At 35.9% G+C, this 288,358-nt stretch overlaps 15 protein-coding genes, 2 long non-coding RNA genes and 2 pseudogenes across 59 annotated transcripts in view; 10 read left to right on the top strand and 9 right to left on the bottom strand.

Moving 5' to 3' along the window:
- Window positions 1-7,329: 7,329 nt before the first annotated feature.
- On the top strand, window positions 7,330-35,229 carry rufy2 (RUN and FYVE domain containing 2). Of its 6 annotated transcripts, none has more exons than XR_012388646.1 (19): window positions 7,330-7,457; window positions 7,946-8,064; window positions 13,687-13,860; window positions 16,297-16,414; window positions 18,956-19,057; window positions 21,259-21,382; window positions 21,468-21,532; window positions 21,660-21,725; window positions 22,070-22,139; window positions 22,218-22,319; window positions 25,091-25,207; window positions 25,297-25,464; window positions 25,546-25,643; window positions 27,328-29,567; window positions 29,693-29,822; window positions 32,487-32,581; window positions 32,656-32,704; window positions 32,845-32,925; window positions 34,417-35,229. XR_012388646.1 is itself a non-coding variant. In NM_001105681.2 (19 exon segments), coding segments are annotated over 18 exon segments (1,899 nt in total). In that variant the 5' UTR covers window positions 7,420-7,457; window positions 7,946-7,988; the 3' UTR covers window positions 34,561-35,228.
- A 3,324-nt stretch (window positions 35,230-38,553) lies between these two features.
- Window positions 38,554-47,415, bottom strand: hnrnph3 (heterogeneous nuclear ribonucleoprotein H3 (2H9)). 18 transcript variants are annotated; one of them, XM_073919952.1, is made up of 11 exons: window positions 47,174-47,378; window positions 46,720-46,846; window positions 45,515-45,618; window positions 45,276-45,431; window positions 44,492-44,635; window positions 43,924-44,062; window positions 43,291-43,481; window positions 42,776-42,981; window positions 42,566-42,701; window positions 39,990-40,046; window positions 38,554-39,889 (listed from the first exon to the last, which is right to left on the bottom strand). In XM_073919952.1, exons 3-11 carry the CDS (start codon window positions 45,600-45,602, stop codon window positions 39,816-39,818), a joined length of 1,191 nt encoding a protein of 396 aa, XP_073776053.1. In that variant the 5' UTR covers window positions 45,603-45,618; window positions 46,720-46,846; window positions 47,174-47,378; the 3' UTR covers window positions 38,554-39,815.
- A 2,946-nt stretch (window positions 47,416-50,361) lies between these two features.
- On the bottom strand, window positions 50,362-51,682 carry LOC141377177 (uncharacterized). The gene is made up of 2 exons (XR_012389295.1): window positions 51,432-51,682; window positions 50,362-50,893 (listed from the first exon to the last, which is right to left on the bottom strand). It is a non-coding gene; the product is annotated as an uncharacterized lncRNA (long non-coding RNA).
- An 831-nt stretch (window positions 51,683-52,513) lies between these two features.
- pbld2 (phenazine biosynthesis-like protein domain containing 2) lies at window positions 52,514-64,334 on the top strand. Of its 2 annotated transcripts, XM_073920879.1 has the most exons (10): window positions 52,514-52,666; window positions 52,759-52,855; window positions 52,939-53,037; window positions 55,643-55,752; window positions 55,847-55,876; window positions 55,954-56,042; window positions 56,277-56,452; window positions 56,637-56,699; window positions 57,637-57,743; window positions 62,786-64,334. In XM_073920879.1, exons 1-10 carry the CDS (start codon window positions 52,583-52,585, stop codon window positions 62,930-62,932), a joined length of 1,002 nt encoding a protein of 333 aa, XP_073776980.1. In that variant the 5' UTR covers window positions 52,514-52,582; the 3' UTR covers window positions 62,933-64,334. The 2 variants fall into 2 exon arrangements, with proteins under 2 accessions (XP_073776980.1, XP_073776981.1); XM_073920880.1 differs by lacking the exon at window positions 62,786-64,334 and having other exon boundaries at window positions 57,637-57,889.
- Window positions 64,335-64,750: 416 nt separating this feature from the next.
- Window positions 64,751-77,801, top strand: LOC137490478 (phenazine biosynthesis-like domain-containing protein). The gene is made up of 9 exons (XM_073920881.1): window positions 64,751-64,879; window positions 64,992-65,088; window positions 65,173-65,271; window positions 65,357-65,466; window positions 65,551-65,580; window positions 65,724-65,812; window positions 70,238-70,413; window positions 76,643-76,705; window positions 76,868-77,801. Exons 1-9 carry the CDS (start codon window positions 64,796-64,798, stop codon window positions 76,978-76,980), a joined length of 861 nt encoding a protein of 286 aa, XP_073776982.1. The 5' UTR covers window positions 64,751-64,795; the 3' UTR covers window positions 76,981-77,801.
- A 1,630-nt stretch (window positions 77,802-79,431) lies between these two features.
- Window positions 79,432-82,721, top strand: pbldp (phenazine biosynthesis-like protein domain containing pseudogene; annotated as a pseudogene). The gene is given in 9 exon segments (NR_197953.1): window positions 79,432-79,565; window positions 79,659-79,755; window positions 79,843-79,941; window positions 80,369-80,478; window positions 80,577-80,606; window positions 80,693-80,781; window positions 81,933-82,108; window positions 82,289-82,351; window positions 82,482-82,721. The product of NR_197953.1 is annotated as a phenazine biosynthesis-like protein domain containing pseudogene (transcript).
- A 350-nt stretch (window positions 82,722-83,071) lies between these two features.
- pbld (phenazine biosynthesis like protein domain containing) lies at window positions 83,072-86,287 on the top strand. Its single transcript, NM_001024411.1, is given in 9 exon segments — window positions 83,072-83,199; window positions 83,324-83,420; window positions 83,515-83,613; window positions 83,694-83,803; window positions 83,906-83,935; window positions 84,008-84,096; window positions 85,509-85,684; window positions 85,774-85,836; window positions 86,055-86,287. Coding segments are annotated over 9 exon segments (861 nt in total). The 5' UTR covers window positions 83,072-83,115; the 3' UTR covers window positions 86,168-86,287.
- A 72-nt stretch (window positions 86,288-86,359) lies between these two features.
- dna2 (DNA replication helicase/nuclease 2) lies at window positions 86,360-104,418 on the bottom strand. The gene is made up of 23 exons (XM_682882.10): window positions 104,139-104,418; window positions 103,993-104,040; window positions 101,971-102,917; window positions 100,544-100,717; window positions 100,283-100,466; window positions 97,045-97,193; window positions 96,720-96,851; window positions 96,355-96,583; window positions 96,079-96,196; window positions 95,309-95,465; window positions 95,019-95,210; window positions 94,282-94,512; window positions 94,048-94,164; window positions 93,841-93,950; window positions 93,565-93,674; window positions 92,305-92,526; window positions 91,560-91,753; window positions 91,238-91,327; window positions 90,700-90,907; window positions 89,841-89,930; window positions 89,568-89,750; window positions 86,870-87,016; window positions 86,360-86,748 (listed from the first exon to the last, which is right to left on the bottom strand). The coding sequence occupies exons 1-23, from the start codon at window positions 104,166-104,168 to the stop codon at window positions 86,695-86,697; spliced, it is 4,116 nt and encodes a 1,371-aa protein (XP_687974.6). The 5' UTR covers window positions 104,169-104,418; the 3' UTR covers window positions 86,360-86,694.
- A 1,998-nt stretch (window positions 104,419-106,416) lies between these two features.
- On the top strand, window positions 106,417-114,852 carry LOC137490477 (tripartite motif-containing protein 72-like). 2 transcript variants are annotated; one of them, XM_073920874.1, is made up of 6 exons: window positions 106,417-107,065; window positions 110,090-110,185; window positions 110,358-110,591; window positions 110,707-110,729; window positions 112,052-112,185; window positions 112,265-114,852. In XM_073920874.1, exons 1-6 carry the CDS (start codon window positions 106,457-106,459, stop codon window positions 112,816-112,818), a joined length of 1,650 nt encoding a protein of 549 aa, XP_073776975.1. In that variant the 5' UTR covers window positions 106,417-106,456; the 3' UTR covers window positions 112,819-114,852. The 2 variants fall into 2 exon arrangements, with proteins under 2 accessions (XP_073776975.1, XP_073776976.1); XM_073920875.1 differs by lacking the exon at window positions 106,417-107,065 and adding an exon at window positions 108,113-108,215 and having other exon boundaries at window positions 112,265-114,726.
- On the top strand, window positions 114,695-195,064 carry psda (pleckstrin and Sec7 domain containing a). Of its 12 annotated transcripts, none has more exons than XM_073920795.1 (18): window positions 114,717-114,852; window positions 150,420-150,825; window positions 150,935-152,787; window positions 152,904-152,988; window positions 153,759-154,290; window positions 154,485-154,934; window positions 165,415-165,600; window positions 166,763-166,843; window positions 167,308-167,420; window positions 167,538-167,596; window positions 169,500-169,589; window positions 181,853-181,896; window positions 187,653-187,840; window positions 188,997-189,067; window positions 189,202-189,359; window positions 190,496-190,640; window positions 191,607-191,750; window positions 191,850-195,064. In XM_073920795.1, exons 3-18 carry the CDS (start codon window positions 151,072-151,074, stop codon window positions 192,102-192,104), a joined length of 4,317 nt encoding a protein of 1,438 aa, XP_073776896.1. In that variant the 5' UTR covers window positions 114,717-114,852; window positions 150,420-150,825; window positions 150,935-151,071; the 3' UTR covers window positions 192,105-195,064. The 12 variants fall into 12 exon arrangements, with proteins under 12 accessions (XP_073776891.1, XP_009305654.1, XP_073776896.1 ...); XM_073920794.1 differs by lacking the exon at window positions 114,717-114,852 and adding an exon at window positions 147,558-147,734; XM_073920793.1 differs by lacking the exon at window positions 114,717-114,852 and adding an exon at window positions 147,558-147,734 and having other exon boundaries at window positions 152,880-152,988.
- LOC137487396 (uncharacterized) lies at window positions 121,396-147,360 on the bottom strand. 3 transcript variants are annotated; one of them, XR_012389289.1, is made up of 3 exons: window positions 147,305-147,358; window positions 126,673-127,559; window positions 122,934-123,516 (listed from the first exon to the last, which is right to left on the bottom strand). XR_012389289.1 is itself a non-coding variant. In XM_073920882.1 (2 exons), exon 2 carries the CDS (start codon window positions 127,546-127,548, stop codon window positions 126,877-126,879), a length of 672 nt encoding a protein of 223 aa, XP_073776983.1. In that variant the 5' UTR covers window positions 127,549-127,559; window positions 147,305-147,360; the 3' UTR covers window positions 122,939-126,876. The 3 variants fall into 3 exon arrangements, 1 of the variants encoding a protein (XP_073776983.1); XR_012389290.1 differs by lacking the exon at window positions 147,305-147,358 and having other exon boundaries at window positions 121,396-123,516; window positions 126,673-129,127; XM_073920882.1 differs by having other exon boundaries at window positions 122,939-127,559; window positions 147,305-147,360.
- Window positions 141,774-145,122, top strand: LOC100001713 (uncharacterized; annotated as a pseudogene).
- LOC141377178 (uncharacterized) lies at window positions 185,964-189,374 on the bottom strand. The gene is made up of 3 exons (XR_012389296.1): window positions 189,319-189,374; window positions 187,592-187,825; window positions 185,964-186,186 (listed from the first exon to the last, which is right to left on the bottom strand). It is a non-coding gene; the product is annotated as an uncharacterized lncRNA (long non-coding RNA).
- Window positions 195,065-196,574: 1,510 nt separating the features above from the next.
- Window positions 196,575-214,818, bottom strand: nfkb2 (nuclear factor of kappa light polypeptide gene enhancer in B-cells 2 (p49/p100)). 3 transcript variants are annotated; one of them, NM_001001840.3, is given in 24 exon segments: window positions 196,575-197,195; window positions 199,050-199,161; window positions 200,632-200,795; window positions 200,881-200,962; window positions 201,055-201,260; window positions 202,356-202,458; window positions 202,971-203,140; window positions 203,239-203,446; window positions 203,618-203,732; window positions 203,949-204,084; window positions 204,470-204,628; window positions 204,732-204,869; window positions 206,141-206,279; window positions 206,517-206,599; window positions 206,693-206,797; window positions 207,940-208,098; window positions 208,209-208,321; window positions 208,440-208,591; window positions 210,153-210,251; window positions 210,445-210,485; window positions 210,595-210,682; window positions 211,981-212,023; window positions 214,096-214,151; window positions 214,608-214,787. In NM_001001840.3, coding segments are annotated over 23 exon segments (2,709 nt in total). In that variant the 5' UTR covers window positions 214,113-214,151; window positions 214,608-214,787; the 3' UTR covers window positions 196,575-197,118.
- A 2,232-nt stretch (window positions 214,819-217,050) lies between these two features.
- On the bottom strand, window positions 217,051-234,024 carry shld2 (shieldin complex subunit 2). Of its 2 annotated transcripts, none has more exon segments than NM_001145633.1 (9): window positions 217,051-217,435; window positions 217,520-217,635; window positions 219,389-219,626; window positions 219,705-219,911; window positions 223,047-223,193; window positions 223,399-223,593; window positions 223,679-223,786; window positions 226,471-227,697; window positions 233,828-234,024. In NM_001145633.1, coding segments are annotated over 8 exon segments (2,355 nt in total). In that variant the 5' UTR covers window positions 227,618-227,697; window positions 233,828-234,024; the 3' UTR covers window positions 217,051-217,238.
- glud1a (glutamate dehydrogenase 1a) lies at window positions 233,215-253,156 on the top strand. Its single transcript, NM_212576.1, is given in 13 exon segments — window positions 233,215-233,729; window positions 236,748-236,828; window positions 236,926-236,981; window positions 237,832-237,895; window positions 239,640-239,734; window positions 243,691-243,870; window positions 245,274-245,411; window positions 245,573-245,710; window positions 245,795-245,875; window positions 247,269-247,392; window positions 248,753-248,844; window positions 248,929-248,991; window positions 252,301-253,156. Coding segments are annotated over 13 exon segments (1,635 nt in total). The 5' UTR covers window positions 233,215-233,326; the 3' UTR covers window positions 252,421-253,156.
- Window positions 253,157-253,748: 592 nt separating this feature from the next.
- Window positions 253,749-256,454, bottom strand: zgc:193505. The gene is made up of 3 exons (NM_001128697.3): window positions 256,253-256,454; window positions 254,550-254,777; window positions 253,749-254,430 (listed from the first exon to the last, which is right to left on the bottom strand). Exons 1-3 carry the CDS (start codon window positions 256,407-256,409, stop codon window positions 254,390-254,392), a joined length of 426 nt encoding a protein of 141 aa, NP_001122169.2. The 5' UTR covers window positions 256,410-256,454; the 3' UTR covers window positions 253,749-254,389.
- A 2,618-nt stretch (window positions 256,455-259,072) lies between these two features.
- On the bottom strand, window positions 259,073-273,104 carry sncga (synuclein, gamma a). The gene is made up of 5 exons (NM_001017567.2): window positions 272,871-273,104; window positions 265,120-265,161; window positions 262,828-262,955; window positions 262,052-262,096; window positions 259,073-259,901 (listed from the first exon to the last, which is right to left on the bottom strand). The coding sequence occupies exons 1-4, from the start codon at window positions 272,989-272,991 to the stop codon at window positions 262,052-262,054; spliced, it is 336 nt and encodes a 111-aa protein (NP_001017567.1). The 5' UTR covers window positions 272,992-273,104; the 3' UTR covers window positions 259,073-259,901.
- Window positions 273,105-286,236: 13,132 nt separating this feature from the next.
- mmrn2a (multimerin 2a) overlaps window positions 286,237-288,358 on the top strand; it is a 27,172-nt gene continuing 25,050 nt past the window's right edge. For both annotated transcript variants that reach the window (XM_073919166.1, NM_001145706.1), the window contains exon 1: window positions 286,237-286,653. In XM_073919166.1, coding sequence (XP_073775267.1) covers window positions 286,325-286,653 — 329 coding nt within the window. In that variant the 5' untranslated portion in view covers window positions 286,237-286,324. The remainder of the gene's footprint in view (window positions 286,654-288,358) is intronic.

The raw sequence follows: 288,358 nt of genomic DNA, 5'->3' as shown, positions 1-288,358 counted from the left end.
ATCTTTTCTAAAACATACAGTATAGTGTAAAAGCATGTTTATTACAAAGGAAACCAAAAAACAACAAAATTATATTTTAATTGAACACATCACATAAGGTACACATACAGTACCATCCTATAGTATTGTGAAAAGGCAAAGCTGAAAATGTATGGTTAAAGCACCACCCAGTGGTTAAAAGCTGCAGGCGCACCGACTACCGCTGCAGCGACGGCAAGCATGGTGGCAGAGGGAACATATTGAAGTGGTGACATCTGTATTTCATCTACAGTTGCAATCAAAATTATTCAACCCCCTGAATTATTAGCCCCCGTTTATTTTTTCCCCCAATTTCTGTTTAACGGAGAGAATTTTTCAGCACATTTCTAAACATAATAGTTTTAATAACTAATTTCTAATAACTGATTTATTTTATCTTTGACATAATAACAATAAATAATATTACTGGTAATAATAATAATGTATTATTACAATAATGCTGGATATTTTTCAAGATGCTTCTATACAGCCTAAAGTGACATTGAAAGGGTTAACTATGTCAATTAGGTTAACTAGACAGGTTAGGTTAATTAGGCAAGTAATTGTGTAACGATGGTTTGTTCTGAAGACAATCAGGAAAAAAATATAGCTTGAAGAGGCTAATAATTTTGTCCCTAAAATGGTGTTTAAACAATTAAAAACTGCTTTTATTCTAACCGAAATAAAACAAATAAGACTTTCTCTTGGAGAAAAAAATATTATCAGACATACTGAGAAAATTTCTTTGCTCTGTTAAACATTATTTTGTAAATATTTAAAAAAGAAAAAAGAAAAAAAATCAAAGGTGGGCGAATAGTTCTGAATGCAACTGTATGTCTATTTTTTATGAGTTTTCTCTCTTGATGACATGGTTAAAAATGATGTGCAAACACCGAGTAGAATGTTACAAAATTAGTCTTTTTCAATAATCTGTTATACTCAGATGTACATCCTAATTTAGAAAACATCTGTTGCTGTTTGATAGTTCTATGCATAAAGCTGAATAAGACTTCATGCTTTTGATCTGTGCTGCTTAAAAAAGCATATTTGATTGTGTGCAGAGTCTACAACTCAAAATCCAATTAACAACTTAATCAACAAGCTTTTTATTCATTATCTTCAATAATCTGCTAGACTCAGATGTACGTCATAATATAGAACAAAACAACATTTCTTATGGATCAACTTGTGCATGAAACTGAACATTATTATTATTTCTAGTATTTTTTCAGGATTATTAGAACATGATTAATTTGAAATAGAAATGCTTTGCAATTTCTTCACTATCCCTTTTGAATAATGTGTTTATAGACTACTCTAACACTGCAAAAAAAATCCTGGTTGACTTAAATGTTTAAGCTGAATCAAATTAACCTTATGAGTACATTGAAATTATATGTTAAACTGACTTAAAACATCTTGCATAAATTGCAAAACAACTTATAAAATTAAGTTGCCCTTAGAACATATGTTGTCATGACTGATTGATCATATAGTTTTTTACAGTGTAGAAATAAAGTTACAAAAGCTGTCTCTGTGGTGGTTAAACTGAACATTATTGCTTTTAATTGCTCCAGGTTTTTAAAAAAATGCTGTATATGATCAATAATAATAATGTTCTTGCCACAGAAAACACTAGTAATTACAAATTAGAATCTTGTCACTAGAATTATAACGTTCTATCTGACATTTTTGTCAAAATTGAGTTATTGATATATTAAATGACAATATATTTACATTATGGGATGTTTTTTTTATAAGTTATTTATTTTAAGACTTTTTATTTAAAAAAACAAATGTTACACACATACTGTTTGCTATAGAGAATGCAAAAACTTTGAAGCTTAATATCTCAAAATCATTAAGCATACAGTCAGAACCTTATAATTCTAAGGTGACGACATTTGTTCTTCCATGTACGGAATACATTTCTTATGGTATTCCTGAACTGAATCATGTGAATAACAGTATGTGAAGACCAAAAGACAATAGGCATTAGTAAGCCAGCCCACGTTCTCCAGCAGGAAGCCTTTGTTTATTTAATAAGCCGAGGTCCTTCCTCATTCAAGCGCGTTCTTTAAATAGACACGATCGTAATTACCTCCTTGGGCTCAGTTAATAATGAAGTAGAAGAGGACTGTAGGTCTTGCCATCTACACCCTTCACTGATCTAAAGAGGCTTTCTTCGACTCATTTGTATCCTATGACAGGCAAATTAAACTATTAGTCGGTATCTGCACACAAGTCATTTAGTGTGGTGTCTAAAATCAAAAGTTAAAGGAACGCCTCGCTTTTATTTGGAAATATGCGATTATGCGATTCAGTGATCTATGCTAAGTAGCTAAAAGTGCTCCCTCTAGACCTGAGGTCGGCTGAAAGGATATCATAAATTGTAAAACTCAACTGTTTAACTCTACAGTAACTTATAAAATGAGAATACTTCCAAATAATGATGTGTTCCTTTAACACTTGCAGGCCCCTAGCCAGAGGGGTTTCAGGTGGTTCGAAAGAATTTGTCCCATACATAAGCGTATTTGTCCTATTTTGACTGCTACATCATCATAAATCGTGAAAATAACCCACTGATAACGGCTTTAAGAACAAGTCAAATCATCTGTTGACGGTAACATGATCAGTGTGACTTCAGCTAATTGGTTTTATAATGCAAACTATTATTTTTCCAATAGGCCAGCTGTCTAATATCTAATATCCAGCTGTGAAGACAAGACAAGAAGACAAGACAAGACAAGACGAGAAAAAATACAATCGGATAAAAGTGAAGTCATCTATTTTTAATGTAATGTATTTAAATAGAGAAAACATTTTTACTTTTTATTTTAACCTTTTTTTGTAAATCTTGGACCTTATTCTTGAAACAAAAAACGACTGATAAAAGGGTGTGAAGCACCAAAAGCAGCTAAGAACACTAATTAGGGGGACGCGGTGGTGCAGTAGGTAGTGCAGTCGCCTCACAGCTAGAAGGTCGCTTGGCTGGGTGAGCTGGTGTTTCTGTGTGGAGTTTGCATGTTCTCCCCGCGTGAGTTTCCTCCGGGTGCTCCAGTTTCCTCCGCAGTGCAAAAACATGCGAATTGTGGTAACAGGTGAATTGGGTAATCTGTCCATAGTGTATGAGTGTGAATGAGTGTGTTTGGATGTTTCCCAGTGATGGGTTGTGGCTGGAAGGGGATCCGCTGCGTAGAACATGTGATCATGGGTTCATTACATTGTGGCGACCCCAGATTGATAAAGGGACTAAGCCGAAAAGAAAATGAATGAATGAATACTAGTTTGGCTTTTGTGTTATCCATGAGTTTTCAATCAAATGCACTTTTAGAGGCTAGAAAAATCATTAAGCTTTTTAATTATTATTATGTTTTCATAAGTTTTTTATTATTTAAATAGCCAGATTTTGGCTGAGGAAAGTTGAATGTGCTGGCCAGTTTGTTATTTGCCTAATAAATGACAATAGGCTGCCGTTTTTAGTTTAAAACTTTAACAGATTACTATTTTTCCTAATGATATATGATGTAAAACATTTGTATTTTCAAAATAAGTATTTAGTCATGTATCTTTATTCTAAATCTTTAGGAAATGTTTCGGTAAATTGAAAAGTGTGGTTATGATGACCATCTGACAAGTTAATCCAGTGCTTAAAATGTCACTACACTATTTAAATCTCATAAAATAAATAGTAAATGAGGTGAATAACTACAAAAAGGTTGACATTTTGGGATAAAAGAACCACCTCTTACACCAGGCTGGCTACGAGCCTGACTTGAGATTGATGTTAGACCAACCTGTCACTATAAAGTTTGTAGAAAACAAACTATGAATATTAAACAAAACAACCTTTAAACTTCCACCATGCCAGATCGTCGAGAGTGCCTCTCTCCATGGCAAATATCGCCTTCCCATGGGTGAGGAAATGAAGAGACAAAATATGCACTCATTATACTGATGGTTCCTTTTTGTGAAAGATCATTGCTATTTATATCCACCCAAAATCCTTTAGCGGGAGTCATCTGAAGAGAGCACAGAAGAGCCAGCAGTTAATCAAATGTTGTTGCCTGGATTAATATCTGAAGAACCCTTCAAACTCAATCAGACATGATTTCCTATTCATGGGGCTGCCGATGACTCTTGGTATCTTCCCTGTGGCATCTTTTGAGTCACTGCACGGCTCTGCACTAACATTGTGACGGATGCTCCCAATATCCAATGGGTAGTTTCTGTTCAACGCCAGAATTGCACAGTTTGATGATTCTTGTGATTTTCACAGGAAGGCACCAACGCTGCAGGCTTGTTTGATAACAAAAATTCTCCTAATCCCTAATTATGTCTGTGTCGACCACTTTTAGACAATATAGATTTATTTCTGCTATGTTGTGTAGAATAACTAAAATTCAAATGTGTAATTACATGTACATTTTGTACTTTAATGGTTAAAACGCAAGGTGCTGAATCTCCCGAAAGAATCAAGGTTTTAAAAGGTTCGCAACAATGCTTTAGAAGATGCATTTTTGTTCCCTGCAGAACTCTTCAAGTGAACAGTGAAGCGTTATTATTAATACTATGAAGCACCTTTTATACAAAAATCCTTTTATGGAATAGAACAATCCATGGATTTAATGGGGATTCACACCGATAGAATATTTTCACAGTTCCTGGAATTACTAGGGGAAGTATCCCAGTACCCTGCACTTTTTGACACATTTCCACCATAGTAACTGTTAATGGTTAAGTTTTTGGAACTCATTTGGAATCAAACCCTAACACTAACCTAACTTAGCCTGACCTAAACCTAACCATAACTCTAATCCAGCGCATGATTTGCAGTGATTTAGGTGTATGTGAATACATGCCATTAAAACACCAGCACATGGATTTTCAAGTGTTTACCGTTTAGAAAATTCATGTTAGTGTTATTTACCTGTTGCCTTTGTCTGCATTCTATCTCCATCATTACAAAACAGACAATAACAGTTTTGCGCTCATAATCCTTTAACCAGTTGTTGATTTTGTTGAAAACAGCACTTCATTGTTGGCTGGCTTACATCACTTCAGACTTCATAGTGGTGATGGTGTCCATGCAAACAGGAAAATGGCCAGGTAGTAAATAACTACACTCTTTAAAAAGGACACAAAGAACCAAACAGGGGTTTCACAGTGATGCCATACAAGAATCTTTTTTTATTCTTCATAGAACCAAATGGTTCCTTGAAGAACCTTTCTTTGTTTGGTGCTATAAAGAACCTTTTTTTTGGGTCAGCGGCAGTGGTGTAGTGGTTAGTGAGATAACACATGCACTCCGATGCACACAGTGACCTGAGTTCAATTCCCGCCTTGTCGTCCTGTGCCGATCCTTCCCCTCTCTCTGCTCCCCATGCTTTCCTGTTAATACTATCTACTGTCCTATACAATAAAGGTGAAAAACCCTAAAAAACATAATTATAAAAAATAACCCTTTTTGGTACTGTCAATAACTTTTTTAAAATTATTATAATGGACCAAGATAACAGTCTTTTGAACCAAGTGTGCCTTACTCCTCTTAAACATTGTGGCCAAAACATTTCGAGTATCTCTTTGTGGCAAGATCCAGTTAAAGTAATTTTTTCTTATTAATAAATAAAAAATAAACAAAATTGATCTGTTTTTTTTAAAGCTGTTTTGAACTTGTCTTTGTGATAGTGGTCAACGATGACCTTCACTTGTCTAGATGTAGTCGTACAACATTTCTTCCTATGTAACACACCCTATGATTACTTGATATGCAATATAATATTTTTGTTTGTTCTTATGAGCCATGAGTATAAGCCTGGATTATTTTTATACAATGAACAAGCGGTATCTGCCACATCTCAGCATAAGCTTTGAGGCTAATAATTATTTTGTTTGCATGAAAGGTGCAGACAGGTTCATTCAATTCACCTTGATGAAATCTTCGAAATCAGATGAAAGCTTGCCCTCTCATAACAACCTACTACTTTTGCTTCATTCTTCAAAGAAGACCACAATTAAAAACCACTCGTAAAGACTTCAATCAAGCCTCAAGCACACATTATTTTAATTTGTAGACTGAAGTAGTAAAGAAAAAATTATGTTAATTATAAATAATGATTTTTATGAACACTGAAGCATAAGATTGACCCAGTGGGTCATACCATCTGACCTTTCCTACTTCAAGTTCAGAGTAGTTAAAATAAAAACAGTACGCTCACCATTTATTTACCTTTACATAGTTCTTTATGTGTTTTCTTTTTTCTGTTGAACACAAAATTTGATATTTTGACAAATGTTAGACTTGTTACTATTGACTTGCATATAAGAAAAACAAATAGGCCTACCATGCATTTCAAAGTTTCCAACACTTTCCAAAAATAATTTATTGCGTTCAACAAAGCTCAAACACGTTTGGGACAAGTGATGGATGAGTAAATGATGACAGAAATTTCAGTTTTTTAATATAATATTGCAAAATCCACTTTTTGGAGAACACCGCCATCTCCTGGTTAAAGATACAGCATAGTGGGTGTTTTAGTACTTTATTAAGTCACTGAATTTTATTTTTTTTTCTAAACAGAGCCTATACCCTTATTCTTTAAAGTAAAATTAAGCTCATCAACACTGAATTTCTTTAATTGAAAGTAAAAACAGTAATGTAGAGTAATACAATAGGTTAATAAAATATAATCATATAATAATATATTAAATAATGATAACTATTTCGAATATACCAATAAATAAAACACGTTTATAATAAATCATTTTGTAATTATTGCAAAGATAACATTTCAACATGATTAAGCCATCCTCAGTGGCACACCATCCTTCAGAAATAATTATAATATGCTGAATGTGTTGCTTAATAAACATTTTTTGTCATAATAATTACTATCAATAATACAGACGTTCTGCTTAATAATTTTGAGGACACCATAATACATTATTTAGGACTCTTTTTTCCATATAGCCCATTCAAAACATCAGAACTACTTGAAATACACTTGAATGCCATTTCAGTGCAACATATTTTACATTCACTTTTCTATTATTATTTTATTTTGAAGTGAGTCTGCACTTCCACAATAGCATCACGCAAAATGTGCTAAAAAGCATTGTGTCTATTAATATTAGTCATGTCCCTGCATCCCTTTCCTCATTCCTAGCAGTGAATGCAGTATCATTCAGAATCCCACTTCCTCATCAGCCTGCAGCTCGTCTCTCATTGGCTGACCACTGTACCCAAACACCCCGCCCCCTCTGTGGCTCCGCCTCCCCTGCCCTGCACCCAGCGCACTCAGCTGTTCCATCGAGAGACATCTCCTCCCCACTGGCTGCTAATGCAGCAAATGGAGCTGCTCCACTAACAGACATTGGTCAGATCTCTACACCTAGAAGTACCAGAACAACACCAGCACAGGGTGTGGGTTTAACTGGGGGTAAGTGTATATTATATTGCTTAACATCATTCAGAGATTTACATTTTAAAGCAGAAGTGATTGGTTGCTCAACTAATAGGATAAAGCATTGATGTTTGTGCTGTGGTTAGAAGATCTAGATGTTTACTTTACTGCACTGAAGTCTTAGGGAGTGTTGAGTCTATACAGACTGAATGTGTATGTGCAAATCCTCCCATGTGAGGCAGGGACAGTGGTGCAGGAAATCAGAGTCATATGATAGCCAGACATTGAGAGCAGATCAGCAGAAAAACAACAGAAACGTGTTGAGGTTGTGACTGAGTTCAGCTAAGAGCTGGATTTAGGTCAGCGATTTTTAAGCAGCTGTGTGAACGTTAGCTTTTATTTTATATCTGAATATGAATGTTTATACTGATTATTGGTTCTTCTGTTAAACAGAAAGGATTGCATTTGATGTGACTTATTCATTGGGTATAAAGTGTTGTATGTCTGTGTTCACTGAAAAACAGGTTCATTCATTTAGACCCTGAAGGGGGTTTTGGAGTGGCAGTCATGTATTCCCCTCAGAGTCTTCACCGATGGGGCATCACACATAGTGAAAGTATGGAGCGTTTGGCCTACAGTCAAGGTAAGCTTTCACAAATCTAAAATATTAAGTTCAAATACACAATGTGGAACTGCAGACCTATGCTTTTGTAGCTAGAACAGAGTGGTGGTGACACCCATAGTCTATGAGGAGAATAATGCAGACTCGGCACCATCGAGCTGGTTGTGAGCTGAGGCTGTTGATGTTTGAATTCCTACTGTTTGTTTTGAGTCTTTATTACTCACTCTGATGTTGTCTTCTTTATTTTTCTGTGATATAAATGAAGAAGGTTGCATGCATTCATTATCAGCATTATGCTTTAAGAAATGCTTTATCCAATAAAATGCACATACCGTATTAGGCCCAAGTGATGCACACACCGTAGGGGTTAGGAAAATCTTTCCAATATTGTTGTAAAATCTGTTTGAAATTGTGTTAACAAAAAGGTGGCTGGTTTCCGATGGTTTGCTGGTTCTAGTCCCAGCTGGGACAGGAGGCTACTTAATTGAGTAAACAAAATTGGCTGTATACGTATATACTAAAGTCTATAGGTGTGTGTACATGTGAGAGTGTATGGGTGTTTCCCAGTACTGGGAAGGGCATCCACCGCATAAAAAATATGTCAGTAGTTGTTTTGTTTTGCTGTGGTGACTTGATAAATCAGGAATTAAACTGGAGTATATCGAGTGAGTGAGTGTTCACAAAACCTTGATCTCCACCATTGGTCTTTGTGCACAATTGTGCGTTAAGGCGTAAATGCAACAATTATTTAGTGCAAAGCCAAAGACCTTGTGAGAAAACAACATTAGTAGAAATGTGAGGCAAATATACCTGTTGTGTACATCAGAAAAGCAAGTTATCAGATTCATATTATTGTCACTGTCAACTGGAGATAAACGTATAAACTAATTTAAACATTAATGTTATACAAATTTGTGTGCATTGGGCAAAGCAAAATGAACTGCAATACTAAGGAGACATGCACAAGCACAAAAAGTGTTTTCCACCAAACTCTTGTATATCCTAGAACATGACACCCTTTTGTGATACTGTTGCTTCTTCTTTTTCCAAAGCTTAACGCTATTCTATCATAGACTCGTGAGAATGATAAGATTTACTAAAATTATTTTGTGGTCAGAAACTAAGGCATACAGTACAGCAATAAAATGCACATGTGAGTAATTAATGACTAAAATGAAAATTTGCTCTTCAATGTTCAGACATATTTACTTTTGTTTTGTTGTTCAATCATCATTGACAAAATCCATTCGTTTCTATTGGAATCCCTCGACTGGGAGTTTAGTATTAGGGTGAAAAGTTGGCTATGTTTGTCATATATAACAGAAGTAGTTTGTTTTAAAGGTTGTTTTTCTGTCCTATTCAACATCTCTTCATTGTTGACACATTTATTTATACCTGAGACTGCACCGTTAGGCTAGGTTAGGGGTCGGGAACCTTTTTTCAGCAAAGAGCCATTTCTGATTTATTTTTGGCAAATGCGTTTTTTAAAGAGCCATTGGGGTGTGTGTGTGTGTGTGTGTGTGTGTATATATATATATATATATATATATATATATATATATATATATATATATATATATATATATATATATATATATAAATATATATATAAATGAGTACATAATAGAGTACACCCCATTTTGAAAATGAATATTTTGATCCGTTTTCCAGTAAATATAAAAACTATATTTTGCTGCATTGGAACAAAACAGATGTATATATTAATTAAAACAATCTTTTAGTAAAGATAACACAATTACATTTATGCAAAATATTTGGGGAAAAAATTACAAACTACAAAATTTCAGCTAAATTGTGAATTTTAGTTTCTCGTGAATTTTGCTCTTAAAAAATAATATATACCTGTTACTACTACTAAAATAATAAAGATTTAAACCAAACCTTTCCAGGTTATGCACAACTCAAAAATAAACAAACATGAAGCATCACATGAATGATGAAAGGACAATGTATTTAAATTCTGGTAAATTAACTCCTTTTTTTCTGAAAAGCAGCCCAATTTTAAATAATCAAACATTTTACTATTTTAAAAATGAACACTGTTACTTAAATTAATTCAAATGAAAGTAGCCTATGCAGCAACATTTTATTTGTGGCTTGTTTTAAAGAACAGAAATCCCATTATACTAATATTTAGAAAATAAAGAGCAAACAACTTATGTTTGTATGATAATTACATGCACGCGTAGTTAACAAAGAAATGCTAGTTATTTGCCTGTGCAATGGTCAACACTTCTGCTTGTGGTAGTTTTTATTCATTTTGCTGTAAAAAAACGAAAACAATAAAAAGACAATTGTAATAAAATGATACTGATTTCTAGCGACAGTTATAATTGTTTTAAACTATAAAATATTTGTGAAGGGAGACAGCTGGAGAGCCACATATTTTTGATCAAAGAGCCACATTATGCTCTCGAGCCATAGGTTCCCTACCACTGGGCTAGTTGATGGTGACAAGCAGGTTTTGATAGGCTTATGATTGTTCACTAAACTGATAATCTGTCACTTCTTTCGCTTTGTTAAAAAGAGATGATCTGTTCACAAGTGAAAAATAATCAGTTTATGTACATTTTTATGCGAACAGAATTAATGTTGTGATGTTGAAAACTTAGCGTTAAATTTGTTAGCATGCTCTTACTTAAAACTGAATTGTTCATATCTCAATGGTTTTTAAAGGCTGTTTTTTTCACAATTCACACTATAGAAACGGGTTTCTATAGATGCACTTTGGAAAGTTTAAATCAGATTCAACAAAAACGCAGTCTCTGTGTGGATTAAAGCTCCAAAACTTAAGCGTGGAAGGGCTTTGAGAATTAATTTGATGAAAGCAGTCACTTGCTTCATGTTAGTGAATATGAATTAGTGCATGAGTGAACTAGAAAGATTTGTTCAGAAACAGATTCTCTTAATGTCTCCATATTGTCCCGCATAATTCCAGTAATAGTTTGTAAAAGTTGTCTGGCTTGTTATGTCATAATTTTGTAAATGAAATACTACATCATCGTTCAGGACAATGTTCCATACAGGCGGTAGAGGGTAGTATATCCATACTCTCCCCCTGAATTACGTCTTTTTTTAAATCGTTATGACACCACCCCTTTGCTGCAGACGGATCGTGCAGGAGTGCTCGGGTGTAAACAAATCGACAATCTAGCCATTTGTTCTCTAAAGACACCATGATCATATGAATGGAAAACACACGTCGCCTCTGGGGCGTTGACAAGAAGCATCACAAGGGAAAGCGCTCGAGCTGCAGCCGTCCAGCGTTTATCAATGCCGCTCAACACATCACCGCCCTGGCTGTTAGGTGAAGCGTTACCCTAAACAGTGTGAGATTCACTTTCACGATGGCGACACCTGCAGAACAGGACCTTGTATTGGCGGAAGCAGAGGGCAACAAAGAGAGAACGCAAGTGTTCGGGATCCTCAGATTGCAGGAGGATAAATCGGCCGGCGAGAAAGCGAGCAGCCCTGCCATGAAATCTGGAGACGGGAGATGGCAGGCGCCCATATTCGCGCTAGCCAGAAAGGCTTCAGAAACCTTTTCTGGTGGCATTCATGTGCTTCCCAAAGTGACAGAGCCTAAAACGTCGCCTTTTACCGAAGAATGGGGTGCCAGGGGTAGGTTATGGGCGACATTAATTTCTGAGGCTGCTGTTGGGATTCAGTTATTCAGATGTGGTCTGTGTGTATGGCAAGCCGTATTATCATTTAGCTTAACGCTACATTAAACCTGACTAGATTGTTTTTGCCAGCTCAGTGAGTTAGTTGCCATTATTGCTATCATTTATTAGCATTCCAACAGGGTGACAACTATCTACAAACAACTCTTTTCCATTTAGTTATTTGTCAGCTGTTCATTAGTGAATTGGCTATTGAAATTGTTGCTAATACGCTTTCCAATTGTGCTAGTAGCATTTTTGAGATATCATTGCTACACACATTGTTTAATTATTTTTGACAAAAAAGTGATTACAATTACTAAATAATAAATACTGGAATAATGACTATTGTGATATAAAAACAAGCAGAAGTAATGATTTGTGGTTAAATTGAGGATACTTTTTGTGTTATGGTCATTATCTGTTTAAATCAAGATGTTGGAATAACAGTTACTGTTTTTGCTCCAAGCCGCTATTCGTTTGCATTTAGAAAAGTATGGGTTTTTGACCACTTTTTAGTCATATCATGCATTAAAGTGAATTTTATATAAAATCATGGATTTCTGGACATTTTGCATCACAGACGCCAATATTTCAACCATAAAAAATCACTTTCTGGCCATTTGATATTAGGCATGGATATCTATCCATCATCCATCCATCCATCCATCCATCCATCCATCCATCCAGGGATAGTGATTTTCAAAAGTATTACAGCACTTGGTAAACACTTATTATTACCAATTGTTCAGCCTCCACGTACAGTTTGATGGAGCGATTTTTACCCGGTAGCTGCTTTGCACGATGTCACACTTAACAAGCGAATTACTCAGTAGGCCCATGCAGAATCTGCGCCCACAGAAATCTTCAGAAACTCCACAGATTTTATATTAATTTCATTAGTAATATTCATCATTATTATTTTGATGATTTCTATACAATATAGTTTGTAAAGTAATATTTTCTGCCTTTTAGTGGATATATTACATGAGAGACTCGCACACCTCCTTTATTCTCAAATATCTGCAGATTCTTTACATAGTTTTGTGCGGAAATAGCAAAAATTGCCGACAGATTCTGTCTACAAAATCTTAATGCACACAAATAGTCAAAGCTGCAGCCTTTCAAAGTATAATTTACAAAGTATACATGAGATATAGTGTAATGTCACTAGGTAGTTTTTAGCAACATGCTAAAATGGCTTGCCATGCAACATTTTCTGAATGATGTCATAATAGCATGATGTCATGGAGAGTGCCTTGTTGGTTTGTTTTCATATGTGCATTTAGTATATCCTAGATCTGTTTAAATTCTGAGGGAATGAAGCTTCATTTGCTTAATAGGAACTGAACAACATAAACAGGAAGTATACAGTATATTAGCACAGCGCCAGTGTGCTTGTTAGTCAGAGCCAGTTTGACTGTGTTTGCATAAGAAGTATTGATTAGCCTGATGGGTAAAACTGGGTCCAATGTATCACAGATAAGACAAAACTGATACCAACTTCAAGTTGTATCTGTCGTTGCAGCAGGAAATGTAAAAAGTGAAATGTCCTGTGAAGCACTGATGAATGACACAATACAATCAAAGGGTTTTAAAGGGTTGTTCACCTAAAAAATGTCAATTTACTTACTCTTCACTTGGGTTTATTTTGTCTGTAAACAAATACTATGGAAATTAATGCTTAGATGTTTTTTGCTTTTAATTTAAAAATAATGTTGTTTTAAATGGAACAAAGATACCCAATTCGGTTTGGAACAAGTAAAGCGAGAGTAAATTATAGTAACTATCCCTTTAAAGATTTGTTAAAATTTAATCTCATCCATGCAAAGGGTGGTCACATGCTAGTCTTAAGGAAACCGCCAGAGGTTGAAGTGCTGGGATGAGTTTTCAGTGTGTTCTTCTTTAGGTTATGTAATGTTTTGCTATGATACATTTGTCTGTGTGCTGTGTCTTCCAGCCTTTCGGGATCCCATGGCAATGGAGCGAGCTAACTTGCTCAATATGGCTAAGCTTAGCATCAAAGGCCTGATCGAGTCAGCTCTGAGCTTCGGACGAACTCTGGACTCTGACTATCCGCCTCTGCAACAGTTCTTTGTTGTCATGGAGCACTGCCTGAAACATGGCCTCAAGGGTAAGTTCAACCATCATCACACAGCCAACAACCAGGAACCATCTGTTAGACACAACATTATAATCATTTCATTCTTTAAATATTTCTAATTGGTATTTTAGCTACTGTTTTTTTTTTTGGAGTCTTATATTCCAAAATTTCTTGTATAATGCAATTAACATCCTGTATGCCAGGGGTGTCCAACCTTGGTCCTGGAGGGCTGATGTCCTGCATATTTTAGTTCCAACCTCAATTTAACGCACCTGAACCAGCTAATCAAGCTCTTTCTAGATGTACTAAAAACTTCCATGCAGGTGTGTTAAAGGAAGTTGGAGCTAAACTTTGCCAGACACTGGCCCTCCAGGACCGAGTTTGGACACCCCTGCTGTAAGCAAAACAAGTGCTAAGCATGCATATATTAAAGTTGCTTTCAAATGAGAGACGTTTGAGTATTTTTTATTTACTTTTTTTTGTATGTATGGGTATTTCCCACATACAAGTTTCAGTTTCATTTTTAACACTTATTCATATGTAACCTTTATAATCAATGCTGTTGTTAGCGAATGCCACTTCCCTTTCATTTAGTTTAGCATTAACATTTATGTAAACTTAACCGAAGCAGCTAACAAATGTGCATAATCGAAGTAATCAAAACAATTCCCAATTAAGTCTTATGCAGTAAAAAAACATTTAGTGGAAAGTTAGTATAGAAGGTCGACATTAAAACTTTAGCTGATTTTTGAAAATGGCTAGAGATTCAAACAACCCAGACTATTTTAAAACAGCAGTACTATGTAAGTGCTATGAGAAGTGCCAGTTGGTCTACTGCATTACACAGAGCAAGTTTTAAGACAAGCTATTAGCCATTATTATGATGGGACAGTTAGCTAGACAGGAAGCAAATTTAAGAGAGGAAGTGGTGTGATTTGGAAAGGTTCATGAGCTGGAACTCTTATTCAGGATCTCTATATGATGCTATATGTTGGCGCACCATTAGGGTATTGGCACTGATTAGCAATTTTTTTAAGTACATAAAAAAATCTCATTTATTAATTTATTTTCTTTTCAGCCTAGCCCTTTATTAATCTGGGTCGCCCCAGCGGAATGAACCGTCAATTTATCTATCATATGCTTTATGCAGTGGATGCCCTTCCAGCTGCAACCCATGACTGGGAAACATCTATACACACTCATTCACACACCTACATTACAGACAATTCAGCTTACCCGACAAAATAAATAAATAAATAAATAAATCTTCTAAAAAAAAATAATAGAGAGTGATAGTGTTAGATGATTAAATGCAGGCAGAACCAGGCTGTGAATTACAGGGATTGACCTCCCTAATTAATGCTTGGTCAGTCCTCTAAATAGTGAGCAAAAGTTTGCTGGATAATGAATAATTCATATATTCATTCATTTTCTTGTCTGCTTATTCCCTTTCGTATTTCGGGGTCGCCACAGTGGAATGAACCGCCAACTTATCCAGCACGTTTTTACGCAGCGGATGCCCTTCCAGCCGCAACCCATCTCTGGGCAAATTTTAAATAATAATATGAATATTTAAAATAATAGATAATCTAAACACTTTTGACTACCCCTATAACAGTGCATACTGTTGTGAATGCATAATCGAACCAATCAATCTTTGGGTGAATAAAATCATTCAACAGTCTGATACTGGCTGATCTGCAGCACCGATGGACAACATAAGTGTTCACGAGACACTTTTCTTGTAAAGTAGGAGTTTGTTTCTATGTATAGCCTAAAAGTAAAACAAAATGAGCTTCATAGTTAGTATAGTTTAAGTTACAGTTACTTCTGAAATAGCTAATTAGAATATACTTCATATCCCACAAAACACTGAAAACATAGTAGTAATTAATAGTAAATTAGATGTGGTTTAAATAAATATACATTTGATTCACTAAAGTATTACGCAAACTAATAACGAAAAATTTCGTCAATCGTCAATGTGTATTTCACACCCTGGGCCGACCTTTGGCTTTATCATTTTGTTGTTAAACCTTTTTAACTTGTGGATTACATTTTATTTAGGACTACTGGTAGCCTTTTAAATGTATTATTTCTAATAAATTTTTTGGATTTCATCTATTTTATTAGCTTTTTGAAACAATAATGCACAGTTATGTGACAAATGGTTCATAAAAAACTTGGTGTTAAGTATATTTTCCATAATTCTATGCCAGTGCTATTCTTAGGAACAAGACAGATGGCAATAAGTGTTATGCCATGTTTATTTATAATAGGAAAAGAAAATGAGGAAATGCATGTTTTATTCATTCTCAGATGACAGATCATCTGAAGTTCTTGTCCGCTGAGCCAGCGCTGCACTAAATTAGAATATTTCCTGTGAAGTGATGTTTCTTCAAAGAACTGTGTGTCAAGATTTTGACATGGAGCTGTTTAACAAACACATTTGTCTCTATTTCTCAGTGAAGAAATCGTTTCTTGGTTACAACAAGTCATTGTGGGGGCCTCTGGAGATGGTGGAGAAGCTTTGCCCAGAAGCAGGAGAAATCGCAGCCAGTGTACGAGACCTTCCTGGCCTGAAGTATGTGCAGCACTAAACAACATTATTGGCCTTAAAGTTACACTTATTATTTTGCTTGCAAATCTGGAGGACTTCATTTGGTCTACATGAATCATCCAAAGACTCCAATATAAAGTGGAAACCACTATTAAAAACATTTATTTAAAAACACTTGTTTTCTCACACCCAATCCTCAGCACACCAAGAAATGCGCTGTAAAAATAGGGAAGTGCAAATTTCAGTTCTAGTTCCCTGACAAAACTGAAACTTGCAACTGTAAGTAAAGCCTATTTCCAAACTCATGCATATGACTGTTTATCTATGCCTGTCCACCCGTCTGTCTCTCTGCCTGCCTGCCTGCCTGCCTGTTTGTCTGTCTGACTGTCTGTCTGTCCGTCCGTTTGTTTTTCTTTGTGTGTATGTCTGTCTGTCTGTTTGTCTTTGTGTGTATGTGTAACTGTCTGTCTGTCTCTCTGATTGTCTGTATGTCTCTTTCAGTCTGTCAGTCAAATTCAAAATGGCTTTATTGGCATGACTAAAAATACAGTATTGTCATAGCTTGCAAATCATATAAAGAAACATAATAACAACAAAAGATGAAAGCAATATAATAGCAAATAAAAGAGAGGGAAAAACATCATAACAATATAAGCTTAAATAAACAGTTCAACAATTAATAGCGCGTGAACTATTTATACCACAGTGTTTCACATACAAACACCCACAGCCTAAAGGTCACTGTGGTAGACAGGTGGGAAACATATTGAGGTCAGACATTATACGCACATTCACCTGCTGTCTCTCTCTGGCACGTCCACCATTTGTTTGTTCCTCTTTTGTCTGTAAAATTCTTTATAATGTTTTTTAATTTGTTGATGTATAAGTCTGATTGATTTAAAGGGGTGAGCTATTGCTATTTCATACATTCAGAGTTATTTGCACTGCTCAAGCTTGGCTTAAGTTTCAAAAAATTATTTGGAGGTAACAGAATATTTTTTTTTTGACCCAAAATCTTACTTCCGAGTCGTAACTAATTTTTCAAAGAAAATAAAATATCTATTTTTTCTTTCGAGCATGGCTATTGGTTACATAACCAAGAGTGGAAATCTTTTATGTGTGCTTCTCCTGGTAATAAAAATGTGTGTGTGATCTGAGTGTATGTGCTCCTATCACCCGCAACATCGCTACACAGGATTTGCCTTAGAATGAGTCAAGAAAGTGTGCTTTTGGATTAGGCATGGGATGATAACGTGTTCAAGATATACAGCAGTTTGGAAAAGTCAAGGATTTAAAACAGTCAACATTTTCTGTAATACCGTTCCTAAGGTATGAGTAAGATTTTTTATTTACATTTTTTTTTGTTTTTTAGGACAACAGTATCTCCAGTAGAAAAGATCTCTAAAAATATTGTTTTACATTTTTTAAAAAGTCTGTGTTTTTGAAACTAATGATAACAGCTGAAGTCAATAATTCATTTAAATCCCTCCGAGGCCTGGCCCCTGAGTATATTTCTGAGCTAATTAACATGCACCAGAGATCTTTTCGCTCTAAGGTTCGTCTCTTTTTGTCAGTTCCACGATCACGCTTAAAATGTCGAGTTGATAGAGCTTTTTCAGTAGCAGCTCCAAGACTCTTGAAAGATCTTACACTCTCCTTAAGAACAGCTCCATCTTTTGAGTCTTTTCAGAGGTCACTAAAAACACACTTATTTTCTTTAGCTTTTAATCATGTGATACGAGTTTATGTATTTTGGTTTTGTGTATATTTGCATGTGTTTTTATGTGTTTATGTACAACACTTTGGTACCCATTGTGGTTTGTTGACAGTGCTCTAGAAATAAATTGAGTTGAGTTGAAGTATTGAGCCTGACATGTTTACTGCTCTAAAATATTTTAAATGTTTCCCAAATTAAAATAAATTGTGTACAAAGGGGAAAAAGGTTTAGTTTTTTAATCAGACATTTAAAAAGAAAATATTATAAAGCAGTAATCTCAATACCATGAAACCGTAATATCTATTTCCAAGGTTATCATACCGTCACAATCTTATACCGGCCCATGGCTATTTTGTATGCAAGGCAAAGCTGATCTTGTTCAGCCATACTTAATTGAATCTTTTAACATGTATGTTTTAAACACTTCTAAATAGCTGATCCCCTTTATGAATTATTTTGAATAAATCACTGATATATTACCATGCCAAAGTGTGTAGTTTATGACACACCACAGCCCTATGCACTACATCAACCTCCTCTAAACTAGAGGAAAGTAAGTGGATGTTTAACTGGGAGAAGAAGAGAGTCAACATTCTAATTACCTAAACCTTTTTTACAAAGAGAATCAGACAGCTGTACCTGTCTCAAAAGAATTCAAAAACTTTTCAGAGAAAGTATGGACGCAGGGCTCATCTATAGCTAGGTGCTCAATAGTAATATTAGAATGAGTAAAGTGAGCAGGATAATTCCCCTTTAAATTAGTAACAGTGAAGGAGAAACTGCACTTCTTTCTGTCTATGTCTCTGTTTGTCTGTACAATGCTGAACATGTTTGCATCTGTTTTTCAGGACTCCTCTGGGCAGAGCCAGAGCGTGGTTGAGACTGGCACTGATGCAGAAGAAATTAGCTGATTACCTTCGCCTCCTCATCACCAGGAAAGAAATTCTTAGGTTAGTACTTTCCCTTCCTGTACCTGTCTTAAGAAACCTTCCATTGTCACAATAGTTGTGGTGGAGCGTTAGTGATTAGAGAAGTGATAAGATCTGCCTCAGACAAACTAGTCTTGTGTTTCCTGCTCAGTGACCAGTGTTTGTTAGAGGGTCTGCATCACATGTAACCCTCTAAAAAGCACTTCTGCTGCTGCTGACTGGGATTTAAAAGTTGAGAGTTGGTATGTACATTATTATTTGAAAGGGGTCAGGAAGATTTTTTTTAAAAGCCTCATATACTCATTAAATCTGAATTCAAATCAGTACAACAGGGAAATGAATAATTTATATACTGATTTTAATGTTACTGATATTAATGTTTAAAATGTAATTTTTTTTGTTTGATGTCAAAGATACATTTTCAGCTTTATTTCTTCAGTGGAACATCATCCTAATATGCTGATTTGGCATTTAAGAAACATTAATTATTGTTAAAAGCAGTTTCTCTGCTTTTTTTTTTGTGGAAACAGCAATATTTAATGCCACATTTTATTAATTGAATGCATCCTTGTGGAATTACATTAAATAAATGCAAAATTATTAAAATGAAAATAGATTTTTTGCAATTTATTAAAAATACCTTGCATCATGTATTTTTTATATAACTATATATATATATATATATATATATATATATATATATATATATATATATATATATATATATATATATATATATATATATATATATATAWTTGTGCAGATTTACCCCTAAGAATTGGGACAGCACTATAGCACCTGCACACGTCATCCTGTCATCGTGGTCTCATGCTTCATATGAGACCAGATGATCACATTTGGTGTAGTTATTCCAGTAGTATTATTTTTTGGTATTTATCTATGATGTAATGTGGCAATAAGCCCTGAACTATACTGTGTATTTACACAGTGGCCATATTCATCTATAAAAACATACAAAAACAACTTTAACATCAAAACAGGCACTGTAAAAAGCTCATTCTCAGCCACTAGACTTTTCTGACAGGGTATTCTAGTGTCCTCGAGTGTCAGATTGTTGTGGGGTTGCTGTACAGGAGTTATGATTATGGATTATAGATTGCAAAATTTAGCGGTTTTTATTTTAGAGTTTTTTTTTTTTAAAAAAGCATGACGGTAAAACACGAACGCGGTTATGAATATATTAAAACACATGTTTGTTTGTCGTAAAACTTCATAATAATGAAAAAAGTACTAATTTGTGGATCTCCTTACTTAGCCCTACACCTTCAAGCTAAAGAGAATTGGGACACCCCTACCCCTCTATGTGAACGCACAAAATGAGGGGTAAGGGCAAAGGCTAAGGCGTAAAATTAGGATTGGGCCGTAATAGTTGGGCTTGGCGATTAATCAAAGTCGTCATTCAGACCCTGTATGTTTCCAGGTCAATTTTTTTTTTCAATTACTTTCCCTACCGTTTGTGGAGTCATGTGACCTTGTTGTTAAGCCTTGATTTTTACTTCTGTGGCCACTTTGCAGCCACATCTGATCTCTGGTCAAGTAGGACAATTGACCCATTCTCGAGCTTTACTTTGCACTACATTCGCGATGATTGGAAGCTGCTTTAAAGAAGCCTTCAGACAGCATATTATCCATTACATTTAAAAATTGCCTTACAGAAGATTCAATAAATGCACTGTTTAAAATATTTTTTAATGGATATGCAAGAGGTATTTTATTTAGAAGAGATGCTGCATATTTTTTATATTTTAATATGAAAAACATGAAAAGTGCAAGTTATATCCATGAAAACAGATTCAGACTGTTGTCTTTAAGCAATGTGTGTTTTAATTTCAGTTGTTCAACGTTGATGTTCAATAAATAATCATAGATAGTAGATAGTGTGTGTTTCCCTCAATTATTATAAAATCAAGTGATGCACCTTTTATTCAAAAGTCTCTCACAAAACATGTTCGTGAGCTATGAGGGCAAAAGAAAAAATAATCTTTTCATTTAATCAATCAAGTTAAAATGTTCAATTAATGGAGTTTTTGATTTTAGGTCAAATCGCACAGCCCTATAATAGAGCATTCTATGGTGTGTTTTTAGAGATTTTTTTTTAGTTTACAAATTGAAGTGGTCATGTCATCATAACAAAGGTATCCTGAAGTATCTATAGTTTTGCTTTATTACTTAAATAAATAAGTATTTGTGTGTATTTGCAGTGAGTTTTATGAGAGCTCAGCGGTGATGCTGGAGGAGGAAGGCGCTGTCATTGTTGGGCTCCTGGTGGGACTGAACGTCATTGATGCAAACTTGTGTGTGAAGGGTGAAGACCTCGATACGCAAGTATGGACTGTGTATTGACCATTTTTAACACCCTGACATTTGCTTCTGTTTGAGAAATGCTAATGTCAAGCACTGGAATCCACAGGTTGGTGTAATAGACTTCTCCATGTACTTGAAGAATGACATTGATGACTACAGAAGTGAAGAAAGGTAGAAAGTATGCTTAGTAGACAGAATATTTTAAATTAAGTGGTTAGTTAGTGAATAATTTGTCACATTAAATTGTTGTAATTATAGTATTCTTTATAATTAACTATTGGAAATATGTTTTTAATAGGAATGGACAGATTGCAGCTATTTTGGATCAGAAGAACTATGTTGAAGAATTAAATAGGCAGCTGAAGTAAGTTCATCTTTAAAAAAAAAGCATTTGTGATAAATAGTATTTGATGAAAGCTTGTTTCCCCCACTATATAATAAATAAAAAATATAATTGTGACTCAATTAATTTTTCTTGGAATTGTGAAATAAAACACACAAATGCATGTTGCAGTTGTAATTGTGAGACAAAAACTTTTTTCTTACAATTACGATTGTCAAGTTTCAGTTTCATAATAAAAGTCACAATTACCTTTTCTTATTTTGTTATTTAGTAGCAAAATCAGGCTACATTTTGTAGTGCTACTGACTGTGGCATATTAAAACTGGTGAAACTTTACCCAAATTATTTTTACATTTTGTTTAAAGTTCTACAGTGCAAGGCCTGCAGGGGCGCGTGGAGTCATTAGAAAAAACCAACTCCAAACTCATAGAAGAGGTACTGTTTAAATTCAAAGTCTTTACTTTTAAATAGAAATATTCAGTACTAACTTTGTTAACATCTTTTTATATACAGTTGGCAATAGCGAAAAACAACATAATCAAGCTGCAGGAAGAAAACCACCAACTCAGAACCGAAAATTCTGTCATTCTAATGAAAGCACAACAACGTCTTGCGGTATTCTACATTTTTTTATATATATATATATATATTTTTGTTTTGTTTGTGTGTGTGTGTGTGTGTGTGTGCGTGTGCGTGTGTGCGCGTGCGTGTGTGTCTGTGTGTGTGTGGCACACAGCGCCATGCATTTTAGAATTCTAAACATAGGTTTCTATCAGGATACACACACCGGCGCCGTAAGTCGGCGGCTGTTGACGGCGCCCGGCCACGGCTCAGGACGCAGTTCATTTTTCAGGCGCGCCACAGAGCCCCATCTGATTAGTTTAATGTTAAATATCATTCAAATGTGCGCGTCTGGTGTGTGATACTTTAAACTGTCATGTGCGTGCCATGTCGCGGCGCTTCTGGTGTGCGACCTGCTATACACACAAATATATATATATATATATATATATATATATATATATATATATATATATGTGTGTGTGTGTGTGTGTGTTAGGGTTGGGCATCTAAGCTATAATGCCGATCCGATACGCATCTCGATACAAAGAATACGATCCGATATATTAGCGATACATTTATAACATATTGCGATGCGACACGATACGATTCACACCCATATCACGATACAATGCAATAATTCAATCAAGTTTATGAGATTATGTAAAAGAGGATGCTGTGCCATTGAATGAGTTTGATTATTTATTAACCAAGCAAAACCAAGACTTTTTTTACAAACTGGCTTTTCTCTTAGAGCCAGAGTGTCAGTTTACAGTAGAGGGCCATTTTAGAACATATAGCACATATTATTTAAATATTTTCAAGATAAACAAAATGTATAAGTGCAATATATATTAAAATATATATATGTGCTCTCTTTCAACATAAAGGTTTACCATTGCACAACAAGAATTGTGATTTAACTTTTCAACTATGAAAACAAGTTTTACAAAGATATATTTTGCCACTGATTATTCGAAACTTAAGGTTGTGAACTAGCAGTGTTATGCTGCGTTGAAACATCACTGTCACTGTAAACAACAGGCTAATAAAAATATAACAAACCAGCAATCTTCTTGCTGTGAGGTGGTCAAACTACCCACTGTGCCACCGTGACACCCATTATTTTTATCATTATTATTATTAATATTATTATTATAATTAAATAAAAATTAACAGGAGGAGGTGTTTAAAACCGCCTAGTGCGGCAGTATAGAGAGGGCGGCGTCCGCAACACCCAGTTATATCCGCGCATAGGGTGGCAGAATAAAGGTCCGCGACACCCGCGCGTCCTCAGTTATATCCGCGCATAGGGCGGAAGAATAGAGGTCCGCGACACCCGCGCGTCCTCAGTTATATCCGCGCATAGGGCGGCAGAATAGAGGTCCGCGACACGTCACTTCATTTTCATAACAGGTCACTTTCGTTTTCACGTTGGGGTTAAGGGCGGCGTGATCGTCCTCTGCCTAGAGCAGCAGTTCAGCTTGCTCCGGCCCTGCAGATGAACAATGCGATAACATCCGTTATTGGCATAGAGCGCACAAAACTTTTGCGCATGGAAAAAAAAACTTGCAATGCTTTTCTCACCACTTTTGGAGCTGGTAGCTACAGTTCAAGCAGTGCGAAAGCCGGGGATGTAGGAACACTGGAAGATGCTTTCACAACAACACCGTGGCGCCGCTTCAAGTGAGATTTCAGATTACTCGTACTGCCCGCGTATTTTATAGATGCGCGGCACATTTTGCAAATTGCATCTGTCCTGTCAAGTCGTCCATCCTTAAATCCATAATGTTGCCATACTTTAGATTTAAAACTCAGTGGGGAATAAAATGTTTGTTTTGCTTCTCGCGCTTTCTGAGGGCGCACCACTAGCTTCATCCGCACACCTGATACACTGAGTTGTAGTGTAAGTGTACACATCCGCAAATCCGTTGCTAAGGCTTACTTTATGTAGGTCGATTAAATTATCCGCCAAAAACAGGTTGACAACACTTGTTAATAAATAAAAAATACATTCTATATTAAAAAAATAAGCTGTATCTCGGAAAAACCGATGCATCTCGCAAAAACCGATGCATCTCGATTTGCTTCCAAAATTTCATTCATCCTCTGCTGCTCAACCGATGCACTCGCATCGTGCACGAGCATGACCGCGTATCGATACATATCGATTAATCTTCCCATCCCTAGTGTGTGTGTATATATATATATATATATATATATATATATATATATATATATATATATATATATATATATATAAATATATATATATATATATATAAATTTATATATATATAAATTTATTTATTTTTTACCCGTTATAATGAGGTGTTATAAGCTATTTAATGCATTAACTAAAATTAAATAACAATGCAAAGTCAGCTTGTTACAGTAAAAATTTAATGTTTGTTAAAAAAATGTTAGGTTATAGTTTAGGTCCTTTAAATAATACTAACGTAGAGCTAAATAATACTAACATTTCAATCGTTTATAAGTAAATGCTGAACTTAAGCTATTAAATAAAAGATTTAGAAGTACTTTTCATTGATAGTTCCTGTTTACTAATGTAAACAATTGGAATTTTATTGTAATGTATAAACCATTTTATTAAAAGATTATTTCTTACATACAAACATAAAAAATAAAACATAAAAGACCTGAACTTTTTTCCTTTCGTGTACTCTTTTGCAACCATGTTTTCTGCGTTCTAAACTTTACATTTAAAACATGCTAATACTACAAATGGTAGATTTCACAATCAAAATGCAAGCCATATATTATAGTATATTCACAACTTTATACCATGCATGTCTTACACTCAGGTTACAGAAGGAGATTTGAACTGTGAGTTGGACACGTACAAGCAGTCAAGGCAGGGCCTGGATGAAATGTACAACGAGGCGAGACGCCAACTAAAAGAGGAATGTCAGCTCCGGCAGGTGTGTGTTTATATAAAGAGTCTGTGCCTGCTGTTCAGATAGTGTACTGGCATCAAGAAGAGGTCAAACCTGTTTCTTATGTGCACCAGGATGTAGAGAATGAGCTGGTTGTGCAGGTGAGCATGAAGCAGGAGATGGAGATGGCCATGAAACTGCTAGAAAAGGACATCCATGAAAAACAGGACACTCTGATTGGACTCCGGCACCAGTTAGATGAAGTAAAAGCCATCAATGTGGAGATGTACCAAAAAATGCAGGTAAAGACTTTTGGCTAAAGCAATGTTTGCATGTTTGTGGTTGAAATGGCTTATGGTCAAATTATTTATGTTTATTAACAGTCTTCAGACGACAGCATGAGACAGAAGAATGACATGATCGCACGGTTGGAGGAGAAGACCAATCAAATTACGGCAACTATGAAACAACTAGAGCAAAGGTGAGAAAAGCAGTTCCTAGTTGATTTTGGATCACGTCGAGCATAACGTTTGGTTATCATACTCCTGAAATGTATTCAGAACAGATTCAAGTGTTTAAATGTCATAATGAAATCAAAATTGACAGAATTTATTTTATCTTAGTAAGCTTGTGTTGCTATTTTTGAGGTGGACAGTTAGTCTAAATTTAAAAAGTCCACAGGCTCTCATTGGCAGATTAGGAAATCAGCAATGATTTTGTTTAGTTACAAGCAGTTCACTCATTGGTGATCATAAGTTATTAATACTAGAAAATTGTTACAAATAACCATTTAAATATTCATATTGTTTGGCCAGATTTGTATAGGCCTTTTCTTTTGTATAAACATTAAACCTTTTTCTAAAATATATATTTTTAAAGCTCTGTTTTATTTACTTTTTATACAAAATATAATATTACAATACCATTCACACATTTAGTTGTTTAGATCTTTAGAATTTAAGAAATTGCTAATAATAAAAATGTCAGTCAAGATATAAATCCGCCAAAAAATATTATACAGAACCACTGTTTCAACATTGATGATAACAAGAAATATTTCTCAGATCAGGATACTAGAATGATTTCTATATGCTCATGTGACACTGAAGACTGAGTAATGATGCTGAAATTTCATCTTTAAATCACAGGAATAAATTACATTATTCAATTGAAGTCTTAGTTCACACAAAGATACAAATTATTTTATTAAATCGCCATCTTTCCTTTCCAAACCCCTGAGTTTTTTACTCATATTCAGAACACAAATTAAGATATTTTAGATGAGCTTCCTCATCTTCCATAGAAAGCAATAGTTCCAACTCTTTCAAGGTCCATAAAACACCAAAAAAATCTCCTCACATGCCCTATACTAACATTGAGGAGAAGAAACTGTTGATTTAAGTTGTTATTTTTGTTTAATGTGTGCACAAAAGTATGCTCTCAGCTTGATAGCATTCTGATTGAACCCCTGAAGCCATTTTGTCTGTTTGAGGATGTTTTTTGGTACGTTTAGTGTTTTTTCTTTTGTACCTCACTGTCTATGATGGATGAGGGAGCTCCCAGATATAATCCACAATACAAAATTGGTTTAGGATGAGGAATTAGGAATTATTGACAGAATTTTCATTCTTGGGTGAACTGTCCCTTTAAATGTGTCCTTAATGAGCATAAGATATAGCATACCAGTGCGAATGCATTTCAGGATGTGATATCTGCCTTACAGACTAAATCAAATGATTGGACATTGATGGTGTCAGAAACATCAGTGCTTTTGTTTCATCAATCAAACTGAATTTCCAAGGATCTAGTAATTTCTAGATACCCAATAGCATGCAAAGCACTTCTATCTCATCTAAACGCTCATCCTTTAGCATTTGTGTTCTTTACTTGTGGTGATGTGGTGCTGTCATGTCCACTTCTCTGTCCACATGAATCATCCTTCCCTTTCTTCTCTGTTGATTTATTGCCATCGTATTTCTGATGTTTTATGATTGCACTGCTTAACAAGTTCTTAAAGCTCTGGGATGAATTTGAAATTCACTGATATTTACATCCTCTTTCCCCTTTTGTTCCCCTTTTCATTTCTTTGTTTTTTGTTTTATTTTTACTTCATCTTCTCCCTTCCTCTAATTCCATGTTTTTTTTTTCCCTTAATCAACAAACAGCGACAAAGATCTACTCAGCCAGACAAGAACTCTTGCTATGTCATTTGTAAAATGCGCTAGCACAGATACTGAGCACCAATACAAGCTTGTCAAAGATATTTCCTTCTGATATTAGGATAAATTTGCTCTTTGATACTTAACATACTTGGTTGTGTGGCGATCCGCGGTGTTAATGATCGTTCTTCACTAGCCCCATTTTAAAGTGCCCCTGTCGTGCTATTTTAAATGTCTTATTTTCCTTTATGAGGTCTTCTACAGTAGTATCTTTTTAAGATCAAAAACATGTTGATTTGATCATAATATACATTCCAGCATAACCTCTTTCCTCACAGTGCCTAAAATTGGTTCATTTACGCATCTGGTCTCTCTTAACCCCGCCTTTTAGAGAGTTTACTGTTCTCTGATGACCCAATCTGATTCGACTGGTTTAACATTTACAGATCAAATCAGAATCTAAGCGTGCATCACCATAACTGAATTTCAAATTCGTAGGTTTTCCTCTCCGTGTGTAAACACAAGGTGCGTCCCAAATCGCATACTTAGGCTTATTCTACGCCATTTTGTAGTGTAAATAGTGTAAGTAGTGCATTTACACTGAAAACTCTAAGTACACTTTAATTACCTGGATGATGCACTTATTCAACCATTAAAATAAAGTGTGGATTGTTCTACACTTCACACACTCAACGTGCGCTGCTTTGCTCACATAGCGGAAGAGGTGGAGCTATGGGGTGCTCATGTCAGATTACTTTATTTTGGATTGTAAAGGCAAAATTCTGCTACAAGAGGGATTATAGCACCCCCGATGGTAAATGCGGTCAGCTTCAACGCTTCCCATTTTCTTTGAATGGGTGAGATCAGAACTGCCGAACTGCGTTGTGGCTCCGTTGGCGCTGCTTAAGTGGCGTTGGACGCTGCAAAAGTTGGGACTTGCTCAACTTTTCAAGCACCAACGGAAGCGTCAGCCAATCAGATCGCTGTATGCAAATACCCCAGCTCAGACAGTGGCCTATTGCTGACTAATTTCATTGGCTTAAGCTGCTATGACGATCGCGTCAGCCCCATCTTCAGACACGCCCTCTGTCAAGTGTTGATGCTGAAGCCCCGTGTGAATGGGGCGTTATACTGATGGCAGGTACTATTTGGTAGTTTGGTCATTTATTTCACTAATTTGGCAACCGTCAAACGTCATCAGGAAAGCGTTTTGGATATCCGCTTTGTAAAAAAATATTAGTGTTCCACTTGGAACAACACTACATTCATATACTATGCTGTTCAGTGTGTAAGTGCATAGTGCAAAGTTTGCCATTTGGGACACAGCTACAGTGATATTAACAGTAACAGTGGCTTTGCTTTTAGTGTATAAATTCAAGCATATGCTGGCAAATTTTAATTGCTTTCACAAAAAATAGCTTTCTTTGTATCTATTTTACATGTTGAAAACACAAACTTTTCCAGGCCTCAACTATATCCACAGTGTTTGGGGGTCAAAATGGAAGTTGTTCACAATAAGCTCTTGATTTGTTACAAACCTGTATAGATCTGTGTTTAAACGTACAACTTGTTTCAGGCATTTCCAATTTATTTATTATTATTTTTTGGGGAGACAATAACCTTTTTCATTTATTTTTATATTCACATATTGCTATGGTATATACTATATCAAACTGTAGGTAATAGAAAAAAAGCATAATTGGGGCACTTTATTTGATGATGGTGACTGTTTTTCCACATTCTATTTAGTGAGCAAATACTTCATGTGGTTTCTCTAGCATAAATATGTACCTGTGACATTTAATAGTCAAAGAAACCACAAATATGACGAGTCTTTTATCTCAGTCTTCAATAAATTTGATGTTTTCACTACTCGTAACTATTCACTCCTTTGTCGACAATATGTTATAAATAAAAATAACCCGAACCTTTCTGAAATTTCCAACTCATTTCAACTTTCACAGCGCAGCATTTCTGTCATCTGGCTCTGTATTTGTTCCCGCTCTGTTGTGGCTGTTGAATTATGGCCATCTTTTGATTTTGTTACCTCTTTGTTTCAATACATTTCCGCCCATTCCATTACATTCAGAGCCGTAGTTTTACCCAGTTGGTTTGAATTACACCAGATTGCAGGATGCCGAGAGGGAACGGGCCAGTGCCGAAGACGGGGTGCGCAAATTCAAGCAGGACTTCACAAACAAAGCCGAAAGTCTCCAAAAGCAGATAGTCCAGAGAGAGAAGCAGATGTAAGTTTTGAGATGGCGAATTTCGAATAGAAGTAGACCAAAAGGATTAGTGTCAGTATTGTATCAGTGTCTCCTTTATTTGAAGGTAAAATGAAACTGGATATTAATTGACACGTTTTGTTTAGGACGCAGCTGGAAACAGACTTGAAAATCGAGAGGGATTGGCGGCAGACGTTACAGAATGAACTGGAGAGAGAACGAGAGACAATCACCCAACTAGCTGCTGAAGCTCAGCAAATCAACGGACTCAAAAAAGTAAGAGGAACTGGTCAATTCTCAGTATCAAGGAGAAAAAATACATATATTATGGAAAGAAACCCCTGATGAATACAAAAATAACTGTTTGAGGACTAGGCATGCACCAAAATTCAAATTTCTTGCCTAAGAGCCAAAACGGACAAATACTTATTTATTATCATTTAATTAAATAATATAATTTTGTAAAACTTAATTAAGATAAAACTTAATAACTTAAATTATTCCGATTTAGAAAAAAAAAAAACAGAAGCCAGTAAAATATCCATTTCATATCCATGAGTATTCATATTATTGACAGCAAACTAGTTGTCAGGCATAATTTTACCAGCATTGCCATGACACTTAGTAGTGCTATTGCAAGCAGCATGAACAAGCATACTACATAGTGATGTTTTTTAGTCACGAATCGGCCCATTTTTCAGATCGCCAAAAATGGGAGGAGACAAATGTAATTTGATTTCCATTTATTACAAAAACAGTACTGCAAGATTCTTTTGGTTTTAACAAACAGAACTTAAAACCTGCAACTTTATCAAAAATAAAATAAAGAAATAATTAACTGAATAAAAATAAATAATAAAATATTCAGTACTGTGAAAAATTCACTGTTACTATTACCATTACTGTTGCTGATGACACTACATATAGAAATCTAACAATTTGTACAACCCATATTTATTTTTATTCTCATTTTCATTAAATGATTCAGTTTTTCACCCATAAAACTTAATGTTTCAAATATAAATAACGGGACACAAGATACTTGTGATACTTGGGTACACACACACACACACACACACACACACACACATATATATATATATTATATATATATATATATATATATATATATATATATATATATATATAAATATTATATATATATATATATATATATATATATATATATATATATATATATATATTATTATTATTATATATATTAGGGATGTAACGGTTAACAAAAATCACAGTTCGTTTCGATACGACACAGTGGTGTCACGGTTCGGTACGTTTTCGAGACAGCAAAAAAAGAAAAAAGCCAAAGGATTTCTCTGATTTAAATTTTTTATGCATTAAAACTAACATTATAAAAGTATGATCTTGTTTTTTTTTTTCTTTTACTTTAAACAGTGATAGAGCTATACACCCGAGGTTTCTGCTTAGCAGCAAATAAAACAAATCCTTCTTCATACTCATAATCAAAAAGCTTCCAATCTATTTTTAAGAATATTTTTTTATTTTCAGAAAGATGAGTGTCCACCTTTTTTTCAGACAGCACAGATCTGCTTGATTTGACTGTCACCTGCCATTTTAGTGGATCTGAAAGCAAGAATTATCAGACTGAAATGGCCTTATGAAGGATTAATGTAACGAGGCTCTATTACTTTCAACATTTTCTTCAAACCCGAAAGAGATCTAACGGGGCTCGAAATGAACTTTTTTTTCTTGGTAGCACCTGTGCTCTTAACTTAGGCACAAAAAAATGTAGGCGCAACAGACAAAATTTAGTCGCACCCACCAAAAATGATGAGCACTGTTACTACACGTTTTATATTAACAGATTCTATTATATATTAACACTCTAATCACAGTTAACAAATAAACAAAAATCTGCATGAGCTCCTAGCCCTGCACGCACTGCTTGACGTGAATGAGATGAACTGAATTAACAATAATCACTGTGCTGTTCTCACGGGTGCTGTCTGATATTGCACAGATGATATTATAACTTATTTTTGCTTACGTCATCTTAATAGCAGTAATGGTCTTTCGTGAGCTGCAGTATTACTTTCATCTCAGTGAATGCATGCGATGGTGAATGCGGCATCAGTCGCATGATAATATAAGTGATAATAATTAAATGAATGATTAAATAACGTTATAACATCTCGTGCTTAAAATGTGTAGATGAGACAAACACTGTTACCTGAAAACTCTGTCCCGCTGGCTTTACGGTGAAGGCTTAGTCATAGCGGACTTTAACCACTGGAAGTCTTTTATCCACTCTTTGAAAAGTGTAAATGCTCGATTGACATTCAGCACATGATCACTAATCAGATGTGTCATTACTTGTAACTCTAGCTGGTTTCTAAAACTAAATCTGCCAGTGTTGTTTTCATTCTCAATTTCATTTTTGAAGGGTACGGTGTCTCGTCTTCCTTTTTTGTCCTCGGCTGATCACATGCCTGATATATATATATATATATCAGGGTACAGTCAGACCAGTAAAGTTTAGTTTACTTACTTTGTTCTGGGCCAAACAAAATGCTGTTTTTACTTACTTTGTGAAAGCGTGATGCTTTCACACTGCCCTTTTTGGAAGTGAACCAGAAATTAAAGCTAATGCACACGTATGCATAAAGTCAGCCTGTTATAGGAGAGCATGGCTAATGGTTGATTAGCAATGGAAGACACCACGGGCACACAACTCCTGATAACTAATAACTCAAAAGGCACAGGGCTTTCAACAAATGTGTCATGTTTCATATTCACACCTTAAACAAACCATGCCAGAGCTCATTTGATAGTGGACCGAGGCCACCTCTTCAGCTGGATGGATTAACAGAACAAATGTGAACACACCCTTAAAGATTGCTGTGGACCTTTTTTGTTTATTGTGACTGAATGGCAACCCTCTGCCATGTTTTGTTCTCTCAGGAGTTTCACAGGCTGCAGGATGAGAACACACAGCTGAAGGGGATTTGTGAAGAGCAGGAACATGCGCTGGAGGAACTGGGCTGCAAATTAAGCGAGTATGTGTGATTTAAGCCTCAATACTGTCAAATCTTTGTGTTCTTTTACTAATACATGCATTTTTCTTGTTCAGGTCAAAGTTGAAAATCGAAGATATAAAAGAAGCCAACAAGGCACTTCAGGTTTGAACTGAAATACTGTTTGAAATACAGCTAAAATGACCAAGAATGTATCATTACAGACAGCACATATCACAATAATTCTACATTGGGGATTAATTAGTTTATTCAGTTCCATTTGTCATATTGACAATTAATTTCAGGGTGGACAGGTCTGGCTGAAGGACAAAGACGCTACACATTGCAAGCTTTGCGAGAAGGAATTTTCAATCTCCAGAAGAAAGGTCAGAACCAAAGTCCAGTTCATTAATATAAGACACCTTGCTGTGCATTCTTACACTTCCACACTTATTCAGCCGCTTTAAATAGAGAAATTGACTGACACAGAGATGGTACTGGATTTATGCATTTCCAATTGACGATTAGATAATGCTTCAATGAGTTGGCAAACGAGGCCCAGTACTATTTCAAATGCATTATAGATCTAATTTTAAAGTCATAACTTAAGTGGTATTTGCCACTTAAACCATTAGTTCACCCAAAAATGAAAATTTTAATTACTCTTGTTTAATCCCCTAGGACCTTCGTCCATCTTTAGAAAGCAAATGAAACTGTTTTAAATAAAATCCAAGAGCTCCTTAATAGACAGCTATGGTCTCGAGGCATTCAAAGTCAGAAAAGAAACCAAATACATTGTCAAAACATTCCATGTGACTTCAGTGGTTTAACTGTATTCATACAAAGCCATTGGTGAACAAAGTCATATTTAGCTATTTTTTTATTGTATAGACCAGGGGTCATCAGTCTTGTTCCTGGAGGCCCGGTGTCCCTGCTGGGTTTAGCTCCAACTTGCCTTAACACACTTGCCTAGGTGTTTCTAGTATACCTAGTAAGACCTATATTAGCTTGTTCAGGTGTGTTTGATTAGGGTTGCAGCTAAAAACTGCGGGACACCGTACCTAAAGGAACAAGTTTGGTGATCTCTGGTATAGACCATTTTGATGTATGTAAACAAAAACAATGGTCCCGACGTGCTTCCTGTTGAATGTTTTTAATTTCTATACCTTCCGAGAACTCAAAAAGAGCCACATATTGATAAATAATGTTATGAAAGCTGTTTTATCTTTAAGTTATGATTAAATTGCCTCTTGTTACAGTTATTAAATAGTTTGATAACAAGCAGGAAATATTCATGTGCCAATGACATCACCACATTAAAATGGTCTATTTGGAGCTTCATTTGATTACAGTTGAACCACTGAAGTCACATGTCATGTTTTGACCATTTTTTGATGTACGGACAATGTAATTGATTAAAGAATGTTCATTTTTGGGTGAACTAATCCATTACAACTCTAATCACCATTTATTTTTTTTTTTAGAAAATATATTTATTTTGGATTAAAGGTATTCAGAAACTTAATTTCTTCGCCAATCTCAATTTTGTTGACAGATTTTGGATAAATTAATGTGAAAGCAAAAAGCATGAGCTGTGTACACCTTCATGTACAGCTATCGGATGTAGAGTACATGCACACTGTTTTGATCCCATAATTTGTGTCACTGTGTGCAAACCCTCACATCCATGTAAGAGTACAAATATAATTTGGCCTTTTATTGTTATAATCGGTGATGTTAACAGGCTGGAAAACATTTTATGAAGAACAACTATACGTAAATCTCTCCAACATCACTTAAAGAGATTAATTTCTGAGGCTGCTTCAAAGCAGTAACTATTAGCTGTTTAACTGAAAGCTGTGTGTTTGTCTGATCAGCACCACTGCAGGAACTGTGGCGAGATCTTCTGTAACGCCTGTTCAGATAATGAGCTGCCGCTTCCCGCTTCTCCCAAACCCGTGAGAGTCTGCGACACATGCCACGCTATGCTCCTCCAGCGCTGCTCCTCCAACACCACATAAAACAAGACGCTAACAAGTCCCAAAGTGGCCAAAATGGAGTTTACATTTCAGATGGGGGGAAAAAAAGCTTGTTGCTTCCGGTGCAGATGGCCAATGCGATGTTCGTCAGCGAGCGCGCAACGAGTTTACAAATGGATTAATGACTCTTAACGCCTCCGTCTGGGGTGCAAGTTGACCGATTTCAGGTTTTATATTAGCACAACACTCCCATGCATTTTTGATATATGAAGGGTGAACCGGTTTCATTCCTTGTCAGTCAGAAGTCAATTCAGTTACTCGTTTCTTAAGCAACTGTATTTCTGATTCAGTTCATTCATGTGTGCCTGCACAACAAGCCAAACTGACAAGAGATTTGACATCATTCCAGATGTTTGTATATGTACGGCAGAAGAGAAAATGTTGTCAGTGCTGCTCATGAATGATTGAGGTTGATTCTCGTCAAATAGCACAGAAACGATGTTGTGAATACGATGTTCAGGTTTCTTGTCTGCAGTATGGTATTATTTCACAATTGCAGATTTACTTTGGTACAGAACTGGAACACTACTCACTTTGAGCGTTTGTGTTGACTTTTGTCTGAATAATTGTTCATAATGCAGCTGTTAACTTAAATGTGAAGTTTATGAAACTGTACATATGCCTTACACAACTAAAGTTGACTATAATTCCGCTGCTTGTGTGATGGATCTTTGTGAACGAGGGTACACTGTTGTAGTGTGCAGTAAGGCCCAATCTCGGATCTACCCCTTAGCCCTTTCCCTTACTAGTTAGCTAAAGAGAATTGGAACACCCCTACCCCTTCCCCATGTTCCAGTTCTATTTAGCTTGAAATCGTAGGGCTACGGCCCAATCCCAATTCTATTTTTGTACACCTACTCCTTTTGAAGGGCACCAAAATGTACCCCTAAAAAATGGGACAGCACTACAGCACCTACACACGTCATCGTGTCATTGTGATCTCTTGCTTTATATGAGATCAGACGATTGCGACTGCTGTAGTTATTCCAGTTGCTTTATTGTTTGGTATTTATCTTCAGAAAATCACTGAAGGCAAATAACGTTATCATGTTATCATAACCATATAATGTGGCAACTATTGTAACTGAAGTGTGCATTTACACGGTGGCCATATTCATCTATGAAAACACAAAAACAATAACATAACAGCAGACACTGTGAAAAGCTCATTCTCAGCCACTAGACTTTTCTGACAGGATATTCAAGTGTCATTGAGTGTCAGAATGTTGTGGGACTGCTGTACAGGAGTTATGATTATGGATTATAGATAGCGAAATTTAGCGTTTGTATGATGGTAAAACATGTGCTTGTAATAACCTGTAATAATGACTAAAAATACTAATTTGTGGATCTCCTTACTTCCAGTTGTGGCTATCCTGCTGTTGTGGCTGGTGTATTCTGGGAAATTTTCTTATCCTTTCGTTTTAAGTGTGGTCCTGAAAAATCTCCATTTGAAGGGGTATATAGCCCTTCGCCTTAGCTCTACGCCTTTAAGCTAAGGAGAATTGGGACACCCTTAACCCTAAAGCCACCTTTCCACTGCACATGACAAATGACAAGCGACAGACTGGAAGTTATTCATTTCCAATTGAGAGCAGTCCAGGAGCTGCGTTGAGTTCCGATCATCTCCGTATGTGGAAAATTCGGATCCGAATTGAGCTGCGGATCCGTTTAAATATTTGAACTCCTGCGACTTGCCGACCGGATGTGATGTATTCCAGTGTTGTCCAAGCAGAGCCATGCACGCGAGATGAGAAATAGGAGTTTATTTGGTTATTTTTTGAATAACAAAAAGTCTATATTAAAAAAAAAAAAACTTTTTTGTTCATAAATGTAAGAAAGTTATAAAAATGTATATTTTTAATGTTGTCTCCACATTCCATCCAATATTTTAGTGGTCTATGAGTTTCTAGTATTTATTCATCCATTAAACTATGTAAACGCACAGAGAATAAAGGCTCTTGCTTTTGCCCTCCTTTATTTCGGACACCGAATCAGCTTCTCTCCCCTGTGGTGCACGACAACACTGAAAATACTGTGCGACTGCCACAAGGGGGTGTATTCCGACAGTTGTGTCCAAATGTCGTGTGCAGTGGAAAGGCGGCTTAAGGGGTAAAGGGGAAGGGCTAAGGATAAAATAGGGATTGGGCCTAAATAGTCCTTGAAACAGATTTTTCAGGACCACACTCAAAACCAAGGGGTAAGAAAATTTCCCAGAATACACCAGCTACAACGGCAGCATGGCTGCACATGCGAGTCAGGAGATGCACAAATTAGTATTTTTTGTTATTATTACAACAAACAAGCACATGTTTTTATACATTGACAACGGTGTTCGTGTTTTACCGTCATGCTTTAAAAATGCTAAAATACAGCTACATTTTGCTATTTATACCCCTCATAACTTCTGTATAACACAACATACTTTCACATCTGTCGCTTGATGAACATTGAATACCCTGTCAGAAAAGTCTAGTGGCTGGGAATGAGCTTTTTACAGTGTCTACTACTGTATAATGTTAATGTTGTTTCTGTGTGTTTTCATAAATGAATCTGGCCACTGTTTAAATGCACAGTACAGTTACAATCTTATTGGCAAGTTATATCATAATGATATCGTTGTATGCCTTCAGTGATTTCCTGAAAATAATAATAATAATGCAATACCTTCAGTAGTCACCATCATCAATCTCATATGAAGCATGAGAACGCGACAACATATAAGGACGTGTGCAGGTGCTGTAGTGCGGTCCCATTTCTTAGGGGTAAATTTTGCAGCACTTCCCCTTCACACTCAAGAAAAACTACAAGAGCCAAGGGGTAGGGGTACAAAGAGTTGGGCCAAAGTGTGGTTTACTAAATCTTTAATTCAAAACGACTGATTCATTTATTAACAAAGCAAGTTGAGTGTCTTTATGAATATAAAACTTAACTTGGTTTGATCAAAAACATTCATTCAAAAGTGGGAAAAATGCAGATGTTCAGCTAAATTAAAAAATATTTTTCTTATATATCTGTCTAAACAAGGGCTGCACGATATTGGAAAAAATCTGACATTGCAATATTTAGCTTTTCTGTGATTATATATTGTGATATGACTACGATTTCACCAGATTAAATAGCTCTACTTAAAAATGTTTCATTCATTTAGTTATATTGGGATGACCAAGTATTTTTCTATGCAGTGCATTTGAATAAATTTGAATAAATTACAAGCATATTTAAATAGAGCAAAGACAAAAGAGAAATAAACAGCACTTATGGCTTTCTATAGAGTCTAACAGTATTCAGCTACAGAAATTGAGCAACCAAACATAAAATTGGTCATCATTGTATAAATTTTTTATGCTTCAGTTTTATGCTTCTAAAAGGTCATTTTCAATGTTATATTTTAATAAATGTAGTATTTTAAAATGACATTAAATGTATTGTTTTTATTTTAGGGTAAGGTAAATTTGTTATTTTTAAAAATAATTTATTTATTTTTATTTTATTATTTATTTATTCATTGTTGTTATTTTAATTAAATTGTTCAAAATAAATTCATTTTAATCCTGCAATGTTGCGGATACACACATTGTGATATCGATGCTCAAATTATATATTGTGCAGCCCTAGTCCAAACCTTTAAAACCTTTGTTCATCTTTGGAATGCAAATGAAAATATTTTAGATAAAATCCGAAGGCTTCCTCCTCTTCCATAGACATTTTTATGCACAAAAGCGAGGGTGAGTTAATTATACCAGAATTATCATTTGAATGAACTAATCCTTTAAATGCTGTTAGAGTCTAAAGATTTTTGAGTGATAATATTAATAATAGTGATATTATTGACAATATTATAACAACAATTACATTAATATAAATGATAGCACACCCCTGATTTACAGTGCTTATTTTAACAGTTTAGTAAACATTAAGACCTTTGCACATTTTTGAGTATCAAATAGAATATGTCAGTCATTTATATCTCTATTTAGTATGATGTAGCAGAAACAGAGCTCTCATTTGTAGAGGGGGAAAACTCATTTTTATTCAGAGGCCTAAACTAGCAAAAAAAAAAGCACATGTATACAGTACATTCCTCAAATATAATATTTAAACGTTTTATCGTCAAAGCTCCAGTTTTCATTGTGGGGAAATTATGATGCAGTTTAATACAATGAAGAATTTAAGAAACCTGATGTATCATTTCATACATTTTAAGCATGATTTTTTCCAAAAAAATAAAATTATAATTTTGGCCTTTTTGCTTGCTAAAAAGGTTGAACTATCAAATTGGATAAGTCTGATTCAGCAAATTGATTTATTGATGCCTTAGAATATTACACTAGGCTGAAGTTTCAAACAGACATTTATAAAAGATTTCTATTAAAAATAAATGCTGTACTTTTCATTTTTCTGTTCCTCAAAAAGCCCTGAAAAAATGTTTATAGTTTCCAGGAAAATGGCTGTTTTCAACATTAAGGACAAAAAAGCATGTTGGATTATTTTGCTTATACAAGATCATGTAGCTTTACCATTACAGAAATAAATGACATTACAATAAATAGTTTTTCATCAAATAAATGCACCACTGGTGAGACTTTCAGAAACATTAGATTTCTTACTGACCACAGTCTTTTTAAAGGTACTAAACCGTAGTTTAAAGCTGCACAACTCCTTTATAATATACTATAGAAATGCACTGATGCCATTTGATTTTATTCAGTTCAGTAGCCAGATACCTCATTTTATTCTGGCATTACAACTTCATTTAATAAACATTCTTCAGGGAAAATGAAATATATATTTATTAATAAAATGTTTTATTCCAGGGATGTGTAAATTTCACAGGTTTTAATTAGAAATTTGTACCTAGCAGCAAGGACATGTAAAACATCCAAAATGATGTTATTGCTTTGGGAAATTAAATAAAAGTGCAATTTTAAACACACACAACTTGGGCATCAAGCTATTCATACTAGTTTCTGAGCTAAAATACATACAAAGCATGTATCTTTAGATAGAACTCGATACGGAACATGTCATATAAAATTCAATAAGCAAAATGTACAGTAGCCGGTCAATATATATGCAACAGCTCATATTATGAATATTAAATTTAATTATCTTTGAGTTTGGAAAATATTTTGGGCATATTTTCATAGGAACATGTAAAACATATTCATATTAAAAGACCTTCCAAGCTGGAAGTTCCAACTTTGGGTTGAAAAGTGCGCATTTTGCGATGGTTTTCAGAACATCCCTCTTAATGCACTTCCTCTAGAGCTCATCCCACCAGAGCTGCTATAGAAACCTCCTCCACGGCCTGTGGTGTTTTCATGCCCCCAAAACAAAAGACTTGTGTTTGAATGTTGTCTTCACACCTTCTCATCTGTACACTACTATTACATAATCTCCATGCTTACCCATTTCAGACGGCCCACTCGAAGTTGAGTTCAGGAAAAGCTCAATGTAACGATGCTCTGCAGGGAAGAGGACAGAGCAGCTGTTAAAAGGGTCCAGAAGTGACTAATCCAAATTAGCTCCATCTTTTGACACATACAGTGCACAGCATACACTGTATAAGTACACCCCCCACAAATCTATCTCTTAAATTAATAAACTATTACAACTAAATTTATGGTATAGAGAATTATTAAATGCAAATTTAAAAAAGAGGGGAAAAAATGGAAATATGTAGTTGAAACTTTGTAGGTTGTCATTTTTTAATTATATTTTGTATTTATATTATTAACCAAAATACATTGCCAATATTCACTGAGAAATGGCTAAAAATATTCATTTTCAAAGTGGGGTGTACTCACTTATACTGAGCACTGTACGAGTCATTGAACTATAAAATCAAGTTAAAGTTTTATTAATTTAAAAACAAACAGCATACTGTGTGTTTGTGTGTGTGTGTGTGTGTGTGTGTATATATATATATATATGTGTGTGTATATATATATGTGTGTGTGTGTGTATATATATATATATATATATATATGTGTGTATATATATATATATATATATATATATATATATATATGTGTGTATATATATATATATATATGTGTGTGTGTGTGTGTGTGTATATATTAGGACACTGATATAATATCACTTAAGGCCCGTGCACACTGAGATGCTTTTTGCTTGCGTTTTCCAATGACATTTAACACCTCCTGACTAAATAAAGGGCGGCAATGTGATTGTGCACACCAATCGATCGTTTGAGAAGCGTGAGTGCTCTGAATCGGTTCACTTGGGCTTTAGCGCAGTATGCTTGTGTGTGAGTGCAAAACGCGCCTAAGCCTGAAACTGAAAGCGAAATGTGACTTTTAAGGGACTGTTTCATATGGATTAATTAATCATTCGTACTGTTCAGTGAAGTCGTAGTTTATTAAAGACGCAAACTCCTCTGCATGACAACTGCACACCTTCAGCAAACCTCCTAATTCCTGCAGCACGAGGACTTTATGATTGTTTATGAGCGTCAAAAGTGGCTGATCTGTTCGGCGAAATATTTGACAGCGTGTCACCGCATATCAAATGACTTAAACGATTTAACTAGTGCGAGTACGCCCTTATTCATGTGCACGAAGCTGCTGAAGTTACAGTAAACAGCACTTAGGGGCGCTCAAGAGCAAAACTGTCAATGCGAGTGCACATTGAAGAAGATGCCCAGAGGCAATATGAATGTGGAGTTCCTTATTGCACTGTTGAACGATAATCATTTCTTCATCGCTAGAGCTGCTACTTGAACCATCCATGTGTGTTGAAATCGCCAGGAACTTTAACAACAAGCGTGTCAACTTTCTGTCTTCTTTTTCTGTGTTACAAATGGGTGTCAGAAGCTTAAAGTTGTGTAGCACCATCTAACGCCAAGGAGTGATTTTGCATACTCTTCTGCTTGACGCCAGTGAAAATCGATTAGGTTTGAATCCGGAAAAACATCTCAAAAACACAGACATAAACGCAAACGAAAAGCATCTTGATGTGTACGAGTCTTTAGACTAGCCTTAAAAAGTTGTTTTTCCTAAAGACGTCCATCCAACTCAAGCGGTGCACTGTATTTAGTATGTCTCTCCATACTTTGTGCACCTACAGTACTTCTGTTGGCTGACAGGTATTTGTAAACTGCTGTGTTTACAACAGTAACGAAATTATAAAATTATAGAGAATAGTATCAGGGCACAGGCTATAGATTGTGACACTTTCTGATTTACATTTAAACAGAAAAACAAGAGTCTTTGAAATTGCTTCCTGCTGATTTTATTCGATAAGAGAAACTGTATTTTTAATACAGTTCCAGATCGTGTCAGTAAGAAATGTATCCTTTGATCACTTCATTTTACCATGGAGTTTACAAACAAAGCATTTGTTTACAAGTAATTAAATGCTGGACTTTCAGTTCAAGTTTACATTGGTGGGCTATCAGCTCTACTTTTGAAAATGATTAAATATGCAAAACTGTCAGCCAATCATACCAGTGGCCGTTTAGTTTAGAGTCTACCATGTCTAAACAGTGTGTTCTGATCTTGGGGGTCAAAACAAGACCAGAAAATAGACTTAAGGTGCGTCCCAAATCACATACTTAGCCACTATTCTACACCATTTTGTAGTATAAATAATGTAAGTAGTGCGTTCACACTCAAAACTCAAAAAATAATAAGTGCACTTTAATTACTTGGATGACACAGCTCCAACTCACACCTGCTTAATAGTCTCTAGTAGTTTTGAACAGTTTTATTAATTGGATCAGCTGTGTTTGATTAGGGTTGGAGCAAAACTGCAGAGCTGCAGCCCTCCAGAATTGAGTTTGAGACCTATGCTTATTAGACTATTTAGATCTAAGACTTAGACTTAAAAGACTATTACTAATTCTTGTTAGCATTATAAGGGAACTCAGAAAACAGTAAAGAATTTTAAACAGCAGTTCATGAGCCTTACAGTGTGATAACTTTTTTAAAAATCATCATAAGATGGACTGGAGACAACTTACGCATGTGATTCTTGTCTTTTGACATGGCAGACACTGCATCTTCATGAGATCTAAACTCAACATCTGCCTCTCCTGTGGACTTTCCATTGGGGCCCATATCAATGTGCACCCTTACAGGGGTTAAAGGACCAAAGAACTGAAAAAGACAAACCAAAAACACTTACACAACAGCAATTATAGCTTCATTATTAATTCAACAATATTTCTTACATGAGCAACATCTGACTCTGTGGCTCTGAACGGTAGGCCTCTCATGTGCACAAAGTGGCCACTGTGAAAGCCTGAGTTTGAATCGTTGCTGTAACCGTGAGTTCCCGTTCCTCCTCTTCCTCTGTCACCACGCACACGCTCTTCGAACATACTATTATCAAAGCAGTAGTTGTTAAAGCCATTGTAGTTGTCGAACCCACCATATCCTTGAAAAAAAAGCCACATTTCTATATGGTTAGTGTCTGAGCCAATAATAACCTTTTGTTCAGTCACATATTATTTTTGAGTTATCAGTTAAATTAATGTATAGTATTGTAGTTCAATAAACAAAATTGTTTTGAACATAGTATAAATATTAAATTAGATTTTTGCTTCTAAACTATTTACGACCAAGTGTCTAAGCTAAGTTTTGTACCAATCTGACAAGGTTAAAAATCTATATATAACAAAAATGTATATAGTTTAAGTCAAAAATAACTCAACAGCGCCACAGGGTTGAACACTTAAAAGCATACCTCCACTGTAACCGCTTCCGCCACGCATCTGGTCAAGTCCAGCACCTCCTCTTCCAGGCCCGGGCCCGAAGAAGCTCCCGCGTCCCATCATGGGTCTGTCATAGGGACTAGGCCTCTGTCCCATAATCCTCCTCGGTACTTCATAGTATGCGCGCATTTCATTTCGGCTGCTTTTAAATATTTCTATGTACCTGAGATGATTTTGAAATGCAACATGTTAATGAACATACAGACTGTTGAAAGTTTCACAGCAATGAGGAGGATTTTAGGAAAGACAGTATTTGTGGCCCACTGGCTAAATTCACCACAGTAACTGACAGGTTATTGTCAGTTGTGTCTGAAAAGCTGCCTGCAGAATAAGACTTTAACTGTATCCAATGGTCAATTGCAGCCCAGAAACAGAAATTTTAAGAAAAAAAAGTACTTTAAAGTAAAAAATCTCCTTTGCATCTGCAACATCTGTTGCCCATTGACATTATGATTGCCTCTCATGACACAGAGTAATGTGAAATTAAACAAGTGCAATAATTACAACATGATCATACCATCTTTTTCCAGAACAGAAAGATGCATGACCCCCCTCCCCACAGTTAGAGATAGCATTAGCACCCAGCCCAGTCTTGCCGGCCCCACCTGTGCCCTATTCTTTCCTTGTGTTTCCCCAGAGCCTTTTCTGCTATCTCCTTTGAGGCAAACTGCACGAAGGCTTCCCCTGTGCTCCTCCCCTGGTAGTCCATCGGCAATGTTATCCCATTTGGCACGATTTTCAACCCTTTAACCCAAGGACAAATAACCCCACATGGGGAGACATGTTAAAGAGCCGCAACATTCTCATCTGCAGAAAAGACATCCCCCCCAAATTGAGCCCCTAAATTATTCCCCAAGTCAGATAGAATAGCCCTAGAGCACACCACAAATGACAAACCCATCAAATTAAAAGACAATCAAACAAGACAATCAAAGCACAGCTGTCTTGGGGATGCTTGCGACATCTTAATATCATTAAAAACAACCAAAAACATGCTCAATATTCAGGTGATGAAAGAATAAAGAATTAGAAGAACTTAAAGAACTTTAAAATATGATCTCTATATGAACTGTAAATATATATGCATGATACATTTTAGCAGGAGGCACTGACTACAAAACACAGCCTCTACAAAATTTCCCTAGAGGGGTTTTAGTGAATTGGCAGATGTACCTGAAAAGAACTGGACGATTTCTTCTTTACTGCAACCGAACGGCAATCCTCTCAGACGTAACATGCAGCCACTGCTGCCGTCATAATCTGTGGGACCTGAACGTTTCAGCACCCAGTCCATCTCACTACGGTTTGACCTGAACACTAGAGAAAAAAAGCCAAGCAATCGATAAATAAAGTCTAGTCTATTGTGTGACATACACTACATTAGGTACACCTGTTCAACTGCTTGATAACCCAAAGATCTGATCAGTCAACTCAATGCATTTAGGTATGTAGATGTGGTCAAGACAATCTGCTCCTTTACACTCAACATCTGTAGAGTCTACAGGGAATGGTTTAAACATGGCAGAATGACAGTTCTGTGGGTGAAAAGGAGGTCAAAGAATGAACGGTGACTTAAATATCCACTTGTTTTGCAGGAAGCATTTATTAGTAAGGTGTAATAATAAATTGGCCAGTGAGTGTATATCCATTTGAAGCAAAGTCTCAAACAAAATGATTAGAAGATTGTACTTGATTGTGATGATCAGAAACTGATTGAATCAATGTCATTTACTAATTTCAGCCTTAATGTGAATGTTGCTGGAGGGAAGGGATTATTGCCCAGTGCTAGGACCATATTGTAATGGCTTATGTAAAGAAAAAATAATGATGTGCAGGGATTAATAGTTATAATAAAAACTTCAATACTGCATTAGAAAGAAGAATGGTTAATTTTGAATTCTAGGTGACTTTAAATACAATTAAAGCAGCATTTTCTGGTCTGTAGACAGGATCATACCTTCGATATAACGATGACCCATATATTTGCGATCTTTTGCTAAAGCCTTTTTAAAGTCTTCTGATGACTTCAGCTCCACAAATGCTTCACCACTCGGCCTTCCCTCTTTAGAGAAGGTAAAACACACCCCATTGACTTTCCCTACAATGTCACAATCTGTAAAGAAAAATGCCAATCACAATGCATCTCTTTTTTTTTAAATAAACAGTAAACATTTGCATACATGCTCATTTGCATACCAGAGAAAAAGGAGGCCACTTCCTCTTGTGTACATGACCAAGGTAAACCACGGATCCGCACCACATATCCTTCATCATTGTGAGACATGTTTACCTTGTCAGGTCTGAAAAATAAACATGTAAAACAAGGGCTACACCACCAAACCTAGGTTGCAGCCTAGATGGACAGCACTTTGCACCAGTAATCAACTCCCTTAACTGCTTTTTAAAAATTGCATTAGGACCTGCTCACACTAAGGACAATAACTATTATAAAAATGACATAATTCTAGAAATTACTCTTAAGTATAAAGAATAGGGGAGTCAACAAAACAACACAGAGATATCATATGCCTTTCAGATTTTTAGCTAATGAACAGTAAGATCCTGACAGTCAATCAGAATCGTCCCAGCTTTACAGAGCTCAAATATTTAAAGCTGCACTGTGTTTATAATAAGCAAGATAATATGGTCATTTGTGCGGTTGCTAATGAAGTTATAGTTACCTTTATAGTTATCATTCTAGGTGTAGATGTTCCTTTTTTCTGTCTTGACAAAACTGTTTTACAAGTCAATATTCTTAATTCGATCAAAATAGCATTAGCCTTTTCAGTTTTAAAACTTGATCAATGTGGAAAAAAAAGGCTCTCTTGAAATTACTTTAAATCCCATGCAAATGACAGTCTCACTCTGTTAAGGTTATACTTTGCTATGACTTCACAAACCTCATATACCTAACCGTTGTGATGATTAACTATCACCCCAACTCAACATTGAATATACTGTGATATGACTATTGCGGACACACGCATTGGGATATTGATTAAAACGAATTATAGTGCAGTCCTAATTTTAACCACTTATGTCTTAACACCTTAGCACCAGCATTGTGTTACACTAGTGAATCGTTTTTACAATAATCAACAATCAAAATGAACTAAAACGTTTTTTTTTTTTTTTAGTTTGTTTAAATTGTATCACCTCGAGCAAGTTGTCCTCCTATATGACATTATATTAACTAACGTTAGTCACTACAGTATAATAACCAGTTAACGTTATACATTTTGGCAGTGTACCAAACCCGGCAAGTTGCCTACTTTCTTCAGCATTGTGTTAACGTTAACTAGTAATGTTAGCTATTTACACTTTACTCAACCAGAAACCGTGTGTAATAGACTATTTCTGTTGACAACTTGGCACTTCATTATACCCAGCATTCTGCCTACGTAACTCACGTTAGACATCACTTTTGAGGCATCTGTTGAGTGTTCCAACACGTATCGCATTGAAAATGATGTCTAGGTAGGCAGCTTATATGTATTGAGACACATCCGTGTTGTCAAGAGTCAGAGGCTTCGGGCAAGAGCAAAAAAAAAAAACACAAAACTGACATTTCACACTAGCACAACATTTTTGATGCAAGTCGGTTTGAAGTAACGTTAACGATATTGACTAAGTTAACATAAACCAGCTGTCACAGAGCTATCAGTTAGTTTAGTTAGCTAGCTAGACAACCACTTCCAGGTATGTCAAAAACAAGAGGCTTTTAAACTTAACACCATACACATATGGTCCACTATATGCCCCATTTAAAAGCAATTATTTGTTGTGTCAAATTGAAAACCGAAACATGAATGTGAACTTTATGCAAAACGACTTTTACATTAGCGAGATTTTCACCTCACAGGAATCAACGAACGACAAGTTGACAGTTTCTGGGACGAAACTCGGCACTTCCGCGAGCCAAGCTACACACAATATATTTATTTATGATCGAAAACGATCAACATATACATAAAAAAGTTTAATATGAAGTAACATATGTACGAATATCACATTGCTCCTCACCGTCAAGCGCCTGTCCTCTCAGGTAACCCCGAACGATAGTCCAGCAGTCCAGATAGTCGCAATCTCGCGAGAACACGGTCTGTCAGATGAGCTCGACATCGCTGCAGACGCGCAGTCCGGCCTGTAGTGTGAGCTTAGGACCCAAGCGCATGTTGCACGTTTCACTGGTAGTTAATCATCAAACGTAGTCAAATGTGAACACCTAATCCTGTGTAATACCGCAATGTGGCGCATAGATATAAACGCTTCAGACTGTGGGCCTCGTGTAAAACCCCAAGAGATATAAGAAGATATCTGCAAACAAACGCAGCTGTGGGAAGACTATGAAAGCCAGTGAAGCTAACTAGAACTATAAATATTTTTCTATTTCCTTAATATGAATCTCCGAATGTCCATCAGCAGTGATGCTTCAAAAAATGATTAAACACATATCTGTTACTGTTTGAAACTTTGCATTTTTGTAGTCTTTTAGCTACTATGCTAACATTTAAAACACAGTTACCTAATCATACCTCGAATCATTTTCCCTACCTGTACCCTTATTTATACACAGGTTAGGCTCATAGGCCTTAATTACATTGCACCAAATAAATATTATTTTTCTTGTACATGCAGCTACACTGAACAATCCACTTCAAATTTTTAATTTTGTTCTCAATTAACCTGCCCACTTCCTCCAAACCTGTTTCTTGTCTTAACCAAAAAGGATAGGCCTACATTGAAGAAAACTGGAAACCAGTGGTGCCCTTATATTTTCTTTAAAGGGCCAAAAAGCAAACTTGATTGAGGGCTGTGGGCCGAATACATACCAAATATAATAAATTTGCCATGATGGGTAATTTTTTACATTTTTTCTCTAATATTTATTAATAACTAGAAAACATTACATTAAATCATATTACCCAATACAGTATAATTTGATAAGATTTTACAATGAACTTATTACAGTAAAAACAAACAATCCCATTTAAATCAACACAATGGAGTTCAATGCTGATTACACTAGTCAGCTGCTCCTGCCTTTACCTTGATTTGCTCAAAGGTGTCTTGTGCATTGTCCTCTTTCTGTCCAGTGACAGTATTTACATTTTAGAAGTCTGATTCATTTGTAATCGTAATTTCTGGTGGATTGTAATGTAGCTCAGCAATAAAACAAAGAAACAAAAGGTTACGTTAAATTTGAAATGACAATCTTTGTCAAAGGAATTCACCCCAACTACCCTCCCATCTTTCTCCCTCTCTTTTCAAATGGGATAGTGGGCCAAATAAAAGGTTACCCTGGACCAACTTTGGCCCACAGGCCCTACTTTGGGCATCTCTGCTTTAAGCCAAAATTGACTTTTATTTTTATGAAAGTAAATCAGTTGCGAAACTCGAGAGCTTGCAAATGTAAATGTGAGCACTTGTGATAATAATATTTGTATGTGTAGGTTGAAATGTACACTTACAGCTCTGATGTGAACAGCTGAAATCTCCGATTTGCACACACACACAACAATCCACACACTTGTGTTTTAAATTCGAAGTTGCAGATTAATAGTTGTGTATTTGTAAAATGTCATTCACAAATACAAAGTGACAGACACATGTGTGCACGGCAAATTTGACTGCATCTTCGCTCTACAACCACAGGTCGGCACTCACAACCTCTCAGATTCGTCAGTACAACTACAAATCTCCCGCGCTCTGACTTTTGCTACACATCTCCCGCGATCTCTGTAGCAGAACTCATCTGTGCACTTGCAGATGCAGAGGCGTGAGCAGCGCGGGGCGGGGGAGGGGCGGGGCTGGTGTAAAGCTGTTTGATTGGCTGATGCCTGACCAATGAACAATGCCAGCAGCCAACAGGACTGAGGTGCAAAATAATCATTTCCCACGATTATTTTATTATTTAGGGTTTATTTAAACTCTTTTCTGAAGAGATTCTTGTTAAAAATAATAAATTCTGTGGAAATGTACATACCAGTAAAAGAGCAGCAAAGCCAGTTTATTGGCTAGAGCCAGCCAATGAGATGGGGCGTTTCTGTTTGTCAGGACACAGGGCAGCTCACGTTGTTGGAGGCCTCGAGCAATCAGAGGGTAAGTTATGATTTTTAATAATTATCTATATGTTCAATACTGTTAGCTAAGCTAAGGACTGTGCTGGGTGCTTCTCTTGTTTGTTTCTTATATAAGAAAACAGTTATGAGTTATCTAGGAGCTGCTTTCAATCATGTTATATGGTTCTAAAGATACGATTCAACCCACATGAAATAAGAAGTTGTAATAGTATTTATAGTAAATATTAGTACGTTTTTGAACCATACTAACTATAGTAAACTGTATTATACAGTATATATTGCAGTATCTACAACTTTGTTAATGAATGCAACAGCACACTGTAGTATTAACTAGCATGAACTTTAATAAATTGAAGTATACTTGTATGTATGTATATATATATATATATATATATATATATATATATATATATATATATATATAGCTTAAATTTGAAAAAAATTGAAATATAGCTATCTGTTAAAAACTAAACATTCTAATGTCATTTATTATGCAAATATCAAGTTGAAACAAATCTGTTAAGAATACGTATTTATATGTAAAACCTAATACATTTTAAAGCAGTTTCATTTCTTTCTAATTTTTACGTCTACATGCATTACATCTGATTTAGGTCCACAACTTGCATCCTTCAACATGATATGTGTGTTCAAAGGAAGAGCAACTAGGTGAGGGAGACAGTGTCCATCGCTCGGCTGAGGGTCCACTTTGAGCATCTCATCTGCAGGGTTAAGCAACATAAGCTGAACAGTCATCATCTCTCTCTATTACAGCGAGCATCAACCAGCTTTACACAATGGCTTGCTTTCTGACCATTAGTTAAGGCTTGAGCAAAGTATTAAAGAGGAGATAACATTTGATGGGTAATGATGAAGTTGGATTTACCACCTCCATCTCATTATGAACAAGGAAAAACCCTGAAATATTTCAATACAAGTAACTAGACATTTGCACTGCACTTATTTGGACTGTAAATTTTATTTGACAAATTACATTCCCTTACAGAACAGGTGTCAAACTCAGTTCCTGGAGGGCTGCAGCTTTGCAAAGTTTAGTTCTAACCCTAATTAAACACACCTGATCAAACTAATTGAGTCCTTCAGGTTTGTTTGAAACTTTCACTTAAGTGTGTTGAAGCAGGGTTGCAACTAAAAACGTGAAGGGTTACGGCCCTTCAGGAACTGAGTTTGACACCCCTGCCTTACAGTAAAGTGTAAAAATACTACATTAAACAATTATCAAAATAAAAGTTGTGTTTGTGGGTGAGTGTGTGTTTTGTTCAAATCTGTAGTCATCTTGGCAAGAAAAAAGAGAAAATAAAGTCGGCTTCCTCTTGAATGATCTGAATCATTTTGAAGTGTTTGTAGATGAGCTGGATCATCATGTCATCTTTAGCATAAATAACATCCTATTCAAGCTATGCAGCTTCTCTGAGTTCCTCATCGACTTGAAACATGCTGATCTCTCCTGTCACTCCATCCTTACAGGAAACTGAGAAATAACCTATAGTTAGTAACGTTCATAATTAAAAAAGTGATATAAAGGACACACTGTACACAAACATGTAAATAGATAGATGGATAGATAGATATGATGCAGGTTATAATAACAAAAACCGGTATGATCTGTAAGAAACTGAAACGCCTAGTGTTATTTTTAATTGCTATTAATGTGTGTGTGTGTGTAAATATACTTCAATTCATTAAAGTTCATGCTAGTTAATACTACAGTGTGCTGTTGCATTCATTAACAAAGTTGTAGATACTGCAATATATACTGTATAATACAGTTTACTATAGTTAGTATGGTTCAAAAACGTACTAATATTTACTATAAATACTATTACAACTTCTTATTTCATGTGGGTTGAATCGTATCTTTAGAACCATATAACATGATTGAAAGCAGCTCCTAGATAACTCATAACTGTTTTCTTATATAAGAAACAAACAAGAGAAGCACCCAGCACAGTCCTTCGCTTAGCTAACAGTATTGAACATATAGATAATTATTAAAAATCATAACTTACCCTCTGATTGCTCGAGGCCTCCAACAACGTGAGCTGCCCTGTGTCCTGACAAACAGAAACGCCACATCTCATTGGCTGGCTCTAGCCAATAAACTGGCTTTGCTGCTCTTTTACTGGTATGTACATTTCCACAGAATTTATTATTTTTAACAAGAATCTCTTCAGAAAAGAGTTTAAATAAACCCTAAATAATAAAATAATCGTGGGAAATGATTATTTTGCACCTCAGTCCTGTTGGCTGCTGGCATTGTTCATTGGTCATGCATCAGCCAATCAAACAGCTTTACACCAGCCCCGCCCCTCCCCTGCCCAGCGCTGCTCACGCCTCTGCATCTGCGAGTGCACAGATGAGTTCTGCTACAGAGATCGCGGGAGATGTGTAGCAAAAGTCAGAGCGCGGGAGATTTGTAGTTGTACTGACGAATCTGAGAGGTTGTGAGTGCCGACCTGTGGTTGTAGAGCGAAGATGCAGTCAAATTTGCCGTGCACACATGTGTCTGTCACTTTGTATTTGTGAATGACATTTTACAAATACACAACTATTAATCTGCAACTTCGAATTTAAAACACAAGTGTGTGGATTGTTGTGTGTGTGTGCAAATCGAGGATTTCAGCTGTTCACATCAGAGCTGTAAGTGTACATTTCAACCTACACATACAAATATTATTATCACAAGTGCTCACATTTACATTTGCAAGCTCTCCAGTTTCGCAACTGATTTACCTTCATATATTTTTGGCTTTATGGTATTGAAAATATCTCCAAAAAATCTTCTTTTGTCTTCATCAGGTGAAAAGAAATTCTAAAGGGTTTGGAACTAGAATGTGAGAAAATAGTGAGTAAATGTTAATTATTAGGTGAACTACATTATTTCTTTAAGAAGCTACAAAGTAGGACGCTAAATACAATAATTACAACATATGTAAAACTTTAAGTATTAATTACTATCAAAGTTTTAATCTCAATGTTTGTAAATGAGATTTAATAAGTACCTCCACACTAGAAAGAGAAAAACACATTGCCTGTAACTTTAAACTGGGGGTGTTACATTAATGAGGTCAAAGACTCAGTCCTCAAAGACACTCCAGCTATGACGTCCTAAATATCCTGCCGAAGTCAACTTCCACTCCAGCGTGAACAATTGCAACCAATGGAGATTCCAATCTTTACGGTTGATGCATTTACAAAAGTACCTTTCAAGGGTAATCCTGCAGCAGTTTGTCTTTTAGAAAATGTAAGTACCACAGTTTCTTTTCGCTTAAACGTGTTAGCCTGTTACAATGTCATATTAAACTGTTGACATGTGTTTTTCAATGATACGTTTAGGAGCTGCAAGATGATATTAAACAGAGCATTGCTGCAGAGATGAATTTATCAGAGACGGCTTTTATCACAAAACACATTTCAGTTGACTTTTCCTCAGGTATTGTGTTGTTGCTAACTGAAAAGCTCAAATAGCTCTGATTAACTTGTGTCTACTGTTGTTGGTATTATGTATTTTAAAAGGTTCAAGGTTTGGATTACGCTGGTTTACCCCAAAAAGTGAGATTGCGCTATGTGGACATGCAACACTGGCCTCATCAGCAGTGCTCTTTTACCTTAAAAGTAAGAAATGCTTGGGGTGTAACGGATCGCAAGAGTCACAGTTCAGATCATATTACAGTTTGTGAGTCACAGATCGGGGCATTAGATCAGTGCAAAAGGGGGGTGGGGTGGAATATAGTATGGAAAAAACTAATCTAAAGTCATAAAATAAATTAAAAAAAAAAACTAATTTGCAATAGCCAAATTCCCTTTCAAGTTTGTTCAATGGAGGCCATATTTGCAATGCCTCAGGGCAACTATTCAGGTATGAAAGACCAAGTGCTGTGTATATGAATGGGGTAATAGTGAAAACGTCTTGACAAATTAACAGTTAAATGGCACATTTCAAATCAGCTACAAAAGCTGGCAAAAATTGTGTTCCTTCTACAGGAATGTGTACGTATAAGGTTGATCTGGCAAAGACACTTGGCAGTCTCAGGTTTCTATGATGCCAGAGCTCCTCAAACAGCTGACATGACACAATGACTTTACCTATTGACAACTGGCTCCTTTATATAGACTGCTGGGTGTGTTTTGCAATATCGCTTTTCATAATTCAGTGAACTGATTTAGTATATCCAAAATCTTTGGTGCAGGACAAATAACTGGCTAAAAATAAAACTTGAACAAACCGTCTTATATGTTTGTCTAATATTCATGAACAAAATATAAATTGACACTGAATAATCTTAAAGAGATAATTCACCCCAAAATTAACATTCGCTGTTATTGTACTCTCTCTCAAGTCATCTAAAATGTAACTGACATTTCATCATCAGTGGAGGATTACAAAACCTCTCTCTGAATCTGTGGTCACTGGTGATTAATAAAATGCAACAGCTACTAGCAAACAGCCTGAAATGCAAGCTTCCTGTTGCATAATTATGAATATTCAAGAGCAACCTGTCAAAAATCAGCATTTCCAATTGAGATCTTGCATGCAATCATAACTTTGCTGACTGCAGAAAGCAGATTAGCACAATTAACAGTTTTGAGCAGTGTGTACTTATTAAGACATGAACACTGGTGGTGCAACGACACTATTGATGATTTTAACAGTTGGGTTTTTGAAGATTCTCCCAAGATTGGGATTTTGACATAATTGTGTATGTATTTGTTCTTTTCAAGCCCTGCATGAATAGTCACTTCCTCCTAAGTAACTAGTTAAAAGCTTTTATCCAAGTTAACCAATATTACATTCACAACACATACCCCAGGAGACACTTGTTTCTAACACAAACCTCTCCTCGCTTTCAGATGAAACAATTACCTTTCTTTACAACATGAGTTTGCACATGTGTATTTTAAAGTACATCAGATCCAGCTCCTCCTCCTATAAGCTGTTTTAATGCATAAACCTACCCAGCCCATAACCAAAACTTCAATTCCCAGTGACATCACTTGTAGAACAAGAGCAGCAAGGCAGAGCTTGAGCTCAAGCTCCCCCTTGCTGGAGCTCAGCTCTGCCCATGTTGAACAAGCAGGTGGCAATAAAAACTTTTCACGCCAAATGCAGAATTAGGTATTCATGCAAATGAGTTGCAGATGATGCAGTAGGTAGTGCTGTTGCATCACAGCAAGATGGTCACTGGGTAGCTGGTTCGAGTCTCGGCTCAGTTGGCGTTTCTGTGTGGAGTTGGTTGCGGCTGGGAGGGCATCCGCTGCGTAAAAAAGGTGCTGGATTAGTTGGCGGTTCATTCCGCTGTGGCGACCCCAGATTAATAAAAGGGACTAAGCTGACAAAAAAATGAATGAATGAATGCAAATGAGTTGCATACAAAAACAATGCCTGCCATGAACAAGTGGATATCGTGTTTGGTGTGAATCCAACTGTGTTGGCCAATCAAAAAGCAAAAAATAGCACGCACTATGACATCATGAGGCCACATGACCACACTGTAAAAGTAAAAAAAAATTCTGAAAGTTTTGCTTTCAGTGACTCGATACTGTGTTTTTGTGTGGATGAATGGCCAAAATGAGTACAAAATTACTGCTGTTTTGAAAATGCGTATGTGGACAGAGCCTGAGAGAAAGAGTTGAAAGAGAGAAAGAGCCTGGGAGAAACAAAGTTGCAGAGTGTCAGTGCAGAGCTCATTCATATTCATGATCATTCCAAATATGGTATAAATAATATATAATATTAATTTTAAGCTGATATGTAGATATTAGAGAACAATTGAATTAATATTGAAATATTTAATAATGGGAACACTTTATTTTGATGGTCCATTTGAGTATAAGTAGACTGCTTAATATTTGCTGGTTCTGCTCCTTTAACAGACATTTAACTGACTATAAGAAATTTTGCAAGTACTAGTCAGCTCACACTAACCCTAACCCCAACCTATCAGTCTACTTAAAATATAACGAGAATTAGTTGGTATTAACCATCAAAATAAAGTGTGACCTGAATAATTGCTAAATAACACCTTTAATATCATTTGCAGCATTCATGATGAAGCAGGGCAGAATTCAACTTTGCAATTAATATGCACAATGCATCCTGAATTTTGTGGTGTGGTTTGTTCAATCGTGATCCGTTACACCCCTAGGAAGCACTGGTTTTCCATTCATTTTAACGGTGGTATCAGACTGTGACCTTACTAAACTCACAATATCATCACAGAAAACATCAACCCTGTTTTGGTGTTTGAGACTATGAGTGGGGAGCTTTATGTGCGTCAGCATGAAGACTCAATAATAATGGACTTCCCTTTAAACAAACCACAGCCGCAGGTATGACAAATATACATCTTGTAGACATAAAACTAATACGGTTTCTCAAAACTAAGTAGTCAGCTTTGGTCTGAACATGTTGATTTACTTCCAGGACCCACATGAAAACATGGATATTTTGAAGGTACCTGCCAAGTTTAAGCATGACAACAGTTGAGTTATTTTTTTGTTGATGCTGTTCGCAGTATTTTGCATTGTCAGGCTGCTGTTGGAGATTTACCCATTGAGGACGTGTGTTACAGTCCAGCCATGAGGATACTGATGGTTCGTCTGGCTGACACATGTGACAGGTATTTGTGGATATTGATGCGATAATTAATGTCAATAGATGAACAAAAGACAAGCAGCTCAAAGAAAAAAATAACTATTACAAATTGTAGGTCAAGACAAATATTTAAAATATTTCTAGAACAACAATCAACTATTGATGCAGGTAATAGACCTGTTGTATATTGGTAATAAATGTAAAAAAAAAATCTTATCTAAGCAAATTCTGCAAGGTTGTTGTCTGTTGTTGTTGGCAGGTCTGAACTTATAACTTTGAGTCCCATAGCAGAAGCTTTACTTAAAAGCGATTCCACTGGAAAAACAAAAGGTGTCCTTGTAACAATAAAAGGAACTTCAAATGCACAGCCTGGATATGACTTCTACTCCCGTTTATTTGCTCCATGGTTTGGAATCTTTGAGGATCCAGTTTGTGGTGAGTTAAAATAATGACAATTTAGAAACCTACTAACATGAGAAAAAAATGATGCACAATTTTCCCCATGTGAAATAAAGTAAAGTGATGATTTTAAATTGGTTACAGCTGAAATGCAAAAGGGTAGCTAAATAAATATTATATGAATTCATTCATGCTTTAAATGACTAACATTTTTTGACAGGGTCTGCACATACACTTCTTGCTGCCTACTGGTCTGAAAAGCTGAATAAAAAGAAATTGTTGGGTAAAAACCTCTTCCCATTTATCAGAATCCACATGCAAAGAAACCACAGATCCATGCAATTAATTTTATTAAAGATTTCTGTATTTTGTGATTCATGTTTTTATTTTTCTCTAATTATTTATGCTTCTGATTTGTATCTTGATCTTTCCTCCAGCAACGATTAACCTCAATTTATTTATGAATAGTAACTTTTAGTAACATTTCTAATAGTTTAAAGGGATATATTTTCTGGGTTTGTGTTGTATATTAGGTACAAAAGCTTGTAATAAACTGCCTGTACATTTTTTGTTATTTTACAGATGTATTTCTCTATATGTTATTTCTTTTACATTGTATTATTTCAAACTACTAAAAAGACAAACTGCAGAGTTAAATTTTTAACAACAAAAGTCATCATCAGAGCGGGCGCAGTAGGTAGTGCTGTTGCCTCACAGCAAGAAGGTCGCTGGGTCGCTGGTTCGATCCTCAGCTCAGTTGGCGTTTCTGTGTGGAGTTTGCATGTTCTCCCTGCGTTCGCGTGGGTTTCCTCCGGGAGCTCCGGTTTCCCCCACAGTCCAAAGACATGCGTTACAGGTGAATTGGGTAGGCTAAATTGTCTGTAGTGTATGAGTGTGTGTGAATGAGTGTTTGTGGATGTTTCCCAGAGATGGGTTGCGGCTGGAAGGGCATCCGCTGCGTAAAAAACGTGCTGGTTAAGTTGGCAGTTCATTCCGCTGTGGCGACCCCAGATAAATAAAGGGACTAAGCCGACAAGAAAATGAAAGAATGAATGAAGTAATAAGAGCAGAGATTAAGGTCCCATAATGCAATTCACAACCATAAATAAATGAAATCACAAAATACAGAAACTATAAATTAACAAATATAATTTACAATATGTCTACTTAAAAACTTTGCAAATAATGTTTAAAAGGTACCATTTGTTTTGTTATTCCAGCTTACCAGTGCTCCAGTCGTGGAGGGGAACTGGAGCTGGAAGTGAGAGATGATGGTCGAGTAAACATCATTGGTCGGGCACAAATCATTCTTCAAGGAACTCTTAAAGTATAGCAAATGTAGTTTTTCAATCTGCAATAGATTAATAAGAACAAAAGACAAGTCCAAAGTCAAGTCCAAAACCTGCCGTCCGATATTTTATTAACTTATTGCCACTTGAGTGCAAAACACAATAAATCTACATTACAAAATTACATTTTAGACCATATTAATGTTTTATTTAGTGCTGGGCACAGACTAATCTCGATTAACCACTCCCAAAATCAAAGTTTGTTTGACATAATATATGTTTATGTATTATATATATATTTTATGTATTATATATATATATATATATATATATATATATATATATATATATATATATATATATATATATATATATATACACACACACACACACACACACACACACACACACACACACACACACACACATTAAAAACCTTCACAAAAATGTTGTTGCATAGATAATTAAGTTTATATATAATCTGATCAATAAATAATCTAAATATGAATAAACATTTTCTCAAATATATGAATGCATGTGTGCACAGTGCATCCAGTAAGTATACATTTTTAATGTAACAGCCGTATTCCAAAATGGATTAAATTCATTTTTTTTTTTTTTTAATGAAAAATCACATGTACATTAATATTCACAGTCTTTGCTCAATATTTTGTTGATGCACCTTTGGCAGCAATTACAGCCTCAAGTGTTTTTGAATTTGATGCCACAAGCTTGGCACACCTGTCTTTGGGAATTTTTGCCTATTCCTCTTTGCAGCACCTCTCAAGCTCTATCAGGTTGCAAGCTCTGTCCTGACTAGTCTTCCAGTTCCTGCTGCTGAAAAACATCACCACAGCATGATGCTGCCACCACCATGCTTTACTGTAGGAACGGCTTTAGCCTGGTGATGAGCAGTGCCTGGTTTTCTCCAAACATACTGTTAGGCATTCACTCAAAAGAGTTCATCAGACCAGAGAATTTTGTTTCATATGGTCTGAGATTCCTTCATATGCCTTTTGGCAAATTCCATGTAGGCAGTGGCTTCTTTCTGACCACTCTACCATACAGGCCTGGGGTGCGTTTCCCAAACAAAGACGTAACTAAACTATCATGGTACGATGCATCGTTTGGGAAAAGAACAATGTTGTGAAGAGTGTTTCCCAAAACCCGTAGTTTCTCTGTCGCAGATCCATCGCTTGAACCATGTTAATTATTATTATTATTATTATTATTATTATTATTATTATTTTTATTATTAGGTAGGGTATTGTTTATTTATACATTTTTTTTAAAAGTCTACTTTTACTATTTGACTCTTGTAAACCACAGCAGAAAGTTCTAGCCAGCAGGCCCATGTCATATACAGTACAGATACTTAATAAATAACCTGGTATAAATTAAAAGAATTAACGTACGCTTTTTGTTTTCACAAGCTTTGGAGACTTAACATAAATTCCGCTTTTAAATAATAGGTATAGATTTCGCCATGAGGCTGTGTTTTAAATGACATCAATGTTTTTAAAGTGCACTGTGAAGTGAGCACAACTGTTACAATGAAGATCGCTAAAACTGAACTTTAAAAATAGTTTGGAAGCAAATTAGACCTAAGAGAGATGACTTTAATTCTTTTTTTACTTTTCATAATTTCAACACCTAGCTGTAGTTGTGAGAGCTCAAGTTTGCGATGAAGTTTGCAAATGTTCGTTGGAGCGACGGATTTGGGAAATGGCAAATCAACACACTATGCTTGTAACAACGGAACTTGCGACCTTAGTTGGCTAACGATGGTTTTGGGAAACGCACCCCTGATTGTTGGATTGCTGCACAGATGGTTGTCCTTCTTTAAGGTTCTCCTCTCTCCGAAGAAGAATGCTGGAGCTCAGACAGAGTGACCATCAGGTTATTGATCACCTCCCTGAGTAAGGCCCTTTTCCTCTGATCACTCAGCTTAGATGCCGGCCAGCTCTAGGAAGAGTCCTGATGGTTCCAAACATCTTCCATTTATGGATGATGGAGGCCACTGTGCTCATTGGAACTTTCAGAGCAGCAGAAAATTTTCTGTAACCTTCCCCAGCGTTGCCTTGAGATAATCCTGTCTCAAAGGTCTAAAGACAGATCCTTTGTCTTCATGCTTGGTTTATGCTTTGACATACACTGTTAATCCTGTGACCTTATATAGACAGGTATATGCCTTTTCAAATCATGTCCAATCAACTGAATCTACCACAGTTGAATTCCAATTAAGCTGCTGAAACATTTCAAGAATGATCAGTAGAAACAGAATGTACCAGATCTCAATTTAGAGCTTCACAACAAATAGTAATGTACTGTGAATACTTATGTATACATGTGATTTTTCATTTTTTTATTTTTAATAAATTTGCAACAATTATATTTTGTTCACATTGTTATTATGGGGTATTGTGGGTGGAATTTAGAGTAAATGAATTAATATCATCCATTTTGGAATAAAGCTGTAAGATAAAAAAATGTGAAAAAAGTGAAGAGCTATGAATACTTTCCGGATGCACTGTAGTTAAATATAGATGATAAATATACACAGTACACAGACACACAGTAGAAACCAGAAGTTTACATACACTCTAAAAGAAGGAACATAACCATTTTTAAAAAAATGTCTGATTGTAAATCATACTAATCATTTTCTATTTTAGGTCTGTTAAATGCCAGAATAATGAGAGAATTTTGTTTTAGAGATTTTTTTATTATTTGATAATACAGATAATACAATTGACAGTCAAAAGTTTACCTACATTTCTTTGGTGTTTTTTTTTAACTTTGCTTTTAACTGTATAACTTTGGTTAGATGTTTTGGCTATCCTTCCACAAGCTTCTCACATTAGTTTGAAAGAATTTTGGCCCATTCCTCATGACAGAATTGGTGTAACTGAGTCAGATTTGTAGACTGTCTTGCTCGCACAAGCTTTTCCAACTCTGCCCACAAATTTTCTATAGGATTGAGATCAGGGCTTTGTGATGGGCACTCCAAAAGATTCACTCTGTTGTACTTAAAGCACATTTTAACTAATTTATGCTAAGGGTCATGGTCTGTTTGGAAGTTTTAATTTCCTGGCTGATGTCTTGAGATGTTGCTTCAGTATTTCCACATGATGTTCTTTCTTCATGATGTCATCTATGCTGTGAAGTGGACCAGTCCCTCCTGCAGCAAAACAGCCCCACAACATGATGCTGCCGCCCCCATATTTCACAGTTGGTATGGTGTTCCTAGGCTTGTAAGATTTTCTCTATGTCCTCCAAGTGTAATACTGGTCATTATGTCCAAACAGTTCTCTTAGTAAATCTTAGTTCCATCAGACCACAGGACATGTCTCCAAAAATGATTATTTTTCCCAGTGTAATTTAGCAAATTGTAATCTGGCTTTTTTGTTGACTCTGGCTTGCCATGTTGTCACACAAGGAAGCAGTGTGTTTGAGGTTTTACTTAAATACAATTCTACAGTTGTGCCTCCAATTAACTCAAATGTTGTCAATTAGCCAATCAGAAACTTTCAAAAGCTTGACACCATCAGCTTTTTCAGAGGCATAATAATCTTCTTTTATGTAAACTTGACTTTCAAGAAAAGTTATAACAATTTCTCAAAAATATCTCTCTCATTATTCTGCTATTAAGCAGAACAGAAACAAATATAATAATGATAATATAATAAAAAATATATAATAATGATAATCCTAACTTACCTAAAAGAGAAAAAGTTTAGTCACATTAACATCTGACTTTGTTTAAATGGTTATGTGCTTTTTTTATACAGTGTATGTAAATTTCTGGTTTCAAATAAAATAATAAAAACTTTCATTTTGGATGTGATTAATCGTGATTGATTTTTGCCCAGTATTATTCTTTTTATGCCTACATTCTTTCAGCTTGTGAATACTTCGGTGCTGGATAACATGCACGCTGGTCATTAGCTTTTACTGGAGGAGAAGGGGGTATATGTGCATTATTTGTTAAATATAACAAATAATTGTGTGCCTGATGTTACAAATATTATCAATATTAAATTTTTGAGCCACACAACATATTGATACTTAGTTTGTACAATGCCAAAATAATTGGATTGAATTGCAAAAAGTACAATTTACATCAAACCCAATTTATGTAAATAATGTTTTGCTGGGGAAAAATCTGTGGATAAGGTTATAGGATATTTATCTGATAACAGACACACTTTTCTCCAGCAAATCAATTTTTCCTTTAATAAAGAGATCCAGTAGGACTGGATATAAGGTACAGGATTTCATTTTGGAAAAGAGTATGAATAGCTTTAATATGTATTTTGGTATTCCTTGTAAAACAAACTTTAACAACATAAGATTTAGTAATATCAAAAGACATGGTATCTGGTCTTTATTAATACCTCTAAACATTGGGACCTGAAGGACTTGAACCAATAACAGTTGAAACCTCTTGTTTGAGTAATTGACATTTTGTAATAATAGCAGAATTCATTTTAGGAAAAGAGAATTTCTTTGTTGTAAAACTGACTCACCAATATAATATTGTCAAACCAATTCTTTTAATAAAGGGCTTTGTGTTTGTACCAAATGTTTCTATTTTTTCAAATAAAATAGACATGTGGGGAGAAATGATGCATACTGTATATGTAAATGACCAAGATAGTGACACTTGTTTGTGAAAGGCATATAACTTAACTAGAATTTAGTCTATATTGTAATTGCTTAAAAGATTAAGTTTTGTAAGAAATGCTGTATATGTTTTATGTACAGTAATTGTTAGTTATACGACAATTATATATTATATATTATATATACGACAATATATACTGAAATGGAGGATTTAATCATATTATTTAAAAAAAAACTATATTTTAAAGGGCACCTATTTTACCTCTTTTTCAAGATTTAAGATAAGTCTTTTGTGTCTTCCAAATGTGTCTATAAAGTTTCAGCTCAAAACATCCATCAGATTATTTATTATACCTATAAGAATGTAGGATTTTTCTGCTCTTAACACTATGCAGTTGTTTTTGTTGCTTGTGCCTTTAATGCTTGTTCTCCCCGACCACCATTTGCCTGTCAGGAGTGTGCCTCAATCTCTGTCTTGGCTGCATCAGATAAACAACACAGTGACAGACATGAAAGAAGCAGATGTTACAGTAAGAACTTTACCAATAGTTTTTTGATTACAAAGTCCACACACAGACACATGCACAGCGTGCGCGATTAACTTTGCACTGTTTTTGCACGGCAAATGTGAATGTTAACATCCACTGCTGTATGGATATGTACAAAATAAACCTGATTTAATGTCCTTAAACCAGGATGAAAGCATTTTCTATTATAATTGTTTTTAACATGCGACTGTGGTGATAAAGACGGTAAAATCAATGTAATTCATTACAAACATGCACTGCTTTGTTTGCACATGTGCTACGTCCGACAGATCGCACTATTATGTTTTTCATTTTCTTTTTCATTCTTTATAGCCTGTTTTAACTAATTTTAATTTGTTTTTATCTGCTTTTAATTATTTTTATTGTCTGCATTTTATGTTCCTAAACTTGTCTTTTTTATTCCTGTTTATGTAAAGCTCTTTGTATTGCCACTGTGTATGAAATGTGCTATATAAATAAACTTGCCTTGCCTTGCCTTGCTTTAAAAAGGTTTTAAATTGTAAAACTCATTCTTGATTACATTTGATAATGACTGATTATTACAGAGAGCTCAACAATTTTTTTTAATCCCAGTTGTTTTGTGCATGTCCTGTCTTGTTGATACGATTATACGCATTACTATAGAGACATGTTATGTTATGTTATGTTATGTTATGTTATGTTATGTTATGTTATGTGTTATGTTATGTTATGTTATGTTATGTTATGTTATGTAATACGTAGCTGTCAATCAATTCGGTGGGTAGGGAAACCACACTCCTACATCATGTTGCAGTGGACCTCAAAACGGGAGGGATTTGGATCCTTATTTTAATGTTAGGTAATAAAAAGAGACTTATTTCCTTTATATCACCCCAATATAACTGGACACACTACCTACACACAGTTCTGTCCAAACAGCTATATAAGTTATAGGAGCCTATAAGTTATTTGTCTATTAATTCAAAGATTGCCATGGAGTTGTTGCTGGTCCTTCTCCATTCTGATCAGCTGATCAGCATTCTATAATAGAGATTTGACTAAATTGCTGAAAGTCTCTGAAGAGTTAGAAAGGCTAAGCCTATTCTCAGCTTGAATGAGACCTAAAGTCTGGGTCACAAAGACAGGCACTATAGGTGAATTGAATAAGCTAAAATTGGCCATAGTGTATGAGTGTGAAAGAGTGTGTATGGGTGTCTCCCAGTGTTGGGTTGCATCTGCTGCGTAAAACATATGATGGATAAGTTGGCAATTCACTAAGCTGGAAAGAAAATGAATGTAATAAATAATCCCAAAAGCTATAGACTGTAAACCACATAACAAAAGCACATTCATATAACCTATAACACCATATAACAGGTTCAGTAGCTGGAACAAGCAGCAGATAGGCTTTAGATTACCTGTCTCTCAAAGTGGCCACGCCCTTAATTATGCAGTATTTTAAGGCTTAATAAAAATAAATTAAACCAATGAGTTAAAAAAAAAAAAAATCCCTGTCACATTTGTCATGAAGGGTATATTAGATATATACACCAACTTTATTTTATACCAGGCTGTAACAGCTTTTTTAGCTGTGAAGTTAGACATTTTAACATGGGGAGGATTTTTTTTTCTTTTTGGAACCAGTCTCAAGCAGTACTGTAGATAAAGTGGAATTTCAGTTTCACTATAGCTTCACAAGGTCGTCGAGTCCGAGAGGTTGCTGCTTGGGGACTGAAGCCTGTCAAACTGACGTCAACAGAGAATGATCGCCAGTCAGAACGCAAGCAAATGGTCAGACTTTGATTGAATTTAGTTTTTTTTCCAGTGGATTAACTTGCACAGCTTATTTGTTAATTTGTTATATGCCTATTAAGTCTAACAAATTTTAAAATACTGCACTAAAACATACCTAAAGGTTACTAGAAAAAAAAAGCCCAGAAAGCTGAAAAGCTGTAATGGAGATTCCAATCTTTACTGTTGATGCTTTTACTAGTTTACCTTTTAAAGGTAATCCTGCTGCAGTTTGTCTTTTAGAGAATGTAAGTACTACAGTTTTATGTTGAATAGTTTTGTGTTGCTTAAAAATTTTAACCTACATTATCTTAGAATATCCTATATTCATTTTTAAAAGTTTCACTGTTATACATTTAGGAGCTGCACGATGATATTAAACAGAGCATTGCTGCAGAGATGAACTTATCAGAGACGGCTTTCATTACAAAAAACAATTCGGTGGACTTTTCCTCAGGTAATTTGCTGTTGTTAGCTGAGCTAATCAAACAATTTAACATGTTAACATGTGTCTGCTTTTTGTTTTGATGTATTTTAAAAGGTTCAAGATTCGGATTACGCTGGTTTAGCCCAAAAAACGAGGTTGCCCTATGTGGACATGCAACACTGGCCTCTGCAGCAGTGCTCTTTTACCTTAAAAGTAAGAAACCGCAAGATTGCAGTAAATTAGAGTTTTAACAGTGATAATGGACTGTCATTTTTTTAAACTCACAATGTCATCACAGAAAATGACAACCCTATTGTGGTATTTGAGACTAGGAGTGGGGAGCTTTATGTGTGTCAACATGAAGACTCAATAATAATGGACCTCCCTTTAAATAAACCACAGCTGCAGGTATGACAACAAAACAGATACTGTAAAGGATTACAGTAGTTGGTTTTGGCTTAACTTGTTTTGCTTGTTTTTTTTTTTTTGAAGGATCGACAAAAAATCAAGGATCTTCTGAAGGTAAAAATTGCAATTCTCTCTCTCTCTTTCTCTTATATATATATATATATATATATATATATATATATATATATATATATATATATATATATATATATATATATATATATATAATGCTCTTCTCTGTTTTGTTTTGCATGCAGGTGGTTGTAGGAGATTTACCCATTGATGACGTGTGCTGCAGTCCGCCCATGAAATGCCTGATGATTTGTCTGGCTGACACATGTGACAGGTACTGCTAGATTCTGAAGAATCTGAAAATCTGCAAAAAGCTTAGTTCCCATTCAGTCATCTATTACAACATTATGTCATATACCTCTGAGTACTACGAAAATAGTCCAGTGGAATGGGTGGGTGGAATGTGCGTACTTTACAGTGAGTAGGGTCTAATTATAAAGTTACACCAGTGAGTCCAGTAGCACACTCAAGGTCAGGGAGAAAGCCTTGTTGGTTTTACTGTACTTGTCCTCCTGTACTCCTAGGCAGAATCCATATATGTTAGGGATGGGAAAATTCCCAAATTCTCTCTGTGCATAGGTATAAATGAGTTACAAATGGGGTGCATGTTTAAATAGAGTGCATTGGATACAAGTTTGAATTTAAATCCCAATGCATCATGCCTGACATCATTGAAAACTGATTAATGGGGAATCCTTTTATTGTTTTGAACTGACCCTAATCTGTGACCAATAATTTAGATGTAAATTGGTGCTTCGGAGAGTGCATTGCTTAGCAGTATCAGATGCCATGGCCATGCAGCGTTAACTGCACATTTATTAGAGAAATTAGAGAAAGTAGCAGTTTGTCTCGCATTTTCCGTCTGTTATGTGAAACAGTTCCTAAACAAAGTCTGTCATCACCACTGCTGCATGAACATGACATTTCACAACACTACAAAGACCTGAAGAGAAGCTAGGAGTTATGTCATCATCATTAATCAATCGATTCACCATGCGAAATAGCTAAATTATTTGTGCTGTTTAATTTATTAGGTTAGTCGATGAGCACGGCTCTGCTCATACAGACTAAACAGACAGAGTAAATAAGCATTTCCTAAATGATTTGTTGTTGATAATAAATGTGCCTTCTGTAGCATTTTACTCCGACATACATATATTTTAATCAACACAAGCTTATCTGAAAACGCACCCCTATTTACATTTCTGGAGATTGCGAATTGTGTAGCCAGAGCTATGTATGGCTGCATTTAATCTTTAAAGTCCCGTGAATTGCTATTGAAATATGCAGTTTTATTCAGTGTTTGATGTGATCTCAACCGAAACATTAAAAGAAGGTGGGTCATAAAGTATCTCTTCACCTTAAAAAAAAACAGCCAATAGCGCTTTGTTGGATCATCACTCTTCCAGTGTGAGTGGTTGAGCTCAAGTGCATCAAATAAAAACCAATTGAGAAGCATTTTGAAGGAGGCGGGGCATTCGTGAAAACAAGTGCTCTCAAGAATAGTAAAGGTGTCAAAATTAATTGTTTCTTCTGTGCACCGCGATGGAGACGCGGACAATTTGGTATCGCTTCAGTAATAACTCTAACCGATTATGTACTGATGTAATTTATCTCTTATGCGCTATGTCATATACGATATGAGTGAGGCAAGCGTGAGTATTTACAACACTCCAATTACTCCAAAAACTCAGAAACTGTGCACAATTTAACTGCGTGTGTGTTTGCTGGACAGTCTTTCACTGAAGATAGGAGATTGCAAATGGGGGGGGCCCTTGATAATGTCTCTGGGGACCCCCTAATTGTATGGGCTCTTAGAATCATCCTAACTCCCCCCACCTCACTACTATAAGGGATCATCAAGAGTGTAATTATAAATGTAATTTTAGAAATTAATTACAGATGTAATTACTTAAGTATTTAATCAATCATAAGTACAATGTAACACAAGATGTACGGTGAGCATAGAAAAAAATCCCCCCCTTTCAAAATAATTACATTTTGTTGCATTGTAGCCTGAAATGAAGACAGACACAGTTTTTTTTTATTAAGGTGTAATTATTCAGTACAATGTATAACATCCATGTAAAATATATAACACCAACATGTCAGAAAACAAATAACATGCATAAAAACAGAATCACTCAGCTGTGAAAAGAATCACCCCTTTCCTAAAAAATACTTGTAAACTCAATCAGGTGTAGCTAATCACCTTATTAACTATACACAACCGCATTTCACTTTCATTGGTGGTCAATTTAATCAGCTCAGCATGAAAATAGCTTTATTGTAGCATTTCAGCCCTAGGTAGTGCAACTGAAGCAAACCATCAACTATGGGTGGCAAGGCATTGTCAAAAGATCTCTGGGATAAAGTTGTGGCCAGGCACAAGTCAGGGGATGGATACAAAAAAAAATCAAATGCTATATCAATGACTAAAAGCACAGTGAAGTCCATTATTAAAATGTGGAAGGTATTTGGTACAGCACAGACCCTCCCTAAACAAGGACGTCACTCCAAACTGGATAAAAGAGCCAGGAGGAAACTGGTCAGAGAGGCAACCAAGAACCCTACAACAACTCTGAAGCAGTTGCAGTAATTTATGTCAAAGAGTGGTCATTGTGTGCATGTGACAACAATATGAACAATTCTCCACAAATGTGGCTTGTATGGGAGGGTTGCACGCAAAAAGCCTCTTCTCAAGAAAAGTAACATGAAGTCACGACTGAGCTTTGCCAAAACGCACCTAGAAGATTCCGAGGCCACGAGGAAAAAAGTGTTGTGGCCAGATGAGACTAACATTGAATTAATTATTATCCAATGCAGCTCACCACCCAAATCACACCATTCCTAAAGAAAACATGGAGGTGGAAATATCTTGTTATGGGGCTGTTTCTCTGCAGCAGGAACTGGAGCACTTGTCAGGATAGAAGGAAAAATGGATGGGGAAAAAATACAGACAAATTCTTGAGGAAAATCTGCTGCCCTCTGCCAGTAAGTTATTAATGGGAAAAAGGTTTACCTTCCAACATGACAATGACCTGAAGCACACCGCAAAACTGACCACACAGTGGCTGATGGAGAAAAAGGTGAATGTCCTGGCATGGCCAAGTTAAAGTCTAGACTAAAACCCCATTGAAAATCTGTGGAATGACTTGAAGACTGCAGTCCACAAACGGACACCATCAAATTTAACTGAATTTGAACAGTTTTGCAAAGAGGAGAGGGCTAATATTGCAAAGTCTGGATGTGCAAATGTAACGAAGGCCAGTTGGTGAAGTGCTGTGCAGGTAAACCTCACTTCTCTGATCTCTAAAGATGCTCTAGCGACGGATGTCAGGGGCCATGGACTTTAGCCTCCTTGGTAGAGCGACTGACTCCCATGCGGAAGGTCACCAGTTCAATACCAGCTCGGAGTGGGTGGGGTGGCATAGGACCAGCGGGGTTACAAAAAGTTAGTAGAAAAGTATAACAACAGATCAAAGGCTGTAATTAAAGCAAAAGGTTATTCAAACAAATACTGAAACAAGGGGGTGATCCTTTTTCCAACCAATTGATTATGTTTTTTTATGTAGTTTTTTTCTGACATGTTCGTGTTATATCTTTTGGTGGCTGTTATAAGTTGCACTAAGTAAAAACAGTTAGATAAAACAAAAAGCGCATCTGTCTTCATTTCAGGCTACAATGCAACAAAATGTTATTATTTTAAAGGGGGGTGATTCTTTTCAATACCCACTGTACATTCTAACAAATTATTAATTTCCATGTAAGTACATATTAGGCTAGTTAAGGACACTTAAAGTAAAATAAAGTGGGACCCACCCAAATGAATAATTTGACAAAGCAGTAAGAGACAAAAAATATAATACAAATTAACAAACAAAGACATATACCTACACATAATAAAACACATAATAAATCTAGGTTTAAAAATACATGTATTTGAGATGTGTACACCATTTCAGAATATTGAGCAGACATGAACGTTAATGATATACAAACAAAAACTATTCATGCCTGCTTAACCCTTAAACAACAGTATAACAGAGTAGAGAGTAGGGAGTGTGCTAAATCAAACACCTGACACCAATCACAATTCAACTACTAAAGTGTTTTTAAGTCATCTACACTCCATTCTGACAGTTGCCCATCTGTGACAATATGAACTCAGAAAAATGTGTCAGTCAGCCAGAAGGGTTTTGTAGAGTTGACACAACTCTGCCCCATTACCTTCACATCAAGACTGAGCTGATAGCACCACATTTAGCCAGAATCCACCCAAAAGTGCTTGCTATCTGGTGGAAGCTTTAATGTATTGTATAGTTGACTATGCATCGAAATGTGTATCGTATCAGCCTCAGTTCTGAAATGCACATCACTAATAAGGATGTACAGTATGACATCACATCTCTGTCCTTCCTTTAGGTTACATACATAACGTTTTACATGGCATTGTATTTAAAGACAATCAAGTGAGAAATGATGTAAATTGATTAACATAAAAAGACCAGTTTAATGAAAAAATATCTCTATATACTCTATATCGCTAATTATATGCTAGTAACAATTCAAATATGTTTTTAGAGCAACAATCTGCTTGAAAAAAAAAAGAGTTTTTGATTTTTCTTGATTCCTGATTTTTTTTTCTTTTGTATTTTATCCAAATTATGCAAGGTTGTTTGACTAGTGTTGTTGACAGGTCTGAACTTACATCACTGAGTCCTGTAGCAGAAGCTCTAATTAAAAGTGAAACTACAGGGAAAATTAAAGCAGTCATTGTCACAATAAAAGGAGCTCCAAATGCACAGCCTGGATATGACTTCTACTCCCGTGTCTTTGCTCCTTGGTATGGAGTCCCTGAAGATCCAGTGTGTGGTGAGCTGAAAAGATTCATCAATTCAACAACTTGTAAAACATGAGAAATATGAGTAGGATAAACCTTTTATCTGATAATAAAAAATATCATAAACGACCCAATACAGTAATTGTTTTATGTTCAATCAACTTAAACTTGTAAAAACTAATGAGTTAAATCACGTTGTCCAACCACAAATCGGTTGTGTAGAACCCAGCATTTTTTACAATGTACGATGGAAACATTTACCAAATACATTCCAGTGTGCATCTAAAAAAGTTAGGCTTTGTGAATTTGTTTTACAGATCATAAACATTGGTGCAATAGACAGCAATATTGTACAAAACCTGCCAGTCAAAGTGGTTCAGTATTACTCTCCCAGAACTTAAGAGGCTGTGCTCTCAAAGAGTGGTCTCGTACCACAAAGTAATTTATTATATATAAAAACAGAGATGTTTAGTGCTAGTTTATCAAGAAGTGATAAACTAGTTCTCTTTTACTCGGTGCTTTATTTGTAAAGGTTTTTATTTGATAATCCAGCTTTGCACAAAAGTTTAAATTGCATCTTTGGGTGGAAATATAACTAGGGATAGCTAGTCCTCATAATTTGAAATATATTTAACTAGATATTAAAGTTTGAGGACAAACTTTATGGTGGCTTGAAAAGCCGAATCTGAAAGTTTGAAGTGGTTTTAAAGTGTAAATAGAATGTTAGTATGATTTTAGCTTGAGTTAACATATTACTAGCATGAATTAGCATGTTAGTAGCATGATTCTTACATGAATTAGCATGTTGTTAGCATGATTCTAGCATGAATTAGCATGTTACTAGCATGATTCTAGCATGAATTAGCATGTTGTAAGCGTGATTCTAGCATGAATTAGCATGTTACTAGCATGATTCTAGCATGAATTAGCATGCTACTAGGATAATTCTAGCATGAATTAGCATGTTAGTAGCATGATTCTTACATGAATTAGCATGTTGTTAGCATGATTCTAGCATGAATTAGCATGTTACTAGCATGATTCTAGCATGAATTAGCATGTTGTTTGCATACATCTAGCATAAATTAGCATGTTACTAGCATGATTCTAGCATGAATTAGCATGTTGTTAGCATGATTCTAGCATGAATTAGCATTTTACTAGGCGGTTGCTAGGGTGTTTTAAGTGGTTGCTAGGTGGTTGCTAAGGTGGTGCAAGGCAGTTGCTAAGGTGGTCTGACTATTTGCTTGGTGGTTGCTAGGGTGTTGCTAGACGGTTGCTAGGGTGTTTTGAGGGGTTGCTAGGTGGTTGCTAAGGTGGTGCTAGGCAGTTGCTAAGGTGTTCTGACTAGTTGCTAAGTGGTTACTAAGGTGTTGCAAGGTGGTCGCTAGGGTATTCTGAGTGGTTGCTAGGTGGTTGCTAAGGTGTTGCTAGGCGGTTGCTAGGGTGTTCTGAGTGGTTGCTAAGGTGTTGCTAGGTGGTTGCTAAGGTGTCCTAAGTGGTTGCTAGGTGGTTGCTAGGGTATTCTGAGTGGTTGCTAAGGCGTTGCTAGGTGGTTGCTAGGGTGTTGCTAGGCGGTTGCTAGGGTGTTCTGAGTGGTTGCTAGGTGGTTGCTAAGGTGTTGCTAGGTGGTTGCTAAGGTGTCCTGAGTGGTTGCTAGGTGGTTGCTAAGGTGTTGCTAGGCGGTTGCTAGGGTGTTCTGAGTGGTTGCTAGGTGGTTGCTAAGGTGTTGCTAGGTGGTTGCTAAGGTGTCCTGAGTGGTTGCTAGGTGGTTGCTAAGGTGTTGCTAGGTGGTTGCTAAGGTGTTGCTAGGCGGTTGCTAGGGTGTCCTAAGTGGTTGCTAGGTGGTTGCTAAGGTGTTGCTAGGCGGTTGCTAGGGTGTTCTGAGTGGTTGCTAAGGCGTTGCTAGGCGGTTGCTAGGGTGTCCTGAGTGGTTGCTAGGTGGTTGGTAAGGTGTTGCTAGGTGGTTGCTAGGGTGTCCTGAGTGGTTGCTAGGTGGTTGCTAAGGCGTTGCTAGGCAGTTGCTAGGGTGTTCTGAGTGGTTGCTAGGTGGTTGCTAAGGTGTTGCTAGGTGGTTGCTAAGGTGTCCCAAGTGGTTGCTAGGTGGTTGCTAAGGTGTTGCTAGGTGGTTGCTAAGGTATTCTGAGTGGTTGCTAAGCGGTTGCTAGGGTGTCCTGAGTGGTCGCTAGGCCCTTACTAAGGCATTACTAGGCCGTTGCTAGGTGGTTGCTAGGCGGTTGCTAGGGTAATTTGGGTGGTTGCTAGGCAGTTGCTAGGGTACCCTGGTTGGTTACTAGGCAAGCCTCACATACATGCTTGATAAAACATTTATACTTAGTAAGCATTTCTAGCAAGTTACAGTACTTGGCTAGTCAATATTAGCATGTAGCTAGTCACTGCTAGCATGTGTAGCATATAGGAAGTTTCGTTTGCTAGCATGAGTCAAACGAGCCAATCTCCAAGTCTCTACGATGTTCTGATGCTGAGATATAGCTGTTGATGAATGGTTGCTAGGGTACTCTGTTTTGTTGCTATGGGCGAGGTTACAGAGTTAACTTGAATGTGGTTGGTTGTCTTAGTCTAATGAACCAACCCCCGTGTCTCTATGACACTGCTATGCAAAGATATGCATCTTGGCCTATTTTAATGGAAGTCTATGGAATCAATTTGGGGGCGTGGCTTGTGAGCTTTATTATCATATTGAGATGCTCATTGGTTGTCTGAGTCAGATGAGCCATCCCCCAAGTCAATAGGACACTGCTATGCAAAGATATGCATGTAAGCATTTGATAGCACAGCTAATTACATTCTATAGGACAGTTGCTAGGGTGCAGTATGTGGTAGTTAGGGGTGTGGCTAGAAAGTTAAAAGGCCATCAGTGATTGGCTGCTGGCTAGACTGAGTTAAATGAGCTCAGCCATTAGTCTCTATGACAGTCTGATGCAGAGTTATGAGGTCACAAAGTTTGATCCCATGTTAAGTCAATGAGAGTCTTTTGTAATGGAAGTCTACGGGACAGTTGCTAGGGTGCAGTATGTGGTAGTTAGGGGTGTGGCTAGAAAGTTAAAAGGCCATCAGTGATTGGCTGCTGGCTAGACTGAGTTAATTGAGCTCAGCCATTAGTCTCTATGACAGTCTGATGCAGAGTTATGAGCTCACAAAGTTTGATCCCATGTTAAGTCAATGAGAGTCTTTTGAATGGAAGTCTACGGGACAGTTGCTAGGGTGCCATAAGTGGTTGCTAGGGAGTGGCTAGTAAGTCTAAAGGTCATCAGTGATTGGCTGCTGACTAGACTGAGTTGAATGAGGCCTGACTCTAGTCTGTAGGACAGTCTGATGCAGAGTTATGAGCTCACAAAGGTTGACTCAATGTTAAGTCAATGGCAGTCTTTTACAATGGAAGTCTATGGGACAGTTGCTAGGGTGCCAAAAGTGGTTGCTAGGGAGTGGCTAGTAAGTTTAAAGGTCATCAGTTATTGGCTGCTGGCTAGACTGAGTTAAATGAGCCCAGTTAGAAGTCTGTAGGAACGTCTGATGCAGAGTTATGAGGTCACAAAGTTTGACCCAATGTTAAGTCAATGGGAATTTTGGGAATTTTCCGGGTCGTTTTTCGGAAAACCGAAAGTCGGATCAGTCGGAAAAGATATAGCAACCCGAGTCAGACCAGTTTGAAGGTTTGACGAAAGTTTGAGGTATGAAGCTTGAAAGGGTTAGGAGGAGATAGACTTTAAAATTAGTCTCAGAAGAAAGAAGAAGAAGAATAATAACTAGAATTGTACATTTCCTAAAGGAAATGTGAATGGGGTTTGCGTGGCAAATCGATGGGGTACAAAATGGTACTAAACTGGGCAAAATAGCAAGAAATGCAGAAATGCGGTGAAATGTATTTGTTTTGGTAGCTAGGGTGTTCTGAATGGTTGCTAGGGTGTTCTGAGTGGTTGCTAGGTGGTTGCTAAGGTGTTGCTAGGCGGTTGCTAGGGTGTCCTGAGTGGTTGCTAGGTGGTTGCTAAGGTGTTGCTAGGCAGTTGCTAGGGTGTCCTGAGTGGTTGCTAGGTGGTTGCTAGGCGGTTGCTAAGGTGTCCTAAGTGGTTGCTAGGTGGTTGCTAAGGTGTTGCTAGGTGGTTGCTAGGGTATTCTAAGTGGTTGCTAAGGCGTTGCTAGGCGGTTGCTAGGGTGTCCTGAGTGGTTGCTAGGCGGTTGCTAGGGTGTTCTGAGTGGTTGCTAGGTGGTTGCTAAGGTGTTGCTAGGTGGTTGCTAAGGTGTCCTAAGTGGTTGCTAGGTGGTTGCTAAGGTGTTGCTAGGTGGTTGCTAGGGTATTCTAAGTGGTTGCTAAGGCGTTGCTAGGCGGTTGCTAGGTGTCCTGAGTGGTTGCTAGGCGGTTGCTAGGGTGTTCTGAGTGGTTGCTAGGTGGTTGCTAAGGTGTTGCTAGGCGGTTGCTAGGGTGTCCTGAGTGGTTGCTATGTGGTTGCTAAGGTGTTGCTAGGTGGTTGCTAGGGTATTCTAAGTGGTTGCTAAGGCGTTGCTAGGCGGTTGCTAGGGTGTCCTGATTGGTCGCTAGGCCCTTACTAAGGCGCTACTAGGCGGTTGCTAGGTGGTTGCTAGGTGGTTGCTAGGGTAATTTGAGTGGTTGCTAGGCAGTTGCTAGGGTACCCGGGGTGGTTACTAGGCAAGCCTCATATACTTGCCTGATGAAATAATTATACTTAGTAAGCATTTCTAGCAAGTTACAGTACTTGGCTAGTCAATATTAGCATGTAGCTAGTCACTGCTAGCATGTGTAGCATACAGGAAGTTCCGTTTGCTAGCATGAGTCAAACGAGCCAATCCCCAAGTCTCTACGATGTTCCGATGCTGAGATATAGCTGTTGATGAATGGTTGCTAGGGTACTCTGTTTTGTTGCTATGGGCGAGGTTACAGAGTGAACTTGAATGTGGTTGGCTGTCCAAGTCAAATGAGCCAACCCCCAAGTCAATAGGACACTGCTAAGCAAAGATATACATGTAGGCCAGTTATAATGGCAGTCTATGGGACCAGTTTGGGGGCGTGGCTTGTGAGCTTCATTACCATATTGAGATGCTCATTGGTTGTCTGGGTCCAATGGGCCAACCCCTAAGCCTATATGACACTGCAATGCAAAGATATGCATCTAGCCCAATTATAATAGAAGTCTATGGGATCAATTTGGGGGCGTGGCTTGTGAGCTTCATTATCATATAGTGATGCTGATTGGTTGCCTGAGTCAAATGAGCCCACCCCCATGTCTCTATGACACTCCTATGTAATGTTATAGATGTGTGACCTTTATAATGGAAGTCAATGGGATGTGCAATGGGACATCCCACCCCATGTTAAGTCAATGGGGCAGTTATTAAGGGTCTTTAAATGGTTTGGGGGGGCGTGGCTTGTGAGCTTCAAAATCATATTGAGATGCTGATTGGTTGCCTCAGTCAAGTAAGGCAACCCCCAAGTCTGTATGACACTGCTATGTAATGTGATTGACATGTGAGTCAAGAAATGAATGGGAGTCAATGGGCCATGTAAAGTCAATGGGGACCCCTTTGGGACGTCCTAGCACCCCAGGGGTACAACTTATACCCCTTTTTGGGGTATGTTCTCATACAGGCTGCAACCCCCTACAGATGTTGCGAATCCCATATTTCTACGAATTTCACACTTGGCGCTATAACGCCTAAAAGGTCGTCCCATTTCGCGGCGCGTTTAGTGCTCTCCTAGAAAAATGAATGGGAGTCAATGGGGCCAATGTAAGTCAATGGGAGCACTTTGGGACGTCCTAGAGCCCCAGGGGTGCAACTTTTACCCCCTTGCAAGGTATGTTCTCACTTAGGCTGAAACCCCCTACAGATGCTGTGAATCCCATATTTCTATGAAATTCACACGCGGCGCTGTGAGTCGTCAAAGTTCGGCTCAATGTTAAGTCTATGGGATTTTTGGGGGGGTTTTTTGGCCCCTGCGGGGCCAAAAAACCCCCCACCCCTTATAAAAGTCATAGCACACCATTCCCGATAAGACCGGACGATTTGAGCCCACTTTCAAGGGTCTGGGACGAAAGCTGCGGGACAAGTTACGCGCCGAAAAATGGTACGGAAGAAGGAAGAAGAAGAATAATAAGCCAGCACAATTGTAAGAATGGACTTTGCCTATGGCAAACCCCATTAATAAGTTTAAGTGAGATAACAGTATGTTGGCTTTTCAAGCCACCATAATTAATGCTTTAAAAGACTAACAATTATTTCTTAAAGGATCAGCACACACAATTCTTGCTGGATACTGGTCTGAAAAGCTGAATAAAAAGAAAATGTTGGGTAAAGAATGTTTGTCTTCTTTATAAGAAATATATATATATATATATATATATATATATATATATATATATATATATATATATATATATATATATATATATATATATATTTATTTTTTATCTTAACACTAAGCTACGACTATTAATCTCTTCTGTTTTTTAGCCTACCAGTGCTCCAGTCGTGGAGGGGAACTGGAGCTGGAAGTGAGAGATGATGGTCGAGTAAACATCAGTGGTCGGGCACAAATCATTCTTCAGGGAACTCTTAAAGTCTAGTCAAGTCATGCAAATCTACTCATTGAATCTGTTTATTGTTGTAAGGATGGCTAAATCTCTTCATAATATCAGTGCTGTTATGTAATTCCATACAGTAAGACCACAAATATTGTAATACAAAAAAAAAAAAAAAACATTTTAACCCTCCTGTTGTGTTCACATTTCACATCCTTACCCTTACTTTAGTGTTCCCGGTCAAAATTGACCGGCCTGTTGTAACCTCTTATATTAGCTCAAAAAATTAAAAATAAACATTTTTCACCACCAAATTTGTATTCAATATTCTTTAGCTGTGAACAATGTCTTAAAGTAGTGTTTAACATGAATTTACAGAATTAGACATAAAATAACTGCAGTGAAAATAAAAATAGGCACTGAACACATTTAGAAAAAATTAACCATAGATGACAGAAATTAAAATACTTTGTTTCGTTATAATAGACAGCTTGCTAAAATAGCTTTCACAGGGTCTGACCAAAGAAATTGAAATTTTTATTCATCTGAATGATTTATCAACCATTAAAGCACAAACAAAATGGCATCCTTTCTTGTGTACTGAGTGCTCAAATTTTCATGCAGTTCTTCAGTTGGAGTATTTTAGTATACTCATATAGGGAATAGTGACTGAGGGTATAGACGGTGAGCATGGACACAGAACTAGCACTAGTTATACTTTGGTCATTTTTGAGCGGGAGGCTAATGGTCTAATAAAATAATCGATGCTAAGCTAAGCTAAAATTGCTCCACCTAGGACCAGAGGCAAGCTGAACGAAGATTGGCAGAAAGAAAGAAAAAAGCAACATTCACACAGAAAGGTTCACGTAACAGACACTGTGTGAAAATATGATACATTGTTTTATCAGGAAGTTGATTAACGTTGGAGGATCAAATGCTATCTAATGGCAATTCATAGCTTATTGATTTTGTGACTAATCCGTATGAATTTGCACGATCTTATTCACACAATTTAGTATGATTTGCTTATTTGGATGCCATGCCTCCTTTTCATACGACTAAACTTCTACAGATTAGCAATTAAACTGACAAAGCGTAAAATAGTTAAGTTTCCTTGTGAGATAAGGCTGGAGGATGGGCACATAAGCGCAAAAAAGAGATGTGTACCTGCAAAAGACATTGTTCAGTCTGAAATGTGTGAATAAGTGAGTGAGTTGGGGTGATGTGTATGGTGATGTTTTCTGTCTGATGGATAAATATAGCCTGGATACCTATACATTTCCCATGGTGGTCATTTTTGACCAGGAACACCACAGATGTAACAAGGTTGAGTAAAACACTCAAAATTCAGTGAAAGATACGATCACTTTTATATGATGATCATCTCCCCCTCTTCACCTTCTCTACCAGAGCAGATCATGTCCAGGTTTTCAGTATCTTGTGAATCTATCATTTTCCCCTTTCATGTTTGCTATCATTTTAAATCTCAGTGTGATTTTGTTAATGTGGTCTTAATTTCACAATAGTGACTTGTCTCTGTTGATCTGAGTTTTGGCCTTGATAAGATCTCTGCCACATGCTCCATTCCAGATTGACCAGACAAGGGTCTTTGCAAAGTTTAATTGTCTTGAATTTCTGATCTTTTGTTCTGAGTATTTAAAAGAAAGGTGCAAAAGTGTTTTTGGGATCTTGTAGGCAGGATAGCCTATTTTAATGTGTGAGTCTCTAAGCTCTCCATCAAGACTTATGTGCTACAGCATGTTTCTGCATGGTCAGGTTGCCATCTCTAACTCTTAGATTGATCTTTTTTGAGTAATTGATGTTGTAGATTACTGAATCTGCTTTTTATTGTTTGTTTCTGCTTGATACACTTTTACTTTGAAAATAAAGCGTTAAGTTTTGATCAATTCTGGATTCTTCTGAAATCATTACATCCAGTAGAATATGTGGAGGTTGGTGATACCTTAATACTGCATACATATCCAAACAAATCACATGAGACTGTACGGAGCAGTCGGCTCTTCAGCTTGGAGGCTATTCGATTTCTGGTTATTGCTGATTAATCAAGTTGTAAGGAAATGATCTACACTTTTGGCACGAATGAGCAGGAGGCATCCGGACTATTTGGGTATTAGTTAACCGTACATCCTCTGAATAACTTTAGAATATAAAGATCATGTCTGTAAGAAACACGCAAACCAGAGCCATATGGCATTGGGTCCCCAATGAACGGATAATTGAAGAGTGTGGGATCAGATAAAAATCAAAACTCTCATTGATTCATGTCACTGAAAATTGGAGTCAGATTAAATTCAGAGCTGAAAACAAATATAAATAAATTGTAATAAATAAGATAATTATTTTTTTAAAGTGTTAAAAAAGCCTTACTTTTAACCTTCGATTTAAAAGTTATGCAAAAAATTTTTGAGTCTGCAGCTTTAACATGAGCCGTAATAATTTAGGGTCAAAGTCTAACTTGACTTTAAATACTGCTCTGAACTAAAAGGCAGTAGAAAAAAGCACAGAGAGCTGAAGAGCTGTAACCAATGGAGATTCCAATCTTTACTGTTGATGCTTTTACTAGTTTACCTTTTAAAGGTAATCCTGCTGCAATTTGTCTTTTAGAGAATGTAAGTACTACAGTTTTATGTTGACTGGTTTTGCATTGCTCAACATTTTTAAGCTGTATCTTAGAATATCCTATAATATTTTTTTACATTTAGGAGCTGCAGGATGATATTAAACAGAGCATTGCTGCAGAGATGAATTTATCAGACACGGCTTTCATTACAAAAAACAACTCTGTAGACTTTTCCTCAGGTATTGTGTTGTTGCTAACTGAAATACTCACTGAACATCTTAACGCTTTAACATGTGTCTGCTTTTTTGTTTTGATGTATTTTAAAGGTTCAAGGTTTGGATTACGCTGGTTTACCCCAAAAACTGAGATTGCACTGTGTGGACATGCAACACTGGCCTCTGCAGCAGTGCTCTTTTACCTTAAAAGTAAGAAACACTAACCAATCACAATAGTCATAGTTCATGTAATCATATTTACTACCACATTTTCAAATATGGTCATATGAGGATTATGAAGGAGTAGATATTACTGTATGTGTGAAGTGTTTTGGTAAATCTAATTGTTTTTGCTGTAGCCTACAACAAATGGATAAGAAATGCTAAATAAAATCAAAAGTGTCTTATGTAAGTCTAGTGTTCAATAACAGAAAAGTAATGCTATAACAACATAATACTGTAAATAATGTTTAATTTCTTGCACAGATTGATCTGCAAATCATGATTCCTAAATCAGGCTGTGCGGTTAAATGATCAACTGTGATCCATTACACCACTAAGAAATGCTTGTGTTTGCATTAATGATTTAATAATGATACTGGACTGTGACCATATTAAACTCACTATATCATCACAGAAAATGCCAACCCTGTTGTGGTGTTTGAGACTATGAGTGGGGAGCTTTATGTGCGTCAGCATGAAGACTCAATAATAATGGACTTCCCTTTAAACACACCACAGCCGCAGGTATAACAAAAACACATCTTGTAGACACAAAACTAATACTGTACAGTATGTTGGTTTTGGTCTGAATTCACTGAGCTTTGTGCTTTTTTTACTTGCAGGACCAGCGTAAAATCAAGGGTTTTCTGAAGGTAGCACTGTTTTATAACATTATTATACTTTTTTTTCCTTTTTAGATTTTTTTTAGACGTAAGAGATTTGTTATTTGCATTCTTAGGCTGTTGTAGGAGATTTACCCATTGAGGATGTGTGCTACAGTCCAGCCCTGAGGTGGCTGATGATTCGTCTGGCTGACTCATGTGACAGGTACGACAGGACATTCAGAAGAATTTCTGAAACTCAGGAAAAAGCCTAGCTTCCTTTCAGTCATCTATTACAATGGTATGACGTATTAGTGATTCTGTCTTGAAGAACCTCTGAGTTGTAGAAAACAAGCCAATGGAATTGGTGAGTGGAATCTACATGTGAATCCATATACAGTAGGTGTATAACAGTGCAGCAAAATATTAGAAACATATCTGACATTGCAATATTCAGTTTTTCTGTGCTAAATTGCAATATGACTGACCACATGGCTTGAGTAGCTGTACTCGAATAGAATTCATTCATTTTAGATTGATTGGGATGATTCTGTAGGGGAGTTAATCATGCATAAAATGTTCATTCATTTTCTTTTCGGCTTAGTCCCTTTATTAATTAGGGGTCGCCAGAGTGGAATGAACTGCCAACTTATTCAGCATATGTTTTACGTAGCAACTGCCCTTTCAGCTGCAACCCAACACTGAGAAACATCCATACACACTCATACTCTATGGACAATTTACCCTACTATTCACCTGTACCACATGTCTTTAGACTGTGGGGTAAACCGGAGCACCCGGAGGAAACCCACGCAAACACAGAGAAAACATGCAAACTTCACAGAAATGCCAACTGACTCAGCCAGGGCTCAAACCAGCAACCTTCTTGCTATCCACTGTGCCACCTGCATAAAATATAGTAAAGAAACTTTCTTAGGAATGAGAAAGCAAACATTTGCTCTCCTTTGACAGGTTTTATCTTTGACATTGACGTAACTTTTTTCTTCTTGTTTATTATTTGTTTGCGCAATTGGAGTGTTGACTTGGATGTGGTGCTTGTTGTCTAATAATTGGTTGTAGTATTTATTTGTAATGTGCAATGGTGCTAAATAAGTCTCCACTCACAGGGAAATCTAATCTAATCTCTCTCCTCTATGTCCAGGGGAGTGAGCTTGCAGATTCTACTTTCCATCTCCATTGGGTTGTTTTCCTTCTAGTCAGAGTTGACTGGTCTCATTTTGCTAATCATATAGTACCATTTCAAATATATTTTAGAGACAAGGATTTATAGCAGGCCATATGTAACCCAAAAGACTGAGATTTTTCTTTTGTATCTATTCAAAATTATGCAAGGCGGTCGACTTGTGTTGTTGGCAGGTCTAAATTCACATCTTTGAGTCCCGTGGCTGAAGATCTACTGAAAAGTGAAACTACAGGAGAAATTAAATCTGTCATTGTCACAATAAAAGGAGCTCCAAATGCACAGCCTGGATATGACTTCTACTCTCGTTTCTTTGCCCCTTGGTATGGAGTCGCTGAAGATCCAGTGTGTGGTGAGCTGAACTGATTCATCAATTAATCAACCTGTAAAACATGAGGAAGGAAAATGCAAATTTTTTCCTCGTGAATATAATGCCATGAGATTATAAGTGAAATGCACAATGATAGATATTCTTTCCAATATCAAATGAAGGTAATTTATGCTTTTAAAGACTAACAATTATTTCTAAAAGGGTCTGCACACACAATTCTTGCTGGATACTGGTCTGAAAAGCTGAATAAAAAGAAAATGTTGGGTAAACTTTTTTCCATCTTTATCAGAATCCAAATCTATGATGAGTTCATGCGAGTTTAAGTTTCGTCTTAAAAACATAATTAATCAAATGCATATTTTTAGTATTTTAAATAATCTCTTCTGTTTTCCAGCCTATCAGTGCTCCAGTCGTGGAGGGGAACTGGAGCTGGAAGTGAGAGATGATGGTCGAGTAAACATCAGTGGTCGGGCACAAATCATTCTTCAGGGAACTCTTAAAGTCTAGTCAAGTCGTGCAAATCATTGAATCTGTTCATACTTTTTTGATTATGAGCTGCAAACTTATATTTCATTCATTTATTGATTACTTGCATGCCGAAATGCAATAAAATATTTGATTTTAGAATCCGATATCAATGTTTTCTGTTATTTTATTGTCAAATATGAATAAAAATGACCAGGGTTACCGTTTTCCTGCATACATTTATAAAAAGTACAAGTCTGAGTAAGTAAGTTATTACATTTTTACAGTAAATCTGTTATGCTGAATGATGATGGAACTATATTTTACATATTTAAATTAGGAAATGTTATTTAAAGTGTTAAAGTACACACTGTAATTTAACAAGCATTCTATTTTAAGAGCAAGACGACAGTGAAAAGGATAGTTGTAAGACATTTTAAAATGTAAGGTCTGTACCTTTAACATGACCCGTATCTTTAAGGTCAAAGTCTAACTTGATTTCAAACACGGCTCTAAAACATAACTAAAAGGTATACTAGAATAGAGCTGGAGAGCTGTAACAAATGGAGATTCCAATCTTTACTGTTGATGCCTTTACTAAAGTGCCTTTCAAAGGCAATCCTGCTGCAGTTTGTCTCATAGAAAATGTAAGTATCACCACAAGAAAGTTTTCTGTTATCAGATTAGTTTAATAAAATGTCAACTTAAAGTGTAATGCTAGGAACACTGCTTGTGTAAATTCTATTACATGCTTGTCTGTAATGTATTCAGGAGCTGCAAGATGATCTTTATCAGAGCATTGCTGCTGAGATGAATTTATCAGAGACTGCTTTCGTCATAAAAGGCAATTCAATGGATTTTTCCACAGGTCTGATTAATATGGTCTGCTTAAGAACATTTTTTTAGATGTACAACAATTTAAATGCCTATTTAGTTATTGTTTAAATGTGTTTTGTTTAAAGGTTCAAGGTTTGGATTACGCTGGTTTACCCCCAAAAGTGAGATTGCACTATGTGGACATGCAACACTGGCCTCTGCAGCAGTGCTCTTTTACCTTAAAAGTAAGAAACGCTTGGATTTGTTAATCGTTTAACAGAGATAACGGACAGTGACCATTATAAACTCTCAATATAAATCACAGAAAACATCAACCCTTTTGTGGTGTTTGAGACTATGAGTGGGGATCTTTATGTGCGTCAAGATGAAGACTCATTAATAATGGACTTCCCTTTAAACAAACCACAGCCCCAGGTACAAGACCCCTCTGAGTATTGAAAATCTCACAATTAATCAAGAATTGGTTCTTGGTTTACATTTATTCAATTTAATTTTAATTGTACGTTTAATTTACAGGACTATAGTGAATTCAAGGATTTATTAAAGGTAACACGGTCTATTAATAGTTTTATTTAATGTGAAGCTACATTTTTGTAATGATTTTTATTACTTTCTCAGGCTGTTGTAGGAGATTTACCCACTGAGGATGTTTGCTACAGTCCAAGCACAAAGAAACTAATGATTCGTCTGGCAGACACATGTGACAGGTAATGCTAGACATTAGGTCAAAACAGGTCAAGTTGTGAAGTTTCAAAAATGTACAGTACATTATACACATTACGTTAGACAGAATGCCTTAGTTAGTTCATCAGAAATACAGCTCTGGAATTTCATTGTTGAAAGATGTGATCCACTGAAGAAACAGTCTCAAGGAACCAAAACTGGCACCAATTTGAGAAATAGATCAAATAACTTGAGAGAACCGAGTTTGGCGGCTAGTCTTGCTCTGCCGAACAAAACAATGAAAAGACAAAGCGTCAGTCCAGTCAAAAGTGGACAAGTTTTATCAGTGGCCTTGTAAGAGGTGCAGGTTCCTGATATCCTGGACACAGGATATGTTTAAGCTGGCCATAAGGATTGGAGTTGAGGACTTGTCCTGTCAACAAGGTGTCTGCTGAGATTAAGTGCTGTGAGTTCTACACATATACTGTATGTCCTCTCTGACCAGGGAGAGCAGTGTTGTGCTTATCTCTAGTACAGATTGATCATTTGGGCTGGATTCAATGTTAACCTCTGGATAATAAGGGATAGACACACAGCCTAGCAACAGAAAGATGTCATTATCCTTACAATGTTGATTTGGGAAGTGTCTACAGCCAATTTGACGTATTTAATATTCAGACTTTCGCGAATGGGTGTGACGGAGCCCACTCAGATACAGAGGAGCCAAACTGTTTAGTAGGTATTTGTACTGGCTTCCTATTAAACATTGAACAATTTGTAAATGTTGGTGATAATGGTCATATTGTTTTGCTAGTATGCACTAGTTGAATTTTGTTTATTAGGTTTGCAATTTCACAAAAGTTTGAGATGTGGACTTAACATGACAGATCACTATCAAACAATATACCCAAGCTGTTGCTCACTAAAATTTAAGATTTAACAGAAGATCCATCCAAATTTAGGCAGTATTGTTTTCTGTGTGTGTAAAAAAAAAAAAAAAAAAAAAAAAAAAACTTTTTTTTTTTTTAATGATATCTACTAGGGGTAGTATAAACAATGTGAAAAGAAACAATCCCAAAACTAAGCCTTGTGTAAAAATATACAGATCTCTTTATTTACTTCTATAAACTGTTTATAATTGTCAAAGTTATCATTTGAAATATGCAAATTAGATTCCACTATTGCCAACTAGATTAGCAAAACTATTTTATGAAACATTGTGGTCAACAGCATCAAAAGCAGCCAGTAATACTAATAGAGAGTTGCAACATGATCTAATGATAGTAGGTCATGTGTATCTGACTATGGCTTTTCAGTTATAGGCAAAGGTTTAAATGACAGAAAATGCAGATTAAAAAATTAAGACAGAGGGTTAAAAATGTTTAACATGCAATCAGAGAAATTTACAATTTACCATAAATGCAAAATGTTCTGATGTGTTGTTGATTGTTGGCAGATCTGATCTTGTGTCTCTGAGGCCAGAGGCAGATTCTCTTCTGAGATCAGAGACCACTGGCAAGATAAAAAGTGTTGTTGTAACACTGAAAGGGGCTCAGAAAGCTCAGCCTGGATATGACTTCTACTCCCGCAACTTTGCGCCCTGGGTTGGAATCCCTGAAGATCCAGTCACTGGTGAGGAAAACATTTTAAAAATAAGTGTTTGGGTGGAAAAATGTGTACATTACATCACAAAACATGTAAAATAACTTGATTTTCAAAAGGGTCTGCACATACAGTTCTTGCTGGCTACTGGTCCGAGAAGCTGAAGAAAAAGAAAATGTTGGGTAAATAATACCGAAATAATCATTCACTGCTATAAACACTGGGATAAAGTTAACCTGAGTAAAATGGGGATGAATACACACTGTAGATAAATGTAAATATGTGAGTAAATGATCACAGACTTTTTGTTTTAGAGTGAACTAATCCTTTGAGTTCTCATAATGAATAAAACAAGTTGCTAAGAATAAGCCCTTTAAAACGGATGTATTTGTTTTTCCAGCTTACCAGTGCTCCAGTCGAGGAGGTGAACTGAAGCTGGAGATAAGAGATGACGGCCGACTAGACATCACTGGTGAAGCGCAGATCATTCTTCAGGGAACTCTTAAAATCTAGACAAATCCTAAACGACTGATTGATTAAATTTGAGGAGACGCTTTCAGTGAAATCTGCTGCATTTAATCTTCACTCTACATTAACACACTCTAGGTTATGTGACATTTAATAAAATCTAAATTTATAAAATATTTTTTGTTTATCTTGTGTTAATTCAAAACCATTTTAGAGAAAAAGTAATGCCAAATGTAATAATTGGTGAAATATTTTATTAAACAAAACCTTAAAATTCTGAAAAATGTAAGAAAAACAAATATAAATACTTACATTTATATATTTCTGTATATATAAAATGCACATGTTCAAAACGGTCTAGACACTACATGGATAAAACTATAATGACTTTAAAAATGTGACATGAGGTAGAAATTAATTTCGCTATTCAGTCATGAAGGCAACTATATTAACAGTACAGTACAGTTATCTGAATCGTATGTATTATTTTACTTAAGTGTTTTTTTCAAGTAACTGTTCACAGCATTATCTTTGTGATGTAGCACACAGTTTACAAGAGGTTTTTATTTTTATCAGAAGATGACTCCAGGTAGTCCCTCGTGTGCAGCAGGAGGTAGCTGGAAGATGTGACTTCAGTTAAGGAGAAATTAAAAATATGGTAAAAAAAAAAGTTAAGCTAGGTCATTTAAAAAGCCTGGATAAACCTGTGATGAGATTCTGCCATTTTATTGCGGTTGTGAAGGATATCATATCTTCCTGCTGAAGGTGGCAGAGAAGTTTCTCCAGCGGTGCGTACCGGCGAAGAGTGGGGGCAGAGCCCAGCATGAGGAGCTTGTGTTTGGCTCTAGTGATGGCCACATTCAGCCTACGCCAGTCCTGGAGCAACTCTCCCAGCTGAAAAGTTATGCAAATTTGTTACAAACCTACACTCAAAAAAATAGTTTCTTCAAATGACTTATTTAAAATAGGCTGAAGAACACAATTCCCCACTATATTTTGGGAAAACTTAATTGTTTTATGTTCATTCAGCCTAAATGAGTAAAATCTAATAAGTTAACTTAATTCCTTCATGTTATCCTAACACAAATGCATTGTGTGGAACCCAGGATTTTTTAGTGTACACTGCTTTGAAAAATGGCAACACTTTAGTTTAGGAACAAATATTACATGCATATTATAAAAGCATTGGCTGTATATTATTACTCATAGAGTACAAATTATGTATTATCTTATTCTACATCCATAATTATTGATAACTGCCTAATAACTAGGCCCACATGGAATCTGCGCGCGCAGTATTCCGCAGATTTCTGGAGATTTTTAGCCCATTATTAATTCTGTTTATTTACTTTAGTAAATGTGTAAATATGAATTTATTCAGTTTTTATTCAGTAATTTATTACTTTTTATTTAATATATTAAGGTTTTAGTTATGATACTCCGCTGAATACTCCTAAAATAATTCCGCAGAAAACCACAGATTTTTACCAAAATTCTCAGCAGAAATAGCAAAAAACGTCCGCAGATTCCGTCTGGCCCTGCTAATAACTATTAATTGGAGAAAATCAGAAGTTTACGTATTAAAAAGTCATGGTAAATGGTTCATTAATAGGGAGAAGAAAATGAAATGAATTAAATTTACAGGCATTAGCAGAACTTATCAATGTCATGTATATCTATTTGGGATGTAAAAATTCACCTGACTCACGATTTGATACGATTTAGTCACAATTTTTTATATAATTTGAAACAAATTTAAGGTGAAGAGCTCTTTTTTTTTCTTAAATGCTGCACTTTTTTGCTAAACTTTTCTGCCATAATTCAATTACTATTAAAAAAAAAAAAAAAAACTGAAGAAGACTTAATATATCAAACTAAAACGGTGACTGTGCTGGGATTCGATTTTCAGCCAGCTCACGGTAAATCGTTACATCCTATATCTGGCAGAAAAATTTTTAGGTTTTACAGAGTTAATATATTTACAGTAACAATAGAGTATTAGCAGTATACTTTTTAGAGTATTATCTAGTCCCAAAATACGATATCGTTGTAATACAGGTTTTAACAATTTAATACATTTGATAATTTGATAATTTGTCTACAGCTATCATAGGCAGATTCTGATGAGAAAGTCACATGATAAATCAAAGCTTACCAAACACAGCTTTTCCACAATCTGAGGTGGTAAACTAAGTATACAGAAGGTGCCTTTGTGAAAAGAAGGAGATTTGAGCCCAAGAGCTTTGGGACACACAATTTTACAATTGCTTCAATCACAGTTTGTTCTGTTGCTTAGTTACATTCATTTAGTCACAATTCAAATGGCCCTGTCAATCAGCACTTGTTTACATCCTCCACATTTCTTTTATATTTAATTTCCTACTGTGCTGTTGATGAAGTGGCACATTAAACTTTCAGAGGAGTTTCATGCAAAAAAATCTGCTGAATGCTTTTGCTGCTTTAATGATGCATCAATCTTTATAAAAGTTCACAATGTTGTAATAGATTAAATATAACATGGATAACGTCAGGGTAGATAGTTTAAACCCTTTTAAATCTCTATTCGTAATCATCAGTTTGCCACATCGGCCATGTTTGTAGTTTTTAAAGAATTTAACATGTTTGTAGTTTTATTTGAACCTTCAATGTGCAGTGTTTTGTAAGCAATATGTGCCATTAGAGCACAGTGAGCACAGATCTGTACTTTGAATTTCTACCTGAATGTGTAGATCATCTGAGTAACTACAATACTCGATTAAACACAATATAATTTGGGAATTTTATTGTCTAATACTATATAGCAGGGCTCACCAGACTCGTCCTGGTGGGCTGGTGTCCTGCTGATTCTAGCTCCAACCCTAATCAAACACCAGAACATGCCAATCAAAGTTTAAAGCTGCGGTCACACTGTTCTCCCCAATAGACTTCCATTCATACACATAGGAATGTGACACACTGAAAACGCAAGCTCGTGTGACAAGTTTCGCAGTTGCCTGCAATGGAAAGTTCAAGCTTGGTGAACTCTGACATGCGAAATCGCATCATGTGGCTGCGTAAGACAAATAAAAGATCAAACCATGACCTCTCTGTACAGAAATTTCAAATATGGACCAATCGCTCGATTTTTTTAATGTCTAATCATCTTGTTGAATCCCACCTCATTTAGCAGCGCTGTACAACAAAATTTTGCAAGCTTAAACTCTGGTGTGGCCACTGCACTACTGGGTATACTTAAAACTTCCAGGCAGGAGTGTAGAGGAAATCTAGAGCTAAACTCCTCAGAACACCAGCCCTTCAAAACCAAGTTTGGTGACCCCTGCTATAGAGGATGGATATTATGCAAATGTTTGTGCAGTGAATAACTCCAATTATACTACACTTTGCTGATAATAACAACAGTAACAGGCCCCTTAAATATTCGTTTTTCAGTAATGAGACCACTTACGTTGCCTTCAGCATTACTTCTAACAAAAGACACGATGATGACGCTCTTGTCACGTCCTTGGTATTTGTCCACAGTGTTGACTTCAAGTGCTTTAAAGGCGTCTCCCTGAAGCAGACTGGAGATAACTTTCAGCTGTTGTCGATACGGAGCGATGACCCCAATATCACATGCTCTGCATCCAGCCTACAAACACATTATTTTCAATCATTAGAGAAAAAAAAAAAAAATCAGAAGATTTCTTTACATTGCATACAACAAATGACATGTTCATACCTTAAGCAGCAGAGTAACAAGGCCTTGTACTAAAACAGCTTCAGTGTGATTACTGATCCCACTTTTCTCCACAGTTTCAGGGGCTGCAACCTGCAAATAAAAAACTACATCATATAATAATGATAAGGCAAGAACTTTTCTGGGATTCCATGAGAGGCAATAAAGGTTCAGATTGCGGCATGTCAACAAAAAACATGCCCTCCTATTGCTTTGGCTTTAATTTTATGGCTAGACTGCAAATCTGAAAATGACATCAGAAAATGCAAATCACAGATGACAATTGGGCAAAAACAAACTTAACAACTGAAATGGTGAATAGTGTTACTACATAAACTACAGCACTGCTATCATTCCACAAATTTTCACACAAGATTTGAATTTACAAATAATAGATCAGGTTCATTAGTATTTTGGAGATAAAACTGTTTCAACAGATTAAATATCACTTCATGAACGCAAGAACCACAGACATAATCTGTTACTAAATGAGAACCACAGTTTCAAACTCCTCTCCTTTATTGCATGACCACTATGGCCGTTCAACAACAAAACAATTACTCCCGATCACCCTGGAGGTGACCTTTTTATAGTACATAAAAGTCCTCACTTTCCTTTCCATGTGCTACATACACATCAACTGTCATAACCAAAAATGAACTTAACTGCTCTTTTATTTTATTGGTTTGTTTGCCCAGAAAGCTTTTGATTAGCTAAAGGTTTTCAACTTGCTTGCAATGATTAGTTAAACATTTTACTCAGGTCAACCAAAATCGACATTTTTTCTTTCAAAACAAATGGGATCATGTCACTATGTTTCTTGTTATGAATTGGGTAAAAAACAAAACGATGACAGACTGACCTCAGAGGTGTCCAGGAAACAGACAGGACTGTTGGGCTCCAGTGCGGCCTGGACCCAAGCACTGTACTGCGGCTGACACACGTACAGCTCCAGCTCCTCCTCTGCCTGAGCTCTACTGGGCAGCTGAAGCACTGCGTTTGCCGTCTTCTCAGAGCCACACTCCAGCCGGCCCTCATACATCAGAGCATTGCTGAGAGACATGATCGCACTGAAGGACACAAAACAACAAGTGTTGGAGCTGTACAGTCACAAATGGATGTTGTGAAAATTATTACAGATATTTCAGATTTAAAAAGGTTAGTTTGTAAAATTAAACTTGCATATGGTCTCTTTACATCATTATCTTTATGAATACTTGATACTGATCTGGAAGATGCTGATTAACACTATTTAATGCAAAGGTAATTTAAATTGTGTGTGTCAGGTGTTTCTTTGCCTCCATGTTGTGCATTATTGAATTTATTTTCATGCACAGCCATAGATTATCCCTTACTCATGCTATTTTACAACCTCATAAGTGAATTGTCAGACTCCTCACCTGTTCATCCTGTACTGCACATTCAGCTGAACAACAGCATCCCTGTGGTGTTCCAGACGTTTGAACAAACTCTCATCCATGCCCAAGGACCTAATTAAAAAAAAAATTATATACATACATACACACCATTTAAAATCTGTGCAAAGACTTTGGACAAAGCAATAAGTTGTGCTAATAAATGATATTAGTAAGACTTTAAAAAAATAATAATAATAATAATAATAATTCACAAAAACTAAAAAGCTAAGATACAAATGGCATTCAAAGTAAAATTGTGAATATCTTTCAGAAGTTCACCTGAATGAGGACACAAGCACATTACCTGGCCTCAGCATTCTGCACAATAGGAGGAAGCTGTTGATGGTCTCCCACCAAGACAAAGCGCTGGGCGTAGAACAGTGGACCTATACACACAGGCTGACTGATCTGAGACGCCTCATCAACGATGCAGAAGTCAAAGCGCCTGCGGCTGAAAATTGGGTGTTTAACACCCATACAAGTCGTGGCCACAATCAGCTGAAAAATAACCATTTATTGAGGCTTAAGTAAGTGTTTTTTTTCTCATCATGTAAAAATAGCAAAATATAGAGTAATTAAAATATTTTCATATTATATTATTAATAGATATATGTTCAAAATGTTCAGGGCAAGAAAGATTTTTTTTAATGGAAATTAAAGCAAAAACACATTACAAGATCAGAAGTACAAATCCAGTCTTGTGTTGCAGTGATAAATTTAAGCAATACCATAATTATCTATTTTTTAATCTATTTTTATTTATTAACAAAAAAAATCAATATTATGTAAAAATATCCTACCATAAATTTATCAAAACTTTTTTTTTTTTATTTGATTAGTAACGTGCATTGCTAAGGACTTCATTTGGACAATTTTAAAAGTGATTTCACCATATGTAAATCTTTTTTGAACCCCCCTGTAACAGGTGTACCTCACCTCTGCCAAAAATGGTCATATCTTAAAAAGCCATACTGCAAAGGAAAGCTTATTTAATCAGTTTTTAGTTGTGTTTAGTTAGTAGTTTCTTTTACTACACTTGTGTGCCTTACCTCTCTGCTGTACAGTTGTTCCAGCTCCTCTAGAGTTTGGATGCCTTTGGCACGGCATGCCTCCTCTGTGAAAGGCAGGATCTCATGATGGACTTTTTGAGGTCGACCCAGTCTCAGAAAGCCGATCTTAAACCTCTTCAGTTTCAGCAGGATGTTGTCCACAGCAGAGTGGGTGTAGCTAGTCAGAAGAACACTGAAGCCACAAGCATGGAGAATTCGCACCTGTGATAGGAGAAAGTGCGAAATAAAGGTCACATTAACATTCATTTGAAGTAAAACATTTACATTTACATTTAGTCATTTAGCAGACGCTTTTATCCAAAGCGACTTACAAATGAGGACAAGGAAGCAATTTACACAACTAAGAGCAACAATGAATAAGTGCTATAGGCAAGTTTCAGGTCTGTAAAGTCTAAGAAGGGAAGTATTAGTAGTATTAGTATTTTTTATTTATTTTTTTATAATTTTTTTTTTGGGGTACAGTTAGTGGTATATCCAGAGAGGCAATTGCAGATTAGGAAGTGAAGTGGAGACTAAATAGTTGAGTTTTTAGCCGTTTCTTGAAAGTAGCGAGTGACTCTGCTGTTCTGATGCAGTTAGGGAGTTCATTCCACCAACTGGGCAGATTGAGCGTGAGCGTTCGCGAAAGTGATTTCTTCCCTCTTTGGGATGGAACCACGAGGCAACGTTCATTCACAGAACGCAAGTTTCTGGAGGGCACATAGATCTGCAGAAGTGAGAGTAGATAAGAAGGAGCAAGGCCAGAAGTCACTTTGTAGGCAAACATCAGAGCTTTGAATTTGATGCGAGCAGCGACTGGCAGCCAGTGCAAATGGATGAGCAGCGGAGTGACATGTGCTCGTTTAGGTTCATTGAAGACCACTCGTGCTGCTGCGTTCTGGAGCAGCTGAAGAGGCTTGATAGAGTTAGCTGGAAGCCCAGCTAGTAGAGAGTTGCAGTAATCCAGTTTGGAAAGAACAAAAGCTTGAACAAGGAGTTGAGCTGCATGTTCAGATAAGAAGGGTCGGATCTTTCTGATGTTATAGAGTGCGAATCTGCACGATCGAGCAGTTCTAGAAATGTGGTCATTTCTAGAAGTAAAAGTCATGTAAAGAAAATGACTTTTTAGTGCAAAAAACCTTGGCTGACTTCAAGTGGAATAAAAAGTCTTGTGTAACATACAGACCAAATATTAAACCCAAAAGTCGCATACATCAGCTAGTGACTAAACATAATAATTTCAAATCATGATAAGCTTACCAGTGTACAGATGGTGGTAGTTTTCCCAGTACCCGGCATTCCCACAATAAGCGTGTAATCTTTAGACAGAAGCACTTTTTTCATTGCTTGTTTCTGGGGTTTGTTGAGTCCTGTGAGGCAGCATTTAATTAAAACACATTAAGTAGGAGTGGAGAAGCTCTATTATTCAAATTAGCACATCAAGGGCACGCTTTAAAGCAGCTCACTGCAGAAAAAGTCAGCTTATTGCTATTAAATGTAATAAGATTCTCGGGTGAAGGCAGTGTATGAATGCACCTTTCAGAATGTTGGCCACAATGTCCTTGGCATCTCGTGGCAAAACACTGCTGAGGCTGTCAATGAACTGAGGAGGCCTGAATTCCACAATCAACTCTCTCAGTCTTTCACTGCATAAATATAAACATATGTAGTTTGAAATGGTATCAAAAACATTAGCAGTGAAACACTTAAAGATGGAAAACAGAACTAAGGTGATGTTCAGACCTTGTTGGAGTGTTTTCCATTAACATAGAAAGGTTTCCGAGATGAGTGCTAAGACCACCTGCACCTTCATCCTGGTCCAGTCGGAAAACAGTGTTTGAGGAATACTTGGAAAGGTTTCTGCAACAATTTGAATGTAGAATAAAGGTATTTTGTAGCCTAACTTGAATACTTGATAGATTCTAGTAAATTAATAACAAAACAAAAAAAGAACAAAAATCACAAGAAGATACTTACTTGTCCAGCGAGCAAGTAACTCGGTTAACTGCAATTTCTGTGACGTATCCGGTGGACAGGCCAATGAGCACAGAGTCCTGATCACTGACAACAATCCTATCACCCACTATCAGGCCAGTAAGAGTCTGCTCGCCCTCCTTCCTCTCAAAGCTGTGCTTGTAAACACCATCAGACAGAATGCTAACGCCTCCAGCTAACCGCATGTTACCCGCACAGCCACCAATTTTCTCCCTGAGAACCAAACAACATAAGAACAGGGATGCAACTAACAGCAAATACATTCAATTAATTCTATCAAAAACCATTTATTTTTTAGGACCTTAAAATGTATGAAAATGTTTTTATGAATGGCTTGATCCAAATCTTGGAAGAGATAATATTATAGAATAAACAATTTAATTCAAGTTAAACCCTTTTCAGGATTTGACTGCTCTGTGAAAGTGTACTGATCAATGTCTACATGTGAGAAAATGTGTCTTGCTTTAACCTTCACAGTTTATATAGATTGCATTTACAATGTATTTTTTAAATTAAACAGACATTTTGCTCAAAAGCATTGGTGGGAGGAACATTATACTGGAGAAAAAGAAATCCCTCAGCTTTAACTATAAATATCTTTATTTTGCACTTCAAAGGTGAATAGAAAGGCTTTCAGGTAGACTTAGAATGACATTAGAGTGAGTAAATGATTAAATAATGTACCTTTTTCTGAGAATTAATTAAGTAAAAACACCCACCTCTGTTGAGCAGTCTGAAGCCAGATATTACGCCGACCTCCTTTTTTCTCCATGGTGAGAGCCTCCAGTGAGCAGAGCAGCAGCCAGTGGCTAAAGTACTGGAGGTGCACCTGACTGAGGTGTTCACTCTCTGACTGCACAAAGGCCTGTGGATTTTCACTGCACTTCTCCACAGGATCTCTCTCCACAGCTCTAAACAAATGATAGATTTTGGCAGTAGCTCAATGACATTAAAGAACTGTTTGACTTTTCAATTGTGAAGAGAACATGCAAAGAGTAGAAAATGGCACCTGTTGTAAATTGCACAGTTCCTTTTCTGAGGACAATATTTGCAAGTTTGCTGGTCAGATACAATGGCAGGCAATTGGGCCATTTGACTTTTCCCATCCACCTTGATCAGGTTGTTGCCAATGTGATGGGCCAATGAGTTCCTTATTTTAATCAGCTCTATGATAAGGAAAATACTGAAGGGTTAGTTCAACAAAAAATTACTTTGTCTCATGTTATTCCAAACCCATAATCTGATCATCTTCAGAACACAAATGAAAGCAAAACATTTGATCATTATAAAAATTCAAGATATTTAATCAAAGTTTTCTGAAGACATGCAAAGACCTAATGAACAGATATAATTCAGGCCTTTATTCACATATGAACACACCTCATAGGTTCATGCTGAAGGTCAAATGCGTTGGACTGACAGGAATGAATGAACCTCATTATTCTCATACACCAAGCAAGAACGCTTGAGCTTATGTGAACAAAACTGAAGGCTGCAAACATTGTTTGCTGACAAATGTTTATATCTAAATAAAATCCCTTGATTCAATTTATGAAGCAATCACCTTTTTTCCTCTTGATTGATGTTCTGAAGTGTCAGAGAGTATTGGGTCAATAGTCTTTAAATGTAAGGAAAGACTTCCCATAGATTAGATATCTTAATTTAGGTTTCAAAGGTGGAAGAATGTCTTTTGTATTTAAAACAACATGAGAATGCATAAATGTAAACAGAATCTTCATTTCTGTCCTTTACAAGTATAAACCTCTATATAAATCTAACCTCTCCTGTCCATGTGATTGCCCACAACAGGATGTAGACTGCCAGTCTTCAAGTAGACAAGGAAACCTGCCTCTGGATCACAACGTCTAGCTGAGCTCATCAGTGTGTACAGAATAACCTAAAATACAAACAATATGTCAAGCATCAAGCAACAAGTAGTGATATATATATATATATATATATATATATATATATATATATATATATATATATATATATATATATATATATATAATTTAATTCTTTTTTTCTCCATAGGTGATTGTGTTTTTGTACCTGACTGCGATGCTCAATGGAGTTAGACTCTTTGCCAGTTTTCAGCTCCAGTGGCACAATTCTTTCCATGGGCTTCCTGCCTCTCCGGTGAATCTTAACTCCAGCTGTGACATCAATCTTTCCCTTCAGACCAAAACGTGGACACCAAATGTTCTCCTCAATGTCCACAAAATCAGTAACCATCACGCTACTGGAAGCATCTTGTTTGCTCAGAGCCCCATCACTAGGGCTAACAACAAAGAACCACATAAACCATTAACTTCATCCATAATATTACATTGAAGAAACCAGAAAATGCTGACAGCAGACTGCATGACACATCCAATAAACATTTGTTAAAAGAAGTATATAAATAATACACTCACAGTTTTAGAGTCAGCTGTTTTTGTCCTGCCTGTGGGGAAGTGTGGAGGTATTGTTTTGCCCATTCAGATATAGAGGGAAGATATTCTTCAACTTCCTGTCTCATGTCAGCCTGAGTCAGCTTTAGACTGTACCTAATTTAATGAAACATGAAAAAACACAATATATAGCCAGTTGTGTCATTTACATCCATTTCAAGGCAATATCATAACATATAGTATTACGATGGTCAAAAGCTGCTTTACTAAAATTTAAGGCAAACAAGTACAAATGGCAGCCCAAGTTTGCCACTAAAGGTGGAGTTGACAGTTACAGGAGAGTACTTACATTTGTCCGAGGTAGTTGGGGCTTCTTAAGGCCTCCGTGGCAAATGTCTGTATCTTCTCTGAGGAGAAATCTGAGGACATGGCTGCTTTTTGAAAGATATCATGAACTATTGTACCATTTAACATCTGCTTGGATCCACCATCAAATGCCTGTTTAAAAACAGCAACACCACACACACAACAATTTTTCAGTGTTGAGTAAAGTTACTTTTAAAAATAATATATTACTAATGTATACCATCTTACTCTTTAAAACAGACAAAAAAAAAAACAACAACACATTTTCACATTACTTTCATTAAAATGTAACTTCCAGATTTAATATGCTTATATATGCTAAATACGGAAAACTCTAAAAGTTAGAATAATACTTAATAATAATAAATAATAATTAATAATAAAGATAATGTTTAAAATGAACTGCTACACTAAACTGACAATCAGCACTGAAATAAAAGCTAAATTGACATTTAGACTTCACATTACTTATTACAGCTAATCATGAACTTGTTTCAACACCCATTGACTGTTTTCATGGCAGATTTATTCAAACACCTTAAAGTGCTGCATGTAATTTTTTGACTCTTCTAAAGGATAAAAATACCATAATTTAAGAAATGTCTAAGTGAACATTTTGGTTTATCTGAAAAACAATGCTGAAGTCAGATATTTTGCTTAGAAACTGTGAGTTACATGCTGGTACCCTGTCTTTGCTTTGGTTTGCCAGTTTAGCCAAATGTATTTCAGCACCCCGGGTTGCCTTGGTTGAAAACCACATATTTCATTCAGAAAGGCTCTCAAAGCATGCGCCCATGACCAAAATGCAACCTCCAGTGGACAGTAGCAGACTCCGAAATGAGACACAGATTCAGAGTTCAACATGAGGTGGTTATTAATTAGCAAATGACATAAATATTGGAAACACAAACAATAGGTGAGCATGTTGCATTGTAACCCTGTGTCCTAACAACACAGTAGCCGCATTTCAACTATCACGCCTAAAGTGAGCGAGCCAGGGTGAGCCAAGGCCAGTCGCGTTTACACTGTCACTTCCGGGGCTTAATCGGGCCAAATCGGGGCTTTCTTGGGGCCAGCGGCCGGCTGTTTTCGGCCCGCCGAATACCTTGGGCTTGATGTTTCAATAACGCATAATAATCTTTACACCAAATTAAAGACACAGCACACAGTAAAGGTTTTCGAGAGTTTTTGTCAAGTTTAAAAGGTAAGTTTGTGCGTGTTTAGATGCTTGTATGTGTGTGTGAGACCGAGGAAAAGTGTCCTCCCTTCACAGCTCTGTTGATGCTGCGCGGCTTTTTTCTTTTTGTTATTTATTTTGGAGATAACACACAATATGAACACAACAGAAAGACATGAAACTGTACAGATGTCCTGTCCACGTTTGTAAGCTCAAAACAATAGTGTCATAACTTCATAAAATAGCCTAAGCTATATTAAAATTATTTAAAGAATTACAAATATCTGATATAATAAAATCACATAAAAAAAATAAAATAATATAAAACTAACAAAAGCTAAACCAATTTAGGTATATACAATACATAAATTAAACCGTTTTAAGCCGTATTAAACTTTCATTTTACAAAGGCCTATCTAAAAAATTTTTTTTTAATATATTTTCTAAAAACAATAAACACCGGAGAAATTTTGAAATATTATTTATTAAGTATTTGGATACGATGATATTAATCAAATCATGCAAACAGAGCATTTTGGGTGAGTGAAAGCAGAAACTAAGCTACCCTTTTTTCTGTAGGCTTTTTTTTCTTAAATACATGAAGAGCTTTATTAGTAGGTAGCTGCTGAGCGCAACGAAACATACTCTATATTTTATTTCTTGCTCTTATGTGCTGTAATACTTAACACTTTCCTTAAATATCCTTAAATAAAGGGGAATCGCTAAGTGTCAAATAGCCTATAGGGAAAATTTATGTTTTTGTTCTCTCCGGAGCATTTGGGCTGACTGTTTGACGGCGTCTATCTAAACGAGAATGTTATAAAATACATTTTCTTTTTTCTTTTCATTTTTCTGTCTTTATTAACAGAGAATTTCAGTGGTTTTATATTATGGATGGTGCGCTCACTGCGCTGGGTCCCTCAGTTAGTGGCGAGACCACTCGATTTCGATGCCAACAGTCGATCGGTGAGTAAATGAATATGATGAATGAGAACACACAGGCCTGTGCGTATAGACATATAATGTAATGCTGTACAGTAACGGGTCATTTGTTTGTTTCGGTTGTCTTTATTTGAATTGTTTCGTGATGATGTAATAGTGTGCTTTATCTGCCTTATTCCCGCTGAAGTGGGCGGGTTGTGTGACGTTTGATTCGGGGGACGTTCTGGGGGCAAGGTTGCGAGTTACTAGCCCTTCAGTGGAAACGCGACTTGATTTCGGCCTCACTGCTCAACCTCCCGGGCGATTGGCCCGGCCCGATAAAAGCCCTGGCTTGTACTGGCCCGAAAGTGGAAATGCGGCTACTATGTGACTAGATTTGCAGTTATAAGCAATGTGGCTCTTTGCACCAGACGAAACATGACAATACAACCATTCAGAAGCAAAGAATAGTGCACTTACTCCATTTCAAAGAAATGGTAAGGTTTATAATTGAATTAATACATATTAAACCTTTTTAACATTATTAAATGTAGATGCTGAATCACTGATATGTGTTGGTTTACATTATTTCACGGTTCTGAACTTCTATTTCAACTGTTTTATTTTACTTTCAAGATCTGAGTTAACTATCTGCTGCTGCTTTCAGTAGTATGGCAGTAAATGTAATGTAAAGCGGCCTTCAAACTCCCATTATTACCATTTAATGCTGAATAAAGCACATGAGGTGTACCTCAGTTGATCATCTTATCAAGTTTTCTGTTGTTCAGCTGCAAAATGCAAAAAATAGAAGCCCTTTTTAAAATATAAATTCCAGGTATTGGTTAGGACAAAAACCCCTTTTAATATAAAAATATTCCGTAAAATATTCCTTCCATCGCCTTCATTTAGACCACAATTTAAATTAGCCTTAAAATAGCCTTTAGCTGCTCAATACTTCTGTCGAGGTGGTCAATCTGACAACATACGCATGTGTTTTGATCCAGAAGTGCAATAGCAACATGCTACACCTTTAACAATCTGACAAAGTTGAGCTAAACTGTAAATCCTTTTTTCTTCTACACGCACGCACGAACGCACACTCACACACATTACATTTCCACACCTTGAACATCTCTCCCAGCACCCCTCGCCTCATACAGCGAATGCTGCTGGCAATGCTGGTCCCAGATATCAGCAGGTCAGGCAGAAGAATCAGAAAAGCAGAGTCTCTATCAATTGTCCACAAGCCGGAAACACACTTCCCTTCCAAGTGAATAATGTCCCCTACAGTTACCAGAGTACTTTCCCTACAGAAAAAGAAAGAGACAATCAATAGAAAGAACTTCATTGAGAATCTCTCGCATAATCAAATCATGTTTTGTACCAGCCATCTTTGAGAATGCAGGTCTCTGTGGCCTGACTCGTCTTTGAGCAAGTGATGGTCAAGTGCTTCTCTGAGCAGCTTCTTGACGAGGTAACGTCCTGCACATCCAGCACCCAATATCGGTTATGAACACCAGAGGCCAGCACAACATGCTCAGGTATGCCTTTGTTTTTTCTTGGAAAAAAGAAAAGGGAATTATATTAGGATTAAAAACAGATTTCTTGAAGTTTTTGTGGATTTTTTAAATAATGATTCCTTTATTTTCTTTTTGGCTTAGTCCCTCTTTTAATCAGGGGTTACCACAGCGGAATGAACCGCCAACTTATCAAGCATATATTTTATGCAGCGGATGCCCTTCCAGCTGCACCCAAACACTGGGAAACACCAATACACTCTTGCATTCACACCCACACATACATCATTCATTTGTTCATTTTCTTTTTGGCTAAGTCCCTTTAATAATCAGGGGTCGCCACAGCCGAATGAACTGCCAACTTATCCGGCATATGTTATTCGCAGTGGATGCCCTTCCAGCTGCAACCCATCACTGGGAAACACCTATACACACTCAATCACACACATACACTACGGACAACTTAGCTTAACCAATTCACCTACAGTACTACCCTATCCCCTCAATAATGATTATTAAACAATATTATACTGACAGTGTTGGCAGCTAGTATAAATAATAATGCATGATTTTAGTAACTTTTTGTATAAGTAATAATCAATGATTAATTGAATCATTCAGTCAAATGATTTGTTCAAAACGGCTGATTCATTTAGAAACTAAACAAGTGAAACTTTTACAATTGGATCACTGACAGAAAACAAGCAAAATAAGATATTGATGGTTAGTAAAAATATAAAATCAATGTCACATTTGTGATTTTGCTTAGCTCATTTCTAAGAAAATAGCGTGTGACTTTACTTAAAAGGATAGTTTACCAAAAATGCAAATTTCCTCACCATTTCTGAACACTCAGGTAGTTCTAAACTTTTATAAATGTCTTTCTTTTGTTTGACACAAAACAAAATGTTCAAAATAAAGTTGAAAAATAGCAGTCATGGATATCCATAGTAGAAATAAAACACTATGGAGGTCAATGAAATCTTCTTTTGTGTTCAATAGAAGAAAGAAACTCGGGGTGAGTAAATAATGACAATTTTCATCTCTTTAACCTGAAAATATAAAAGATAATACAGGAGTATAGTTTACTTCTATTGTTTTTATATTATTTGTTTCTAATTTATTTATACTTGTGTCTTTTATTCCTGTTTATGTAAAGAACTTTGAATTGCCACTGTTTATGAAATGTGCTATATAAATAACCTTGCCCTGCCTTGCCTTACTTGAATTATGGCGTTTTAAATGAAAGCTTATTTATGTGCACAACATAATAGGATGAATAAAAGACTCATACTCATGACTGAACTTCTTGGGTTTTGGTGCCTCAGATTTTTGCTCCATCCCTTCATCAAACCAATCGTCCATCAAATCGGCAAAATCGTCCTCAAATGGTACAGGCAAAGTCTTTCCATCAGTAATTTGTTCTTTCACTTGCAGCTCAGATGTATTTAAGGGCCTCTTCTTAGCAATTGGACAGTTAAGAAAAGTACCTTTTTCTTCAGTAGATCCATTTTGTATCCAAGAACTATACGACATCACAAGATCAAAGTCATTTGTTCCAGAAACGGCACCCATGTCTGCCTCTGACTTTACATTACAAGTAGGTGAATTCTCCTTCTCACTAGTACTAAAGCTCAGATGATGAGAGGATCTTCCTGAGTCTTTTGAGAAACCATTTAATTTTTCATTCATTTTCAAACAAGGTCCAGCCTTCAGTCGGCTACCCTCCAAACTCACAGACTCAGTTTTGATTTTTTTCTCAGGACTCTTAGAGAAAGCTTTTTGCAATGTTTCAGAAAATTTATTTTGACTGGCCGTTGCTGAGCTTGGGCCACAATCAGTTATTTTCTGATCTTGAGTAGTCCTGGACTTCTTGGCACTCTGTATGTTTTCAGTGCTGTGCAACAACCTCTTTACGGAGCCTGAGTGACTTACGCCATTCTTGAACTCAAAAGTGTCCTCTGACTCTAAACTGCTGTTTTTCTGTGGCTGAAACAGCTTTCGTGCATTCAGGCTAGGTTTACCCCTGACTCCTTTAGTATGTAGACCACGTGAAACAGGTGAGCGTTTCTCAAATGAAGTGTCTGAAGGCCTCTCGATTCTCAGACTGTCAGGCGTCTCTGGGACAGCAGATGGGTTTGGGGAGCAGGGAACATTTTCGTCCTTCACAAACCCAGTCTTTAAAGAAACAGGGGATCTTGTAATTCCTACTTCACATTTTTTAGGTGACTTTACCGCTACCTGAAAAAACAAAAAATTAATTGAGAAAAAAGTTAAATGCTGAAATGAATGCATTTTAAAACCTTGAACTAACCTAGTGTTTAAAATAAACTGCCATTTGTAAAATATGAAAATAGCACCAGACTCTCCAATTACTCTAATAAATGCTGTTTCTAAAAAAATAAATAATAATAAAAAGTACATTTATTTTTATTAAAAAACAAACAAAAAAAAAACAGCCCTTTCTTTCAAAAAGCTTTAAAAAATGTCTTGTGTTTAAGCATGGGCCGGATTAAGATAACGGTTTGATAATAAATATCTGTTAATAAAAAATATCATGGTTTCACGGTATTGTGATTACCGCTCTAAAATATGTTCTTTTTAAATGTCTGGGTAAAAAAATAATAATAATTTTCCCCCTTTGAACACAACATATTTTATTTTGAGAAACATTTAAAATATTTTGGGATAGTGAACATATCTGTCTAGGCATCGGACGCTAACCGTTTTCAATATTACTGTGGTTTGGAAAATTCAAGGTTTTAAAACAGCGAACATTTTCTGTAATACCGTTCCTAAGTATCTGTAAGATTTTTTATTTACATTTTTGTTTTTTATGACAACAGTATCTCTAGCAGAAAAAATATCCAAAGATGCCATTTTAAATTGTACAGAAATCTTTGTTTTTGAAACAAATGAAGACAGCAGAAGTCAATGACTCATTTTAATTATATGGTCTGACATGTTTACTGCTCCAAAATATCATAAATCTTTCGAAAAAAAAAAAAAAAAAAAGAATATATTGAATTTAAAGGGGAAAAAGGTTTTGTTTTTTACCAAGAAATTTAAAAAGAATATATTTTGGAGCAATAATTACAATACCGGGATACTGACTGTTAAACGTTTTTTTCATAAATAAAATGTAAGGAAAGTGAATTGTGATCAGAGCTATCGGTCTCTAACCTTCAAACATCCTTTTGTGCTGTACAGAATAAACAGTCATTGAAGTATGAAACAACATAAGTGTGAGTAAATAATGATGACGTATCATCATTTAAATGTTTAGGTGAACTGTCCCTGTCAGTCGTGTCCTTACCTTTGAGAGGAAAAAGGAAGAAATGTTTGATTGAACTCCACTGACCATCTAAGATTAAAAGGAAGATGTTAGTTAAGGCAACCCGATTTTCACAACTTAAAAACATCTAACAATATAGCAGCAAACGAACTGAATTAAATACTCACAGATGATCGGCTGGATTTGCACTTCATCATTGTAGACGTATGTGAATAAAACGACTGAAGGCGTTTTGTTCTTTGCAGAAAAGCATAACACTCATTCAAAAACTTTAAGCATCTCACACCACTGTAAAGCTGCTCTAAAAGATGAACTTCGTCCAGAAACTGATGACGTTATTCTTACAGCCAGACGGACATCTGAACGTAACTGTTACTTTCACATGAATTAAATGCAATTGCTGGCGTAAATAACGTTTGATTCATCTGTGCAGTGAAACAGATTCCCGCGTAGAATTAATAAACATCACATGATAAGCAACTTCTTCTTCGTTGTTTCTTGTTTGCGGAACTTCCAACGCCATTGCAGATACACTGCCACCCAGTGACAGTCCTATCAGTCAGTCGAGTCGTTTTGCAGTGATCATTATATCATACATAAACAACAAAACCAACAATTATATCGTTGTTGTTTTTTGTAACGAGAGATAAATTTATGATTACCAAGACAACAAACAAACGCTTATTCATGAGGCTCGTTGTTGAAAGCTAACATGTTTTGCTAGCATTTGTTTGGTTTTGTCAAAATTTTGTACACATAAAAAGAAAAAAAAATTAAATAATGTCTACTTTAGTGTTTTATAACGTTTGTGAAAATAATGCAACAATTCAGCTGGCATAAATATATAATATAGGCCTATTTATTATAGGTTGTGCATAAAAATGAAACAACATAGATTTAAACTTGACTCGGTATCTATCATCTTTTCAGTATCGAACACTCTTGGCATGGAAAGCATTACAGTGATGTTACTAACTCCATTGAGTGCATTGTGTCTGACATTGCATCTCTGAGGGATGCAATCTCAGCTTGCATCATAAAGGCTGCATCCAGATGCTGTTAAAAGTATTTGAATCTCTCCTATACTCCTTCCTTAAAATCTCCTATTTCGAATCTCGAGCTACCCCCTATTCAGAACATTGGTTTCCTTTTATGGAAACAGGGATTTTGGAATTGGATTAATCAACAAATTTAATCAGATATTTAACAACAGGAGGCTGAAATCATTTCAGTTATTAAAACAGGAATTTAATTTCCCAAATAACAACTTCTATAATTTTTTGCGACATTTTCTAGAACCGTCTCTTAAGGATGGCAGGATAAGACTTGATCTTTTTGACATGCTAAAACAATTGAAAAAGAAGAAGACAATTTTTTTTTTGCTTTTTTTATTTTGCTTAATGTTATCCAATGTATTGGGCAATTTTGTGGAACTAATTTTAGTGAAGAAAATGGCTTTTGATCTGCTCTGGCATATTTGTTAATAAAAAAATTAATCAGATTGCTATTTAGAAAAACCGACTTATGACTTGCGTCAGAAATCGAATGATTTCTGGCATAACTGGAATCCGCTATGGGAGTTTTTGGAGAATGTTTAATAAAAAACTGTTTTTATTTATTTATATATATTTATTATTTAATTTATGGATTTTTGGTCAATTTTACTCTTTAGAAAATACTTCAATTACAAGCCTATGGCTATATTATTATATATGATGACATGAGACACCTATACCACTGTTCCGTCAGTGCAAATCTTTAACTAAATGTTTAAAAAAGAAAAAATTCAATGAAAAAATAAACAACATATATGGTTATATATTTAACCATATATCTATAGATTAACAATTATATATTATTTTGTGGCTGTACTGTGATTCGTTTTAACATGTCATCAAATGGTTCTTGCTTATAAATATTTAGCCAACATTTTAATGTATGTCAAGTGAAATGTATAATAGTCTTAATCATTAATTTAGTTTCACACAACAAACAAAAAATAGGCAGGACATGTTTTAAAGAATGGAGGGAAAATGGTTTTGATGCCTGAAAAATTATTTCCATCTTGGACTCCAAGGATGTCAGTCTGTTTTGAAAACTGATTTTTAAACTGATTTTCAACTTGTTAGTGCTTTACAGATGTGAGAGACTTTAATAAAAAAAATACAACAGTACATTATGCCATGTAAAGTAATCAGTAATAAAAAGGTGTATTTAAACAAACTATTTAATGATGCACATTAGCAACACAACCACAGTTAAATAAAAAATTACACTCAAATCTTCTAAATATTAAATTACAAATAAACTGTTATATGCTATCTAACTTGAACATTTTAACTTAGAGCTGTAATGCAGCATCAGCCAGCTATTTTAAAATGTTTCATATGCTGTTGTTGCATTAATAGACATGCACAGCTTATTGTAACTGAATACCCTCATAACAAAATGGCAATGAAATCTGAGTCTCATCTTTGAAATATTGATGCCGAGCCACCACACACAGGCAGTAGAAGCTGCAGATATGGACGCTCCAGAAGAAAAACTGAAATGTCCTGTTTGTGTAGATGTCTTCACAGACCCTGTGTGCCTCCCATGCGGGCACGACTTCTGCCAAACCTGCATCCAATCAGTCTGGAACATGGATGAGCCCAAAACATCCACAGAAGAGCCGCTTTTCTGTCCAGAATGTCAGATCCTGCTTCCTCCAGACCTCGGGCTTCAGATCAACTCAGATCTTCAGCGGAAAGTTCAGGATGTTTTTGCAGAAGCTTCGCAGGAAGGATCACCCACTATTATTATGTGTGATCATTGTATTGGGAAGGCAGAGGTGGCTGTGAAAAGCTGTCTCACCTGTGACGCCTCTCTGTGCTCTGCTCATACACTTCTGCACCAGCAGAGACAGGTGTTAAAAGGACACTCTCTTATTGAAGTAACAGAAGACTGGATTTCCTTTAAGTGTAAGGAGCATGGGGAGGAGCTCAAACTCTTCTGCCAGATTGACCAGGTTGCAGTTTGTTGTCTGTGCATTGCTGTTGGGTCGCATAAAAAACATGAAGCTGTAACACTGCAGGAGGCATGCTTAGAATACAAGGTAGGGCTTTAATTCATAGGAATTATTTCATTTGAATAATTAAAAAATATCTAAAAATGACTGACAGTAATGTTTGGTATGAACTAAATCACATTTTATCCATTATTTTAAATATAATTCATGTAAAATGTATAATAGTCTAAATAATTATTTTGAGTTTTACACACAAAAAAGAAAACACAAGGCATGTTCTAAAGACAGGGAAATTGTTTTGATCTCTAAAAACATATTTCCATCTTAGACCTTAAGGATTTAAAACTTTGAAAAAGTTTGTGCTTCTTACAGATGCTTCATATGTGAGAGAATTTCATTACAAATAAAATATTTTTTGAAGTTAATGATGGGGGAAAAGTGAGATTTCTATTAAAAGTTAGATGTCAATGATATTTGACAGAAAACATATTTTAAATTAGTTTAAAATGTGCTTTATGCCATGATTTTATGATGTTTTAGAAAAAGTATACTAGTTTAATATCTCAATTAGGAATGGGCCTGTGTAAGATTCTGAGGGTATGATAACCTGGTATAAAAAGGTCACAGTTTCATGGTAAAAACAACAACTTTTTTCCTCATTGAACACAATATATACTTTATTTTAAGAAACATTTAAACTATTTTGGAACAGTAAACATGTCAGGCTAAATAATTTAAATAAATCATTGACTTCTGCTGTTTTTATTAGTTTCAAAAACAGATTTCTTAGAGCTTGAAAAGGCATCTTTGAAGATCTTTCTTTTCTTTGGATATACTGTAAGCCAGGGGTTTTCAAACTGGGGTCCGCGGCCCCCTGGGGGGCCGCCAGATGGCGCTAGGGGGGCCGCAAAGAAATTTTAGATCAATGAGCCCACATGGATGAATTTTGTGTCCCGCATCATTCTGAAGGTTAATATATTTTTATAATAATTTGAGCTCAAAAGTACTGCAAAAATGAAGCTTTATGCTTATGTCATTTAAATGCAGTTGACACTTTCGTGACACAGGAAAAGAAGTGCAGTGGCCCGCCTCCGTGGACGGGGACTTTTATTGAACAAGCGCTTCTGGCCAGGCGCTTCCTGACTGTGATTTTTGGCGCTTGTCTGCTGCACCTGACGGCGTTTACCTTTCACTTACGCTTACCTCTTTTACGCTAAACAACTAAATGAATGCTCAGGTTTGACTGACTATATTTCAGTTAAAATACATGATCAATAAGAACATTATCGGAGGCTGAAAGCACTTCTCTGTATATGGCTTGCGTTCCCAAGTAACCGATCAGCTGGGTGCTGCGGAGTGCGCACCTCTCTGCGCAGGCTTCACTCATAGGGAACAAATAGCATTTTAAAGACACGGCACAACATTGCACCTCGTCCACATCGCGACAGGCTTTTACACTTTGCATTGTACAAATATCAGACTTTGCAGCATGGCAAACAAACATATTAAAATTGTAAAGCAAAAAGTGCTGCAATAACAATGAATGGAGCTGTCATCACATCAGGGAGTGCTCAGTTTCATTCCTGTTACACTAATGACAGCTGGATGAGCTCTGCAGTGGACGTCTTACTCACATTGGTTCATAACTGGATGATTAAAAAAACTAAATTGTATACACCCTGAGTAAAACCACTATAGCCTTTAAAAATTATAATGTATCTGTTTGTGTTATGTTATAGGGCTAATAATTATTAAATATTAAAATGTATTAGTGCTCTATATTTAATGGAGCTCAACATACCTGATCAAATTTTAATACTCTGAATATAAATGCATTTTTGTTCCACTTTTTCCCATATTTGTTTGTGTAACTAATTTAAATGTTCTGTATTATTATTAATAGAACAAACTGGTATGAACATTTTAAAGTCAGCAAAGCTTCTAAAATTATGCAAAGTAAAACTTGTGGCTCTTTGAACTTGAATACCCAATTCTAGATTGCATTTAGGAAATTATTTTTTATCAGTGTAATTCAGGATTGTCGACCTGAGTAAATTATGATGTGCACAAAAAAAAGGAATAAAAATGAACAAAACACACTGAACCACTACAGCCTTCATTGTAGTATTGCCAGTTACAACAGTACAGTTAACTGTTAACAGGCTGATGAATGACAAAACTCTTTAAAACTTTAAAGCTTTAAATCTTTAGATACATTTAGACTCTCAGCTGTAAGGGTAAATACAGAAGACTCTAACTGTGCATAGGCTGAAAAAAAGCATAAAAATGGCATAAAGACTGTGTAAAGTGATGACTTGTACACAAAATATGGCTTGATGGAATAATCCAGTGAGAGCAGACCACAATGAACACTGCGCATCAAGATTTGATCAATAGATTGAAGCACTAAAACCATGTCAACTCAACTAACATCTTACAAAAATTAATCCAGATAATGAATAATATAAATTTATTGAATAATATATAATAATATAAATGTATTGAATAATACAATTAAAAAAAAATTAAGTACAGTTGTTAATTTGAGGGGGTGGCGTCAATTTTATTTTTGGGGGGGTCCCCAAAAGAATTCGCCCTACACAAAGGGGTCCTCAGCTGAAAAAAGTTTGAAAACCCCTGCTGTAAGCCACTGCATGGTTCAGGTCTATAGCAGGCTTGTATGTACATAAGAGTTTTGTTTTTCAAATGTTTTCTGATTGGTGGGCTGACCAGTAGATTTTGATGTCGAGGGTCCTTTTCTGCTGGAGATTCAGTTGCCCTAAAAAAAAAAAATAAAACATTAAAAAAAAAAAAAAAAAGAATTTACATATAACTGTAGGCACGGTACAACAGATTATTTTAGCTGTATTAAAACCTTGACTTTTCCAAACCATGGTAAACCTTGAAAACGGTTATGATTCCATGCCTAATGTCAATAAAATGTCATAATATATAGTTAATCAAGTAATACTAAAAGTAAAATTAACTTGGTCAAAATGAGAAGTGGCTACAACAATATAACACAAATTTTAACTGTATTTTAATTTATTGTAAAATTTGTTCTAAAATATATGCAATATTTATAGGATATGCAATATTTATTGTTTTTAGAAGGTGCCGGAGATGAACAGATCAGTTCTTCTACAGAGAAAGCATTTAACTGAGTCTGCTGTGCAAGATTTGGAGCCATTATTTTCAGAAGTGTCGGTGGGTATTCAGATGTGAGCTTTCTTAGTCCTAACAACCAAATAAAACCATGAAAACTATTGAATGCATCACTTGAGGAATGATTAATTTCTGTTTTTCATTCAATAAAGTGGCAAACTATTCAAATGTATTATTATAGAGGGTTTTATTCTTTAATTGTATTTTTTTGTAGAAAAATGCAGAAGCATACAGACTCAGAATAGCGGAAAAATACAGCCAGATAAAAACCCTGATTGAGGAGGACCAGCAACTGATGTTGAACATTCTGGATACAGAAGAGTTTTACAGCAACAAGTGGCTCAGATGGCAGAGGGAGTCACTGCAGGGTCAGGTTAGAGAGATTATTGCTGCTCTGAGATCAAGCCAATCTCTGCTTGAAGAGGAAAACAACATCATATTTCTCCAGGTGCAAATTATAGTTTGTAATATGTGGGATTTTTTGAGTGATTTTTTAATTTTATTTTAAAAAGTCTATTTTCATGAGTAATTTTATCAATAACTGAAAACATTTACTTTTACAGCATCTCAAAAAACATGGAATTAGGTGAGTATCACTTTAATTTTTAAATTGTTTACTGTATGTTAGGGCTGGGCACTATGACGCTATATATTGTTACCATGGAATGAAATGTACAGTATACTGTAAAAGAATAAGTAAGTGGGCGTGGCCAATTCATGTGCAGCATGCATGAAGCTGAGACAGACGTTCCATGGGAGACTGTCAGTGCTGCCAATTGCTTTATATTTTTAACAAGAACTGATCACTTAGTTTCAATATTTATACAAGAATTGTAATTGTTTATATTTTGTATTTTTGAAAGATAACACTCTTTGACATTTCTTTAAAGTGTCTACTTAATTATATAATATTTTCATATTTAAGTTTTATCCTTCTGTTACTTGGGATATATTTTATGCCTGTGAAAAGATTTTACTTGAGAAATGTTTATAATAATAATAATAATGTCTGTCTACATAAAACTGAAATGCGACAAAATGGAATTTGCTGTTCATATATTTTGTTTCCTTTATTTATAATCTTAAAATAATAATAAAAAATAATCAAACAAGTCATTTTTTCTTAAATATTCAAGCTTACTTATTATATAAAGCCCTTTAGTACATTTTCTGTAATAACTACCTTTATAAAAGGCTATATCGTCAAAGATGTTGTTATCATGAAATAAACTTCCTCACACTGCTTGTGAAATAGAATTTTGCTCATACCGCTCAACCCTACTGTATATGAATGAGTTTTCTCAGCCTATTCATTGCCATAAAAGTGAAATTCCTGAATGTACTGTACACTCAAGCACCTAAGAAAATTGCTAATTAATTCCACACACACAACAGGAAACTTCAAAATCTTTTCAATTTGTTTTTTATAAATTATTCATGCATTAAAATCTAAATCTGTATAAATGGTAAAAATTTCCCCATGTATGTATGTATGTATGTATGTATATATATATATATATATATATATATATATATATATATATATATATATATATATATATATATATATATATATATATATATATATATATATGTATATATATATATAATTTATTTATTTATTTTTTACTAAAGAATATAGTTCTGGAAAACAAAACATAAAAAATGTATATTTAATTTTGTTAGCCATGGTCATGGATTTAATATTTCCATAGCAAAGTATAAAAACAAGCATCTTTGTACATAATTGCAGCAGAATTATCTGAAATAGCTTAACAAACAAATTATTTTGGAAAACTGATGAGAAAAAAATGGAGATAATTACTGTTTTGTCAGGTTAAATATTATTATAATTCCTAAAATCCACCATGCAATGATGCATTGGTTTCAAAATGAATCTCACTTAAGTTCTCAGGTGAAATTGCCGTTTGTGTCTGTGAAAGACCAAGAGGACAGCACTAAAGACAAGATGAAGACAGCTGAAGAGCTCATTGATAACCTACAGGAAGTTGTCTTTCAGAAGACTCGGCGGCTGTGGTCCAGTAAGTCTGATGTAAGAACATATAAAAAGCACGATTTTGTAAATAAGAATCTTAAAATACCTAATTTGATCACCTGCAGGTCTCAGATCAGTGAGTTTAGACCCAGAGACTGCACACCCAGAGTTGGAGGTTTCAGGAGACCAGCTGGAGGTTCACTGGAATAAGAAAACAACCCCCAAGAGAAAAGACAAAGCAAATATCTGCTCTCAGTACAGCGTACGGGCCAAAGAGAGATTCTGCTCTGGCCTCCACTACTGGGAAGTGGCTGTCTGGAGCAAACCCTATTGGCTGATTGGTCTGTCATATGGGCCAGCCACTGGAGATCAGGAGTTAGAGCACTGCAGTGGAGACTTTAATAATGCTTTCTGCTACATCTATCATGGTAACGGAAGATATCTCGTTTGTCAGGACACAAATGAAAAGCCACTGGCAGTAAGGAAAACCATCCACAAACTTGGAGTTAGGGTAGATGTCCAGAAAGGAGACATGTCTTTCTATGATGCAGATACTTTGGATTTGCTCCACTCATTCTGCGTTGACCTTTCGGCCCCAGTTTATCCTGTTTTTAATCCTTGTATTGACATAAATGGCCAAAACAGCCAGCCCCTGGCTGTTGTCCACCTAAAAAACTAAATTAGTCCTCAAAGCACCTCTTAATGTGCTCTATCTATTTCCCATTTATCCTATAGCTTGAATCTCTAATGATATGATAGAGCTTTGGTGTTGCTGTCAAAAGAAATACAAGACTTGCATTATCTTTTCTGAAATGCCTGCTATAACATTTTAAACAATGATAATTATCCAGTTACAAAAATGATTATTCCTCCTTTAAAATTGTAATACTTTTTCAAATATTTCCCAAGTGATCTTTATAAAAGCAAGGAAATGTTCACAATATTTCTTATCTTTTTGTTTCTCCTCGAGAATTCTTTTAATTTGGTTGAAATAAAATAAAGTCAGTATTATGAGTATCCCCTAGGAATGTTTTGATGGCTACAGAACAAACCAACAATGTCCAATTTGATTTGTCTATTCACCTAGTTAACCTAATTAATCTAGTTTAAAGTCACTCTGGCGAAGCAGTGGCGCAGTAGGTAGTGCTGTTGCCTCACAGCAAGAAGGTCCCTGGGTTGCTGGTTCGAACCTTGGCTAAGTTGATGTTTCTGTGTGGAGTTTGCATGTTCTCCCTGTGTTCGTGTGGATTTCCTCTGGGTGCTTCGGTTTCCCCCACAGTCCAAAGATATGCAGTACAGGTGAATTGGGTAAGCTAAATTGTCTGTAGTGTATGAGTGTGTGGATGTTTCCCAGAGATGGGTTGTGGCTGGAAGGGCATCCGCTGTGTAAAAACTTGCTGGATAAGTTGGCGGTTCATTCCGCTGTGGCGACCCTGGATTAATAAAGGGACTAAGCTGACAAGAAAATGAATGAATGAATGAAGTCACTCTGAAATTAAAATGTACTCTTCTTATATTTATATGTATACATTGGTTCTTGTTATAAACAATGTATGTGCACTTCACTATTTTGTAAAAAATCATTATAACCTTCCCTCCCCCTCGAGACGTCTTTCTTTACTTTCTAGTCACATGGAATTCCTTTAGTACAGGCATATCAGTGGCAGTCTTGTTTCTCCTTCTTCTGTGTTCATTCTTCAATCGTCCTTTATTTTGTTAGCAATGCTCATCTTTCTGCAATACATGTGGTTCCTGCACCTTAGTTTTTCATTCCAAGACCATTTCAAGTGGATGTACATCACGAGTGTGACAATCTTAACTTCTATTTCATGGAGACCTAAAAGCTTTAAAATGCAATTAACAAAATAAGTAGCAAAATTTGCTGTACTGTTATAATAGCAAAGAAAAAATATTAGTTTTTAGAAATAATTTTTTTAAATGTGTTGAAAAAATATCTCTGTTAAACAGCAATAAAGAAAAAAGAATCACAGTTTAACAGGAGGGCTAATCATTTAGCGAAAATAGTTGCAAGAAAAAGGACCAAGCAGATTCAGCTGTTTTAACAAATTAAATTGCAAATAAAATACTGATACTGAAATATACTACTTTTTCAGTATTTTGTGAGCATAGAGAGATGACAATATTTGCATCGCTTTGCTCCTGATTTGTAAAATGTTTCTAGCATCATGGGTAATGTTGTTCACACATTAAACTTGTTATAGACATAAGTTAAATGCAATCCCAAGTGTAAATGTTAAGAAGCTCACAACAAGATCGTCAACACGTTTTAATGGTTATTCTAAAAAATAATTTCCCAGTAGAGAAATTAATGTAGTTTATACATACTGAACCCAAATAAGTGCAAGTGCTGCACTATTTAAAATGTTTGATTTCAATTTTAAATTAGACTACATATAGTTTATTATTATTTTGTTGTATGACTATGCTCATTTTAGCTTTGTCCAGCAAAACCCGACTTTATCTTGCTTCATTCCTTGATGAAGTTGTGGTCCACCTTAAGCTCAGATGGGCTTCCTGCCAAGCCCTGTTAATGTGATACATACACTCCCTAAAGACACGGCACAAGTGTACTGACTGCACTGTCTGCTGTAGGAGTTTGTTTTTGTCTAATTACAATGGAGCTGTCCACTTCAGCACCCCACATACAAAATCCCTCGATGAAGCACCCAATCCATCCTCATCGACACTTCAGGTATGTGAACTCTTCATTCTTTTATTGTACAGTATGTTCACTGTAAGCAAAGACAGTTCTGTACGTGTTATTTATTTTCAGTTCAGCAGTCTGTCTTCAAATGGAGTCGTTTATTATTAAACGAATGCTGGTCTCATTGTGCTCAGTGGTTCACATAATTTACTTTTGACTTAGCACTAGTATTGACTGCGCTTTTCTTGTAAATGTTTTTTTTTCTTTACTAATGTTTGCAAAAGAACCACTTGTAGTATATTATTAATGTATATTTGAACTCTTTAATATTTGACCTGGTGTGTACGCTAGGTGTCTTTTGTAATTGTCAGTCACCTTAGAAGCTCATGTCAAGAGCAGTCAGTCTGAGTGAATTATTCTTTCCAGAGCTCTCAGATAACATGGCAGGACTAATCTGACCACTGGCCAGAATGTATTGTAACACTTCAAATGAAGATTCCATTAGTTAATGCATTTGCTAACATGAACAAACAATGAGCAATACAATCATTACAGTTTATTCACCTTTTGTTTCATTTTATTGAATATCACAGTCAATCAATTAATGTTAACAAGCACTTGGATTTTAATAATGCTTTAACAAATAAATACATTTTGTACAAGTATTGCTTATTCTTACTCATCATGTTAGTTAATGCATTAACCAGCATTAACTGTTGGAACCTACTTGTATAATGTGACCAGCGTTTCTGTGTTTGAGAGGTTTTGCAGTATTTGTTACTTTTCTAGTTATTGTTTAGAAGTTCTAACTCCTAAAACTACTCTCATATTACGTAATGCCCGATTTGGCCTTTTGATGAGTTTTTAAAGTGGTCATGAACTGCATTTTTTGTAATGTTCTCAGAAGTTCACTTGTAGCTAGGGTTTTACATTAAAAACATCATAATTAGGGACCGAGCTCTGGGACGCTTTTCTTCTTCTTTTATTCTAGAATGAATCAGAAAGCATTTTTGGGTTCAATCTTCAACTGGCTGGCAGGAGCAGCCAGTGACGGGTCATGTGACCTGGCAGAGGCTGGTGGCAGCTGCCAGTATCTAACTGCCTGGTCACGTGACCGGCAATTGGCGGGTTAGCTGCAGTTGCGGCTGGCGTGTCCTTTGTCGCTTTTTCTTTCTCTGCAAATATTACCTTATCATCATGAGTATAATTTTATGAAGTGTTTTTATTTCATTGGGTACATTAGACAGGTTAATTCCAGATATGGGGCCTTAAATGGCCATGAATACAACTGGCTGGTTACGCCTCCCCAAGCAGCTCACATTCTGAGTCTGGTGCGTCTTCTCGCGCTCTCATTCAGAGGAATTACATTTTTAATTCATGAAATGTGTATTCTTTTGGGTCTATTTGTTTTCGTCGCCGACCTTTGCAGCAGTGTTTACTCAAAGAAGGTCTTCAAACAGCCCTTAAAATGACTAGTGGGTTAACAACACTGTCGTTGCATCAGCGGCCAGGGAGCTCTGAGTTTACCACATTCTCTTTCACTTCCTCTGCAGCTTTATACATTGATTTACCATCATGAATTTAATTTTTTGGACCTTTTCTATTACACATTGGGTATATTATTCAGGTCAATTCTAGATACAGTGCTCAAATTGCTGTGAATACAAGGCTGGTTGCGTCTCTCCCAGGAGCCCCATAAGCACACTCACGCTCCGAGTTTGACACCTCTCTCTGCACTCTTAATCCGAGCAATCAAAATTTCATGTATAATATTTTTTATTCCTTAGAGTCTATTGTGTTACATCAGTGATTTTTTAGCAAGTTTCCCCCTTAAACAAGGTCTTCAAATGACCCTTAAACGGACTGGTAGGTTATTGACGCTAATCAGCTTGCAGACAGCTTTATGTCAATGCATTGATAATTACCAACAGACTGAATGACATTAAAAAATAGCAGTTTTACCCAATAAATGCATCGATAAGATCCACTGATATTTATTTTGTCACTCAAATTAACTTAAACGATTAAAAAATGCAATAAATATTTGGGCTCGAACTACAAACCAAATTTAAAACAAATTTTAGTATCAGTTTTGCTTACGTTGCACACTAGTTTGATTATGTATAAATATCCCTGTAACTATACATCATGCTGAAAACAAAATAGGTTGATACCACAGACTTCAGAGTGTACATGAAAAGAAGAATTCATTTAATAAAAATATTATACATGACATTTTGATTGCTCGGATTGAGAGTGCAAAGAGAAGCGTCAAACTATCATTAATTATAATGATTATAATAGGCTAAAAATGATATGGAAATGTTTTGTATAATAAAAATGATTCAAAAAATTGTTGTAAGCCCAGGCCATCTTTCCTTTTATAGCTTATGTAATATTAGACAGACAACACTTGATCACCGTATAATAATAATAATAATAATAATAATAAATCTAAAAACAATAATATAAAATATTAACATTAGTCTATTAATAATAATAAAGAGGAACAATGAACATATTTTGTTTTTGTTTTAATAGTATTAAGAAAGAAAAATTCATTCATTATATTCATTCATTTTCTTGTCAGCTTAGTCCCTTTTTTAATAAGGGGTCACCACAGCAGAATGAACCACCAACTTATTCAGCACGTTTTTACTCAGCGGATGCCCTTCCAGCCGCAACCCATCTCTGGAAAACATCCACACACTCATTCACACACACACACTCATACACTACAGACAATTCAGCATACCCATTTCACCTGTACCGCATGTCTTTGGACTGTGGGGGAACCCACGCGAACGCAGGGAGAACATATAAACTCCACACAGAAACGCCAGCTGAGCCGAGGCTCGAACCAGCGACCCAGCGAACCCCTACCAACTGCGCCACTGCGTCGCCCTCATTCACTATGGACTATAATAATATACTGTATAAACAATAATAATAATATCAAGTTAATAATAAGAAGAAGATTCTAATAATAATAATAATAATAACAGACTTATTAACAATAATAATAATGCATAAATAATATTAATAATATATAAATAATAATAATAATAATAATAATAATGTATAAATGATGATGAAAATAATAGGCCAATAATAATAATAATAATAACTGATAATAACTGTACATTATTCAAATTTTTTAAGTTAATTGATGTATTTCTCCACAGAATGTGAATAAAAATGGAGGACTGCATAAAAAAACTGTTACGTGAAGAAAAAAGGGAGGAAAAATAAAAACATCAAAATTGATGAGCATGTCTTGAAGAAAGACAAAAATCACAATTTGTTTTTTCAAGACATACTAAATTTTTTTTTTACAAAATTCAGAACTACAAATTCTGCAATATTTATTTGTGCAATGAAACAACAGCTAAGAGATGAAGCAGGTAGGTGGTGTAGCAGAGGGAGAGCGATCTCACAAACAGTTCAAATGGTAAGTTTCAGATCTTCGGTAATACATTGTAGCGGAGCGGTAAGTTGGGAGAAAAATACTAAATTAAAGCTGACTACGCCACCCTGATCACAGGGAAATTAACAGGTTCTTTGTGTGAAGAAAAGGTATGAGACGTGAATACCAAAATTACAAAAATACTTTATTTTCCTTAATTATCACATATAAATCACTTTTAAAAAGCTTGATAGCTGATAGTAGCCGCACAATCACATAAATAACACACAATAACAACAGGAGGAGGAGTAGAGGCTTACCAGTGGCAGGTAAGCTAGTTACGTAGCACCAAACTCTACAAAAATTACAAATGGTCTTACCGCAAGTGCACCACACACACGCACACAAGCATACGTGAGCACACAACACACACACTGCACTCAGTGTCGTATCCCACCACCGCACGATGGACAACTAACGGCCTGCCTGGAAGCCTCAGCTCCTACAAAACAAAAATGACAATTAACAATTGTAAAGTCACAATCTTACACAAAAGAACACAGAAATTCCCCAAGAGAGATTCATAAAAATCTCCTTGCAATAGAAACTCAAAAAAACAGTAATATTAATAATAATAAATCAATTAACTCCAAAAGAATAAACTTCCCACAGGAAGCACAAATCACACAATGAATTAGGTACCAAAAGAAAAATAATGAAACCCAAAAAGCACAAAATGAATCCACGCACTAAAAATGTATCGGCTACTACTCGTGTGCAAGTACTCCATGTGAAGGCAATTTGAGTCTGTTATTCACAGCACTATAGTAGGCATCTTTTACGTTGAGGCTCGCACATTAATCCGGCATCAGAAAATGAGAAGCACACAGCAAACGGACTCAAAGCAGCAATATGCAGCCGTACGTGTCAAATCAGCGATCAATAGTGGTTAAAAAGAAAGCAGTGGTCTGTAAAGCAGCAGTATGAAGCAGCAGTTTATAAAGCAGCAGTCTAGAAAGCGGTGGTCGGTAAAGCAGCGGTCTGTAAAAAGACAGCGGTCCGTAAAAAGCAAAGCAGCAATATCACTAATGTTGCTCCCTCGGCGTGCCCACACGCAGTTATTCTTCCTAAAAAGGACAAGACATTAAGTCGCTGGACAGATCGGCGGATAATTATTAAAAGCGTAACGTACATACCTCTAGTATGCAAGTCACTTAGCAACCCGCACTCACGGACGCAGTTGTAGATTAAAACACAGCCCAGGAATTACAAAAGCGATCCAGCTGGGGTGACAGCAACACAGGCTACAGCCAATCTGATCCGCAGATGCTAAGAAGTTAAATACAGCCGGTTAAAACCCACTACGCAACCCGACGCTAAAGGGAAAGCAAAACAATGTCTACCTGCAGGAACGGAAGGGGCAGAGGCGGGACCAGCGGGACTCCGGTAGTGACGCACAAGCGGTGCTTCAGTACACAACACACACCCAAATCCTCCCTTATATACACACCCAAGAGTTATACGATTGGCTAATAGAAAAATCACTTGTGATAACACAAGGTGATCCCACTACACATCATTATAATTTTAGTCTCTTCCCTTAAGTAGGTGTGTTTGCATCTACAGGAGAATAAGGACATCTAAGGAAGAGCACAGGACGAAAAGGGAGAGGGGTGGGGAGAACCATCTGACTTTGAGTCCAGCCGGTGAGTGAATGAATGAGGTGAGTTTATATAGTGCATGGGTGATTGCAGGTGCAGGTGCAGGTGCGGGTAATTACTAATCAGGTGAGGGTTCACAGGTGTGGTTTGTAGTGGATGTTGAGGGAGAGCGGTGATTGGGGCTGCAGGAACGAGTCGAGGGTGTCACAGTACCCCCCACTCCACGTGTGACTCTAAAGTCTACTCCAAGGTGGGCCCAGGGTCTGCGGGGAATAAATAATGGCTGCAGTTTTCTTTCAGGTTAGCGGCGAGGAGTAGTGGTAATGGCACAGATCGAGCAACCCTGGACGTACTGGGCGATGTCTTTAGTCATGTTCGGAAACCAGTACTTTTGTCAAGGGAGCGATAGGGTTTGCCTGCTGCCAGGGTGTCCTGAGCTGAGGGAGGGGTATGCGTACTATCCAGGAGCTGGAGACGGTGCCTTGTGGGTACATAAGTGAGACCCTAAGGGACTCCAGGGGGTGCTGGATCTTCTAAGGTGGCGGTGCGGGTTTCTTCATCCATTTGGCAAAATATAGGTGCCAGGATGGAGGGGGGTAGGACAGACACAGGAGTGTTCAAGTTTTTATGACCTGGGTGACAGGTGATTTGGAAATCAAAGCGAGCAAAGAACAATGACCAGCGGGCTTGACGAGCATAGAAGCGTTTTGCACTGTGGAGATATTGGAGGTTCTTTTGGTCGGTTATGACTGTGAAGGGGAATTGTTGCCATTCTTTGAGGGTAAGTTTGATGGCCAGTAACTCACGATCACCTATACCATAGTTTAGTTAATTTTCTGGAATTGTATGCACATGGATAAAGGGCTCGGGGTTCACCAAACTACTAAGAGAGGATGGCACCAACATCAGCTGCATCCACTTCTACTACAAAAGGTAGTATGGGATCTGGGTGTCTCAGGATGGGAGCTGTAGTGAATTTAGGTTTTAGCAGTTTAAAGGCTTGGCGTGCATTAGAGTCCCAAGAAAGTATGCGTCGTCCACCTTTAAGGAGGGAGGTTAGAGGGGCTGAGAGGAGCCTGTAGTTTTTTTTATAAAGTATCTGTAAAAATTGGCCAACCCAAAAACCTTTGCAGCTCTTTCAATGTTCTCAGCTCTTCCCATTTGGATACGGCATCCACTTTACCAGTTTCCATGCTGGCGAACAGTTATCACATACTGTAGGGGATCAACCTACGTTTTGATATCGATCAGGGATTAATTAGCTCATTTCAATGAATCGGATCCTGAAGATTCGATTCATTGATTTGACTCAAATGAGTCAGATTGAATCAGATCAAAAGATTCACACTTTATCTACCATTTGTCCCGCAAATAGAAGACATCGTATCTTACCAATCTTGTTTATATTATTTACGTGGCCAACGATAATAACATAACACAGTATTGGGTTAACTTTTAGCAAGGTAACAAGATCTACAGCTCGAGGCAATGACTTAGAAGCACATAAACAAGAACACAGTTCTTACAAAATGAGTACAAAGATTTATTGAGCTACACTACGATAAATGAAACTAACTACGTAATAAGCAAACAACAAACAAACACACACATTCACACATACACACAGAGGAAGTTCAGAGGATGCAAAATGAGTTGACAACGTCCCAAATTAATTCTAATACTTCTTGCAAGATCTTAGAATAACACCTGAAAAACCACAAAAGCAGAGATATGGCTTATCTTTAACTGCTTAAGATCAATCTGCACAAGATCAGCAAGAGACAACATTAGTTTGTGTTACTTGCGCCCTTTTTGCTGAAGTCGAATCTCCCTCGCCGGCTGGCCTTGGGGAAACACGGTGCTCCTGATTGGGTGGTTTCTCGCTTCAATGACGTCTTTGGGATTCACGCGCTCGTGAATGGCTGTTGTCCTGGGTTACCGAGGTGACAGACTGCTGAGAGTCGGTTTGCGGAAGTTCATGCAGTTTCGTGAGTCCCGAAACTTAAGAGGTTTGCGTGGAAGTTCGTAGTGACCCAATCGCGTGGCGGCGCAGTGTCCGGGCAGGCGAAAGGGGGCAGAGAGCAAAAGCATGCGCAAGCTAGCTGATGCAAAAAGCAAAGTTTCTTTGTTGCAGGGCGTTTTTAAGTGACCTGGTCTGGTTCGTCCCCATGGCACTGTCTGCCAATGAGCAGTTGCCATGAAGGGCAGGGCCACGCCCCGTACTGACGTAGGAAAGGTCATTAATTAACAGACTGCATGTAGATTTCATGTGGTAGAACTCTTGCAAGATTGAAACTATCTTACATCAAACGTTACAAGATGAATACTGTTTGTACTACTAGTTTTTCATTTACACCAACGTATTGCAAATGTCACTAGCTTTCGTTCAATACCAGACATCATACATTTCAGACACATACAGATTATTTTACTCTGTTATAAGGGTTAAAACAACACATTGATTAACCTAGTTGATTGGAATAAACAGCATATGAGGAACATTATGGCATATTATTCAAAGATACATCTGCCTTAGTTCTAACATTAAGAGATTAGCTTTTATTCATATGCATTGATGTTATTAGAGATCTCTTTGTCTCTACGAAATTGTGCTTCTAGCAGGATGTGCCCAAGGCGAGCACATGACCAGGAGTCATTTAAAAGTCTCGTGAAATGGTTTCCGCTGAAGATCCTGTAAGGGCCATTGTTTTTAATTTAACTGATTTAATTAATCATTGGCTAGTTAGCCGAAGGGTACTAGAACATCTGCATAGAAGTACTGGTCAGAGGAGCCCGAAATCAATTGGCGCTCTGTTATCCTGATGGGATAAGCCCTCAAGCTAGTTCAATGAATGAGACCATTGGAGATGCCCAAGATTTCAGATTCAACTTGTGTTGACCACTGCAATATGCCGATGAGTTCCTACACATACCCAAGGAAGGATATTTTTGTTTTGTGAAATTCACACTTTTCTGCTTTAAGGAACAGTTTTTTTCTCGTAGGCGTTGGAGGACTTGCTGTACATGAGAATGGTGTTATGTCATGTTTGGAGAGTAGATTAAATTAAATTTAATTCAGCTTTATTTGTATAGCGCTTTTACAATGTAGATTGTGTCAAAGCAGCTTCACATAAATGGTCATAGTAACTGGATCAGGGTAGTTCAGTTTTTAGTGTTTAAGTTCAGTTCAGTTTAGCTCAGTTCAGTGTGGTTTGAAGTCATTACTGAGAGTCCAAACACTGAAGAGCAAATTTATCAATGACTAGCCTTTCAGATCCTGAACCATGCAAGCCAGTGGCGACAGGGGAGAGGGAAAAAAACTTCACCAATAGGACAATGAAGAAAAAAAACCTTGAGAGAACCAGACTCAGTTCGGCACGACCATTTTAATTTCTCCGCTGGCCAAAAGTCTTGTGCAGAGCTGCAGTCTCAGCAGTGGAGGCTGGAAGCTGGCCTCAGCGAAGACTCGTCTGTCCCTGGAGCGTCACTGGAATCAGTCTCATACTCTCCACTCTCCCATGACCAACAGTGCAGCAGCAGCAGCTCTGGATACGGCATGGTCCTTGGGATATGGGATATGGACACCTTGGGATCATCTCATCGCTGGTCTTGGGTCCAATCAGTGACTCCGCATAATCTGAGGACCTCGGGATGATTATCCCCAGGTGGAAAATGAGAAAAAAGAGAATAACTAGTGTAGCTGCTGTTCATAGTGTATATAAACAAGATGTAGAAACTTGTGTGGAAACCCGCTAAGTGATGCATTGAGTGTATGCTTTACTAAACAGATAGGTCTTTAATCTAGTTTTGAACTGAGAGAGTGTGTCTGTGCCTCGGATGTTATCAGGTAGGCTATTCCAGAGGTCAGGAGCCATAAAGGAGAAGGCTCTACCTCCCTTACTCGACTTTGCTATTCTAGGTACTATCAGAAGCCCTGAGTTTTGAGATCTTAAAGAGCGAGCTGGACTGTAGCGAGACAGAAGGTTGGTTAGATAAACAGGAGCTAGATTATTTAGAGCTTTATAGGTGAGAAGTAATATTTTAAATTCAATACGAAACTTAACAGGCAGCCAGTGTAAGGAGGATAAAATTGAGTTGATATGATCATATCTTCTAGACTTGGTAAGAACTCTGGCTGCTACATTTTGTACTAATTGAAGTTTGTTAATAGAGAATGCTGGGCAGCCAGCAAATAGAGCATTACAGTAATCCAGCCTAGAAGTCATAAAAGCATGGACTAGCTTTTCTGCATCTGAGATGGACAGCATGCTTCAGAATTTAGCAATATTTCTCAGATGAAAGAAGGCAGTTTTTGTGACATGGGATATATGGTTTTCAAAAGTTAGATTGCTGTCTAATATGACACCCAAATCTTTTATAGTAGAGCTAACGCTAACTTTGTATCCCTCTAATTGTAGATCGAGTTGCGAGATCTGCTGCGTACAGGATTTAGGCCCAATAAGTAATAATTCTGTTTTGTCTGAGTTTAAGAGAAGAAAATTGTTGGTCATCCAGTCTTTAAAATCTCTAATACACTCAGTTAGCTTAGACAGTTCAGACATCTCATCAGGTTTAGTTGAAATATAAAATTGAGTATCATCTGCATAGCAGTGAAAGCTGATCCCATGTCTTCTAATAGTGTCTCCCCAGCCTAAAACTGATCCTTGAGGCACCCCATAATTTACTGGGCTGACTTGTGAGGGCTGTCCATTAATATTCACAAACTGGTAACGGTCAGTTAAGTATGACTTAAACCATTGTAGAGCCTGTCCCTGGACACCTGTAGACTTTAAGCGATTTATGAGGATATTGTGGTCAATGGTGTCAAATGCCGCACTAAGATCGAGTAGAACTAATAGCGAGATGGAATAGCCTGGTCAGCAGCTAAGAGTAAATCATAGTTTTTTTCACTAATGCAGTTTCTGTACTGTGATGAGCCCTGAAACCTGACTGAAACACTTCAAAATTATTGTTTGTCTGCAGAAAGGAGCATAATTGAGTGGAAACAACTTTTTCTAGTATTTTAGAAATAAATGGAAGATTTGAAATAGGCCTATAGTTAGCTAAGTTGTTGGGGTCCAGTTGCGGTTTCTTAATAATAGGCTTAATAACAGCTAGCTTGTAAGAGTTTGGAACATGGCCTATAGATAAAGAAGAGTTGATAATGTTAAGAAGAGGTTCTCCTATAGCAGGCAGCAATTCTTTCAGTAATTTTGTTGGAATCGAGTCCAGCATACACGTAGCTGGTTTAGAGCTATTTATAATTTTAGCTAGCTCTTCCTGTTCTAAGATTTTGAAGCACTGTAGGTTATTATTATTATGATGATTCAGTAAAATGTTTATAGGATTTGGAGTATAAGCCGGTGCAGAAAGTTTAGCATCTCCTATTTTCTGTCTAAAGCCTTCTATTTTATCACTGAAAAAATTCATGAAGTCATCACTACTAATTTGCGGTGGAACATTATGTTCCAAGGATGACCGATTACATGCTAATTTAGCAATGGTGTTAAATAAAAACCTAGGATTGTTATGATTATTTTCTATCAGTTTGCGCAGGTGTTCAGCCCTGGCAGATTTTAGAGCCCTCCTATAGCTGGACATACTGTCTTTGTATGCAATTCTAAAGACCTCTAAATTAGTTTTTTTCTATTTACTTTCCAGGGCACGGGTTGCTGTTTTGAGAGCGCGAGAATGACTATTATACCATGGTGTAGTTTTATTCTCTCTAGCCTTTTTTAATTTGATGGGTGCCACAGTATTTAGTGTCCTATTAAAGATGGCATCCATACTGCTGGTTACTACATCAAGTTCATTTGAGTTTGCGGGTGCATTACGAAGTAGAGAAAGATCAGGTAAGTTAATTATAAATTCATCTTTGGTTGATGGAACGATAGTTATACTAAGGCAAAATATTGGAGCGGGTTTGCTAATTTCAGGTAAACACAGCTTATATAGTAAGAGGTAGTGGTCTGTAATATCATCACTTTGTGGTATAATGTCTACATCAATGACCTCAATTCCATAAGACAGAATTCGATCTAATGTATGCTTTAAGCGATGGGTTAAACCCACAACGTTTTGCTTTATCCCAAGCGAGTGTAGTAAATCCATAAACATGAGCCCTATTGTATCGTTAGCGTCATCTATGTGGATGTTAAAATCACCGACAATTAGTATTTTATCAGTTTTGACTAGTAAGTCAGAAATAAAATCAGAAAACACTTTTAGAAAATTGACATAGGGTCCGGGCGGTCTATATGTGGTGATTAAAGCGAGAGATAACATAGGTTTTTGCATAGTATCTGGAAGCTGGACATTTAGCGCTAATACTTCAAAGGAGATAAACATAAGTCTGTTTCTCTGATTAACATTAAGGAAATCACTAAAGATTAATGAAAATCCTCCACCACGACCAGTTTCATGTTTATATAAGAATCCTGGAGGAGTTGCTTCATTTAAGCTAATATAGTCATTTTGTTTCAGCCAGGTTTCAGTGAGACGGAGTGCATTAAGATTGTTATCTGTTATTACTTCATTTATGATAAGTGCTTTAGGTGCTAGTGACCTGATGTTTAGGAGACTGAGCTTTACGAAATTTGTATTTTCACTTTTTACCGGTTTTTCTGGTTTGATTCTTAATAGATTATTTCTGGAGCACACAGTACGTTTGTTTCTTGATCTAATAATACAAGGAACAGACACAGTCTCTATGGGGTTAGCCAGGTATGCATTACTGATGTTTAAGTAGGACAAACAAGAGTCTATGTGGTTATAATGTGAATTTTTGGGATTTTTACCTACTAGTCAGACGGAGCGAAGTAATCTGGAGATGTTGTCCGACAGGAGTTCAGCTCCAGCTTGACTGGGGTGCAGGCCGTCAGCACGGAAAAGCCTAGGACGCTCCCAGAAAAGATTCCAGTTATTAGCAAAGAGCAATTTCTGTTCTTTACACCATGTTAATAGCCATTCATTCAGAGCAAAAAGTCTACTGAACCTTTCATTTTCTCAACGGTAGGTAGGAAGCGGCCCAGAAACGATGATCTGCGTGGCGGGCAAGGTGCGTCGAACCGTCTCGATCAGGCTCCTGAAGTCCTTCTTCAGGATCTCCGACTGCTGGAGCCCGGTGTCGTTCGTCCCCACGTGGAGGACGATGGCACCAGGGCTCTCGGCAGCACCCAGTATCGTTGTAATCTGTGTAGAAATATTCTCAACTCGGGCACCAGGAAAGCAGAAAGTACGTACTTTGTTACCTTTGGAGGAGGCGGCACGGACGTGGCCAACGATCAAGTCACCGACGATGGCCACATTGGGATCCGTCTCGCGGAGAGGGGAGAAGCGGTTCTCCGTGGAGATCTCGAACACGGGAGGAGGAGACGTCTTGCCACGGGACCTGGCAAGCACCTTACGCGGCTGCACCCAGGCACAGTGGCAGCCGGGTGTCGACGTGAAAGACGCCTGGCCGAGCCGCGTCCCTGGTGCGCTGGACCTGGACAGAGAAACAGGAGTTGAGGTTGAGGGAGTGATGTGGTTGTATCTTCCGCTTACCTTAGACGATGAGGTGGCCTTAGCATTAGGCACAACAAGCAGAGTTTGTTGTTCCCACAGCCGCGTCCGCCTCACCTCGAGGGTGCAAATCTGGGACTCCACTGCTTCCAGCTTCAGCTCCAACGCCTCCATCGATGCTTCTCCTGCACACAAGGACAGACACACAAGCGACAATATACAGGGTGAAGAGCAACGCCAGTAAGTCAAAAAATTAGTGAATGATAGAGGTTGGTAGTTTGAGCTGACCAGCGGCGCTAGCAGGCTAAAGCTACAAACAACAGGCGGATGCTCAAGGGACAGAACATTTTAAAGTAGTTTTGTTTGTATAAATGTATTAAGGGTTTGTTCACCCTAAGTAGGAGAGACAAATACTTAGCGAATGAGGAAGTATTTTATGATTTAGATGTAAATTGCGAGTCCAAACTCCAAACACAAGCAGTGAGGCGACCGAACAGAGACTGTGACATCAGTGACGTCACTCGAGCATGCGCAATTCCTATTCATCAGGTATGGATCAGGAAATCATCTATGTAGACAATGGTGAAGCGGTGAAGGAAGTCTCGGATGATCTCGTTCATAAATTTTGGAAGATAGATGGACTGTTAGCTAGCCCATATAGCATAACCTGGTATTGATAGTGGCAAGTAGGGGTAATAAAAGCTGTTTTCCACTCATCACCTTTTCGGAAACGGACCAGATTGTTAGAGTCTATGCACGGCCTTCTTGGATACGGACCCGATTGTTAGTCAATGCACGGCCGTAATCCTCCCTCCTTTTTTGCCACAAAAAAAGCTTGAAGCAACTGGAGAGGTGGATGGTCTGATGAATCCCAGATGAAGAGCTTCTTTCATATAATTACCCATAGCGTCATGCTCAGGATGGAAAAGTGGGTAAATCCTTCCGTGCTGTAATTTGGGGTCTGGCAGCAGGTTGATACTACAAACCCAGGATCAGTGAGGGGGTAACTGAGTGGCTTGTTCCATGCCGAAGACATCAAGAAAGGGAGAGTAGATGACCTGAATGGAGACTGCGGAGGAGCTGTGAGGGTTTTTTTTTTATAGTGGTGGCATGAACAGAGATGAAATCTAGTGTAGAATGTGAACAGCAAGGGGAGCAGTAAAGCTGTGTTTCTTGCAGCCCAAGGTCATTCTGAAAACGTAGCTATGGGGCGGTGTGACGCCGCTCCTCTTTGGGCTCGCCAGCTTAGGGCTCACCACCTGGGGTAACCTCCGGTTAACTTGTTGTGTTACGTCGGCGGAGGGGAGCCGGCCAACTTTTTACACGAAAACTTTTTATGCACGTGCTCGCAAGAGACATTTGAGACGCGAAAAAGTGCGCACAGCGGTGTGAAAATAAAAAAAAGCACAATTACGTACAGGATGGTACATAATATGTATGGTTTACTTATCTTTTTTTTTTTGGATTACTGTGCATATGTTTTGTTAAATAAAAAGTATAGTATACAGCTATATTTTGCTTTTTTTTTGACACATTTAAAATTTGTTGCTAAGAAATAATTAATTGTTTATGTTTGGTGTGGTAAGAGATATATTTGGTAAATCCTTCATTTTGAGCACTGAAAAGTATGTGAAATAATAACTAATACTATGAAACCATGACTCATTTGCTCATAATTATTGAGCAAGCACACACGACACACAAAAAGTAAAATAAATGAGGAGGCATGTGGAGATACCGCAAAATTTGAATTAAGTAATTTTATACATGTCAAAGTCATATTTATGTGTATAAAATATATTTCCCCAACAATAAAATTGTGGCTAGTGAAAATAGAGAGTGGCTAGTATTGTTGGAAAACTACCAGCCATAGTGGCTGATGATCCAAAAAGTTTGTGTCAAGCCCTGATTATTATTATTACTGTGTCGCCAATAGAGTGTTATATACTGGTTATATATAGCTGGTTCGAGCCTTGGCTGGGTCAGTTGGCGTTTCTGTGTGGAGTTTGCATGTTCTTCCTGCATTCGCGTGGGTTTCCTCCTGGTGCTCTGGTTTCCCCCACAGTCCAAAGACATGCGGTACAGGTGAATTGCGTTGGCTAAATTGTCGGTAGTGTATGAGTGTGAATGAGTGTGTATGGATGTTTGCCAGACATCCACTGCATAAAGACGTGCTGGATAGGTTGGAGGTTCATTCTGCTGTGGCGACCCCTGATTAATAAAGAGACTAAGCCGAAAAGAAAATTATTGAATTATTGTTGTTATTGTTATTATTATTGGCCTGATATTAGCCTCAATTTAGAAAGGAGGCTAAGTAAAAACTCAAAGTATGTTAACCCTTAAATGAGGAAAACACTGGGTTTTTCGCTTCAAAATGGCAGGTTTGTCAAACTCGAGAAAAAAGGGTTAGCCAAGCCTGTTTCTGAAAGAGAGGTAACTTTAACTCAGAGTAAGTTACTGTGGTAACTTAGGCCCAATCTCAATTCTATTTTTGCACCCCTATTCAGAGGCGGGTAGAGTATCCAAAACAGGCACGTGCACACATAGGGCTCAACCTGTGCAGTGCACATGCCCTTTTAGTCTTGGATAGAAAGTGCTCTTCCAAAAAGATCAAAAGTGCCCCCTCGACGCAACACACCCTCGGTCCCACCCTTCAGTAGGCGCGCGACAACACTGCTCTTGAGTACGCGCGCGACAACACTGCTTTTTAGTACGCGCACGCGACAACACCGCTCTTTAGTGCGCGCGCGCGCGCGACAACACAGACCCCCCCAACCCCCCTCCCCCTCTCCTAAAAAATGTATCCTGCACATGCCCTTGGACTGTCTCTGCACAGGCCTGATCCAAAATCTATACTCAAGTAAAAGTACAAGTACTTGCAGAAATTTTTACTCAAGTAAAAGTATAAGTAACAATCCTAAAAGTTACCAGAGTAAGAGTAAAAAAGTATCTCCTGAAAAATTACTCAAGTAAATAGCTACTAGTTACTTTTCATTTTATATATGTGTATATATAAAATAATGTGTGATTAAATGAATGACACATTATTAATTTAATACACACATGATACACTCCATACATTTGCACACATTATTCATTCAATACACACATGATAAACTCCATACATTCTATGCACACATGACTCTCCATACATATGCACACATGATACATTCTATACACACGATAAACTCCATACATATGCACACACGATACATTCTAAACAAATACACACTTGATACACTCTATACATATGCACACATGGTACATTCTATACACTCCATACATAGATATGTATGATACACTTCACACATTTGCAAACATGATACATTCTATACATAGACACACTCCATACATATGCACACATGATACATTCTATACATAGACACACTCAATGCATATACACATATGTCAGAATCTAGGATAGATCCCGGGTTTCCAGCATGAAAGGAGAGTCACGTACCACTAAGCTACTGGGAGGTGATACACTCAAACGAGTACAACGATAGGACATGATACACTCTATACATTTACACCCATGATACACTATTTACGTATGCACACTTGATACACTCTATACATATACACACATGATATAATCTATACCCACACATGATACACTCCATACATATGCACACTTGATACACTCCATACGTATGCACACATTAATCATTCTATACACGCACGATAGACTTAATACATATGCACACATGATACATTCTATACACTCCATACATATGCACATATTATACATTCTATACACACATGATACAGTCCATACATATATACTCTATACATATACACACATGTCAGGGTCTGGGATAGAACCCGTGTCTCCTGCATGAAAGGTGTCACGTACCACTCAGCTACTGCTCCAAACATATGCACACATTATACATTCTATACACACATGATACACTCTATACATATGCACACATGGTACACTTTGTACATATGCAGACATGATACATCTTATACAAATGCACACACTCTATACATATGCACACTTGAAACACTCTTTAAATATGCACACATGATACATTCTATACATAAACTCCATACATATGCACACGATACATTTTATACACTCCATACATAGACACTTACAGTATGATACACTCCACACATATGCAAACATGATAAACTCGATACATATACACACAATACACCCCATACATATACACACTCCATACATATGCACACATTGTACATTCTATACACACAACACACTCCATACATACAGTTGTAGTCAGAATTATTATTTTATTTAATAAATTTAATAAATATTTTAAAAAGAAGAAAAAAATTCAAAGGGGGCTAATAATTTTGACTTCAACTGTATGCACAAATACATTCTATACACACGATACACTCCAAACATATAATACACTCCATGCATATGCACACATGATACATTCTATACACACATGATAAACTCCTTACATATGCACACATGGAACATTCTATACACATACACACATGTCAGGGTCTAAGATAGAACCTGGGTCTCCAGCATGAAAGGTGAGTCACACAAAATCTATACAAATGCACACACTCTATACATAAAAACACATAATACAGTCTATACGTGTATACATGTCAGGGTCTGGGATAGAACCCGGGTCTCCGGGGTGAAAGGTAGGTCGCTCTATGCATAAAAACACATGATACACTCTATACATATACACACATGTCAGGGTCTGGGATAGAACCCAGGTCCCCGGAGTGAAAAGGTGAGTCACATACCACATACACTCTATAAATATGCACACATGATATATTCTATACACACATGATACATTCCATACTCATGCACACATGATGCACTCTATACATATGCACACAAGATATACTCTATACACTCCATACTTATACATAAACACTTATGTTAGACTCCACACATATGCAAATATACACTATACATACACATGATACACTCCATACATTTGCACAAATTAATCATACTTTAAACACACAATATGATCCATACATACATACATGGTAGACTCCATACGTATGCAGACATGATACATTCCATACATTGACACACATGTCATGATATGATACATTCAAACGAGTACAACGAAGGGACATGATACACTCTATACATATACACACGATACAATCTATATCCACACATGATACACTCCAAAAATATGCACACATTAATCATTCTAAACACACATGAAACAGTCCATACATATATACTCTATACATATACACACATGTCAGGGTCTGGAATAGAACCCGGGTCTCCAGGGTGAAAGGTGAATCACATACCACTTAGCCAATGGGAGGTGATACACTCATCCAACGAAATGACAAGATACACTCTATACATTTACACTCATGATACACTATATACATATGCACACTTGATACACTCTTTACATATACACACATGATACACTCTATAAATATGCACATATGATAAACTCCATACATATGCACACATGATACATTCTAAAATCTATACAAATGCAAGCGCTCTCTACATAAAACCACATGATACATTCTACACATATACACACATGTCAGGATCTGGGATAGAACCCAGGTCTCTAGGGTGAAAGGTGATTCACATACCACTTGGCCACTGAAAGATGATGTAATCAGCCAAGGAAATGACCCAAGTCCCATGTCCCTTGCGTGAAAGGTGAGTCACATACCACTTAGCCACTGGGAGGTGATACACTTTATAGATTTACACAAATTATACACTGTATACATATGCACACTTGATCTACTCTATAAATATACACACATGATACGCTCTATAAATATGCACACATAATACATTATAAAATCTATACAAATGCACACACTCTATACATATACACACAAGTCATGGTCTGGGATAGAACCCAGGTCTCGAGGGTGAAAGGTTATTCACATAACACTTGGCCAATGGGAGGTGATAAACTCAACCAAGGAAATGACAAGACACACTCTTTACATTTACACCCGTGATACACTATATAGATACACACACATGATACACTCTATAAATATGCACACATGATAAACTCCATACATATGCACACATGATACATTCTAAAACACATGATACATTCTAAAATCTATACAAATGCACACGCTCTATACATAAAAACACATGATACGCTCTATACATATACACACATGTCAGGGTCTGGGATAGAACCCAGGTCCCCGGCATGAAAAGGTGAGTCACATACCACATGCACTCTATAAATATGCACACATGATATATTCTATACACACATGATACATTCCATACACATGCACACATGATGCACTCTATACACCCCAAACATATACACACTATATATAGACACTTATGTTAGACTCCACACATATACAAATATTATACACTCTATACACACACATGATACACTCCATACATATACACAAATTAATCATACTTTAAACACACGATACAGTCCATACATACATACAAATTATACATTCTATACAGACATGGTAGACTCCATACATGCATGATACACTCTATACATATACACACGTGATACAATCTATGCTCACACATGATACACTCCATAAATATGCACACTTGATATGCCACTGGGAGGTGATACACTCTATACATTTACACCCATGATACACTATAAACATATGCACACTTGATACACTCTATACATATACACTCTATACATACACACAATACACTCTATAAATATGCACACATGATAAACTCCATACATATGCACATATTAATCATTCTATACAGACATACGGTACACTCCATACATATGCACACATTATACATTCTTTACACACATGAAACATGATCCATGCATATACACTCTATACACATATGTCAGGGTCGTGGATAGAACCCGGGTCTCCGGGGTGAAAGGTGAGTCACGTACCACTTAGCCACTGGGAGGTGATACCCTCATCCAACGAAATGACAGGATACACTATATACATTTACACCCATGATTCACTATTTACATATGCACACTTGATACACTCTATACATATACACTCTATACATACACACACAATACACTCTATAAATATGCACACATGATAAACTCCATACATATGCACACATGATACATTCTAAAATCTATACAAATGCAAACGCTCTATACATAAAAACACATGATACACTCTATACATATACACACATGTCAGGGTCTGGGATAGAACCCAGGTCCCCGGTGTGAAAAGGTGAGTCACATACCACATACACATACACTCTATAAATATGCACACATGATACATTCCATACTCATACACACATGATGCACTCTATACATATGCACACAAGATATACTCTATACACTCCATACTTATACACACTATACATAGACACTTATGATAGACTCCACACATATGCAAACATTATACACTCTATACACACACATGATACATTCCATACATATGTACAAATTATTCATACTTTAAACACACGAAACAATCCATACATACATACAAATTATTCATTCTGTACAGACATGGTAGACTCCATACATATGCACACATGATACATTCTATACATAAACACACTCAATGCATATACACACATGCCATGATATGATACACTCAAACGAGTACAACGAAAGGACATGATACAATCTATACATATACACACATTATACAATCTATACCCACACATGATACACTCCATAAATATGCACACTTGATACACTCCGTACGTATGCACACATTAATCATTCTATACACACACAATACACTTTATACATATGCACACATGATACATTCTATACACTCCATACATATGCACACATTATACATTCTATACTCACATGATACAGTCATATTCTAAAATCTATACAAATGCACACGCTCTATAAATAAAAATACATGATACGCTCTATACATATACACACATGTCAGGGTCTGGGATAGAACCCAGGTCCCCGGTGTGAAAAGGTGAGTCACATACACTCTATAAATATGCACACATGATATATTCTATACACACATGATACATTCCATACACTCCATACATAGACATTTATGTTAGACTCCACACATATGCAAACATTATACACACACACGATACACTCCATACATATGCACAAATTAATCATACTTTAAACACGATACAGTCCATACATACATACAAATATACAGACATGGTAGATTCCATACATATGCATGATACACTCTATACATATGCACACATGATACATTCTATACATAGACACACTCAATGCACATAAACACGTCATGACATGATACACTCAAACGAGTACAACGAAATGACATGATACACTCTATACATACACACACGTGATACAATCTATACCCACACATGATACACTCCATACGTATGCACACGTTAATCATTCTATAGACACACACGATACACTTTATACATTTGCACACATGATACATTCAATACCCTCATCCAACGAAATGACAAGATTCACTCTATACATTCACACCCATGATACACTATATACATATGCACACTTGATACATATACACACGATACACTCTATACATACACACTACACTCTATAAATAAGCACACATGATAAACTCCATACATATGCACACTTGATACGATACACTTTATACATTTGCACACATGATACATTCTATACACTCCATACATATGCACACATTATACATTCTATACACACAAGATACAGTCCATACATATACACACATGTCAGGGTCTGGGATAGAATCCAAGTCTTCAGGGGGAAAGGTGAGTCACATTCCACTTAGCCACTGGGAGGTGATACCCTCATCCAACGAAATTACAAGATACACTCTATACATTTACACCCATGATACACTATATACATATGCACACTTGATACACTCTATACATATACACACACTACACACTTTAAATAAGCACACATGATAAACTCCATACATATGCACACATGATACATTCTAAAATCTATACAAATGCACACGCTCTATACATAAAAACACATGATACATTCTACACATACACATACATGTATGGGTCTGGGATTGAACGCGGGTCTCTAGGGTGAAAGGTGATTCACATACCACTTGGCCACTGGAAGGTGATACACTCAACCAAGGAAATGACCCAGGTCCCAGGTCCCTGGCGTGAAAGGTGAGTCACATACCACTTAGTCACTGGGAGGTGATACACTTTATAGATTTACACAAATTATACACTGTATACATATGCACACTTGATCCACTTTATAACTATACACACATGATACACAGTATAAATATGCACACATAATACATTAAAAAATCTATACAAATGCACACGCTCTATACATAAAAACACATGATGCACTCTATACACATACACACATGTCAGGGTCTGGGATAGAACCCAGGTCTCTGGGGCGAAAGGAGAGTCACATACCACTTAGCCACTGGGAGGTGATACACTCAAGCAACGAAATGACAGGATACACTATATTAACACCCATGATACACTATATGCATATGAACACTTGATACACTCTATACATATACACACGATACACTCTATACATACACACAAAATACACTTTATAAATATGCACACATGATAAACTCCATACATATGCACACATGATACATTCTAAAATCTATACAAAAGCAAACGCTCTATACATAAAAATACATGATACACTCTACACAGATATACACATGTCAGGGCCTGGGATAGAACCCAGGTGCCCAGCGTGAAAGGTGAGTCACATACCACTTAGCCACTGGGACATGACACACACGTTCAACGAAATGAAAACATAGACTCTATACATTTACACCCATGATACACTATATACATATGCACACTTGATACACTCTATACATATACACACATGATACACTCTTTAAATATGGACACATGATAAACTCCATACATATGCACACATGATACATTCTAAAATCTATACAAATGCACACGCTCTATACATAAAAACACATGATACACTCTATAAATATGCACACATAATACATTATAAAATCTATACAAATGCACACACTCTATACATAAAAACACATGATACACTCTATACATATACACTCTATACAAATACACACATGTCAGGGTCTGGGATAGAACCCGGGTCTCCAGGGCTATACACACATGATACATTCCATACTCATGCACACATGATGCACTCTATACATATGCACACAAGATATACTCTATACACTCCATACTTATACACACTATACATAGACACTTATGTTAGAAACCACACATATGCAAACATTTTACACTCTATACACACACATAATACATTCCATACATATGTACAAATTATTCATACTTTAAACACACGATACAATCATTCATTCTATACAGACATGGTAGACTCCATACATATGCACACATGATACATTCTATACATAAACACACTCAATGAATATACACACATGCCATGATATGATACACTCAAACGAGTACAACATGATACACTCTATACATATACACACATTATACAATCTATACCCACACATGATACACTCCATAAATATGCACACTCCATACACTCCATACACACATTAATCATTCTATACACACACTAAACACTTTATGCATATACACACATCATACATTCTATACTCACATGATACAATCCATACATATACATTCTCTATACATATACACACATGTCAGGGTCTGGGATAGAACCCGGGTCTCCGGGGTGAAAGGTGAGTCACATACCACTTAGCCACTGGGAGGTGATACACTCATTCAACGAAATGACAAGATACACTCTATACAATTACACCCATGATACACTATATACATATGCACACTTGATACACTCTTTACATATACACACATGATACACTCTAAAAATATGCACACATGATACATTCCATACATATGCACACATGATACATTCTATACATAGACACACTCAATGCACATACACACATGTCATGATATGACACACTCAAACGAGTACAACGAAAGGACATGATACACTCTATACATATACACACATGATACAATCTATACCCACACATGATACACTCCATAAATATGCACACTTGACACACTCCGTACGTATGCACACATTAATCATTCTATACACACACTAAACACTTTATACATATACACACATGATACACTCCATACACTCCAGGGTCTGGGATAGAACCTGGGTTTCCGGGGGGAAAGGTGAGTCACGTTCTACTTAGCCACTGGGAGGTGATGCACTCATCCAACGAAATGACAAGATACACTCTATACATTTACACCCATGATACACTATATACATATGCACACTTGATACACTCTATACATATACACATGATACACTCTATACATACACACACACTACACTCTATAAATATGCACATGATAAGCTCCATAAATATGCACACATGATACATTATAAAATCTATACAAATGCACACAGTCTATAAATAAAAACACATGACACACTCCATACATATACACTCTATACATATACACACATGTCATGGTCTGGGATAGAACCCAGGTCTCGAGGGTGAAAGGTTATTCACATACCACCTGGCCCCTGGAAGGTGATATACTCAACCAAGGAAATGACAAGATACACTCTTTACATTTACACCCATGATACACTATATAGATACACACGCATGGAGCACTCTATAAACATGCACACATGATAAACTCCATACATATGCACACATGATACATTCTAAAATCTATACAAATGCACACGCTCTATACATAAAAACACATGATACACTATAAATATGCACACATGATATATTCTATACACACGATACATTCCATACACATGCACACATGATGCATTCTATACATATGCACACAATATATACTCTATACACTCCATACATATACACACTTATGTTAGACTCCACACATATGCCAACATTATACACTCTATACATATGCACAAATCAATCATACTGTAAACACACAATACAGTCCATACATACATAAAAATTATACATTCTATACAGACATGGTAGACTCCATACCTATGGATGATACACTCTATACATATGCACACATGATACATTCTATACATAGACACACTCAATGCATATACACACATGTCATGATATGATACACTCAAACGAGTACAACGAAAGGACATGATACACTCTATACATATACACAAATGATAGAATCTATACCCACACATGATACACTCCATAAATATGCACACTTGATACACTCCATACGTATACACACATTAATCATTCTATACCAACACAATACACTTTATACATATGCACACATGATACATTCTATACACTCCATACATATGCACACATTATACATTCTATACACACATGATACAGTCCATACATATACACACTATACATAGACACTTATGTTAGACTCCACACATTTGCAAACATTATACACACACATGAAACACTCCATCCATATGCACAAATTAATCATACTTTAAACACGATACAGACATGGTAGACTCCATACATATGCATGATACACTATATACATATGCACACATGATACATTCTATACATAGACACACTCAATGCACATAAACACGTCATTACATGATACACTGAAACGAGTACAACATAATACACTCTACATATACACACACGTGATACAATCTATATCCATACATGATACACTCCATAAATATGCACACTTGATACACTCCATACATATGCACACGTTAATCATTCCATAGACACACACGATACACTTTATACATTTGCACACATGATACATTCTATACACTCCATACATATGCACACATTATACATTCTATACACACAAGATACAGTCCATACATATGCACACATGTCAGGGATAGAACCCGGGTCTTCGGGGTGAAAGGTGAGTCATATTCCACTTAGCCACTGGGAGGTGGTATCCTCATCCAACGAAATGACAAGATTCACTCTATACATTTACACCCATGATACACTATATACATATGCACACTTGATACACTCTATACATATACACACGATACACTCTATACATACACACACACTACACTCTATAAATAAGCACACATGATAAACTCCATACATATGCACACTTGATACACTATATATATGCACACATGATACACCTTATACATAGACACTTATGATACACTCCACACACATGCAAACAAGATACATTGTATACATATACACACTCTATTCATATGCACACATTATAAATTCCATACACACACATGATACACTCCATACATATGCACACATTTCAGGGTCTGGGATAGAACCTGGGTCTCTTACATAAATGGTGAGTTATGTAACCATTGAGCTGGGAGTAGATGAACCCATACAACAAAAGGACATGATACACTTGATACAAATGCACCCATAAAACACTCTATACATATACACACATGATGTACTCCATACATATACACACTCTATACATATGCACACAAGATACACTCCATACATAAGCACACACATAATACACACCATACATATGCACACATGTCAGGGTTAGAACCTGAGTCTCTGGCGTGAAAGGTGAGTCACATAGCCACTGAGCTACTGGGAGTTGATAAACCCATACAGCGAAAGGACAAGAGGCATACATATACATTTACACGCATAATACACTCTATACATATGCACACACGATACACTCTATACATATACATGTGATACACTCCATAAATATGCCCCCATGATACACTCTATACATATACACACACTATACATTATGCACACATTATACACTCCATACATATACACACATGATACACTCTATCCATACACATATAATACATTGTATACATATAAACACTCTATACATGATACACACCATACATATTCACACATAACATACACTCATGATGTACTCTACACACACACACACACACACACACACACACTATACATTAACACACATGATACACTACAAACATATACACACGATACACTCTATATATATATATATATATATATACACACACGATATACTATACAATTTAATTATACAGAATTTAATTATTCTGGAGCTTACAGTGCCGTGGGAAGAGCGTATCGAAGAAGCAAATAAGAGGAAGCGCGCTAAGTACCAGGAATTAGTGGAGGAGTGCAGGGAGAGAGGCTGGAGAACTTACTATGAGCCCATAGAAATTGGATGCAGAGGCTTTGCAGGGCATTCACTTTGCAAAGTCCTCAGTTACAGGCGTTGCGAAGAAAAGGGCCATTCGATCCGCAAGCGAAGCCGCAGAGAAGGCCACAAGGTGGCTGTGGATTAAGAGGACAGATCCGTGGACTGCTGTTGGGACACAAGTCGGGACTTGATCAACCCCGGCTGGGTCACCTGGGTGAGAGTGTATGATGTTGAGAGACCCGAAACACTCAATGATCCCAGGATACATCACTGACGATGTGTCCCAAATGCATCCATGAGATGTTTCTTGCATAATTCAAGCCTGGCGCAGCTAGTGACTCCTAGGAATAGACTAGGTGGCAACCAAGAATAGTTTGGTCGACGAACAAAATATATGTGACATGCATTTGCGGAAAGCTGTGTAAGAACCATCGGGGCCTAAAAATCCATCAGGCCAGAATGAAATGTTTGGAGCAGAAGAGTAAGGTGCAACGCACAGGTCCTGAACCTGGTGAGACGCAGGAGGAGCCCGGCCCAGAGGCAACCCACAGAGCCAAGTCCCTCCATGTACCAGAGCCTCAAACTCCAAGCGAAGTAGTTCAACAGCGGATTAAATGGCCCCCAGCCAGCAAAAGAAGTGAGTGGCTGCAGTTCGATGAAGATGTGTCTAACCTCATTCAAGCCATAGCCAAAGAAGATGCAGATAGCCGACTCAAAACGATGACTACCATCATCTTCAGCTATGCTCTAGAAAGATTCGGTTGCATAGAGAAAGGAAAGACCAAGCCCACCACCCCCTACACTATGAACCGTAGGGCTACCCAGATACATCACCTGCGTCAGGAGCTTCGCTCCCTCAAGAAACTGTATAAGAAAGCTACGGATGAGGAGAAGCAACCATTAGCGGAGTTGAAAAACATTTTGCGGAAGAAGCTGATGGTCCTACGCAGGGCAGAGTGGCATCGGAGACGAGGGCGAGAGAGAGCCAGGAAGCGAGCTGCCTTCATCACCAATCCCTTTGGCTTCACAAAACAGCTGCTCGGGGACAAGCGGAGCGGTCGACTTGAGTGCTCAATAGAGGAAGTGAATCGCTTCATTGAGGAAACAGTGAGTGATCCACTGAGAGAGCAGGAGCTGGAGCCCAACAAAGCTCTTATCAGCCCCACCCCTCCAGCAAGAGAGTTCAGTTTGAGGGGGCCAAGTCTGAAGGAGTTCAAGGAAATCATTAAGGCATCTCGCTCAGCATCTACTCCAGGCCCTAGTGGCATACCTTACCTTGTCTATAAGTGCTGCCCAGGGCTTCTCCTGCATCTGTGGAAGATCTTGAAGGTGATTTGGCAACGAGGAAGAGTTGCTGAGCAGTGGAGGTGTGCCGAGGGAGTGTGGATTCCTAAAGAGGAAAACTCGAAAAACATCAACCAGTTTCGAATCATCTTTCTATTGAGTGTTGAAGGGAAGGTGTTTTTCAGCATCGTCTCACGAAGACTGACAGAGTTCCTCCTCGAGAACAATTATATTGACCCTTCAGTGCAGAAGGGAGGGATTCCTGGAGCTCCCGGCTGCTTGGAACACACTGGAGTAGTTACAAAACTCATCAGAGAGGCCCATGAGAACAGAGGGGACTTGGTTGTCTTGTGGTTGGACTTGGCAAATGCCTATGGGTCCATACCCCACAAGCTGGTTGAGCTCGCTCTACACCGCCACCACGTTCCTAGTAAGATTAAGGATCTAATTCTGGATTACTACAATAATTTCAAGATGCGGGTCACATCTGGGTCAGAAACATCAAGCTGGCATCGCATCGGGAAAGGAATAATAACAGGCTGCACCATCTCAGTTATTCTTTTCGCTCTCGCCATGAACATGGTGGTCAAGTCAGCCGAAGTGGAATGCAGAGGGCCCTTAACTAAGTCAGGTGTGCGACAGCCCCCTATTAGAGCATATATGGATGACCTTACCATCAAAACAACAATGGTCCCAGGGAGCAGGTGGATCTTACAAGGACTTGAGAGACTCATCGCCTGGACTAGAATGAGTTTTAAGCCCTTCAAGTCTAGGTCCATGGTGCTGAAGAAGGGGAAAGTGGTTGACAAGTTCCATTTTTCCATCTCAGGAAGTGTCATCCCAACCATCACGGAGCAACCTGTCAAGAGTTTGGGGAAGCTCTTTGACTCCAGCCTAAAAGACTCTGCAGCCATCCAGAAGTCCAAAAAAGAACTTGGAGCTTGGCTGGCGAAGGTTGACAAATCCGGCCTGCCTGGTCGATTCAAAGCCTGGATCTATCAGCATTCAATTCTGCCCCGAGTTTTGTGGCCTCTGCTGATCTATGCAGTCCCAATGTCAACAGTTGAGTCCCTAGAAAGGAAGATCAGTGGCTTTCTTCGAAAATGGTTGGGCCTCCCACGCAGTCTTACCAGTGCTGCACTATACGGGACAAGTAACACCTTGCAGCTACCATTCAGTGGCCTCACAGAGTAATTCATGGTTGTACGCACCAGAGAAGCCCTACAGTACAGGGACTCTAGAGATGGCAAGGTGTCATCAGCCTGCATCGAGGTGAGGACAGGCAGGAAATGGAATGCAGGGAAAGCAGTGGAGGTGGCAGAGTCACGCCTGCAACAAAAGGCTCTGGTGGGTACTGTAGCGACAGGCAGAGCGGGCTTGGGCTATTTTCCAAAGACCTTAGTAAGCCAGGTCAAAGGCAAGGAAAGACACCACCTACTCCAGGGAGAGGTTCGAGCAAGTGTGGAGGAAGAGAGAGTCAGTAGGGTGGTAGGACTCCGGCAGCAGGGAGCATGGACCAGGTGGAATACACTGCAACGTAGGATCACCTGGGCGAACATCTTGCAGGCGGATTTCCAACGTGTCCGTTTCCTAGTACAAGCTGTCTACGATGTACTGCCAAGCCCATCGAACCTCCACGTTTGGGGAAAGAATGAGACACCTTCCTGCCTTCTTTGCTCTGGAAGAGGCTCTCTAGAACATCTCCTCAGCAGTTGCCCCAAGGCTCTGGCTGATGGTCGCTATCGTTGGCGCCATGACCAGGTGCTTAAGGCAATTGCTGCGAGCTTAGCTTCAGCTATTAACACGAGCAAGAACCATCGTGCTCCAAGGAAGGCAGTCCACTTCATCAAAGCTGGAGAAAAACCCCGGGCCCTCCCACAATTAACAACAGGCCTCCACAAAGCCTCGGACTGGCAGCTGGAGGTCGACCTGGGAAAACAGCTGTGGTTTCCTCATCACATCGCTGCAACACGTCTCCGTCCAGACATTATAGCTATCTCAGAAGCTTCAAGATAGCTAATTATTCTGGAGCTTACAGTGCCGTGGGAAGAGCGTATTGAAGAAGCAAATGAGAGGAAGCGCGCTAAGTACCAGGAATTAGTGGAGGAGTGCAGGGAGAGAGGCTTGAGAACTTACTATGAGCCCATAGAAATTGGATGCAGAGGCTTTGCAGGGCATTCACTTTGCAAAGTCCTCAGTCGTTTGGGCATTACAGGCGTGGCGAAGAAAAGGGCCATTCGATCCGCAAGCGAAGCAGCAGAGAAGGCCACAAGGTGGCTGTGGATTAAGAGGGCAGATCCGTGGACTGCTGTTGGGACACAAGTCGGGACTTGATCAACCCCGGCTGGGTCACCTGGGTGAGAGTGTATGATGTTGAGAGACCCGAAACACTCAATGATCCCAGGATACATCACTGATGATGTGTCCCAAATGCATCCATGAGATGTTTCTTGCATAAAAAAAATACATATACACATGATACACTATTCATATACACAAATGATACAATCCATACATATGCACACACAATACACTCTATACACATGCACACATAATACACTCTATACATATGCGCACATGATACACTCTAGAGCTGGCTCTTATGGCTCCTGAATGGTTTAGTAAATAATTTAGCATTTTTCAATTACAAAAATAATAATAAAGCAGAGTTTCTATTATTTATCATTCATAAAAAAAACTTTAATTGAACAACTGAATGAGAAATGAATCAAATAATAGAAGCAGAAGTTGACATTCATGGTCTTATGAGTGTAGTAGTAGTGAAATATCACATGCCTCAGATCCTCTATGTAATTATTTGTCGTGTTTTTAAACAAAAAAACAAGCCATAACTGTATATTACATTATATGATTATGTAGGTATGTAGTAAGAGGGCCAATCAAATTGTAGGGAAGGAGTATGAATCAGTTTACTACATCTTACCATGCCTACAGCACATGCACTTTCTACTTGGCCATTGCATTGACTCTTGATAGAGGTAAAGTTGGTTATATATTTACACATTCGTTCATTTAAAGGTCTCTATATTGTTTACCATGTTACTTTAAATATTCGATTGGAATTAGCATGCAAGTGTGACTTGAAAACAACATTAACACTGTTTATTTGACTGTGAACAATGTTGTACTTTGATAGTCATTGGCTGCTAATATGATTTCACTGTTTGCAAATAATACTTTTATGAAATTATATTATCAAAGGGAAAGTCTGAATGTGCGAATATAAAACCAACTTTACCTCTGTTGACTCTTGAAGTTTTTCTGATTTATGTAACACAGTCCACTTGAGGCAGCAAAGTCTGTGCTGTTAGCCCTTATGCTGTGCTGAATGCATAAAATGTTTGAGCGACTCATTAAAAGTCTTTTGTATATCACACTGCTTAGGCTCAGTCCTGCCAAGAGCTACATTAAGAGATGTTTGAATTAAGCTCTTTTTCTGTCAATGACTTTTAATTCATTTGCTTCTCTTGGAATAACAATTGATAGTAAATGTTTCTACAAAACAGTGTGTTTATGACAATACATTACATAAAGATGCTAAGAAAATACCAGTTTGGAGAAAAATAAGATGGACAGTAAAATCACAGCTTTTTAAAAAAAAATGCAAAAGCATAATGCCATATCACTAGGCTGATAAGAAGCATGTTTAAAGGTATAGTTCACCAAAAGGTGTAAATCTGCTGTTAATTAGCCCTTGGCCTTTCCAATATAGCTGACTCTTCTTCCTTCAGTAGAACATTAAAGATTTCTTGCCCAAATTAGTAATTCATGCATGTCAATGATTACCAGCACTTTAAGAGTTAAAGTATACACTGGTAAAACAAATGTACTAATTGTGGCTCTACACTTAAGTATTATGAAGCTAAATAAAGAGTCAGTGCAAGAAACTGAACATATTTACAACATTCTTTCATTTGATCCACAGTCTCGGCAAACAGTTCTGAGCGCACTCATGACAGCATTAATCATTTACTTACCTTTTTTTCAGCCCTGTAAAACTAGAAGACACACACACACACACACACACACACACACACACACACACACACACACACATGATATTCAAAAAAAAATTGTATACACAGTTAAATGAGAGATGATGTTGGAGTCCAAACAACACTGGAGCATACTTAATTTTCTATTAAATGGGAAAAAACAACAACACTTAACTGATGAATGATGAACTAACTATTCCTTTAATTCTTAATTTACATTTAGCAAAGTCAAAAGAATACAGCAACTATTATAAAAGCCAATTAAAAATAATAGTACAATAAAAGAAATAAAAAAGGCCACAGTGCATACTGGGAACAGAAGCTCTGACATTGTGTTGTTGACAGTTACAGTTAATCTTTAGGTAGCTAATAGTTTACACATATGCTAGTACAGCTAATCATTATGATTCTGCCATATTCCTTTTCACTATGAAGGATTATTATGACATTTTAAAATTACAGAGAAAGAATGGCAGCTAAATGTGCTATACTTGAAATTTATTTTTCCTGTGAGAGTGTGTTTGCTTAGACTAAGGATTGTTTGTTTCTGGTCAGATCACCTGCTGTAATCCCAGCAGCCTTTCCTCAACTCCTGTTACTCTATAAGTCTACTTACAAGGGGCTTTCCCTCTGGCCTGGTCCCCTTCTGCAGAGTGAGCTGAACCTTTTGCCATCTGTCACTGTTCCTGCAGTTCATGCAGTACTTCACAGAGTACCTCATTGGCTGGTTTCTGGAATGGGGTGTGTCTTAGGAGCATGATTGACAGGGTGAGTGCAGGAAGTTCTGTTGAGCTAAGACAGGTTTTCAGTGTGGGGGGGGGCAGGGGCATTGGAGAAGACGCACTAAGTCGTGTGGGTGGTGTAAATCCAGTATGTGTGAGCCAGTAAGGCAGGCCAGAGCTGTTTTTATTTTCTGTTGAGAAGAGAGGGAGGCACAGAGACATACAAATGAATAGGCTGTTTTTCTGAAGACTCTGAAGGAGGGAATATTCCACACTGCTACAGTGTGGCGGATGGGAAGGGACGCTTGAGAGGGGAGTTGACAGGTAAAGGGAGGGGTTTGACTGTGTTGCTTTCTATGTGCCTGTTCATGTGACATTTAAAGGAGTGAGGACAGGAGGAGGGGTTGGGGGAATCCTATTAGCCACAGTACTGAAAAAGTAGGTCTAAATTGCCTGCGTAACGGAAAGCAGATATATAAATATATGATTTTTTAAACGGCTTTCCTTAATAGTTTTTTCGATAATTTTAGAGATCGCAGAAATGATAAAGTATTTATGTTACTTAAATGACTGAGAAAGTTTTTCATGAAAGTGATTGGCCAGTTCTTTGCGATGAATGAATGAAAATATTTAGTAGTTTAAAAAAGAGACTGAAATACCATCTCTTCTTTATAGTCTATGGGACGTTTAAAGATGTGAAAGCTCATTAATGTTTAAATATATATATATATATATATATATATATATATATATATATATATATATATATATATATATATATATATATACATACATATGTTAACAATGCTGTATTTACAATTTTGTAGTTCGCCTTTTATTTGTTTGTCAAGTACTGTTGCTTGATCATGGACAGAACATGTAATAAATATGCAAATGATGCAATTGAACTTTTTAATAAAATTTTAATTTTGTACTTCACTACATAGAAATGACGGTGGTGTAATTTTCACAAATTTTAAAACTTTTCAAAATGAAGAAAAAAAAACTGTTTTGAAATATTTGTGTGTTCAGAGCCCCAAAACATAGTTTAAATCAATGACTAAAATATATAAAATGTTTTCCTTGATGTCAAATAGTTTTGCTTTAATCGATGTAGCTGTAATAAATAGGACTTTATAACCATTGTGTAACAACAAGTTTTATTATTAATATTTATTATTTTATTTATATATTGTAGTAACAAATAGGTGACACCGTGACTCAGTAGTCAGCACAGTTGCCTCACAACAAGAAAGTTGCTGGTTCAAGTCCTGGCTGGTCAGTTGGCATTTCTGAGTGGAGTTTGCATGTTCTCCCTGTGTTCACGCGGGTTTTCTCCGGGTGCTGAGGTTTTTCCCAGTACTGGGCTGCAGCTGGAAGGGCATTCGATGTGTAAAACATATGCTGGATAAGTTGGCGGCTAATTCTGCTGTGGTGACCTCTGATAAATAAAGGGACTAAACCGAAGGAAAATGAATGAATGAATAAGCACAAATATCTGACATTGTCATATATGTGGCTTTAATCTTTCAACTAAGAAATTTGACCAAAATAGTTGAATAAAAGGGAACCAATTTCAAGTTGTCACGTTACCTTAAAAAATGTAAAAGGGATAAACTTACTAGACAAACAGTATACAGTCGGTACATTTAGCTAAAAGGCTGCAGGAAGACTAGAGTGGATTAGAACGTGAAATTTGCTTTTTCGTCCAAACATTTGAGTCATTCTGAATGACTACAATTAAAGCTGAGAGTTATTTGAGGTATTAGTTGCCTTACCTGTCTGTGGGGTTTGACTCAGTAGCATTATTTGTAACAGTGTTGAGTATTTGTTTGGTGCACAAAACATGAAAGAGGGAGAAACATTTATCCAGAACAAGCGTTTGGTTTCTGAGGGAAAACTATGCACTATCCTTCTCCACCTCCTCCCCCACAACTGCAGTGGTGGTCATGATGCAGGGTGCATACAACTCAATCAATTGAGCGCAACACCTGGCACACGTCCAGCCACACTTCTCTGCTCTCAGAAGAGCCGACAGAACACAAACAGCTGTGTCAGACTAGCATGTGAGGGGTTAGACTGGCTTATGTGCATCAAAGAGAGTGAATCCTCGAAGGCAGTCTGTAACGATGAACCTTGTCTCTTCTCTGAGCTATTGGGATATGCAGTAGGTTGATTTCATTTAATATAAACTGACTTTGCAGTGTTATAAAGGTGACTGCAGATATTTAGGCTTTTCTAAAGGGATTAGAGGAGATGGATTTGCAGTATATGAGGTACTTCGCAGCTTCCAAGATATGATTTGATTGCAGGTTCCATCTGGTTAAACTAGCAAGGGTTTGCATATGAGCTGCATGACTAACATCTTATTACATCTAAGGTTTAAATCTTTTATCATCCTTATTTCATCTAAGTTTGTACTTAAATTGGCTATAGACAAGTACCTGTTAGTATCTCTAAAGGAGCTACAGTGGATTTTAGTCACCACTGCAGTGTGTACAGTAATATGAAGAGGGAGTGAGAGAGCCAGCAGCAATTCTGAGGTGCTTACGTTTGTGGAGTTTGCTTTACATTCTTTAATTAGCATGTCACACATTTAGATCCTCTTGCCATTAGTAAACACGCTCAGCTTGGTTTGAAGGAGGACAGTATAAGCAAACAAGCACTAATGCGGTTAGAATACAGGTGTCTTTTCACAGTGTTTGAAATGAGTTAGACCAGTTTCTTCCTTTTTAAGTGTCATTTCAAACAAGTTTATTTTTCTATAACATGTTGCTAACTATAACATGTTGCTAAATTTAGCATATACCATACTGCATGTATGATACTGTATAACTTGTTTGATTGATTAGAAAATCTGACTGATCTACGTAATGTGCAATACATTATTGATATTATTTAAAAGACAATGGGTCACAAAACCTGGATTTTTTCCCTAACTGATTAAACCTGCTCTAACAGTTAATGTAAAGTTTGAGTTAAGATGCTCTTCTTATTTGTCTCTTATAGGTGATCTTGAAGATAATGTTGAAGTCATTTATACTCTCTCTTGGGTGTGAAAGGAAACAAACTTCAAGAGAAAACACAATGACCAGCATCATTAATCAATTGCGGACAACAGGTGTTGTGCTATAAGACAGATCTTCAGGCTGCTATTTTGTCAGCCATGTCTCAGTCAGGTAAAATTCTCCACCTTTATGTAGAGGTGAGATCTGTTCCTGATGAAGAAGGAAAAGACCTGGGAGATGTGGAGAGAACAGATTCCCCTATGTTGGCAGCACCAGACATTATTCAGCAATCTCAGATTGTTGGCCCTAATGCCCCACATGGCCGGGTATCCCCACGTGGAGTCCTGCATAAAGGTGGAAGCAGCACCCAGAGCCTGGCCTCCTGTAAATCAACATCTAGACACTCTGTAAGTTTTCAGCTACATCCAGGTCTTGACTCTGACCAATCGACAACCCAGCACCAAAAAAACCTACCTTATGATGAGATAAGCCAGTTACTCTCTGTCCTCCAAACAGGAACCACTGGAAACAAATGTCACTTGGTGTGTTCTCCCTCTGAACGTGACTCCTTTGGTAGAGAACCTCACTTCTCAGGACGGTTTACCGCCCCTCCTACTCCTAGTGGAACTCGTAAGGTTTGCAGCCCAATAAAAATGAAGGGAGGAGATGAAGGGAGAAGATCTATTGCCACTTTTAGTTATATCGAAAAAGCTAAAATTAAATCTGTTGAGAGTCAGTATAGCTCTTTGTGCCAAAATGAGCCTCAGAATCCTTTTAAAAAAAATATGGAGGATCGAGCAACTTCCCTTCACCTCAAGAAAAGGCTTAGTGACCCAGTGTGGTTTAATAGCTTTGAGTCTATGAACAACTGTAATTCAAAACAACTTAGTCAGGGTTTGGGGAACCCACATATAGGTAGCCCCAGCTTTAGACGGGCTACTCTAGATGTTGCCAGAGAAGCAACCCATAAAGCATTGGATGAATTTGGTTCCCCACAACTAAGGCAAAAACTGGCAGGCAACTGTCATGATAGAGGTCATGACATCAGGAAAGTAGAGCAACGTCGCTGTAGGTCTTGGTCTGGGTCACCAGTGATACCATCCAGTTCTAGGACTCTGCCTACTAAAGCAACAATCATGGACCATGAGAGGAACAGTTCATTTTATAGACTTCCTAGGAGCCCAGCTACAGATCAACTGTCACACCATGCCAAACAAGCTTACTTCACCATTTCAAATTCAACTGTTAACACTCAGGAGATCTCAAACCAAAGAGTGCAAGGGTCTAGGCTTCGCCCAAACTTACCATCTTGTAAGCCTACAGCTATTCAACATGAACTACCAGCTAAGATTGTAACTCAATCTCCCAGTAATCAACAAATCAGTCATTCCATGAGTGACAGTCCACGGCAATCCCATAGAGTCAATTTCCACCTGGGCAACTCCAAAACTAAAGCAGAAAAGGTAGTTAATCAACTGAGCGAAAAGAGGAGCATATCCCCAGCTACAAGTCCTGATACAGCTCGTAAATTAGCAGAGGAAGCCACTAAACTCTCTGTACTCATGGAAGCCAGGAGGACTCCATCACCAACCCCATCATCAACAGACACAGTGAGGTCTGATAGTCCCCAGAGGGGACATTCACGGGAGCCCCAGGACTCTGAAGCACAATCACACTCTAACTGTAACCTTCCTGCTCATGAGCACAACAGGAAAAACTTCCAGACTTCTGTCAAGACTGGTTATCAATTTTTTCAATCGACCCCTCTTTTGTCCAACATTGGAAGTACTTCTCCCGCAGTTCCAGCAAGGTTGAACCGATCTGATGTAAAATCATCATCTCCCATACGTGACCCACAGATAGACAGAACACAGTTAGTGGGAAAGGACAGCCCCACTTTACATCGTCACCTACCTACCCAGTACACAAGAGACAATCATACACCCACCTATGACGGCCAGCTGCATGATACACTCAGAGGTCACAAAGACAGTCCAGACATCATCAGAAGGTCTTTCACTAGGCCAAACACAGATACATCTGCAACCTGGACCTCTCAGGAAAAACATGGATTAGAGGAATGCTTTACCAGAGACAAGAAAAGCTTGATGGAAGTAAATAATCAAAAGAGGAATAGTCTAAATACACCAGGCTCTCCAGACAACCACTGTGGTGTCTCAGTGCCACACAGTGAGATAAAAGGTCACAATCGGGCTAAAAAGGAGTGGAGTGGTACAGCATCACAGAGCTCCAGTGGAGTCAAAGGTAGTCTTGTGGAGAGCACTCTACATGAAAAAAAACACATATCCTCTGAGACATCTAGCAGAACCAGCCAGAAGAGTTCTGACTCTGGAAACACAGCCATACAGGTAAGTTCACCTTCTTGTTACACATCTTTATCATCTCATGCTCAGATTCAGTGTGTGGTAATGATGTCTGATCAAGTCATTTTGGGTTGTAGTCTGAAAATGCAACATGTTTGCAGAGGCCTTCCTTGCACTCACAGAAGATTGCTCGTGCCAAATGGGAGTTCCTGTTTGGGTCCCACTCTGAAGACCAACAAACAAAAGGTGTGAAATTCTCAGAAATGTCCAACTCAGACTACCAAAAGCCAGTTCTTTAAAAAGATGTTCTTCCTTTTTTCATTGGCCTCTTCATGTAAACAAGCTGTTTGACTCATAATGAGCGCTTAATCCAATTATGCAACAAGTCTCATCCTCTATACCATGACATTAGGTGTTACCTTCTCTAGTTAACTTGGCTTTTTGATTTTTTCATCAATTCTCAATGTGCTACGCTTTCTCTTTATTGTAATGTTTTTAAAATTATTTTGTTACATCTGCATAATTTAGTTATATTTTAGCATACATATTGCTATCATTTAGCACCTAGATTAAGAAGGATTGTCCTTATTTATACATTTACCTGGATGAAAGCTTCTGTACTAATAATTAAAACATGTCTAGTTACCATTTACTGTTCAGTAAAGCTGAATTACAAACACTAAACTTAACTGTATGGATATGTATTGTCTACTTTGTACAGGAGTATCCAATCTTGGTCTAGGAGGGCTAACATTCTGCAGAATTTAGTTGAGATCAGTTTACTTGCCTAGAAGTTTATAGTGATTCTGAAGACCTTGTTTAGCGGGATTTGGTGTGTTTATTGGGCATGTAGCTAATCTCTCCTGGACTGTGGCCCTCCAGAAACAGGATTGCACATCTCTGATTAAGATAAACTTTGTACTGAAGTATAAAATCTGTACACACAGCAATGTATATATTACCTTGTGTTGTTCAAAAGTAATCAGCTTTAATCCCTTTGTTAATGCACATTCCAGACTCCTCCACTCCATCCTCTAGTGGCTGCTCCAGTGAGTCCCCGACGCCCATTCCACCCCTGTCTACCCACCTAAGGCCTGTAACAACACATTCAAGACATTATAAATCAATTGGCTCTTCAAAATCATCATGTCAAGATGTACAGCAAGTAGAAGTGGAGTTGATCAGCCATCATCCCACAGTGGGGACCTCCAATAAGACTGGCATCATTAGACGTACTGTCAAATATTCAGAGACAGACATAGACGCAGTGCCCCTGCGCTGTTATAGGGAAACAGACCTTGATGAGGTCATGCTGGCAGAACAGGAGGAGGTTGACTCTGCTTTTGGTAGTAACCGCAGTGTGCTGGGCACTTCAGGCACCACCAGCAGCAGCCCTCTGGATGGAGTGCTGTGCCCACACACTGATGGTGAGGAGGAGCTGCAAGATGAAGAGGTGGCAAGCTGGGCCAGTGTAAGGATGCAAGGTGACAAAAAGAGGCAAAATGCCACACCTGAGGGAGACGAAGTATTTAGTCGACTGCTAAGAGGGTGAGTGTGTAACACATTACCCTGTAGCACAAATTTACACAATGGCAAGAGGTTGGGCTAGTTAGTGGGGCTTTTATTTTCTGCAGTATTAACTTTTACATTTAAACTTTATTATTTAAATTTTAGAATGTGTGTTTTCATATTTGCATATTTACATACCATAAATAACAGTACAATGTATGTTCTTCTTGTAGTCCACTAGATTACCAGCCTGACAGCCACACGGATTTGAAGTCTCCCATCTCTGTGACCAGCCCCTGCCGGGTGTCCTCAGATTGCTTAGACACCTTCAGCAGACACTTTGAGAGTATCATGGAGTCGCACCGTGCCAAGGGCACCTCTTATAGTAGCCTGGATAGTGAAGATATCACCCCTAGTGGCCCTCCAATCTTCACTTTTGACTTTCCAACACTCACACCTGAGATCCAGAGTCAGATCTGTGAAAGTGCCAAGCAGATCACTGAATTGAATTTTGCTTCGCTAACATGCCCAGAACCACCTACTGTGTCTCATCTCATAGTGGCATCACAGGACCTACATAGAGAGGATCGAAGCAGTGTCTGTGAAGAAGACGGCCTGTTCTGCACTGGATCTCACTCTGAGCAAACACACAGGCCTGATTCTGACAGCGATGCCACCAAAAGGTTAGTTGCGGCCTGAGGGTACCTTCATAAATATTTCATCACAGATTGTCAGCATATATGTTACTAAAATATAAACACACACAACCCCCCTGGAGAAATAAACACTTGGGAGAATAACTGTAATTATCCACATTCGAGGAGGAACTACTGGCATTGTAGTCACACACACACACACAATGATTGTTGTTCTCACTCAAGCTATAGTTGGTCTTAAAATGCAAGCAGCTGTTCTGATGACAGAAAACTCTCACAGCTTTAAGTAAATTACACATTTTTCCTATTTCAGTTACCACATGGAAAATGGGTTTAATAGAATTTGTAGTTTAGATTAGGTTTACAAAAAGTAATTGTCAATTTGAATATTTGCCACTAGAGGGCAGTGCTATGCTGAATATGTTCAGTGCTCTGTTTGGCTTGGGATGGGCACATGATGAATGAAGTGTAGATTTTCTTTTGTCCAAGACTGTTTTTTTTTTTTTTTTTTTTGTGTAAACATACAATGCTTGCCCAAAATCATCCACAGAGATCTATTTATTCATATTAAGCATAAGGTTCCTGAGTTAGTGTTCCTTAGAGAATTACTACGTAAGATCCTTCCGGAGGTGTGGCTGACTCACAACCTCAGGGTCAGATTTGGGTTTAGGCCTTAATCTCTTTCTACTCCTTCCTGTCTGCTGTCATAATGAATCAGTGTGCTGCTCTAAATCAGTACTTGCAAATGTTATCAGCTTTTTTATTTTGCTTTCCAATAAAAAAAATAATAAAATAAAAATAAAAACTTTACAACAAGGTTGTAAATAATAACACAATTTAGGAATAATTCATGCCAAAATGAACATCTTTATTCTGTAGAACACAAACAAATATATATAAGAATCTTGGAAACTGGTAGTCATTTATTTCCATGGTATTGTTTTCCTACTAATGTCAAGGATTACCAGTTTCCAACGTTGTTCAAAATATATTCTTTTGTGAGGGCGAGTAAATTTGATAGCACTTTTTATAAAGTATAATTGTTACACATGGTATGTGTGGTTACTATAGTAATTATAATTAATTTTACATAACTAACAACTAACCCAAAACCTAACCTGATTTCTTACACTTACCATATTATAAGTTTTTGTATTGAAATGAACTACTATTACTAAATAGTTAAACAAATACTTACACTGTAAGATGTGACCATATTTTTTATTTTTAGGTGAACTATCTCTTTAACCAACAACTATTTACCAGTTCCTCAGGCCTGTAGCCAGCCTAGTGAATGGAGTGGTTCTTTTTTTCCCCAAGTAGTGGACCTTTTTGCAGTTATTCATCTTATTTTCTATTTTATTGTAAGATTTAAATTTAGCATTTTAGTGACATTAGCACTATTTTTAGCTGGATTAGCTTGTCGGGTGGTCATCATAGCCACATTTGATGTACCAAAGATATTTCCTAAAGATTTAAAATAAAGAAACATAAATAAATTCATGCTGAAAAATTAAATAAATTGGTGGCACGATGGCTCAGTGGTTAGCACTGTTGTGTCACAGCAAGATGGGCGCTGGTTCGAGTCCTGACTGGGCCAGTTGGCATTTCTGTTTGCATATTCTACCTGTATTCACGTAGGTTTCTCTGGGTGCTCTGGTTTCCCCCACAGTCTAAAGACATGTGACATAAGTGAATTGGGTGAGCTAAATTGGGCGAAGTGTATGAGTGCATGTGTAAATAAGTGTGCATAGGTTTCCCAGTGATGGAAGGGCATTCGCTGTGTAAAACATAAGCTGGAAAAGTTGGTGGTTCATTCCACTCATTCGACCTCTGAAATACAAACTAAGCCGAAAGATTAATGAAAGAATGAATAAATACTTATTTTTTTAAATACAAAACATAACAATTAGATTTACATCAGATGAAAATTACATAAGACAATAAAACATGCTTAATCTTGAAATTATCGGACTCATTTTATGTTACCCATGGACAAATAGATTTTCTGATTTTAATTAGTTAAAATGTATGTTTTAAATGGTGGAGAGAAACATTTTGCTACGTTTTCTTGATTTAAGGATATTTAACTGGAAAACTGATTAAGAGTTTAGCAGTGTTTTGCAACCTTCAGAAGGGTACTTTATCATGGTATTGGGTTTTCTGGTCCTCTACAATAAGGAGCATTGTTTGGCTGTTTCATCTGAGGTTTAGTCTGGTTATTAAGACTGAAAGCCGACACTGTCTGCTTTGATACCTGGCTCATCCACTACATTCCCGCTCCTACCATGGGGCCAGATATACCTGGAGCTTTGCCAGAAGCACGTAGTCAGTCTCCATGGAGAGGCCAGATTAACATGTTGTGTGATTTCAGGATTTCAAATAGAGAGAGTAGTAAAGGGTTTCACTAGTCTTTTTTTTTACACATATTTCTATATTATTTCTATATTATATTTTTATTAATAATTTTAATTATTCATATTAAAGAAAGCCACAGATCATTATTATAGAGTCCACTACATAATTCTGGCCTTTAGAATTGATTATGGATAGATGCGCACTGTGTGTTCAGCACTATGTTGAAATGGAGATCAGCGGCAGGGACAAAGTAGCAAGGCAAGACAAAGAGAGGAAGAGAGGCTTGGAGAGAGGGGAAAAGGGGGAGTAAACTGTTGTGAGAGGAAATACAGGGCATATCCACCAGCGAAAAATAGCTCCGCTGACAAGAGAAGAGGAACACACATTCACATCCACAACTAGGGAAGTGCGAGGAGGGAACAGCCGGCAGAAAAAAAGACAGACGAACCGTTGTATCTGATTTGACTGTGGGCACAAAAAGAGCTTGCAAAAGTTCAGAGTGGGATAAAAGCACCAGCAACGGGACAACTAAAGGACTAATGCCAGTTCTGAGGAGTTACAGAGGCAGAGGGTCAGATTTCTTCAAAAACCTCCTCAGGCTAGTTCTGGACTATAGGAGGTTCAGGGAAGGGCCGGAATGTGGAAGATTGGATGCTGCATATTTAAGCAAGTCACCTGGATATGTTAGGTGTGAAGGGGCGGGGCTAGGCTGATGGCTTGTTATTTGCTCTGCTGGGGAGGCGGAGCTTTGAAGGATAATTACATGTATGCCCCACATCCCTCCATATATCGGTAAGTAGTAAAGTGTATACTTCTTTTTATCAGTGTTATTTTTGTTTTAAAGTTATAATGTCAGAAATAAAGAGACTATAAGACGTAACTGGGATGGTACATCTTTAAAAGGTACACATTTGCAACTAAAATGGGTCAATACAGGTACCTTAGAGATTTATATTAGGATGGATGATGAAATAAGGCTGGGTGATTAATCGAAAAGTAATCAAAATCAATCTTCAGAATCTATAATCGATCTAATTTTCCAGGTAAATTTTTTTCAATTACTTTCCCTAACCTGTGTGGACTCACATGACCCTGCTCTGTTAAGACTAAATTATACTTATTATATAATTAGTTATACTTATTATATTATTCTGATATTATACTTCTGCCAAGGGCATGTGTACAGTCCGGCATCCCCATGCACCTCACAAAAAATGTACTAACATGTCACAATCACGCAAAGCACAAGCTTTGTGATTGGTCAGTTTCGTAGGCGCAGAGAGTTGCGTTTTAGCCAGTGCATGTTTTAATTTTCAGTTGTACAGCATTGATGTTCAAAAAATAATCAGAGATCGTAGATAGTTTGTGTTTTGTTAATTTATTTTAAAATCAAGTAATGCACCCTACATTAAAAAATCTCTCACTTGTAATATGTGAGCATATTTACTTTACAAAACTATGAGGGCAAAAACATTAAATAAATAAATAAAATAATCAATCATTAATCGTAATCAAGTTAAAATGTTCAAGTAGATTTTGATATAGGCCAAATTGCCCAGCGTTATGATGAAATTTCTTTAAAAACGTTGACATTCCGGATTTCACTTTATAGATTGTATTCCGTTAGTCCAAATTGGTGGTTTATACCATAAAACTCTAGTGAAAACTGTTGTCAGTGAGGGGTGTTTTCTTAACTTTTTAACTGTATGTAATATTGATATTATTGTCTATGCTGTCATATGATGTATAAAATAAGTAACTAAAACAATGTAATACTTTGTCATTTTACTTAAAATTAGTCAACCTATTGCCTTAAAAGTGTCAAATTCACATACTAAAAAACGAGCAAACCAGCTGTAACTTCGAACTGTTAAGTTGACTTAATGCAATTTTTAGAATTACGCACATAGAAGATTTACTTTGTAATTGCTTTTTTTACATTTATATAAATAAATGTAAAAAGTAATGTAAAAAGTTTCTATTTAACGGAGAGAATTTTTTTAACAGATTACTAAACATAATACTTTTAATAACTCATTTCTAATAACTGATTTATTTTATCTTTACCATGATGACAATAAATAATATTTTACTAGATATTTTTCAATACACTTTTATACAGTTTAAAGAAACATTTAAAGGCTTAACTAGGTTAATTAGGTTAACTAGCCAGGAGAGGGTAATTAGGCAAGTTATTGTATAACGATGGTTTGTTTTGTAGACAATCTGAAAAAATATAGCTTAAAATGGTTTTTAAAAAATTAAAAACTGTTTTTGTTCTAGCCGAAATAAGACAAATAAGACGGAAGAAAAAATATTATCTGACATACTGTAAAAATTTCTTTGCTCTGTTAAACATAATTTGTAAAATATTAAAAAGAAAATAAATTTAAAGGGGGACTAATAATTCTGACTGCAACTGTATATATAGGTTTAAAGCAGTTTTATCCAAAGACCTGGAATATACATGCGCTGTAAAAATACTGGGTTCCAAAAATCTGATTTGTGTTCAACATTAAGGAATTAAGTTAGCTTATTAGTTATTTTTACAAATGTAAGTTGATTAAACATGGAACAATTAAGTTGTCCCTAAAAAACTCAAGAATTGTGCTGTTTCAGGTCATTTGTGCTCATCAACTAGTCTGAACAAACAGTAAACATAATTTTTTGAGTGTGTGAATTTTTTAGCATGAGCAAGCTGATTGTTTCCATATAAACTTTCATGCATCAGTTAGTCAGTACTTAAGCAGTTTCACTCAAAAAATATGCAATGCCATTCATCACAAACATTCTCTTGCATTTTTCTCCCTCACAAAACATGTTAAGTATGTTGTTTATTGTTGTTCACACACAGGTGTCAAATGTCAGCAAGGTTTAGCAAAGGTGTGTCTGTAGAAACTCTTTGTAGAAACTCTTTACACAGCCTAGGAGCCTTGGCGGAAAAGTTTTCATTTTTCTTTCTCCTGTACCATGATTCTATCTTACCATTGTTTCAAGAACAAACAGTCAGCCCTCATCCCCTTTTTTTGTCGAGTCTCCTCCCCTGACTAGTTTGAGAACTATCCAGTTGGAGGAGGTTGGGAGCACTTCGGAACAAACCAAAGACCTATAGAGGGGTGATCTGGTGTGGCAAAGTTTTTAGTACTGTTCGTATGTCTGACTTTGGAATGCGGTGGTTTGAAGGAAGAGCTGGGTCACAGAGGTATAGTACAGCAGATGCTTTTCAAGTGCTTTTTGAGGATTGATGTTTTTGTTTTGGTTTGTTAGAACTTCTGTGTTGTTAGTTTTACACTGTTACTGAATGAAATGTGTTTTGGGTATATTTTACAGAAGGTTTATTTGATCATTCTCGTCTAAATGCACAAATGTACGTTCAGTTCTTTGTGTTTGTGTGACAAAAGACAGCATGTGTATGACAGGCTTTTTAAATTTGACACTCATTTGAATGTGAATGGTGCATAAAGGACAAAGGTGTGAGTTCATGCGCTCACAGTTGTTAGACAGGTGTACGTTATTAGTTATTAATGGTTGGTTTCACTGTAAATGGTGGATTGAGTTGATCTGTTAGGAAAGAGTCTGCATGGCTGCATCAGATATGATCTATTTACGCCACACTGCTAGTGCTAAGAATAACAGGTTTAACACGAGAAGTGAGCAAATTTAACCTCATGATTTGACTACTTTGTCAAATAAGCCCTGTTAACTACTAGAACTGAGTTAAGTTTTGTCAGTCGATCATAAATGCACCACTAAATATAAGTATAAATTGGGTTTGAAAGGTTTTGAGCATGTCCGCTTTCTCAAAATATATTTGGATTGCTTTCATAGTTTACTGTAGAAACTGCTGTGGTAGTATGAAAATGAAACAGCCACAGGATTTAAACTTGCAAAAAGTAAAATGTTTCTTGCCAGTCCTGATTCTAACACAGTCTGAAGCATTCAGCATAGTTTTACTTCCTTTAGAGCTAAAACAAAAGCTGCTTAATTCATAATTAGATCGAAAAATCAGGAAATAGTTTGAAAGTGAACAAAAAAGATGGATAAAAACACCAGGTGTAAATATTAGGTTTAATATTATGTTACTTTTTGATCTGATTAACCAAAATGAATCTTCATACCAGGTGTTAACAGTCACACAATCCACACTGTAAACCCTAATGTTGTCTTTATCTAAACAATCAAGTAAAGTTGACTTAACTTAAAATTTAGCTTTTTGGTCCTATCACTTTAAAATATTAGTTAATTTAACTTATGTACCATGAAAATGTAGGATTTCAAGTGTAGTGAGCTCAATATCATGATTAATTCTTCTAAAAACATAGGTCATTTTCACAAATGTAGTCTTGACTGTAAAATTTTTTATGTTTTTTTATCAGAAAACAAATGGCTTCAGGTATAATTATTCATCATAATGTGAATAAATGGCTACTTATGTTTTGTTTAAAACACACACACACACACACACACACACACACATATATATATATATATATATATATATATATATATATATATATATATATATATATATATATATATTAGGGCTGTCAAATGACACATCAATCAAAATGCTCTTCATCTGTGCACGTCCTTGAATATGTTTACCAACTCCCATTCTATAAAAGCACAAAAGCCATATATAGGAAATAACGAGAGTTGACAAATTAAAAACTTAGATTTTTTATTTATTATTATAATAAAATTATAATCCACACTGGAAGTCCATCTTTTGTGTGCCTGTGTGTTTTGAGAGAGCCTAATAAATAATGAACATAAAAACTGCCTGTTGACGCACACAGTTAGAGTTGAATAATAAAATAAAGATAAATTATAAAAACAATGTATCAGAGACCCTTAAAAAAACGTTTAACTCAAAAATGAAACATCAAACAGAGCTAAAAGATTTTACATTGTCAATCAAATGAACTTAAACAGTTAAAAAATGCAACAAATATTTGTTTGGGCCCGAACTACTAAACGAAACGTAAAAAAAAGTTGCTTAAGTTGCACACTAATTTGGCCATGTAAATATCATTATAACCATTTTGTATAAATATTATTGTCACTAAAAGCCTACATCATGCTGGCGATCAAAAACACTATGTCATGATATCTCCTGCGCTTGTCTTCTGACCGAGTGGATCTTAAAATATATGAATGACGCTCCTCAAAAAGCCTGAGAAGCAGACATTGTTTATAATTTGTAAAACAAAGACTTGCAGGTTAAGGAAACAGCATAGGAGGAAGTGGTGTAGATTAAAAGTAAAAAAAAAAAAAAAAAAGTATATTTATATGGACAGATAGGTAACTAGATAGAATAGACAGGAATATATTGATCTGTGCTCCGATGCACGCTGCAGAGTTCAGACGCAAAATTCAAATGCCTACTCACCGCTTCTGCTCTCCCACGCGTGAGAAACAGGCGTGACTCTTGACTATTTAAAAAAAAAACGAACTATGTTGACGTACACAGAGCCCAACATGGAAGTTTATGATTGGGCCAGCCCAATGTCAATAAAGAAAAGAACCAATGGGCTAAGTGTTTTATGGGTCGATCAGATCATAAGAAGATGATTAGCCCGGCCCAAAAAGTACGTCGGCCCAGCGGGAAACTGCCTGGTCTGCCAGATGGCCAGTCCGCCTCTGCCCACAACAGGAAAAAAAAAAACTGCAACTGCGTTAATTGCGTTAATTTTTTTAAACGCGTTAAATATTTCAAATTACATTCTATGTCTATGCTGGACAATAGGCCGGCTTTGTTCTGGTCTATAGAACAGACTATTATAGTTTCTCAAAATAGCAACGCGCCAGCAAAGCGCCTCAAAACACCTCCCTTTTTAGACCAGAACACCTATGGGCGCACATATGAACGCAAATACATTTCCTATTTAAACAGTGTGGCGCAAAACGTCAAAACGAATCTTGCGCCAAGCTGAAACTAGCAAACAACTATTGCGTCGCGCCTTGCACCACATTGCGCCGGGTGAATGACTGGGCGCATAGTAACAGAATGAAATGTCTGTCACTTGTTTTTATCTGTGGAATAATGGAAATAGAAATGTTGTTCAGAGCACTAGAGGGCACTACATTCCAGACACCTGGAATGTATAATAGGTGAGTGGGTGAATGAAAAAGAGATTTAGTTGTGGTAGAGGAAACGCATGGTTCTTAGGAGCTACTTCAAACGGTTTGTATCGTGAAGTCCTAGTTGGGAAACCTTGCGTTTTAAGCTCAGCCTAAGAACTTCCTTATTGTCCAAATAACTGAATGTTTGGAAAATGTATTGCTGTCTGAATAAGATTGGACGTTTTAAATATCATCATTATAAAGTTTCTATGTTCGATTATCTGCAAGTTGTTAAATCAAAGCAAAAGTAGATCAACATATTTCAACGCACTGAATGTTTTTTTACTCTGAATCAGTGACCAGGTTTTTTTTTTTTTTACTTAAGGAAAAGACCATCATCCAACAGCTAAGACACTATTTTTTGAGAGAAGTTTCAAAGATATTGAAGATATTGGGGGTTTATAAACTTTGATTTAGGTACATTATTCTTTAATTCAACATATTTTCCATCTAAGAAATTAAATATACAGTATGCATAGAAAAAAACTGGTCACTGATTCTGAGTAAGAAAGTACTAAGTTTGGTGAACTGAACAATTTAAGTATAGTCTACAAAACCGGAAAATTAATAAACTTAAATATGCATGTTTTAGGAGACTCCATTACTCAATTAAATTGAGGCAACGAGTTTACGCAGTGGCGCAGTAGGTAGTGCAGTCGCCTCACAGCAAGAAGGTCGCTGGTTCGAGCCTCGGCTCAGTTGGCGTTTCTGTGTTCACTGTGTTCGCGTGGGTTTTCTCTGGTTTCCCTCACAGTCCAAAAGACATGCGGTACAGGTGAATTGGGTAGGCTAAATTGTCCATACTGTATGAGTGTGTGTGAATGTGTGTGTGGATGTTTCCCAGAGATGGGTTGCCGCTGGAAGGGCATCCGCTGCGTAAAAACTTGCTAGATAAGTTGGTTGTTCATTCTGCTGTGGTAACCCAAGATTAATAAAGGGACTAAGCCGACAAGAAAATGATTGAATGAGTTTACACAAATAATTTAGGTTATTCAACCTATTAGTGTTTTCAGTGTACTATTCACATACTGTATGCTCTTAGCATAAATGAGTACACCCCCTTTTAAAATTAATATTTTTATTAATTTCTCAGTGAATATAGGCAATACTTTTTGGTGCATTTAAACCAAAGTTTATTAAACAGTTATATCAATTAAAATAAGAGTTTGGTCCCCGAACATCATTAGGGATAAAAAGATAATACATTTAAATTCAAGTTATTGCCAAAAAATGACTACAATATAAATACAAAATACAAAATTTTGATAAATGAATAAAAGACCCAGTGTTATAATAAGAAAGAGTAAGAAGACGAGACTGTAACTTAGACAAAATCATTTACAGAAGATGCAGATCTCACAAATAAGAGATGGCATAAACTTCTCTTCATAACCTAGAGCTGCGCCAATGCACAGTCACCTCTAAGCTTCAGTTTTGTTGCAGGTTATGACAGATTAATGCTGTTTGAGGATTTGCAAATATCTGTCTGACCTATTCACATTTCCAAGATCTGACACGTAAGCAGGAGCCATGCCCTTTAATGACTTAAAACAAACAACAGAAGTTTTAATTCAACCCTAAGGCACTGGCAACTGATTTAGAGACATTAATATAAGTGTTATGAGTTCTCGCTTATAAACCTCAGTTAAAAAACTGGCAGCAGTATTTTGAACCATTTGAGGTGATATGGAAGATTTGAGTAGACCAATATACAAGGAATTACAGTAGTCCAAGCGTAATAAAAACAAAGGCACATAGAACTGATTCAGGATCTTTAAATGATAGAAAGGATTTAAAATATGGCAGAAATTAAAGATGAAAAAAAAAGACTTAACCACTGAGTTTGTATGGTGGTCAAATTTTATAGCAGAGGCAAAAATATAAGTGTTCACTGTTGGCTTTAAATGTAAGAGTTTAAAGGACCACACTTAAAAATTGGCTTTGTTTTTCAACTAAAATAAATAGTATATTGCTCATTTACTAGCATTCAGATTATTCTTATTTTTAATTTTTTTGTTTCCAGAGAGAGGCCATCACGACCAGTGTCTGAGTCTGATCCAGAGGTAGCTGAGCGATTGGCTCTGGGCAGCACTGAAACTCTGGCCAATGGCAACAAGGCTGATCTCCAAGCTGCAAAACGGCTGGCCAAACGCTTGTACACTCTTGATGGATTTAAGAAGTCAGATGTGGCACGGCACCTGAGCAAGAAGTAAGGATATTTTTAATAATAAATGAATAAATAAAAAAGTTTATGTTTACAGACATTTTAGTTCATCCCTCTTGCTTTATTTTCAGAGACTCTGTGGATTAAGTTACATAAGTTACATAAAGTTACATAAATAGTAAAGTTGTCAGAATAATAAATACCCATTTTTTTCAAGGGGAAAAAGTGTGCTTGACTGCAGTTTTAAAAAAAAAAGTGTTTTAAAGATGTCTCTTTTTTTAATCTAGGGTGCAATTATTTGATGTAAAATACAATTAAGATGGTAAAATTGTAAACAAAAATTGTTAAAATTTAAATTTATTTGAATGAATTATACAATGTAATTTATTTCTGCAATTCAATGCTGAAGTCATTCTAATGGTGATCATTGATAATCATTTGGTGATCATGAATTATTATTTCTTATTATCATCAGCAGTCTTGAAAACAATTGTGGTAATTCATATTTTTGTGAAAGCTGTGATATATTATCATTAAAAATATATATTTTTATTATTACTAAAATTAAATTGGGGTTTTGTTCTGCTGTGGCAACCCCTGATAAATAAAGAGACACAGGAGAGAGAACGAGTTCTGTCCCATTTCTCCAAAAGATACCTCCAGTGCAACCCGAAGACTATACCATATGAAGGTCACAAAAAATAAACCAGATAAATATATAAATATTAATATTAGTTAAAGCCATTATCAATATCTGAGCACAAATAATAATAATGGATTATAACAGAGTGCCACCAAATCACCATATTAGAATGGATTTGAAAGGATTGTGTGTCATTTAAAGACTGGAGTAATGATGCTGAAAATTCAGCTTTGAGTAAATAAATAAATTATCTTGATGAGCAGAAGAGACCTCTTTCAAAAACATTAGCAAATCTTAAAGATTCCACTCACTTTAGCAGTTGTTTAGTGTGAGTAAAATATGCAATTAGTAGCTCTAAACAGACAAACATTTATAAACATGTATTTTAGGTTTGCCTCGCTCCACATTAAATGTTTCAAGCTGAACAGTATTACATTGACAAGAAATATTACATTTGTAAAACTGACTATGAAATTTATATAAAAAGGTCAGACATTTGGAACTCTACTATAAACCAAAAAGCAATTTTTTTCACACACTTTTGTCTTTTCCTGACTTGTACAGCAATGAGTTCAGTCACATGGTGGCGGAGGAGTACCTCAGTCATTTTAACTTCTCAGGGATGATGGTGGATCAGGCGCTGAGGTAATAACTATGTTAAGTTGTGTCAATGTTTGCTTTCATTTCTGCTGTCCAACAGGTTTTTTCACTCTTGCTTTTCCTGCTGTTGTCTTTTTAGAATGTTTTATTTTTATATTTTTTTATTAAGAGTGCAAAACATAAAACATAATGTAAACACAGAACACATAAACAGTAAAAGAACATAAACAGGAATGTGGATAAACAGCAATGAAAATAATATTGGTAGGATTTTCGTTGTATTCTTGCATAATAATAATAATAATAATAATAATAATAATAATAATAATAATAATGAAGTGATTTCGGCAACAATTTGAATTTTGTGATGACGACAACAGTGAAATCAATAATAAATAAGGTAATAATAATAATAATAGTATTAAAAAAGATACATACCCAGCACATACTGTACCACATATATTCTATCTTCTGTGTGAGTGATTGTGTTGTTGTTGTTTTTTTCTTAGGGTGTTTTTAAAAGAGTTTGCTCTAATGGGAGAGACACAGGAGAGAGAACGAGTTCTGTCCCATTTCTCCAAAAGATACCTCCAGTGCAACCCGAAGACTATACCATATGAAGGTCAGCCATAGCAGCGCTTTGTGTGTGTGAGATTGGATGTGCGTTACAGTAACAGTAACACTATGTGGTGCTCTTGCTCAGACGGTGAGCTTACTGGAGTTTATCTGTGTTTTTCAGACAGTGTTCACACATTGACTTGTGCCCTGATGTTGCTCAACACTGATCTGCACGGTCATGTGAGTATGATGCACTGTAAACACACAACAAACAAAACCAACGTCAGAAAAAAAAAACAATCTTGCTGGAGCTATGAGAGGCTATTTATTTAAAAAGTTGGAAAATATTATTGAGGAAGCCAATTTAAAAGATTCAGAGATAAATGTCAGCTTCACAACAAAAGATTTTCAGTGCAAAAACTGACCAACTCAAATATTTGCATGCCACATTTCTCATATATTAATTTCTGCTTTGTCAGAAAAAAAAGATATTATATCTACCTTGAAAAATTTGAAGGAATAAATATATTTAAGCTCCATATGTTTCAAACATATAAATGATTTGATTTATAATCAAATAATTTGATTTATTAGAATAATTAATACATTAAATTACTATTACTTGTATAACATACTGTAAGCTATAAAAAGTTAAAAACAATTACATTGTGTTTTGTAAAGATCACAAGAAAAACGTGCACATCCTAAAGCTGAATTTGAGTGCTCATCCAAAAAAAAGTACATCCAAAGGAAAATTTAAATAAATAAATAAATATTCATTCAATCATTCATCTTCCGTTGGCTTAGTCCCTTTATTCATCTGGGGTTGCCACAGCAGAATGAACCTTTCAGCCACAACCTGAAGTACAAAAGTACTGGGAGTCACCCATACACTATTGCAGTCACACTCACACTACAGCCAATTTAGTTTATTCGAATAACCTATTGCGCCTATCTGTGGACTGTGGGGGAAACCAGAGCACCATGTGAACATGCAAACTCCACACAGAAATGCCAATTGACCCAGCTGGGACCCGAACCAGTGACCTTTTTTTGGCTGTGAGGTGACAGTGCTAACCACTGAGCCACTATGTCGCCCCATAAATGAATGAATGAATGAATAAATAAATAAATACATTTGGAGCTCTGGTGTAGCAACTTTGTTCTTTATTTTGTACAATGTACTGTATATTGTTGTGCAAAAATGTACGTTACTAAAATGTTAACCAGTTATATTTCTTAAATGTTCATGTTTACTTTATGAAAATAAAAAATATATGATTATTAAAGAACAACATAAAAAATAATAAATACATAAAATATATAAATGACATGTTAGCTTCACTGCTTCAAACAAACAGTTTAAATATAAAACATATAAATATTTTGGAAACAATCCATTTTTAGTGTTAGCCACAGTAAAATGCTTATATCATTCATTCATTCCTTTTTCATTCATTTTCTTTTCGGCTTAGTCCCTTTAATCTGCAACCCATCACTGGGAAACACCAATACACTCCCATTCACACACATACACCATGGACAAATTAGCCTATCGAATTTACCTATAGCGCATGTCTTTGGATTGTGGGGGAAACCGGAGCACCCACATGAACACAAGGAGCACATGCAAACTCCACACAAGAATGCTAAGCGACCTTCTTGCTGTGAGGCAACATTGCTACCCGCTGCGCCACCCATTCTTATTTCAACTTTATTAATACCATAAAACAAACAAAAATACTCTCTGGCATTTAAAATCTTGGAAATTAAAATAAAGAAGCCTATGTGAAATAGGAGTTATTTTACACGTACATGATTGGAGACTGTAAATGGAGCTGGTTGGGATGTTTTTGTAGTTTGAATGTTGTTCTCTGAGCTCTGCTTCGCCCTGAGGGAATGAGGAGGAATGTAGCTTTAGCAGTTCGGATTAAAAATAGAAATTCATCCATAAATGTATTAGTAAAAAAACCTTTCTCAGGGGAAAGCAAATTACTTTTGTACAAAATATTAAAGCATTTACTGCCCACTGTGCAGTTGCTACTGTATTGTAGGTGTTGTTGAGAGCACAGGAGCTGTGAAATATAGGTCAATATATCAGCTGACAGTGAATTCATCATCTCTCTCTCTCTCTCTCATTCAGAATGTGGGCAAGAGGATGTCCTGCATGCAGTTTATTGGTAACCTGCAAGGGCTGAATGATGGGCAGGACTTCCCAAAAGATCTTCTTAAGGTTTGTACCGTTTTCAAGCATTCCCACATTGACTGTGTTTGTATAGTGAATTTTATAGTGTCATGAAGCAATAAAAGGTTTATATGCACCACAGCTAATGGAGTGTTCCTATGTGTAATTAGCATATTTTGAATAAATTAAGACATGAACATTTTGGCCTGCTTTTTTATTCTGGGAAACTGACTCACTCTTGGTGCTTTAATATGATGCATTTACATTTTCAGACAGAAATTAATGATGCTTATTTGTGCACTTTTTACTTTTCTTCAATGGAATCAATGTTCTTTTAAGATTTAAGATTCTTGTACTTTTGAAACAAAAGTCCATAATGCTCACTTATGCAGTAAATGAAGTAATTTAGTGAAATATTATTAAAATATCATTTTCTTTTGATATGAGTAAAGAACTTAGTATGAAATAAAGTAGTTAAAAAATCATAATACATAATATTAAATGAATACATTTGCAAGTAAAGAACATACTTAAAGGTCTTACAAAACTGTTGTCACTATTAACCAATATATGTATCTCTAAATAAAAAGTACATTGAAATATTAATAAAATCAAATCTGACAAGCCACAAACTTTTGATGTTCTTATGAAATTTCACAGAAATGAGTAATAATTCAAAACGTTTTAGATGAAGCTGAAATACAGCTTATTAGTCAAAAATACCAAGTCAGTTTAGTCTATATATTTGTGGTGAAGTTATTTCAAGCCTTTCTGAAACAATGAGTCACACACAAATGCCGTTTGCAGTACACACACACATTTATGCATGCTTACTGACACCATGCAGCAGTGGTGAATATAGAGGTTAATAATTAGATAGTGATTTTACTGTCTTTATTACAAACATTTTCTGATTTAAAAAACTTTAGACTTAGAAAACTCACAGATATTTGAAACAGTCAACAATCTCAGTTTCTTTGCTCTATAGACATGTTTTGTGGACATGTGTATCCATGTTATTATAGAAACCTGGCACTTGTCAGTCAATTCTAATTCGCTGTAGTGTATGAGTGTGGGTGTTAGGTTGCGGCTGGAAGGGCATCCGCTGCGTAAAACATATGTTAGATAAGTTGGCAGCCCATTCCGCTGTGGCGACCATGGTTTAATTAAGGGACTAAGCCAAAAAGAAAATAAATGCATGAATGAATGAAATTGAGCATGCAAAATTGTCAGTGACGTAATTAATATATTTTCAAGTATTTTTTGGAAAGATGCCTTAATTTACCTTGAAAAAAGCATTTGCAGAAGATACAGTTGTCTTAGAATCATACTTGTATATATAATAATAATTGCGTATAAATAATAAGTAACAGTAAATAATAGTAAGCTTTCATTCATTCATTCATTCATTCATTCATTTTCTTGTCAGCTTAGTCCCTTTATTAATCTGGGGTCGCCACAGCGGAATGAACCGCCAACTTATCCAGCAGGTTTTTATGCAGCGGATGCCCTTCCAGCTGCAACCCATCTCTGGGAAACATCCACACACACACACTCATACACTACGGACATTTTAGCCTACCCAATTCACCTGTACCGCATGTCTTTGAACTGTGGGGGAAACCGGAGCACCCAGAGGAAACCCACGCAAGGGCAGGGAGAACATGCAAACTCCACACAGAAATGCAAACTGAGCTGAGGTTCAAACCAGTGACCCAGCGACCTTTTTGCTGTGAGGCGACAGCACTACCTGCTGCGCCACTGCCTCGCCCTGTAAGCTTTCAGTGCAATTAATCACACTGTAATAGGACATGATTAATCATGATTAAAATGTTAATTTATTGACATCCATAAACAGAATCTAGCTGAAACAGAAAATCTGAATTAAAGTTTAATATCAGAAAATTCTCGTGCATGTAAATATTTCTGTAGTCTTATATAAATAGCCATATATTCATATAAAGGTTACTTTTCTTATAAATATTTCTGGAGAAATCCACAGCCCTTCTTTACTTTGAAGATCTGATAGAAGCATTATCCCTGCAAAAATTAACTTCCGTTGCACTCATTGAAAGCCTTGTCTGAATATATTGATTTATTGTCACTTCAGTGTTGATGTTGAAGTGCTGTGACTGTCACTGCTGATGTCATTGAACTTCCTGTGCTCTGATATGCTGGTGCTCAGGGTTTGTCTATTTTAGTCCTTCTCTCGAATCACAGGGCAGGCTGCACAAGAATAATAACCGCACGATGACCGCACCTGAACCACTCATATGTGCTTTAAAATCACAGGCAGCTTTTCAAGCATTTGGTCCTCCCACTCCCTCTCTCTCCTCTGGCCATTTCTCTTTCTCTCATCCCTCGTTCTCTCCTCCACCCTCTCACTCTGTGCCTCGCTCTATTTCATCACCTCCCACCTCCGTTTTTTCTGCACTCTATCTAGTCATTAAACTAGCTGCCATCATGCTCTTTGTTTCACCCTATAATCTGCAAAAATTCACTTTGCTGAACTGTACTTAGCCCTGTCTGTGGAGGTTATTTTCATATTTATATTATCCTCCTAATCTGAGCCTTTGGCTGACGAATGACATCCTTCTTTGTCTTTTTAATTCTTGTCTTCTTTCTCTCCTCCTACCACTATGTGAGGGTGTGAAGGCCACGCAGTTGTTGACAAAGATGGTTAGTTGTCTTACAAAGCTCAGGCAGATTATCCTTCTAGGTATATTAAGTGAATGATTTCTGCTTTTCTTTATTAAAGGGTGAGTTCATTCAAAAATAAATATTAGCCCATGATAGACTCACCCACATGGCATATGCAAACGGTGTATATGAGTTTTTTCTTTCTATCGAATCTCTCATTATTTAAAAAAAAATGTCTGGCTTTTTAACTGCCCAATAACATGCACTATTCATAATAAAACCAGTCCAACCAGGGGTTAAGGTCTTGTAGTAATTTAGTGCGTTTCTGGTAGTGATTCAATAAAAATTTCATTAAATGGATAGTTCACCCAAAATTAAACATTTACTCATTATTTACTTACACTCAAGTAATTCAAAACTTTTATGAATTTCTTTTTTTCTGTTGAACACAAAAGGTGATATTTTGAAGAATGTTGAAAAAAGCAGCTATTGACATCTGTAGTTGGAAAAAATACCATGAAAGTCAATAGCTGTCTTTCTCAACTTCAGTGTATCTTCCTTTGTATTCAACAGGTGTAAAACGTGAAAGATGAGCAAATGATGTTAGAATTAATCTTTTTAAGTGTAGTATCCCTTTTAGTTGATCAAAAACATACAGTATGACACAAGTAGTGTCAGTCTATCAGTAGTATAGTGTGAACCAGACAGTCATGTCTAGTTAGTATTCAATCTTTAAAACCCTGTTTCTGAGAGTCTACTCTGCTTTGATTGGTCAGATGGCTTGGTCTGTTGTGACTGGACTACCACTTACAGTATCTGTAACACATGATATATTCATTACCATATATCAGCACTTCTGCATACTGTACAGTGTTATGAACAGTAATGATGCTGTCAGTAATTGGGTCAGATTCTTATTCTATGTGTTTGATGCTTAAAGCTGACTTTATTCTCAAGCACCTATTGAAGATCAATACAGGGACACTGGAATTATTGAATGACACACTTTCTCCTTTCCATATGCACCAGACACTTCCTAATCAAATATTTTGTAATTGAAAGTATTTAATGTAGGTGAGTGGGCTTGACATAGCAAATGTAGGCAATGCATCCTTTTTTAAATCTCAATATGGACCAGACACCTTCTTATATGAACCCCATGCTTCTCTGAAAGAAATCCTTTGTGTGCTCTACACAGGTGAGAGGGCTTAACGAACCACCTGTAGGTGACACTCTGATTGGCTGATAGCTGTGTAATATTTTGCCATATCAGAACTCATACAGCCTCTTCACTCTTGTTTATTACTTCGCCCACATGAGCGGCAAGCAAATTAATAAACTTACTGCAGTTTGACAAATATTGCAGCTGTTTGACAACATGATGTACTTTTGAGGCTTTTAAAGGCAAGAATGTAGTTGTTTGGATTGTAACAATGCAGATTATTAATAAGGATGGTGTCTATTTTAAATATTTATAATTTGGATACAGTGCCACGACATCCATCAACCTGTCATGCTGAGCAGAGCAATGAAGGTTGATGTTGTTCATCCACAAAATGGTGACAGAGACCACATAATAAGCCCTTAGAGGAGAAAACTCAGCATAAAACTACAAACTACAGCTGATTGAATTATTATAAATTTGGTAGGTGCCATTCTAAGTCGATCTCTCCATTTTGTATGTTGTAGTGTTGTATTTATACAATATAATTGTAGAATATTGAGTGTGAGATGGAACTCATATCAGCAATGGCCACTCTTTGTATAACCCTGAGTTATAGTGGACTTGGTTGGCCATGTGTTTGTTTCAAATGAGTATACGGTTTTCATTACTGCAGATTAGTTCAGTAACATAAAGAAAGGAGAAATGCCTGCATGTGTTTAACATTCTTCCTTATCACAAACACAACAGTACTCTGGTAGTGTTTGCTTTGCTTTGGCTTTTTAGGGGTTAATTATTGTGATATTCCAATTGTAACAGAAATACTTGGAAATGTCTCTAGACTGATGACATTTCATGCCGTTCAGCCTTATAATCTTAAAATGTGATCAAAGTTTTGTCATAATTTTTGTTAATGCTAGAGAATCAATCATTTTTGAGACTCTATGTTTGATTTCATTTTTATATACACGATTATGCTGACAAACTGTTGTATAAACGCAATATCACATGAGTAGCCGTGCAATATAGCTTTATACAGTATCATCACTGGTGGGACACTAAGGCACTCGGCCTGTGGACTTATGCCAATACAGGCCTCCCACCAGTGGCAATATACAACCTCATCGCACTGATACTTGTGTGATATTGCTAATTAAAAAAAAGTGTGAATCTCATGCCAACTACAACAACAGCTATACATACTAATACTAATAATTATGACTTCAACTGTACCTTGCATACTTAAATCAATTTGATAACAGGTATGCCACATTTTCGCACTAGAAAGCATGTTTTATGTGGGAATGTAACCGATTTGCTGATATGCTGCAAAGGCTCCTTTAAATACAAGATCAATGTAGCAAATTTTTTTGAGAAGGCAGACAGCATTGTCGCCAGGTTGACCAGAGCAGATTTTGAAAGAAAGAAAATTCTAAACTAACCTTGACTTGTCATAGCATTTATATACAGCTGCTCTCTGATAATTTGATGTTCCTTTTATTCCTTTATTTGTAAGTTGCTTTGGATAAAATCATCTGCGAAACAAATCAATGCAAATGCAATTGACTCATTTCAGGCAGTTAAAGAGACAACCCCAATCGTCCTGCAGTTTGATATTTGCAGAACTTTTAGGGGATTTTAATTATAATTATTTTTGAATAGAATAATAATGATTATTAATTTAGACACTGCTTTTATTACTTCCCATAACGTTTTTCTCTTGACCCTCTTTTTCCTCTCTGTCTGCCTGATATTACAACAGGTTTTAGGGTTAAATATAGCACAGATAGAGATGGCAGCTGAGAGAGACGTCTGTAAGCCAACAGGTTAGACTCTCAGTGCCTGTGTGGTTCATGACAGTTAACGGCGGTGACAAACCTGTGTGAAGCCTGTCTTGATGCCAGCAGCAGCAGGGGTGGCAGGGAGGACAGATGGGAATTTGGATGCCGCAAGGCTTTTTATTGAAATGAGGGTTTTGTCATGGTATTATCAAAAATGCGTTACAAATTGCTCATGCTCTATCTCTCTCATGTCCTTCTTTACCCCTTTTGTTCCCTATTGTCAATTTGCAAATGATGTTTCTTTTTTACTCAATTGTGCAAACAGCATAAGATAATTTATGATCTCCCAGGTGCAGATTAATGAGTATGTGCATATGCTTTATCGCAATCTGTTTTAAGTTCCTCCCACTGGTCCCCATATAAGTTTAAAAGTCAGAACTGGGAGAGATGCTGTTTTGATGATTGATTGATCAATTGACTGACTGACTGTTGTGCTTCTTTTAAAATAAAAAAATGAAATTGAAATTTTTGACTCATATGTAATTACAACATATTGGTTAAGATATTTTCATTGTGTAGTTGTTCATTGTTTATTCATACACTTAATATGTCGAGACTATTAAGATTCCTCTATTGTAAATAATGAGTAAATCTGTAAATTTCTTTCTTTCTTTAAAAAGTGGACATTTGTTTGCTCAAAAATACTGATAAAACAGAAAATGTATGGCAGTTCAAAATAAATAGTATGCCAGTTTTCTATTTATATTATAAAATGAAGTTTAATCCTGAGAATAAAACTATATTATTTCATTAATTCAGTCTTTTAATCTTTGTTCAATCTATTATATCTTATCTTTTATATTTTTACAATCACTCCAAATAAATTATAATAATTATAATCAATGTTAAAAACAGCTGTGCTATAAACTATGAAACATTTATTTCAGGATTCTTTAATGAATATAACATTGAGATAAAAGGGGCTAAAACACAATTATATGAAATAGATTGTTTTGCAACATATACAATATAAACGTTTAAATGTGACATAACTATTAACTTAACATGTATATTAGTATATGAGCGTGACTGTACTGATCATTTTGGGACCTAAGACACGTCCATATATATATATATATATATATATATATATATATATATATATATATATATATATATATATATATATATATATATATCATACAAAATTTCACACTTCAACGGTTCAATGTATAAACTTCAATATCCAAGTCACACTTTTACTGCACAAAAAGTGGAAAGTGATTATTTAGATTAATTGCCTTATTTAAGTATTTAAAGGGATAGTTCACCCAAAAATGAAAATTCTGCCATAATTAACTCACTATTAACTTGTTCAAAATCTTTGAGTTTACAAAACAAGATGTTTTGAAACGTGCTGATAACTGGGAGCCATTAAGTTCTATAGTATTTTATTGTACCATGAAAGTTGATGGAGCAACCATCCAGCAACCATCATTCTTAAAAAATAACTCATTTTGTGTTCAACAGAAGAAAGAAACTCATAAAGGTTTAAAAACACACAAGAAAGAGTAAATGATAAGGTCTTTTTCTTTTTTGTTCTTTCATTCCTTTAAGTAATTACCAGTGAACCACCTGTAGCATAGCTTTGTTTTTAAAGCATTTTTATTAAACTCCTTCAGGCACCATTTATTTTGTATTCCACATATTCCATTGCCAAGGTGTGTTTAGCTTGTCAAAGATGTATCCAGTCTCGCCTGACTCAAGCTTTGGAGTGAAATACTCCAGATGCTTGTGCAATCTCAAATACTGGCATCTCTGTCTGCTCTGATAAACAGATGGAGTTCGTCTTGTGCTCTGACATGAGCAGATAAAGGCTATCTGTGCTCAGCTCACTGGGCTAACTGCCTTGTGACAGTGGCCAAATAAAAGCAGGTCATGTTTGAATAAAGTTAGACACAGACCATGGGATGCCAGTGTCCCAGAGCTGTCTGTGGCAGACAGAGAGAGAGAACAGACTGCAGCAGTGAACACGGTGCCAAAACAAACCCTACCAACCAAACCATTTTACTATCTTTCCACTGCGTTAACATTACCCAGTGACTCGCTTCTGAGTAATTCTTATTGATAACATCAAGTTCACTGTTCACTGGCTGCACCAAATGTGTGAATCTTCCAATTATATTTTGCAACTCGTTTGGCATTAGATAAAGATTATCAGCTTAAGCTTGCAGTCACTGTAAATAAGTGGCTTTCTTTTTGATTTCTTTCGTCTACTACCATAGCTAACTTTCTAATTATTTTTTAAATTAAATATTATTTTTATCGGAGTGTGTTTTATAATGAAACAATTTTTTAAAGCTTTAAATAAAAAATAATATATAATAAGACTATATTTTGCAACCAAATAGTTTAGTCTTTTGGTTTCAATTCTCATCTTTAAGTGTAATTTGTTCTGTAAAATATCTGCGCACTAACTAGCGATTTATAAACTTAATGAAGCACATTTGACAAGAAAATACTTAGTTACTTGCTGTTAAACAATTTTATAAAAATGCTTTTCTGGAATTGGAATTGTAAATAAAACCTATTTGCCTAATGCTAAATCTATTTAAATTTATATTAATATCTACTAAAATACTATTTAATTATGTTTACAACAAAATTTTATATTTTAGCTATTCTTGATCTTCTGTCATTCGACTAACATTTTATGACTCAAAAATGTTTCATAAGTAAACAATTTTCAGTGGTTGTGTTAAACTTATTAATCAAATTACTGCTACATTTAACTAAATATTCCAATTTTTTTATTGACCTTTTTTTTTTGGTTTTTGATCCAATGACAATTTTTCTTTTTTTTCTTTCTTTTTTTTTGATGTTTCTCTTAACTGCAATACCAGATAATTTAATAATTTTTGAATGTTATCATAAATAACTGCACAAAAATATTCAAAGATGATTCTTTGGATTTACTAAAACATTTTAGGTAAGGTGGTTGTAAACAATTTATTTGGGCTGAATTTAAACAAATTACTAATTTTGTTTGTTTAAATTCAGCACATATAAATTGTTTGCAGCAATTTTGCAGAAATCTTTTTTTTTCAGTGTACCCTGTAAAAAGGTTGGGTTCCACACAACTCCTTCATGTTGTCCCAACACAAATTAATTAAGTTAGAGTTTAATTGTTTTTTTTTTTACAAATTTAAGTGGATTGAACATAAAACAATCATTTCCCCCAGAAAACTCCATAATTGTGTTGATTTAGCTCAATTCAGGACAAAGCTATTAAAATATTAGCTGACCCCTCACATACTTTATTTTGTGAGTATAAGTTATTGCTTGCTCATCTATGATACAGGCTGCCTGTGTGCAGATTCAACCAATTTAAGAAATCTTTTTTTCTCTACATCAGACTTTTAAATATGTAATATTTGTGTTGATGATTGAACGTTTTGATTGATTTGTGTTTTTGATGTCTGTTTTTGTTCAGTGCATGCTAGGGATGTAACGGTATCAGAATTTCATGGTACGATAATACCTCGGTATGAATGGCATGATATGGTATTTATTGAATAATTTACAGGAAAAACAAAACTAATGAAAAGACTAGAAAAAAGTGCCAAAAGTGTTTATTTACATACGTGTTATGACATACAAATTAGCCATCTATCTGTAAGTTTCGAAACAGGAACTTCAATTTTTCAATTTTAATAACAAAAAACTATTAAACCACATAAAAAGAAATACATTTTCAATTTAGTATTGTTGAAAACTCATCACATTCAACATTTAATCACTGAAAATTATCATATAACTATAATCTGGTATCTGGGCATGTCCCCTGCAACAGAAAAAAAAACCCTCTCGTTTGGGACTGAGGTTTCTGGGACAGAGAGATATGATTAAGCCAAGGTTGACAGCAGTGGGTAACGTTGTGCATTGTCTTTCCACCACTTGAGAGGACAAGCCATGAGTGAGATAGAGGTCTCTTTATGGTACAAGTCAATGTCTGCATCAATCTAACAAGTGTGCTGTGTTCTGCAGTCCCCATGACTGTTTTTAGTCGTATTCCCCGACTTATATTTCACCACAGTCTGGCAGTGCCTGCATACTGTTTTTTTCTTTGTCTGTCACCTTTTCTCCTTTTTCGTATCTTTTTAAAAAGAAACCGAAATGCTTCCACACATCCAATTTAAAACCCGCTTTAGGTTCGATCATTTCCAGCTCTTATTCTTCCCTGCTACTAGCAACACACTCCACTTCCGCATTACTGGATCTGTAGTGACAACAGATCGCAAAGGATGATGGCCACGCCTAGGCTGATGGAAATTGTAGTTCCCGCTACCTACCGTTCGCTTCATTCGCCTAAGCAAACTTTTCTCAGAAATAAAGTTTTATTGAGTCATGCGCCTACGGTAATATTGAAAAAAATTACTAATGCGGTATGACGGTATTTACAATATTGTTACATCCCTAGTGCATGCAAATGTGGGCCTAGAGGTTAAGGCCTCGTTTACACTAATACGTTTTAGTTTCAAAACGAATAAGTCTTGCCACGGTTACAGCATCCGTCCACACTACGCCGGAGTTTTCGAGCCCTGAAAACGGAGCATTTTGGAAATGCTGGAGAGGCCGTTTTCATTCTAAAACGCTGCTGCTCTGTCTCCCCATTGGGAACAATAAAGTGTAAACAAACAAACAAACATTTTAAAGTAGTTTGAATAAAAGCAAAAAAAAAAAAATATTTTTTTAATTGTGTGTACACTGTAAAAAATACACAGTTCCACACAATTCCTTAAGTTAACTTAATCATTTGTATAAATTTAAGTAATTGAACATAAAACCAAGTTGTCCCAAAAAAAACCCTTAAGAATTGTGTTGGTTCAACTCTATATTAGGTAGTTTGAACAAGCTGTATGAAAAAATTGACATATTAGTTCTTATAACATACAACAGACTTTTTGTGCCCTGAAAGGGAGACCAGAGTATGGCAATAGCTTGTAAAGCATGTAAAGATATGCACATTCGAGGGTCCTGACAGCTGATTGACATTCACAGGAGGGTGGGCTCATCCAACATTCAAGTTGCGTGATTTGTCAGTCATGCTGGGAGGCGAGTACATCAATTGAATATCAGAGCGCGCGAGAGAGAGAGACTGTGAAGGAGATCGGGCGAGATTGTGAATGCAAGAGAGAAATGGGAGGGTGAGCACTACTCCTCCCTCACAAGATCTCATTCTCACTGCACAGCAGCCCATTTTTATCTGCATCACGGAGGAGGAGAAAGACAGAGCAGAAAAAGAAGAAGAAGAAAGAAACAGAGCTCAGAACTCGGATGCTTAAACCTCTATTGTTGCAACAGCCGTGCATCAAAGCTGGGCTTTGTGGAAGGGGGGAAAAAATCAGGTGTGGAAAATCTGCAAATTGACTGACAGCCGTTAAGAAAGGCGAAGAACGGGATGAAAGACAACTTCCAATACATCTGACGCGGAATAGAGAAGCAACAGGATTGTCTCGTTTCTTAGCTGATCTCCTGCTTCTTCCATCTCTCACACATCTGATGTCTATTTTTCCGTCCCAGAGGGGGGACGTAAGGTGACGTCACACTTTTGGGATGCCAGTTTGAGAGTGGGTGGAAGCCAGACCCTCTCAGTCTGTTCCCCGCATGAGCCTGTGTGTGTGTTTATCTCGTGCATTTGCTTCAACGATGTGCGCGTTCCTCCGTCTGTCCTCCTCTCTCCAATTATCTCCTTCCAGCATCTTGGTCTCCTTAAGCCATCTGCATGACACCTGTGAGCGCGTCAGTAGTGTGCGTTGGTGAACGTGTGTAGGTGTGTGATCAACTCAAGGATGCATACCAGGAAACTACTGCTTGTTGGTTGTAGATCCTCTTGCCTGAACGTCTTTGGTCCTTCAGTTGAAGCAGAAAGTTTGATGCAAAATGGCGTTGGTAGATTTGCAGTGGCCCGTCGATGTTTTTACATGCATAATGAATAGGAACGGATCCATTATGCATGAGTTGGAGTCACTATGGAAGGCCTGATGCCCATGTGACACCCTTAAGGATCTCCCAAAGAGCTTTGCCACTGCCAAAGACTTTGAGTTTGCCACTGTGTCATTTGACGAACTGTGCCATTTTTTTTTCTCGGTCATCGTTCTGGATTCTACTTGTGGAAGAAAGTGAAGTTTAAGTAAACAGTATTTGATTCCAAAGCTTTCTTTTTGGTTTTTTTCTCATCTGCGGATCTTGAATCTACTTAAGTCATGATTGGGGTAAACAGTATTCACTCAACTGGCCGCATTCGCTCTCGCTCACTGTGCTCAGTGCGATGTGGACGGGACTTCAGTGTGATGGACCCATTTCGTTACACCAAAGCGCCTCGTTCACGTTCCTTAAAACCGCTGGCTTTTCCTGATCTGCTTGGGAAAGTTCAGGATGGCCAAAATCACCCACAAACCCGGAAGAAAAAGGCAAAGGTAACTAGTATCATGGAAATTTTAAGAACTGTTTTCCTACTTGCTTCAAATGATGGTTGATTAATTTTTCCATGACGTTTGACACAAAATGCTACATTCAAATAAAGTGGTCCATGGTTCACTTTCAGTTGCTATTTTTAGATGCATCAGTTGGATGTTTGCGAGCATGCATGCATGTTTATACATGCACGTGGCAAAACTGTTGTTGGCATTGTGTGATTTAACACAGTTGTTTTTCTCTTTTAACAGGCTCTCTACAACTCCATCAAAAATGAAAAACTGCAGTGGACAATGTAAGTGTAATGTTTTCCTTAGTGGCTCCCTTTTTTCAAAATATCAAAAATGAGAGCAGCATCCTCATTCAGTGTCATTCATTTAAAAGATTTGAAAATAATTCAATTCCTCTACAAATGTTATTGATTTACAAGTGGTGTAAGCCCAGTGTAGAGTCCTTTAACTGCTTTTTGAAAAACTTTTTAGGTTATAAAAATTAATAGGTTATATAAAAACGAAAAGCATTAGGTTCCATAATCTGGGTATTGTTTATTTTAATTTCCTTCACTGATATAAGCTGTTTATTAGAGATGTGCTTGAAATACTGTGCCAATAAAGCAAACTAAATAATTTTTGAATCTCCTTAAATTGAACCAGGCTATAAAAATACATGATGAATTGATTGTGCAAACTTTTCTTCATCGCTATCATAAGATGCTTTCATAACTGCTGTTTTCTCAACACACATTTTACAATTTAATAAACAAAGTTTATTGATTCTTTAATTGAGAAGAAAGAGCGCAGAACATTTACATATTCATCAAAACTTTGCTCTCAGAAGTGTCTGAATGTTTCTTATAATTAAATACATTTTTTAAAAACAAAAAGAACTTTGTTGTGAGTATTAAGGCTGCACGATATTGAAAAAAACGGACATTGCGATATTTTGTTTTTCTGCTAAATGCATTGCGATATGAATATATAATAGAAGACCTAAATAACTCTACTTGTAAAGAAATCATACATCTGCATAAAACATAATAAACAATTTGTAAGCATAGATGAATACTGCAGTACAAACATAAAAAATATTATTTGTTATGTTCTCTGCGGAGTCTAAGAACATAAATTGAACATTAATCAAATAACATTGTATTGTCTTCATTGTATTAATATTTAAATACAATTTAGTCTTTGTTAAATAGAATTTCTTGGTTTAAATTCTCTTGATATCTCAGTCACAGCTTCTTTTAAACACATCCAAATAATAAATATTTACTCTATTGAGGTTCAAATTGGTGATGACTCCACAAATCATGTTCTGAATGTGGTCCTGCTTATTATAATCACAACTCAACATTGCAGATCTTGCGATATCAATACTAAAACGATATATTGTACAGCCCTAGAGAGTATATTAAAGAAGTAAATCACATTCAATCTCTTGTGCATTTAGTAGAGGTGTCCCAATTAGGTTTTTTTGCCCTCGAGTTGATTTTGAGCATCTACTGATACCCGATACAATACTTCTATAACGCATTAAAAAGAATTTAGAAGAGTGAAGAAACAGATCCAGAATGATCCTTATTTTTTTTTTTTCAATTCACCTTAGTTTAACATTCAACAACTCGGTTAACAAACAGAGCACTTCTGTGAGGGAGCTTGAACAATCAAGTAATAGATAACATCAATTCTTCACTTTTGGACTTTAGTGCAACAGTAAAAATAATATAATATAATATAATATAATATAATATAAAATAATAGAATATAATATAATATAATATAATATAATATAATATAAAAACAAATAGCACCTCAACTTAAAATACCCAGCTGGCAATCCCAAGTTTACATACCTCACAGTTTGCTATGACAATGTTGTCATCATCAACTTTACAATACCTTCAAACCACAGACATACTTTCTGCTTTCTGCTTAAAGCTGCTTTTATGTTCTACTTTGCCGGCATTTAACCAATAGTGTCTCTGCAACAAAGTGATGTCATGCCGCACGTGTTGCTGTTTCTGTGGGAAGTCAAGAAAGAGGTCTAACTCTGCCAACGCATAACTGTAGATGTGTTATAAAATAATATATATTCAACGAATATATTCAAGTCGTGATCAGGAAGTAACTTCTGATCGAGCCTGAAACCACATGATCGAGCATCAATTTCCAATCATGTTCAGGACATCTCTAGCATTTAGTGTGCATGAATGCAAGGACAAGCAAAGAGTTGCTGACAACAGTTCACTTAACATAACCAGTGTCGATTTCTACTCTGCAAACATTTTAAAAGATTGTATAGATGTGATTTCTTTTAGTTGGTTCCAAATATGATTAAGAAATTAATTATTTTTAATGCTCTATAAAACATATCTACCATGCCTTCTACAATGACAGTTTTTTATTACATTTACATTACATTTACATTTAGTCATTTAGCAGACGCTTTTATCCACTTACAAATGGGGACAAGGACGCAATTTACACAACTATAAAAGCAACAATGAATAAGTGCTATAGGCAAGTTTCAGGTCTGTAAAGTCTAAGAAGGAAAGTATTAGTAATTTTTTTGTAATTTAGTAATTTTTTTTTTTAATTACCATTGATGTTTCCATGAAGCATCTTTAACATCCCTTTCATAGCACTAGAAGTGGTTTATAATGCAAGAAAAATCTTCAGCTTATTAAAATGCGCATTAAATAGTATAGAAAAAGAGTTTCTTTTCAGAACCGTTCCACAAAAGGTTCTTAAATGTTATTAGGTTCTTTAATGTTTAAGAAAACCCTCTTTTAAGATTGTATATCCATGTATTTATGACCTGGCCAGATCTGTTTGATGCCCTAAGCCCTTACTTCGGCTTTGGCTCTACAGATTTTGTTTCCATGGTTACTGCAAGTTGCCTCTCCGTAATTACAGGTTGAAATCTTTGACTGGCTAATGCGTAGACTTAAACACAGCCCTTCTTGCATACCACATTCGCTATACTAGAGGGGTTCTGCAGCATCCTTGTTTATGTGTGAAGGAGAAGACACAAGTTATTTTTCTATTCTCTTTCATTCAGTAGGGCTTCTTTCATCTTTATACATCCCAGCATCCCCATGCTCTACCCCTCCACTCTCTGCTTTGCTCTCCCTCCATTTCTCTTCATTGCACTTTCATTTATTTAGCATTGTGTGATTCTCAGCTAAAGGCTATCATTCAGTGTATGAATCAATGCACGTCAGTCATCATTTTTATGTGCCTGCTCCTTCTGCCTCGCTCTCCCATGGCGCTCCATCTTCAGAGCTGGCTCTCTTGGTTACCAGTGTGGAGGCCAGCAGTTACTAAGCAACAGATGAGAGCATTATCATGTGAAGGCAAAGGCGATGTGCTGCTCTCCGTAGCAGTTAGAGAGGCATGTTTAGCGGTCCAGGCCTCAGGGGCTCTGCGGGGTGTCTAACAGCACTCCCTGCGCAGCTGTCACTCAGCTGGATATATGTACTGGAGACTAAAAAAAATATCTGTGCCAAGCAGCAGCGAAGATGCAGTTACAGTTCCTATCAGTGACTGTAAATGCACAATAAAAATGCCTGTTATTGATATTTCACAAAGTACAAAGGTAGGTAACATATGGCACTCCATTTATGTTACCTGCTTACATGTGTGTACTTTCTGGAATATACTGCAAGACATATTTTTTATCATTCAAAATGTGCTGCAGGTGTCACAGGGGCGAAGTAGGTAGCACAATCACCTCAAAAGGTCACTGCTTCGAGCCCTGGCTGGGTCAATTGGCATTTCTGTGTGGAGTTTGTATATTCTCCTTGTGTTCACATGGGTTTCCTCCAATGCTCCGGTTTCCCCCACAGTCCGACGACATGTGCTATAGGTGAATTGAATAAACTAAATTGGCTGTAGTGCAGGCCCAGATTAAGCATTAAGAGGCTCCTGGGCACAACGTCTTGTAGGCCCCTTGCCTAGCCCTAACCCTATAGTTGAACTAAAAAATAAGATTAATATAATATTTTTAAATAAAATTAATCTATAATGTATTGCCTGCATTTTTTAAATAAACGATATACAGTGAGGGATTAAGCCAAAAAACAAAAACAAAAACGAATGAATGAATACATGAACAAACGATATACAGTACATATATCGTCACATATATCGTTTTTTAAAGTCTTATAATGTAAAATACTTAAAAAAGCATCCCATAATTTAAATAAGTTGTCTTTTAATAAGAATATGTAAATAGATCAATTTTGACAAAAATGTCAGATAGAACCTTATAATTCTAAGGCGACGATATGTCTACAAAGATTTAACTTATTTTTAAAGCATTTAAAGCACACTTTGATAAAAAATACTAGTAAAATTTGTGAAAATTTATGAATTTTAATATACTTGTTCAAGTTCACTGAAGCAGTACTAAAAATTATATTGAAGGGTATTTTTAATGTATAACTTCTACAAACTTATAATGCATATGATTTGGATATAACACCTCTCCAATCCAGTTCTATGAGTCCTCCATAAAATACACACTTATTAATGATTCATACTTGTCTTCCTCGTGATGAAGAGTAGGCAAAATCTGTTATCTAGTAGGGAAAAAAAGAAGAAAGTGTTCATCAGATGCTGGATTCGAAACTGGGTTCATGATCGATCGCGTTGCAACATGTTGCCATGTGCTTTACGAACGATGCCACTCACACTGCTGCCTACTGCGCCCTTTGCACATAGCCTAAATAGACACTCCAAAATCTGCTCCCCCCCCCCCCCCCTCCTTGGTTAATCCAGCCCTGCCATAGTGTATCAGTGTGAATGCAAGAGTGTATAGGTATTTCCCAGTGGTGCGTTGCGGCTGGAAAGGCATTCACTGTGTAAAACATATGCTGGGTAAGTTGGCGGTTCATTCCACTGTGGCAACCCCAGAATACTAAAGGGACTAAGCCAAAAAGTAAATGAATGAATGAAATGTGCGGCGATTTATCTGAAAAGGTAACTTGTTTTATAAATTAAGAAACACAGATAAGCAGACGTGTATGGAATCTGTAGCCACAGAAATCTGCAGAAAACACAGCAGAACACCTTGTGTTTAGATTTGTGCGGATTGCTTAGCCCAGAATCCAATCTGTTTATTTACTTATTTAAATGCAAGTGAGCGTGTGTATGCACACATTCAGTATATTCACAATATAATTTGTGAAGTAATATTTCCTGGTTTTAGTGGATGCATTATGTGGGAAACCAACTGTGGCTTTGTTAACCAAATTAAAATTTCATTGCAAAACTTAAAGAACAGTTAAGAAGTTATTTATTTTATTTGTTAGTTTTGCTCTCCAAGATTCTTAAAATCATTCTGCATATCTGCAGATTTTTTTCTTCACACAATTCTGCACATAAATAACAATAAATCAGCAGACTCTATCTGGCTCTGTACATAAGTCAGAATGGTATTGAAGTTGCATTAGTGTACAAGTTTTACTTTATAATTCCATTTATTGGGATTTATACACATTTGGATTGTTGCCAAATGATAGAGGCATTATTTTTCAGGTTTGCTTCAAATAAATCTGTTTAGGGCAGTGTTGGGGAAGCTACTTTAAAACTGTCATCTGACAAGCTACAAGCTACTCGTAATAGGTGTAAGCAGTTAAAGGTATAGTTGACCAAAAATAAAAATGATCTTACACTCAAGTGGCTTCAAACTATTATGACTTTCTTTTAGTATCATTTTCAAAAACATGCACCTAGCAACCTGTTTCCAAAACTTTCCACTTTTACATTGTCAAAAGGCTTTTATCATGCAAATGAACATGTAAAACGTTTGTGAACAGCCACTTATATAGCGACACAACATATCTGCGTTTCTCTCAAAAATGCAGTTTTCTCAATGTGTGACAATCTTATATTTATAAAAATATGTTATGTGGTGCATGTATGTGTGTTTAAAGTAAATAACTAAAGCGGCATTTAAATATTAATATTTAAATTCCATCTTACCTTTTGTGTTGAGAATGCAATCTGTTGTATGTAATATTGCTCTTGTTTATGTGCTGTACAGCGATGAGGAAGAACTGCGGAAGTCTTTCTCTGAGATGGACGGCAGGAAAGACTCTGCATCGCACACTATGAAGCGGATCAGCAGCGGAGGAAACTCTCTGATCAGTGTTGCACAGCAGTCCAGCGCACAGGTCTATAAGAACGGCTTCCTCGTGCGCAAAGTCCATGCTGATCCTGATGGGAAGAAAAGTAAGTCATGTCTCAAATGCATATCATGTGGTGAAGGGTAGCTGATGTCACCATTGACCCTTAAGTTGTTCCAGTCCTTTATCATTTAGATTCTTTGGATAAAATATTTTGATTAAGAATAAGAATTACTTTTCAAAAGAACAAGATTAATGAATTTGATGTTGATTTACTGTTATCTACTTACTATACTTCATAGCCTACTTTTAAGTGTTCTTTCCATAAATACAATTACATGTAACAACAAGTATATGTAACTAGGCAAATTGGACATTTTGGCATACAGTAGGACATGACCGTTTTCAAGGTATACCACGGTTTGAAAAAGTCAAGGTTTTAAAACCGCCAAATTTTCTGTAATACCGTTCCTAAGGAATGTGTAAGATTTGTTATTTACATTTTCTGTTTTTGTTTTTAGGACAACAGTATCTTCAGCAAAAAAGATATGCAAAGATGCGGTTTTAAATTGTATAGAAATCTGTGTTTTTAAAACAAAAAAATGTAATCTATTGTGTTCAAAGGAGACAAATTTGTTGTTTTTTATCCAGAAATGTACAAAGAATTTTAGAGCAGTAATCACAATACCGTGATACCGTGATATTTTGTCCAAGGTAATCATACCATCAAAATCTTATAGCGGCCCATGTCTTTGTTTAACATACATTGTAAAATAAAATGGTATCATATTTTTCGCTATATTGTCCATTTAAATCTCTGTAATCTAAATAATATTATTTAAATAACTACAAAACAAAGTGCAATTAAAGAGTTCACCCCAAAAAATTAATTTATCCAGTATTTATTCACCCTAAACCTTTAGGAGTTTATGAGATATTCTGAAATTTGTTTGACTGTTTAACCATTGACTTTCATAGTATTTGTTTTTTCTATTATGAAAGTCAATAGTTGCTGGTTTCCAACAATTCTCTAAATATCTTCATATGTGTTAAATGAAAGAAGAAAGCTCACACAGGTTTGTGACAATTGGGTAATTAATGACTTTTCAATTTTTGGTGAACCATCCTTTTAAGTAAGAAACAACAAACAAAAGAAAAGAATACTTTTTTATATTTTTTTCATCAGTGTATTTTAATAAATGTGTTATTAATAAAAATATTTATCTTGAACTAATCCATATTTGACTAAATGTTTTTTTTAGCTCCACGAGGTAAAAGAGGGTGGAAAACGTTTTACGCTATCTTAAAAGGACTGATTCTCTACCTACAAAAGGTACATTTCACGTGTTAATTTTTCATTCGGTGTGAATCATACTTGTTTGTGGCTGCCACATAATAATAATATGCATAGATTGTAGTTCAGATGTCAATAATTTATGATTTTCTTCTACTTTGACTGTTTTGCAGGATGAATATCGTCCAGATAAGCAGCTGTCAGATGAAGACTTGAAAAATGCAGTATCAATCCATCATTCTCTAGCCATGCGGGCAGCAGACTATAGCAAGAGACCAAATGTGTTTTACCTGCGTACTGCTGACTGGAGAGTCTTTCTCTTCCAGGCACCGTAAGTCTCATTTAACTAAAAAAAAAAAAAAAAAAAAAAAGTTGGCTTTTAGGCTTGCTTTTAATAATAATAATCCCTTACATTTATGCAGCGATTTTCTGGACACTCAAAGCAATTTACACATTGGGCAAACTTGCAAGTGGGCAAATTTGGCCAGGATGCCATGGTTTGACCCCTACTCTTTTTCAAAGGAATCCTGAGATTTTTTAGCAACCACAGAGAGTCAGGACCTCAGTTTAACACCTCATCAGTGCTCACTGAGTCCCCATCAATATGCTAGGGTGTTAGGACCCACACAGACCAAAGGTTGAGCGCACCCTCTCACTACTTCTGGCACCAACCTAGTTTTTCCCATGTGGTCTACCATCAGGTACTGACCGGATTCAGCCCTGCTTAGCTTTAGTGGGCGACCACATAAGAGTTGCAAAGAGCTAGCTGCGCTTTTTGTGTTTTGGCTTTTTCATTTATGCACCTAAATCTCTTTTCCTAAATCTAAGCAGCTAATAATAGTTTTTTGCATAGCATTTAAAAAAAATATATATTTTTGATCAAATAAATGCAGCCTTCGTTGACTTTGTACAAAAAAAAAATTCAAAAGTTTATTAGTCTTTTTGATTTGTGTCTTATTAATTATTATTTAAGTGACCCCTGATAAATCAGGGACTAAGCTGAAGGAAAATAAATGAATAATTATTCATTATTACACCCCAGGGGTAGTTAGTCTATATAAACAGGAAAGAACACACTGACTGGCTGTCAAAACAAGGACATATACCTGAGGTGACCCAGTGCTGCGTCTGGTTGTTGATTACATGCAGGGCTGGTAACGGCCTTGTCAAAGAGTTCTCATCTCAGATGAATGACTCCACGTGTATCTCCCAAGAGACCGGATCCTTCTCAGCTATTCTGTCTGTCCCAGATACACATACTAAAACTCTCTCCCTCTCATTCTGCTCCATCTGTTCCACTCCAACTCCTCTGCTAACAACTGCCTGCTAATTGCCCACTTTTCCAGGCTGTGCAATAAACAGAAAGTGCAGTTTCTTTGAGCCAAGAAAACTGAGACATCATTTTTTTCCTTCGTCTGAAGGAAAAGGATTCTCTTATTTTGACCTGTGCCTGCCTTTTAACCCTAGGAACGCAGAGCAAATGCAGTCCTGGATTACTCGCATCAACACGGTGGCAGCCATGTTTTCTGCACCTCCATTCCCAGCAGCCATCGGCTCCCAAAAGAAGTTTAGCCGTCCTCTTCTGCCGGGCTCAAACACCAAGCTCTCACAGGTAACACAGATTTCTCTGACTTCAGAAAAAGAAATGTATTATATGTAGACTGGTAATAAAAAATGAATAGCATGGTGTGACTGCTAAAATGAATTAAAAGAACATACTCCAAAATCCTTTTAAGGCTTGTGGCATTGTAGAAAAGAAGATTAGGTTGTTTACTGTTACTTCATGAATGCACAAAATTTGTTTGGAAAATAGAGACAGCAATGTGACATTGGAAAGAAATGTAATGTGCTCAAAACTTAAGTGAGTGCTTATACAGTAATTTGGGTTTAGAACAATAATCTCACAACTTTTTAATCTGCTGATTGAATGGTCAATCAAAATCCCTGGTTTAAGATAAAAAAATGTTTTAACGTTCTTAAAAAATGGCTGTTTGGATATTAGTTTTATGTTGTAAAACAGTAATACTATTTTCAACAAATGTTTAGATGTATTGACTTTGACCAATCTTAATCATAATTTTCAGAAACATTTTAAATAAGGGTCAGATATTCCTCAAATCAGTGATGTGCAGTGAGGTTTGTGGCTGGTGAGGCACTGACTCTTTCAAAGTCAAAATCAGATTTACAAACATATTCACCCGATATATTTGTAAACTACCGTTTGTGTTTCATATCTCATATCAGCATTCTTTCTATAAACATGGCAGGTACATATTGAAAGAAGGAATGTAAAATGTATAGCGATTCAATATGCCTCCTAAAAAACACCAGCTGTAATACATTAAATAAAACATAATAAGAAATACCAGTTTGCAATAGTAAGCAGTACAATAAGCTGCTTTTTTATAGTTTAAAATTAATGGAATCCTCTTACAAGGCAAAAAAATGTTTAAAAAGTTATAAAAATTATCACATCTTAGGACTTATTAATTATCATATATAGGTCCTCTGTAGACCCTTCCCTGTATTGGTAAGGAAACTGAATAACATTCTTGTATGTTCTTCATTATGATACAAGGAGGAGCAGCTCAAATCTCATGAAACACGTTTTCGGACTGTTTCTGCTGAGCTCCAGGAACTGCGCTCTACACCTCAAGACCGCAAGACCAAAAGCAGGGACCAAGAAGAATACAAGCAAAGGGAAGAGTATCTTGACTTTGAGGTAAAAACATCACATCTTTACTTTCTATTCCCAAGAGAATTTCTTACAGTGACTTCCATTCTGCCATTCTTACATCTTTTTTTTCAATGTATCTCCCAGAAAACACGTTACGGAACATATACAATGCTGCTGAGAACTAAGATCCGCATGGGAGAAACGGACCTGGCGGCATTTGAGGGCCGTTTGTTTGAGGACAGCGGTTTACAGAGGACCCACTCCAGCCCTACGTTACCCCAGGACATCAGCCATGCCAGCAGCACCAAAGAAACCAGCAGGAGCAGCAGCGGCAGCAGCAGGAGGACCAAACGCTCAGACTCTCAGAGACACAGCTTCAAACAGGCTGCCAAACAGTGAGATGAACCAGCCACAATTGGTTATTTATCTCCATTCAGGAGCTCTGCCAGGACGCCTGCAGGTTTCTTCAATGGCTGCTCTCGTCGAGTGGTCATGATTACGAAACTGCAGTTGGGATTTCTGTCCCCGATGTGACCGCTGGTTAAAGCATGCCTTTTCTAGCCGGTAAATGGGCCCAAATCTGCAAGTGGGCCGATGAGAAGGAGCACCAGCCTGACATTGTCTCATTCCTGTCAGTCTTTGTTTTGTCACCACAGATCTGTTGACTTTATCTGTGTATTTTGCTTGTTGGTTGTTGGTTTAAAACAGTTGCGGCTTAGAACAAGTTGCAAATTTTTAAAGGAGAGACCTCTTTATCATGTGAAGATACTGTAGGTGGTTCACTTTATATATTTAAAGCATTGTAGATTTTGCTTTTTAGATGATCAGTTCTCCAACTGAAGTCGATCAGGCGCTTTAACACCTTATGAAAGTTTAGTCTGTATAGTCCTTTAAACCTTCTTAAAGCACGTCTCAAAGCATGCCTAAGATGTTTGAAGACAATCAGTTCGCATTTGGTAAAATAACTGAGAATATGAATGCATTTTTGTTAATTCCAGGGAACTAGTGACAATGACAGTGTAGCTAGAACATCCCTTGTGATAAATATTTGCACTTGGAGTCTATTTCATATTTTAAAAGCATTTTAAAACAGTACATTTAGACAATATAATATTAATGAAAATGCCACTTAAGTGTACTTAAATATAGTACACTTTATCTTGACTGACTCTTGTAATCCACATGAATCAGAAGTTGCTGCGGACTTTTATTTCAGTATGATGACGCATGACGTGGCTAAGCATATTTCAGCCAAGCCGTCCAACTGACGTCTTCAGAGAAGGACTGTTATTCCAAAGTCTAAGCAAAAGGTTAGATTTTGATTACTAATTGTTCACCTTAGGACTAAAAATTCAAGAACACCCTCAATTTTAATTTCACTTGTGTCACATAACAATTTTAAATTTCACTTGCTAACCTTCGGGCTTACTTTGTTTAAAAACAATAGGGCTAGCCTTGTGTTTGAAAAATTATCAATTAATAACTTTTTATATTGTCAATGTGTCAAAAACAATATTCCAAACCCCAGGTGGTCTGAAATATAGCCTGATTCTTTTCTATTTTGAGGCGTTTTTGTCGGAAGAATCAAAACACGTGACTGACGGTTAAGCGCGCTCCCGAGAGACTTTCTTTCATTTAACATGACAGGTAACGAATGTTGATCCAAACAATGCTGAAAAGAGCTATTTTGTGCAGTAATGTCAATGTGTCACGGATTAATTAAATTGGAGTATTGCAAATACTGTATATTGTCATTTAAAACAACGCTAACTAACGTTACTTTTGATTAAATTACACTAACGTTACTGTCTTTGTTCATTTAACTTACCTGATCTGTGAACATGATGCAGGTGAATTATGATGCTAACATATCCAAATCGCTATGAATCGGCTGCTTTATTAAGTTAACTGTTGTCCTCTTTTCGCTCTTTCTGGTGTGTAACGTTAGTTTATTGAAAGGAAAGACGTCATATTCATTCATCAAACCGTTGCTCAAAGGCAGAGCAGTGATGATGGCGTCTGGAAGTTTGTTATCAGTACGTCGCCCTAGAAAAGTATTTACAACTTACCTTCATTTGCACACTAAGAATGGGAAATTGTTTCAACACGAGTCTTTAGGGCACCGAATCACGTTCTGTCTCTTGAACGTTATGTGTACGAGCAAAAAGTTGCTTGTCGCAGTTCACGTAACCACCACAGGTGTCGCTATTAAGTGGGCTTTTTGTTTTCCACAAACAACCCCTGTATAATTTTTTTAACTTAATATTTTGACGTGTTAATAAAAAAACTAAAGCACGTATGTTTTAAACTATTTTCTTTCAATAGTAAGTACATTTAAAATTTAGCTGAAGTTAACTTTTTCACAAGGGATTAAGCTGTCATTTGTTTTAACCAAGCAGTGCTCATGACCAATTATTACCATGTGAAACGGATGTTAAAATCGACCCTATTGTGTTATTTTGTGTAATGTGTATTTTAAAATATGTATTGAGCTTAAGAATGACGTGATGCAAAATCTCTGTGTCAAAAAAAGACCAAGCCATTGAACTCTCAGGCACTCATTTTCAAAAATTTGTGATTTATTCAGTGCTGTGGTAAAAATGGAGGTTTGATCAGAGAGTAACCACATGTTAATACCTCAATTGCACTGAGAGACCTGCTTAAGGAGTGTTATTTGGTTGGAAGTAATTTAACTGTTTACAAACATGCGTTATTGTGTTAAAATGAATTTAGTTGAACTATTGTCTTATAGGAATGAAAGTAAGCTTCTATGCTGCTTATCAGAACCTCGTGAATTGTCCTGTTGGTATCAGAAATATGAAGGATCCAAGAAATTGTAAAACTTGCAAAACACCATGAATGCAAATCCAGGTCACACAGATCTAAACTGACTGTTAACACTGCCAGCATACAGGTCAAATTCAGAAATAAAAAGACACTAAATACACTACAAAATGAGAATCTGGGACCCGAAATCCATCGAATGGCACTTAAGTAGTGTTATGCTTCACTGCACTATGAATAATAGGTGTATTTAATGAAAACAAAAAAAGAGTTATTTATATATTTTGAACATTTATTATCCATATTGAGTATTTGTTTATACCTGAAACATATTGACTAAAAGCTTTATACAAGTTTTTATAGGGAACACTCAACCACTGCGGGTAGTTCAGTGTAGCCCAAAGGTTTTGCTGTAAATGTAACTTATTTCTTATAACTTAGATTTTGTGTTTGTTGTGTTATTCTCTCTAGCTGTATATAATGTGAATATTATGTTACAGCCTCTCAGTAAAAGATATTGCTATGTTTGTATGTTTTGAAGGCATAGGAAAAATAAATCTGTTTTGAAACGATAACCGCTTCATTTGATATATTTGTGTGCACATCACAAGACTATAAATGGGGTTCAGATGATTTATAATGAAATAAAATTTCATTCAATCATTTTCTTTTCAGCTTAGTCACTCTATTAAAATAATAAATAAACAAAAAAAAACTTATCCAGCATGTTTTAGGCAGCGGATGCCCTTCCAGCCGCAACCCAACACTGGGAAACACCTACACACTCACATACACTACAGACAATTTAGTTCAGTCAATTCACCTATACCGCATGTCTTTGGACTGTGGGGGAAACACATGTGAACACGGAGAACATGCAAACTCCACACAGAAATGCCAACTGATCCAGCTGGGGCTCAAACCAGCGACCTTCTTGTTGTGAGGTGATTGTGCTACCCACTGCACCACTGTGCTGCCCCTGGGATAACAACATAAGGTTAAATGAATGTTTTTCAGTCTCTTCTGCTTTGCACAACATTTGAGCAGAAATAAATGTATATTTAGGAAGGTATCAATTTTCCTTCAGCTTAATTCCTCTCGCTTTATTTGTCAGGGGTCACCACAGCAGAATCAATCTCCAAATATTCCAGCATATGTTTTACACAGCGGATGCATTTCCAGCTGCAATCCAGTACTGGGAAACACCCATACACTTTCACATTCACATACTTATACACTATGGTCAATTTAATTAGTCCAGTTCACCTATAGCACATGTCTTTGGACTGTGGGGGAAACTGGCACACTCGGAGGAAACCAAAGTAAACACGGAGAGAACATGCAAACTCCACACAGAAATGCCAACTGGCCCTTAGCTGTAAGGTGACAGTGATAACCACTGAGCCGCTGTGCCACCCTTAGTGAATTATATTTTAGTTTATTATAAATGTTTGTATATTTATATTTTAAATAAATATTAAAATAAGTTTGGGGTTACTCTGATTAAAAAAACAAAACAAAAAAATCAAAGGCTGCTGTTATTGGAGCAAAAATACAGTAAAACTGATATGGCATAATTTAGTGAATTAATATCATTAAAATTAAAAATAACAATTTTTATATATTCTAAAACGCAATTTAGGAAAATGGTCCATTTTAGTTCACCATAAATGTTTTACAGCATTACGGACAGTAGTCTTTTAACAACATTCCAAATACATAATATGTTTAATAAATAATGTTCATTAACTTAGCAAAAAAATTAACTAAAAACAGTAATGAAGTGAAATATTATTACAATTTAAAATACAATTTTAAATTTTTTGGCCATTTTTTTATTCACACAGGCTGCATTTATTTGAGCAAAAATACAGAAAAAAACAGTAACAGTGACATATTAAAATTTAAAATAACTTAATACATTTGAAATATTTTGCTAATGCAAAGCTGAATTTGAATTAGTCAATAGTCTACTTTTCAGTGTGACCCGTCCAGAAATCATTATAAGATGATGAATGGATGCTTAAAACAATCATCACAATGAATGAATGTATCGATTTCCCAAAATTCAGTCTAAAAACAAAGAATGATGAAATATCTTTAATAAAACAAACTTATTTATTTCTGCATCCAAGAAACACACAACTGCAACATAAAAATGTACATAAATAAACAGCATAAGTCTTTAGATGTATCAGAAAATATTCTTAAGTTTGCATATCATATCAAACGACAGCTGACAAGAATTATTCATATCAGTACATTCTACAAACATGTTAAGGTTACAGCTGTGCTAAAAAACGACAGTCGCATTATTGTTAAATTACCGTGAAGTCAGATGGGTTTTGTTGCTCATGTGGGGATAAGATACAAGCACTGAAATGCCTGCAGAAAAGCAGCTTCACTCCATACCGCAGAGATTTGAGAATCTTAAAGCAACCGATTCCTGTCATGTCTTATTGTTATGTAATACCATTGAGAGATTTTGACCTCAAAACTGCTCTTTTCAATCCTTTCTCTGGTGTGCTGCATTTCCTATTTGAGATGATGTACAGTCCAACGGTTTGCACCTGAAGAACCAGTAAACTAATAAAGTGCTAAGTTGTCCTTATTGAATGGATACTGATGATCAGTGATTGCCCACTGCAGGATTTGCCATCTCCTCTCCAATAGACTGACTGCCGAAGCCACTGTCCTCTGTGGAGTCTAGTAAAAAAAAAAAGAAAGAGGCCTTTGATTATTATCACACCTCACTTTAATCACCAGGTATGTGCAAACATAAGAGGTGTGTCTCAATTTACGTACTTATACACTATTCTACACCATGTACACTACCTCACAAAAGTCTTGTCACCAAGTTTTTGAAATTACACATGATAACTTGACTTCTAGTTGATCACTTGGTATCAGAAGTGGCTTATATGAAAGGCAAAGTCCTCTAGATTACGCTTATTTAACCAAAATAAAATTGTGCCATGTGCCATGATTTTTAATTAATTCTTAGACAAATGTCTTGTCACTCAACAGTTCATCAAGATTCTTTGGATCTATTTTCAATGCCTCCTCCATTTTTCCCCAGACATGCTCATTAAAGTTCATTTCTGGTGACTGGGCAGGCCAATCCGGAGCACCTTGACCTTCTTTGTTTTCAGGAACTTTAATGTGGAGGCTGAAGAATGAGGAGCGCTATCCTGTTGAAGAATTTGCCCTCTCCTGTGGTTTGTAATATAATGGGCAGCACAGATGTCTTGATACCTCAGGCTGTTGATGTTGCCATCCTCTGTGCAGATCTCTTGCATGCCCCCATACTGAATGTAACCCCAAATCATGATTTTCCCTTCACCAAACTTGACTGATTTCTGTGAGAATCTTGGGTCCATGCAGGTTCCAATAGGTCTTCTGCAGTATTTGTGATGATTAAGATGCAGTTCAATGGAGGAATCATTGGAAAGATCTAACTTCTAGTGGATCATTTGGAAAAGTGGCAGAAGTCAAGTTATTATTTGTTGCTCTAACAATTGGGATTGATGACAAGACTTTTGTCAGGTAGTGTAATATAAATAGTGAAGTAGTGCATTTACAGCATAAATTCTATAAGGAATAAATGCAATTGAAATACCTGGATGATGCATTTATTTAACTGAATAAAAGAAGTGTGTAAAGTTGAACACTTTATGCGTTCAACAGTCTAAATATTCTGACGGTGCAAAAGAAATCTTGATTTTTAAAAATGATCATAGATTATTGGATTATTATTGCTCACTTTTTAGATGAGTTTGTAGCATTTACAGTCTTTTCTGATTGCTTTATTTAAAGAGATATAGTATATATTTTTCTGTAAATAAGGTTGATATTACACCTATAAACAGTGTGCTCGTTTTTTGATTATTTTAGAACTTCTGATTCAGGCGCCTATTGGGGACATGACTAGGGAACAATAAACGGTAGAAAACGATTAAATTTCTTGCTCTAAAAACAAAGTTGTTCATAAATATAGATAGAAAGAAGAAGAATATCATAAGAAAATATCAGTTTGCAACATGAAGCAGCAGATCGAGCTCTTTTTAACCTCTAAAAATCAATAGAAGTGCATGAAAAGTCTTATAGTCAAATCTCAAGCCACAAAATTCCAATAGCTGTGCTCACTCGTACGTGAAGAATAAGGTCAATACCATGGTAGAATGTACAAAGTAAAAACCAAGTAAAAACAAAGTCCTCAAAATAATGAAAAAAGCAATAGAATACAATATACAAATCAAACTGCTGTATGCTTCTTCACTGAAAGAACTGAACTTAATTTGCTTCTTATTAAAGCCACAAAAGATGCACAAACCAGCACAAGTTTTCTTTTGTGCCTTAAGGATGTTATGAATGTATGTATGGCTTAAAGACAATTGTGTGTGTGTGTGTGTGTGTGTGTACACAATTATAGGGTGGTAGCAATAAGATGGATTTGGCTTGAGGAAACAATATGCTCCGATATTCGAGTGCACAGAGATCTGTCTGATTTAGAAGTGTTAAAGTGTTTAGTTTGTTACATGTGTTGATTTGTGTGTGTACCTGAGCTCTGTTTGTCTTCTCTGGGTTGACTATCTCTCAGCAGCCTCACTCCTTCCCTCACACCCAGAGCCTGCAGCGCCTCCACCAGGCCATCCACAGGACCACCACTCAACTGAAAACATACACAAATACCCTTAGTAAAGCATTTAGATCAGACGACAGCAGACAGAGGATGTGTGAATTCAAAATATACTAAAAGGTATAACCTAATAAATACAGCCTACAGATTTATTTTCATATGTACATGTAGTTGCTTTAAGTAATTCATTGTGTTTTTTTTAAATGTTCATCTAGTAGCTTAAAATAATGTACCAGTTTTGTGAAAAAAAAACTGTAAAATACAACCTTAAAGTGAGTTTATATTTTGCAAATCTGACTTGATATAATTTTTTTCTTCTTTTTTTCTAAGAAAAGCAATGCACACATGATTTGTTAGTTTATCATGAATTTTGCGATAAAATCTCACAAATATTCTGACTTCTTCTCAGAATTGTTCTTATCTCACAATTTTGAGAAAAACTCTTCCATTTCCACTTTTCTTCTCAGGATTGTTTTAAGATCTTACATTTCTAATAAAAAGTAATAAAAGGAACACACAATTTAGATTTTTTATGCCATTTTGAAATTATCTCCTCCCACAATTTTAAGTATTTTTCACTGTATTGCGTTTAACTTTTTTTTTTCCAAAAATCTGCAATAAATAAATTTCATATTTTGAATGTATCCTTTTCAAAGTGGACCGACAATTCTGAGAAAAAGTTAGACTTGTGAAATGGGAACAAGCTCCCATGACCTCATTCTTAATTACATGTTTGAAACAAAAATAATACCACATGTAAAGATTATTATGCATAATTTATAAACAAATTCTACATTTATTTATTAACTTATTGCATATTATTTATACATTTAGTAGTTAAATGGTGAGTAAAGAAATGTTAACACTACAGTGCTCAGCATATATTTAGTGCATTTGAACAAAGCAGATTTAATAAGCCAATATATTTAGTAAAATAATATTTGAGTCACCAAAAATCTATAGAAATAGAAAGATAATATATTTAAATTCAAGTAAAGTATTGCAAAACATTTTTCATTTCTCTTCATTTTCCTCTTGTTAAAACTTGTATTTAACATATCCCTGACATACTGTTGAAATTTGGGTGTACTCACTTTTGAACCGGTAAGTTATTTCATTAGACTAGCTCCAGATTTAGCTTCAGTAGTGACTAAACTAATGTATTTGCACAAATATAAAATTGCATAGCATCCTATAGAAAATATTTATACATATAATAGATAGATTTGTAAAGGGTGTACTCATTTATGCTGAGCACTGTACACTAAACAGCAATTTGTGTACTTGTGCACTATTCTATGCTGCTTTTAAGCATAAATTATATACCCAGACAGTGGGAGGCGGCATTAAGAATAACAGTGTGTAACTACTTAGTTTATATAGCATATGTTATTTGGAACAAAACATATGTTGTCTCTACCAGTGCATAAAACTACACAGGAACATTTTGATAATGGTGATTTTGTCTATCCTGCAATCCGTTTACCAATAACAGTATCTTACCTGATAGCTTTCAAGAAGCTTCTGACAGGGTGAAGCGCTGTCCTGGTACAGATGGGTGAGTGTCAGCATACCCAGTTTTTCAGCCAGTTCCCTCCAAGGTACATCGTCATGAATTAGAATCCCACACAGCTTGCTCAGCACCTCGTTGTCCAAATCCTGGTTCACTGCAGCAAGACAAGTCCATATCAGCCACATATGCTAGAAGCATGAGCATGTGAGCACATATAGAATGCTATCTGAGTGTATTACCTTCTTCTGTGCTTATTTTGGTCCTCTTAGGGCTGAGCGAATTGGGCTTGGGGCCTTTCCTGCCATCTAATAAATCTCTAACCTATGGAAGACGATAGAGATTTAAAGGTTAAACCTGTGACATGCATTTAGTCATCCACCTGCCCACTGTATGATAAATACGTTAATGCAAACCTTTTGGGATTTGGCCAGGTCAAAGGGAGTGTGTCCAGCAGCAGGTCTCTTCCGTGGGTTAAACACTCCTCTCTCGGATGATATCGACAAGCAGTGAACTTGCTGAACCATGTCTTCTGAAAGCTTCTTCTCGCTCTCTTCATCTTCATCTGAGGAAGACGAGCTCAGGAAAAGAGGCTCGTCATTCTCTATGCGTTTATCAGCACCTGAAACAAAGACGACAATATTTGACTGATTTTAAACTTTATGTTTCTTACAGATATGATTCAGCATTATTTACAAAAAATGACAAATACAGATGCAAATTTGAGTGTGAAAAACTTCAACAATTTTTTATCAGCGCTGCTTTTAATTCTATTATTGCTTTATGGATATTGGTATCGGCAAATAAATGATGATTTATTTCATTGCAGATGTGTGCTACTGGCCTTCCACATGATGTGATGAGATTCACGCTGCAGATCCACACTTAAAGAGTTTAAAGGATTGGGAAGGCAAGATGCTGGCAGTGCGAGTTTTTCAACGTGATATAATATGGATCTCATAATAGTAATTTGGTCACACTTTACAATAAGGTTCATTAGTTAATGTTAATTAATGCATTTACTAACATGAACAAACAATGAACAATACATTTACTATTGTATTTGTTCATGTTAGTTAACGTTAGATAATGAAAATACAGTAGTTCATTGTTAGTTCATGTTACCTCATGGTACATTAACTAATGTTAACAATCATGGACTTGGATGTTAATAATGCACTAGTAAATGTTCAATTATGATTAATAAATGCTGTACATGTGTTGTTTATGATTAGTTAATGTTAGTAAATGCATTAACTAATGAACCTTATTGTAAAGTGTTACCAGTAATTTGTAAATAACAGAAAAATCTAGACATTTCCTTGGTTTGTTTTTGCAGTTAAAGTTTTAAAATAAAATCAATAGTCCACTACACCATTCAGTTTGGTCTCTGTAGTCAAGCTTAAAAACATTAATAACAACATTTCTATTCATTTGCCTATATATACTGGGTATTGGTTTCTGCATAATATTAAGAGTATTGTATTGACCAGTATTTCAATTTCTGAGCATCCTTATTTTTTCACCATTAAGATTTTTTTAAAAGTGTGTTTAAGACTTTTATAACTACAACCTCATGAGTGTATATAAAAAGATTTAATACCATAACAACATGAGTTTGTTATTGATCAGTAGGCACTGGTATCTAGGCCTTCACAGATGTGGAAGTATCTGATATTTGAATTACATTCATAAAAAAAGGAAGTTTGTAAAATACCTGCAGCGATCAGCATGGAGCAGAGATGTGGAGAGCCCTGACTGGCAGCTAAATGAAGAGGACTGTTGCCCCCGTAGGTACAGGCATTCACATCAGCCTTCAGCTGTAACAGAACAAACATTTAACTTTGAGAACAAAACATTGGTGGTGGCTGTTTTCTGTACTAAATATAGGAGAACATTAGCCGTGTACTGAATCTTATAAAAATTTGCATAAAAATGAAAAAGAAAATCCCCAAATGCAAATTAGGCCTGTTTCCAGAGCTGTACCAAAATGTGAGGTCAGTAAATGTTCTTTAAGAAAATTTTGATTTAGCAGGGAAGCATGACATTATCAATTAACATACATTGCAAACGTTTCTATTTCAAATTAATGTTGCTCCTTTGAATTTTATAATGATTAGAGTAAAACTCAAAAATATTAAACAGGACAGTTGTTTTCAACATTGAAGGTAATTTTAAGAAATATTTATTTTAAGAGCTTTTAACAACATTTATTGTACTATACACATTTTCTACTTGGTAAACTGGACTTGTAATAGTAGTATAACAAGTACAATTAAATGTAACTGTGACCACAGGACTATGAGAAATCTTAACGGTCCAACATCTTTACCTCAGTGATGAGATTACAGGCCAGTTTCAACAGGTTGTCCCTCACTGCCAGGTGCAGTGCAGTGCAGCCACTTTTCTGCTCTGGCATGTTAATCTTTGCTCCTGCTTCTACCAGCAATCGCAAACAACGCTCTCCATCTTTCTTCACAGCGAGATGGACTGGATACTGACCTGTAAACAGTGAAAAAAAAAAAAAAACTTAATATGTGCTGTAAAATTCCATGCAACCATAAGTGACATTTTAACAGAAGGTGTGTGTCTCGTCTCACCTGTGAAGTCAGCACTGTTTATTAAATGGGAGTGATGCTCTCCTAGCAGGCTCAGGACCAGTCTTAGTATGACATCATCACCAGTATGTGCGGCCAAGTGAAGCACTGTCCGGCCCTCTCGGTCCAGCAGACTCGGGTCTGCACCCGATTTCATCAACATCTCTACTAACTTGGGTTGCTTGGTGATCACAGCCAGATGCAGAGGAGCCTGGAGATGAAAGAAAATAGAATGTAAAAAAAAATAATAATAATAAAATGCTACATACATATATGTATGTATGTATGTATTTACATGAATATATAACATATGAATAATAAAATAAAATCATCAGATTATGCATTTTAAAAGTATTTCTACAATATATTTATTGTAAATTACCTGACTGAGCTTGTTGAGTTTGTTAAAGAACTTCTGCTGTGGGCTGCTGTTCAAGGCCTTAATAAGCTGTTCCGCCACAACAGTTTTCTGGTGAATAATGGCCAAGTGAAGAGGCCTATTGGAAATTAAATATAATAGTTTAAAACAAACTCTAATTACTAAAGTACAAATGTATATTCAAATTAAACTCACTATATTGTAACAATTGACTTTAGATGCATTTAGCAGATAAATTAATCCAAAACAGCAAACTTTACTTTAATATAAATCAAGATATTAAATCACAGAGAGCATATACAAGCTAAAAAGCAGAGATGTGGAAAAGACATACGTGTCTCCGTTCTCATCTTGCACTCCACACAGATGTCTCTGCAGCGCCAGCAGGGGGCGCGCATCACCTGTGCTGCTGTACTGTAATAAAGCACGAGCATTGCATTTTGCCGCCAAATTAGCACGATTGTGTAGAGCTGTGAGTGAAAACAACAGGAAGGAAACATGCATGACTGAACACCACAAATGTCTTGAGTTTAAAAGTATACTTCACCTAAAAATCTAAATTCTATCACCATTTGTTCATCCTCAACCTGAGTTTTTTTTTCTGTTGAAAACAAAGAAAGACATACCGAAGAAGGCTAAAAAAGCAGCCAATGACTTCTATGGGATTTTTTTGTTTCCACTATGAATGTCAATGGCTGTTTTCCACCCCAACATTCTTCAGAATATCTTGTTTTGTGTTCAACAGAAGAAAGAAATTTATACATTGAACCACTTGAGTGTGAGTAAATGGTGAGGAAACATGAATATGTGGGTAAAGCATTACTTTAATGATAGCTGAAATAAAATGACACTCACCAATCTGAATGAGCTGTTGTCGTATTTGTGAGTTCGACTGAGACTGTGTGTTTGCTCCATCAGTTTGAGGAGGGGAGTCAGACATTTGTGCACCCCCACCAAATCCTCCACATCCACCAACAAAAAAACTTGAATTATCCATCGGATTAAAAGGGAAACCTGCAGGCATCAAAAGATAAATATATGAGCACTACTGCTGAAAGATAAAATAATGAATTGAACTGAAAACCTGCATAGCCTTCGAGTTTGTGGAATGTCTCACCTCCTCCCATTCCTCCTCCTCCTCCTGTTCCAGATCCAGGTCCTCCAAACCCCCCTGCTCCACCCTGGGGTCCTCCACGCCAGCCACCATAATGATCTGGAAGAGCCTTCATCCTCTTCCTCTGAACCTCTTCTTTGTCTAGGAAGTGGACAGGAGACAAATTGTCATTGGATAGATCAATAATGCACAGTACTGTGCAAAAAACTGTGGTAATAAAAATGTATAATTTAACAGTCCAGGGTTATTTAAAGGGATAGTTCACCTAAAAATGATTATTCTGTCATTTCCTCACTCTTAACCTATTCCAATCTAGTTTGATTTTGTTGTTCTGTTGAACATATAAGAAGATATTTTGAAGAATGTTGGGAACTGGTATCCATGGAGGTCCACAGTAGGAAAAACATATACTATGAAAGTCGATGGTTACTGATTTACAACATTCTTATAAATATCTTATTTTGTGTTCAACAGAAGAAAGAAACTCAAACAGGTTTGAAGCAAGTCAAGGGCAAGTAATTGATGACAGATTTTTCATTTTTGGGGGAACAGTCCCATTAATTGACGCTTTCGGCTTTAAACTGATCAAAAATGACATTATGAAAGGTTACATAAAGACATTTTGCACAACTGATTTCTATAAGTATGATAATAATAATGAGAAATGTTTCTTGAGCAGCAAATCTGATACTGAAGATTTAATGAGTAAAGTCTGCTGAAAATTCAGAAAAGAATAAATTACATTTTAAAATAGACATAAACCAACTCAAAATCAAAAGACAAACATGCTATATGATATGTTCTGCAGCACTACTCACACCTTTCTAACACATGTGAGAAGTGGTGGTAGTACTAATAATAGTAACTATAATAATAATAATAATAATAATAATAACAGTAAATCAATAACCTATAGGAAAAAATAATAACAGCCATAATAAGAGCAACGGCAAAAAAGAAGCCATAAAGAATACATCACATGGTAACTTAATATAAATGAAATGTTAATAAGAAAATAAAGGCTTAAAAGAAAGCATTCAAAGAGTAACACATTGGAAGGAAGAAAAAGAAGGGAACTAAAGGTTACCAAGAGCTACACACTGAAAGGAATAAAAAGGGAAACTAAAACATATAAAGATCTTAATAATAGAAGTGATCACAAAAAGTTATTTTAAGTTTTAATATATTTTAAAACATACTACTATATTAGGTTTTATTAGGTGTAGATTTGATCAAATAAACCAGTGAGCATTTGTGGTGTCTGTAAAATTAAGTTTAGGTGGTAAAACCTAAATGTTGAAAAAAAAAAAGACTCTTGTGCTCACCAAAATGTAATTTAAATAAATGAAATGTATATTTTAATTCTCAGAGATGGGATTTAAATACAAATAGTATTGAACAGCACTACTAACCTTGATTGTGTGGGACATATGTGAACTGCTTTGGTTCGCTACAGTCGCCGCCCTTCTTTCTCTTAAGCTGCAGAAACACTGTGACAGGTCGATCGATGTTGGTGCAGCGGTACGGAGGCGTCTTAAACACGATCGCATACTGACAGACACACACACACAAAACACTGTTTAAGTAAAGGTTGGATCTAAAAGTAATCAACATTTGATGTGGATCAAAAAACTTTTTCAAAATTGCCCTAAGACAAGATTGGGTGTCGTTGTATAGTTTAAGTAGGACTTTGATAAAAGGGTTTGATCCACTTTAAACATTCACTACTATATATATTTATATATATAAACTCAATCCAAAATAAATGCATTAATTTGTAAAACACACCTGTTTGTGGACATCAGTGGGGGAAAAGTCTCCTAATGCCTCCCATTCATCTTCCTCCTCATAAAAGCGGATGTCAATATCATCTGGAGAACAAAGGAGCAGAAACAGCATTTGATCTAAACTGTTGTAGAATATCTTAGTAAAATGATCATAATCACAATAAAAAAGCTAATAACCTTTTTGAACTTTATCACAGAGCAGAAAGACCTCTTCTCCTCCCAGCACTGACCCAGAGGTTTTATCCATACGAGAGATCTTCAGATTGGAAGCGTTTGGTGATTCTGGGTAAAGAGCAACACATTTTACATTATTTTATGACAAGATTATCAAGACATTTTTTTTACCCTAAACTGTTCTTGTTAAAAATTTTAGAGGGAGCAAGATTAAGAGTAAGATTCATCTTCACCATATATTTGATAAATATTGTAGATACTTTATTGTTGAGGTCTTAAATAAACATTTATAAACAAATAAAAAATTTATTAAACAAATTTAGTAAATTCATTTGCAATATAATTTTCAGCATAATTACTCCAGTCTTTAGTGTCACAGGATCATTCAGAAATTGTTTTGATACTTATTATTACTCTGTAATGAATATTTATAAACATAAAATTATTTAACATCTATTCTTATTTGTTCTACAAACAGCTGTATTGCTCAATATGTTTGAGGAAACTTTAATACATTTTGTGATATAAATAAAATATTAATGTCAGAATATTGTGTTTACTAGCATTTCTTTTATCAATTTAATGCACCTTTTTATTATTATTTTTTATTCACTAACTAATTTATAATGGTCAATCTTAAAATTATATATTTTATGTTCCACGAGGCCTAATTAGATTACATTTCATATTTATAATGTATACTTTAGCAGAAAAAAATAAATTAAAATAAAAACTAAAGAAATTAATTATATTAATAATGATGTTATAATAAACTAAACAAAGAACAACATGGAAATTACAAAAAATAATAGAAACTGTACAGGATTTAGTACATACTGCTGATAAATAAAAGGCTACTTTAATATATTCATAAAATGTATGATATACAGTTCAAGTCAGATTTATTAGCCCTCCTGTGATTTTATTTTCTTTTTTAAATATTTCCCAAATGACGTTTAACAGAGCAAGGAAATTTTCAAATCTTCAAATGTCACTTTAAGCTGTATACAAGTGTCTTGTATAATATCTAGTCAAATATTATTTACTGTCATCATGGCAAAGATAAAATAAATCAGTCATTAGAAATGAGTTATTAAAACTATTATATTTAGAAATGTGTTGAAAAAATCTTCTCTCTGTAAACAGAAATTGGGGAAAAAATAAACAAGCTAATAATCCTGTCTTCAACTGTATATGAACTTTTCTCTCTTTTTTATTTTACTGTGTAGTTTTCGTGTAGCAGGACTTACTGCTGTCATATATAGGATTGGACACAACAGGCTTCAATGCTCTGGTGTAACTCCCATTGCTGTCCTGCAGGTAGGCAGTGAACTTTAAACGTACAATGTTCAGATCCATGTTTTTGCCTAACTCTTTGGCTTCTTGCATAAGAGCATTTTCCTCTGCATCTGCAAGAGTGAGAAAACAAGAAACATTACATCAGAAGAAGACACAAGCAGCAAAAAGACAATTCAATAGTTATCGTATATATATATATACGATATAGTATAACTCTCACCACTAAACTTATATCCAGGCCCTTTCACCTTCCTCTTCTCTTCTTTCAGCCTTTTCGTTAAGACTTCTACCACTCCTCTCTTTGTGACATGCAGGATGCCTAAGTTACTGAATCTAGGCACAGATTGCACAATAAACACACAAACAGCACATGACAAAGTTGCACAGACAATCTAGCTTAATCATAATAACAAGGAAAAAGATCATACGAGCAGTAATCGCGTTCACTCACTGTGCTGTGAAATCACTAGGCCCGACATCAACACTGCAGACCCCGCTTTCATTACAGTGTCGACCCACAAGGCTGTGTGCGTGAACTCGTGGAGGGTCTGTGTGTGTCACCAGCTGAACCTCCACACGAGCATTGCCCACAAAGTTTAACACCTGTAGATAACAGTCAAAACGTTATAATATCAGCAAGACTTTATATATTAAAGTGAATTCCGCTCACTATGTAGGGCTGTGCAATTTGACGATGTGTAGTATGGACAAAATAAAAATAGTTTATCGTTTCATATTATGCTCTATTATTTTGTGATGTCACTAAATATGTTGTTTATTGTTAAACTATTTCATAATTTATGCGAGCGCAATATTAAATGATAATGCAGTCAGAAACATGAATAACAGCATCATGGGAAAGATGCATGCTTGTTTGTTGTTAAGCAACACCAAAACAGATTGACAGAATACATGGAGTATAGTCAGTAACAATATACACATAAATAAGGAGGAAAAAAAGAGCTAACGAAAAAATAGTAAATAAATAAATAAATAAATTAAATAAAATTGTTTAGAAAAAAACATAATGGGCACATATAAAAGTATGGATATAGTATTTAAAGCTAGTACATAAAAAAGATGATAATAATAATAATAATAATAATAATAATAATAATAATAAGAAGAAGAAGAAGAAGAAGAAGAAGAAGAAGAATGTTGACAAATAAAGTAGTGGGTGTAGGGAACAGAGGAGCAGTGATAGCTTTAATAATAAGATTAATATTAATAAAATAATAATAATATTAATAATAGGAATAATAATAATAATTATTATTATTATAGTAAAGTATGTATTACAGTGATACATTTTGAATTGTATTAAGTGTTATGTTTTTATAATGAACTTGTAATCTTTAGTTTGTGAATAATTGTAATATTTATTTTAGATTTTTTACATTTTAATCAAACATTTAAACATTTAAAAAAGGTGAGAAATATGATCATATGTGAATCAGTACATAGTCCTTTACATGTGGTCAATTTATGACCTATTAATTGATTGATTTACAGAAATGGTACCATATTGTAATATTTATTTGATCAAATATAAAATAAAATCTTATAAGTTTGGATTATTACAACAACAACAACAACAAAAGGAAGGTAATTATTATTACTCCACTATTCAGTGTCACAAGATACTTCAGAAGTATTCATTGCTACTCAATCATTAATAGTCATATATAACTATTGTACTTTGTCCTGCTTCATAGTTTTGTGGAAACTGATTTAATTGACTATTGAAAATTCACTTTTAAAATTTAGAGTGCAAAATAATATTATTTATTTAAACAAACAATGTGTTTTTTAATATATATTTAACATCATAATTAACACATTTAAAAAACTCCCCTCTCTTAACTTTAGCACTTAATTCTTTGAGCACAAACAGTCCCTGTATAATTAGCACTCTTGTGTGTACTGCCTTTTGTTGAATCACTAATACCTCCTTAACTGTAAGTCACATTGGACAAAAGCTTCTGCTGAATGACTAAATGTTAATGTATCATTCAATCTTATCTTTACTTTAACTCTTGTAAAATTTAAAGTATCTTAAGTTGGATAAAATTAACTACATTTTTACTGGTAGTTTTGAATGGTACCGTGTCACAAACTATGAAGTAGTCAATGTGATAATAATAATAATATTAATGATAATAACCTTGACAGTGGGATACGTCCTCCTGTTCCTTTCACTGGAGGCCCCTGGTAGGCCACCGTGGGATGGGCCCTCACATTCATAACGAAATCTGAATCCTCTCTGAAACACACAATGTTATTTACATAACACCTTCCTCACTGATAAAAAAAACTCTATTTGGGGAATTCCATTGCATACATTCTGGAATTATCCCACATTATATGCACATATAGTGACACATGCTTACAAAATGACTTGTACTGTACATTATTTGATCACTTTTAACATTTGAAGATAGTTTGGAAGGTCCCACCTGCTTTGGCTCCTCAATTATCTGTATGTAAGGGCCATCAACTGAAAAAACAAAGACAGCACTTAGCAATAAGACTTTTCTCCAATTAAATTAAAAGAACAACGCAAAGCAAGACATAAAAAGCATTAATAAAGCACGTTGTTAGCTTACCTGTCTCTTGCACAAAGGGCTCATGCTTCACCTCAAAAGCTTCAGGCATATATGGAAGATCGTCATAGGCTGAAGGAAACGTCATAGGCTGAAAATGACATGTGTACATCATCAGTATGTGAATATTGTATTTATGTGAGTATAACATACAAATATTTAGGACAAAGGTAACATGCCTTAGGATGAAAACTAACAATGCACCAGTTTTATAAAAAAGTTTGTTACGAGGATAATTCTGCTGATGTACTGTAAACTATTATGTCTATATAAAAAAACAATGTACTACAAGTAAATTTAGACAACACATCAAAAGGTATGCATAAATGAGGCATCAAAATGAAATTGCTATTATTGCAATATAGCTTGCTCATAAATGTGCAGACTGCGATTTGATCAATGTGAAACCAGTTTCAGGATGAAGTGTGGCATCGTAAAGGCATTAAATGAACGTTTCAACCTTAAACATTCACATTTATTTGACTATGACCCATCAAAATTAATGTTTTTGTTTATAAATAAATCTGATTAACAATTTTTTGGAGTGAAACATATGATGCATGTTTATGCTTTGTGTAATATATTGTGCAATAATAAACTAAATTAATTCATTTATATTCATATATTTTATTTTTACTATATTATTTCAAAATTACAAAAACAACATGAAAGCTACACACTAAATTAAACATAATTTTGCTCAAATTCTCCAATAAACTATTCCAGTACTCTACTGATTTCTATAATAATAATAATAATAATAATAATAATAATAATAATAATAACAATAATAATAATAATAATAATACAATTTCTATAATCTATAACTTCCCAATAAAACATTCTTCAAAAATTGCCTTTCAAATCTTTAATATTATGGCATTGAAATTCTTTACATTAAAGTTTTTCCAGTTTTTTAAAATTATTATTATTTTCTATTTAAGTAAACTAAAATTAATAATAATAATAATATTAATAATTATTATAATAATTCCACCAACTCTGGAATGATTATTTCCAAATAACACTATTGATTGTGAAAATTCCTGTATTTTTATAGCAGAAAACTATAAAACTATAAAACAGTGTCAGTTGATTCTTATATAAAACAGTCATATAATGTGCAATATGAATATTCAAACTGAAATTTGTAAAAAACAAAATAAAGTAAAAACATTTTAAATATAATTTTAATAAATTATGGATATTTTTAAAATTTCTAACAAAATCCTAATCTAAAAATATGAAATTCACCATTAAAAATTAAACCAGTTTAGATTGATACCAATTTTATAATCAACATAATTCTCATCCACAGCACATCACAAGTATATCTAAATGCAAAACATGTAGTAAGGAAACTACAGTAAAAGACAAAATGTGGCTCACCTCATTGACCACAAATCCAATTTGATAATGTGTATCATCCATCCTGTAATGTGGAAAAACAGAAAACTGTTGTTGAGACTGTCTCACACAGACACCAATCCAGAATTGCTAAAAACCCACAAGGCCCGTCGCTAAAATAGTCAGTGTGCTGAATCAAAACATCAACTGAGCTGCAAACCCCGACACATGCATTTCATTTCCCCAGTTTTTCCCCCACGGCAGTGATGTGACCTACACAGAAAAAGACAGACGCTTACCCTGTCTGACAAACAAATGTAGAGACAGAAGCTCTCGGTTTTACACAAAGGGCTCAAAAAAACTGAGTTTGTTTCACTTTCTCGGATATGTGCATTATGTCTCCCTCCCTCTCTCTGGCTCGCTTGATTGCTACTTCCAGGAAGTAAAGCAGTGAAAAAAACAGAGGAAAGCCCCCAGAATACCAGCTCACTACTGCCACTAATGTCAAATTCAGAGAAATGCAGGTACAAGAATATTCACATGCTGACATCAACCTTCTCAAATCTGAATTTCCTCAACTTTCCAAATGCTCTTTTAATTCCCTTCCTTTCTTTTGAGGTACTTTTGAAACAAAATTCCTATGATTACCTTTTTCAGCCTTATTTTGTTGAAGAAAATCCAAAAATCCACCTATCTGTAATTTACTGAAAATACACAGATTTCTCATTAGGACAATCTGCGGAACTGACTTAGACTGAACTGTTAATGGGGTGAAAGTCAGGGACTGCCCCCCATCTGTTAGTCAGCCACAAATCTTTTCAAGCACTTCCTCTGTAAATCAAATAGAAATTCTGATGAAGATCTAAAAAATGATCCTTTTAACACATGACAGAAATAAAGTTACACCTCATTACACTTGATAGCATGATTGCACAAGTTTTTTCTAAGCCTGCCACTGACAGGAATGAGGAAGTGTCCATGTCCATCTCTTTAGGATGAGTTGTACCAAGACTGCACTACAATACTAGATACTCTTCACGTACAACCATGGGAAAACTAGCGAAGTAAACTGTGAATTTTCCTTCTGAGGTGTCAGGGCTCAGTTTGAGTTAAACTGTGAGTTTTGACGTCAGAAAAAAGAGAGTAAAACTCTACTGGATCATAACCACATCCTGTCCTTCTTCTTTGAAATGATAGCATCTTCACTTGTCAAACAACCCCTAAATTACAATAACGTCAAATATGAACAACAGGTAAATTCATAAAGAAAATATGTAAAAGTGAGACAATGTTACATTTACAGTAAGGTTAACCATTTGGGGTGATCAGAAATAATTCAAAGCAACAACTATTTAAAAAAAGGTCAATAATAGGTAAATAAAATGACAATAACATTTAGTCTAAAGCAGAAGACAAATTCTCAATGTTAAAATGGTTTTGACATAAAACAACAAAGACCTGATGTCCACCAAGGGGCCTCAGTAAATTGCCTAGAATGACTACAAAATGGTTTGAAATGAATACTTTTTACATAATCCAACTGAATAAAATACTAACAACAATATTAATTAATTAAAATATATATGTAAACCGACATCTAATTACTTTTTTTAATTAAACATAGAAAGTTTTGGAATAAGAAAAAGGTATTTTAGTCTGTTATTTTACTGTTATTTACTGACACTCAAATAAAAAAAGTGTCTCATGGACAAAACACATTCTAATGTTCTTAACATTAAAGACCTTCCCATAATCTTTTAAATAGACACAATATATATATATATATATATATATATATATATATATATATATATATATATATATATATATATATATAAAATAAAAAAAAACTGTTTCAACTGTTCCATACATGATGTTGAATGGCAATTCAATAGTAATGGTTAATTGTTGTATCTAAACCCCCTATTTATTTACATATTGCAAATACATCTGTTTCGACATGTAAAATAGTCTACAAATGTAATAACCTTTGATAAAAACCTTTAATAATTTAAAGCATGCATAGTCTCATGACCAAGTGAGCTGCCAGCATTTATGACCATCTAAACGATGAAATGGCCAGCCATGCCCAATAAAAGGCTGCATATGTTGACAGCTCAAAAGAAAATGAAACAGCTATAGTGGATAAAACTGTACCTTAGTGCTCCAGCCATTCTGTGCTCTCCAGGATCATCCGAACCGAACCTGGGCTCCTGTCAGACCGAAAAAGATGGATCTGATGAGTGATTACACGCTGTATGATGGGGTTGTGATTCCCCTGCAAGTCAGATCCAAAAAGTACATCTGACTTTTGATGGGAATTTCCCACAGACTAACACGAACAGCAGTAAAACATATGGGACAAATCTTGTGCAGTACTCAAAACACATAACTGATATTACTAACCATTGTTGTATAATTGTTAATTATGCATTTGCAGTATCACTGTAACGTTAGCTATACCTTCGACATCATATGAACTGTACAGCATCTCTGCATTGTAACGTTTTCAAAACAAGCTTAAAATAGATGCACTAAGAAACTAAATCCTTATTTCCAAAACAGAAAGTAGACTATTTTCATGCTGTTTAAAAAGAGGCATGCTCTACAACAAAAATCTACGGTACTAATGCAAATATATATTTGGCATGATTGCATATCAAACTAACCTTGCGTCTTGTTTACTAGTTGTCGGGTTGTTTTTACAAGTCGTCGAGTCAACTAAACACTGTTAATAAATTTTCACAGGTTTGAAGACCATAAACAAAACATCGTTTATCCAGTGAATCCAGAGCATGTAATCAACGCTGTATTCGCCTGGATCCGTTCACAAATTGATCGCTCTGTTACTGTGGAAAGCCCCGACTCGGGGGGAATTCCAGTCACATGACGTGCGAGGGGAGTTTAGATTGGTTATGAGGCGGAACAGATTTGCATGTTCTTCAAAACTTCCGGCTCAAAATAGTCTATTTGCTTCTTTCATGAAATCCAGTTATGCTAAACTAAAGGTCAAAAGCAAAGTTTTGTATGATTTGACAAAAAATTCTGATGCCAATTCTGATTAGTTAATAACATTATACAACATGTTTTATACTATAATGTGTAAAAATGTTTTCATTATCGACTATCACAATACAGTCTGAGATTATACTTATTTTATATTTTCATTAACCAACATTGTGGTTTAATTACTAGAGACTAAACAGGAGCCCTTAAAACATTTGGGTGTACATAAGTAGTACACTAAAGGGCCAATATACTCACAACAAAATTCTACTATTTTAGAAGAAAAAACATGTATTTCAACCTAACATTTACACCTAAAAATAATATATAACTTTTCTGTATATGTAGTTTCAATTTGCAAATTTCAGTTCTTCTGGATTTTAAAGATTTGGGTTTGAGCAAAATGTTAATATCGGTTTCATTCTTTAACTGGCTGAACCTTCCAAATTATGTAAAGTATTATTACTTAGTGCATATTTAGAGCATCTTTTTTATCTCCAGAAAATGAAAATTGGTCAGATGACAAATGTATGCATTTGCTGTGGTAAAGATTATTTTACCAATTCATCTTCTTAAGTTAAAACATTATTATTTTGTTGTCTAAAATGTACAGTTGAAGTCAGAATTATTAGCCCCCCAGAATTATTTGCCACCCTGTTTAATTTTTCCCCAATTTCTGTTTAAGGGAGAGAAGATTTTTTGAAAACATTTCTGAACATAATAGTTTTAGTAACTCATTTCTAAAAACTTATTTATTTTATCCTTACCATGATGAGTAAATAATATTTGACTAGATCTTTTTCAAGACACTTCTATACAGCTTAAAGTGACATTTAAAGGCTTAACTAGGTTAAAAAGGTTAACTAGGCAGGTTAGGGTAATTAGGCAAGTTATTGTATAACAATGGTTTGTTCTGTAGACAATCGGAAAAAAAAATTAGCTTAAAGGGGCTAATAATTTTGTTTAATATTTCTGACTTCAACTGTATATAAACTGTCTGAATCCAAAGAAGTGACAAGTGGTCTCTTAAATCGCCCCTATTATGTGTTTTTGAAAATGACCTTTCATGCGGAGTTTAACACAGCACTAATTGAATGAAAACATCCAGCTGAGGTTTAAAACTGAAAGTGCATCATGCTTAAAAAATTGATTCTTTAACAAAATAGTCGACTCATAGTTGAATAAATGAATCGTGTTGGGTTCGGATCTTTTTGCTTGAACACATTGACGTCAATACTGTACATAACCAAATATGAAGTGCTAGATCCGGTAAACGGGAATGAGCCTTTCACTTGAGACACTAGCAGAGTGAGGGGGATCACGGCACTGATCACACAAAGATGATGATCACTAACAGATGGCGATTCGGCTACAGGGAATTAAGGGCTAACATTTATTTTCACAACAATACCACAGTATAGCCAACCCAGTGCTGTGATTGTTCCTGTCATTTTTTGATACAATAACCTGCTGTACGCTGCAACACGGAATTTGTCAGCTGTTTGCTATTAAAGGAAGGAGCTGCATAGATTATTATGTATAGGATTTTGACAGACTTTGACAGGGACTTTGTCAGTAACTGTTACAGTTCATATGGATCAGTTTGTTCTTCCTCTGGATCATAACATGTAAGTGTTATTAAAATTGTTGCCTAATTTTGTGTAGTTTGCAAAATATGTATGTGTGTTGTAACTTGTAATCACCCCCTGTGACTTAAAATCACATGTCTGTTATAGATCAGTGCTTGTAATGTATCTCTCAGGTTAAATGTGTATGGGCGATTCACATATCATGTCCAAAATGTTAAAAATGCCTCTTTCTTTACAGATTTAAATGCGTTTTTGAACTCGCTATCCTCTGCAACCATCAGCTGTTTCTACACACAAGTGGTGCGTATATCTTCAAAATAGTTCAACTTATAATAGTTCAGCAGATTAGCCTCACGCAAAGGAGGGGTTTGAGAACAAATGAATCGCTGAACAGATTGTATGGGAGTCTTTGCCATAATTAGGTAAAGACAATAATTACAAGACAATGAAAGTGTTTTAGACATGATTGCATGCATATCAGCCTGTTGTTAGAGACCCCAACACCAAAAAAATGACCTTTTATAATGCATAGTAGAAGCCCTTTAATAATGTTTCTTAGCATTAGCAACATTTAAAAATAAAAAGCATCATCCACCCATCCTTTTTCTACAACAATTTATCCAGGGCCAGGATAATACACGTTTTTAAAAATTCAGACAGTTTAATCATTGTCAGTAAAAATAGACGGCATCATCTGAATAGACATCATGTCTCAGGTGAGCTGAAGTCTAACAATAAAAAGTTCTGAATGACAGGAATGCTGTTTTCATCACACTGGAAATGGCTTCGGACAGTCAGGAGAAATGTGTTCTTCATGGGGTTCAGTATGGAGCTAATCCTGTTAGCTACTACCTGGATGAACCTCACTTCAGATGCTGGGGCTAGGAACAAACAGAATAATGCTGCTTAAATTAACAATAAGAAAATGCAACAACATACAAACACATGGCATTGCTTGAGAAGAGGGAAAAGAAGAATTAGCTCACCAACAGACTTATGTAGTCTATCCGGGGGTGTGTTCAGAAGGATCTTCTGCACTAGAGCAGGAGGGACTTGCACACAGATTTGATCACCTCCAGCTCTCACCGTTAAAACAACAGATCTAGAAAGACAAGTCATGTCATGATCTAGACTACGGAACTGGGTAACTTTTTCCACCAGACTAATAGAAAGCTGAAAAATATGAATACATTAGGTTTTATTTATATTAAGTTACAACATGTTTTAGCACATAACATACTGCTAACATTTCACTAGCAAGATTAACATTTTGCTAGTATGTTTTAGCATGAGATTTAGCTTGTTGCTAGCAAAACTGATTACATTTCTGCATGTTTAGCACATTATATATTGCTACTTTGTCACCTTAATGATTACCACAATTTCTAGTATGTTTTAGCATGACACTTTGTTTGTTGCTAGCATGATTTTAGCCATGCTGATAACATTTTAGCACATACAGTACAGCTTATGACTAATGTCACTAGTATGAATAACATGTACACATTTTATTATCAGCGACAAATTGTTTATTTTAACATTAGATAATATTTAACCCAGGTGCACTGTTCAAATGCTCTACCCTTTTGTTATATTATGGATGAAGGCATCCACTGAATTAAACGGCAGTAAAAATGCATTATATATATGTGTATATATATATATATATATATATATATATATATATATGTGTGTGTGTATATATATATATATATATATATATATATATATATATATATATATATATATATATATATATATATATATATATATATATATATATATATATATATGTATATATATATATTTTTTTTTTCTTTTTCAATTTATTCTGCACGAAACTGTTAATCAACCCCAGTGCTGATAAAAACTACTAAATGTTTAAAAAATACAGGATTTTAACTCTTTTGTTGCCCCATTGACTTTCATTATAACCAAATTTGATAGTGCATAAATACACAGTCTTTGTTTTTATGTACTCCATGTAGTTCTGAGAGCTGAGATGCATATTTCGATTTTCTCAGACACATAAAGGTAAGTGTGCAAAGGTCACTCACACATATACACACACTTTAACTTGCTGTTATTTAAAATCCAGAAACTAATGGTGCCAACTGATGATCAACAGTAGAAATTACCAATTTTACCTCTTCCCAACCTGAAAATCCACCAACCAAAATGCATGATTATATGCTGTCATGGTTTTGTAATCAAAAAAACGTGGTTATAATGGAAGTCAATGGGGCAAAACAGCCACCAACAGTAAATTAGGGAACAACAACTAAAATTAATGAAAAACAATGTATCAAAGGCAATGTTGTTTCACATGTCCAAGACTTTGATAAAAGGTCTGCTTTTTCCACCAAATCAGTGACATCATTTATGAATTTGGCATTTAAAGAGTTAAAATAATGTAAGTTTCAAAGCATTTGGCAAGTTTGATCAGGACTGAAGTTGATTTATCAAATTTATGCAAGAAAAATTATCTAATGCGTTTTCACAGCAGTTTAATTCAGTGGAAGTTTTCATCCCTAACATAACTAAAGGGTAGTAAATTTGCCCAGAGTGTATTGTTGAGTTAAGAATGTAAAAAAAAAAAAAAAAAATCTAAGCATTTTCTTAAAATATTTGTCACCAAAAATCCTTCTGCTAGCTGAAACACAGAAAATGTTATGGCCAAATTAAGACTCAAAATCACCCCAGAGTGGATGAAAACATCCCCGACAGTATACAGTATAAAGGTTAAACTAAATATCATTTAAGTTTGACTGAAACTATGACTTATCTCTCATGTAAAACAAATACATATGAATGTATAGCTAAAGAGATATAACAAAACAGAGATAGGACCAGACCTATAGTAGCGGCGCACTCCTGTATGTGGTAGGCAAGGGTAACAGGGTCTGTATATGCCGTTTTCATCTGTCTCCAGCTCTGCAGAGCACTGGCTGCATCCAGCAAAAGTGACATCACCAGAGACAACACCTATGATGCCCTCCAAGGTTGTGCTGCCATTTATTAACAGAGAAGCCTCCTGGGACGGACTGGTCTGGAACTGGAAAGCTGTGATTTTAACTTTCAGTTCGACATCACCTAATGAGTACATAAACAAGAGAGTCTTAATGAAACTATGATTAGTTACACTAATGGGACGTAAATAAAATGTCGTACCAGAGTATTTCTGAGACAGGAGTGTGCTGAGATCAATCTCAAAGCAGCTAGCAGTCCTTTGAGAGCGGACAGTGTTGTAAAACTCCTTGCATCGACTGTCATCAGGAAAAAGAGGCTGACAGGTGCCCCACGGAGTCGAATGCAGCTCTAGCAAGCCTGAGGTCACGTCCTGTCTGACTAGCAGCATCCTGAATTCCCACACAGAATCTGTGAGGTGCATTAACAATTCAGATGAGGCATATTAATACAATTAATTCCAGAATTTGTAACATTGCTAGCATGTCTCTAGAATTTCTTTTCACAAGGTTTATAGCAAGTGTTAACATTATTCTACCATGCCACTAGCATGATTAACATGTTGCTAGCATTCTTTTGCAGAATGTAGCACTGCCCCCAAGTTTTTAGCATGATGTAAAACTGTCTCCATATTAACGTTTCTAGCATGTTTTAACATGTTTTTCAAAAAGTTAAAGATTATGTTTTAGCACATTGCTAGCATGTTTATTGGAAATATTAACATTATGTTATGTCGCAAGCATTATTAACATGTTGCAAGCATATTTAAACACAATGCAACCCTGCTTTTACATTAACATGTTTCTAACATGATTTAACATATTAGCATGCTTTAGCATGATGTTAAACTGTCTCCATATTAACGTTTTTAGTATGTTTTTTAAAATATTTAAGATTGCTAACGTTTTAGCACATCGCTAGCATGTTTATAACAAGTAGGTCCATTACAATGACTGTAAAAAATATTGACGACGCGACAGCCCTTTTCCCCATTGAACGCCTTGAGGGCAAAACGCCTGCTTGACGGGCACAAACTGTCGCAAAAGACTGCTGAAATTGGAGCCAGACATGCGCAGAAGGATTGTCTGATGGAGCCAGAGGAGGAGCCGCGAAAATGAGCAGAGTCGAGCTTCCAACCAAACGCTTTATGTAAAATCAACCACGCCCCCCGAACTTCTCAGCATGCGTTTGCGGTCATATCAACACAAATGGATGTAATAACGTTAACAAATATGAGGGTTTTATATATTCAATCGCGCCAGCTCCAGGCCGCATCGCATAACTTACTCGCGGCGTCGCGGGCTGATTCCAGCTCGCATGCGGCAGCGCCGGCTCGCTCGGCCGCCGCATCTGGCTCGATTGACTCGGGCTGGAATTGGGTAGTGAGTCCAGGCATCCGCAGTAGGTCCAGCAGAGGTAACATTAGTCAGTCTGAGCTCTAAGAGATAAGTCTCCGGCAGGCGAGAATCTAGCCGGAACTGTGTTTTGCTATCTGGGTGGCTAGGCGTGTATCAGCAAACTAATAAAGCCCGAAAAAAGCCCTGAACTTAGCGAATAAACAGTGTTCCACCAGGATCATGTATGTCAGAAACTATAGTTTACTACTGAACTCATTTTGTCATGGTAAAATAACACAGAAATCGAATAATAACATTTCAGTCTACTTCAGTCTCCTGCCGAAGCTCAGACGCCGCGCTTTGAGAAACTGTCAATCACAGCTGTCAATCACGATGACACGCCCAGCATTAAATTACTGCTAAAAACAAACTGTTTACAAAAATGAAGATCTGCACCTATTTCAGCACAATAACCAGTGCCTTAATCGACCAGAGCTATCTTTCGGGACATTTTATTGCAAGTGTAATATTTTTTTTTATTTGGGCTCAAGTCTCCTTCATTAACACGGAGGAGGCGGGCTTTATGACTTGTACTGCAGCCAGCCCCCAGGGGGCGATCTAATGGCCGAAACCTTCACTCAAACGTAGGCTTGCGGCACACTTGGTCCATTAATATGCACTTATGTCACAGCATGAATAACATGTTGTTAGCATATTTTAACACAATGTAACCCGACCTTTATTTTAACATGTTTCCAGTATGTTTTTCCACACGATTTAAGACTGTTAGCTTGGTAACAAATTGCTAGCATGTTTATTGCATGTATTATCACTATGCTAGTATGTCACTAGCATAGAATAACATGCCTCCAAATTAAAATTTCTATTTTCTAATTTATTTTATTAGGTTTTTACATGGAATATCAACTACAACATTCAAGCTATGAAGGACTCCAAATAAACACTTCCCTCCCTCAACAGCCTATAACTTCCCATTGGAAATGCATCAAAAGAGGGTGGAGAGACATGTTTCCACTTTTAAAGGATGAGATGTCTCACTAGCAAAGTAGTAAAAGCTAAAGCCTTTCGGATCATTACTGAAAGGTTAGCATCTGCTGCCACACGAAAATGGCCAGAAGTGGATTTGTATGCAGATCTATGCCAAACGCATCTTTCAAAGTTTTAAATATTTTAGTCCAATAATTGAATAATTTATTACAAGATAGAAAATAAAACACACTGCTAGCATGTTTACAGTTTAGCAAGTATTACAATTATGGTAGTATGTAATTAACATATAGTATATGATTAACATATTGCTAGCATACCTTAGCACATGTACTGTAACAATGCCTCCATGCCGACGTTTCTTGCATTATTTAACATGTAAGCATGTCTTTCGCATTATGTAAAACACTTTCTCCGTATAAACATGTTTCTAGCATGGTTTTACAAGGTTTAAGATTGCTAATGTTTTACCACATTGCTGGCATGTTTATAGCAATAAATAGCATTATGCTGTTATGTAACTAGCATGACTAACATGTTTCTAACTTGATTTAACACTTTGTCTTCATATTAAGATGTTTCTAGCATGTTTGTTTACAAAATCTAAATATTCATTCATTTTCTTTTCGGCTTAGTCCCTTTCATAACCAGGGGTCACCACAGCGGAATAAACTGCCAACTTATCCAGCATATGCTTTACGCAGTGGATGCCCTTCCAGCTGCAACCCATCACTGGGAAACATCTATACACACTCACACACACATACTCTATGGACAATTTAGCCTACCCAATTCACCTACACCACATGTCTTTGGACTTGTGGGGAAAACTGGAGCATCTGGAGGAAACCCACGCAAACACAAGAAGAACATGCAAACTCCATACAGAAATGACAACTGACCCAGCCAAGGCTCAAACCAGCGACCTTCTTGCTGTAAGGCGACCGTGCTACCCACTGCACCGCCGTGCAGCCCAAAATTTAAATAGATAAAATAATAATAAAAAAACAATAAAACAAGACATTTAAAAATATACATTTTAGTTAGAATAATAACTAAATTTAATATTATATTTCACCCATTTAAAATATTAAAATTAAATATTAAAAATATATATTCATAAATGAAATTGATTAAACGTTTGCTAAAGTCCCCTAGTGGGCTTTGGCCTATGCTTAAGATTCACTGCTTTATAAAACACCTTTGTTCCTCTCCAAACGCTGCAGCCATGAGAGAGCAGCTCCCCAAAGTATGACAGCTCCCTGCTGGCCATCTCCTTGTTCCACAGTCAAAATTGCTTTCAACAAACCTCCAGCTCTGGATATTCCCTCTGCCTCATCACGCCATGCTAAAACCCAGAAAAACTGAATTATGCAACAAAAATGTAATTGATACCCTTTAAGATGTGACTGTTAAGTAAGTAATGCAGCTAAAAATGGTAAAGTTCGTGGACCAATTGTTAAAGTTTGTGTCCCTCTCAACCATACTTTCACTGTCCACTACGGTATTCAAATTACTATACAATCTGAAATACTTAACTGCAATAAAATTACCTGTGATTAATTTGCTGTGTTTAACCCTCAGCAGAGCATGAACCAGTGTGTCTGGTCGTAATGCTCCAAGGCGGATGAAAGAGATGGAGTGCAAATCCTGAGGCTTGTGAGGAGGCAGAGACACCAACAGGGGGCGCTTCTCACATAGATGAGTACACAGCGTTCTCAATGAGTGACTGTTCAAATTCTGTGGAGCTACACAAGATCTGCATTACAAAAGCAGGACTTTACATCTTTTATCCAGACAAAATAGCCCCATTAGTGATTAGATTTTGGTTACCGACTGGAATACGCTCTCTTGTGACCTGTCCTAAATTCAGCAGCTTGCTGGTGAAAGAGGACTGCAGGACAGTCTCAGCTTTCCACTTGTCAATGTGCACCGCTACATCTGCCAATGTAAAAAAAAGAAAGGTAAATCAACAGACATTTCATCACTTTTCACATTTCAGGAGTGTTTTTCAACCACATATCCTTCTTCTTTTAAGATGAGTCACTTCTGTTCTGGATATACTGGTATTGGTTGAGCTGATCCACCATAGTTGGCCTTACAGGTCATTTATCTTAGTAGATCATCCTGACTTACTTGTTTTGTTGCTTACTGGTACATTTTTATATTCATACTCCTTCTGCTGACAATGGTTTCTTTAAATGTATGCATTCTACAAGTTCAGTGAAGGCTACATACATTTTATTTCCCAGTTAAGACATAACAAAGACGTAATGGTTAGATTTTTAAATAGATAATGTGGTCTAAATAATTGTGGACCCCATTGTATATTATAGGTTTACAGTATGTGGTTGGTTGAAAGTCTCTTCTGATCACTGCAAGGCTGGATTTATTTGACACAAATAATAATAATACATTCCTGTAAAAGGCAAAACAGCATCATTATTCAGTCTTTACTGTCAAGCTATCTTTCACAAAGTCAAGAATTATTTATATATTTATATGTATTTGTACTATTTATTAATGTTATTAATAATTATAAAACATTCTTAGATTAGAAAGTTGTGCAGCTTAATGCTTACAGATATTAAGATGATAAAATATCAGCATTTATTTGAAAGAGAAATTTTTATTCAGTCTATTTTGATCAACTTAAATGGGACCAATTATGCCACTTTTTACAAGATGTAGAATCAGTCTCTGGCGTCCTTAAAGTGTGTATGTGACATTTTAGTTTAAATGACCCAGCAGGCAACTTTTTATAGCTTTTAAAGTATAAATTTTAATATTTTAATGCTTTAAATTTAAATGAGTTTGTGTTCCAGGCAGAGAAACAAATGCCTATACTGCTTCACACTCAGGGCTGTGTATATGATAATGAGTCAGAGATTGTCACTAATAAGTGGGACTTTCCCTCTATGATTATGTGTACAACCCATACAAGAAGTGTGGTTATAAAAAATATAATGGATTAAATATTTTCATTAGGGGCTGGTTATATTCTCACACTGTAGCCACACAATTGTTTAAATGCCACTTAAACAGGATTTTTGCATAGTAGGTCCCCTTTAATGCATCCATGGTTATAGGCCTGTTACAATACCTATTTTTTGTTAAACGATATATTATACCAAAATATATTGCGATAAACGACATTTATGTCATTTTAGGACCATTTTATTCCACTCAATATATAGACAATTTCAATGTGGTCATGGCATTGGCCCATGAATATTTCCTGCTTGCTATCACACTATTAACTGTAACAAGAGGCAATTCAATCATAGCTTAATGTTAAAACAGCTATCATAACATTGTCTATTATTATGTGTCTCTTTTTGGATTGTCTGAAGGTATAGAAATAAAAAATGTGAAACAGGAAATACATTGGGACCATTGTTTTTGTTTACAACATTTTCCCCTTCATTAATCTGGGGTCGCCACAGCGGAATGAACCGCCAACTTATCCAGCATATGTTTTACCCTGCAGATGCACTTCTAGCTGCAAGCCATCACTGGAAAACATCCACACACACTCATTCACTACGGACAATTCACCTACTTTATACCACATGTTTTTGGACTTGTGAGGAAAACCAGAGCACCCAGAGGAAACCCACGCGGAACTAGGGGAGAACATGCGAACTCCACACAGAAATGCCTACTCACCCAGCCGGGGATCAAACCAGCAACCTTCTTGCTGTGAGGCATTTTGCTACCCACTGTGCCACAGTGCTGCCCGTATGTGTGTGTGTGTGTGTTTCCCAATTTCTGTTTAACGGGGAGAAGATTTTTTCAACACATTTCTAAACATGATAGTTTTATTAACTCATTTCTAATAATGAATTTATTTTATCTTTAATCATCATGATGACAGTAAATAATATTTTACTAAATATTTTTTCAGGCACTTCTATACAGCTTAGAGTGACATTTAAAGGCTTAAATAGGGTAATTAGGTTAACTAGGCAGGTTAGGGTAATTAGGCAAGTTACTGGATAACGTTTGTTTGTTCTGTAGACTATCGGACAAATCTAATAATTTTGTCACTAAAATGGTAAAAAAATAAAAATTAAAAACTGCTTTTAATCTAGCCGAAAGAAAAAAAAACAAATAAGAATTTTTCCAGAAAAAAAAATATTATCAGACATACTTTGAAAATTTCCTTGCTCTGTTAAACATCATTTGGGAAATATTTAAAAATGAAGAAAAAAAATTGAAGGGGGCTAATAATTTTGACTTCAACTGTGTATATATATAATTTAAATGCATTTGATCGTTCTGTGGGCAAATATGACATAAATATGAATCATTATGTAGATTTTTAAATGTCTAGGTATATACCTTAAATAAATAAATCATGTTTTCAATTGGAGCTTTTATATTGCTGTATTTTAATTATATTTGTTCTGCATAAATTCTCCCTATAGTGGCAATAATCATAAAATGCGGTTGCATCTACTTTTTTCAGCATGAGTTACTCAATTTCCCAGTGCATAGTACATTTGGATGTTCACTTAAAATCTTTGTTAAGCCTTTATGATATATAAATTAATATACAAAAAAATAATAGATGTAAGAATCGAAGATAAATTGTGTTAATTTGTAGATCTTGGTTGTTTCACCTGTAATTAGCAGAATATCTCCTGGATAAACTGTAAGGGCCCAAAAGGCAGATGTCCGCCATAAAACCACCTTCATCTCCACATCTGATTGGTCAGTGACAATCAGCGTTGCTAGAGGTACGCTGGTACCAGCAGAAGCTCCGGTTTTCACCTTGACCTCTTTTAAGTGGCATGGATGCACCACAGCCACCAAGATAGCATACCGTACACCATGTGTCGTACACCTGGCCAGCAGGGTTGTAGGACCACACAGAGGGGCAACAACGGTTTTTGTCCTCTGATCTGTTTCTTTGGTTTTACACGCAGTCTGAAAGAACCTAATCTTTTTAGCAGCAGAGGGACCAGATGATGACTGTGCAGTTGAAGTTGGAGAATCACTAATAAGCCCAACATCTTCCTGATTCACAGGTTTTTCAGGTATAGCATTGCCCTGAGAGCAGAGGATGCCTTCAGATGTAATTTCCAGAATCAGCCCTCTCTCCTGCTGTCTTTGGCTCAGACTGTCATACTCTCCTGAGCTTTGCAAAGTTCCCCCCAAACCTCTTTCTTCAGGACTGACTGCAGGACTGTACAACTCTGGGGAACTCTCAGAGGCTGAGGGTGTTTGTTTAGGAGGGTTGTGTGGAAAACCGAAAAGAAAGTCTTCAAGGAGTCCAGAAGTTGAACATTGAGACACTCTACTTCGAAGAAGCAAAGCTTGAGACTTTGTCCATGAACTCAGATACTCAGTCTCAGTGGAAACTGGTGACCTGGGCCTCCCATCTCTGCTCTGTCCAGCTGAAGAAGAGAAGCAACTATCAAGATATTCTGTCACTAATACAGGACACAACTCCTCTTCTTCAACAGATTCTGGCTTTGATTGGCAGCCTGATGGAGTGCTGTCATCCTCTGATATTTTGTTTTCTTCTTCTCTCCTCTCAGGTAGTTTATCAGAGGTAACAGCAGACTTCAGCCAGTCATTATTCTCGACACCAGACTCATCATCTGTTTGGGCCTCTCCAGTGGTGTGTTTGGGAATCAGCTGACCTTGACTCCAAGTGAAGTCCATTGTTGTCCAGTGTTTGGCCGCTCTGTCCTGCACCTCTACATTGAGGGCTTGAGGACATGGGGCACCCAAAAAGACATGAATATTTGGTTTGTTTGCCATCCTGCTCTCCTTGAGTTGGCCCGTTCATATGCATGTTGCCAGATCTTCCCCCATATTTACAGGTAGATCAAGTTTGCCACCTGCATGAAAACAGAAATGCATACTGTTAGCTAAGCAAGCTCTATAGAAATACTGGTAACACTTACTGTAGATCTCTAACACCGGCCAATTATTAGATAACAAACTAATCATGTATGTACTTTACAGCATTTTCATTACCTTTTAAATGTTTAATGTAAAAAGTTGATGTTAAATTCATTCATTCATTTATTTTCTTGTCGGCTTAGTCCCTTTATTAATCTGGGGTCGCCACAGCGGAATGAAACGCCAACTTATCCAGCACGTTTTTTACGCAGCGGATGCCCTTCCAGCCGCAACCCATCTCTGGGAAACATGCACACACACTAATACACTACGGACAATTAAGCCTACCCAATTCACCTGTACCGCATGTCCTTGGACTGTGGGGAAACAGGAGCACCTGGAAGAAACCCACACGAACGCAGGGAGAACATGCAAACTCCACACAGAAACGCCAACTGAGCCGAGATTCGAACCAGCGACCCGGCGACCTTCTTGCTGTGAGGCGACAGCACTACCTACTGTGCCACTGCTTCGCCCTTATGTTAAATTAAATGCACTAAATAGATAAATTCTCAATGCATTAACTAAGGTTTTTGTTTGTTATAACATTAGTGAAACAAATGAAATTGTCATTAAGTCTAAAGAATAGTTGAGCTAAAATCTATCTATTTTTATTATTTAATATATATTCTCTATTATTTGTTATTGTTATTACTAATGTTTAATAATATTTTATTTGCCTTTTTATTATATTTGGTGCAAACTTTCTTTAGTTTTATCACTTGGAAACTATTTAAATAAATCAATTAAAATAATAAGAAAATAATGTGATGAGTGACATGAGTGTTTATAAATAAATAATGCCAACGTTCATATTGATTCAAATGTCCAGTCAAAATATGAATAAAAACTATAATTGTATTTAAATAATTATTATTTTAACTTTAATTAACCCTTTAAAATTATCAAAAGTGTACATACAATTAGGGGAGGGGGCTAAAATACAGTAAATAACTGTGATGTGATATTTAACTGAAAATTACAGTGCAATAGCATTGAGAAAGAGAATTAGGAATACAGTATAAAATCCCACAGCACGTGGGAACATTTTAATGTGTCTGTGCAAGTATGCATTCCTAAGATCAGTTGTTTTCACTTAGCAAAAGAAGAAAAAAAAAACAGTTTATTGAGTGACTCTCCAGAACTATAACCCAACCAGATGATGGGTGTTGCACCATGTGAGCCAATAACAGAGCAGTACTTCTTTTTAAACTAAAGTGTGATTTATAACCAGATCCATTTGCTTCCAAAGATGGTGGCATAGAGGAAAAGTGTGAAGAAAGACATTACTTTTTTAACCTGATGGTTACACTGCACAATTTTTTGGAGAGCAAAAATGTTTTTTTAAACCACTGAAAAACTATTTACTTTTTTTAGACCAACAAAGTGGCCATGGCACCTTGTAAAATACATTAGATTGCTTTTTAACTTAAAAATTAAGTGTAGAAACAATATACACTACCGGTCAAAAGTTTGGGGTAATTTATTTTTTTATTAAGAAAATTATTCTGTTCATCAAGGAGGCATTTCTTAAAATGGTTAAATATTTATTAAAATTTGAAATAACTGCTTTCTTATTGTATGTAGTTTTAAATAAAAGTATTACTCCTGTCATTATTGATTTTATTACTATTACCATTAATAATAATAATAATAATTATTATTATTATTAGAGTGATTTCTGAAGGATCATGTGACTCTGAAGACAGGAATAATGAAGCTGAAAATTAATCTTTAAAATCACCGGAATAAATGACTAAATTAAATGATAAACTACTTTTGAACAGTTATTTTATAGTGAAACAAAATTTCACATATTTTTGATTAAATAAATGCAGCACCGGTGAGCAGGAAATCTTATTTTAAAACATTTCAAAATCCAACTCACCCCAAACTTTTGACCGGCAGTGTAATAATCAGTATAATTATGTAGTACAGTATCCATGGCTACTGTCCACTTGTTATAATACTCTGTGAGAAAGAAACACACACTATCAAAAGAGCAAAACATTTTTTTTTTCCCTGGAAAAGATGTAAAGATGTCCTGCATGAGCTAAATGTATTTCCAGCAGGATTCAATTATAGCAGCCAAAAAAAGACATGACGTAACTCCACATGTCACTGTAACCCCGTGTGAAATACATGATTAAATCTAATTGTCACAAACAAATAAGGCTCTTTTTATTTAAGTCTTATCTGTTAGAGTGCAGAGAGAGAGGGGGAGAGAGCAGAGAACACAGGGTCATTGCCCTTTACCATTCTTTGTTTGTGCCATATTAACAAAAAAAATGTATTTTCAAAGAAACACTAACTATTGCATTTAGTGAATATAAACTACTATACAGTACAAATGCTAGGTTTCTAATAGGAAGCAGAGACTATGCTTGATTTATGAGACCAAGGATGTGAAAGTACTGCATGTGCATCAAAACACCAATAACCCAGACACCAAACTCATTCCTGTCAGCAGGGCTTCAGATGACCTCCAGTGACCTCAACTGAGCAAGAAAAAGCCAGTCTGGATGAGCAAAAACAAAACTAAACTCCTGCCCTTAAACAGGGAAATCAATAGCTTTTGCTACTGTTAGAGAGTGTATGAATGAATATTTGCTAAAGAGGACTACTAAAAATGTTTAGGATATAGATTAGAAAACTATTGTGGTCCTAACATACAACCTGTTAACTTCCAAAATCACATTTAAGTGCATAAAAACAAGCACATAAAAAAATCAGGGAATCGTAATATGTAAAATAAACTTCTGTAAAATTATTTAATTGAAAAGGTATAGAAATACATGTCAGTCTGTTTTTAGGGCAGCATTTAGTGCAAGTGAATAGTCTTTGTTTGTGGCACTTTCTACAAAAATAAATAGTGCAGTCAATGTTCTATTCGTTTACTCACCCTCAAGCCATCCAAGATGCAGATGACTTTGATTTTCTTTAATAGATTCATAATAAATTCTTTAGTAGACATGAAAACATAATTTTAGCAGAAACTGTAGTCCTTGGTGTTTCATATTCACAATTGAATAGCTACCACATTTTGAAAAATTTACAGACATAACTAAATAATACATATATATACTGGGTTCTTTTGAATAGAAACAATCTGACTGTGCAAGAACATGTGACTTACAACATTTTTGCCTTTAATTCAGACTTTAGATGATTGTTGACCCACTTAATGAAGTCTACCAAAGCTGCATTTTAATAGTAATAATGTTGTATATAACGTTTAGTTGCACAGACTGATCATTCTGCTTTATAAGACCTTGTCGACTACAGAACATTGCCTGAGGGTGAGAAAATGACAGAAAATTATTTTAAATTTTGTCGTAGAAATGTGCTAAAACAACTGCAGTCAGACAAGAGTTAGAGCAAAGCAAAAAGGTAGTTTATTAATATTCCGCAGTATGACACCTGTTACACACACACACACACACACACACACACACACTAGGGCTGCAAGATCACAATCTCGATACGACCCGATCTTAATTCAGCTTTTTTACGATTCAGCTAATAATATTTTAAAGGTCAGGGGAGATGCAAGGCAGTCGTACAAGTCTTTACGGCAACAATGACATCTTCAATTGGTGTAAAAGTGTCATATACTGTATTTATAAGGTATAATTCACCCAAAAAATGTCATTTCTGTCTTCATGTAATGATGTATTCACGAAATCACAGGTGAGCTGACGCACTGTTTGTTTACTATCGAGAATGCGCGCGTGCACGCATGGTGCCTACTTTAGTGAACACAACCTGCATATGCTGTGAATAACAGGTAATGAAGTTGTAAATAACGTTCAGTTTGTTGCACAGAGCGATCGTTTGAGAGCCGTGCGGGAGGTTTGATTTGCACGTGTGTGTGTTTTCTCACAGTGACAGCAGCATAGATCACAGCACATCATTTAAATGATCATATCGCATTTTAGAGTTATGATTACGACAAGCATTTAATATGTTTTTTTCTTTCATAGCGAACACAGTGTTGTGCATGAAAATAAATGTTTACTGTGTCAGTATAACAACCCTAGCCTATATTTAATGGAAATATAATGGTCTAATAATGTTGTCAATGATAGATGAGAAGCACATGTCTTAAGCATAATAAATCAACTTGAGAATTATGAATAGTTGTAATAGTTTTATTTCATAATTTTACTTTAAATTAACAAACAGTTCAAGTCCACCATAATGACTGCAAAATTTAGCATTTTAAGCAACAGTAGACCTACACATACTGTAGGCCTAATATTTTTGTTGTTTTACCATATGTTTGAGAATTACCAATAATAATAGGCTTATCATATTAACCTTTATTTTACATTTACAGAATCGTGAGAAAATCGTGATCTTGATTTTAAGCAAAGAAAATCGTGATTCACATTTTTGCCAGAATCGTGCAGCCCTAACACACACACACACACACACACACACACACACACACACACACACACACACACACACACACACACACACACACACACACACAAACACAAACACACACACACAAACACACACACACACACACACACACACACACACACACACACACACACACACACACACACACACACACACACACACACACAGTGAATGTGTGAGAGACTGTGTCTCAGTCTTTTCAACAGACAGTTTTATAACTTTCAGTGCACGTACACTCAAATTTGTGCCAAACTCCAGGAAAGATACATTTCAGGTGGGAAAGAAAATATCTCCCTGTGGTTTTCTAACTCCTAACCTACTCCTGACCAGGAGTACTACAATGTATCAGGCTTTGGCCAGTACCAAACTGCTTCTGTCTGCGTTTTATGAAAACATGTTGTTCATTAAAAACTGCCATCGCAATTTTATTTTCCGTTTCATTTGAATTTAGCTTAACTTGTACTAATAAAAATCACTAAATGTACTAAAAGATATGTATACATTTTTACATGTAATACATTTTTGGATCCCTCAAATCCCACAAAGATCCCACAAAGAAAAAAAGAAAAGAAAAAAAAAACATTACAGCCTTTCTAATGGTTATGGGCATTATATTTGTTTGTATTGTATTGTTTTCATTAACTGTACTCTAACGGCCTTCTGGTGGCATTTTGAAACCAATCAATCCCATCAGAATATGTCCTAAAAAACACTTAAAAACCATTGTAATGGTTTACAAAGGAAATAACGTAACATTGGCATCTTCTGGCTTCTACGTTTTTTTATTATTAATTTTATTTTTCAGAAGGGATGGTCGAGATGGTCAGCCAATATAATAATCAAATACGTTTACATTTAATAATTTTTCTTTTTTCAAAGGCTACTTTAACAGTTCCTTAGAGAGGCAGTGTTTGCTGATGGGTTCTTGCTCTTTGAGCGCCTCCCAGCTTGAGGTGGAGACCCACGGCACGCCTGCCGTTTAAAACAACTCACAAACAGTTTTCAAGCCGACACTTTACTGAGTCAAGCAGAAAAAGGAGCCGTGGTGTCCGTTTATTCACCAGACATATTCACTTTCACTGTCATTTTTCCTTTTTAGAGACTGTAAATTTGTTTGTTTTTTAGTTCAGAACCATGTATAGGTATCTGGGAGAGCTCGTGACACGCGCAGCCGCCAACAGCGCACTGGCCTCGGTGTGCGTAGACTCCGCTCTGCCCGCTTCTGCGACTCTCCTGCGGGTACGCCGCTACAGCGAAGCGGTGGGAGAGAAGGACGATGACCCAAACTTCTTTAGGATGGTCGAGGGTTTCTTTGATCGCGGTGCGTCTATTGTGGAGGACAAACTTGTGCACGATTTGAAGACGAGAGAAACGCCCGAGCAGAAGAGGCACCGCGTCAGGGGGATCCTCAAGATCATCAAGCCCTGTAACCACGTCCTGTCCGTGTCCTTCCCCATCAAGAGAGACAACGGGGAATGGGAAATGATCGAGGGCTACAGAGCTCAGCACAGCCAGCACAGGACCCCGTGTAAAGGAGGCAAGTTTGTGTCTGTGCATTATTTACATCCGAGCTAATAGGAAGCAGTCGCGCTCTCGAGAAAAAAAACCCTGCAAGCTAAGACAAAGAGCACTTACCTTTCAAAGCGTCTTCTGAAGTTTTGCATTATGGTGTCATTGGTCTGTGTGTGTGTCGTATTTGCACACTTTTTTGCTTGTAATTTGACAGGGAGTGATAAATGATAGGCCTTGCGTGCCATGAACTTGGAAAAGATCCTGTGTGTTGCGCAGTAGCGACACCCCGCGACTGTTCGCTTACGAACGTTACTGAGTAAACTAGTATCCTCATGTTCAGTCTTCATATTATTCAAATCGTATGGGTGTTTCCCAGTACTGGGTTGCAGATGGAAGGGCATCCACTGTGTAAAACATATGCTGGATAAGATGGCGGTTCGTTCCTCTGTGGCGACCCATGATAAATAATGGAACTAAGCCGAAGGAAAATGAATGAATGAACATTATTAAAATCTTTGTGAGGTGATGCAAACATCTCCAGGCTTGTCTTTGGCTGGTGTTTATTAGTGGTCTAAAGAGGTCACTAGTTGGTTTACAGATACTGTAATTATAAGCTTGACCAGATATGATCTAACCACAGATTTTAGATATTAAACCAGCTTACAATAATTTGACGCTAGCAAAAAGTCAGCTACATTGAAAACATATTTCCATCAATAAAATTTAGCCTTTCGAGCAAAAAATATTTGTTTGCATGCAATAAAAATAAATATGTTTGTATTAAAAAAAATATAAAATAATGTTTTGAAACTTTTTTTTCGATTAATTCTGAATTAGATTTAGATATTAGATTTTAAACAAATGGTTTCCATAAAATTGCTTACACGTTTTGCAATTTGCCTCTTTTTTAGGTAGGAGAATGGGAAGGACAAAAGAAATTGTATTGCATCACTTTTTTTTTGTAAAGTATTACAGCAAGAATCCTGCCTCTCCTGTTGCTGCGTGTTTGTTTTATAGGGTGGTTCAGCTTTCCCCTCTTTAAACTTTTTTATCCCACATGATATAAATTTCTGTTATCTTTATAGATATATTTCAGTTCTTTCATAGAGATATTTTGGTACTTTCTGGAAGTTGTGAGCTTATTTGTTATCAGCAGTGGAATGTGTTTATGTAAGAGCAGTTTCTATCAGGCATGACCTATTCGGGAGTTGTTTGCAAGGGCTTTACATTTTGCTTCATCAGGACTGACTGTGCAGTGCTTTATTTATTAAGGAAGGGAGGTAAAAGCCCCATAGGAGAGTTCAGTCTCTCAGCAATTTCCTTGACTGGAGTCTGTAAGCATTTTCATACTATTTCCTCATTTTTGCAAAAAACAAAACAGAGATATCATCAACCTTAAACTATAGCATGAACAAATAAGTGAACTTGCAACCCATTGACTTTAGCAAATGCTTTAAGTGGTCTAAATTGCACATAAACTATGCTGAACTGATCACAAAGTTAGTAAGTGATCTGATAATGTGCACTGATCACGTTTTGAATAGATTAGATTTCAGGGTGACATTGACTGAACTGATGTCGAGAATGTTTACACTGTGCAGATTAAAAATTAGCTTAGTGCCTTAGTGGTTTACCTTGTGCTCTTGCAACTCTGGATCATTATGTAAAAGCATGTGTTTTTGCAAATCTCTGATTGAAAAGCATTGTGATTTCGCCTTATACTTAAAAAAATAAAAGTGCATTATTGTTTTATTATTATTATTATTTTAGATTTGCCATTGATAGATCTATGTTTTGAGTATAATGTTCATTCGTGTTTTATTTCATAAGCTACCGATAACATGTCTTGAAAAATTCTATTAGTAATAACATTATTTAGAGCATTTATTTATAAAAAATGACAGTAGGTCAGCATAAAATATTAATATTTTCAGACATAAAATTTTAATAAATCTTATAATCTTAAAATAAAATCTCATCTTATTTGATGTTTACCAACTGTAATTTTCTGCATATAAATTCTCTAAATGATAATATTTTTATTTATTTTAAAGACATGTTAAGAGTACAGAGCAAATTAACATTTTTGTACTGATTTTTTCCCAGAGCTTCCCCGAGGTTTTGTTGAGAGAATGGTTAACGTTTCACGAAGTAAACTTATTTCTGTCTGATTTATGTAAAATATAATCCACAGACTATAGTTATTCCGATCAAACATGCCAGAGTATAAGATTCAGCAGACATTTATGTTATAATGGTTGAGAGGATGCAGACTTTGAACCCCGTCTATACAGTAATATACTGCAGACATGCTTGTTCCTTTATTCTCTCGGTTAGTTACCAATAAACTCGGAGGGAGACTATTTTTTGAATGTGCCTTAATACCTTTATTTAAGGTTACAGTAGTAGTGATTTGAAATGATTAACAACTTAATCACCCATAAAATCGATTAACTTTGCAGTGCTCTCCAAACATTGCTTTTGAGGATGCTTGAAAACAGAGAGAGAGGTTTAGTTTGAGGCAGTCAGTTTGTGTACTTTAAACATACCCAGTTTGGGCCCTGCCTAGATTTTCTTCCCTCATAGTTTGGTGGAGAGAGTGAGTCATCATGTTTTTTGGTTTACTGCCTGTCCTGCCACACAGAATTTCCCCTCTCAAAACTGTAGGTCTATTTTTTCTGTGCTTGGTGTTTAAGTCATTTGAATTCTCCAGAACTCCTACTATAAAGATCACATTTCTCAGATCATTAATGCTGTTTTAACAGACCGTGGCAATCCCCAGCATTTCAGCGGGAAAATATTTAACCAATATTTTATTAACTTAATTATTGTTTTTGCCCCAAGAGCTTTAACGTATTGAGACACATAAAGCACTTAAGCAATGTAGTTTTAATCCATAGAGTTTCTCGTCTTTGCATTATAAAATCTGTTAAAGAGGAGCTGTAGTGCATGTGATGAATTAAGATGCTTGTTTTAATGATCTGCCTAATCTATACATTTATTTGCCTATACAGTCTAAAGGGCACTGTTTCTGCTTTTCCAGGTATCCGTTACAGCACAGAGGTCTCAGTGGATGAGGTTAAAGCCCTCGCCTCACTAATGACCTACAAATGTGCAGTTGTAGGTGAGTTCTTTGCTTAAATTTGTTTCTGTGTGCATTTATTTAGTTTTGGCTTCTGGTATGAACAAATAATCATTCAAATGAACTGTGCTTTCGACAGATGTGCCTTTTGGAGGAGCCAAAGCTGGTGTGAAAATTAACCCCAAGAATTACTCGGTAATTGTTTATGCTCTTCATTTCTTATTTTTCCTCAAGCTCTTAGAATCAGAAAATATGCATTAGAGTCCCTTTAATGGTTTCGATGATTTGGCATGAAAGTGTAATTGTTTTAGAAAAGCAGGAAGTAAGATGTGGTTTGTTCACTAAACACAGATAAATCAATTAGTTGCTTTACTTAAAACTTGAGGAAACCCATTGCTTTTAAGGTGATTTGTTGCTTTACTTTAGAAAAGTGAGTAAACCTGTTGGCTTAAAATTAAGTAAATGAACTGCAAAATTGTAAATAATAAGTCAACTTAACTGTTGCAAGTTACAATAGGTTTGCTCACTTTTTTAAGAAAAGTCAACTTGTCACTTTTAAGGTAATGACTTTATCTTGCTTTATAAAGTAAATTAACAACTAGCTTTTTACAGTATATAAAATCACTCATAGCAGAAATATAATTGACTCACAAAGTGATATCGTTAAAGCTTTAAGACCTGTGCTGTTATATTCCACATAAAAATGAAGCTTTTCTGTTAGTAAAACATTATAAAGGATGTTTTTTTTAATTTACTTATTTTTTACTGCCAGAACCACGACCACTTTGTGATTCATAACACTGCATTTAAAGAGTCAGAATTAATACCTGTAACTTCTGATTATACATTGAGGTCTTTGAAGCTACACAGTTCGACTCTGCAAGAAACAGAGCATTATATAAACATAATTATCTTTAATCTACAGCCTCAGCTAACAGTTTTAATTTACATCAGTAAAACATGTACACTCAGGGATTGCTTTTAAAAATGTATACTTCCATATGATTAGTTACTAATGTCTCTCTATTTTTCTGACTTAATACAGGACACAGAATTGGAGAAGATCACAAGGAGGTTCACTATCGAGTTGGCTAAAAAAGGCTTCATTGGTGAGTTTTGAGCAGGCACACATCAAATCTAATGAAGCTTGTTTTCACCATAATAAGTACAAAATAATTTTCCCACACACTTACATTTTTTTCACAGTTCTTTCTCACAGTTCCCCGCTTCAGTTTTTTTTCTCCGAATTGTCACATGCAAACTTGGAATTCTTAAAAAAAATTTAAAAAGTCACAAGAACATCTTTGTATCCTGTGGTGGAAAAAAGCTTCCATGATAAATCTGCTTCTAAATTCTGCAAAAAGCTCTGTCGAATTTAAATGTCAGTCATGTGCTTGATTTTACACCTCCCTAATCTATGTGCATAATAATCTTTTGTTTAGTATTCTCATTTAATATTATTCTCAAGAATTTTCTCCAATATTTGTTTTTCAGCATTAGATATACGAGGCAGTACATGTTACAGAAAAAATAGTTTGTTGTCTTTGCAATAATGCATTAATACATAGTAGATTTATCTATAAACTTGATTGACATTTGTTAAGCGGATTTAGCTGTTCAAACTTAAATATGACAGTCTCTATTGCAGATTAGCCCACAACACAATAACACAACACTTTCAGCAGCAACACTCTAGTAATGCTTAGCATCAGATGGCACAGATTACCAGTCAAGCTGCTATTGACACCACTTCTACCATACAATTACATTGATCCTGTTGCCTGAAAGCCTAAATAATCTGTATTCATATTACATGAGTTTTAAGAGCTTGTAATAGAGGCAGTTTTTTTAACGTAGTTGATGTTTTTGACACATTGTACTTTGAATATAAAATTTAGCTTTTGTGAGTCAAAATGTACAGTGCAAAAATGCTATAATGTCTTAAGAATGTGTTAGACACAGAAGTTTTTATTTTCACCAGAATCACCAGAACAGTGTTCTATATTTTGCTGAATTTGTACTTTGGCATTGTCCCAAGTGTTTCGTAGAATGTTCAAATTTAGGGAAAAAAGCATGGATCCATAAGTGTGTGAAGTCGTTTGCATTTCAAGTTTGGTTTTATAGAAAAAAGGGAAAGACACCAAAGATGCTTTAATTTTTGGGGTGTTTTATTAGACTAACAGAACCTTAAAATTTTTTTTAGTATAATAAAACAGCACTACTTCTTCTTCATGTGATCATGACAAGATAAATCAGAGATGATTAACTGTGGCATAATAAAATCTTTGCTGCTTTTGTGCCACATCATGCTTGTCTTTCATCAGAAATTGCTTCATTGTTCTCATTTTTCTTTCAGCCTTATTTTGCTTTATACTACATGATAATAAGTTTGAATACTTTATCTCATGCATGAACATGATTTTTGCATGATGAAGGTCATCAGACTTCGTCTTTGTTTGTTGTTAATATTTGCCTTCTAATGGCAAAAATTACAAACTGTCCTTTAAGTGAGCATTGATATTTGAGACAAATCAATCAAACAACCAATCAAAGTTTTGTTTTGTTTTGGAAACAAGCTTCAATACTGAATTTTCCAAAAAGCTTGGCAGAATTGAAATGTCACTCATGTTCTAGATTCTATGTATCCCTCAAATATCTTACTTAATATGATTATGGTGTTGTCAACATAGTCTTGTGTTTAGCACATTTTAGCAGTCATTGAGTGTAATTCTGCAGATTTTTGTAAGATATCATGATGACTGGCACATATGCATGGTCAGGGTTATACTGAGCTGCAGTATAAGCATGGGAAGGGAGGATAAGTAGTACACTGATTTGTGTTTCCTCTGTTAGGGCCTGGCATTGACGTTCCTGCCCCGGACATGAGCACAGGAGAGAGGGAAATGTCCTGGATTGCTGACACATATGCAAACACAATGGGCCATCATGTAAGTACAAGCTTCAAGTATTTAGAAAAGCTGTCGCATAAACATTTTAGGCCACGAATATATAAAAAGTCCCTGCAAGTGGAGGAGGACGTTTATTTTTTGTATCTAATATGGCAGTTGAATTATGCCATTATCCCATTTCAGGATTGAAAATGTCGCTATAACTGCATTTACAACAGCAACAGTATGTCTTATTTAAACCACTTGAATGTAGTTACATTAAGGATTGACTAGACATTTCACTTTGAGTGTTGACATCTATTTATTTTGAGAAGCTGATGTTTACGTTAACTTATTTTGTTGTTGACATGTTTTATGCCATTGTTTTCTTTGTTTGCAGTGTAGCATAATGTTAATAGTGCTTAAGCATTCTCGTTAAAGATTTTATTCACATCCTTAAGCTTATGCAATTAATTAAACCCAAACCAAATAATTGCTAATCCACTACAAGAATTTATGTAGCATTTGTAGTTATTAGAAATGTCAAAATGTATTTTAAAGGATGAATTTATTGTCATTGTAACATTTGCAGTTGTAGTGTGTTTGCATGGTCAATACTGTGATTGCACTTGTTTTCCATGGATATATATAAACATTATATAAATTGTGATACATCTGTGCAGCTGACCGTAAACAACATGAGACTTTTTCACAATAGGTTGTTTTCTTTTAAAGAAAATACTAAAATATGCACTGAACCAAAACATTAGCACTATCTAGTCTAACATGTCATCTCGAAAGTATAATATAATTGACGATTCACTGTTGAATTGTTCAAAACATTTACGCACACCTGACCTGAGGTGGTGATGTTTTGTTGTGGGTGTTTTATTAAAATTATAGTAATAATTTATTAAAATTATTTTCTGGTAATTTTTAACCAGACAATTTTTCAGCTTATACTATGATTACCACATCTAAAGACACATTTCAAATTGTGCAGATTAGAACCAGTTGTCTGGTTTTTGTTGTCAAACAGCTTCTGTGTGTAATACTAGTTTCCAACACATCTTTTTCAAACCCCTTATGTTTTGTAGTTTTTTTGTTAGATTTTTGACTGTAGTAAAATACATCAAGAAATAACAAAAAATAAACAGGATTCAAACAGATTAAAAAAGTTTTTTTATGGTGTAAAGGGAATGAAAAAGAAAAGGAAGAATATAACAAATCGTCACCTTAGAATTATAAGGTTCTATCTGACATTTTTGTCAACATTTTTTTATTGACATATTCTTATTAAATGACAACTTATTTACATTATGTGATGTTTTTTTTACAAGTTGTTTACATTTTAAGACTTTTTATTTAAAAAACAAAAAATTGTTTTTTAAATAAAACTTTGTAATTTTATCTACAAAGTCGAACTCTAGTTTGACTATAAGGTTCTTTCTGTGAGTCAATCAACATTTTTAATGCACGAACGAGGATGAAGCAGGATCAGCTTTCTTTGTCATTTCGCCAGACTGCTCCATTGACAGCGGGAAACACCAGAAAAACAAAAATCACACTAAATCAGAGTCGGCTAAGTAATGCCACACCACATAGAATTGAGATGTGTGTAAATGTGTTGGTTCAGAAGCATTTCTTGAATTGAGATTCATTCATTTATTCATTTGCTTTTCGGCTTAGTCCCTTTATTAATCTGGGATCACCACAGTGGAATGAACCGCCAACTTATCCAGCATATGTTTTACGCAGCGCATGACCTTCCAGCTGCAACCCATCTCTGGGATACACCTATACACACTCAATCACACACATACACTATGGCCAATTTTAGCTTACCCAATTCACCTGTACCACACTTATTTGGACTTATATTTGGATCGAACATGGGGAGAAAATGCAATCTCCACACAGAAATGCCAACTGACCCAGCTCAAGAGAGGCTCGAACCAGCAACCTTCTTATTGTGAGGCGATCGTATACGTCACTGACATTGAGATGAAAAGTTCGATTTTACATTGTTGAAAAAGAAATTAATAATAAAAAATGTATATATTAAATGTGAAATATATTTATTTGTTTACATATAGTCAGTGAAACACTTTTCATGGTTTATTAAACTCATTTGCTCGTTTATTGTTTAACTATCGATCGTTAGTTTTCTTTAAAGTCTTTAAATTTAATATTAAGCCTTGAAGAGCAAATACTTAATTTATTCATGGGGCAAATAATTCAATAAATATAATTCAGTAATTCATAAAAAGCATAAAATTATATAAATATTAACCTATTAATTAGATAAAATTAACAGCTGTACTGGAAAAAAGTATTAAGCTCAGCCTTGCATGCTTCATTTGAACAAGAAAAAATATTCATCCTAAAACATGAAATAAATGTTATAGAAAGCAAAAAATTTATTTTCTCAAGCATCAACATATTGTTACAAAACCAATTTATATATATATTTTTATAGTATTTGTGGAAAAGTAATGCTTAAATGAATGATCTGCCAGATAGAACCTTATAATTCCAAGCGGGAAATGACTTTTCAGCATTAGAAGGTTCTATTACCGTGTTTTATTTATTTTTTTATTTTTTTGATAATTTACATTTAGAGAACCCTTAGAGTCTCTGTCATGTTAATGCAGGAAAGAGAACTGTTACACACATACTGTTTGCTATATGGATTGCAAAAACTTTAAAGCTCAATATCTCAAAATCATTCAGAATGCAGATATAACCTTATAATTCTAAGGTGACGAAATAGTGCGGTCAGTCACATGTAACAAAGTGCTCATTCAGTAAAGGCACAGCTTATATAGAAGTACTTTACCCATGCGATTCCCTGCAAATAATTGAAAAAAAAGAGAAAAAAATAGTGTGTGTGTGTGTGTGTGTGTGTGTGTGTGTGTGTGTGTGTGTGTGTGTGTGTGTGTGTGTGTATATATATATATATATATATTTATTTTTTTTTTTTTTTTTAAATCACACAGAATATCTGTCAGATTATTGTGTTGGTGACTCGGTGCCCAGAGCCTTTACTGTCACTGACAAAGAGTGTGGTGTTTATGAGAGAAGGAAAACAAAGTGGCTCTGTTTTCCCACCCTCTACTGACAGACTCTTTCAACACAGTCTGTCCTCCCATGGCAGTCATTTGCTTTGTCTAGGTAGCCGTATTATTTGTGTGCTGCCCTCTAGCTAGACAAATGAAAAGACTTAAGAGAAACTGTAACATCAACAGGACTTTTTTTTTTTTACAGCAACTATGACTCTTAATAAAATTGTATAAAATACAGTTTTAAAAGCTTTAGCGGCTGTGCAATATCAACATAGAGATCATATGGATGAAATTAAATCTGTTGTTTCATATTGTTCTCTTTTTTTAATTGCTGTTGTGATCAAATGCTCGCTTTTGGTAATACTTTTCATTATTTGGATGGCTGCAATCGGCCACCATGGGGATGTAGGCAGAAAATAGAACTACCGCACGGTGACAAAGTTGCAAGCTTAGAAGTTCAATGAACTTATGAACTTCAATGAACAATTAAAACATAATACTCATGAAATGCCAATTCACACATACATTTCAATGTTCTTGTTGCTGTAAACACTTTAATTAAACAGGATTATGTTTGTATTTAAAATAAACAGAAATTTCATTAGGACCTTGTTGATATCCACAGTTTTTGGCTGATAAAACCTATTTATCATTGTTGATTTGTGTGTTGTGTATTGTCATACTATTGGGCTGGTTGTTCTTGTTTATTTTACTTTGATTTAAGTCTACTTTTGACATTTGAGACTTGTGTCTGCCTAATGATTAAGTGTAATGTAAACGTAACACTCAATGTCTTTCTTTAGCATTTCTAATACATTTGCTTGTTCATATTTGACATTTTTAGATGATCTAGAGGATTTTTTAACAGAGATTAAGATGCCTTAATTTAAATAGTTTGTTTCAAGGCATGTTTTGTAATTATGATTCTTAAATATGATTCCTCTATATCAGGATATCAATGCTCATGCCTGTGTGACCGGTAAGCCCATCAGCCAGGGTGGCATCCACGGCCGCATATCTGCCACAGGTCGAGGTGTCTTCCATGGCATTGAAAACTTTGTGAATGAGGCTGCTTACATGAGCCAGCTGGGTCTGACCCCTGGGTTTGGAGACAAGACGTTTGTCATTCAGGTTTGTGCATGTCATGCATAAACACCAGATTCCACCTTCTTATTTTTAGATTTAAAGGGGACCTATTATGCAAAAAATCATTTTCATAAGGCGTTTAAACAAAATTGTGTGTCAGCAGTGTGTGAATATAGCTATCCTCTAATGGTAAAAATTAATTAATTCTATTTTTTAAAATCACACTTCATAAAAACAGACTGCAGAAACACTGTGAGCAGTTGTCTGCATTTACAGTTTTGAATCTGCTGCTCTGCTGATGCACAGGATTTTATAGCTCCACCCTCTTTTAAAAAGAGGGCTGGGAGCACAATCCTGTTTAAATTTAAAGCGACAGTCACCAAAACGGCACACTTTTGATCAAAGCCTAAAAGGGGCAGTTTCAAAGAGTTATAAAAATAAAGTGTGTGGTTTTTTAGCTTAAACTTCATATACTGTACACACTCTATGGACGTCAGAATCTTATTTTACATCTTTTTAAGGGGGCATAATAGGTCCCCTTTAAATGTATAGCTTATGTAGCCAGCTAATGAATTGTTCTTTTGGAAACACAAAGCTGTTTTTTTTACATATGATTTAGAATGCTTATGTAAAATACATCCAGCTTTTTTCATTATCTCAGGACTCTGTGCCAGCAGTGTTCACTAACATAGGTCATTCTGACTTTGCTTGTCTAAGGGCTTGAAATATTCAGTGTGTGCTTTTAGATGCCCAATCAATATTCATAAAGAACATTTTAAAGGATGCAGGGCATACGAATGCTACACTGGATAAAAACTGATTGATAGAACATTTTGTGACACTGTTAAACTATCAGAGAAACAAAAACAGATTGCAAATATAAATATAATTTTAAAGTAATATTAAGGGGAATGTGTAGGGTTTTTTTCATTGAGTAACAACCATGGAAAATCTTGCATTAAGTTTAACAATCCTAATGTTTTGCACCTATAAATATAAAGAAAATCATTAAACTATTTGTCAGTAGTGTAAGAATGTGTAATATAAATATAGAGAGACTGATCAAACTACTTGTCAACATTGCTCTAATGTAATTGCAACTAACTTTTCATATTTTTAAATTCTAAAGTGAATGTTTCATGTTTTAATGAGGTTTAGATATTTTCAGTCACACACAAGATAGCAATATATGAGTGATATAAAATTTTAAATGTTTACAAGAAACTTACAAGAAAGCTTGAATAAATTGAAAATAAATATTTTTGGCAGGCGTTTTTATCTTTAAAGTTTATGCATGATGGTTTAAGAATGTTTTGGTATTTTCACTGTAACACACAAGATGTAATAATAATAATAATAATACATCATATTTAAGTTACAAAATATGTTAAAATAGCAGGTTAAAATACTGTAATATTTATTTAATCCCGTCTTAATTTGTGTGGTAGGGCTTTGGTAATGTGGGTCTGCACTCCATGCGTTACCTACACCGCTACGGAGCGAAGTGTGTGGGTATTGGAGAACTGGATGGAAGCATCTGGAATCCCAATGGCATCGATCCAAAAGAGCTGGAAGACTATAAGCTGGTGAGTCAGACACTGAACTTTTCTTTTTTTTTTTTCCTTCACTAAACCTTCAGTGCGGGGTAAGAGAGCCACCTTGGGGCCACTTAGTTGCAATACATGCAATAACTCCAACCATAAAATGTGAATATATTCATTAAATATCACATATTCTTGTTTACCAGGCAAATGGCACTATTGTTGGCTACCCAGGGGCCACCGCGTATGAAGGCAACATTTTGGAAGCTGAGTGTGATATCCTGATCCCTGCTGCAAGTGAAAAACAGCTCACAAAGAAAAACGCCAACAATATCAAGGCCAAGGTCAGACATCAAAAGAGCCAAACCAAAGTGTGTTTTTTAACAAATGTTAAAGAGAATATGAAAATAAAAAACTTGTTTTCATAGATCATCGCTGAAGGAGCAAACGGCCCAACTACTCCTGAAGCAGACAAGATATTCCTAGAGAGGAATATCATGGTGATCCCGGTACGGCTTCCTGTCACAAAAGTTCTTTTATGTTTAAATCTGAATTAACTTCTATACATGAGAATACACACTACCTGACAAAAGTATCTTCGCCTATCCAAGTTTTAGAAACAACAGATAATAACTTCTAGTTGATCATTTGGTATCAGAAGTGGCTTATATGAAAGACAAAGGCCTCTAGATTACGCTCATTTTACCAAAATAAAATATGATCATGCCTTGATTTTTAATTATTTAATTAGGATAGTAAAGTCTGACTTTGCTTAGAGAAAAGTCTAACTATGTACAGTCAATATAAAGTCATGGTGCAGTGGAAAAGAATGAATATTGTGTATGACTCTTATAAGCTTGGATGACTGCATCCATACATCTCTGCCATGACTCAAATAACTTATTAATAAAGTCAACTAGAATGGCAAAGAAAGTGTTCCTGCAGGACTCCCAGAGCTCATCAAGATTCTTTGGATTCTTCTTCAATGCCTTCATCTTAACCCAAACATGCTCAATGTTCATGTCTGGTGATTAGGCTGGCCAACCCTGGAGCACCTTTTTTCAGGAACTTGGATGTGGAGGCTGAAGTACAAGAAGGAGCGCTATCCTGCTGAAGAATTTGCCGTCTCCTGTGGTTTGTAATGTAATAGGCTGAACAAATGTCTTGATACCTCAGGCTGTTGATGTTGCCGTCTACTATGGAGATCTCTCGCACACCCCCTTACTGAATGTAACCCTAATTCCTTCACCAAACTTGACTGGTTTCTGTAAGAATCCTGGGTCCTTGCTGGTTCCAATGGGTCTTCTTACAGTATTTGTGATGATTGGAATGCAGTTCAACAGATGATTCGTTTGAAAAATGTACCTTCTGCCACTTTTCCAAACGATCAACTAGAAGTCAAGTTATTATTTGTTGCTCTTACAACTGGGATTGATGACGAGAGTTTTGGACTTGTATGCATGGTAGATATCAAAATTAGAGAACAACTTAACGTTTTCTAAAAGTTAAGATCTATTAAATAGCCAATATTAAAAGCTTTATGGCACATTTGGTAGAGTCTAAAGACTTGTAAATTTTTATGGTTACACATGTGCTGGAGTCATTTAAAGCAAGGGCCTCCACAATTTTTACCTTTTTAGCTGCTGTAACCTTCAGAAATGTAAAATTGTAAACTTCTACAATCATTGCTGTTCCCTCATTTTAATCAGTTTTTTAAACTTTTAATGTTTGTTTTTTGGCAAAACACACACAAAAAAAAATCAAGTGTTTATAAATTGTTCTCTTATTTTGATCTCCATTGTATAGGTGACTTTTAATGCCGTAATATAAAAAAAATAAGTGTTTGATGCTAATACAGCTCTTAGGCTTTTAGCTCATTCTAATTCATATGGACATAAACAGGACATGTACCTGAACGCTGGGGGTGTGACAGTCTCCTACTTCGAGTGGCTGAAGAATCTTAATCATGTCAGTTATGGCAGACTGACCTTCAAATATGAACGGGATTCAAACTACCATCTGCTAAGTAAGTGAAAAATATGCTTCTCAGAAATGTAATATATAGTAAACCGCAATGCTGTTTTGTGTAAGTGCTAACTGATAGAAATCTCCCTTACTTGAATATCATAAGGGCTTGTAAGGCTTGCTGATGCATGTTGATTACTTCTCTGAAATCGGCTTGTTTTGCGGGTCCTAATTATTCTAGATTGCGTTTAAATTCATGTGGTACTTTTGCTCACTTATTTAAGTGAGTTGAGTGATGATGGTGGGCCCTTGAGAGAGGGTCTGACCACACTTTAACGCAAACACAAACAAATGCTCTCGAATTTCATCTCACTGGCCTAAAATAACCTCACTCCATGGCTAGTCACATAAACAGAACATGTAAACAAGACAGACACAGTAGGGTACACACAAATCCTGTCACAAACTCTACTTTTAACTTCTGTCCCAAGTTCTGACATGTTAGCAGGTATCTGCAGGGTCTTAAAAAGTCTTAATGTCTTAAATATCATAAGCTAAATTTAAGATTTAAAAGTCTTAAATCTACTGAAATAATGTGTTGTAGGTCTTACATCTTTCTTAATTTTCTCTTCTTCATGTATAGCTACCCAATCTGACCATTAACACTCAACCAACAATCCCAATGTCATTAAAGCTTTTTATTTAATTATAGCATTTTTACCAAAATGTTTTAATAATAATAATTCCTTACATTTATATAGCGCTTTTTCTGCGCTTTTAATTACTTTCCTTACAGTAATATATGTTTTAAAGTTCTCTATTTATTTACTGCTGAGGATACTGACCTGACACATATTTTTTTACAAATAAAATATTATTATTGTATTATTAAATGTATTAAATTAATATAATTTTTATAATTTTATAATTCATAATGGTCTTAAAAAGGTTCTATAGAATCTTAAATTGAACTTGAGACCTTCAGAAACCATGTGTTAGTTAACTTATTTACTAACATGAACAATAGATTTATTACAGTATTTATTCATCTTTTTCAAACTTTAGTTAATGAAATTACAGTTGTTCATGTTAACTTACAGTGCAGTAACTAATGTTAACAAGCTAGATTTGGGATTTGAATGATGTATTAGTACATGTTGAATTATGATTAATAAATGCTGCACAAAGAATACGAGTTCATGTTAGTAAATGCATTAACCAATGAATCCTTATTGTAAAATGTGAGCAAAAGGTTGAAATAAATAATTTAAATTCGTTTTAGTATATTCATATACTTGTTCCACTGCACTTTAAAAAATATTGCATACTTGGGACTCAATGTGGGTTTTCTTTCAGTAGAAATAAACAATGTTTTAAATTCACTGTCAGTATTGAATGGGAATCATGTATGTTTTTGGCAGTGTCTGTCCAGGAGAGTCTGGAGAGGAAATTTGGGAAACATGGTGGAGCCATACCCATTGTTCCCACTTCTGATTTTCAAGAAAGGATTTCTGTGAGTGCCAACACATTATTGTTGTATTTATTTCATTTGGAATAAGTGTGCTAGACATAAAAACTTGATTGGCTTGTCTCATAGGGGGCTTCTGAAAAGGACATTGTGCATTCGGGATTGGCTTACACGATGGAACGATCGGCCAGAGTAAGTACATGTATAATAATAAGCAGTTTCATTTATCTGTTTATACAGGTAGGTTATATAAAATAGACGTTTTGACTTATTTATATGGGTCTAAGATATATTTAGGATTTGTTTATGCAAAGTGTCTGTGTAAAGGTTTCATATAACTTTTTAATCTAACTTAATCTTCGTTTAAAGTAGCTGATATATTTATGCTTAGGTGAAACGTATGCTTGTTCTGACCTGCCCTTTTTACAATAAATTATATGAAAGAGTGATCATACTAAATGTTTCTATATTTTAAATGATTAACAAATTTATTGCTGACAAATGGGCTAAACCTAGTTTCAAGGGCAGTGGCAAAATTAAAAAAAATGTAAAATTACATTTAATGAACGTTAAATGCCTCAGCAGATCCTATCGAGTATCTTATTAAGTCAACAAATGATTCTTTTTGGTTGTTCCACTGAATGACATTTCAGTGGGTGTCTTCTGTAAATCGTATAGTTACAGGTTTTGTGCTTTACTTGTTTTCATACAGTACTTTTCCATAACTGCCATAGGACTGATAATGATAACAGCATTCTCAGTGATATTATTTAATTTTATGATAAAATAATAATAATAATAATAATAATTATTATTATTATTATTATTATTGATGTTGTTAATATTATTTATATTTGTTTTTGTGCTGTTCTTTTCCATAACAGCCATAGAACTAATACTGATAATATTCTTAATATAATTATTTAATTATATAATAATAATAATAATATTTATTATTATTATTATTATTATAAGAATGATGATTATACATTAGTATTTTTATTATTATGAATGTTGTTATTATTTATAAATAAAATGATCAGATTTTCAATAGTTAATTCAGTATAATCGTGTTATAGTAGGCCACTCAGTCACAGTGACATTTTAATTCTTTTGCTTTGTAGCAGACCCTCTCATGTTGACATGCAGACACTATGAAACATCCAAATGATTAATGACCATATATCAATAGTTAATTAATCATTACATCCTTGCTAATGATTTTAGCTAGCATTTCACTCCTCTCTATAAATGGTTAATGCCAAACTGTGTTAGTTTCCCTCCAGCACAATCCTTTCTGTATTTGGATCATGGAAATAAACAGATAGTCTGACTTTACTTCACACACCCAGCAACCGCTTTTGTGTATGACAGAGATATGGTAACCAGAGAAGAGAATGTGTGTGTTCATGAGCTATTTATGAGGTATTGTTACTTTCAGTCGTTTGTTTCGGAATTAAAAAATGAGATCCAACCCATTTAATGGATCCTCAATCATCCACCACACCCAATATTTGTGGTTCATCAAAGTCATTTCCTGAAGGATTTGCTCAGTTCAAACATTAGCATGAAGCTATTTTATTGTTACTTTCCCATGTAAAATTATTAGTTCAATTAGTCTAATCTTTTCAAAATTTTCCCAAGTAATGGAGCATGGACATTTTTCACAATATTTCCTATCATATTTTTTTTCTTCTTGCTAAAGTTTCATATATATATATATATATATATAATTTATATATATAATATATATATATATATATATATATATATATATATATATATATATATATATATATATATATATATATATATATATATATATATATATATATATATTATTTATTTATTTATTTATTTATTTATTTTTTTTTACAATTTTTACAAATTACTTTCAACTGGCTACATAACAAAACACTGTTGTCCAGTTTAAATTGCACCTTAGGCTTGTAAAATAATTAGAAAAATGTTTTGTACTGTCATCATGGTGAAGACAAAAGAAAGTAGTTATTAATAATGAGTTATTAAAACTATTATGTATAAAAAAATATTCATGGGAAAATTTGAAAAAGAATAAATGGTCACTTTTACGGTAGTGCTAATAATTTTGCCTTCAACTCTGGTAACTTTATTGACATTGACTGCAAAATTTAAAAGTATTCTAATTACCCACAGCAACACTATGGGTGCTCTATTTCAATGGTATTTCAATGGGTGCCCTGTAAAAGGTCAACATTTCAATGTTAAATTTGAATATTTTTTCTCTGACCTCATGACAGGATATTGTTATATTGCAGTACTGCCCGGAAATATGACCAAAATCAGCTATTCTTGAAGGCAGCCTAATTAGGATGACTTTTACAGTAGTATAACTTAATTATTTTATGTTCAATCCACTTAAATTTGTAAATCATAATAAGTTAACTTAATTCTTTCATGTTGTTCCAACACAAATCAATTGTGTGGAACCCAGCATTTTTTACTGGGTTTATCATAAATAAAATTACAATGTTTGTCTCCTAGAAATGCACACTTGGCAGTAGTACGAGCTGTGAAGAGCAGAAGCTTGAGATACTCAATCCAGATGAACAATTTTTAATAAAACCGGACCATCATAAAAATGATAGACCTAACAGCTTCATCTTTTAAACTTTTGTATCGTTATCTACCAGTAGAACAACCTCACTGCCATAGTAAATAAAACTTCCATTATGGTTTCTGATATATTAATAAAAATAACACTTTAGTGTAACAATTCACCCTATTTACTACTGGATAATTACCTGCCTGCATAATAACAATTATTAGCACCTATAATATGATCTTTTTAAAATTTCTAATCTTACCCAATACTTAAACCCAACCTTTCCAACTATTAATAAGCAGCTAATTTGAAGTTAATTGAGTTTAAAATATTAGTTAGTGGTCTGTTAATAGTGTGAATTAATGAATACATTAAAATAAAATATGACCTATAAAATAATAATTAAAACATATTACGCAAATGAAATAAAAAACAAGATCTTATTATTACACTGAATTACATTAATTGGTTGTGTTTGTTACTATAATTTCTAAAAGCCCTCCTAGGGACAGATGTTGCCAATTAACTTTAGCTAGATGCATTAAGGTATATGCATGGGATGTTTGTGATTTTAGTAATTTTTAGTAATTTAGTAGTTTGTATTTTTAGTAATTTATATTTATTTTATCGGTCCCTAACATAAAAAACATTAAATGAATAAAAAACAAAACAACTAAAACCTAAAGACATTTAAATACAAATAAAATGCACAACTAATAAGAACGTCCCACATTTCTGCCAGTGGTTTCCGATAGTGTTTCTACAGTAAAATCATGGTAAAAGTGACTTGTGGGTCACAAAAAGTAACATTTGCCTGTGGTGTGTGTAGGCCAGTCTGAAATGTATAAAATCATTATGTACAACGTTCCTTCAGATTGTTCACGTAATTCATCTTTCTGTTTTCTTTTTTTTTTAAGCAAATCATGCGCACAGCCAACCGGTATAACCTTGGGCTGGATCTGAGGACAGCAGCTTATGTCAACGCCATTGAGAAAGTCTTCAAAGTGTACCACGAGGCCGGCCTTACCTTCACATAGACCGTTGTATTATTCACTCGACACGGTATATCAGCGTCTGCCTCATCCACGCAGACCCGAGGTATATCACTTAAGCCCTCAGCTCCTCACGTTTACATTTTATACATCCAAATATAAATGTCATAACATTTATGCATGTAGTTACATGTAATCATTTCTAGTTCATCCTTTCAAATACACAAGGCTTTTAGAAAAGAGTTAGTAAAAGCCAAGTCCACACTCTTTGAACAAAGCAGAAAAAATCTATGATGTTGTGCTTTATCTTAATGCTGCTTTGTAATGTTTTCTTTAATGTTTCATGTGTTTCTGAAGCTGTTACTGTGTATAAAAACACACTAAAGCCTTATAGCCTTATACTTGCACACTGTTGTTTGAAGATATTCTAGTTGGTTTCTTTCTTCCTCGCTCTTTTTGCCACAGATGTGGTCAATTGGGAAAGGGCTGCAGGATGAATCTCAGGCGTTTTATATCTGTTACCAAAAAATATAGCACACGCATTTCGAGTTTTGCTGCTTCTTGGGACAGATTTCAGTGATAACCAAAAGTAATTTTTTTTTAATTGTGGCCTTGACCTTATTGGTTATTTTTTTAATTTCACAATAATATGCAATAAGGAATGTGTTTGGAAAAAAATGTTTATTTTTTACTTCATATTAGGATTTAATATGAAGCGTTAAAAAAAATCTTTGTACGGCCTTTTAAATTTTGTTTAAAATAAATAAATAGTCAATGAAAATGTGCTGTGTCAGATTATTTATTTGAATGATATTGTTTGTACTTTGAAACATTTTTAAAATGGGCTAAATAACTGGGGGTGTATTCACAAAATGTCTTAAACTCAAATATCCCCTTAAGATTAGGTTTGCACAGATAAATGCTCTACAAATACAAATTTGCACACTTTTATATTTCTATATCTTTTCTAAATATTATTTAACATAAAAAAAAATATATTTGCTTCATTGTCTTTCTGAGAAAAGACACTAATTTTGAATATGGAGGAAAATATTTATTTAGTGATCTTTAAAATTCATTCATTCATTATTTTCTTTTCAGCTTAGTCCCTTTATTAATCTAGGGTCACCACAGCAGAATCATCCGCCAACTTATCCAGCATATGTTTTTTTACGCAGTGTATGCCCTTCCAGCTGCAACCCATCACCGGGAAACATCCATGCACACTCATTCACCCAACGGACAATTTAGCCTTCCCAATTTACCTGTACTGCATGTCTTTGGACTAGTGGGGGAAACCGAAGTACTGAAACCCACGTGAACATGAGGAGAACATGCAAACTCCACACAGAAATTCCAACTGACCCGAGGCTCGAATTAGCAACTTTATTACTGTGAATCAATTGTGAATCCACTCTGCCATCGTGACACCCTGATCTCTAAAATAATAAAGGTAAAACATACTTTTTTGGATGCAATTAGTGACTTGGCCTGCACTTTAAAACCTTTATTTGAATATAGCAGAATGATCTCTGACAGAGACGTAATTACTGATCATGCTGACATCATCCTTAGCAACGAGGTCAACCCTGCCCTTACTCTTGGCTTAATCCTTCTCCCTATTTCTGAATAGGTTTTAAAAGAAATCTTCAAGCTAAAAACTTTTACAGAAACTTGATTAGTTCAAGTGTTTTGTGAATACAATTTTCAAAACAAGCCTAAAACCATGCTCATGTTGGTGAGAAAAATAGACTTTTTAAATAAGTGATAAATTCTGTTTATTCTGCTTTTATCACACAATATCTATAAACAAAACATGCATAATGAACTTGAATTATCTGAACAAAGAACCTAATATGAATGTAATCAGGCATAGTAGGTTGTATCAGAAATTCAAGAGGCATCCATATTTAAAAAACTATTTACATGAGCAACAAATGAACATCTTGTGTTGTTTAAGTTCATGACACATGGAGACTGCGCTTTTGTCTTCAGCCGGGGATCATCACTTCAATTAGAAATCATTAGCAAGTTCATCCAGGGCGTCGTTGAATTCTAATCAAAAATACATATTAATTAATCAATTTATGCATGGTGGGGAAAGTCTTATGTGATGTGCTCTAAGGTGCGATCTGCGTGTGTATATTTTATTTATGCATTTCTGTTTTACTCACCGGGGTCTGCTGGTTTACTTGGAGTGCTGTCTGCTGCACTTGTGGCTGCTGCAGGAGGGTTTTCTGCTGGTTTTTCTGTTGAAAGCAAGCCGCCAAACAGTCCTCCTGATTTTTCCTTTGGCTTATTATCTCCACTACTTGGGAAAAGCCCTCCCATGCCTCCGGTCTTATCGGTTGGCTGCTTCTTTCCAGTAATTGTTTCCTTCATTTTTTTTTTAACCACAGTAGCTAGCAGAATTCAACAGGAGCAAAAATATTGTTATTATGTATTTTGTAATTCAGTTTGATACAACACAGCTCTTCTTTCTCATCAGATGGGGCCTAAGAATACTTGAAATACTTTTCTTAAATATCTGAAAATATAGGCTTTTGGAAAGCTTTACTTGCACTTAAATCCCCTGCTAACTTTGTTTCTGCGAGTTTTGGACTGACTATTTTCAAAAATATTTAATCTAAATGTTTTGTAGAAAACAAACATTTTGTTGTTGCATGAGTGTATATTTTAACAGATTATGACTCTTGATTCACAGTTGTTATTATGGTTTACATTATGCTATTATTGCATTATTATTTTGCATTACCATGGTCTCTGCTCTGACAACATGTTTTGATGTTAAATTTAACTCTTTTGTTAACAAAGTGACAGTTAATATCTGTAGTTGTTATAAATTATGTCTGGGTTGTCCATGTGAATAATTGAATTAAAAATTAGATTTTCCCCTTAGTTTATTTATAAGTAGAATAAATGCATGTTTAAGTCTAAATTGGAGGTGAAACGTTCCATTTAAATTAAATCTCTACTGAAATAAAGTTTACGTAAACAAATTAAATACGTAAATTTATATAATTTAGAGTCATGCTATCATAGTTCTCTTACATGTACAGTTGAGAGTTAGTGAAACTAAATGGGACAACAGGTTGTATGGTATTATTGTTATTTTTTTACTTAAAGCAATAACTTATTTTAATGAATTAAAGTAATTATAACTAAGCTACTATATTTTAAGATATAAAGGTAAATCATAAAGAAATGAGCCTCTAACCTATTTATTTTAAGTAATACAATACCCAAAAACTTAAGTTAGATTAGAACTTATTATTTATACAGCATACATAATTATTATCTGGCTAAATAAGGACACATCTCACTCCATAAAATGTATTAGCACTTTTAACACACATTGTAACAAATATCCATGAATTAGACCCCTGATAAATAGAGGGTTAACCTGAAGGAAAATGAATGAATGAATGTTTTGCATTTCCCCCATTTATTTATGCTTTTGTTTTGCATTTTGGGACCTTGATCTTTTTTCCAACAACTTTTTACCTTAAAGTTGGAAAAAGTGCCTTTTGTTTACATTTTTAATTGTTTAAAGATATACATTGTCTGGGTTGGTGTTGTTTATATTACTGTACAGAAAAACAGTACATGTTTTCTTTATTTCACAAACTTGTGTCTCTAAATATCATTTCTTATACATTATATTATTTCAGACTACTAAAATGTCACTAAAAGTCACTTTGTTAAACTATAGAGTTGAATTTTCAATATTAAAAGAAAACAGAGCAGAGATCAAGGTCTCATAATGCAATTCACAACCTTAAATAAATGAAAAACACTTGTGAACCACAAAATACAGAAAGCGATTGGATAATTAACAGATATTTTTCATAGTGTAGAAATGCTTTGAGAAACTCACATGCTTTGTCCACAGCTTGGTCGACCATTGATTCGGCTCCTTTATTGCCAAGCATTCCCGAAAAAAAAGACATGTTTGCGAAGTCCTCAGTTGTTGGAGTTTTCTGTTGTTGTTGTTGGTGGTGGTGTGTGTCAGTGTTTTGGCGCAGGAGATGCATGCGGTTTTATTAGGCTGGAGAGTACGTCAGGGATGCTTGTGCCCATTGGTTATTTGAGTTTGGGTGGAGTTGAAAGATGTCAGCAGAGAGAACAGCGAACAAGCCTGACTGGTTTACCTAGTTTCTGTTTCTGCGTCAGCCAGACTTGAGAAGAACACATGATTTGTAGAAGGGTATAATTTAAATTAGGCATTTAATGATTTCATATAATGTTTTATTTATGTTTATTTTTATTAATATTTTATTAAATGTATTTTAGTTTCATTTTCTTACATTTTTACTTCTATGATTTGATTTTGAATTACTGAATTGATTTACTGTACATTTTCTCATTTTTTTGTTTCATGTTTATTATCTAATTATATATTAATAATTTCAGGGAAATTGAACTATTTTCCTTTTTTTAAATTCTTCTTATTTTGTTAGTTTCATTATTTTGATATTGGTTGCATTGTTTATTTTTTGCTGTACATGCCGTTCATATGAACAAGAAGAAAACGATGGGCTGAAATTCTTTTATGTCACCTCCCATAGCTGGAATGTGGAAAAAGCTGAATGACTTGCACATGCAAACTATGAAAACTCCATGAACGCTGACCTTCTGCTGGAGGCTCTGTGCTTGTATGTTCTATATAGACATATGGGATTCATCTGTGTGTATATGTACAGTGTTTGTTTGCTTCATTAATGTGCAGGTGTGTCAGAAACAGGGAGGAGGAGTGGGAGGGGTGTTACGATATGACACGGGTGTGTGTGTCTGTGCCCTGATACTTTTTTTGTTTTGTTTTGTTTGTTAATTGATTTTTACAGTTTCACTGAATTTAAGAGTTTGGCTAAAGAATCAGAAAAAACTTATTTGTAAAAAAAAAAAAAAGGAGGGGGGGGGGGTGTAACATGCTGTGCGTTATCGTGAAACTACTCCTCTTGAATATATTCCACAGTTTGCCCAGCCATAACTTCATCAATAAGGATTTTCCAGAGATTTTTCAATCAGGTTTAGATCAGGACTCTAGGCAGCCATTTCATTATTTTTATATTTTTAAATAAATCAAGCATTGATTCTTTTTGTTCATGAGAGATTTGGTCATCGTGAGCCTTCAGTCCAAATTCTCTTAATAGGGTATATTACGAAGCATGCTAATATGACTTTTAATTTGCCAGTAACCTGGGTTAATCTTTTCCGGTGAACTGTATGCTAATGCAAAATTAGCGAATTTAAGGTCTGTTTTCTTTAAAAATCATCGATCTCCACTGGCTGAGTGATATCCGATATGAAGTGGGTCTCAGATTGTACAAGAAGCACTGCATTAAATTACATTTACCCTCGCCATGTCTTTATAATATGAGCATTTGTTTTACCCCTGTATATTCAATGGAGTTTCTGCGCTAGCCTGCGGATTCTGATGGCTGCGTGCTTGAGAAACTAATGGAATGCCAAAGTCAGTTTAACTGATTGTATTTGAATTACATTACAACATTAATGCTGTAAAAGGAAACATATAAAATGGAAAAAACTCACAATAACAGGTCACCGGAATTTTATCAGTTTGGGAAACACACTAGCTCAGCATATACCCCGTTGTCAAGATGCTGTATGCTGAGATACAGATCCTTAACCTGTTCAATTCCTAACCTGAGCAATTCCAGCAGCAATGTTGAACTAACTGACCTCTGAGACTTTCAGCGTTATCCGAACAGATGCAGTATTTTTTTATGTCAAATATTTGGATTCTTTTCATGTAGTTCATGAGATTTGCTTTAAAAACACTCTTTTACACTTGTCAGAATCATTTTAAAAAGAACTGAGCGGTGACCTTAAACTCTAATACAATGTGGGTTGTTTCCTAATTGTGATCACTATACTGTGCGATTACTATGTAGGCCTATATTATTTCTTAAACAACACTGCAAAAAATGCTTTTCTTACTAAGATTTTTTGTCTTGATTCTAGTCCAAATATCTAAAAGGTCTTAAAACAAGAAGCATTTGCTAGACGAGCAAAACATATTGTCTTGTTTTAAGAAATAATATGCCAAAATGAAGTGAGTTTTTCCTTAAATCAAGCTAAATAATCTGCCAATGGGGTAAGCAAAATCTTATCACAAATCGAAAAACAAGATTATTTTGCTTACCCCATTGGCAGATTATTTAGCTTGATTTAAGATTTTAGATATTGGACTAGAAACAAGACAAAAAATCTAAGTAAGTAAAGCATTTTTTTTTTTTTTTGCATTGTTTCAGAGTACTAAAATGTCAGCACATATCACAACAACTTTTTCAACAAGAAAAGCTGACCGAGTTAAGATTTTGCTGAGCTGTCAATGGGAATTTATTCTTTACAGTGAAAAATATGTTATGAGTTAATTCAACTGAACTAAAAATAATAATTTCAGTAGAGAAGACGCACTGAAATGTCACTGTGTATATAGTTTATATATTGTCAGGCACATTTAGATCAAGAAGAATTGGATAAAATATTACCTAAAAATCACGGTGAAGTTCCACTGTTGCTGTATACATTGCCCTAATCTAACTACCAGGTTTCACCCACGTCAACAAGTGTATAGTATAATATTTTTAAAATGTAAAACATTTAATAATATACTAACTGATTAACGTGTCAATATGTACAAATCACACGAGGTGTTAAAAATGAGAATAGATTTTTTTCACAAAACTGAATTTATTACAGATGGAATATTCAAAAGATTGGCTGCTTTCAGCCAAGGAACAATAAGTCAAGTAAATGAACGTGACGAGTTAAAGTGAAACAACAGACTTATAGGCTGATGATGCAACCTAATAACTGCTCTGACATAATATTTCAATTTTTGTTTATATTATATGTTAACAACATAAAAGAGCATCATTTTATAACCACACTTTACAGACATCAGTTGCTCATCTTTTTTGGACCATCTATCATTACATCTTTTTTTCCATACTCCTTGTTTCAAACTGTCTACTACAGTTACTACATTGACAGTACTTATATAATTGTTAAATGGAATTTTTTATATATTTTATATAGTATCTTTGCTCACAGTAAGTATCCAACTCATCACCATCATCATCATCTTTCTAACCTCATTGCACTGGGTGGAGGAAACTGGTCAGGTAAGAAAGCCTCCAGTTTCAGGGCAGGTAAGAAAGGCGACTTTGTCTTCATGTAAATCTCCAAATCACAAGCACATGCATACGAAATCTGCACAAATGTGAGAATGACACGAACCGCACATTATACATATCTTATTAATATTGCATAGCTAGATAGTGTTACACAACAATACTATTTCAGTATATCTATATGTGGCGCGTGAGGTAAGTAAAGGCTGATTGTGAGGAGAAAGCAAGAGACGAGTGTGTTTGTTTTCTGAAGTTGAAGATTATTTGTTGTTCTTCAGAGGTTTAACATGATGATATTCAGCAGCTAATAAACTCTTCTCTCAGGCAAGAAGCAGAGCATCATGGGACATTCGGTTCAACGGCGGCCTGAAAGAGAAACATAGGGTTAAGCTGAAACGACTATGAGAATTGGAAACAAATTGTGTAGGTACATGAAATACTGATATAGGATTTATTCAAAGCCTATTGTGTCATCACCTTGGAATATTAAGGGTTTGCTTTCTGCAAATGTGTGTGACATTTGTTTTTTTAAATAAAAAGTCTTAATGTATGCAACCCATAAAAAAAACATCACATAATGTAAATAAGTTGTCATTTAATAAGAATATGTCAATAACTCAATTTTGACAAAAATGTCAGAAAGAACCTTATAATTCTAAGGTGACGATTGGCCTTTACTGCATTTCCAAGTTGAAGCACTGCCTCTGTTGTAATTGCTAAACAAGTCTGATGGGGCTGTAAATTCAGAACTGCTGAATGTGACAAGTTGCTGACTGTCAAATGACTAAGGAAAATCATCAGATCTTGACCTACATTTGTGTAAACAATTAACAACATTTCAGAGGACTTGACTAACTACAGTTATTGAAATGTATAAGCCTTAAAAAAGTAAATATTTTTTATTATATATATATATATATATATATATATATATATATATATATATATATATATATATATATATATATATATATTTGTGTGTGTGTATATATATATATATATATATATATATATATTTTTTTTTTTTTTTTTTTTTTACTTTATTTGAGAACTTAATCTGCTAAATATGTCTTGAATATGTCTTGAAAGTCTTGAATTTTAAAAAGATAGAAATTAAGGGTTAAAATATTTGAAAATCATTTATAAATTCATACTTTTTTTTATCTATATATATATATATATATTTACTAAATATTTTAATGCGACCAATGCTTCTCCACTCATACACTGTCTCATTCACACACACAAACAATGGCCAATTTGGACATGCAAACTTCACACAGAAATGCCACCCGGTCCTGCTGGGACTCAAACCAGCGACCTTCTTACTGCAAGGCGACAGTGCTAACCACTGAGCCACCATGTCAACTATTTTTTGATATTTTAAAGTAAAACAAGACACAATTCTTTTAAAACAATATTTTTTTTCAGTGTGATAAATCAGACAATGTACTAAAAAATAATAATGACAATAACAAAAAGAAAACCTTTTTAAGGTAGAACTTTTTTTTTTTTGTGCTATTGTTTTTACAAAAACAAAACAAAACTGTTACCATGAAAGACCTGACACCAGAAAAGTAAACTAATGCTGGTTTCCATACAAATCCAAACACAAATTGATTAAATTAACTTGATTTTTTATTTTATTATATTTTTTTGCCAATTTAAGGGCACTGAGCATAAAACAATTAAGCTGTCCCCCAAAAAATATCCTTTTGAATTGTGTTGATTCAGCTCATCTTAATTAAGTAGTTTGAAGTAGCAGCAAAAATATACACATGTCGCCAATACATAATGCCCATAGAGTATTGCACCACATGTAAAACAATGCAGCAGCAACAACAGAAAATAGGGGAATAGAAGACAAATAAATATGCCTGAAAACATTGTCATTCCAAATCTCAAGATATCACACACGGAGGCGTTTATACTAGCCAGACATGGTGTCCAAATGCTAATAAAAGTATCAATTGTGAATGAGACATGTTAGAAGATTCAGAGCAATAGTCTCTCTAATAATCGAATGCCATCCATTTATGGAAGGATGTTTATTGCCGATCCATGACATTATTAAGTGTTTTCTAGGCAGTAAAAGATAACAGGCAAAAGAACGTAGTTTATGCTTGTTAATAAACTTGCAAGAAAAAAATGGAACATGGAAGAAACAGGGTGCATATTCAAAACCAGACCTAAGATATTGATCAAATGAGCTACAATTGTGGACCAGTCTGGATCACGACACTTCTATACACAATGAATATAATCACCTACAGTGAATCTACAGATGTGAGTGAGCTGCATTATATTTATGTCTTAAATAAAGTGTAATGTGTATTCTGTGTAGGATCCTAAGCTGAATAGCTCTAAAAGGTAGTATAAAGATGTATAATTTTATATGTAACGTATCTCCAAAGTATATCATTTGAATGTTGTTGTTTTTTTATCTCAATTTTGCTTTAAACAAGTTTCACAAATTTGAATTAACAGATTACACTCTCTAATTCTAGCTCTCTCACCTACTGCCCGGCGTCTGCTGGCTGCTCCTCGTGCTTCACCACCCCCTGCAGGCAGAAAGGCAACAACACACTTCAGCCAAGACTAGATCTTTATTTTATTTCCAGCTCTTGAGATATTTTTTTATGTATTTCGATAAAAAAGACTCTTTTCAAGTAATGAGATATGCATCTATCGTTATTTTTGCTTTTTGGAAGGTGACTGTTCACGAATTAGCCTATCTCTCGGTTTGTTTCTTCATAAGCTTGCTGTCATTGAAAACAAATAAAACGATTTAAATACCATTGAAAGGAAACATGGAGCATATTAAAAATGCACAGCAATATTTTGGAAAGTTATGGGTTATTTATGAATGGCATTATGAGGGCAGTAGTATAGGCTTTATATAAATATGACAATAGATCTTTTATAATTTTGTTGCATTCAAATAAATGGATTTTTGTATTTAATGGCAATGGTTTTTGTGGGTAAAAGTGATCATTCAGCATGCGTTTAATGCATGCATGCATTTATTAAAGCACCTCTGTAATCTCCAGTTCATCCTGATATTAGAAAGAAAAGCATGAACAACATTATGTCAAAAATAGATTATTACTCAACAACAACAGTACATTAAGCAATTTGTATTGAAACAACTAAAACAACAGCAACAGTTGTAATCTCAAACTATATATATATATATATATATATATATATATATATATATATATATATATATATATATATATATATATATATATATATATATATAGGCTAAAATTGTAACAAAACTGCTTACCGGTTTGACGAGGCCTGCAGAGGCGACCATAGTCTCCAGCCCCTCCACTGCCTTCTCTGACACCTCATTGGCTCCAGCCACAGCAGTATCACTCATGAGATTTGCCTGGTCAGTTGTTTTCTGGGCAACTAAATGAGATGAAAAGATGTACTTATATTTAGATTTAAGATTATGTTTTTTAATAACAGGTGACGTTGTAAGATTCTTAAAACATTAAGCCACACGGACCAGTCATCATCTAAACCTGTGTAAAGTCTGTCCTGGAGGGCTGGTGTCCTGCAGAGTTTAACTCTAACTTCAACACATCTGCCAGGAAGTTTCTAGTATACCTCGTTAGCCTATTTAGGTGTGTCTATTGGGGTAAAGCTAAACTTTACTTGACACTGGCCCTCCAGGACCAAGTTTGGGCACCCTTGATCTGAACACTGCAAGATGCCCAATTGTGTCAATCTCAATAGTGAGAGTGGGGGGTACAGTAAACCAACTACTCGGCCAGAGGGTATTTAGCCATAGACTATAATTATCAGTTACATGGGAAAAACATTTATATTTGTTTAAAAGAAAGAAAACTACAATAACTGACAAAATCGGAATAAACATATATGCATATATGTATATATGTATGTGTATAAGTGTGTGTGTGAATAACATATATATATTAAGTGTGTGTGTGAATAAAAAAAAAAAAAAAAAAAAAAATATATATATATATATATATATATATATATATATATATATATATATATATATATATATATATATATATATATATATATATATTGGGGCAGGGCCGGCCCGTGGCATATGCAGTATAGGCAAATGCTAAGGGCGCTGTACATCCAGGGGCGCCAGAAATGAGCGGGGTTAAGTTGGTTTTATTTTCATTATTCCTGACACACATTCAGTGATAGATGGCAATAACTCAGAAACCTCTTACCCTAAAAAGATGTAAAGTGTGTTTCCTACAAAAAGACAAAGCTGGTTATGTTTCACAGCTGTCTTTTTCGTTTTTTTTTCGCTGGATATTACGAGCACTGCTCCGTTTAGCCTGGGATATGCATTTAGCCGGGAGAGCTAAGCTCGCGGGGAGTTTAGCTCTCCTTAAGGGACAATTGGCATATTTATCTGAAATTTTCCCAGCTTGTAGTAGTCGATCAAAAAGCTGGTTAGTTTCTTATGACTTCACTTTACACTAGCAGTGGAATTTACTGCGATGTGACGGGGCGCCACCTGAAATCTTGCCAAGGGCGCCAAATTGGTTGCGGCCGGGCCTGGTGGGGGGGGGGGGGGGGGGGGGGGGGGGGGGGTGGGGTGGGGGGGGTGGGGTGTTGTTGTTGTTGTTGTCGTCGTCGTTGTCGTCGTTGTCGTTGTCGTACGCGTACTGAAAAGCGGGGGAGGGGGGTTGAGCGGCGTACTCAAGAGCAGTGTTGTCGTGCACCTACTGAAGGGTGGGACCGAGGGTGTGTCGCGTCGCGGGGGCACTTTTGATCATTTTGGAAGGGCACTTTCTATCCAAGACTAAAAAGGGCATGTGCACTTCACAGGTTGAGCCCTATGTGTGCAGGTGCCTGCCCGGCATCCTGGCCAAACTTGCCCACTGGCCTTTGTCCATCATGGCCTCCTAACCCTCCCCATATCATAATTGGCTTCATCACTCTGTCTCCTCTCCACCAATCAGCTGGTGTGTGGTGTGCGGTCTGGTGCAAAATGGCTGTCAATCAATCGACTCGAGATACTGATCTTTTTCTTCTCAATGATTAATGTTAATGTTAAGCTAAGTTTTTAGCGACATATTAGTTTTTTACTGGCAAGCCCTATAGAAAATAGTAGCTTAAAATACTGTAAGGATAAGAATAATCTTTAAGGACGAACCTCCCATAAACATTAAGGTTTTATTAAAGCTAGAATTCTAGATACATTTTCAATATTTTGCCACTGCCACAAATCACACTGTAATAAAGTCAACAAAATGACATTCTTGTCTGAAAAATCATAAAATCTAATGTAGCTGAAGTGCGCCACAGGCTGTTCATGAAGGATTTTGCAGAGAGCGATGTCGCTGCATGATGTCAAATCAAACCTCAGTTTCATATTAAAATGATGGAAAGATATAGATTATGGTAGTTTTATGATTGCTGTACAAATTTTACTGATATTGATTAGCATCAATTTTATTACTGAAAAGTCACTACTAGGTTAATGTACAAACAACAAAGGCCTATTTAAAAACAATTTAACCACATGATTTTAACACAAAATAAAACACACTTCTGTATCTTTTATTTCTTTTACCTGTGTTTACACTTGTAGCAACGCCCTCCTTTGTCTTTGTACCTGTAAAAAAGAATAAGCTAGTTTATTGCGGTTCATATAATATCACTCATGAAACAGCAATGATTGCTCACCCAAAAAATATTTCGCCCATGCACTCTTGGAAAAAAGGTACAAAAACTGTCACTTTTGCCTTACAATAAATAATGTATAATGTGCACTTATGCTAAACTGAATGGTATAACGTCCTACCTTTCACATGGGAGACAGCTTTTGTACCTTTTGTGGTCCAAAAAGTTCAATGAAAACCTTTGGGGTCTAAAACAGTACTGAAAAACGTGTTTTAAAATTATTCTACACTCTTAGAAATAAAGATAAAGAAGCTGTCACTGGGGCAGTACCCTTTCAAAAGATACATACAGTTGAAGTCAGAATTATTAGCCCCCTTCAAAATTTTTTTCTTCTGTTTTAAATATTTTCCAAATTATGTTTAACAGAGCAAGGAAATTTTCACAGTATGTCTGATGATATTTTTTCTTCTCGAAAAAGTCTTATTTGTTTTATTTCGGCTAGAATAAAAGCAGTTTTTTAAGCACTATTTTAGGGACAAAATTATTAGCCCCTTTAAGCCATTTCTTTTTTCAATAGTCTACAGATCAAACCATCATTATACAATAACTTGCCTAATTACCCTAACCTGCCTAGTTAACCCAATTAACCTAGTTAAGCCTTAAAATGTCACTTTAAGCTGTAAAGAAGTGTCTTAAAAAAATGTCTAGTAAAATATTGTTTACTGTTATCATGGCAAGGATAAAATAAATCAGTTATTAAAAATAAGTGATTAAAACTATTATGTTTAGAAATGTGTTGAAAAAAAATCTTTTCTCTGTTAAACAGAAACTAGGGGAAAAAAAACAAGCAGTCTAATGATTCAGGGGGGCTAATAATTCTGACTTCAACTGCATATGTACCTAAAGAGTCCAAAGTGATACCTCAAAAGTGCACATTAGTACCCAAATGTACCTAAAAAGTACCTTTGAGGTACCACTATGGACCCTTCAGGTACAAATATGCACCTTTTGAAAAGGTACTGCTCCAGTGACAGCTCCTGTATCTTTATTTCTGTGAGTGTACTGAATGCTGTTTTGTAGATGAATACAGATCAGATTTGGAACAAGTAAACTATGTAAATTACTATTAAAATCCTTTTAAGCACTCATTCAAACTTTACCCTAATTTCATCTTATTTTGAGACAAAAAGCTGTTCGACTGATGCTTTCAGCTCCTGGCTCCTGTCCTCTCCTGAGATCCATACACTTAGTCTGTCTAAAGGTCCAGCAATCAGGACCCAAGAGATTCAAGAGACCAAATCGTGGCAAGTAAAAAAGCCTCAGATCTACAATTAGTACACAGGCTGTTGATTGGCACCACTAAGTGCTATTGAGCTTTGCAGACTAAGAAACATCCTTTCCACTGGGACACTGTCTGCCTGTTAACAGTGGAAAAAAACCCACATCGGCCTTTGAAAGGCCCTGGCGTCTGTAGCACTGAATCTCAGTCACAGGGATGATCCATAGAACAAACACGATCTCTGTTTATTCCAAGAAATTTAAGTTCACAGCAATGTGCCTGTGTAAGTTGCTCCTCCTTCCCAACACACACACACACAGACACACGCGCATGAGCAAGAACGCATGACATTGTCCTTGTTGTTCTGGACAAAGAGCTGATTTACTATCAAGACATGCACATTCTTGAGGGATCAGCCTCTGCTAGTAACACAAACACAAGCCTGGAATGTTGTATTATTAATGCTGTGATCAATAACGTTTGAGAATAATACCTCCCCACTGCTGCAATATGATGTCACTTCCACAGCATCTCTGATTGCATGACGAAGCAGAAAACGGCTCCACAGCTAGGTGGAGTAGACTGCCAGATACTAAATATAGCTGTGCCTAGATTATAGAGGAAGATTATACTCTTATGTGGCTAAAAGAAGACAGGACTCTTTTAAATACTCTGAGAAGACCTGAATTTCAAATGTCACAATTTGATAACTGATATTTACATTTGTATTCTATACATTTTAAAATGAAAAATCTCTTACTTGTCCATATGAGACTTACTGAAATTAAGTCTTTAAAGCTATTAATCAGGACCATGCTCACACAGTTGTAAAATGAATACTAATTAGGAATACACCGTGATACTAATTAAAGCTATGTTTGATCATGTAATTTAAAAAAATATATATTTTGTTTCTGTAATATATTAGCATAATCAGGCTGGTAGCCAGCCTATTGAAAGGAGTGGTTCTTTTCTCTTAAAATAGGGATGCTTTTGCAGTTATGCAGTTATTTGCTTGATTTTCTATTCCATGATGAGGTTCAAATACTGCATTTTTGTGATATGATGTATTACTAAAAAAACATGTTCATGTACTAAAAATTCTTGCTACAATTTTGTTAAAGCGCTTACATTACTGTTTTACTACAAAGTATATATTTACAAATGTGCATTTAAACTGCAAGTTTTATAAATCATATTATATGAGTAGCATTTTAAACAAAAAATAAAATTAATACAGAAATAAAAGCAAATACTTAAAATACTAATTTCTTATCATCTATCAAAAAAATATTAGGAATCTGTTAAAACTTAGTCTCTTTCAGAATTTGACCATTCAAATGATTAAAAATTAAATTAGTCCTAAAACCTTCTTATAGCAGTTATTTACATAATTTGTGATGTCAAAAATGGGACAAATGAGCTTATGTAGGGGCAAAACTCTAGACTTTGTCAGTGTGGGGTGGGTCCTTTGAACCACCCAACCCTCTAGCAAAGAGCCTGATAATCTTTTAAGTGAACATTTCATTTACTGTTCACTATAGTGATCATGAACTCCACAAGTTTGTGCAAAAAACTGATGATCATGTCCCCTGCTTTATATTGAATTTAGACTTTAAATTATCCAAAGAGATGAACAATGAACATGCCGACTCTCTGCTTAAAGTCACATGATCAATGTCACAAAGTCATTTAGAATAGTGATTCTTTGTTTTAGCGCTTATGTTAAAATCTTCTCAAACCATCATCTACTACTTTATATTATTTATTATTAAAGATAGGTTTGAGAATATATAGATTGTTGCGATACGACTATGTTTTCAGCCTGTGTTAAACAGTGGTTTATTGCAGGGGTTCCCAAACTTTTCAGCACGCGACCCCTAAAATGACTCGCGACCCTCAATATCCTCTGAGGTGGCTATAAATACAGAAACCTTGCATGCAATGGCACACACACACCAATAGACCCAAGTCTATTCTTTGTTTAAATTTTTTTAACGTATGTCAGTGCTGTAAATGGGCCAGAAAATCAATATAGAGCATCTGACGCTATTGCCGTCTTTAATATAATGTATTTACCCCAGGGGTCGCAATCCAATAGAACTAGTAAATAGGCTACTATAAACGACTGTTTTTTTCTCTTCAGTTTGTTATGGATAAAATATAGTAATTCTTTTGGCCTAATAATAATAAGTAGATTTTTGGAAATCACCAGGCGACCCCCCTTCATTGTTCCGCGACCCCTCAAGGGGTCCCGACCCCCACTTTGAGAACCACTGGTTTATTGAACAAATCTGACCTCTGTCTTTAAAGAAATTAAAATATTATTAAAAATTATTAAAATAACAAGGAAGCATTAAGCAAAACAGCTATATCCCAGCCAAAGCACTCTACTTTCAGTTGAATGTAAATGCAAATGACCTATTTATTCTCCCCCATGTGTTTTTTATAAGTACCTTTATGAGTTACTTTCTTCTGTTGGCAGCCATCTACTTCCTTCTTTTGTGTTCAGCAGAAGAAAGAAACTCTTGGTAAAAAATGATCACAGAATTTTCCTTTTTGGATGAAGTAAAATATAATAGAAGATATCTATGCTAACACAGTGATTCTTGCTAGCAAACTGCAAAGCAAAGAGTCCAAAATTAAGAATCATTCATTCATTCATTCATTTTCTTGTCGGCTTAGTCCCTTTATTAATCCGGGGTCGCCACAGCGGAATGAACCGCCAACCTATCCAGCACATTTTTACGTGGCGGATGCCCTTCCAGCCGCAACCCATCTCTGGGAAACATCAACAAACGCTCATTCACACACACTCATACACTAAGGACAATTTAGCCTACCCAATTCACCTGCACTGCATGTCTTTGGACTGTGGGGGAAACCAGAGCACCAGGAGGAAACCCACGCGAAAGCAGGGAGAACATGCAAACTCCACACAGAAACGCCAACTGAGCCAAGAATCGACCCAGCGACCTTCTTGCTGTGAGGCAACAGCACTACCTACTGTGCCACTGCTTCGCCCCAATTAAGAATCAGTATAATTGATTTGGTCAAATGAAAATTTAACTGGCCACTTTATTAGGTACACCTGTCTAACTGCTCGTTAATGCAAATCTATAATCAGCCAATCATATGGCAGCAACTCAGTGCATTTAGGCATGTTGACATAGTCAACATAATCTACTGCAGTTCAAACCAAGCATCAGAATGGGGAAGAAAGGTAATTTAAGTGACATTGAATGTGGCATGGTTGTTAGTGCCAGACGGGCTGGCCTTAGTATTTCGGAAATTGTTAGTCTACTGGGATTTTCACGCACAGCCATCTCTGGGGTTTACAGAGAATGATCTGAAAAATAGAAAGCAGTGATGGGCAGTTATGTGGGTGCAAATGCCTTGTGGATGGCAGAGGTCAGACGAGAATCGCCAGACTGGTTCGAGCTGATAGAAAGGCAACAGCAACTTAAATAACCTCTCGTAACAACCAAGGTATTCAGAAGAGCATCTCTGAAAACACAACATGACGAACATTAAGGCAGATGGGCTACACCAACAGAAGACCACACCAGGTGCCACCCCTGTCAGCTAAAAACAGGAAACTGACAACAATTTGCACAGGCTCACCAAAATTAGACAGTAGAAGATTGGAAAAACGTTGCCTGGTCTGATTTCTGCTGTGATTTTTGGATGGTAGGGTTAGAATTTGGCATCAACAACATGAAAGCATGGATCCATTCTGCCTTTTTTCAACAGTTCAGGCTGCTGGTGGTGTAATGGTGAGGGGGGTATTTTCTTGGCACATTTTTGACCCATTAGTACTAACTAAGCATCGTGCCAATGCCATGGAGTATTGTTGCTGACCATGTACATCCCTTAATGACCACAGTGTACCCATCTACTGATGGCTACTTCCAGTAGGATAATGCACCGTGTCAAAAAGCGCGAATCATCTCAGAATAGCTTCTTGAACATGACAATGAGTTCAATGTACTTAAATGGCCTCCACAGTTACCAGTCTCCATCCAATAAAGCACCTTTGGCATGTGGTTGAACAGGAGATTTGCTTTATGGATGTGCAGCTGACTAATCTGCAGCAACTGCGTGAGGCTATCATGTCAATATGGACCAAAATCTCTGAGAAATATTTCCAGTACCTTAAGGAATCTATGCCACGAAGAATCAAGGCAGTTCTGAATTAAGGCAAAAGGGGTCAAACTCTGTACTAGTCAGGTGACCCTAATAAAGTGGCCGGTGAGTATAAACTTAAATAAACAAAGTTCCACATATAAAATGGTTAAACAGCACTATATTTGATCAGGATATAATAATAATATATCCTGATAAGTTTCTGTACTGTTGCGCCCCTAGTCTCTCACTTTTAGAAAAAAGTTACAAAAGCTGTCACTGAAGCAGTATCCTTTGAAAAGTTACAATTTTGTTCATACACAGTATTTACTCATGTGTTTAGCATTCATAGTAATAGTACCTTTGGAAAGAAATCTGTCCCAGCCACAGTTTCTTTTTATTTCTATGAGGGTGGCAAGCGAGGTGTGTACAGTACTGGCAGCTTGCCACAGTTTGGTACAAGTGACCTCGCATTTCTTTGCTTGTCTGTGTGGTGTGAAGGAAAAGCTTTTACCTCTAGCAATGCACACAAACACGCTCATCCTTCCTCTCTTACCCAACACAAGTCAAAGCTTCTCATAACAGCGAGCACATTGTTCTCTGCTCTCTCAGTTGTGGAGGACAGGTTGAGCGCTTTCACTTTGACAGGCTGCACACACACTGAAAGCCATCTCTAATCAGAAGAGATTGTGTATTGACCCGGGCAGACCCTGCTCTCTGTGGACCGGGATGTGAAGTGGACCGGAAGGGAATGGGATTACAGTGCTGTGTGCCGCTATGACATCCAGACAAAATTATGTATTACACACTTCTGTATGCTTATGCCACATCTTATTTACAAGACATTTTACTGCATCTATTGACGTTACTCAGGTTGCATGTTAATAAAAGTTACTATTACTAACATTATAGTGGGAAAAATTAAAACAAAAAAGACATTTAGCAGATTTAAGCCTGCATGTGCCGTTAAACATCAACATGAACTGGTCTAATAGTTTAGTGAGGTGTTTATCTTCATAAAGTGTCTGCCACTTACAGCTTATCGATTGATTGCATCTTGAAGAGGTTATTGAAAAGCAAAAGTGCTTTCTCTTCTGGTCCTTTACTTCCTGTCTGTCTTAATCTCTTTTCATCTCACACTTTGTTCCCCACCCATTCCTGGCAGGAGAAACACTAGGCTATCATTCAGGTAAGAGTTAAAGGGACAGTTCAAAAGCCATTGTTTACTCATCCTCCGCTTGTTCCAAACCTGTCTGTTTATTTCTTCTGTTGGACACAAAGGGCAATATACTGCAGAGTGTTGGGAAAACAGCTTTGGCCTCCATAGTATCCTATATTTTGTTCCTACTATGAATGTCAAAGCCTGTTTTTCTCAACATTTTTCAGAATGTCTTGTTTTCAACAGAAGACGGTCATTAATTAAATAATTAGAATCACGAGTGCGAGTAAATGTTGAAATTTTTTTTTTTTTTTGGGTGAACTACACCTTTTATAACGGTACTAGTAACCATATGGTGTCCATCAGTAAGTGTAGCAGCATTTTGATCGGTTAATAGACGACAGGCAGGTTTTTTTTTTTTGTGTGCTGGTTTTTCTCTGAACGATTCACTGTTCACTTACTGTAGCTCAACAGTCTCATCTAATAATGTCCGCATGCCCCACATTTGCCCACGCTCTGATTTTCGTTTTCATTGTTAAGTTTTGTTAGATTTTTCTGGTTTTATAGTCACTACCCATAATTTACTGATCTGCATATGAAAGCACAATTTTTGCATTTTATGCAAATGACTGTTTCCAGGCATTAGTGCTGTAATTCATTCTTGAATAATGATGATTAGGGGCCATAAAACTGCATTTTCTTGAATACATTATATGGATACATCCATAGCATTTGACTTTCTTCATGAATTTGATTGATTTATATAATATGTTGTCTTTTTTTTACCAGTGTAAAATGTAACTGCATTTATATACATTAAAATATGTTTAAACATACCCACTACACCATTAAAGAAAAATATGATATTAAACATTTAGAACAGTACAAAAAACCTTTTTACATGAACTTATAACTCACTTCATCATATTATAAATATAAATTATGCAAATTTAATTACTTTAAAGTATAGTTTTGTGATTTTGAAAATGGCATAAGATACAATATTAATATTAATACAATTATAATATCCTCATATACAAGGAAGGAATATTATTTTAAATGTTTTTTATACATTAAACCCCACTGCTTGCTTTTCTGAATGTCTCATTTGTATCTCCACAGTTAAATCGGCACTTACCTACATACATGACCCCCTCTTTGGTTTTGGCGGCTGCCTCCTCCACCCCGGCCTTGGTTTTCTCAGCGGCGGCCACCACTCCCTCTTTGGCTATGGAGAATCCCTTCTTCAGTGCATCCATGCTGGAGCTCAGTGCTGGGCTTTACGTCCTCTCACTGGATCTGGTGCTCGTCTTATAGCTGGTGGATGGAGCTGTGTGTGCTCTGACTGCCAGTGTGGTAAGTGCGATTGCCAGTGTGTGTGTGTGTGTGTGTGTGTGTGGCACTCCTTTGAGAGTGGGATGGGCACTCAGATGGATTGGGACACCCTTAACAAGAGGAGTAACGGATGGGGAGACAGCATGAGAGAGAGAGAGAGAGAGAGAGAGAAAGAGAGAGAGAGAGAGAGAGAGAGAGAGAGAAAGAGAGAGAGAGAAAGAGAAAGAAAGAGAGGGTGTAATAACAAGTGGGTGAGAGGAATGCCGAGAAGTGAAATCCATAAGAAGAAAGCTTTTTCAGTTTGGCCTGTTTTCTCCAGTCACCCATAATAAATAAGACTCTCATACTGGAAGATTAAATTGTTAATGCTCAAATGCAGCATCAGAGCACAGCTTCATAAAAGTATTAAACAACCTTATCCTGATCCTGCCACAGCAAATGCATACAATACACAACACACACTTAATACACAGATATCAAAAAAAAAAAAAAAAACTGTATCTGTCACACACTACCTATATCTCTCCATGGATTGTGTTTTATTGAGTGTTTTTAATATACTCTCATATTAGTAATATGTTTAATGTTTAATTTTTTTAATGTTTAATATTTAAGTATCAGGTTAAATTTAGTTTTACTACTTTACATAGTTTAGCAACCATTAAAGTTTTCATTTGTATTAATTTTCCCCCTATACTTCTTATCACCATTTTTTTATATTCAAAATTTCTATTTTTTAAATAACATTTAAGTAGGTTTATAATGCCAAATTAAGCTTAGTTATTTTGGATAGCTCAGGCAGCTGTATTTTAATTGAGTTAAAAAATTTTTTAGGTTTAAGGTTTAAGTTGACAATAACAACAGTGACTCTTAGACATTTGCTATCATTAGTTAAAGCTACACAATCAAAATAAAAATTCATAAAACTTCTAAATATTGAACCTAAATGTTAACTAAAATTGAATAAATAGTTTAGTAATAGTATTACTAATTGTTAATGTATTTTTCATGTTCACTGACAATAACAAATAAATATTAAACTTAAAAAAGCTGGATCATTTGGATTATTGTGTAACTAGATTGCTCTGCATGAGTCCTAATGCCCCAGTAAAGTGAAAGGGATACTATACTGTCAGTGAGCGTCGTCTTTCGGATAAGACGTCAAACTGAGGTCCTGACTCTCAGTGGTCATTAAAAATCCCATGACAAAACACGAAAATTGTTGAGACGTTTAATATTGAAGAAACAAATTTTATATTAATTATCTTTAATATTAAACATCTCAGTGATTTTTACGACCATTTTTACATGGCTTTGGATAAAAGTGCAACGCAAATTACAACTGGATGCAAATTTTAACATAAAATTATTAAACCACGCTGCAATGTCATCATTCCTGAGGCTCTCAAAGTCAGTCATATCATATACTAACTCAAATCTCATATGAGGGTTTAAATGTGTGTTTACTATAATCTAATAGGGATCTTCTTTGTGAAGCTGATAGGGAGCGGCTGTGTGGGCTGTACAACAGTACAAGAGAGCACCTCATAACCATAATTACATTGTTTTATGGAGCATGCAGTATATTAAAGACAAACTCAGATACTAGCTTTCTTTCTATGCTATACAACCCACTCCATAAATAGCAAAAGCTGGATCTTGATAAGAGCTTAATGAAATCACATTGGGGCGCAGTACAGAAGCTGTTCTTGTTGGCTAATCCTAACATGAACTTAGGAAATGATGTTTAGTGCTTTTATATTTTGATTAAGTTACATCCCTCAGTGAGCTGGTGCAGTCTAAGTCCAGCGCTGAACTCAATGTGCAGGTTTGTCTGATGATTTACCATGCTAAAAAACAAACAAGAAATTGCCTGATGAAAGCAGCTTTCTTACTTTTGTTAATACAGGACGTTTGGGCAGGATATTTAATAAAATTGTTTCTTTTTTTCTCAAATGGCTTGTCAACATAAGTGTATTTATACTTGTTTCATTCAGTTAAAATGATTTCTAGTGTGATTATTGATTTAGTGCAGTTGGTCTGAATACAGTAGGTGTGAATTCAGACATCTGAGCTGAACACCAAACAAGCAGCAAAAAGACAAAATGATACTAAAAATATGCGCTCTAGTGTAGTTTTTAGTTTGACCGTATAATGAATGAAACGTGGAGCAAACAAACCATATGTGTGTGTGTATGTGTGTGTGTGTGTAAGACTGTACGAATGAACTGGTTTCCATCATTGAACATTAATGCACATGTTTTGAGTACTGTCATTAGAGATTTTCAAAACACTCCTGATATTGTTGTTGTGGATGAAGTATTGAAAAACATCCTGATTATGAAAGTAGGCTGCCGTTTTGACGCATACATGGATTTATGCCATTCAGAAAAAATGCTAAAATATCAACCATTAGTAAATGCTCTAAAATTGTGTGGCTACAACACAAAGTTAGTTGTTTTAATCTAAGTTAGCCTTAGACACAATTATAAACTGCGTGTGAGAGGATTACAAATCGCTGGACTCAGAAAGAAAGACTCTAAAAAAATTGCTAAATACTGTTCTGTGTCTGGTATAATAGGCAGTCTGCATGTGTGAAGAAGATGATGCCATCTCTATCTTTAATCCATATATTTACTACTTTGTGCAGAATTGATTGAGTGTTTTAATATTGTCACACACAAAAAAATTCAATGATTGTATTTACTGCTTGTACTTTAAAACATCACAGGCTCTTTATGTTTATTTGGATGCTGTGTTGCTTTAAGTAGTATAAGTCATTCCAAATAAATTAATCAAATGCGTGTGTTTGACCGGGGAATTCCTTGGCTGATTTACATATTTGTGACGCTGGACCACAAAACCTCATGAACAGGCATATTTTTGCAATAGGCTATAATACATTATGTGGGGCAAAGTTAGCTATTTTTATTTAATGGTAAATATCTTTAGCATATTAGATAAAGAACATTCGTATAATAACGATATGTAGTGAATACATGCACCATTAGTGAAAGGGAAACTGTCATTCTATACAGTGTTTACTCGTCCAGCAGTATTCTTTCATTCAGGAAATTGTACATTCTCCAGATACAATTACATCAACTAAAATGGGTCAAATAATAGTGCAAGGCACATACCCATTGTAAAAATATTTGTTCAGTGTTTCAAAATTTCTAAATTGTAGTATATTTTGACATGTTACAGGCAATTTTTGCCCCACTTTATATTTTGGCCTTAACTACTAACTACTACTTAAACACTATACTATACTACTACATTTAAATAATCAATTTCACAATGTACAATTGTACAACAATCTTATTGTGTACTCCTAATCTAAGTGTATAACAGTATCCCAAGAGGACGTAATACCACTCTACTTAGAGTAATGTTTTGTGCCTTTAAGGGACCGACAATAGGGAGGTCATCTGATTAAAATTTCTTATTAAATTCACACAGAAGGGCGATGCAGTGGCGCAGTAAGTAGTGCTGTCACCTCACAGCAAGAAAGACGCTGGTTCAGTTGGCATTTCTGTGTGGAGTTTGCATGTTCTCTCTGCGTTCCTGTTGGTTTCCTCTAGGTGCTCCGGTTTCCCCCACAGTCCAAAGACATGCGGTACAGGTGAATTGGGCAGGCTAAATTATCCATAGTGAATGGGTGTGAATGGATGAGTATGGTTGTTTCCCAGGGATGGGTTGCAGCTGGAAGGGCATCCGCTGTGTAAAAACTTGCTGGATAAGTTGGCGGTTTATTCCACTGTGGCGACCCCGGATTAATAAAGGGACTAAGCCAAAAATTATATGAATGAATTCACACAGAAGCACCTGAGTTTCAATGGATTGTCTTTGATTCAGGACATAAAGAGAGAGTTGCCGATATCACAAGATATCACTAGCTCATGAACATATCAGTGCAACAGATTTCTCGTCCTTAATCCTTGCATAACTGCAGTAAATCATCTCAACTGTGCCTAAAAACTTTCAGGGTCCAGATCTGTGAGCAGGGTTTGGTCACCAGTAGTCATGTGACCCTGATATCCACCTTCACTGCCCAGACTAACTAGATGTACAGCTGCGCATGTCTAAATATAACCCTCTGCATTTCTCAAGAGAATGAGAGAATGTAATCCAATACTGGATGCTCAGAACGCAGCGCTGCCGGGTCAATATGTATCCATCACGAGGCAAAAATCGAGGATGTGAGAAAACAGCATGATCAGAACTAAACTAATCACCAACACAATGACAGAACAGTGTGAAATATCTCATCCATACTCTCTTGAATCACTTTTGAAGTGATCATATTCAGCAGTTTAAAACTCTCAATTATTTGTGATCAACACCCATGTCAAATAATTAATTATTAATCACCACAAACAAAAATGCATTTTATGCTTAAAACCTATGATTATCTTACAAAAGATTATACTTAAGTAAAGTTGAAGTATATATTTAAGTATACTCCATGTAGTATGCAGGCTAAAATGTACTAATAGTGTAATAAAGTGCACGTTAATGTATATTTCTAAATACCTGAAAGTACAGTTGAAAGAAGTACTTAAAAATTAGACTAAAATTACACTTTCTTCCTTTTTTTTTTGTTTGAAGCAGTGGTTCTCAAAGTGGGGGTCGAGTACACCTGAGGGGTCGCGGGACAATGAAGGGGGGTCGCCTGGTGATTTTCAAAAATCGATTTATTTTTGTTAAACCATAAGAATTACCATATTTTATCCATAACCTACTGAAGAGAAAAAATATTTATAGTTACTATAGTAGCTTATAGTTTTATTGGATTGCGACCTCTGGGGTACATTTTATTAATCACATCAATAGGGTCAGATGCAGCATATTGATTTTATAACACCAGGTTTAACTTTCTGGCCCATTTACAGCACTGACATACATAAAAGAATTGAACAAAGAATATACTTGGGTCTATTGGTGTGTGTGCGCCATTGCATGGAAGGCTTCTGTATTTATAACCACCTCAGTGGATAATGGGGGTCGAGAGTCATTGACATTGTCATTTTGGGGGTCACGGGCTGAAAAGTTTGGGAACCCCTGGTGTAAAGTGTCTAGTACATTTGTATAAACCTTTTATTCTTAAGTATTATTAAAAGGACAGTTCACTCAAAAAAGAAAACTTTGTCTTAATTCATTAACCTTTTACTTGCTTTAAAGCTTTACAAGTTTCCTTCTGCTAAACACACAAATACTTAAACAATACTTTAAGGTTGCATGATTACAACTTTCTTTAAAATATCTTACTTAGTGTTTAAAAAAAAGAAACTCATAAAGGTTTGGAGCCCCTTGAGGGAGACTATAGAAAGTAAAATTTATTTTTGGTCCGCATAAAAACTGAACAACACATTGGGTGTACTTTTTACTTCATAAAATCAAAAATGTCTGCAAATAGCATTTATGATCAAAACTACTGCATTAAACCGTTCCAGAGGTTAAATTCTTTCATTAGAAGGGTCAGCTGTTTCATTGAATTACTCTCTCACATGTTCAAAGTCATATTTCTGCGTATTTTTTTTATTTTTTTGGGAGTTGTCTGGCATTAATGCTCCTTGACTCTCTCTGTCTGTATCTCTTGTTCAGTGTTCTGCCTGTAACAGGAGTCTCTGTGGTTGACCAAAAGATCATCTGACTGCGGTTTCTGTAAGAGTGTGATGAAGAAACTGGCGTGCATCAAGATGGCCATGTACTTGAAAGCTGCTTTGAGAATGGGATTTAGGGAAAAATCCCATCTGTGATCAGACCACATTCCACATCGCTGCTGTCACAGAGGAGAAAGGGTGAGGCCTGCACCAAAAAGTGCTTAAGTTTTGACTGATTGTATCACAGTGCCACTGGCAGAGATCTGACGAAAAACAATAATGACAGTGTTGTCTTAGATCCCTATGGTGACAGTCATATGTTTTTAAACATTTAGCTTTGATTTGGGAGAAAAGGCCAAAGAAAAAAATCCTGTTTAGGATGATAACTGATAGTAAGAACTATACTGTTAACGAACTACACTGCAAAAAAAATCATTAATAATGAAATCTATAATCTTTAATTCATTTGATTATAATCCTAAATAATTGTGCTTTTTACACATTAATAACTGTTAATAAATTATTTTAATAAAAAAAGTACATTAGCCCTGTGAACTGTAGGAGTTCTGATTGTTGTGTGATTCATGTAGGATTTCTGTGTGTTACCTGTACGGTTATGTTCCCTAAAGAAGTCCTGCATGTTTTTAGTACAATTCCTGTGGGAATCTTGCATGTTTCCTGTAGAATTCCTACATGTTCCTTGTATGAGACCTACAGGAGTCCTACATGAGTCCTACAGAAATATGATCCCAAAAAGCTGTGGGATCCTGTAGGATTGTGCAGATATGTTATGTGTATTTGTAAGGTTTAGTTCCCAATAATGTGGAATAATGCAAGTTCACAAGACAATATAATATAAAAGACTGTTCTAGTGTTTTTCTGGAAATATGTTTTTTTTTTTATCTGATTTTTTGTTTCCTTTAAGTTGAAACACATTACAATTCTGATACAGTTATATTGTAAAGTAAAGGATTACTTTTAAACAACAGTATAAAGGAATCAATCATTTATAACAGTTTAGTAATAACATTCACAACACTGGATGTAGTGGTTAAAGGAATGGTTCACTCAAAAATGAAAATGACCTCATCATTTACTCTGCCTTGTGTAATTTTAAAACTTGATGTTTTTTCCCCCTTCTGAACCCAAAAGAAGATATTTTATTGGTTGTTTGAACCCACAGACTTCAACAGTATGGAGAAAAAACCCTATCGAAGACAATGAGTTTCAGCTAATATGCATGCTGGTTAATATTGGATTTATGTAACCTCATCTAAAGTGTCTAGAGTGTACCAAACTTTATTTTAAAACCTTACAGTTTCTTTCTATCTCAACTACACGTCTGCTCAGCAGCAGTGCTCAGGGTCTTTTTGTGCCTTTGAAAATCCATTGCAACAGCTTGTGCTGCCTGGCAACAAAATGTTTTCCCCCTTTCAGAATCTGGGTCTGAATTAGATCAAAGTTGAGAGCACAAAGACACAAATACACGTTTCTACACAGATCTAAGCAGCTCTTCGGGTCAAAGGTAGTTCACCACTAGAGGTCATTCTCTTAATGACAGCAAAATACAATAAGCTGGCTGAAAGACTTTCTGATTGGACACTGAAATGTAGGCTTAAGCTAACAAATTTGCTCAATGGTGCTAAATGGCACATAAGTGGCACATATTCACAGGTCTTGCTCAAATACCTTTGTGCTGTATGTTATTGGCAACTGTACCATCAACATCCTCATGTGGACTGACCTGCCATCAGCCTGACTGCAATAAAGCCAATGCTCTGAAACCCAGCTATTGGACTGGACTGAACATCTTCATCATATCTTTACATTACAGCTCAATACTTTCTCTGATTGTGTTCATTTCTGAAATAAAGATGCCATTAAAAGATTACTCACTCTTTTGAAAGTACCTTAGTGGTAGTATTAGTTGGTCAAACCAAGAATCAGCACTAAAAGCAACCAGTGTTTCTGTTAACCCAATACAATGCTATTTCCCACAGAAAAAAAATTTGTGGATTTATGTGGAATGATTTTGAGAGTAGTAGCAAAAAAAAAAAAAAAAAAAACATGACATAAAAAAAAAAAAAAAAAATATATATATATATATATATATATATATATATATATATATATATATATATATATATATATATATATATATATATATAAATAAAATACATAAGTTGTTGACAATACAAACCAGAACCACATTTTTGGTAAAAAAATCTCGCTACAATCTCGCTAAACTAAGCGACAATAATATATCTACTACGAAAACATTATTACAAACTATATTTTACATAAATCATCTAACATTTGCCTATTATTCAGTTGCATAACTGAAATGAATACAAAAACTTAAAGTCACATTTACATGAGGAAATAAATAGACTCGATGATGGGCTAAAAAATCTGCTGATTTGTCTGGACGCAGGAGTGAGGGCCTTACGGTGTATATATAAGTATGTTCATCTGGTGATCACATTTTTATTGATAATATGTGAAAAGTTGTCAAATTAAAAACAAACTTTAGTTGTCATCTGTAGACTTGTCTGTGACACTTTATATAGGACAAAAAATAGAAAAATGAAGAGTCTAACATTTGAGATCCTCTATTTAATTCTGAAAGAAATAAAATGTACTGTTTAAATAAACACTTAAATGGCCCCTGATTGGTGGTCTGACTCTGAAAATACATTCAATTAAGCAATATCAATATTATTTAAAGAAATTCATGTCACGCTTGTGTCCACTTTGTTTGACAGCGCTGACATCTGCTGGTGACCACTAGTAAACATCTTGCGCTCAGTTCATGTTCATCATAGTTACAGAGAAACTTTAGATCCCTTTTTTCTGCAATGCAGTCTCTAGACCAGATTAACACACAGAGGATCATATTCTCCACCTTACTCCTCTGAATGATTGCAGAGATTTTTGCCATACAGGTTAGAGCTTCACATTTACTTAAACAATTCTGTACTTTAAACGTCTTTCTTCATAATGAGTTACAGTCACAGACAAAATATTTAATCATTGTTCAAAACCACTTCAACATCTGTTTCTGTAAATACGGTAAAGCAGAGAAACTGTTTCAACTGACTCACTGACTCATCCTTTGACTAAACATTAACCGTCATAAATCCATGTTTTCTCTCTAACTGCTGTCAGAGGAGGCCTCCTTGCTATACATATCTCTTAAAGAGACAGTCCATCTAAAATAGAGAATTCTATCATCATTTTCACCCAGTTGCAAAGCTGTGAATAAAAATCTGTGGAGAATTCAAGCTTTAAAAAATGCTCTATAGCACAATGGAAATATGATAACTATGTCATATACACATACATATAAGTTTTCTTTTTTTGTACTGACAGAAATTTGAACAGATATTCACTGATACTGCCCTTCCAGTGAATAGTTCTCAATTGATTCAGTAGATTTATGATGTTGTTTAAATGTTGTTTAACAGAGCAAAGAAATTTTCACAGTATGTCTGATAATATATATATATTTTTTCTACTGGACATAGTCTTATTTGTCTTATTTTGGCTAGAATAAAAGCAGGTTTTAATTTTTTAAAAAACATAAAAAAATATATATATATCAAACAAACATAATCCTGTTGCACTACTACACTTGATTATGGTTTTATTGTAAAAAAATAACAACAAGAAAGCATATATATATATATATATATATATATATATATATATATATATATATATATATATATATATATATATATATATATATATATATATATATATATATATATATATATATATATATATATATATATATATGAACATGTAGGTGCCTAGTGTACTCTGCACATATACTGTGGTGATTTTTCATGAATCAGTCTTTTCACCAGCAAAGAATTGTTGGCTGTGTGTCAAGATTTTTTAGTGAAATAATTTCATACAAGTTTGGAATTGTTCAATTTTATTTATGTTTCTAAAAGATGTCTCTTACCCAGGCAGTAATTAATTTACTTAAATTACTGTAGAAATAATATTATTTTGAATGATCATGATCAGTCACATGGTCCTTCAGAAATTGTGCTAATAAGCAGATTTAGTACATTTCTTATTGTACAAAACTTTTTTTTTTTCAAGATTCAAGAAAGTTAAAAATAACTATGTTTAGTTCAAATGTAAAGTTTTGTAACAATATCTCCAGTGTCACTTTTGGCGAACTTATAACATTATTTTTTGATTTTTGTTTTTGATTAAAACACCTCATACTGAGGTTGTATAGGTTTCTTTTATGATACAGTTATGAAACTTTTTAATATAACACAGGGGTAAACACAGGTTAGAATCATGAAATTGTCATTTTAAATCCAAAGATGTCATTGTTTTAGATGCCTTTGTTATGACAATTTGACATAAACATACACTTCTTAACCTGTCTTTGTACCAATACAACATAACTTCTCATCTTTCATAAATATGAGCGCATTAAAAAACATTGGATGCAGCTGAGATTTCACTGCACAAGGTCTGCATCCAGACCCCTCTCCCATATGGGGCATAAGACATGTATTTGGATATAACTTTTTTTAAAGTTTTTTTTACCGCACTTCGTTATTATTGTTCATTTATTAGTTTGCTGGAAATTAAAACTGAATTTAGAAACAGATTTTAAACAAATATTTGCGCTTAACAAACAAAATCCATTATGTAAGCAAATGCATGTCTTCAGAGGAGAACGTTTCCACCATTTCCTTATCCACAAAAGAGAGAAAGTGAAAGTAAAGGCCAAATGGAGAAGGCTCATTATCCTCTTACTGCAGATGCTGTTTAACTGTTTTCTTAACTGTTTTGAAGCGTTCAGTTTTTCCACTTACAAAGTCCACCATGTAAATAGCAAATGCGCCATGGATCATTGCAACTGACTCTTAAAGGGAATGGGAGATCAGATTCTGATTGGTTTATACACACCTATAACTCATTAAGAGAATAAGCACAACCTTGTTAGACCATGCGCCACGGCGCAAAGCGTCTTTCTTCGTCCTTAAAATAGCAAAATTGGATTCTGACACGCCCTTAATGCTTTTTCTTCCTGCACTTCAGACTTTGAGCCTAGACCGTTAAAATAGAGCCCTTACTAGGCATGGGGACTAGGGACGATAACCATTTTAGAGGTATACCATTTTAGAGGTATACCGTTTTCAAGGTATTTGGAAAACAAAATTGATATCCAAAGATGCCTTTTTTAATAGTAAAGAAATCTGTACTTTTGAAACAAATGAAGACAGCATGACTTGTTTACTGCTCCAAAATATTTTAAATGTTTCTCAAAATAAAATATGTTGTGTTCAACAGGGATTTTTTTTGTTTTGTTTTTTTACTTAGACATTTAAAAAGAATATATTTTAGAGCAGTGATTACAATAGATGAATTACCTTGTTTGTAAACATTCAGGATGCAATCCAGAGTTTGTTTGTTGTCTTAGAAATAAGTTATATTGATTACATATTATATACATATACATATATATATATATATATATATATATATATATATATATATATATATATATATATATATATATATATATATATATATATATATATATATATATATATATTAATTACATAATGCTTTCAGCGTATTATAACAGCTTGTCACCCAGTGATAAGCACAGTGATTCGTCAAATTTAAAGTTAAAATGAGTGCCGTTCTTCTGACAGATCCATTTGCGATAGCATCCTCCCAATGAATATTGGATAACACGAAATGACCAAGCATCCAGCCCTTAAATATACAATCTCATTGAAGCTCCAAGTGATTTTACAAGAGAGAAGTTAAAGGCCTAAAAGTCTTTGGAAGCCAACAATGTTGTTCTTTGTGGTCATGTGCAAGAAATAATGTTCCATAGTTACCAGATTCAAAACTTTGTAGTCCTAAAAACCGAGGTTCTGCCTAGTAAAAGACAAAAAGACGGAACTGTACAAGGCCTGGGTAATTAATCATTTACAAGCAAAATTACTGCATTCTGACAGTGAACTGCACCTGTACAGCAGGGTATGTAAACTTACACAAAAGGTAAAGTTGGTTTTATATTCACATATTCAGACTTTCTCCTTAATAATTTCATAAAAGAATTATTTGCAAACTGTGTATAGCAAAATCATATTAGCAGCCAATGACTATCAAAGTACAACACTGATCACGGTCAAATAAACAGTGTTTATGTTGTTTTCAAGTCACACTTGCAGGTTATTTCAGACCGAAAATTCAAAGTCCCGTGTTAAACAATATAGGGTGTGTGTCACAAGTTGTCACTAAATGAATGTGTGTATATAAAACCAACTTTTCTTTAATACCATTTCATTCTTAGCATTTAGTGTCCTCAGTTTAATTAACCACATGTAAATGCTTTTGCTGAAATTATTGCTGCAATCAAAAACGAGTGATGTGTATGATTTAGCATAGCGTGAATTTACCTGATATAACATGAGAACTGCAGAGTCCAGCATTTCTAATTAGGTCGTCACTTCATTTAGCTCCCTTTTAGCCAAAGACATCTGCAGTTGGCATTAAAGCAGTGTGGTGTATGGTAAAAGTTAGATTTTCTATTTTTGGACTGTTACTGCACAACACGACATGTTTGCTATTGCAGCCTGTCTTTTTTTGCAACCGGGGACCCGTGTGATGTCATGTGTGACGTAGGTTGGTAATTGGTCTATTTGCCAAACCATCAAACCGTAATATTTTTATCCAAAGTTATCATACGGTCAGAATCTTATACCAGCCCATGCCTAACCCTTACACACTACAGTCAATTTAGTTCATCCAGTTAACCTACATGGCATGTAATTGGACTTTGGGGGGGGAACCAGAGCATCCAAAGGAAACCCAGGTAAACACGGGGAGAACATGCAAACACTCAAGAAGATTGCTGTGAGGCAACAGTTCTAATCCGGCATGCTAACCCGGCATGCCACCACTCCTTAAAAATATTGCTGAAAGATATTCAAGATATCCATCTAAAAATTCATCTCAGAGCCCTTAACTGCATCATTCTATAAGAAATTACAATACTCTGTACCTTCTCATTTCCTTTAGGCTTCTCTGTTCAAGTTGCTTTTGTAAAAAAAACAAAAACAAACAATGGACCAACAAAACAGAGGAATTTCCCCTAAAATTAAGCAAGTTTCATATAAAAACCATTCTGCTTATATCACATCCCTTTCCTGAGCTACTTCACTTAGAGTGAAGACAGAAGCAGCAAGAGGTGATAAGAGTGTTAAACTCCTTGTGAGCAGCCAAGAGAAATGACCTGCTTCCTCCTGCATAAAGTCCAAATGAGTGTGTCCAGCACCTCCAAACATGTCCAGCCTGAGAGCTGCCGGGCCTCATTGTTCCAGCTCCACGACCTTTCTGCGGGGAGTAAAGCTGGACGTGGGTGGAGGGGTTCATTTCCGAGGATTGTTGGAGGTCTTTGAAACTATTAAGCAGAGGGAGGGAATGACAGAGAAAGGGGGGGAGTGGACTCTGTCAGAAGGAGGGAGGGAAAGAGAGGATCATTTCACAGATGGGAGGTGGAGATTTTCCATACGCCAGCACTGAGCAACGGATTTACAACCACTTGTTGTCCTGGTGCTTTGTGCCAGTTGATGTGCGTTTTAAGGAGCACACAGATATGGTGGTGCTAAAGTTGTCTGTTCTTCTTCAGGGGCTGCTGCTCGTTGCCCGATGTGAGGTCCGAGCTAGAGACCCTGAGGTGGAGGATGAGGATGAGCTGAAGGATATGTCGGATGGTGGCGGATGGGACCCCAGAGTTCCATTGATTGGCTTTGGGGCAGCTCGTCATGGTGAAGTGATCAACAGAAAGAGACCTGACGTGTACGGAGCTCTTCATCATCCTGTTGGTCATCATGGACATCATGATCACGGTCACCAGGATGTGCCTGAGGGAACAGTGGACCCATCGTCAGCCACTGAGACCACAGGCTCTTTTCAGCGCACTGGGTAAGTGTTGCTCTTTTTTTATTCATTGAGAATCACTTATTTTCTTAAGGGTTTAGTAGAAAAGGAGGTCGTCTGGTAGGGTAATGATGGCTCATTACATGCATGTCATAAAAACATGCAAGGTTTACATGCTTTCACAGCTCATTATTTATCATGGAGAGCCACCCAGGTTGAAGCAGAGCAAAAAGAGTGAAGTTTGGTCATCGGTTATTATTTTCCTATCCAATCATATCATATGATGTCTAATGTTTTTCTGGAAGCTGCTGTGAAACGTTTGTTTTATTTTCAGTATACACTAATGAACAGGAAGTTCAGTTGCTTGCATAACATCATGAATGCTTTTAATGTCACTTTTGGTCAATTTAATGCATTATGATTAAAAATACTCAATAAAAAAAAAAACATTTCTAAAAATAATTTCTTAAAAAAAAGAATACAAAAATCCCACTAAGTGCTGTCAGTAACCTTAACCTAAAACAAGGTTGTTTGTCAACAGATTTAATAATTGGATTAGACTGCATGTTAAAATACTCATATTCAGATCACAGTCAGTTTTATGGATTACAGGATTATAAATTATTCATACATCGCAAAATATTGGTGAGAGACAAACACGTCTCACTGATTTACTTATAGCAGCGACAAAAAAGAAAAACCTCCACTATTGTGGAAGACTCTTCCCATCCTTTACATGATTGCTTTAAGTTTCTTCTGTCTGACAGATCATATGAAGTCCCTTAAGCAAAAAAAGGCTAAGTACAAGAAGACATGCATTCCCACTGTCATTGGCTTTTTTTTTATAGGATTTTCTAAAATAGTTGTGCAGGTGTATTTACGTTTTGTTATTATGTTTAAGCCTATGTCTCAAGACAAAGCTTATTGACTTAAATTGAATGGACAAAAAATGATTCATCTTCAGTCTCCCTAATATTCCTTTTTAAAAACATTTACTGTGTGCCATATCACAAAATTCACAACATAGAATGGACATCTAAATTAATTAGCAACATATTAAATAAAATATATGATCAGTAGGTCGGTAACACATTGATTTACTAATCAGTAAAATTATATGATCAGCAACACAGATGTATGTTGTATGTTAAACGTTTATTAACATACATTTATTTGAGTCACTCTAATGCAATGTAAACAGACGTTTGATGTATTGTTATTTTGAAATAGTTTAAAATGTAAAGCAGCAACACATTTCTTTACAGTGTAGATTTTTGATGAAAACATGTAGAGGGTGCATAATTATATATATTTCTGAACAATGAAAGACTATGACATCTTTGTATAATAATGTTTGTTCATATGATGTCGGGAACATTAAAAAATGTTTTGTGAGTCAAAATCCATTGACCTAAAATATTTGTAAAAATACATTTTAAAACTGTAGCTACACATTTGCATTTGTTATCAGTTCTCTGAGGTCAAAATATTGATCACATGCATATGTATGTGGAAATATATAAACTTTGGGCATTTTACTTTGTCCTGTTCACAAGTAATTTGAAATAATGAGTAAAATACATTAATAAAATGTTACATTAATAAACATAAACTTGGCGACGTTGTGGCGCAGTAGGCAGTGCGGTCGCCTCACAGCAAAAAAAGTTGCTGGTTCAATTCCAAGCTGGGTTGACAGTCGACATTTCTGTGTGGAGTTTGCATGTTCTCCACACGTTCACGTGGGTTTCCT

The sequence above is a fragment of the Danio rerio genome, chromosome 13, assembly GCF_049306965.1.
Source record: "Danio rerio strain Tuebingen ecotype United States chromosome 13, GRCz12tu, whole genome shotgun sequence".
Taxonomy (NCBI): Eukaryota; Metazoa; Chordata; class Actinopteri; order Cypriniformes; family Danionidae; genus Danio; species Danio rerio.
Note: the sequence above shows the minus strand (reverse complement) of the source record. Positions and strands in the feature narration are given on the sequence as shown.

Coding starts and splice junctions, on each gene's coding strand:
- zgc:193505 (NM_001128697.3), bottom strand. CDS start 256,409: ATGCATCTCCTGCGCCAAAACACTGACACACACCACCACCAACAACAA. Junction 254,778..256,252: donor CCAAGCTGTGGACAAAGCAT/GTGAGTTTCTCA, acceptor GAATTCTGCTAG/CTACTGTGGTTAAAAAAAAA. Junction 254,431..254,549: donor AAGTAAACCAGCAGACCCCG/GTGAGTAAAACA, acceptor ATTTTTGATTAG/AATTCAACGACGCCCTGGAT.
- psda (XM_009307379.5), top strand. CDS start 150,577: ATGTCTCAGTCAGGTAAAATTCTCCACCTTTATGTAGAGGTGAGATCT. Junction 154,291..154,484: donor TTTAGTCGACTGCTAAGAGG/GTGAGTGTGTAA, acceptor TTCTTCTTGTAG/TCCACTAGATTACCAGCCTG. Junction 165,601..166,762: donor GCACGGCACCTGAGCAAGAA/GTAAGGATATTT, acceptor TGACTTGTACAG/CAATGAGTTCAGTCACATGG.
- pbld2 (XM_073920879.1), top strand. CDS start 52,583: ATGGAGATTCCAATCTTTACGGTTGATGCATTTACAAAAGTACCTTTC. Junction 56,453..56,636: donor CTTTGAGGATCCAGTTTGTG/GTGAGTTAAAAT, acceptor ATTTTTTGACAG/GGTCTGCACATACACTTCTT. Junction 56,700..57,636: donor GAATAAAAAGAAATTGTTGG/GTAAAAACCTCT, acceptor TTGTTATTCCAG/CTTACCAGTGCTCCAGTCGT.
- LOC137487396 (XM_073920882.1), bottom strand. CDS start 127,548: ATGGAGGCGTTGGAGCTGAAGCTGGAAGCAGTGGAGTCCCAGATTTGC.
- dna2 (XM_682882.10), bottom strand. CDS start 104,168: ATGATGAAGTGCAAATCCAGCCGATCATCT. Junction 102,918..103,992: donor CTTCCTTTTTCCTCTCAAAG/GTAAGGACACGA, acceptor TTGTTTTTTCAG/GTAGCGGTAAAGTCACCTAA. Junction 87,017..89,567: donor GAAGTAATGCTGAAGGCAAC/GTAAGTGGTCTC, acceptor ATAACTTTTCAG/CTGGGAGAGTTGCTCCAGGA.
- LOC137490478 (XM_073920881.1), top strand. CDS start 64,796: ATGGAGATTCCAATCTTTACTGTTGATGCTTTTACTAGTTTACCTTTT. Junction 65,089..65,172: donor TTCGGTGGACTTTTCCTCAG/GTAATTTGCTGT, acceptor GTATTTTAAAAG/GTTCAAGATTCGGATTACGC. Junction 65,581..65,723: donor AAATCAAGGATCTTCTGAAG/GTAAAAATTGCA, acceptor TTTTGCATGCAG/GTGGTTGTAGGAGATTTACC.
- sncga (NM_001017567.2), bottom strand. CDS start 272,991: ATGGATGCACTGAAGAAGGGATTCTCCATAGCCAAAGAGGGAGTGGTG. Junction 265,162..272,870: donor AGAGGGGGTCATGTATGTAG/GTAAGTGCCGAT, acceptor TCTTTTTTACAG/GTACAAAGACAAAGGAGGGC. Junction 262,956..265,119: donor TGCTACAAGTGTAAACACAG/GTAAAAGAAATA, acceptor CATCTCATTTAG/TTGCCCAGAAAACAACTGAC.
- nfkb2 (XM_009307306.5), bottom strand. Junction 210,486..210,594: donor GCCCTTTGTGCAAGAGACAG/GTAAGCTAACAA, acceptor TTGTTTTTTCAG/TTGATGGCCCTTACATACAG. Junction 206,600..206,692: donor CTGTGATAAAGTTCAAAAAG/GTTATTAGCTTT, acceptor TTTGTTCTCCAG/ATGATATTGACATCCGCTTT.
- rufy2 (XM_073919878.1), top strand. CDS start 7,989: ATGTATTCCCCTCAGAGTCTTCACCGATGGGGCATCACACATAGTGAA. Junction 16,415..18,955: donor CGAGACCTTCCTGGCCTGAA/GTATGTGCAGCA, acceptor TCTGTTTTTCAG/GACTCCTCTGGGCAGAGCCA. Junction 21,533..21,659: donor GACTACAGAAGTGAAGAAAG/GTAGAAAGTATG, acceptor TGTTTTTAATAG/GAATGGACAGATTGCAGCTA.
- hnrnph3 (XM_073919952.1), bottom strand. CDS start 45,602: ATGTCTCACAATGATGAAGGATATGTGGTGCGGATCCGTGGTTTACCT. Junction 44,063..44,491: donor AATCGTCCAGTTCTTTTCAG/GTACATCTGCCA, acceptor CTTGGGTTAAAG/GGTTGAAAATCGTGCCAAAT. Junction 43,482..43,923: donor AAGGAAAGAATAGGGCACAG/GTGGGGCCGGCA, acceptor AAATCATCTCAG/GTACATAGAAATATTTAAAA.
- LOC137490477 (XM_073920874.1), top strand. CDS start 106,457: ATGCCGAGCCACCACACACAGGCAGTAGAAGCTGCAGATATGGACGCT. Junction 110,592..110,706: donor ACAACATCATATTTCTCCAG/GTGCAAATTATA, acceptor TTACTTTTACAG/CATCTCAAAAAACATGGAAT. Junction 110,730..112,051: donor CTCAAAAAACATGGAATTAG/GTGAGTATCACT, acceptor ATCTCACTTAAG/TTCTCAGGTGAAATTGCCGT.
- shld2 (XM_005156727.6), bottom strand. CDS start 227,617: ATGGCAAACAAACCAAATATTCATGTCTTTTTGGGTGCCCCATGTCCT. Junction 223,594..223,678: donor AAGAGAGCGTATTCCAGTCG/GTAACCAAAATC, acceptor GATCTTGTGTAG/CTCCACAGAATTTGAACAGT. Junction 219,912..223,046: donor GCGTTTGGAGAGGAACAAAG/GTGTTTTATAAA, acceptor TGCACCTCACAG/ATTCTGTGTGGGAATTCAGG.